General features: G+C 28.7%; 7 protein-coding genes and 1 long non-coding RNA gene across 14 annotated transcripts in view; 6 read left to right on the top strand and 2 right to left on the bottom strand.

The window, feature by feature from the left end:
• Positions 1-18,276, top strand: part of LOC136092483 (dual specificity protein phosphatase 22-like) — an 18,561-nt gene extending 285 nt beyond the window's left edge. Inside the window, exons 2-8 of the mRNA XM_065820783.1 lie at positions 83-116; positions 249-331; positions 414-463; positions 5,130-5,174; positions 17,323-17,352; positions 17,502-17,673; positions 17,996-18,276. Coding sequence (XP_065676855.1) covers positions 83-116; positions 249-331; positions 414-463; positions 5,130-5,174; positions 17,323-17,352; positions 17,502-17,673; positions 17,996-18,151 — 570 coding nt within the window. The 3' untranslated portion in view covers positions 18,152-18,276. The remainder of the gene's footprint in view (positions 1-82; positions 117-248; positions 332-413; positions 464-5,129; positions 5,175-17,322; positions 17,353-17,501; positions 17,674-17,995) is intronic.
• A 30,316-nt stretch (positions 18,277-48,592) lies between these two features.
• On the top strand, positions 48,593-58,649 carry LOC136091548 (UNC93-like protein). 3 transcript variants are annotated; one of them, XM_065819225.1, is made up of 5 exons: positions 48,593-48,740; positions 56,126-56,186; positions 57,351-57,688; positions 57,869-58,136; positions 58,291-58,649. In XM_065819225.1, exons 1-5 carry the CDS (start codon positions 48,726-48,728, stop codon positions 58,551-58,553), a joined length of 945 nt encoding a protein of 314 aa, XP_065675297.1. In that variant the 5' UTR covers positions 48,593-48,725; the 3' UTR covers positions 58,554-58,649. The 3 variants fall into 3 exon arrangements, with proteins under 3 accessions (XP_065675297.1, XP_065675296.1, XP_065675295.1); XM_065819224.1 differs by having other exon boundaries at positions 48,626-48,740; positions 55,980-56,186; XM_065819223.1 differs by lacking the exon at positions 48,593-48,740 and adding an exon at positions 54,306-55,729 and having other exon boundaries at positions 55,980-56,186.
• Positions 58,650-82,418: 23,769 nt separating this feature from the next.
• On the top strand, positions 82,419-153,534 carry LOC136091349 (uncharacterized). 4 transcript variants are annotated; one of them, XM_065818814.1, is made up of 11 exons: positions 82,430-82,505; positions 85,842-85,978; positions 103,068-103,113; positions 110,451-110,939; positions 118,529-118,586; positions 118,899-119,046; positions 119,390-119,615; positions 147,126-147,201; positions 147,353-147,402; positions 147,558-147,794; positions 153,219-153,534. In XM_065818814.1, the coding sequence occupies exons 2-11, from the start codon at positions 85,964-85,966 to the stop codon at positions 153,296-153,298; spliced, it is 1,425 nt and encodes a 474-aa protein (XP_065674886.1). In that variant the 5' UTR covers positions 82,430-82,505; positions 85,842-85,963; the 3' UTR covers positions 153,299-153,534. The 4 variants fall into 4 exon arrangements, with proteins under 4 accessions (XP_065674885.1, XP_065674884.1, XP_065674887.1 ...); XM_065818813.1 differs by lacking the exon at positions 85,842-85,978 and having other exon boundaries at positions 82,419-82,505; positions 147,357-147,397; XM_065818812.1 differs by lacking the exon at positions 85,842-85,978 and having other exon boundaries at positions 82,419-82,505.
• LOC136091348 (zinc finger MYM-type protein 1-like) lies at positions 95,545-99,883 on the bottom strand. 2 transcript variants are annotated; one of them, XM_065818810.1, is made up of 4 exons: positions 98,597-99,883; positions 98,418-98,516; positions 97,768-98,336; positions 95,545-97,522 (listed from the first exon to the last, which is right to left on the bottom strand). In XM_065818810.1, exon 4 carries the CDS (start codon positions 97,296-97,298, stop codon positions 95,757-95,759), a length of 1,542 nt encoding a protein of 513 aa, XP_065674882.1. In that variant the 5' UTR covers positions 97,299-97,522; positions 97,768-98,336; positions 98,418-98,516; positions 98,597-99,883; the 3' UTR covers positions 95,545-95,756. Both variants share the same exon structure in this region, with proteins under 2 accessions (XP_065674882.1, XP_065674883.1).
• LOC136091347 (uncharacterized) lies at positions 142,684-145,721 on the top strand. Its single transcript, XM_065818809.1, has 2 exons — positions 142,684-143,022; positions 143,474-145,721. The coding sequence occupies exon 2, from the start codon at positions 143,474-143,476 to the stop codon at positions 145,184-145,186; it is 1,713 nt and encodes a 570-aa protein (XP_065674881.1). The 5' UTR covers positions 142,684-143,022; the 3' UTR covers positions 145,187-145,721.
• Positions 153,535-175,423: 21,889 nt separating the features above from the next.
• LOC136091786 (uncharacterized) lies at positions 175,424-180,968 on the top strand. Its single transcript, XM_065819499.1, has 3 exons — positions 175,424-175,428; positions 177,892-178,074; positions 178,180-180,968. The coding sequence occupies exons 1-3, from the start codon at positions 175,424-175,426 to the stop codon at positions 178,691-178,693; spliced, it is 702 nt and encodes a 233-aa protein (XP_065675571.1). The 3' UTR covers positions 178,694-180,968.
• Positions 180,969-182,508: 1,540 nt separating this feature from the next.
• On the bottom strand, positions 182,509-191,255 carry LOC136092331 (uncharacterized). Its single transcript, XR_010644350.1, has 3 exons — positions 191,120-191,255; positions 186,596-186,917; positions 182,509-183,275 (listed from the first exon to the last, which is right to left on the bottom strand). It is a non-coding gene; the product is annotated as an uncharacterized LOC136092331 (long non-coding RNA).
• Positions 191,256-193,888: 2,633 nt separating this feature from the next.
• The window catches only part of LOC136072087 (short transient receptor potential channel 4-associated protein-like), a 59,059-nt gene continuing 45,447 nt past the window's right edge, over positions 193,889-207,500 (top strand). The window contains exons 1-4 of the mRNA XM_065820313.1: positions 193,889-193,946; positions 195,379-195,497; positions 195,791-195,916; positions 195,990-196,097. Of these exons, the coding sequence (XP_065676385.1) occupies positions 195,411-195,497; positions 195,791-195,916; positions 195,990-196,097 (321 nt within the window). The 5' untranslated portion in view covers positions 193,889-193,946; positions 195,379-195,410. The remainder of the gene's footprint in view (positions 193,947-195,378; positions 195,498-195,790; positions 195,917-195,989; positions 196,098-207,500) is intronic.

The following is a 207,500-nucleotide window of genomic DNA, read 5'->3' as shown; positions in this document are numbered from 1 at the left end:
TTTTTTTTAATTTTAAAATTTTTACTAATATCAATCATAAAATTATCGTATTTAAAATTGTTGTTTTTTAAAAATAATTTAGGTTTTGCCAGGTTTATTCATTGGGAATTTTAGAGGTTAGCTTTTTGTTTTATAGTTTTTCAGTTGTTTTTTTTTTGTTATTTTTTTATTTATTTTTTGAATTGTTATAAAAGCAAATGTTTTTTTTATTTATTTTTTCACAAACTTAATAATAATAAAAAATATAGATGCAAAGGATATGGAACAAATTACGGGCAACAACATTACACATATCTTAGCTGTTCATGACAATGCAAAACCAAGTCTCGAGGTATTTTGTTATGTTAGATTTATCTTGGCACATAAAGTTTGTAATACTGTGTAATGCTTTCTTTGTTTTTTCTTAAAACTAGACAATTGAATACAAATGCGTGGATATCCCAGATAACCCTGGAGAGAATATGTAAGTAGTTAAAAGTTTTTATGTGACATATCTTTGTCTAGAAGATTTGTCAATTTTTTAAATGTTTACCTAGTAAGGTTTTGTAGACTTGTGATAGAAAAGCTCCTATTACTAGTGTTGTTTTAAAAATTATCACAGCCAATCTTTTGTTTAAAAATTATCACAGCTGATCATTGGCTATGATAGTCATCAAAGCCAATTTTGAAGTATTTTTTAAAATATACTTGTTTTAAATATTGCCATGGTTCTTTACAATCATTTATTTTAAAAATTATTATATTCAATCAGGTTATGGCAAGATATCTACACTTTATAAAATACAAAACAAGATAAATAGAGGTTCAAAATTTGTTTTCAAACTGTATTTTGTTTCAAGAGATTCAGATGAAGAGAAAAATATTATAACATATTGACAAATTTATTTTTATATGTAAATAGATTGTTATATATATATATATATATATATATATATAATCATTTAAGGATAATATATGTGTTAAGATAATGAATGATAGGGTTTGAGAAATTGCTAACAAAATTTGTAAATTGTTTGAAATTTTTGGGTAAACTAATGATTAAGAAGCTAATTACCTTAACATTTTAGTCATCTAAAAAAGGTCTCCTCTTGATGAAGCATTGTCATAAACATGATAGCCAAACTTCAAGTTAAAGGATTCGCAAAGTTTATACTTTTAAAAACAGGCAATAATGCTGGTTGAGGTATATATTTTAAAATTCTAAAAAAATTAGGAAAATTGTGGCAAAACCAACAATGTGTTCTTGTTTTTTATCTTGTGAAATAAGTTGTAAAATTAAAGCAACACTAAAGTAGATTTTTTCTTTTTTTTTCAATTTGTTTCTCCGCAGATTTTTTTGAATTTGTTTCTCTACGCAGCGGCCTTGTTCATCAAGGTTCGTGTTTCAGAGTTATAGAGTTAAGAGAGGGTTATAACCACAATTAAGTAGCCTCCTCATCTGTAGTGGCCTTCTCGGCCTTGGGGAGGTGAATTTAAAAAAAAAATAAAGAATAAAATAGGCATGCCAAGATAGAGATGGCATTTGAATGAAGGTTTCTCAAAATTGTAATTTATTTTATAATAGTAATTTAGTTTTGTTAAAAAGCTTTGAGAAAAGAAAATCATTAAAAGAGAGAAGAAAAGGTAAAAAGTCTGAGTTATATGATAGATAACCAAATCCAAAAAGAAGAAAGAATGGTAAAATGTAGAAATATAACCACTTGAATGAAAAAAAATGCAAAAAACATAATGAAAAAGATAATAAAAAGAGTGCAAACAGAAAAAATATAACTTTCCATTTAAAACAGAAAAAATATAACTTTCTATTTAAAACAGAAAAAATATAACTTTCCATTTAAAACAGAAAAAGTATAACTTTCCATTTAAAACAGAAAAAATATAACTTTCCATTTAAAACAGAAAAAATATAACTTTCCATTTAAAACAGAAAAAATATAACTTTCCATTTAAAACAGAAAAAATATAACTTTCCATTTAAAACAGAAAAAATATAACTTTCCATTTAAAACAGAAAAAATATAACTTTCCATTTAAAACAGAAAAAGTATAACTTTCCATTTAAAACAGAAAAAATATAACTTTCCATTTAAAACAGAAAAAATATAACTTTCCATTTAAAACAGAAAAAATATAACTTTCCATTTTAAAAGCAATAAAAGTTCGATTTTTTAAAGTTTTATTAAATATCTGTGGACATTAGTCAATTTATAAGTGCAAATATGACATATTGCAGGAGAATATATTAGTACATTTTCTTTTACATTTGTTTTTATTGCATAATTGTTGTTTGTTTTGTATTTGTATTTATAGTTTTTTTTTAATTTTAATGATAATATACAATACTGATGAGATTTAACGCCATGTTAAATCTTTTACAGACAAAATAAGAAAGTTAAATTTACTTGATTAAGTCTAGTTTAGTTTTAAATAAGTTGAGACTTCAATTGGTAATTTGTTCCAGATTTTAACTGCGATTTGTAAAAATAAACCTCACAATTTTGATTTAAATATTTTTTATCAGTGAATAAATGATGTTTGTTACCTTGAATATTTGAAGATGAACCTGAAAAAATTAAAGAGCACGAATGTTGAAGGGATATTTTCCAAGTTATTTTCTCTATATCATAATACCGTTTGTACATTTGTATCAGATCTCCTTGTATTCTTCATTGTTTTAAAGATGTCAGTTTCATTTTTTCTAGTCTTTCAGTGTATGATAGATGGCATAGCTCAGGTTGAAATTAATACACCCAGATCCTCTTACAATTTAGTAGTAATTAATTCTAGCTTAATATTATTGTTAGTCATGAAATATTTATAAATTTTCTTTTTGTTACCAATATATATGATCTTACATTTTTCAAAATTGAATTGCATTTTCCAGTTTATATTTACCCATTTTTCTAATATAGCAATGTCATTTTGTAAAGCATGTGCATCAGTAAGTACAACTCTTTGCTTCCTATCAGTTAAAAAAGAATTTATTCACTTCAATAACATAAATGTAATGTCATATGCTTCAAGTTTTAGTGCTAATCTCCTGTATGAAACTTTGTCAAAAGCATCTTTGAAATCAGTATAATAGATATCAAATGATTTATTGTTTGCAAAACCTGATGTCACTGTATTCATGTACTCAAGGAGATTAGTTGTGCAGCTTTTACCTTTTGTAAAACCATGCTGATTAGAAAATAATTAATTATTAGCCTTTAAATAATGTAAGAGTTAGTTAAATATTAAATGTTCTAAAGTTTTACAAAGTATTGATGTCAAGGAAACTGGCCGATAATTTGAGACTATAATTTGAGACTACTGCCATTTTTTAAACAATGGCATTATGCTTGTTGTCTTCCATGAAATAGGTGTTACACTTTCGTAAATTGATTTTTTGAATAATAAAGTTAATGGATTAAAAAAAGCATTTACACATTATTTTAATACAAAAACAAGAATTCCATCTGGTCTAACTGATTTTCTTGGGTTTAAAGCATTTATCATATTAATAACTTTATTTGAGGTAATACTAATAAACTGTAGTGAATTTAAACACTTTTTTTGAAAGTTTAGTAAAATATCATTGTTATCTTCTATAAATACTGATTGAAAATAGTCATTCAAAGTATCAGCAATCTGGTTTTGCTCTGTAATGATACACACATTAGCATCTTCAATTGATGTTAAATAGTTTTTAATTTTTCGTTTTCATTTGATAAAATTATGCAGCAGTTTTGGGTCTGGATTTTCTTTTTTAGCTATATTTTTTTTATTTTTAGTTGTATTTTTCATACTCTATTGCAGCTATTTTAACTTTTTGTTTATTAATTTATGGAATACTTATGGAATTAATTTTTTACAAGCTGTTTGGTAATGAGAGTTGAAATGCTCACAACAATCGTTTATATTTTTGTTCAAGAAAAGAATATTCCAATTTATCGAGTGTGTATAGTTTGATATCTCAAGATAATTTCCCAATTTAAAATTTTTTTAAAGGTGTTAGTCTTGCTTACATGTTTCACTTATAATATATTGCCGTGTTATTACATGATGTCCTTGATTTCTGTTACCTAAAAGAGTGCTATTTGAATCCATTTGACTCTATTGGCATTATTTACTATTATTAAGTCTAATATGTTTCATGACAAGTGGCTCTTTGAAATGTTGGGTTTACAGCGCATTGATTTAAAAAACATTTATCAAGAAAATTTACAAATTTTCAGCTTGAGCACCAACTGGTAATGCTTTGTTTAAAAACCATCTAATTGCAATGTAATTAAAATCACCTGTAATTATGAGATCTGTTAAGATCTTTTTTTCAATCAATTTTTTGGCATTTTTTATTTTTATAATTTTATCATTAGTAAGTTCATCTGAATTCAGTAGCTTGTAAATACAACTTACTAAAATCTTTTCGATTTCAAAATTTAGACAAGCCCAAACTTGTTCAGTGTCTGTACAGTTTATAGTTGACAGTGTGACTTTATATGCTTTTATTTGATTTTTTACGTAAATTGCAACCCCTCTTCTTGTTTTTCCTATTTGTACGATCACAACAATATAATACGTAATTTTCTATAAGTGTATCCGAAAGTTTGTTAAATCAAGTTTTAGCAATGCAGATTAAATCTGGAAAACATGCCTTGATGGTGTAACACAGTTGGTGTAACGCAATTTATCTATTTTATTATTTAAGGAAGTGGCATTAGTATAAAAACAAATTAAGATTTTTTTGTTAACATTGTTTTTTTTATTATTAATAATGTTTTTTTGTTATTTAATTTATTTATTTTTAATGTTTTTTTATATTTTGTTTCATTTTTTTAGTTTGATCTAATCTAAATAACCAAGTCAAACATGTTTAGTTTTTGGATCATTTAGAATTATTAATTTTATGTTGTTTGATCAATTAAAATTTAAAATTTTCTGCAAAATTCTTACATATTTCCTACATGTAATGATGTTTGTTTTTTTAAATATAAATTATGATTATGACACTGCTTTCTTTATTTGTAACAACAAAAAAGTTTTCGTTGTTACAAAGTTTTTGTTGTTACAAGAAAAGACTTAAGATTTGAACAATTTTTTTTTACTGGATCTTGAATTTAATTTTTTGGTTTTTCTTTTTTTCTTAGATCAAAGCATTTTAAAGATTGTGTTGAATTTATTCATGAAGCCAGGTAAATTTGTTTTATTATAACCTTGTCTAATAATTTCAAATGTTTTTAGAATGATTTTACATTTGTATTGTTAATTATGTATGGGTTTATGTGGTGTATGTAGAGCGGTGTGCAGTCATGTTATTTTATATGATGCAACTTATTGCATCACTTAAAACAAGTTGACCCCCTTCATTCTCCCCCACCTCCACCTCTGCAACCAAAAAATATTAAAATTTTAATGTTACATTGACATTTTTTTTAATACTTTATTTAAATTTGTCATAATGCATTAATATATTCAACTCAAAATAGACTGAGGTCACTAAGCCAAGAATTATTCTTAATTGTTGGCTTAGTGACCACACCTGGTAACTTTTAACTGGATTTAAGACAAAGATTACTTCTTTATAACTATTTTTATTTTACTTTCTTTACACTTGACAACTCTTTATCAACTTTCTTTGTTGGCCTTGGTGTACTACAAATAACCCTTTTTATAAAAAAATAGCTCCTAAATGGCTTGCAGGTTTTTTTTCTGCTTTTTAGTACAAAAAAGATTATATTTTTTAGCAAATGTTTTTGCTATATTTATTTTTTATTTTATGCATTCACCTCTGCAATGTAGAGGGGGCCACTAAAGTTGAGGAGACAAGCTCTTTTTTTTATTTTTGTTGTTATTACAACCCTTTCAGCTCTTTAACCCTGAAACACCAAGGTTGCTGCATGGAAAAACAAGTTAAGCATTGTACTACTAATAGTGTGGTGGAGATCAAACAGAGTGTAAATCATCTAAAAAAACGTGATCTAAATAGATCTAAAAAGGTGTAAAAGTAAAGATTAATCAGGTTTAGTGGTAGAATGAGCATCCTACCACTATTACAGTTATTAACTAGTAAAAAGAAAAAACCTTAAAGAGGAACAATAAGTTTATTAAAAGATTCACTTTATTTTATTCTGAGAATTTGTTCAAGACCCTTATGAGTGCCAATTTATAAGTTTAGGGTTAATTTGTAGTAATTAGCTTGATCTTTCGATCAATCTTTTTTAATTACTATTTTTAGTATTTTTAATTACTATTTTAATGCTTTTCTCCTGTGCCTTTTATAGAGAAAATAAAGTCATGCATTTCAAGAACTTACTTAAAAATAAAATTTTGTGCTATATTTTTTTGCACTCTGGTTAAACAAGTTGTGTATATTGCATAGAAAGTTGTGTATATTGCATAGAAAGTTGTGTATATTGCATAGAAAGTTGTGTATATTGCATAGAAAGTTGTGTATATTGCATAGAAAGTTGTGTACATTGCATAGAAAGCAAAATATATTATTCAGTTAGTTAAAAACTACATCGTAGAATAATACTCTTATTGTAACTGCAATTGATCATTGATTCATGGATAGAATGATTTAGTTAACTGAATTGAAATATCAATCTCAGCCAGATTGAAAATATATTGCGTTAAGGAGCAGATTTGAACCCTTGCAAAACAACACCAATGACAGCACATTACCACAGATCTATCGAATTTATGCATGCAGTTGAAAAACAAATCATTTTATAAACTCTTATGCCGATTGCAAACAATAAACAAATATGTTATATGCAATTGTAAAAACTTCACTCATATTGACTTGTGATATAAAAAAACTTACCACCGCATACACGATCTGTCTCTTGATGATCTATTCAAAACATAAACTTATTACAATAATTATTTAGAATAATGGTTATGATCTGACCCAATACGTTTTTTTCATCCTGACTTGGCTAATCATCCTGACTTGGCAATCCAATTTTTTCATTTGTTCAAGCATTTGCAGTCTTTAAAGTGATCCCTCCTAGAAAATTCTATATTTGAGTTAATAAAGATTTTTTAGCTGGTCTTCTTATCGGCATACATAATTGTAGGTATTTTTTGAGAAGCTTTATGTATATCGTTAGTATATATTAATAACAATAATGGACATATTATTAAAGAGATAAAATAAAAATGTTAGCTTTTCTTGGTATGCATTTATTCTTTTGTTTTAATCAAAAAAATTTAGTCCAAACATTTTTTTTTTTTTTATCATTTTCTTAAATATAAATACAACATGTCTTGGAGGTTTGAGATCCCTTTAATGCTAAAAATGACTTTAAAAAGTGTTAAATATGGCTTTGCAATCTAGATGTTTTTAAGCATGATGAGTTTGTATCATCTTCAACAACTGATTAACTTCTAGCAACAGTGGTTACAAACGGTTTAGTAGAGAATTTAACACACAATAAAAAAACTCCATAATCTTTTTTAATAAAACAAAACTTGATGTGGCAAGGGCATAGTCAGATCCAAGATCCGGAACCGAATACCTAGGTATCCATACCAATTATTTAAGATCCGGATCTATTTGGTTCGAATATTCGGCTCCCGGTTGTTTTTTTTATATAAAATTACTTTTTATAATGTGGATGTTGGATACCATTATAGCCTACGCATAGTTTGAAACTGTTGCACTTTGAAGCATAATAATAATTCAAATCAATTTAGAAAAGCAATTTTAAAATGACTTTCTAAGAATCTAAAAGCAATGCTCCTGTTTGGGAACATTTCTTAAAATGCAAAGTAAATGAAACTGCTCAATGCAAAACCTGTAACATCATTGTAACAATTAAAGGAGGCTGCACAAGTGTTATACGATAGCATCTAAAGATTAAGCATAAAATAGAATTGGCATTATTACATCCTATAAAAGAAGTTCAAAGTTCATCCCAAAAAGATATCAGAAATTTTGTACAAGCAAAAGATTCTATTGCCAATATACTAACTGATCTCATTGCAATTGATGGACTTTAATTTAACACTGTTGCTAAAAGTAAGAGGTTACAAGAATTTGTTTTAGCTAAATGACACAAAATACCTTCTACTTCAATTTCTATTAAAAATATTTTACTGGATCATGCTAAAGACATTAAGGCTCAATTAACAGCTAAATTAAAAGACATTAAAGCTAACAATTTCAGATTTAGTTTAACTGTTAATTAATATACATCAATTAAAACACGTCATTATATAAATAATAATGTGCACACAAATGGAAGCCTTTATAATCTTGGACTTGCATGCATTGTTGAGATAATGCCGTTTGAAAAAGCTGTTGAAATAGTAAGTGAAAAGTTGAGTGAATTCAAACTGGAATTTAATAATGATATTGTTAGTACAACTACAGATGGTGCATCAGTTATGGCTAAATTTGGCCATTTAATCAATCCACTACATCACATTTACTATGCCCATGCAATCCATTTAGCATTAGGGGATGTCCTTTATGTGAAACCAAGTGAAGATTTAGACCGAAGCGATAATTTTGGAATTAATATTAGTGAGGATGATAGTGAAGAGCTTAATCAAGGTGAAGAGCTGGGCTACATTGTATTTAAAAATAGTTCAGTAGAGGCTGTTGTTATAAAAGACTATTTTTCAATTTTAAAAAAAGTTCGCATAATAAAATTATTTAAAAAATCACCTGTTAAAAATGATAACTTGTTGCAGAAACATGTCAGAGTTTGGACATGAGCTTAAACTTATTTTAGACTGCAAGACACGTTGGAACTCATTATTTGATATGGTTGAACGCTTTGTCAAGTTAAGCAAATATATTAAAATGGCACTCATCCAAGTTCAGTCTCCAATAATAATATCAGATTCGGAGCTGCTAACTCTTAAAGATTTAGTTAAGGCTTTAAAGTCTATAAAATTAGGAGCTGAAGCACTTTGCCATTGAGACTCAAATTTGCTTACAGCAGAAAAAGTTTTTTGTTTTGTTTAAAGTTAATTACAATCATATGAGTCTGACATCAATCAATTGCTGACATAAGCAAAAACTTATATGATGCTTTAAAAACAAGAATTTTAAGCATAAGAAATCCTAATTTGATTCACCTCATAAATATTTAAACAACCCTAGTTTTCTGTTATCTGGTACTTTAGATGCTTTTGGAGTAAAGCCAAAAAAATCAGCAGTTATTTCGTTAGCTGAAAATCTTTTACTAAAGCTTTTACCTCAAGCAATCAAAGAAGATTGTGAAGAAAATACTAACAATGATTTTGAACAATGACTTTGAAATCGAAGTAGAAGAAGATTTTGAAAACACAACTAGAAAAAAAAAAAAGATTATGAAAACACAACTAGAAAAAGCTATATAAAGTGCTGAGCTAAAACAAGAATTAAAACATACTTCTAATTTGGAGATTTTATTTCAGTGTTTAAAAACTATTCAACCAACATCTGTTGAGGGTGAACAAGCTTTTAGTGCATGGGGATTGTTTGTAACTAAATTTAGGAGTAGCTTAAATGATAATACTATTGATACCTTATGCTTTTTACAAAGTTACTACAAAAATAATAGACGTGATGAAAATTAAAACTAAAATAAGTTTGTTGATATAAAATGCTACAAAGAATTTATTTCACAAAGTTAACTGTTATTAACCCCTGGTGATAAAAATTTGGCAGACAGTAATAGTACAACTAAAAGTTTAATGATCAAAAAATATTGTACAGAATATTAAACAATATATTAGTTTTTTATTTTTGGGACTGCAATAATGATTTCTCGCCATTACGATGTAAGGCATCAACTTTTTTGTATACATGTTCACACATGCCTTGTACAAGATTTTTATCAATTTTTTTTAAACAAAAATGGATTTTTCTTTGCAGCTGATCTTCACTTTCAGCTTCCCAATTGTTTTCATACACATAGCCTTTAAGGATTGACCAGAAATCTTCAATTAGTCGTAATTCTGGAACACATGCTGGATTATCAAATTTTGTTACATAACGGATATTTTTCTCATCGAGGTAATTGGTCACACTTTTAGCATAATGTAAAGAGGCCAAGTCAGGCCAGAATACATAATTACCATCACTGTGATGTTTGTTGATAAAAGGAATCAATCGTTTGATGATGCAATCATTTTTGTACACTGTTTGGTTAATTGCCAGTCTCGCAGGAACAATAAATGGTTTCGAGACTCCACGAGGGGATATGGTAATCCACACAAGAATTTTTTTTTCAAATTTGCTTTTGCGCTTATATTTTACATTTTTTGGTGCATTTTTTGCGTCATCTGAGTAAAATCCAACATTCGAATTTTTATTTGTATGTTTAAATGTAAAATAATCATCAATGACAAAGTCGCGGTTTCTGAATTTGCGACAAATTCTTCCACACTTCAGTTGCAACTCCTTTAACTGTTTCTCAGTGCGATCAGGGATTTGTTTTTTCTTAAAATAACAAATGTTTGTTTTGTTTTTTATTCTTTTTACAATGTAGAAATGATCACACTTGAATTTATTTGCAATTTTTCTTGTTGAAGTTCCAGACCGGTTGTTCAAAAGACCTTTCAGGTGATTGATGTTCCTAGCAGTCATAATTTTTGGATTTCTGCCTGATCCAGGCTTACAAGACTTTGGCTCATTATTCTTCCACTTTGCCATATAACGTTTAATTGTTCTGTCGGGGTGATTAGTGGCAACAAAATACTCTACGGTGCTCTTCGTTTTATTGTTAGGATGCAAATTACAATAGTTATACACTTGTTCAATTAACGTAGTCAACTTCATTTTTGGATAACTTTTTTATTAATTAATCTAAGTAAACAAAACTTTCAGTAAAAGATAAGTAACACTTTATAAACAAAATTAAGACTGGGTAACTAAAAATTCAATAAGTTTTAGCTTATCAAAGATTGTGCCAAATTTTTGTCACCAGTGGTTATATATATTTTAAGTATAAAAATTTCTTGTGTAAAATAGTTTTTTTATTTGTTTTAAAGTTAAAATTGGATTCGGATTTAAATCCGAGTCCAAATCTTAAAAATCCGGGTAGGATCCGGATCCTAATTATTTTCCCAGATCCATTGTACCTTTGATGTCACAGTATATATATATATATATATATATATATATATATATATATATATATATATATATATATATATATATATATATATATATATATATATATATATATATATATATATATATATATATATATATATATGTAAGCAATATATTTTTGCAGCTAAAAGGAATTATTGCTTACATATATCTCTATTTACCTTTGCTTTATATAGATATATATGTGTGTGTGTATATGTATGTGTATACATACATACATACATACATACATACATACATACATACATATGTATATTAAGCTTTTTCAAAAATAGGTCATGTCAAAAATTTGAAAGGACCCCTAGCTTATGATCTGCTCTGACCCCAAATTAATACTTAAGATTTTTTACAGAAATTTTTTTGAACATCAAAAAGGTTCCCACAGAGGGCAAAAGGGTCTATTTTTGCCTCATTTTAAGGAAAACTTTACCCCGCTTGTGGGACCCTTAAATCTCAACCAACTTAAAAAATAAACTATCCAATAACATAGTTCTACTACTTAAGTTTAAGGGGCTCTTTTCAAGGTATTTGTTTTTTTCAACAAAAAGTGGGGTTTTGATGGGTATTTTCAAAGTATCTTACATTTCAATTTTTGTGTACAATTTTATATTTAAAAACATATATTTTTTTGCTGAACAAATTTTGTTTTGAATAAAGAATAAAAAAGATTTTAGATAAAATGAAAAATAAATTTTTCAAATTCTTCAATACTGCAACTTTCTGAGAAAATCTAAGTTAAACTGAGTTTTTTTGTAGAATGTCCAAACAAAAGTAGATCATTCTCACCCAATTGTACTACCAGTCGGTTACATTGATGGAATAATATCTAAGCTTATAGTTTTATGGACACGCGGTAGATTTAAAGTAGTTACAACTCAGATGCGAAGGTAATGATAGATCAAACTGTATAACCTTATCAAAACACTAAAATATATTTTTAAGTTTTTATAAGCATTTAATAATAATAATTCCATTTTATAGGATCAAGGTTAAAAAAATGGTGAAGGATGAAGATCAAAAGCTTAAGTAAAAGAAACAATCCTGCTGAAGTGAAAAAAAGAAAAAACTTTATAGAAAATACAAAAAAGGTTATCTATATTGCAGAAAACCCACTTAATCCAATAGAAAAAAATAATGAAAGATGACAAAGAGGAAGACATAGCTTTTCTTATAGATCAGTTAAAGGAATGGAAAGGAATGAATCTAAATGTATTTCAATAAATTAAAAGTTGTATCTGATATTGATTCTGAAAATTCATTAAGTTCTTTAAATACCAATAAAAGCAATTCAACTGATAGTGAATTAAAATTAAGCCACATATTAGTCCTACATAAGGATATTTTTCACTGTACTGCTCACAGCAGTTGGAAAGGGTTTAACTCCACATTAACATAGAGTGTTTCTTATCAGTATTATTGTCAATTCTGGAGGATGCATGTCTGAGTTTGTATGCTCTAACTCTTCTTCATACAGAGGAGCAGAGAACGCTGTGTTCATGGGTGCAAATGAAATCAGAGCCCTTATAAAAAGCATTTCTAAATCTTCAAATTCTCTGATAACAATTCATTTTGATGGAAAAATTGTGAAAAAACCTACTGAAGGAAAACAGGTTTCAAAAGATAAGTTAGCTGTTCTTGCTAGGAATAAAGGACAAACCGAGTTACTTAAAATTCCAGAATTGACTCTGGAGAACACCATAAAGAAGCTATAGAAGAACTTGTTTCTAACTTTAGATTAGAAGATAAAGTTCAGTGACTTTGCTCTGATACCACTAGCGCAAACACAGGTAAAGCAAAAGGAGTTTATTAACTGCATGTTAATGCCTATGTATTAACTGCATGTCAACGCCATATTTTTGAGCGTCATGTTACTTTGGGAGCTTTATACAAGCAGTCATAATTCAGGACCAGAAAATAAATTATTTTAAGTTCTTAAGAACCATTGTAATGATTTAGATACTGAATATCAAGATTTAAAAATATTGTTAACTCCTACTAATTCCTGGATTATTCAACAAAGACTGAGTGCTATTCAATTTTGCAGATATAATTAGCACTACGGCTTTTAAGAAGGTGAGTAATAAAAGCTTTATAAATTAATTCAATTAAATTTAATTATCTCTTATTATTTTCACAAAAAAAAGTATAGTAAAGTAAAGTAGTACTTCACTTATAACTTTCCAGTTTTATAATTTTGTTGTGAATTATTTTAAGTTATTATGACTTAGCAAAAAAAGTTTTTTAGGATGGTAAGTTTTGTAAAGATTGTCAGGAATTGGCTGAACTTACATTGACGGTACTGTCACACACCGACAGATTTAAACTTCACAATCATGGAGCTGTTCATCATGCCAGATTCGTGGGTAAAAGTTTATTTTACCTAAAACTGTTTCTACTTATGGAAAAATTTAATCAATTAAATCAATTAGGAGAGCAGGGATGAAATCACTAAAATGACAAAGTTCCTTTCCATTTTTTTACACTGAATGGTTTCTTAGAGCAGAGCTAAGCTCAGCTACTCTGATGCAGGTACACGGTCTGGTTGTTTTTAAAGTAAATATATAATTTTGAAAAAATAATTAAAATAGGTATATTATTTATTTTTAAATTAAACATTGATAATTTTAAGCCTTAACTATTAGAATATGAATGCATACTGACAGATGAAAAGGTTTGAGGTATCGAATAAAGCTGGAGCTCAAGCTGTTTCTATATCCATAATGTTTCTAAATCCATAATGACATACTTGGTACCTTCATCTCTATTTAGTCATTATAGCAATTGCAGTTCAGAAATGTAAAGAATGTGGCAACATGGCTAAGAGACTATTTGGTCTAAAATGAGCCTCTATAAAGGAGTATTCCTTAGAAAGACAGGTTTTGGATAAAGACACTCTGATGAGCTTAAACATTTCACAGGATGAGCCTCCCAGTTTAGTTCCACTAGTTACAGAGAAGTCCTGGCTTGTATTTGACATGCTTGGTCATGGAAAAGCTGAGATTCAATGAATGAAGCTTCCTCCAGAGTATTGGATTTTAAATGATTTCTATCAAGAATTTTAAGCAGCCATCATGAATCTTGATGTTGTGAATAATTGTTCAGAAAGAACAGTCAAATTAGTTCAACAGCTTGTTAACAAAGTACATTCAGAAGAGAAAAGGCAAGATACATTTCTTTTTACTCATCCAAACAAGCGAAATCAGAATGGTAGAAAAAAGTTGGATTATCAGGGCGTCTGCCAGATCAAGGAAATCAGGGGAAAGTTAGGGAATTTAGATGTCTTTAAAAAATCAGGTGAAAATCAGGGAAGTTAGGTCAAATTTTAGAATAACAGGGTTTTTATTACTTATCTTATTTTAGAAGCTCTTTAATTATGAGTCTTTTTTTTTTAACACTAGTAGCTTTGGCATAATTTATGCCAAAGTTTTTTAAGCTGCACCCAATAGTACTATTAAATATCGACTTTTTGATCCAATTTATTTTTGAAACACTTGTAAATTTTTGGTTTTTGTTTTGGTTTTGTATTCGTAAAGTTTTTTTTTATTGTATTCAAACAAATATTTATTGTTTTTAAACAAATATTTTATGTTTTGATGATTTTCAATGTTTTTTTAATCTTTGTAAAGTTACTAAAATAAATATTTTTGGAAAGAGCCCCTTAAATTTAAGTTGTAGAACTCGTTACCATGTTATTGGATAGTTTATTTTTTAAATTGGAATTTTTTTTAATAATTAAAGGAAGTATTCAGAAGTTTCCAAAAGCATGCAGAAGCTTCCAGAGGTTTCCAGAAGAATCATCTAAAAGCATCCAGAAATATCCAGAAACATTCAGAAGCATCCAGACGCATGCAGAAGCTTCCAGAAGCATCGAAAAGAAGCATCGAAAAGAAGCATCTAGAATCTTCCAGAACAGGTTCACACAGGTTCATTTTACTATATAAGAGACATGTAAATCGACATGTAACTCAGTCAGTATATGGAAGTCAATCAGTCAGTATTATCAAGACAGTTTATCGAAGTGAGTTTTATCAAAGTGTTTTATCGAAGAACATCAATACAAGAAGTGAAATACAACAAGTGTTTCATTACATCAATACAGTCCACATCCAACCAAGACGTTGTGTTCCACAGAGCATTATTGTATCATCACAAGGTAAATGTAACACGGTAAGCCTTGAGAAGCGTGATTATTTATTTTTATTATTTTTATGACTTCAAGTGCAAAAATGGCTCCTGACAGTCTTGGATTGGAACTAAGAAAGAAAATTTTTGGCGATTACGTAAGTGGAAGTTCACATAAAAGTATTTTTGATAAATAGCGCACGAAAAAATGGACCGTATCAAGACTATGTTCCAAATATCGTTCTACATGGAAGTTGGCAGCAAATAACAAAGGTGAAAGACCGCGTTCCACCACTTCTAGAGAGGATTCTATGATCGTCAGATCCGTCAAGAAGGATCCCTGGGTATCATCAGTCGAGATACAAAAGCAATTAGAGCTGCCTGTATCAGACCGAACAATCAGACAACGTGCTGTTGAAGCCAGATTTTTTTCTCGACGCCCTGTAAAGAAACCGCTGATTTCACTATAAAACCAGAAGAAAAGACTCCTGTTTGCTACATCTCATATTGACTGGAATGTGCAGAAATGACGAACTGTCCTGTTCAGTGATGAATCGAAGTTCAACATCATTAGAAGCGATGGCATTTGCCATGTTTGTCAACCGGCTGGAAAATGCCTCAATTTACGTTACTGCCATAAGACCGTGAAGCATGGTGGAGGCAATGTAATGGTCTGGGGGTGTTTTTCTGTTAACGGTCTAGGTCCAATACATCGAAACGATGGAATAATGGACCGTTTCATGTATAAAAATATCCTGAAAGATGTTATGTTACCTCATGCTGAATGGAATATGCCAATAAAATGGGTTTTTCAGCAAGACAACGATCTGAAACACACTGCAAAAGTAGTCAAGCAGTGGTTTCAAGACAACCACCTATCGGTGATGGACTGGCCGCCTCAATCTCTGGATCTCAACCCTATCGAGAACCTGTGGGAGATCGTCAACCTCAGAATTAATTGTGAAGGTGTTCGTAATAAGGATTAACTGTTTGAACAAATCCAAAAGGCCTGGGCAGCGATTCCACAAAGTTTCATTGATCACCTGATCGAATCTATGCCTCGAAGATGCAAGGCTGTCATCGACAACAAAGGGTTCGCCACGAAATATTGATAGCGAAATACAGCTTGGTCAACATTTTGTCGAGTTGCACTTGTTTTGTCCAGAAGGAAATCAACTTTTTTTTAATACTTTTGAATAATTTATTAATTTTCGTGTACAAATAATGAACTTTGTGATGAATAAAACTTGAAGAATTTTGTCTCTAAACAGCTACATAGTTATTTCTCTAAATTGAAAAAATGCAGCACTTTTATATCAAGAAACTAAATTAGCATTATTTGGTTGCACTCGTTTTGTCCGATACTGTATATATATATATATATATATATATATATATATATATATATATATATATATATATATATATATATATATATATATATATATGTATGTATATATGTATATATTTATATATATATATATTTATATATATTTATATTATATATATATGTATATATTTATATATATATATATATATATATATATATATATATATATATATATATATATATATATATATATATGTATGTATGTATGTATATAACTTAAATTGCTAGTTTAGATGAGCACTTTGACGTCACACTGAAATACCCTGCTGCCGGGGGCTTCAGTACATACATCAACTGACAAATAGCTTGACTCGCAGCGGAGTGCTGCTACATCGGCTGAGGGTTTGGGATGGGGCAGCAATCTTTTCTTTTACGATTCTTTAGCTCATTTAAACAAGTTATACAAGATATATATGTGTGTATATATATATATATATATATATATATATATATTTATATATATATATATATATATATATATATATATATATATATATATATATATATATAATATATATATATGTTATATAATATATGATATAATATATTATATATAATACAATATATAATATAATATATATAATACAATATATATATATATATATATATATATATATATATATATATATATATATATATATATATATATATATATATATATATATATATATATATATATACACTATAGTTACATAACCAATTTTTGCTTTAGAAAAAAAAACGGAAACGTGCTTGTTCACTGGTAAGATATTTTTTTTTGGTATGGAAATAAATTTAAGTTTTTTTTTGAGGCGGAGATAAAATAGATAGTTATTAAAACAATTTTTAGTTGTTGTTTATTTATTAACTTTTTTACTTATTGTCTTTATTGTGATGATTGTCATATTGTAGTATCGCAGGCGTATCTCGTTCAAGTACGATATGTGCTGCGTATTTAATAACTATAACCAATTTGGAATGGGATGAGGCTATTTTAGCAGTGCGTGTGGCTCGACAAGTGGTTAATCCCAATTGTGGTTTTCAAAAGCAGCTGCAGATATACCAACAGATGGAAGCAATAAAAGTGAGAAAAATGTGTAGTGGTTATTAAAATAATCTTTTTAGGCGATATTTTATTTGTTGAGATTATTGAAATATTATTAGTGGTTTGATAGTTAACTCGACTTAAACAAGAACGTATTTATAACTCGACGGTTTAGCCGTTTATTTTTTATTTAACTTCAAGTCTAAACTTTAAAATAAAACCAATGTTTAAATATTGAAATAATAATTTATCAAATATTGAAACTTATAGAAAATAATGTTTAATATATAGTGTTTTGTGTTTTTTAACTAAACTTATAAATCGTTTACTATGATGTTGCATCATTTTATGATCTTTTCAGGTTCGTGATGGTTTAGAACAAAAGTATGGACAATTAGATCAGTCAGATGTTCAATATATAAAAAATGCTTTAGATAATTGTCAAAACGAACAGCGCGTTGATGACATCCTGCATACAACGCCAACATTTGCTAGCTATGCCAGAAAAAAACGGTGATTGGTTAACACTATGTATTGTACTTTATACTTGTACATATGTTTTTTTTATTTGCATTTAAAGTGTTTAAATATTTATTTTTTATTACAAGTAAATAGTTCAGAATAATTTTATAAAGTTGTTTATATACTTCGCTTCTGATATTCAATTTTAAAAGATGTGCTTTGCATCATTTTTTTATGATTCCTTCAGCGCAAGGTAACATTTTTTACCAGATATTTAAATAATTATCTCCATTATATTTTCTCAATTTGAAAATTCTTGTGTATTTTTTAAATGATTTTTAATGCTATACTTTTATAGATAAGTATGTGTGTGACACGGTATATATGTATAAGACCGCGGGTATCGATCAACAATATATTCTGTAGGTTAAAATATTTGAAATGCGCATTTTAACATTCAGACATTTTAGATAAAATGAAAGAAAAAAAATTTTCCTTATTAAATGCTACTCATCGACGTTTCGTGTAGACTCAAGTCCGCAATATAAAATGTGTATGCGTATTTCTGTATTTATATAAATGAAATTCTGTATGTATGTATATCAAAGAAAATTTTTCTTATATATTGATAATGTTAAAAAAAGTATAACACCTTCCAGTGCATAAATTATTTATGAGTAAATTATAATATAAACAAGCTAGTTATTTTTTTCTTACAATAAATTCATTGACAACTTAAATTTATTACAATCCTTTTTAAGGTAGAACTTAGGCAGTTTTTTTTTAGTTTTATTTTTCATAAAACTTGCGTGAAGCTCTTCAAATAATATTTTAAACTTAATGGGTAATTAAAAATGCCGCTGTCCTATGACAAATGTTCCCTTAATTTTTTCATCTCCCTGGAATATATGTACGAGAAATTTTACTTAAACTCAATAAAACTTTATAAAAAAGTTTTTAAAGAACGTCAGTTATGACCTATACCCTAAAACATTTATCGGCATTGCTAGCCTTGGAACAGAATTTCCTCAAAACCACAAATTTCTACAAAATATTTTATTTTTAAAAGTAAACAGATTAAAACAAAAACTTAACAGTAAAATTGTAATTAAAGAATGTTAAACTACACAGTCTAAATGTTGATAGTTAGTATTTTTTTTTTTCCGTCCGTGTTTACGTTAAGATTTCGAAAAAGACGTGATGATTAATACTTCCAAACAACAAATGAGTAGGAGACGTATCTTTTTTTTTTCTTCATATATCTGCGTTATACCTTTTTTCCCTGCGTAGTTAAACAAACTGCAAAAATAGCTGCATAGATACCACCGTCTGATGCATTCGGTTGTTGTGCGCATAGCAACCGAAATGGCCTTGCGTTAGCCAAGGACTAGCTAAAATTCTAGAGAGAAACTTATTTAACAAATTCTACACTCATCTTTCTGTAAACAATTTTTTATTTAATAATCAATATGGTTTCACAAAATAAATAACTCCACCAAACATGAAATACATCAATTTACTCGTAGTATTAACGAGTCGTTTAATAAATCTGAATATATATTAGGAATTTTTATTGATTTCTCAAATGCTTTTGATACCATTGACTAAAAAATTCTTATTAAAAAAATCGAATTATCTGGAATCACAGGAGTCGTTTTAAAATGGGTTTAAATAATCGTGCTCAATATGTACTACACATTGACAATAAATCTCCGAAAAAGTTACTAAACATTACTTGTGGTGCCACTATACTCGGAGCTCTTCTTTTTCTTATATATGTCAATGATCTCCATAAAGCATCCTATCTCCATAAAGTAAAGCCTGAGGACAATAATGTTTGCCGACGACACACTTTTTTTTTTTTATTGCACAATAACATTACTATATTATTTGAAATTACGAACTTAGAAAAAAATAATACTAATGAACCAGTCGGAAATTTTTTTCTTTAAAAAATTTCCGACTGGTTCATAGTAAATAAACTTTCAGTAAATATTGACAAAACTAACTGGACTCTATTTCACTCACTTTCCAAAATAAAACTAATACCATACGAAACGCCCTTTATATTCATTGATAATACTTAAGTAAAAAGAGTACAAACTACACAGTTTTCAGGAATTTATATTGATGAAAATCTTACATGGAGACAGCACATCGAAAATTTAAGCTAGAAAATTTCAAAAAGTATTGGAACATTATCCAAATCAAAAGCTAATTAAACATGCGCACTTTTTAAACTGAATTGCTCACTTATTCACTGCAATATCAACTATGCAAATATTGCGTGGGGCAGTACTAACAAAAGTAAACTAGAGTCTCTTTATCGTTATCAGAAACATATAGCACATTTAGTTAATTCTTTTGATCGACGTTTTTCTTAAGAGAGGCTTTGAACTTATTCAAAGCCTCTCTTAAGAAAAATTTATGTTTCAAACATATCTCAACTTAATGTATATAATATTCTTTGTTTTATGTGCAAATGTAAAACAAAATTATCTCCGTCTCTTTTCCATAGCTAATTTATAAGAAAACAAAAAAAAATGCAATCTTCAAGATGATGATTTTTTAATGCAACCATTTTCGTTGTAAATGCAATGCATTTTAGTAAAGCTGCACCGAGCCTAAGAGGTGAACGCCTTAGAGATGAATAATAAGTTAAAAAGAGTTTGGCAGAGTGAGATAAAAGTACAAGAGGACAGATGTTCTCTTGTACTTTTACTTTTTATACAGTGGAAAGCAGAGAGCTACAAAGTAGAAAAATAGTAAAAAACTGATAAGTAAAATGTTGTAAAAATAAACAATACCAATAAACAATAGTCGAGATAAGTAAGAGTCATTTACTGTTGTTCTACTAAATTTTCGTTAGTGTCAAGCGTAAGTGTGATGTATAGACAGTATCAGTGATGGAGCAGATTTATTCGTTTTCTAAGTAGTTATCATGTGGCCTGTATTTTTAGGGTGAAAAACATACATTATAGATATAAGTGTGTCATGGGTGTCTTGAGTACAGTATGGATTCGTGTCATATGGTACAGTATGAACACAAGAAGACCTACAACTTTTGCCCGAGACCGGTATCCCAAAAGAAGTTCCACTCTGGGTGTACACCAGGGTATCTTATTAAGGTATCTCATTGTGTTATCCCAAAAGGACTATTGTCAGAGTATCCGATCAGGACAATTGCCACAGACTTCTGAATCGACACTGAGACCAGAGGACACCTAGTGGGGTTCAGTACAACTTGCATATAGTTGTAAGTAATTTTAAATGATTTTTTGATGCAACCATTTTCGAAAACTATTCATTGTCAATTTTGCATATCATTTTGTGGATCGTATCTTTGGAACAAAATTGTCTTAAATAACTTTGATTTTTTTTTTGAATGGATTACATATCTTTTAAAAAAAAAGTGGAAAAAAATTTAAATAAAAAAATTTTAAGAAGTTTTTTATAAATTTTTTTTTTTAATTTTTTTTTTTTCTCGATATGATTTGTAATTCAATCATTTACGATTGGCAAGCCTATATTGCTGTTATATTATTCGTCAAATTATCTTTAAGAAATTTTTTGCAAACTTTTTATCTTTTTGTAACTTTTTTTATTTAAATCGTTTTATTCTTTTATTATTCCGAAACACTACCTTTTTATTTACTACGTGAAATATTTAACATGTAAATATGCAACAACGTCAGTTTACAGCAGTACTCCACGACAAGACCATACGGTCTTCTTAGAGTTTCCGCATTCTTTTTTTATATATATATATATTAAAAATCTTCACTTGTAATTGTTTATATTATTATATTTTAGCTTTTTAAATTTTATGAAATATCAACAAAATATTTTAATATGTAATAAAGAACACAAAAAAATAAAAAAATACTGTAACTTGAAAAAAACCTTCTGGACCAACAAGTCCAGCATAGAGTTGTCTCATTTAAGGTTTAATATTATTTGAAACGAAAGCCACTAAATACAATACTTATCATTCAATGCATGCAGTGTTTGTGATTCATTCCAACTTTTTATGTTGATAGCGTTTACAGTTTGTTTCGATATTCTTTTTTTATTTTACAACTGATCGATTACTTTGTCAAAAAATATATGTTATTGCGTAAGGGCCGTGGAATATGTTAAGCTAACTTCTCACCCTTTTTGTGTGTCAGTTGCATTTCTAAACTTTGTTCCTAACTGTAAACGACGGAGTTATGTATCGTAATGTTTCTTTTGTATTTTTATGACATTCTGATGTTTTTGTGTAACTTTCTGATGTCTTTTTTGCTGCGTTTCTTTTTGTACCAATTTCTTTTAGCGAGCTTTGCCATTCATAATCCTTTTTTAGTTTTGTCAATTTTCTGTATTCTACTAAAAAATCTCTCTTGCCGGGTTTTCCAAATTAGTTATAATTTGAGCTTAAACGCTATATATGATCTCAAAAAGAGAGCATTTTGTAACACCTTGTTTATTTATTCAGTAAGCTAATGTTATCACGTTCAAAAACTCACCTTATTTTGTTTGCATCATTGTTAACGAGCTTACTTAAATGCGTAATCATTGTTTAGTTGCTAATACAAATGCTTCCTTTCGTCCTTGGTTTTTTTTCCCGACTAGTTAGATCTATTTCCCATTGTTTAAAATTGTCGTAACCTAGGATTGGATAGAATCTAGCAGGTGATGGTTTATGGTTAGGATTAGCACGCTGACATTTATGGCAGAATTTGTAAATGTTTTTTTTAAGGTCAACTTCTACCAATACCTTTCTGTTGTTTTTTTCTGATTGTCACGTATTTCCTAATGTGACATTCTTCTACTATGTTGCAATGGAGAGTTCGTATGACACGGTTTTGTTCATTTAATTTGTTCTATATAAAAAAATTTTAATCAAACAACTTTAACTTTTAAACAGGTAAGAAAGCTTACTGTTAATATTTTAAAATTTATAAAACTTATAGTTATAACAAATAAATCAAAAACTCACTGTTTTTGTTTTATATGTTAATGCAATTTTTTTTATTGATTTTAAATAGTGAAAAAATTTTTTGTTAACATTTTTTCTATCAGAATTAACTTTAAAAAAAAAACACAAGAAATTGATGATAGAAAAACCGCATTCAAGTGTTTAAATAAGGATCGTATCCTAATTTCTTTATATATTTGAACTTTTTTTTTTTTGCCATTTCGATTTAGAACTACTAGGGTCTGAACTAATAACAGTCTGTTTAACTTGTCGGTGTTGCTATCATCATGAGAAAAGTTTTAACTAAAACTTCGTTTATCTAAGTTATATAAGCTGTCTGCTTAGATAACTTAGATAAACAAAGACTCAGTTATCTAAGCTGTCTGCTTAGACAACTGAGTCTGTCTGAGATAACTAAATCTGCTTAGATAACTGGTCAAAAGGAAAGATTATATGAGTTAATACTTTTCCACCATGCATCAAAAGGTTATGCATATTTATGTACATATTTATATATATTTATGTACATATTTATATACTTTTTAGCAGTTTCTTGAGCAAAAGCGTCAAATTTAAGAGCATCAATTTTATGTCTAATTTGAATGACTTTCAGAATAACGTGTAAACATTACATTAAACATAAGTTAAACCAATAATAAGTGAAGAGGGTTCCAGGTGTGAAATAAATCTTTATAACGTATTGCCGTCATTGTTACTTCCGAACCCTGTTTTAGATATATCTACTCAAAGCCTTATTTCTTCTTAGAAGGATCATTGTATTTATTTTTTCTCTAATTTGACAACATTTTTTTGTTCATTATATTGAGCTTGAGACTTTTGTAAAGGTGTTTTTTAAGGTGAATCAATAAAGCGGTTCGAAGAGGCGGATTCTTGCATGAACAGTCGAGCGTCCAACTAAGATAGCTTCAATAATAATTTGCTTTTTTAAATAACTTTATTGCAATCTTTTAATGTTTTTCCACAAATATAGCACCTCATAGTAGGTTGCATGAACCTGCAGAACCATGAGGAAAAGGTGACTGGATTTTGCCATACAATTTGTTCACTATTCTAACATTCCAAAGTTAGAATGGTAAACAAATTGTATGAAAAAACAATTCTTATAGGTTATTTTATCAATGAGTAGCATAAGTAGACATTTCTCCTTTTACTTTGAATATATGTTTTTACTGTTTTCTGGTAAAATCAACTTCTACAAAGAATGCCCGTGTCTCTTGAGGTAATAATTTTTTGACCGTTACTTTTAAAACAGAGACAATATTTTTTTGTTATTTCTTTGCTGAGTTAGACGTGGCAGTAATTTCTTTATTAGCTTTGCAACATCAGTATTTTACAAAGAGCGTTGACTCACTCTGGCCGCATGCGTCAACTCATCAACAGATACCTAATAGATATCACAGGTCCTTTGTTTTTAACGCTTGTTGCAATTACTAAGTTCTTTAATGATTTTAATGGTTGTCTGGATTTCTGTTGAACGTTTAGTGACTAATAAGGTAGTTCGATATTTGATTTAATCCATTTTTCATTGTTATTCATTATCTTTTGTGTTATTAACTTGCAACTGTCCATCTTTTCTTGAAATCGCTCATAAAGAAACTTAATATTCTTGTTATGGTACTTTTTTGATCTCATAACATATAACATATGCTACGAGACTAAAAATTTTTTTGGAATAACAACTTATTACAAAACTGTTATAAGTTGCATGGCCGAAGACGGCATGGGGGGCTATAGCCCCCTACTTTTCGCTTTTTTGCGCTTCTGATATTATTTTTATAAACAAATTGAAAACATTTATAAACCCTTATTTTTTAAATACCTATAACTAATTTCTTCATTTGTGAAACAACTATATAAAAATATTTCGCAACTAAACGAATAATAAAAACAAAAATACCGCAAATAATTGCACTAGCCGCACTATTACTTCTTTCTATGCAAGAACTGTTGTCTCATCAACTTCTCCTAGCTCTACCTCTACCTCTAGCCCTGCAACTACCACTACTAAAATATTTTTATTAGGTACTACTTCGAATTCTAATGGTTTTGTAGGTAATAACTATTCCTTCAACAACTAAAGATATTGGTGAACTTTCTCAGCAAAACTCATGCTGATGAAAAAATAGAAAAAGAGCAATGTTAATTATAATAATCACGAATACTTACGAATAATTACGAGTTTCTCGCCAGACAAGGTATTGCTCTACGTAGTGATTACAATACAGACAAAGACTATAAAGAATTTAATTCGAACTTTTCTCATTGACTTAATCTCAGAGGCAAAGATAATCCCGCTTTAACTAAATGGACGAGAAAGTCGCAAGATAAATTTACAAGTGCAACTATCCAAAATGAAATTCCGCAGATTATGGGTCTCACTATACTCAAAAAAATTACATCCAACATTTATGGAAAATGGTTTACTAATATGGTAGATAAAACCAGTCCAACACTTAGTAAATGGTGATTTGCTTGCAATATGTAGATGAAGATGAAGTGCATGAAGTGTTTGTCGGACTTTACAGTATGGAAAATATATCTGCTGAAAGTATTACTGCAACTATCAAAGATGTTCTTATGCGGATGAATCTTTCAATTAATAATTGTCGCGTTTAATATTATGATGGTACCAGCGTCATGACAGGATGAAAATCTGAAGTTGTAAAGAGAACAAGTGACTTCAAACCCTAAGCACTATATCCCATTGTTATGGTCACGCTTTGAACTTAGCATTACAATATACGCTTAAAGCTATCAGCATCATGAAAAATGCTCTGAATACTGTTTATGAATTTACAAAGTTGATAAAAAAATCTCCCAAACGTGAATGCCTTTTCAATAAGGTAAAAAAAGTTAATTTCCCTGGGACACCCGGTACTCGTATACTCTGCCCTACACGCTGGACGGTAAGAGCAGAATCATTTTATTCCATATCTAAAAACTATAAAGCTCTACAAGTCACTTGGGAAGAAGCTAAATCTGAGACAAAGTCAGTGAGATTGTCGCTCGAATAGGCGGAGTTGCAGCACAAATGGAAAAATTCCCTTTCTTGTTTGGAATTAAATTGGCAAGACTATTCTATGCACGGTAGACAATTTATCAAAAAGTTTGCAAAAGGTTACACTTTTGGCTAGTGAAGGTCAGAAAGTTGTTGAAAGAAATTTGATTACATTGATATCCGGTCTGAAAATTCATTTGAGCTATTCTGAAACCTAGAAAAACCTGCTTTGCCCCGCCATCGCAAAGTACCTTGTTATTTTAAAATAGGACCATCTGCATCAGTACTACCTGAAAATTCTAAGTATGACATTTTCAAGAAGATGTATTTCGAAGCTATAGAAATAACAATAGGCAGTATTCAATCTAGATTTGAACAACAAGGATATTTAATGCTTCAAAAGATAGAATAAGTACTTATAAATGTTTCATCTGAAAGTAGGTCAATAAATAAAGAAGTCCTTGCTGTGCTACAGATCTGAATGCTTCAAGACTGCATGCACCATTAAAAGTTATGCACAAATCCTCAATTGAACCATTAGACACTCTACAAAAAGTCTTTAATCTTGTCAGGTAAGATATGAATGGATTTCCTATAAACCTCATTGTTATTTATTTAATAATTACGACTGCAGTGTAACTCAAATTGACAAACATGCACAACAATGCGTATTTGTATGCTAATATAACACATAACATTTTGTATTTTACAGAGAACAAATGAAGTTGAAAAGGAATCATTATCAAGAATCATGAAGTTGGTAAAACTTATCCTTCTGATACCAGCAACAAACGCTACTACAGGGCCTACAACACGGGGAGGAGGGGGCCGCAGGTCCCTTAGAAAAAAAGTGGGGGGCTGGGTACCCTTTCTCCCCACTTTTTTCTTAAAGACCTTTTTTTTTCAGAAAATTAAAAAAAAATTTTACTTTTGTCCACTTTGGTCCACTTCGAAACCCTTGTCGTCGGCTATGTACCTGCGAGAGAGCTTTCAGCATACTAAGAAGAGTCAAAACTTGGTTAAGAAGTACCATGAACCAAGCACGATTAAACTGGTGTATGCTGTTAAATATACATACAAAAAAAACTGATGAACTGAACATCATAGATATAGACAATGATTTTTTAGCCGAAGTGAAGGTAGAAAAACTGTATTTAGACAATTTTGAAAAAAAAATCTTGAAACTGCTATAATTTTTTATAAGAGTCTTATACTAAATAAAACTTGAAGTTTGCTTTCCGTTTCCGATCTATATTCTAATTTCCAAATCACGTACGCATTCAAAAATATGTTTTAAGGTCGAATTTTACTTCATACTATTAAAAACATTTGTAAATAATAAATTGCCTCAAAAACTTACGAGAAATTACATTAAAAAAAAAAAAAGTGTAATACATGCAGTATAGGCATTACTACAGAATTCTGAAGAGTTTCAATTTTATGAGGCATGTTATTTACACCCCTGCTTTTCATAGCCCCCCTCCTTCCCCCAGATTAAATAAGTTGTCTACGAGTTGTTCTTCCAAAAACGAAAAATTTTCATCAATTTTTTTATCTCTATATTATTTCATCATTTTATATAACTCTCTTCTTGTGAACAACTTGCTTCAAATGAATCTAAAAGATAAATAAAATCTAAGATAAAAGATAAATGATAAAACAATTAATAAACTAAAAACTAATACTAAAAAGTTGAGTAACGGTGTCGTAAACTATCCACAAATAAAAAAATATTTACTTGTATAAAATTTTATAATTTAATTAATATATATTTAGGATTCATTTGTAGCTTAGATAAGTTGTTTACAAAAAATTTTGAAAATCGGACCACAAGAATTTATTTTACAGCAGTTTGAAGACGTGAAAAGTCTTAAAACGGTATTAAAATTAAATATTACGTGAAAAGTCTTAAAACGGTATTAAAATTAAATATTACATATTATATACGAGAATTGTATATATTACGTAGTATTTTACATGCTATTTTTGAAAATAAAAAAGGCGGACGTTGGTGGATACATTTATAAAAGTAACTGATGACACGCTGCAGATTTTTTTGTAAAAAAAACTCTAACTCGATAAGATTATATATGTTAATAAAAATTTAATTTTCTGTCAAAGTTATTACTTAGGTAGACCTTCACAAAAGCGTTTTATATTATGCGCAATAACAACAGAAATAGAATGAATTATATTTAAAAATATAGTACATGCCTTCCTCAATCATAATTAGAAGTTTTATTTTTTAAAACTAAACAATATTATCAGAGCCGTGGCTTAGCTACCACACATCCCCTAATTGGGCAAGAGAGTAAGCAAATTTAAGGGGCCCATTTATAAATTTAGCAAATTTTTCAAATTAAGGAGCTTTTTTTTCTTTTTAGTAATTATAATAGAAAAGTTGTTACGATTTTGGGGAGGAGGGATGAGGGCTTCAACAAAAGACTGACGCCTTTTATTAAAAAACATCATCCGGAGGGTAATTTTGTGTTTTGACCTGACTTGGCTTCGCCCCATTAAGCTAAATTTGTGACAAGCTACTTGATCTCAAAAAACATCACTTTTGTAGAAAAAGCCAATAACCCTCCTGCAGTGCCTGAACTTCGTCCAGTTGAGAACTTTTGGTCAATTTTGAAGGGAATAGTCCATAAGAACAATTGGCAAGCTACTTCAGTTGATGAATTAAAACAACGGATCAAGTATTGTTTGAAGAAAGTATATGTAAATGCTATACAGAATATATGTATATGTGGGGGTGGGGGATGTATCGAAAGCTTGATTTTGTGAGACGAAATGGTGAAACAAGCCTATTGCAACTTCAAAACTAATTTATTTGATTATAAATCTACGAGCTGTTTTTTATTTTATCAAAAAATATTGATCCACTGCAAAGTTAGAGCGTTTCAAAAAAAATCTCAAGTTTTATTGTTCATTTGTTACACGCAAATTCTTATTTATTTTCATTTTTAAAAACTTTTGAACTGATGTAAAAGCCGAAACTAACATTGAGCGGAAGTTTTAAACAACTCAAAGATTGCATTCAAACTGAATTTTCTTAGGCACAAATGAAAAACGCTTTCTTCAATCACCTCAAGATAATATTGCTTTTTTCGCATGTACTTGTAGTAAAAAGATTTAATAAAAGAGTTTAATAGAACACTGCAAAAATCAAAAATCATACTTTTCAAGATTTATTCAGTGATTTTGAACATTTTAAGTTATTTTGTATGGTCTTGTTAGAAAAGGGGCAAGACTTCATATTCAGGACCAAAATGAAAACTGAGGTCATAGCTATTAAATTAATGATCAAAACATTTTTAAGACCAAAATAGTTTTAGTTAAGACTAGGCCAATAAAATTTTCTTTATAAATTTTCTTAATAAATTTGAGGACGTTTTTTTTTCTCAGGCTCCAATCGCAGTAATATTTTAAAGACGCCATTTTTTTCACATTACTTTAAACGTAAAAAATTTGTTTTTCACCATTAAAATAAACGCCATTTTAGAACTACAGCATTGCTTATAAATGTTTTTATGAAAAACTTTATTATGCACTACAAAAATGATAACGACAATTTTTTTAATATTTCTTCTTGTTATTAGCATTTGGACGACAACGTATAATAAATAAGTTTAAAAAAAGAATTTAGGTTAAAGTAAATAAAGTTAAAATTTACTGAAATGAAAATTAATAAAATAAGAATTATATGAGAAATCTAAAAAAATATAGAAATATAATATAAATATAAAAGTGCGATATTTTCTATAATGAACTAATTTTTTAACAGCCGGCCACATTAAACATTTTCAAACTGGTAACAGTTCTTTGAGAAATCTTTTGTTGCTTTTTTTAAATATTTTTTTAGGTTAGTAAATAATTTTTTTTCTGTTATTAACTTTAAGGTGATAATTTATTTACAGTTATTCAAATAGCTCTATAACTGAAATTAAATATTATAATTATAAATATGATCTATGGATATTAGATAATAGATTTTTTTTAAAAGTGACACAAATAAAATACATAAATATTATATAAAAATATTTCTTTCAAATTTGTGTTTACTTTTTTATTATTATGTGGTTTTTAATTTCCATTTATTGTAATTGCAGTTTTTCTTTTTATACTTGTCTACCTTCTTTTTTTTTGAAACTATTGTTAATGTTGTTAATTAAGAAAAATATTATAAAGAAATTTTCAAAGATGCAAAAATAATAACAAACTATTGTTATAGTATCCTTTATAACTAAAGTTATCGATATAGTAGCATCTTTTTAAAGTATTGCTTAACTGCTTTATAACTAAAATTGAAAAAAAAAAAAGTTTAGTTGTTTAAGTGATAACTACCCAGCACATCACGGTGGGCAGACGTTAAAAAACGTTAGCCCAACGCTTTCAACAATGTTACGACGTAAGCCCAACGTAGTGTGCTAGCAGAAAATGTATTTAAAAAATGATTTTTAACGTATTTAAAAAAAAATTTTATTTAGATGCAAATAATGAGTGTAAACAAGTTTCTTGTCTGCTTGTCATTGGGATTTGTTTTTTATAATTTTAGTGTAAACACGTTACCTATGGTAAAAATATTTTTCATTATTTTATATAACGGATTTTATTTTTATATATTTTTACAAAAAAAAAAGATTATATAGTTTATTAACACTATTATAATGTTAATAACTTTATAAACATAATCATTTTTTTATAACAATGTACAAAAGTAAAGTCTAGTATGTGTGTATATATATATATATATATATATATATATATATATATATATATATATATATATATATATATATATATATATATATATATATATATATATATATAATATGACTAGAAATTATTATTATTATATAATAACTTATATAATAATAATAATTTTTAGTCATGTGTAAATTTTTTAATCTTTGAATGTGTGGATATATAATGATTTATTATGATTGCAAAGAAATTTCTCTCGAAATTTAAAATATTTCGTTAAATTTGTACTTTTATTTTTTATCTTTAAGACAAGAAGACATCGCAGAAATTCAGGTAATGTTATAACTTGCCAATAATGTGAAATCACTGAGTTAATACTAATATAAATGTACTTAATAAAGGTAGACTAGAATAAAATGTAAGTTTTATTTTAGTCCGGTTTAATTAAGTATGTTAAATGTATAATTGTGTACATTGAAATTTTGGTGCACAGAAATATCTCTCTTTTAGAACCTCGGATAAAATGTGTTGATTATATTGGCTATACTGCGGAAGATCCGAGATTTCGCTGTAAAGATGGAGAAATATGTTTTTATTTCCCACTTTGTGACAAATACGCTCTTAACCCAAAATGTCTGGTAAGAAATTTATTCAAATACTTATTTTTTTTTTAAATATTATAATAACAGCAGTACAAGTCACTTCAAGCAATGATTTCAAGCAATGATTTCAAGCTATAGTTTCAAGCAATGCGGTAAGTCACCAATGTCGAACAATACGGTAGATTACCATTTGAGACTAATTAGTTAAATAAACTTGTTTTATCAAATAAACTTAATTTATAATCGAATAAATTAGGATGTCGGGGAATTAATAATCATTTTTTCTAGATTTTTTAGTTTTTCCAGATTTTCTAATATTAAATTTAATAATATTGCCAGTTTTACAGTTTTGTTTTGGTAAAATTTAGTACTAATAAAGTCGTATGCCACGTAAAAGTTAAAATTTCCACAGTTTGTCTTTTTCCAGTATACAACAATGTCTCCTCCCAGTATACGAAGGCTAGCGTAGACTTATAAAAATCTTACCTTTTTTTTTATTTTTCTGAATTTTTTTTTGACAGGATAAAGGTTATAAAATAATAAAGAAAATAACAAGAAAACAAATTACATATAACTACTTATTTAAAATTTAACCATACAATTTAATAGGGATTTATTTGCCTAATTCTACCTGGTCGTGTTTTCAAAAATTTTTTAAAACAAGATCAATTTATTTTTGTAAAACAACACATATTAATTTTTTTACCTCTTTTTTACATTAATTTAATAGTTTTCAAAATGATTTTATTCATTTTTTTTTTTACATTATAGTATTTACTTTGTATTAGTTTACATTTTAAAAAATGGATTGGAGACAATGAGTTATTAAGAGATGAATGAAAAGAGATAATTAACATTAAAAGTTTTAAATGTTAATTAATGTGGATTAATTCCATTAAATAAAGAGAAACATATAAAAAATTTTTAAAAATCTATTGCTCCTATTATCATTCCTTTTCGCAATCTATGAAATTCCATCCCTGATCACATTACTGTAGCTCCATGTATTTAATCGCATATGCAACTCTAATTAAAAACCTTATAACCTAGGATAGCAAGCCAAGTTTAAGGCAAATTCAAAAATTTTGTGTTTAGAAATCATTTTTCCATAAAAAATAATTTTCAGGTATTTTTTGTAACAATGATTTCTAAACACAAAATTTTTGTGGGTGCCTTAAGCTTGAATTATTATCCTAGCCTTTAGTATTTAAACTAAAGTTATATATACGAATAAATATATGGGAGTTACAGTGTTGTGATCAAGGATGGAATGTCATGGATTGTATTAAAGAATGATGACAGGAGCAACTAACTTTATTAAATTTTATTTTAACAATGAATTCATAAATAAAATTTTGTCAATAAAATAATTTTGTTACCTATGCATAGATAAGAACGCTCCAATTTTTAATAAATTTTTTTGTTCTATTACCAAGCCCATTTTAAATATTTTCCAAATTTAATAATTTGGAAATATCGTATTACCTTATAACTTATTAAATATCGTATTACCTTATGACAAATACTCTATATATTTTTTTTTAGAAAATTAACGAAATGAAGAAGTGATAATATTCTTGGTATAAAGTCTGAAAAGAATGGTTTTGTTTATAAAAATTATTTAGTCTTTTTATGTTGAATAATGGACACGGTTTTTATTTTAAATGAAGGTTAATTAATGCTATATATTAAATAGAAATTTTTTGAGTTTGTCTTTTGTTAATTTTTGTCAGCTTTTATCAACTATTCTTATTTTTTCGTATTTATAAAATATTTCTATATGTTATAAGGATGAATTTTAAACAATTAAAAAACATTTTGATTAAATTTTAATGTTAAACTTAAAATTTATTTGAGCATTTTTTTGACATTGTCTCGACAACTAACAGTATTATTATACAAATTATCTTATTTCAATTTGTTTGACTTTTGGGGAGACATCCATACAAAACTCTTTTTATCGATTTTATTGGATTTATTGATTAACGATGTGTCAAACACCATTTTAAAGGTATACCATAAAAATTTTTTTACTAATTTTTGTGGATTTTTTAAGCAAAATAAAAATATTTTTAAGCAAAAATAAAAATATTATCTTAAATAAACAATAATATTGTCCAATTATTTAAATAATGTTATTATAGGGTGAAGTTGAAGTTTTTAAAGGTTTTTGGAGGATAATAAGTTTTTTTTATTCACTCTTTCCTATGTTTTTCAAGCAGGACGGGTCAAATTAATAGGAATAGACTTTTTTATTTTTTGCAACAGTTTTGTGAGAAAAATAGGCAGTTTGACTCGTTATGCTTTTTTTTCTAACCGTCATGTATAGAACCATCATCTTATTATTTTTTTCCTCTCTTTCAAATTTGATAAACACGCTTGAAATGTTCAATACTTCTTGTAGTTAATATGAAGCGTGAAACATTTCTCGTTGTTAATAAGTATAAACATGTGGTATAAGTTGTACAACATATCTAGTAGAAGAATTTATTTCAACTTGAACATAATTTCATTTTAAGTTATCAACGCAATCTTTTAAGAAGAATAGTTTAACACTTAAACATTTAAGTTAAAGTGTCAAACTTGAACTAGCAAAAAATGCACAGCACTGAGCGTAATGAAATTTATAATTCTGTTATATCACTTAAAAAAAAAAATGGTTTGAGATAAAACTCTAAAACCAGTTTTTAGGTAAAGGTTTTTGCAACAAAACCGGTTTAAAACAGGCTTTAAAAAAATTAATATTATTAACGCTAATAATATTATTTTTGTTAAAGTCTGTTTTAAACCGGTTTTGTTATCATAAGAGTTATAACTCCTATCATGGAGTTTAAGGTGGTCGTCTGGTGAAAAATATTTAAAAAATCAAATTTTTGTAAATAGTCCGGTTTAAAAGAGAAATTTATGCTCTTTAAGAAAATATATACTTTTAAACATACTTTTAAACTTTTTTTAAAATTTAATTCCTGTAAAGACATGTACTAGCCTTTTCCCTTAGCAACACCCGTAGCAACAATCATTTTGGGTTGTTTTAGGCCAAAACTAATAACCAAACTTGTAACAACCTTTTTTGAGAAAGGCTTGTCTAAATACAATTCAAAAAGTGGTAATCCTGAAGTCATTAAAAATGAAATTGAAAAGGTTTTTATTGATTTAAGTAATGATGAGCTTTTGTCGCGCTGCTTACAAGGCACAAGCCAAAATGCTAACGAAGCATTTAATCAGATTCTCTGGCGGAAATGCCCAAAAATACATTTGTTTCAAAAGATGCAATATAAATGTGTACGTTTTCATCAGTAGTAAGTTTTAATGACGAATATTTAGCTCTAGCTAATGTTTTAAATAATCTTTGTTTAACACCAGGAAAATATTTTATTGATCGTGCTTTAGTATTTGATAGTAAAAAAGTCAAAAATATACAAAAAAAATCAACAGATACTGTAAAGAACAAAAGAAAAAAGTTAAGAGCTATAAGGAAAGGATTTATTGATAAAGAAAAACACCAGGAAGGAAGAGATTAGTTATTCTAAAGGATCATTTTAACTATTTTTTTTTTATTTTGTTGGTTTTCTCCGTTTGTGATATTTCAAACTTAAAACGCAAATATCTCAGCTTCTATAAATTATTTTTGAATGAAATTTTCAGGGTTTGTTCATCTGTGTATAAGTTAGTATGTGAACCAGAATCTAAATAATTCTTTGAGCATTTTAGGAATTATGGGTTGGTTTTTGTTGAACTTTATCCCTTTTTTAATTTCCCCAAATACCTAAAGCTGCCATTATGGATCTAAACACAATTATAAATTTTTACTGGTTAACATACTAATTTTATATATATCCTGCATAAAAAACCAAACTTCATGCAAAACGGATGTACAGCTAGCTAGAACTCTTTGTTTTAAGAAAGTGATGTTTTAACCATTTTTTTGCTGATTGAGCATTAAATAACGTAATTTTTTTTTTTTTTTTCTGTTTGTCATACAAATATAACTTCTTTATGTTGAAAAATAAAATAAACTTTCCCCAAAATTGTATTTTTGATTTTTTTACCTGACGACCACCTTTTTTTTTTTTTTTTTTTTTTTTTTTTGATCTGCGACATGGTAGAAGCAAGACGTGTTTATCAAAAAAAATTTACAATATGGAAGTTACAATGATAAATATTGAAAAACTAATAACCACTAAACTGTAAGAACAAAAAAAAAGTATTCTTAGTGAAACTGTCAACCTTTTAAAAAAACAGGAAAAGATATTTAGCGATATCATAAGTGCTAATCTAAAAATAATAACAGATCGGCTCGACAAACTTGAAAACGAGTTCAATAAAAGCAGATCGAAGGTTATGATAATTGAAAAAGACATCAATGAAATAAAGGAAAGTATCAACTTTCAGGAAGAAAACTTCTTAAAAAAAATTTCGGAAACTAATAGTTTGATGGCCATGGAAATTAACAATCTAAAAAAAAAAAATATTGACCTTGAAAATCGTTCACGCCGTAATAATCTAAGGATTGATGGTTTAACTGAGCCGCCCATGGAATCTTGGAATGACTGTACAAAGAAAGTTAAAGATCTATTTAGAAACAAACTGGGAATCTCTGAAGACGTAATCATTGAAAGAGCTCACCGCATTGGGAAAACTAATGAAGATAAATCTCCAAGAACTATAATTATAAAACTATTAGACTTTCAAAACAAAAATAAAATTTTAACGCTATCAAAAAAACTCAAAGGAACCGAAATATTCATTAATGAAGACTATGCGAACGAAACGATGGAAATAAGAAAAAAGCTTTGGGAAGATGTAAAAAGATTTCGAAAGGAAGGTAAATTTGCTATTATCAAATATGATAAAATATTCGTCAGAGATTTTCGTAAATAATTTTAATTTTTAACTAAGTCGAGATATGTGAAATAGTTCTGTACATTTTTTATTATGCTAGCACGTTTTAATTTACCGCACTTTACGCAATGGCTAACGAAAACAAAAACAAAACAAAAGATTTTGAAACGCTGCGTTGGAACGTCTTCGAAACCGCTAATAATATTTTATTAAATGATTTTTACGACTCTGAAGCGCAAATTTTTCACAGAAATAATTTTGATTCGAAATTCTTTGAAATAGAAACTTTTAAAACTGAACTCGAAACTCTAAAAAATAATTTTACTGCAATACACATAAATATAAGAAGTATAAATAAAAATTTTGATAAACTAAAACACTTTTTAATAGATTGCAACTACTCATTCAGTATAATTTGCATAACTGAAACGTGGTGTTCTGATGAATTTTTTTTTTTTTTTTTTTTTTTTTTTTTTGTTGTTTCACCTCCCTAAGGCCCAGAAGGCCACTACAGATAAGGAGGATACTTAATTGTGGTTATAACCCTCTCTCAACTCTATAACTCCGAAACACGAACCTTGACGAACAAGGCCGCTGCGCGGAGAAACAAGTTGAGCGCGGTACTACCAGGGACGTGGTGGGGATCGAACTCGGAACCTCTCGCTTATGAAGCGAGCGCTCTAACACTACACCACTACCGCTAAATTATTTCAAACGAACACAAATTTTCAAATTCTAAATTATAAACTATTATCTTTTGAAAGAAAAACAATCAAAAGGGGAGGAGGGATCGCAACGTATATCCGAGATAATCAAGTGTTTAAAGTAAGACCAGACCTCTCCATCTCAGACACTGATAGCGAAGTCTAGACTTCGCTATCAAAAAAGAGTTTAGTTTTTTAATTTTTAATTTTTAAAAATTTTATTTAAAAAATTTGAAAATTTAGTGATATCACCTTCTGGAGGTCTATAGCAAGTGGAAATTATAATATTTTTTGATTTATTACCCGTTATCTCAATAGTAAAGATCTTTATCTCAATAGTAAAGATCTTTACTATTGTTTAACGGTTTTAACGGGTAATAAATCAAAAAATATTATAATTTCCACTTGCTATAGACCTCCAGAAGGTGATATAACTAAATTTTCAAATTTTTTAAATAAAATTTTTCTTAAAATAAATGACAAGGGAAAAAATATTTTTTTTATAGGAGATTTAAATATTAACAGTCTAAACTACAAAGAAAACGCGGTTACTAAACTCTTTTTTGATAATCTGTTTCAATTATGTATCCTTCCAATCATTAACAAACCTACTCGGATAACCCCAACCTCCGTCTCTGCAATAGACAATATATTAACAAATACATTTCTCGAAACTTCCTTAAAACAGGAATTATCAAAACCGATTTATCAGACCATTTTCCTATTTATTTTTCATTATCTCAAGATTTAAGAACCTATAACAATCCTAAAACTAAAGTATATAAAAGAAAAATCAATCATTTCTCTATTAAAAATTTTAAAGACTCGCTATCGGTAGTAAATTGGGATGAAGTGTATCAAGAATGTAACCTAGGACACACAAATTCCGCATACAATTTATTTGTAAATATTTTTCTAGATCACTACAATAAACATTTTCCTGTTGAAGAGAAAGAAATAAAGCTAAAGTATCTAAACTGCCTATGGATAACTAAGGGGATTAGAAAATCATCAAAAACAAAGCAAAAACTCCATATCAAGTATTTAAAAAACAGAAACGAAACTAACTTAACTACATACAAGGAATACAAAAATCTATTTGAAAAAATTAGAAAAAATTCAAAAAAAGTATATTATTCAAAACAACTACAAAAAAGCAAAAGTGATATTAAAAAAACCTGGAACATATTGAAAGAAATAATAGGTAAAAACTATACTAAATCAAATAATTTACCCGATAAAATTATCGTTAACGAAACTGAAGATATCGACAAAACTTCTATCGCTGAAAACTTCAATAGCTTTTTTGCAAACATAGGCCCTAATATGGCTTCAAAAATTCAATGCCCTGATATTTCCTTCGAAACCTATATCACAAACCAACATTTCTGTTTAAATATTTTCTCTGAACTAAACCATGAAAAACTAGAAATTGCAAAAAACTCTCTTAAGACGAATAAGGCCCCTGGGATAGACGACATTTGTAGCTATATAGTTGTAAATGTGTTTCCGGAGATAAGACAACCAATCTATGAAATTTTTAAATCTTCAATTATTACAGGATCCGTACCGAATAAATTAAAAATAGCTAAGGTAATACCAATATTAAAAACCGGTGATGCATTTACACTAAATAACTACAGACCTATCTCAGTGCTACCTGTATTTTCAAAACTTTTAGAGAGAGAGTAATATACAATAAACTGTATAAATATCTAACAAATAACAAAATCCTAAATGAAAAACAGTTTGGCTTCCAAAAGCAACATTCAACCGAACACGCAATTCTTGATCTTATAAATAATATAAATGACTCCTTTGAAAAAAAAAAATACGTCCTTGGAATCTTTGTTGATTTATCTAAGGCATTTGACACAGTAGATCACGCTATCTTAATTAGGAAAATGGAAAAATATGGAATAAAAGATGTTGCACTAAACTGGTTCAAAAATTTTTTACTAGACAGAAAACAATGCGTTATTGCTCATGGAAAAAATTTTTCAAAATTACTCAAAATAAAATGCGGTGTCCCCCAAGGTTCCATTCTTGCACCTCTTTTGTTTTTAATATACATAAACGATCTTCCTAAAGCCTCAAGTAAATTAGATTTCATAATGTTCGCGGACGACACCAATTTATTTTATGCATCCTCATCAATTACAGAACTTTATGAAACTACAAATACTGAACTTGAAAAAATAAACAGTTGGTTAAAATCTAACAAATTATCGTTAAACACAGAAAAAACCAAATACATTCTTTTTTATTCTAACCTTAAAAAAATACCACCTGATTTACCTTCGCTAAATATAGATACTAAAGAAATAGAGAGAACCCAAGCAACTAAATTTCTTGGGATACTTATTGATGAGAACATCTCATGGAAATCACATATAGATATATTAAATACCAAAATATCAAAAAACATTGGTATCCTCTACAAAGCTAGTTCTATTCTGTCTCCTGATTATTTAAAACTTCTATACTTCTCGTTTATACAAAGCTACTATATATACGCTAATGTTGCATGGGCGAGCACTCATAGATCCAAACTAACTACACTATATCGAAAGCAAAAACATGCTGCAAGAATAGTTTTTAATAAGGATAGACTCTCGCATGCTGAGCCACTTTTAAAAAATTTGAAAGCATTAAATGTATATCAAATCAATATATTCCAAAATTTGTTATTTATGCTCAAATATAAACTTGGACTTGTTCCTTCTTACTTTTCAAAGAATTTTTTCCAAAATAGCAAAAATAGATACCATACCAGAGGAACGGGAAACTTCAACGTACCTTTTAAAAAAACAAATCTCTCGCACTTTTCCATTTCGTACCGTGGTCCTTATCTATATAATAAATTAATATCAAAAAATACTCAACTGGAAAAATCGAATAACTTAAATACTCTGAAAACGTTATTAGAAGATCTCATTTTAAACACTAACAACTTTATGAACTTTTACTAACCCAAAAACATTTAAAACTAAGTATAAATCTAACTTTGTTCCGAAACTAATGTAAACTCTAATAACTCAAAAAACTCTAAATAACCCAAAAAACTCTAAATAACTCAAAAACAACAGCAATAACAAAAACACAAAAGCAAATAATAGGCTTATTTATCAACACTCGAACAACTATATATTACCTATTTAGCAATTTACCTATTTAGCAAATCGTGTACCTACTTATATTAATGTGAATTGAAATAAAATCAAAAAATCAAAAACTTCTTTTTGTCTGCATTCTTTGTTTTTTTGCATTTTGGATTTTTATTCTCATTCTGCCGAAAACCGATAACATTTTTTTGTTTTTGTTTTTTTATTTAAAAAAAAATAAATAAATAAATAAACTTATTTTTAAAAAAAAGCATCCAAAAATATTAGTATCGCATAGCGGTTTCTTGATGACAAGACCGTCGGTCTTCTGCAAGTTTTCCGCGTTCTTTGAAGTAATTTCTAATACTTTACAGTTTTACTTTATATATTTTTTTGTATAACGTAACTTTGTAATTTTTTTTTTTTTTTAATTTTATTTACTCTGTAAGATTCTATTATATTTTACGAATTTGTAAGGATTAAAGAACAAAAAAAATTTGAATAAAAAAAAAAAAAAAAAAAAAAAAAATAAACCGATTTTCTAAACACTTCTTATTCGAAAATATCTTAAACCCCTTGAAGATTCGAATTAGATGAGTTCAACTGTATTATTATAAATAGTTTGGTCTTAATAAAAGAAGTTGGAAGGAAAAACAATTTTAGAATAACATACAAAAAAACAGTATTTTCTGTTCAAGAAAAAAAAACTTGAGCCAAGAAGCTAAATAAAATTTGACAAAAGTTTTAATTAGCGATAAATTTTTTTTCTTACGCGCAAATTTTACCAATATAAATTTTATATTGGTAAAATTTGTTTAAAATATTCTAAAAATATAAATACTACAATTATGAGATGTAGACTTCAAAGACGTTTAAAAGATATCAGAAAATTTAAAAACCTCTTTTGTTAAATTAATAAAACCGGTTTTTAAATGTGTCAAAACCAATATAAAGTGATATATAAAAAAGTTTTGTTTTTTGGAAAATCCGAGTTAGCAGTCGCTATCTAGTGACTGCAAACATGGCATGATAATGAATCATTTTAAGAGTTATATATAAAACATATTGTTTTAAGAATTATGTTACAAAGTTGTTCTTTCTAGAAAAATAATTTGTGACAAAATTTGATAATTCTTAAAACAATATGTTTTATATATATAACTCTTAAAATGATTTATTATCATGTCATTTATCGTATTTAACAAAATTTTGAAAAATTGTGGTTCACCTATAAAAAAAAAAGTTACAAAATTAAAAAATCATTTTTTTTTTTATTTTTGATGGTTTTTGTACAAAATTTATTCAGCTTTCTTATTGTGAAAAAAAAAGTTATTTAAAAAGTAAAATATATTTTTAGTTTTTTTGTTATTAAACAAAATCTCATATTAGGAAATTTAAAAACGCATAGCAACGAACATAGCAACGTACTGACAACCAAAAACTTGTTTATATCATCTTATTTTTAACTCATTGAAATGATATTTTTGAAAATATAAATGTAATATATACTTTGCCTAATATGTTATGCAAATTATGAGTTCTTTTAGCCATGTTTTCAACTAACAAAAGCACATTTTTTGCATAAAAAGTAACGCTTTAGATGTTCTTTGAGGGTTTCATCTCACTCGCAAAGATTTTATGATATTAGTATTTTACCGAACAATTAAACAAAGGACTAGAATAGTGCATCTCCAAACCAAAAACCTCAGTCGATGTGTATTTACTTCACTGCGCCTTTCCCTAAATCAGTCTATATATGTACCTTACTTCACTGCGCCTTTCCCTAAATCAGTCGATATATATACCTTTATCCCTAAATAGCATATTATTTGGCAAATTAATTTTTATTAAGTCGTCAAAATTATTGAGAATGGGATATGATCTAGACACAACCATCTTTGAGTTGTTTTGAGTTTCACCTCAACTTCGTATATTTGTTTGACAAACATTGTATGCATGGAATATGGAGGTTGTGAAACTTTCTAACAAACAAAACTTTACACGTTTAAAAAAGAAAAAGTTTCATGGAAATTGATTCACAAAAGGCAAAAATACATGTTTTGTCTGTTGAACAGGTGTTATCCTCTTAAAGTGTAAGAAAATTAGTTGGAAAACAATATCAATGTAATTACATGAACAAAAGTATTATTAATGACGAAAATTGTTTATGCATTGTAAACTTTTGGAATTTAAAAAATCTTGTACTATTTTTTAAATTTCCTGAATGTAACAATACTGTTATGTTAACAGATAACCGATCATCTCGAAAGAGATTTTAGGTTATCTGCATTTGTTGTGTGGAATAAGTGTTCAAACACATCACTTAAGTGTTCAAATACAAATCAGTCTCAAGGAAAATTTTTCGAAGTCTTTGAAGCAAACCTACGTGCTATTGAAGTCTTTGAAGCAAACCTACGTGCTGTTGTTGCTTTTCGTGAGACAAGAAAAGGTTTTAGTGAAATAATGAAATTTGTAAAATGCATGAATATGTTTAATATGACAAACAGTTCATTTAATTACTTAGAAAGAAAAGTTGCAAAAGAATAAAAAAACATTGCCATTTTTTCCATAAAAAATGCAGCTTGTAAAGAAATAAATATTTAAAATCAACCAATAAAAAATGTATCAAAACCGATGGTGCTTGGCAGAAAATGAGAATTTGTTTCTTTAAATGGCAACGTGTCTGGAATCATTGCAGACAAATGTGTTGATGTATAAGTACTATCTAAGTTTTGTCGTGGATGTAAAAGGTGTGCTGTAATACTCTGCAGTCTTACTTTTTAACGATGGGGAAAATGGTGTTAGAGAAGTTTTATCATCATTTGGATGTTTTGTATCAGCCTTTTAAAACTCAGAAACAAGATGTTCTTCCAACAACACGTTGGAACACAAGTCTTGTTAACCTCTTAAAGAATAAAGAAAAACCTTAAGAACAATAAAAAAAGGTATTGTGATATTGAAAACCAAAACGAACAACTGGAATATGAAACTGGGGGCTTTTTGACATAATTAGTCAATTTGTAATTGTCTAAAACAAAAAAAATAATTTTGAAACTTTGATTACTTAATTTTTAGTTTTTGCATTTTTTCAAATGTTCAAAACATTATAACTTTAGTTAAACACCTGTTTTTGCCCTGAATTTTTCACAGTTTGTTCATTACAGTCAAGAAATTCATTTATGCTATGGATATAAAATAATGATAATGAGAATTTATGCAATATAACATGCAATAATGTTGATTTTTAGTGCAATCTTAAAAAAAAACCTAAAATCATCAAACAGATACATGTATTTATCAATACCATAGCACAAATGAGAGATAAGCTAGTTTAGTACCAGCAAGTAAATTTTTTTAGTAGTCCTGTCATAAAATTTTCATTTTTTGACACAAAAATGCACAAAAAAGTATTTATTACCAAGGAATATTACTTTCAATTTTTTTTTTAATTTTTTAAAAATTATTGTATTATAAAAAAAATTTATCTTGGTGGAACTTATTTTTATAAAAAAATTGTTTATATGTAAACTTTAAATGTCTGCTAGAAGTCATTCGTGTTACAAAAGAGTGTAAAAAATAACATTCGTGTTTTAAAAAGCATAACTCAACATAATTTAAATAAAAATTTTTAATATTAAATATAACTTGATTAAATAAATATTTTGTAAAAGTTAAATAGAACTTAAACCGCAAGGCCCCAAGAAAAGAAAAAGCAAAAAAAAAAAAAAAAGCTAACTATTATACATTACCTACCCATTATATATTACCTACCTATTATATATTACCTACCTAATAAATATTATTTACAATCTCTAAGCCTTTAATGCTATTATATTATCTGTCTATACTATATTAAAGAAACATTTTGTAAATTTTTTCTTTTTTTATTTAAATCTTGTTATTCTTTTATTATTGCAAAACACAAACTTTTTTATGTAAAATATTTAACATGTAAACATGTAACACGTCATTTTACAGAGGTTCTTACGTGAAATATTTTACATGTAAATATGCAACACGTCATTTTACAGAGGTTCTCGATAACAAAAACTTTACTATTATGAACATATGTCTATAATTTTACTTCAGTTCAGTTTTCCCAGTCAGTAATGAATGTAGTCGGCTAGTAGGGTATTTGATACATTTTAGTTGGGTGATAGTACTTTTTAAAGGTTCACTCTCCCTCAATTTATTTGTAGGATTGCCTCTGTATGTATGTATGTATGTATGTATGTATGTATGTATGTATGTATGTATGTATGTATGTATGTATGTATGTATGTATGTATGTATGTATGTATGTATGTATGTATGTATGTATGTATGTATGTATGTATGTCTGTATGTATGTATGTATGTATGTATGTATGTATACATACATACATACATATATATATATATATATATATATATATATATATATATATATATATATATATATATATACATACATACATACATATATATATACATACATATATATATATATATATATATATATATATATATATATATATATATATATATATATATATATATATGTACATATATATATATATATATATATATATATATATATATATTTTGATCACAGATCTCCGTCCCAAATTTTTGCAAGGGCTCCTTATTTGGCATAATTTCGGTCAGGTCAGGTTATCCTGCTACTGATAACATGTAACCCAGTACAATCTGCTTCATGTCCTGCTGCCTTGTAGGATACGTCTTTTTAGGCAATGGCTAGGAGATGCCAACTCCGACTTAAAACACCCCCTGCCTTGGGGCTCTTAGTTGAGTAAAGGTTAGAGATGATGTCTCGATAAAAATACTCATCTTGGGCAGACGTTAAATGCATCCGGCTACTGTCTTTTAGAAGGCCTCCTAAGCAAAGACTTAAGGGGTAAACAGATTCTATCTGTTTACCAGCCTCGCACCCCTTCTTCATCTATAAAGCTGACGCAGATGTATTTTTAATACATTGTTTCCAGTTTAGGATGTTGAATGCTGGATCTTCTTAACTCAATGCATGGGTTTTGTTTGTGTCTCGGTTTTTATGATTAGGCAACTCATTCTGTTATCTCCTAATGAGGGTACAGCTCTAAAACTCAGTTTTATGGTTCTGAGGCCGGGTGGTAGTAAGGTTTCCTGAACTCTGTGGTAGCTTTCAGAGAGGCTGATTCCATCAACAGCTGAAAAATATCAAAGTATTAACAGTGCTATGTTGTGCATGGATGGTGTCCCTGTTTGTACTTTTGGTATGCATTGCGGAGGCCACATTTGGAGCCCTTTGTTACGGCTTAGGGTTTATTAGTAATAATGAGGCAATTGCTTGGGCTATTAAACGGTGTGCTGAGTACTATCTATGCTTTGGGCCAAGTTCTTCAATCTAATTTTAAAATGGATAAAGTACCAAAAACTATAAAAAACACAAAAAACCATCATCATCGCCAAGTTCTCTAAATCATCACTAATATTCGCGGTCTTCGAAGTAACTTTTCTTTTGTTGAGTCTTATCTCTTGCAAAGTTCACCAGACCTACTTGCTCTTTGTGAGACTAATTTGAGTTCAGCTGTCTCATATTGCGATCTTAGTGTTGATGGTTATCTTCCTTTAATTCGTAAAGACTTCAATAGTCACATGCTTGGCCTGGGCATTTACATTCGTAAGAATTCATCTATTTGTCGTAAAACTATGTTTGAATCCACAGACTATTCTTTCATGTGCTTTCGTTTAGCACTACCTCACTCTATTGCCTTTCTATTTGTTCTATATTTCTCTCCTTCATCTTAAGACTGCACTCTTTTTGATGTTATTTCTGATCATATTGACCAAGCCCTCTCTCTTTATGCATCAACCAATACAGTTGTTGTCGGTGACTTTAATGCTCACCACTCTGAATGACTTGGCTCTAGTGTCAGTGATTCTGCAGGCATTAATGCCCACAACTTTTGCCTTTTACAATCCCTAACTCAAATAGTCAACTTTCCAACTCGCTATCCAGACAACCCGAATCATTTGCCTTCTCTACTCGACTTATGTCTTGTTTCTGATCCTAGTCAGTGCTCAGTTTCTCCACATTCACCCTTAGGTGTTTCCGATCACAGTTTGATCTTTCTAAAACTATTATCTTTTTCTTCTTCATCACCTGAATCCCCCTATTATCGTACCTTTTACAACTACAATAAAGCTGACTGGGATTCTTACCGTTATTTTCTTCGTGATGGCCCTTCGGTTGAAATCTTTTGTCTTCCTGTTGACAAATTTGCTTCTTACAAAACTTCGTGGATTCAGGCTGGCATGGAATCTTTTGTTCCCTCTCGACAATTCCAGGACAAGCCTCTTTAAAATTAGGCTCTCGTGACTTCTGGAGAGTCTTTAGTAGTATTAATAATAAGGGCAAATCTTTAATTCCATCTCTCTCGTATGGTTCAGACTTTGTCACCTCACTTAAAGACAAAGCTGAATTGTTTGCTAAAAAGTTTTCATCAATATCATTTCTTGATTCCACTAGTTGCGTTCTACCTGATATTGCCAACAAACAGGTTGATCCATTGGTTGACATTTTTTTTACTCCAGCTTCTGTATCTAAAGTGATTTCCTGCCTAGACTCTTCTACAGCTTCTGGCCCGGAAAATATACCTGTTGTTGTCTTGCAGAAGTGTTCTCCGGAGCTGTCGTCTATACTCTCAAAACTATTTAACAAGTGCTTATCAGAGTCTTGTTTTCCAGCCTGCTGGAAAGCGGCATCTGTTGTCCCTATTTTCAAAAATTCTGGAGAGCGATCTGATTCGTCTAACTACCGTCCCATTAGTCTTCTTCCTATCATAAGCAAGGTTTTTGAATCTTTAATTAACAAACACTTAATTTCTCATCTTGAATCTAATAACTTACTTTCTGACCATCAATATGGATTTCGATCTTCTCGTTCTACAGCTGATTTGTTAACAGTAATAACTGACAGGTTTTATCGTGCATTAGATAAAGGTGGAGAGGTTAAGGCCATCGCTCTTGACATTTCAAAAGCTTTTGATAAAGTTTGGCATACTGGTCTTCTCCATTAGCTTACTTCTTATGGTGTATCTGACAATATCTTTAAGATTATTGAATCCTTCCTTTCCAATTGAAGTATAAAAGTTGTCCTTAATGGACAGCACTTTTCAAGGTTCCATCCTTGGCCCTATACTCTTTTTAATTTTTATTAACAATCTTCCAGATATTCTCACATCTAAGGTGGCATTGTTTGTTGATGATACTACCATTTATTCTTGTCGTGAAAAGAAGCCAACACTCTCTGATTGTTTGGAGGAGGCATTTGAGCTTGAAAAGGATCTCACTTCTGCTACAGCATGGGGCTCACAGTGGCTGATGAACTTCAATACAGATAAAACTCAATTTTTTTCAGCCAATTGTTATCGTAATAATTTAGATCTTCCTATATTTATGAACGGTGACGTACTCGATGAGTCATCCACTCTTCATCTTCTAGGATTAACTCTTACTTCCAATCTTTCTTGGAAACCGTATATCATATCAGTTGCAAAATTAGCATTTGCTAAGGTTGCATCTCTTTATCGAGCTCGTCACTTTCTTACTTTGGATTCTTTTCTCTATCTCTATAAATCTCAAATCCAGCCTTATATGAAATACTGTTGTCATGTCTGGGGCGGATCTTCTAATGATGCCCTTTCTCTTTTAGACAAGGTGCAAAAACGCATAGTAAACATAGTTGGACCTGCTCTAATAGCCAACCTCCAACCATTATCGCATCGTCGTAATGTTGCTTCTCTTTCTCTTTTCTACAAATACTATAATGGGCACTGCTCTAAAGAGCTAGCGTCTCTTGTGTCATCAACTAAAATTCATTCTCGTGTTACTCGTCATCCAATTAAGTCTTATCCTTTTTCTGTTACTGTTCCTAAGTGCTCCAAAAACGCTTATTCGTCTAGTTTTTTTCCTCGAACATCAGCTTTTTGGAATTCGCTTCCTTCATCATGCTTTCCTGATTTATATAATTTGCAATCCCTTAAGTCGTCCGTCAATCGTTATCTTGCTCTACAATCTTCATCTTTTCTCTTTCAGTAACTTTGAACTTTAATTAGTGGTTGCTTGCAGCCTTGTTAGAAGCGAAGATGTTTAAATATATATGTATATTTAAACATCTTCGTGTATATATATATATATATATAAACATCTTCGCTTCCTTGTTGAAAGCGAAGATGTTTATATATATATATATATATATATATATATATATATATATATATATATATATATATATATATATATATATATATATATATATATATGTATATGTATATATATTTATTTTTATTATTGTTATTATATTAATGTTATATGTTATGTTAACTTCAACTTCTTTAAATAATAAATAGTGCACTATTTATTAAAATTTGTTTAAATTATCAAAACTATTAATATTTGAAATCAATAATCAAAACCACGTGGTTTTTATTAATAATTTTAAATTTTACTAACAAAAATAATAATCAATACTTTGTGATGACGCTTGTATATGAATACAGTAACATATATTTTAGAGTACTGTAAAAATGAAAAAATTTTGAATGCAGTCGTTTTAGTATAATGTGCAACTAAATACAAAAATGAAAGTCTTTTTTTTTTTTGGACATAATAGTTAGAATTTAAACTTTATCGTTTTTTGGTGACTGAAATATGCTTTCATCCTGTGTAAGATATTATGTTATTAATTATATAATAATAGTTTTACTTTAGTTTATATGTACTGATATACTTTTACAATTAAAATATATTTTTACATAGTTTACCTAAGGAAAAATATAAGTTTTCCAAAATTTAAAAATTAAATATAACTTTATTTAATATGTTGTGGTGGCTCAGCAGTTCATAAACTTAAGTATTACATTACATTACATTACATTTTTAATAAAAAATAAAACAGTTCACTGCGTCACAAAATGACTTTTAATTTTGACCTTTTTTCCAGAGAAAAATCTTCAGGGGTATGATAGTACAAGTATGTACGAGCAGGCCCGTAGCAACCGGAGAGGGGGGGGTAGGGGGTAGGGCTGCAGGGGCATTTAACTGACTTTATGGTTAAACACAGTCAAGAAGTTTTCGGTTAAGCAATCAACTTTGAAAATCAAAGAGTCCCAGTTGGTACCTGCAAAAACTGTAAAGTAGGCCTCAGAAAAAGATATAATGGTGAAGATGTTCAACTTTCCTCCATGCCTGACTACCAAAACATAAAGATTCGTCCTGCAACGGAGAACCACCATGTGATTGTATGATTTGTATGTGGGAAAAGCCAAATTTGGAAGACCTCGACCAATTGGAACAAAAAACACAACCAATAAGCCGAAAGAACAGCTAGTTGTTAAGAAACTTTGTTTAGCATGCTTTTCACTGATTGGAAGAGAGATTCCACATAATCGTACAAAAAGAATACTTCGACAAAACTTGCTTGAAGTTGGAGCAAAAGACACAGAAGCATCAAAAAAAGTAGCTGCTTCTGTGGGAGCTAACAAGTTTCCTTTACCCCATGATAGTGTGCGTCTTAATTTAGAAATAGAAAGGAATCTTCCAGTTACTTCAGATAAAAAAAACTTCTCTTGTCATATATGCTTCATATGCTTTTGTTTGAAGTGACTCTTATATTACAACAAGAAAACTTTACAATATGAGAAACTGTGTTGTGTTGACGTAAACTTTTTTTCCAGGGCCATCAAGACAAAGAGAGATTTTTCTAGCAGCTACATTCACCTTGACTGCTTAATAACTTTTACAAGTTTAAAACCAAGCTTGGCTTTCAAACAGAGGGATGAACAAGCTTGATTTAACACTTAACAAAGAAGCTTCCAGGCGAGTAATTGAAAAAAACTTTATGGAAAAAATTGAGTCTCTCGGAAAGCATCTTTCTGACTAGGAGTTCTTGACTTTGAACTATAACTCCGACTAAAAACTCCCTTTGAGCTCCCCCGACTAAGAAGCCTCTCACATTTCTCATCTCTCTCATTGCTAGTCACCTCTTCAAGAGTTTGTTGTCCTTGCTTTTTAGCATTTCCAATCATTGACACATTCAGAAAGTTTGATGCAGTTGTTTATGCTTCCTTTGGAAATGTTCTTCATTGCAACTATTGCATCCTCATTGTAGAATTCAAGAATTTCTACCTCAAGCTTCCAAATACGAGTGTCACTCGCAATAAAATAAAAAATTTCAAATCAATTTTTCTTTTACGTATAATGATGAAAGCTTTCAATACCAGCTCTAATGTACTCCTACATACTTGTACTAACATACCCCCAAAGTTTTTTGTCGGGAAAAAAGGTTCAAATTAAAAGTTATTTTAAGTTGTTGCATCCTTTGTATAATTGTAACGTGTCGGAACAATATGTCGGTACATATTGTTCCGACACGTTACAATTATACAAAGAAGAACCAAGAAGAAAGAAAATATTTTTAAAAATATTAAAAAATTAATTTTTTTTTTTGCATATATATATATATATATATATATATATATATATATATATATATATATATATATATATATATATATATATATATATATATATATATATATATATATATATATATAGCTTTTGACAAAGTTCGGCATAAAAGATTAATTAAAAAATTATCAGCTAATGACATTTCAGAGAAGTTGCTAGCTTGGATCAAAACTTTTATAATTGGTATAACACAAAAAGTAATCATGGGGTATAATTTATTTAATTTTTGTGACATATTTAGTGGAGTGCCGAAGGTTCTGTACTGGGTCCACTTCTTTTTATTATATATATAAATGATTTGCCTGACCGGTTAACTTCTAAATGCAAATTAAATGCTGACAACAGAAAAATAATTCCAAGTATTGACAATGATGAAAGCGTTTTAAAAGCACTAAATCTACTTCAAACGGACATTAATAAAGTAATCGACTGGTGCAATACTTGGGGAATGAAACTCAATAAAGAAAAATGTAAAGTCATGCACATCTGTAATAAAAAATGCCACTCAAGTATACCAATAACAACACAGATGGAAATCACGAAATAAAAGAAGCGAAATTAGAAAAAGACTTAGGTGAAGTAATATCATCTGATCTAAAATGGAACGAGCAAGTAAAATCAGTAGTTGCTAAAGCGCAAAGGTCTAAAAAGTAAAATCAGCAGTTGCTAAAGCGCAAGAGTTTGATAAAAAGCACATTTACTTATTTCAATTCGGATATAGTAAAATCATTGTATATTACACTTGTGAGACCTCATCTCAAGTTTGCAGTACCAGTTCGGAACCCAACTCTAAATAATGACATTATAGAACTTGAAAAAGTGCGAAGAAGAGCCACAAAACTTATCTCAAAAACCTACCATACGAAGAAAGGCTTCGGAAATTAAATTTAACAATTTTAGAAAATTGAAGAACTAGAAAAGATTTAATATACCACTATGAAATAAAAAATGGTTTACAAATTGTGAATTGGTTAAAAAACCCCAAATTGGTTTCCTCACAAACAAGCGACGGTCCTTCATCAAACATTCGTGGACATAGTAAAAGAATCGAACGTGAGAAATTTCAGTATTCCTTAAGAAATAACTACTTTAACAATAGAATAATTAAAAACTGTAATTCTTTGACTAACTATGTTGTTTGTTCAAGATCCTTAAATTTAATTAAAGCTAACTATGACAATTTATAACATTAACAGCTGTTATAGCATCTCAGTATGCTCTGCAACAATGTATATTTTGTTGTTACAGAAAAAATATATATAATTATTATTATTATTATTATTACTCATTTAGCTCTCAACTGTTGAAAAGTGTGGTTGGAGTTAGTTCAAAGTTGAATTCAATTATTATAATTATTTTGGAACAATTTGTTAATTTCAGGACTATGGAATCGTAAGTATTAGGTAATAATTTAATTAGTTATGGTTAATAATTCATTATTTTTGCTAGTTTCAATGGATAAATCCTGATTCGTAACCATTCTCACCTCTCATTCATTTCTTTAGTATGGGCAAGTTTTCAGACAAAACTTAAATGTAGGCAAGTAAAAACCATCCTTCTTCATTCTACATACTCTCAGAGAGAAATGGCAGCATTCATAAGTGCTTCAAAGTCAGTAGTTAACCAAATTAAAAGAAAAATCAATACAAATTGCCCTAGAATTAGGCTGCACCAGCAGAAGTGGCAGAAAATGGATCACTACTCCACGTTGCGACCGTAAAATTAGGGATATTTGTCTTAAAAACGGAAATAAAAGTGTGGCTCAACTACCTTCAATGATAAACAATGAACAGGAATCAATGTCTCTAAAATTACGATTTTGAGAAAATTGGCTGAAGAAAATTTGATGGGTTGTCGTCCAACCAAAAAGCTTTAACTGAAGCTATGAAAAAAAGCGACTGAAAAAAGTTTAACTGAAGCTATGAAAAAAAGCGACTGGAATGGGCTAGAAAACACCAGAAAATGACTATTGAAAACTAGAATAGACTAAATATGGCTTATAATATTGTAATAAACCTGAAAAATTACTTATATAATTTAAAATGTTTTTGTAATGCTTTACAGCTCTGCTTCTCGGACGAGTCAAATTTCGGTGGACAAAAACTTATTTTTCCGCTGCCCAGGAATTTTTTTTTTTTATTTTAATTAGGTGCCCCAAGAAGTCATTACGGTCTTATCTCAGAGCACCATGGATGAGCATTTAATTGAAAGTTCACGCCTCCTTCCTAACTAATGTCGCAAGACTTGCCCAAAGGTGGGGTTTGAACCACGGATCCTTTGTTTCTTTGGTAAGTGCACTACCACTGCGTCACGGCTGCTCCACTAAAACTGTCTTTTGGAAAAGGTTAAATACCCTGGGAGCGTAATGATGTGGTCTGTAATCTCAGCTCTGAGTATAGGTTCTATCTACATTGTGGAAGCGATCATGAGGCAGGACCCGTACAAGTCAATACTGGAAAACAGGCTCCTGCCCCAGGTTCAAGAATGGTTCCCTGGCAATGAAGAGTATAAGTTCATGTATGAATTGGCAACATGGTATAAAGCTAAGAGTGTTACAGTATTCCTAGCTGAAAAAAATGTGCACGTTTTATCTTAGCCGGGGAATTCACCTGACATGATCCCTATAGAAAATCTATGGGAGTTTAAAAAAGGGGAAATTGCCAAAGAAAAGTATGCTCCGACGCCTAAAAGTCGTTATTGTAGCAAAAGGCTGGCATTACAAAATATTAAGATTATTAACTTATTTGTTATTTTAAAACTTTTTATGAAAAATAAATAACTATAAAGAAGTAATTATTTTATTTTACATTCTAAACTTTTTTTTTTTTTTTTCACCTCCTCAAGGCCAATAAAGCCACTACAAATGAGGAGGCTACTTAATAGTGGTTATAACCCTCTCTCAACTCTATAACTCCGAAACACGAACCTTGACAAACAAGGCCGCTGCGCGGAGAAACAAGTTGAGCGCGGTACTACCAGGGACGTGGTGGGGATCGAACTCGGAACCTCTCACTTATGAAGCGAGCGCTTTACCACTACACCACTACCGCATAAATATAGCCCTCTAACGATAATAACGATGAAAAATAATAACTACAAGATACTTATTTATTCATTAAAAAAGTTTTTAAAGTTAGTAAAAAATAAAGTGATCCTAATAATTTGGCCACCCACCAGAGGCGGATCAAGCATTTTTTGGTCTTTGAGATAACTAACTTCCAGACATGGAGCAAACTCCAAACATTTATATATGTTTATACTTATCTTAAATAAGAATGCTTTGCAAAAAATTGCGATGATTGGAACCTGGAAACAAAAAGCCCTCAATTTTTTGTTCTCTCCCCCTGCATGAGAGCAAAAAGTTGATAAAATGCTTTTTGTACTATTCTTAACTAAACTTAAATTTATTAATAAATTTTCAATTTCATTGCAAAATATTTCAGCGTTCAAAAATTATGACCATATATGGTTTGAAAGTTGGGTTCAAACTTTATATGGTCATAATTATACATAAAACATCTTTACATAATTACATAAATATACATAAAACATCTTTACATAATTACATAATTATACATAAAACATCTATGACTCTCTAAGGCATTTGATACTGTTGATGAGAGCCTATCATAGAGAAACCATATTAGTTTTATTAAAAATAAAAATATCTTCTGTTATAAGTGTATTACATAAATCCAGAGCCTTTTTTGGTTATAAATGGCGCAAAACGCTTTACTTCAACCTTGTTCATTGTCATCTCTCCTACGCTAATATTATTTGTGCTAGCACACACAAAACTAAATTAATAAGATTACAGAGCTTATAAAACCACGGTTTTTCGGTCGAATACCAACCATGACTATCACTTGAGCAGAGTAAAATCACAAGGGTCAAAATTTTCAATTATGAGCAAAGGCCCGTCATTCTTTTTCTTTTACACGACAGATAAAACTCTCCTTAATTTCTGACATATATGTATTTTTATATATAAATTTTAATACTCCTGTATCTAATATATATTAACTATATATATTTGACATGCTACGGCGTTGTTTGATTTTATTTGAAAGATTTTAATATTTATATTGCTACGAAGGTTTAAATGTATATTCCTAACTTTTCAAGAAAAATATTATATTGTTACTTTAGCCATGTGGGCTTAAACTGTTAAGGTGAAAGGGACACTTGTCATGCGTATTTTATTTGAGCTCCTGTTTGTGTTTGTATATATTTTTTGTGTAACGTAAAAGTTTCATATTAATTTTAATTATTTATTTTTAAATAAACAACGAAGTATATATTATACTAATTAACAAAAACAAGCTTAAAAAAACTAGTTTAAAAAACCAACTTTTCTAATTACGTTAGTTTTTTCTTTTTTATAATCAATTTATAAATAAATTGATAATTCAAAGCTTCCGTTGAAGAAGTATGCTATTAAAATTATTGATAACTCTTCCTGACGATTACGCCAGGAAAAAAAACTTGACGAAAATACTATAGGATATTTCTTTAAATATAACTCAACTTGTTCTTATTATTATTAATAATAAACAAAATATATTTCTTTTTATTAAATGTGTAAATAAATTACTTATTTTTTACAATTATAAACGAATATAAACAAGTAAATTTGGTAAAAAGTCAATTTTTGTAATTGCTTACATCAAACTATGGTTTTTTTATTGCTACTTTAAAACGCATTGCACACATTATAAATACTATAACAGGTTTTTGATGTAAATTATTCTTAGCAACTATTTTAAAAAGAAAACGTGTAAAATTAAGTGTAAAAATAATTTATAAGTATTTCCGTATTTTCAATAGAAATTTTATAAAAGAAATTAATACAGTATAAAAATAATATCAAATTTTAAAGATGGCGACAAAATCGACATACAAAAACCTGATAATAATTAGTGTGAGCTTCTTTTTCTTGTATGCCGCATATCTTCCTCTTCAAAATATACAAAGCAGTCTTCATAAAGATCCTGCACTGGGTTTTGGATCTCTTGCTGCCATTTACGCAAGTGGAATTCTTTCCTGCTGTTTTTTACCAAACGTCTTAATTGCGATGTTTAAACTCAAAACTTTATTAATTGGTAGCATATTTTCTTTTCCTCTGTATGTCCTTGCCAACTTCTTACCAAGATGGAGTACAATCTTACCGGCATCCATTTTACTTGGTAAATAAATTATTTTATTCGTATATATAATTTTACGACAATTCTAGAATGCTTCTTGCTATTAATATTTTTTATTTAAATAATTTTTCTAACAATTTTTTTTAATGTTGGATATAAAGATAATTTTTGTTGTTGTTTTGTACCAATCATATCCAAGAGTTACTTATCTCAAACGCCAAAATAAGCTTCCTCAACGGCTGTTGTTTTAATTTTAAAAAAGTATACATTATCCTTTTTATTGGATATATAGGATTAAGTGGGGCTGTAATGTGGACATGCCAGTCAATATACATTACACAAATCGCAACGAGTTATGCTGTTACAATGAAGTTTCCAAAAGATAGCTTAGTTTCAAAATTTTTTAGCATATTCTATTTCTTTTTTCAATTCTCCCAGATTGTTGGCAATGGTGTATCATCGGGTGTTTTAACGGATGTAAAAAGTGACAAATTAACAGGTAGGACTTTTTTTACTAAAATTATAAATGTTTCTGCAAATATTTTATTATAAACATATATTAAAAACTTTGTTTAAAAGACATTTTTTGGACGCATGAGTTTGCATTGTTTGTACTATAACTTGATACATATTATTCTTGACAATATGTATGTTATATGATTAAATTTATTCTATACTTTATTTACCATGTTAATTCATCATATTAAGTTATAATACAAAAAAAAAAAGAAGAAATAAATTGCAAAGAAAGGTGCATATTTTGTCTAACTTACACCAGGGTGGACTGTTTAAACACACGCTATAAATTGAATCTTAATTCAATAATTAGGCCTCAAATTTTTTAACAAAAGTTATTTTTAATCCACCATAATCTAAAAAAAACCGTAGTGTTTTTAACTTTAAAAAAAAATCACAAAGCAAAAGAAAAATTAACTTTATATGTTTAACTTATTCTATATGTTTATTTTATATGTTTGTGCTTATGTTATATTGAAATAATTATATCTGGTATAGACCGTAATGAAATAATTTTAAAATTAGTCAAAGATATCTTTTTGGTTCAGATTAAGGTTTCGCCATTACAGAATTTGTCTTATTCTTAATTGTTTATAACGACTTTTAACAAACACATTTTAGAAAATCTATCAAAAAAAATTATTTTGAAAGAACGATTTGTTTGCATTTTGAACTTGATTTAACTTGTATATTGGCCTGAGTTAAAACAGATTTTTATGGTGAGTTTTAAAACTGTGCCGTCCATTTTTATTGTTGGCAATATAAGAGCTTTATAAGAGTTTAACAGTTTTTTATCTTCCAGCTCAGACTTTGTATGTGTATGCACATCATACATAACCTAGTTTAAAAAATGTATTAATAGATATAAGTTAGTAGTTATTTTACAACCCATCAAAGTCTTTGAATGTTTCTATCAGTTATTTTGTGACCAACCTTGGTCTTAAGTCTCTGGATGTATCTTTTGGTTACTCTTATGACTTATCTATGTCTCTGGATATAACTTTTATTTATTCTACAAGAACAGCTTATTATTATAAAACTGATAAACAAAAGTGACAAATAAATTAATTACAAGTAAGTAGTTGTAAAATAACAGGGCTTTGATAATTGAATTATATTTCTTAAATTTTAAAAACTTTTTTTCAAGCCAAGTTTCTCACATCTGCTGGCACTTTCAACGTACAAAATATTACATGTGGAGCCAAATACTGTCCATCCGGGGTTGCAATCACAAATGCTGAAACTCTTCATATAAATATTATCTACAAACTTATGAGTATACTTCTTGGCTTCACTCTTATTGGAATTATAATTGCATTTTTTATGGATCCTTTGCCGGAAGAAACAAAAATCAATCAAACGCCTCAATTAAAATTATGCTTTTCAACGATTAAAAACTTAAAAGATCCAATGATTTTATTACTTGTTCCGATAACAATTTTTAATGGAATGGAACAAGGATTTGTATATGGTGAATATACAAAGGTTAGTTAAAATTGAAATTATAGTTTTTAATTTAACGAATTAAAGATTTGTATATAATTAATATGCAAAAGTTAGTTAAATTTGGCATAAAGAATTTGTATAAGGTGAATATACAAAGGTTAGAATATTTTGACATTTTTTAAATATGGTATATCAATTTTAAAATTTGATTTTTAATAGGCATTTGTTGCATGTTCTCTTGGCATCAATATGATAGGTTACAGTATGATATGTTTTGGTTCTGCTGCGTGCTTTGTTTCTATGTTTATTGGGTTTATTGTAAAATGGTCTGGAACTTATGCACTTATGATATTCGGAATGTTTGCACATCTCAGTTTAATGACATGGTTTCTTGTCTGGGACACTCAAGCCTATCCTAGTCATATCTTTTACATTGGTGCCATGTGCTGTGGTGTTACGAGTTCGATATGGATGTCCCAAACGAACGGTAAGGCTTTCATTAACAAAATATTTTATCTAACATGATAATTTATGATAACATATAACTAATTTATGATAATAAATAGCTTATAAATTATCGTAAGCACCTTATGATAATTTATAACAACTAATAATTTTGAATCTTGTGTTTCAATTTATAGCAATTTACGGAATATATTTTTCAAATAAGCAAGGAGCAGCGTTTTCAATTTTCCGTCTCTTTCAAAGCTCAGGTTTCACTATTGCGTTTGTTTATGGAAATATATTGTGTGTCTCAACAAAGATTTACATTTTGATGGTCTTCCTTGTTGTGAGTATAGCCATGTACAGCATCGTTGAGTTTAAGTACCAAAAAAATCACTTTAAAGATGTTAAAGTTGTAAAACAAGAATATGATGAAAAAGATATGGTTGCCATTTTGTAATAATACGTAAAACATATTGTAGCCATTTTGTAAAAAAAACAACGTATTAAGCTCAAAATAAATGAAATAAAAAATCTCAAAATAAATGAAATCAAATTTAGTAATTTTTTTTTAAACTTATTAAGTATCTGGTTTTAGATGTAACTATAATAAAACAGTTATACAGTTATATTATAGTTATAATATAAAAATAGTTTTGATATTCGTAAACAATAAATAATTGAGCATATACGATTTTTACGATACCATGAAATTTTACATTTTAAATGAGGAATATTTAAAGGTAGTCAAAGTTAATTTTTTTCTGCTATATTTAGATGTAGACCCGATATAAAGACGATATAAAGAAGTTTTCTCTTTTATTTGATTGAATCCAGGAAATGGTAATCCGTGAAAAACAACTTTGTTCCGGATCAATATCTTAATAAATTGATCCAATATAGGATCCGTTTTAAAATCTTGTAATAATTTCAAAAAAAGTTGGTTAACCTCAATTATCGTTAGATTTATGAAGTTTGAGTTTTGAACTTTAGTACCAAAAATTGCAAGTTCAAACCTAGCTTGATGCTTTTTTTAATTAACAGGCCCTGACACACAAAATATAGAGAAAATGTAGGGGTCAATTAAACATGCTTTATTTAACATTTTTACTATAAAATTCCTAAAAACAGAACCGATGTAAAAGTTTATATATCTTAATAAAATAGGTTATAAACCTTTAAAATTTTTTATACCAAGTAAAAATAAACCACTGAAATCAGAGACAATTTTAGGGGTGAGGAGGGGATGTTTCGCCCCCCAAAGAAGGTAATTTTCAAGTTAAAATCGGGTTTTTTTTACAAATTTAGTCGGCTAGTCGGGTACTTAACACAATTTAGTCGGTTGAATTTTAGTTTGAGGGCCTTTTTTTTTTAACCTTATACTGCCTGATCCCAGAAAAAGTTCATACTTTTAAAACATATTTGGAATATTGACTATTTATGATCTAAATAACTAATTACTGGTGTTAAAAAAAAAAATAATGCACCTAAAATATAGTAGTGTTTCCAAACGGGAACATTTAGGATGTTGACAAATAAATTTTGCTTAGTTTTTAGGATATTTGGGGAGATAATGATCAAGCCACTTATACATGCGTATTATTAAATAAAATTCGTACTTTACAAAAGTAAAAATCAAACAAAGTTTTTAAAACATTTATGAATATGTTGCATTAATCCAATCAAAAATATTTTTTTAATTCCGTTTCAAATCCAAAAAAAAACCATTGTTATAATTTATTGGATCACTAGGTCAACATTTTTTTTTTATAAACAATATAGTTACTGTATTTAGTATACTATTAAATAAACAACAAAACTAAAAATTATTACTTATATAAACTGTAATTACTGTATATACAGATCAACAAATAACAAAACTAAAAACTATTAGATTTGTAAACAATAGTTACTGTATGTACTGATAGATAAGCAGTAAAAAAAAAATCTTGTGTAATAATTTTTGAAACATTGAGTTCCTCTACTGTAAAGCCTAACATTTTCCACACATCAATCTTGTATTCTTATGACATATTACACTTCCTTGAGTACACTCAGTTGACTCATGGCTCTGCCCATCAAATTAAACATCTGCTTGTATATCTGCATGTCTTCCATCTTTTTCCCGCAATGTTTGAGTTAATTTCATTAGGATTATTGTAATTTCCCGTCTGAAATCTAAGTGAGTAATTTTTTCATAATTAGGATGTAGACTAATGATAAAATGATAAATATGATAAAATGATAAAAATGATAAAAATGATAAAAATGATAAAAATGATAAAAAATCTCCAAGCTGCAACCAGAGATAAGTTTAACATATTAGTCATCAATGGCCACCTCTATTTTTTAACTCGGATCATAAGCCAGTATGATCTCAAAAGAAAATCCATAAAATAAACTCCATTCATTCCCTTGTTGTAAAGACTTATTAGGTTGAGCTGATTTATTTCTGTATTTCCTTTAGTTTTAACTCGCCTTTTCACGTTGTGCACTGGTTCATGTGTAAAATAGTTGCTTGCAATGGTCACAATACTATTGTTGTCCCCTTTGCAGAACAAGACTTCACCATTGCAACGATAGTCATAAGTACCTCTATTATGCTTTTTCAGTTCTTTTTTGAATATCATTACTTTTGAGGCACCATCTGTTCTATTTTCATGGATAGTTCTTGTACCAATAAAACTTTTTTTTTTGTTTTGTTCTTTATTACAATATTTAATGCAATATTTACAAATATATCAATAAGAAAAATTACATGCAAGAAATCGTTAAAAAAAAAAAAAATTAAGAATAAAGATATAGAACGCGGATACTCAAAAAAGACCATAAAGGCCTTGTCACCGAGCACCGCTGTTGAAGAACTTTGAGCTTAGTTTAGATTTTAGAAAAAACAAAAATAAATAAATACAAATTTTAAACTTTTCTTTAATTATGGTCTTTATGGCTTGAATTAAATAGCATTTTTTCTGAACCGCATGACTCAAACAAAAACAATAATATCATAATATTCTTGATAAACAAATACGTCTCGCATCTATACGATCACTGATTCTTGTTACTCAAATGTATCTTACAATTACACTAATCTTAGTTGTTAATTAATTAATAAATAAACAAAAATAATTAGAATATGATTGCACTAGGTACTTTCAAACGCACTTTAAGGTTGTTCAAAACATTGTGTAGAAGAGTTTATCAAATGGTGGTGCGTTTACGTTTACGTTAACGTCAAAGGATGGTTAACTTCCAAAAGTATCATTCATACAATATTTGCAGATACATCCATTAACATACATTATTTTTTTTTTTTATTTAATTTTTTTTATAATTTTTTTATTTTTTATTTCTTTTTTTTTTTTTTTTATCTTTTTTTTTTTTTTTTTTATTACAAAATTCAATTCAATATTAAAAGTATATACCGTTAGTAATAAAAATTGTGTATAAATATTACGAATTAAAATAAAAATTAAAGTAAACAAGTAAATAATAAATGTCTACTGTACAAATAATGTCAGAGCAACTTTTAACAAAATTCAAATAATGGTGTTTAAATATAGTTTCTCACGTAAACTTCAAATCAATATTGTATAAAAGTAAAATATAAATGAGTGATGACAAAAGTGGGTATAATTAAAAGTATATAAATATATTTTCAATTAAGAAAATTACTTTTTTTAGTTTTCTTTTGAACATATAATAATTCCATTCATGAGAAAAATCAAAATTTTTTAAAATTATTTGTTTCCATAAAAATGCTCCACCAAAAGAAATGCAAGGTTTACCAAAGTTTGTTTGAAATTATGGTTGTTTAATAAAATTATCATTTCTTAAAGAATATTTGTTTTTTTCTTTTAAAGAATATAAATCAAAAAAGGAAACTGGAGATGAGTTGGTTTTACATTTAAACATAAAATAAAGAACATTATAAAAATCTACTTGATATATATATATATATATATATATATATATATATATATATATATATATATATATATATATATATATATATATATATGTATATATATATATATGTATATATATATATATATATATATATATATATATATATATATATATATATATATATATATATATATTAAAAACTATATATAAATATATATAACTATATAAAAATAAATATATATAAATATATATATATATATATAAATATATAAATTTAAAATATATAAAATATATAAATGTATAAAATATATAAAAATAAATGTATATATAAATATTTATATATAACTATATAAAATAAGATGGCAAATAAGATTCCTATTACGGAAAAAACTTTTTGTGAAATCACTAGAGCCTATAAATAATTCGCTTTTTATAGATAATTTATATTCTGACTTATCTTTTGATGAGTTTGAGAGAGCTTACAAATCTCTTAAAAGAAACAAAGCTACAGGTGCGGACGAAATAAATGGTCATAGTCATAGATTGCTTTGAAAACTTAAAATGTATTCTTTATAAAGTGCTCAAGGCATCTATACAGCAAGGTGTATTTCCCGACTAATTAAAAATAGCTAAAGTTATTCCAATTTACAAAGACGGAAAAAAATCAAATATTAGTAATTATCTAAGTTCTCAATTCTTTAAACCTTCTCGAAAATTTTAGAAAGAATTATATACAATAGAACATTCAATTACCTTAATCTAAATAAACTTCTATATAAAAATTAATTCGGTTTAAAAAAAAATTGTTCAACTGAACAAGCCATTACACAGTTCATTCGTGAAATCTCCAATTCATTTGGTAGATCATAATATACACTAGGTATTTTCATTGACCTATCAAAAGCATTCGACACGGTCGATCACAAAATTCTACTTAAGAAACTCAAATTCTATGCAATTAATGGCAAATTAATAAAATGGTATAAAAGTTACTTGACAAATAGAAAACAATTTGTTTTCTATGGAGATTATTTTCAAAATGAAAAATTAATTGGCATAAAATGTGGTGTTCCACAGGGTTCTATTCTAGGCCCACTTTTATTTTTAGTCTATATAAATGATTTAAATAAAGCTTCTAACCTTATGAGTATCATTTTTGCGGACGATACTAATTTATTTCTGTCAAACAGTGACTTTTATGAGCTTTTTTCAAATATGAATAAAGAACTCAATCACATCTCCAACTGGTTTAAGTGCAACAAGTTAACTTTAAACATTGACAAAACAAAATGGATCCTTTTCCACTCCCTCGCAAAAAAGCGTTTTTTACCAAACAATTTACCTAAATTTTTATTAATAAAATTGAAATAAAAAAGGAGTCGGTCACAAGATTTTTAGGCATTTACATTGATGAAAATATTACATGGAAGTATCATATCGACTTTATTTCTACTAAATTGGCCAAAAGTATTGGAATTCTATATAAGGTCAGATACTATCTAAATAAACAAAATTTAATTCAACTCTACTACTCATTTATTCATAGCTATTTAAATTATGCCAATATTGTTTGGGAAAGTACCTCTAAAGGTAAGTTACGAAATCTCTACCATCGTCAGAAACACGCAATGCGTTTAATATGTTTTGAAAATCGTTTTTCTCATTCTAATATTATGTTTAAAAACGTTAAGGCACTTAACGTTTACGAACTCAATGTCTATAATATTTTATGTTTTATGTTTCGTTGTAAAAGTGAACAACCATTGTTCATTTTTAAAGATCTTTTTACCAATAAAGCTATAAACAAATATACTTTACGAAATAATAATTTAATAATTGAACCCTTTTGTCAAACAAAGTTTAATCAATTTGGCATAAACTATCAAGCATCGTATTTATGGAACAAAATTGTTGTTCCAAATTTAAATTTTTCAATTTCGTTTTCTGTTTTTAAAACTTAATTAAAAAACTTTACTCTTTCTACTGACAATATATATAAATATTTTTGAAATGGAAAATTATTTTCTGTTTTTGTTTATTCTACATTGTTAATAATTATTAAATCAATTGTATTTTTTTTTATATACACGTTTGATATATTTTATATGGTTCTGACGACAAGATCTTTTGGATCTTCTTTCAGATACCAAGTTTATGTATTGTTATATTGTTATATTACGAATAATAATTGTAAACTAAGAAAAAAAAATATATATATATATATATATTAAAAACATTCATGTTAAATAAGAGTGGCCTTGAGTGAGTAAAACGATTTTTGAAATTTATCAGACGTGCAAATGTGCTTCTACTGACAATAAAGTGGCTTTAATTTACTTTTATGGGTACTACCCCATGCAATATTATCATAATTAATATGACAGTGTATAAAAGAGTAATATAGTTGAGTTAATGAATGTTTGTTTAAAACACTTCTTGCTTTACATAAAACTCCAATGCTTTTTGCAATTTTGTTGCATAAATGTCCGATGTGATTCTTCCATGATAGATTTTCATCTAAAATGATACCTAGAAAATTTGTGAAAATTACTCTTTTTATTTGAATATTATCAATATGAAGAAGAGGCATGTTACTTGGAAGTAAATGTTTTTTAAATCGTGGATGAATGAAAATCCATTTAGTTTTATCAATGTTGAGTGAAAGTTTATTTGACTTAAACCAATCAGATAATTTTGTTAGTTCAATTTTCATATCATAAAAAAGGTTTATTGATGTTATTATTAGATAGGAATAGGTTTGTATCATCAGCAAACATTATAGTTGTTAATTTTGAGACTTCATGGAGATCGTTAACATAAATTAGAAATAATATGGGCCCAAGTATAGATCCTTGTGGAACTCCACAGGTTATATTTAGATAATCTATATTAAGATAATCTTGTGAAGAAGATCCGTCGAAATTGTTTGCGATATTTTAAATAGCTTTTTAGTAGTTTTAAAGCATTACCGGTGATACCATAATGTTCAAGTTTTTTAAACAGTATTTCATGGTCAGTTGTGTCGAAAGCCTTAGATAGGTCTATAAAGACGCCTAAAGTAAACTCCGACTTTTCGAATGAATCAGTTATACTACGAGTAAGATGAATTATTGCATATTCAGTAAAGTTATTTCTTTTAAAACCGTATTGATTTGTGTAAAGTATATTACTAACAGCAAGATGATTAGATATTTGTTTGAACAAAATTTTTTCTAAAATTTTTAAAAAAACAGAGAGGATAGATATTGGTCGATAATTACTGACATTTGATGGTTCACCTCCTTTAAATATAGGCGTTATTTTGGCTATTTTCAATTGATCGGCGAAAATTCCTTGATTTATAGAACATTTAAAAACTTTGAAAAGAATATGTTTTATGGTATCGTGTGAATCTATGACTATATTACAATTTATATCTTCAGGACCAACTGTTTTATTAGTTTTAAGCATTTTAAAAGCACTTTCAAATTCTGAAGAAGATACTTCAAATTTAAACTAGAGATTAATGGAAACACGTAATCATTTATTGGATTAATCATAATTGGAATATTTTTAGCTATATTAGGGCCAACAGACACGAAATATTTATTTAATTCTCTTGCTATTTGTTTGGGTTCATACAAAAATACTCCATCAACTTTTATAGTGTTAGGCACAGAGCATAATTTTAACTTACTATTTCCAATAATTTGACTTATAATTTGCCATGTGCATTTTGAATTATGTTTATATTTTTTTAGTAAATCATAGTAATATCTTTTTTTAAATTTTTTTCTTTGACTTTCAAACATTTTTGCATTTTTATAAAAATTTTATTTTCTGGTGTTGGTTTTTTAAGTACTTTATATACAGTTTTTGCTTTATATTTGAGGATTTCCTAAGATCTTTATTGACCCATGGTGACTTTAAACTTTTATAATAAAATAATAAATTCACGTTTTGGAAAATTTACATCATATATTTCATAAAAAGTTTGAAAGAATGTATTGTATACTTCATTAGCTTCAAATAAACTGTTTATATGATTCCAATCTATTAAAGATAGTTGATCCTTAAACGATGCTAAATTTGCATCGGTGAAAAAACGTTTGATAATGACTTTTTCATGTTGTTGTATTAATTTGTTGTCAATATTAATAGAGAAAAAAAAGGGAAGTGGTCGGAAACGTCACTTTTTATTTTTACCTTTTTTAAGAGTTTCATTAGAGATATCGGTTGTTATAATGTTGTCAATTAAGGTAGCTGAAGTTGAGGTTACTTTAGTAGATTTATTAATTAGTGGAGTTGCTCCATGTTTGAATAATTCATCGTAAAACTCTCCTCTGAAAGTAATTTCATCAACTTTCCACTTGTGAAAAAATTTTCAAAATATATTTCGTGAAATTTTGGAATAGATTTTTGCTTCACTACTTCTAGCATATCTTGAACAACTTGCTGACCTAAAAGCATCTAAGATCTTCTAGTAGAATCTTTTCCAGTATAAATTTTTATTTTATATGGATATCCATCGTTTCCACAAAAAGCCCAAAGCTTGTATCCGAAACGTATTGGTTTTCCTTTTATGTACAATTTAGTACTGTGTTTTTTAAAATATTTTGATTATCAGCAAAATCAAAGTATTTTTTTATTTTCAAAAACTCATCTCTACTCATAATATTTGAAAGAAATAGAACATTTAGGTCTGACTGATTGCTCCAGTAGACTCTTTCCAATAGACAAAATGGTATCTAGAACAAAATTAAGATTCCTAAAAAATTCTTGACGTCAGTGACAGAGGAATCAAAAGTAGCATCATTCTTATTTCTTCAAGCATATAATTTTGTCTGTTCTAAAGTATGGTTACATATATCATTAGTGAAAAAATAGTCCCCATATTTTGTAGCAGGACTTCATAATTATCATTTTACTTAAAAGCCATAACTTCTATGTTTCCTTGCAACAGTATTATATTTTTTGGAACAAATCTTATTACATCAAACAAAGCTGCATAGCTAACATCCAAATGTTCCCATATGGGAACATTCTATTCCAATCTAATAATTTTCCTATTTATAACATGCATATCAATATGAGTAAATGATAGGTTGTATTTAACAAGGAACAATTATTTTTCACTCTAAAAAATAATATTCGTTTTTTAATTTAATTCAATAATATAAATATTTTTTATGTAAAAGTTACCAAATTCGATATAAATAAGCTATCAACATTCAAATTAAAGATGATAGCAGGTAATTATGAAAACACATAATATAAACTAATTTAAATAATATCTTTTTAAAGTGTTCCCATATGGGAACATTAGGTGGTAAAAAATAAAGATTCATCACCCCCTCCCCCCTCAATTTATTTGTAGAATTGTCTCTGACTGTAATGGTAGTTAATTTTAATCAAATATACTTTAAAAATTACATTAACCATTATTTAAAAAAATATATACATCATTATTATATTTTAGAAATAAAGAATAGTTTAAAAATCATGGAACTTTAATAAATATTACTATTATTTTTGATGCAGGTAATCTGCGGTGCTTGAACTAGACTGAGTAATGAAAGCCCACAGTAAAATATAAAACATTTCAATTGAAAAAACTTTTTATATAAAGGAAGATAAGTAATAAAAACAAAGAAGAACGAACAGATGCTAAGAATAAACACAGATTTATTTTAAGAAAAAAAAGCTTATAAAAATATAGTCAACAGTAATTTTATCGTTAAAGTATACCTAAAACAAAACAGGACACATAAGTAACCAAAAACCTTCATTAAAAACGAAAGTTTAAATTACTTTGAAACAAATTTATTATTACCGGCGTTTCGAAAAGGCTCAGTGCCAATACTTAGTTTATCTCGTCAGATAAACATAATCGCCATTTATGCTTTACCCCGCGATTTACGCCTGCTCCATACTGCAGTGAAAAAGGACTTCATTACAAATAGCCAAAACCCTCACTTCACTAAAATTTGTAAAGCACTAATATTTTTGAAGAAATAATATGGGTAGTGAGAGTACTATTTATATAACTTTTTCAAAAATATTAGTACTTTACCGAATACTATAACAAAGTTCAAGTAAAAAAATAAAATAAATAAATATATTTATAGTTTTTCCAAATGAAACTTTTAACTCACCTTTACTTACTGATGTTACATATTGAAGAATCTTTTACAGGGACTACTAAAACAACGGGACGCGAAACTCTTACTTCATGTAATTTTGACGACAGGGCCGATGAAAAAAAAAAGTGAAACACTTCTATGATCAAACAATAATATAATTATCATTAGAAACATAACAACAAAATTTTATGGCTCAATTATTTATGACTACTTTCAAACAAAAATTAAATTGTGTTGATAAAAAAATTAAATTATCTGTAAATAACTGTAATTTAACTGTAAATAATCATTTTTAAAGACTCTGTTAATGAATTAACTAATCATTATTCATACTATATTATATTCATATCATAGTAATAAATATATAATTTTAAATAAATTTTATATCAAATAAATATAAAACCATAAATACATTTCAAAACTTTGTTAATTATGATCACCAACAAAAACTAAAAGATCAGACCACTAAGTATTGAGTTTTTTTCTTTTTCTGTCCTGAAGGTTTAATGAAACAATATCAGATGTATCATCAAGGGTCATAACACCTTTCAAGAAACAGTTAGTTATTATTCAGATAACTTTTGTAATATCTATACTTCCTGTTTCTAAATCAAATGGTAATGTTGAATGCAAGAATAAAAATAATTTCTTTAAATAAAAAGCACTTTGTGCTTTTTATTTAAAGAAATTTTTTCCATTGTGCAACAGTCTGAATGTATGCGTGAGCAATGAATGTTAGTTTCATCCAAAGAAACTTGTTCTGCTGAGATAAAATAATTTGTACGGCTTAGTTGTCTACAGATAAGCGAAAAATTTACAAAAAGATAAGATCAAATAAATTAAGTTGAAACCTAGTATTAAATTTTAGTTAAAACAGCAATAGTCAAATAAAAACGTATTGTTAAACTTATGTATGTCAAAAATGAATACTTTTAATTAAATAAATGAGAAAAATATTTGTTTTTTAGATTTTAATCTACATTATTTTCTTAACTATAAGTTAAAAAAAAATAATTTTACCTGTAGATACCGAATTCATCTCCAAGACAATCTGTTCGAAAAATACCAGGAGGAACATATCGGTGATCTTCTGGAAGCATTTTTTTACTAATTCTACCAATCTTTGTAGGGTGTTAACTAAAGAATAAGAGATGAATTAATTCTGATGTTCAAGTTCATGTGTGAATTTGATGAAATAATCTTTCACGTATTATTCAATTGTCCTTCGTCGTCATATTATATTATGCGTGGTAATCAAAGGCTTGCACATCAAAAAGTACTAAATTGCATGCTAAGAGAGAAACGTGTTGTATTGCAGTGGAATACCCTGCCGTAAATAATAATTGACGCGACTTCTTCAACATTTTCAAAAATTGACTAGATAAACATTTAAATTAGTTAAAAGAGAATTTTTAAACGATAACTGGAAATAAACTCTCTTCACATATGTTTACAGTATTCTAATATGTTCCTAAAGTATGGTACTTGTGTAGCAGATGTGCACAAGTATCGTAAGTCTGTTAGTATAGAGGTACCAGACGCAGCACATTTTTGTTGGTAATTTTAACATAGCGAACATTTATGATTTTTAAGTCTATAAATTTATTACGGATTGTTGTAAATATTTTAAATTATTGACCACTAAAATAAACTAAACTAAATTAAAAAAAAAAGAATATTAGGCAGCGTTTGTAGTCGTGTGTTAGATACTCACCCAACCTTTATTATTTTAATGACATTTTCTATATTCTACTTTTGTTAAACCGTGTTGTGCTTTAAAAATACCTAACACATACAGAACTAACTGAGCACAGGCGAGATGTTTACTCGTAACACTATCATTTTTTCAAAGTTTGTGTTTGTTGACCTGATGTAAAAACAAGCAAAGATTTATGTAAGAACATAATCTACATTATATTATTTAAATGTTTATACCAGAATCAGCAACCTGCTACTCGCAAGCAGGTTGCCGACCCTGGTATAAACATTTGATGTTAAAATTTCACAGTTATCATGCGACTCCCCAGCTCCATCCACAAATATTATTATAACATTGAAAACAAGATGTTAGCAGCTCTTTAAAAACTGGAAAACTTTTATAAATTATAAACTTCTGTCATAAAAGATTGCTAACCCCTTGTTTATACAAATTACCAAATGCATTATTCTTTATTTCATAACTTTCAGATTAATTATATATATATTTTTTAAATTTGCAATTATTAATCGTAGTATAACAACTTAAAAATATAAACTTGTTTTGTTAAAAAAAATCTTGAAGATGTTATCAAAAATTTCAATAGTTGCGATTTCTTTATCATAGTAAGAATTTCGGAAAACATCGAGGAATACTCTCCTCCATCAAAGTTTTTGGGATCGTAACTAATCTTTTAATCTAGATTTAAGTAATTTTAGTTGAAGAATAAGATTATTTAGTAATTAATTTGATATTGTAAGTTTTAATATAGATATACCTTCGCATAGTAGAAAAACTTCTTTCAGCTGATTAAATGGGCAAACAATTAATAATTAAAAGTATTTTAATACTCGGGAACAATATATCTGGACATTTGATTTTGATTTTATTGATGAATATGCTAACCACTGTGCGCAGGTATACTTCAAAACAAAAGGATTGAACATACAACCATTTGAACAATACAATAAATCAAACCAGAGACTAGTGCCGTGGCAAGTAGTTCTGGGCTTCCCTCCCCTCCTCCCCACCAAACTAGCCATTAGGGCCCCAATTTTTTACTTTATTTTTTTAAATAAATGGATAAAATTTACAGATTACTCCGAAACAGCTGGGTACTTGACATATTTTAACGTCACCGTTCATAAGACTAAAAACAATCAAATTAACGCTTAAATTCAATTAAAAATATTTTATAATTATTAAATTGATATAGAGTTTACTAGTGAAGAGTTTCTTTAATTACTGTAAATGTATTACGCAGATAATGCATGTACGTTGCAAACCATCAAAAAAGGGTTTGCGATGTGTTTTCATGCTTGCAAATTCATTTATTATGCCTTCATAATTTAATTTCTTTGCAACCTCATTCTCAATCAACAGCATTTCTAAGGAAGACAAGCGTTCATCGACCATTGTTGAACTGTTTAAAGATACAAAGAAATATAGCTACATGTATTTATGTATAATGAAGCAAGATTATTTATACTAACCTATGAAAAGCTTTAACTAGTTTTAACTTGCTGAAGCTACGTTGTGCACTTGCAACAGTAACTGGTAAAGTAAGAATGATTCGTAACGCAATAATTTTCATTACAGGCTTTGATAAGACTCTCAGATTGGTAAAAAAAATCGTAAAGTTTTGTGACAATGCTGATCTTTTGTGACAATTACTAATGCAATGGACATATCAATTAATGGCAAAAAAATATCTACTTTATACTAATGTTCAGGTTGCCGAGTGTGATCAACACACTTGTATATTTAAATCGATGTTTTTTGTGAACGCACTATTGGAAAAACCTTTTCAATGCCCAATACTTCTGCGATATCTGATGCCTTAATACGTGCGTCGGAAAATCCATTTTCGCGATACTCATAAAGAAATGCGTTTGTTGCCTTTATTTCACTAGCTAATATGCCGAGAGAGGTTGCAGTAGACTGAAGAAGCTTACTTGATTTGTTGATTTGAAATAAAACGTCATACCAAATGATGATTTATAATAAGAAAGGCTATGTTCTAATATATTCCGTCAGCGATCGTACTTCTGTGGCGGTTGCCCAATCTCTCTTTTCTAAGGCAAGTTCTTCCAATCTTTCGAGTGCCTCTAAGATTTCTTTTAAATAATAGCGAAGTGGTTTAACACAGTTTATTCTACTATCCCATCTGGTATCTGATTGTGGTTTGACAGAAATTTCAACGCACAATTTTAAAATTTTCTATCGAGGAGGAGACGATGAAAAAAGAGTGTATATAATCTTAAAAGAACACCAAAAAAAAATTACACTGATGGATGACAGTGCACCATTAACAATAAAAAAATTGAGTGAATGGTTTTTACAAGGAACATATCAGGGCTTAGGATTCATTTCCAGAAAACTGGCTTGAAAACCATTTACTTTTACTTTCATAGTAGCACCATTATCAAAGATTGACCTCGACAGTCTAAAATATTTAGATCCCAATTTTTTGCCATTTAAAGTTACATCAAAAAGGTCTTTTCCAGTGATATCATTTACTGTGAGATATCCTATGAAATTTTCGGAAATGTCGATACCTACTCCAGGGTTACATGTTCCTGATCGCAGAATAGTGTTCATTTGTTCTTTGTGCGAAACGTCTGGCGTACAATCTAAAATAATAGAATAGTATTTTGCCTTTTTTACCCAAGAAAGGTTTTTGGATTCAATTTCCTTGGCTAAAAGTCTAATCAACTCGTTCTGTGTGTCATTGCTCAAATAGTGCTCCTTGGTTTCTTCTTTTGCATAAGCTCATTGAAAACGGTATCGTACTCAGCCAGTAATTCAAACACCCCAAAAAAGTTTCCATTGCAAGATTTCTTGCAGAAAGAAATGATGTAATGTCCAGTATCCTTTTTAACACAGCCTTCCAAAATATCCGCTCTTTATGAAGTAATTTTTGTTGTTGCTTGTCTATGGTAGCTTGATTTGCAATGCCGACATTACCAAAATTGAGGGTAAAAAATCAATTAAGAAAAAAAAGAGTTACAAAGCAATAAAATAAAAGAAATATCAGTTAATCTTTTCGTAAAGTCATCCAATGTTCAAAGCACTTAAATGCGCACTGCATATTTCGTGTTCTTTAAGTTTTTTTGATAAGCCTTCCCAAGTGTTCATTCCTTGTCGAAATGGTGAAGAGGTTATCCCAAAAAGTTTGCAACAAAAACAAAACACTTAATTGCTATTTAAAGAATATATGAGCCGTGACCGTTCAAAGATTTCTCCATTTTTCATCTTGAGGTTATAAAAATTCAGTGAAAATCATCTTCTTTCTAAATTGTATGGAAAATCTATTTCAATCTTTTCGAAACCACGTTTAATAATGTCACACCTCTGTGTGTCAGAAACATCATCAGGCCACAGAAGGATTATCACTGAGAAAAATAGGCGGAATTTTTATGCCATTTGATGCAGACTCACATATCAACTTATCTGACTCTTCTCTAGTTTTGCGGCCGTGGCGCAGTGGTTAGAACGCTTGCTTTACATGCAGGAGATCCAGGTTCGAAACGAGCTTCGGGCATATTTTCGCGTCACGGTAAGGAAGGAGGCGTGAACTTCCTGGTTAAATGCACTTCCGCGGTGCTCTGTGACAAGACCGTTAGGATTCTTGGGGCACCTATAATAAAAAAAAAAAAAAAAAAAAAGTATTAAAATAATGACAATCAGAATTATTTGTAGTTTCTGTTGGTATCGAAACACTTCCGGGCTGAGCTGCTGGTTTCGAAAAATGTGTTAGTTTGGGATAATTTGTGTTTTCCCCTTGGCTGCAGCTTTTTCTTTTAGTGGCACCACTTTTCACTCCCTGGCTGCAGCTTTTCTCTTCTCTTAGTGGCACCACTTTTTCTCTTCTCTTAGTGACATCACTTTTTCTCTTTTCTTAGTGGCACCACTTTTCACTTTTTTTATACTAATAATTATATCGTGAAAAACTAACGAAAGATAGTTATGAATTTTTGCAAACCTTCGTTCATTGTTTGTTTTTTATGATATAAAAAACTAACAACGCATAATAATGATAAAAAAATCAATTCAAAAGTGCAAAATCGAAGTCCATATGATTATAGACTTAGGGGTCATCCATAAATGATGTCAGTAAATATAGGGGGGAGGGAGTGCTGGAAAGTTTGACACTAATTGACAATGGGTAGGAGGGTGTTGAGGCCGAAATGATGTTAATTTAAATTAATTTTTTAGTTTTAATAGCAAATTTTAACGGTATTTACATCTACTAAATGATATAGAAATGATGTTTTGTTTGTGGGAAATTAATATTAAATGCGGGGAATTTGATATTATATTTTATTAAATTATTTATAATATAATATTATAAATTAATATAATAAGTTTCCCAGAGACATTAAATAAATAACAACTACTAACGTAAAATAAAAATTACTAAGGTTTTATTAAACCATTTGACTACGAATCAAATTATGTTAGAAATATCAACTCTTTGTATATAAAATTCACAATCGATTGTATATAACTCTTTGTATATAAAATTCACAATGGCTCCCTAGCGGATTATAAAATGTGGTTCAAAATAAACTCATAAAAATAAACTCATAAATTGGTCATTTTTTGAAATTAAATTGTCGTTATTTCAAATACGAAACTCTAATTGCTCTCTATTTGATTGTAAAACGTGATGCAATGCAAATATATAAAGTCTATAAAGGTTGAAGAAACTCTTTTAAAAAGCTTGCGCTAACGATGAGCAAAATCATTATTCTGATTGTGATGTAAACAATATTAATAAATCAATATTAAAGTATGGATAAAGCCGCATTACTTAACTTATTGATGGTCTCGTATGGAAATGCTCATTCCGATAAAAAAAAGGCTAATATCCAGAAAGAAGTCTTATAGTATAATGGAGTTCATAGTATAATGGAGTTCATTAAAAGAAGAGAAACTGGTGTATAAGGATCTTGAATCAAGAGTAATGTATTTGATCAATTTATTTAATGAAATGCAATGAAGTTCAAGAGCAAGCAATTATCATTTTGGGACAATAATCCAAAAAAGTCTGCCCCCATGTATACTCCACTTGAATTTGACAAAAATTCCTCACAATTTGTTGAGCCCACCAATGAGCGATCTGTTATTGATGATCAACAAAGTGCATTTACTTTGAGTTTGTTGACCACGAAAAATCAAAAAAATGCAAGAACAGTGGTTCAAGATTGACTCAATTCTGAGATTGCAGCTTTAAATTGTGAAGTTGCTGGACTGAAGACTAGAAAGAGAAATGGATTCATTGCTGAAGCTGAAGAGGACGATTTGAAAAAGAAAAAGAAGAAACTAGCTCATCTATGTAAAGAACTGGCCAAAGAAAAGTATGATAAAGCTCAACAGAAGAAAACTAGAGAACTGAAAAAATCTAGAATGGAGGAAATCTGCTTGGAGCATCCAGAAGTCAAAGAAAAACAAAAAATCAGAAAGAAACCTGGTCGACCGTCATTAGAAGTAGATCAACCTCTTCTTTTGAAGGCAATTATGGATATTGCTCTCCATGGTTCGTCCGATCAGAGGTTCTTCGGGTAATGATAGCTTAGCTATGTTTGTTAATATTGTATTTGTTAGAATTTTACTCTTAATTAGTACTTGAACTCCTATAAATATCCTTGAAATGTTAACAGCTAACTTCAAGATTTGATTAGAATATAATTTACGAAATAAATCCCGTTTTTTGTAAAAAAGTTAGTTATATCCAAATATATTTCTTTATTATTTAGAGCATTAAATTGGATTTACAATCAGCAAGAGCGCCCTCTATACTCGTCTACTTCTGAGAAGTTACGGAACATTAGGCACGTCAAAACAGTCCCTGTTAGATTGATTAGTCCTCAGAATGAATCTCATTTAAAACATGTTGACGGACTCTTTTGCAGTTCAGCTATAAAATATGAGGAAGAAGTTTGTTCTATTTTAGGGCCAGATGAAATGTGTTTCATTAGCCAAGACGACAAGGCTAGAGTGCCAATTGGAATCGCAGCAGCCAAAAAACAGGCGCCGTTGTTGATGCATTTGGAGTACCGGGTAAATCTCCCGGACCACGACTGGGTCGTGGCTACTAAACACAAGCTTATACCATCTGTATACGCTGGAATTACGATCAAAAAAGATGGTCTCGGAAAAACAGATGCTGTTACTTATTCTGAACCTACCTACATTGCTGTTCGATCAGGAAAACACGCATTCTCGACCGCTTTCGCTCATGGATTAGAATTTCAGAGGCTCTTGGATATCAATATATTCGACTCTATTACCAGAGATCCTCAAACTAATATGGTTAAGCCTATTGTTATACTTTTTATTTCAATTTATGATTGGTGGCTCGTGATATAAAACCTTTAAAAACTCCAATAATAATTGCAGGGTTGATATTTGAGTCGGGTTTTATTTGTATGTTTGTTATTGCTTCTTTACGGTGGACTTTGAAATCATAATGGTAATTATTTGTGTTATTTTTAAATCTAAAAAATTTAGTTTTCTCTGATCATTTTGATGGTTCTAATTTTATTTTTATACAAAAAATAGCATTGACTAAGGCATAGTTCTATTAATTGGTGGTTGTCAGAAAGTGTTAATTTGGTTCTTTTTTAAGATCAGTTATATCATTATTAAGATAATCAATTATCACAGGTATGGCTTTATCAATTGGTATTAATGTATACAAAGCTATTACATTTTACGATACTTGAATTTCATCTGGTCTGACACACCAGGGTTTTGCTTCGTTGACAAATGATGAAGAATTCAACAAGCGTGTTTTGTTTTTAATTAGGAAGGCTGAATAACTTTAACGAGATATTCTGAGGTACCATACGGAGGAGTGCCAATGGTAGATACTGTTCGCATTGGATGCTTTATAACTTATTGCTTTTTTTACGCTTGCATAATTTAGGTAATATCGTGATTAAAACGCTAAGTTTTTTTATTAATAGTAACAGTAACAATATATATTTAAATACTTTTATTATAAAAAAAAACAAAATTTTTTTTTTAAACTTGTGAAAAGGGCCCCTAAAAATGCTGCCACCCCTGCCCCCTATTTGTGTGTGGGGAAGCCTAGCCACGGTCTCCCAGAGACTTTAAATCTGTTTTAAAAGAAAAGAAATCAAATGAAGCTGCATTGCCATATAAATTGAGCGACAAAGAGAAATATATTATCTCTTTGACTGCTTGATTCATAAAACTGGATCACATTTTATAAACAGCTTCATGTTATATTTTTTGATAGTGCCGCATCAAGCAATTGTAGAGCTGGATCAAGCAAGCGCAGAGCCCGACCCTAGTTTAACTAAAATAGTTTGGTCTTAAAGTAGTTTAAAAATTCAACTGCCTTGCTTCTTTACTCTCAATATATTTGATCACTAAGTTATTTCTTATGTCGTAACTCTGTGATTTGCCTGTCATTATAATATGTTTTTAAATATATTGATTTGCTTTAACGTTCCTTACTTACAAAGTTTACTAGGAAAAGTAAGCCATAGCAAAAAATTAAAGTCATTAAAAACTTATAATCTCTCGTTTCCAAAGTTTCCAAGTGATATAGCTTTACTTTTGATTTGTGGGATCTTCAGAGCTTTTTAATATTACAAAATAAGCATCCTAAAATTCGTATTCAAAAAATGCATCTTAAAATTCAACCTTACTTTTTTAAAACTTTGTATCCAATATTCTCACATGGTATCACAAAGTAACTTGATAGTAAGTTCTTTCACATATTTGAGAAGCATTAACCATTTTTTTTGTAGATGAAATACATACAGTCGTTAAAGAATACCAAAAAGAAGTCAACTGAAACCTGTCAGATTTGTCGTCATAGCTTTGTCAACGAATATAATTAATTTTCATTCCTAAAGAATAAATTTCTTGCTTTAACACAAAAAAAAGATTTTGCCCAATATTGCTTTCTACATGTATTTACTTAAGCTGTTCATGTACACTGGCACTTAAACCAGGTAATGTGCCATCTAAAATTTATCTGAAGCTAAGAGGCATTTGTTATTTATAATTGATATATAGAGTAAAATCAAGAACTATCCCAAAATACTTTATTTGCTCTCTAGTTTTTTTTGGAATTTTACTGACTATCTTATTTATAATATCATTTTGGATTGTTTACTTAGATAATGTTCATTGGTTGTTTGACTGGCAATTTGCTAAAGGTGGTTCTTTATTATTTGATCAAATTTTCCGAGTAATTCAGTAGTACCTATAAAATTTCTACTTGCTGCAACATCTAGTTTTTTTAACGTATCCTAAAAATGCTATGTTGCATTCAGCTAAAAACTGAACTAAAGAAAATAGTCGTTCAAACGTTATTTTTTCATGGGTAAACAGCTTCTGTTGCATTTTATTTTGTTATTGGATTTTTTTAACCAGAATATCTTGAGAACCATTCATGTTCTGCAAACCAAACTTTATAAGTAGTTTTATATATGTTCAATAAATGTGCTGAATTAAAAATTATACAGTGAACAATATTTAATAACTTTAGAATCATCAAATTTTATTAATAAAAAGAAAAAAGTATAAGTACAGCTTACTAAAATTCAAATTTTAATACTTTAATATGAAAAAAGTTATTTTTTTTTGGCTCAGCACATCACAAATACACTCAAGAATAATTGCTGAAAATTTGAAAATATTCCAAAGAACGGTTAAAAAGTTATCTTTGTTAAAAACTTAAAAAATGCACACAAAAAAAAAATCGCTAGAAAAGCGCAATTTAAAAAATTGCTAAACGTACATTAGGTTTTTTACACAATAAAAAACTACCATTGTTGTATGCAATACCCTCCGCTTTATTATGTTGGTCAATAAAGCCTTTTTAAGGAACAATTTAGTCATAAGCACACAAAAAAACTATACAAATCGGACTTGTATTTTTCAAGATATTGCCTATATTATCCTTAATAGAAAATCTATTAAGGATAATATAGGCCTTTCGATTTTTTTTTTTGAATTGAAAGAGTAGGCATAATAAATAAATGAAAATTGAAATTTTGAAAAAAAATAAAGTTCAGCCTGTTTTTTGGGATACTACCACCTCAAAAGATTATATTATGAAACTTAAATTTATTGATATAATATAAGTCTAGTTAAGAATGATACAAAAAATATTTCATCAACTTGTTGTCTCCACGTTTGGGGCAGGGGGCAAAAATTCTAGGGATTTTTTGTTCCCAGGCTCCAATCATCGCAATTTTTTGCATCCTTATTTGACGTAAACATAAACATATAAATGTTTAGTTCATATCTGGAAGTTAGCTATCTCAAAGAACAAAAAATGGTGGATCCGTCTCTGATGCACCATATGAGACTCCCACACTCAATGGACGTTAAGAGAAACAAATAATTGTGTCCTTTGACTCAGAATGTATTATCCTAGGAATATAATGTTGACATTTTAAAGCTTTCTTTTGAAATCGATTTTAAAATTTATTCCATCATTTTGATAGGAAAAAACATCTAAAAGAATTTCTGGTTGTCTTTTCTTAACTAAATAATCTCTTATTTGTTGACTTACTATCTTGGGCTAAGATTAGGCATCTTGGACAGGATTATCTGTTATAATCATTATAGTATTTTTCTTTACTCTCTGTCATATTGCGTCGAGTTGTTTTCATTGTAGTATTTTGTTCAAGGCTCTCTAATTTGGTTTCTTTTTTTTATTACTTTATTTTTTTAAAATTTAAAAAATACTATAATGATTATAACAGATAATCCTGTCCAAGATGCCTAATCTTAGCCCAAGATAGTAAGTCAACAAATAAGAGATTATTTAGTTAAGAAAAGACAACCAGAAATTCTTTTAGATGTTTTTTCCTATCAAAATGATGGAATAAATTTTAAAATTGATTTTCTTCTACATCTTTGTCATTACTTTAATTTTTATCTTCAAAATTACTTTTTCATTTTCATTTGGTTCTTTGTTGGTATTGGCTGTTTTTAAGTATTTATTCAAAGCATCTTTGAGTTTTTCATAGCTAGTTTTTCATAGCTTAGTTAATTTTATACTGTCACTTTCGTATTATCTTCTTACATCTTGTTTTGTTCGTTTCCACAGTAAGAAAAAATAATGTATATTTTCATTTACAAAAAACACTTTTTAAAAAAAAAATATTTTTATTCGTTTTTATCACTTTTATCACACAAAAAAAAGATCTACAAACTTTTATTAAGTATTGACGACGTTGTAGAGGTTAGTTTGAGAACACTTAGATTCCATTAGAAAAATTTTTTTTTTTTTCAAATTACTCGTTAATTGAAGCCCCGGGCGCCAAATTGGCAGGGAAATCAAATTGACCATTGAAAAAAAAAAAATATTTTGAGGGATTTTTTTTATTTTCACTTTTATTTTTAAATTGATTTTTTTAATTAAAATTATTTTTAAAATCTATTATTTTTTTCACTAATATATGAAGAGCATGTTTGATAGTATGGCAATTATGAGATCAATCTCAACTGGTTTGAGGTTCGTATTAAGTTTACTACGATCAAAACAAACAAAATGGCATAAATTGAAGAATAGAAGAACAAAACTGAAAAAGTAGATAAAGAAGTGAGAAAAAATCATTTTTAAAAATGAAAAGACAGAAGAAGATGCTTCATCCAGAAAAAGAGCAAAAGAAGATGCTTCATCCAAATCTTTTATGGAAACATTTGTGAAAATTTACAACGGAAATAACAAAAAAGCTTAATTTAGATGGATTGAATTTTCGAGACTGCAAGGGCCAATCCTAATGATAGTCAAGCAGCTATGGCAGGAGCTAATTCTGTAGTTCAAAAATGAATATTAGACTTGAATTCATTAGCAGTATTTGTCCCTTGCAATAACCACTCTTTAAATTTGTTTGGAGTCCATGCTGCACATGTAAATAGTCAAGCTGTTACTTTTTTTGGCACATTGGAAAAATCATTTGTTTTTTTCTCATAATCAACTCAAAGATGGGAAGTTTTGATGGAACATGTGAAAATAACAGTAAAAAGCCATTCAGATACAAGATAAAGTTCAAAAGCAGCTGCAGTTACCTCCATATCAACTCAACTTGAGGAGATGTTGGCAGCTTTGAACATGATTCTTCTGGAGAAACGCTTGACTTATTCTTTATGCCATTCAAAGGTTTGAGTTTGTGGCTCTTTTGTACTTCTGGTCTGAAATACTTCTTTCAATTGACCGAATTCAAAAGTGCTTACAAAGTAAAGAAATTACTTTCAACCAAGCCTTAATTCAATTAGGAGCTTTGACTGATAAAATTGAAATTTGGAGAAATGCATTATGCACCTCATCTATTACAAAAGCTGAGGAAATGTGCAAAAAATGGGATATTACCGTGGAACGTAGAATTTGAAAAAGGCGTGTCATGTCGAGAAAAACTGCTTCAGATGCCGGTTCAAATGCATTTCTTTCATTCATCGATCCAAGAAATGGATCGATGTATGAAAGAAATGTTGAACAAACTTGATATTTCTAACCGATTTTTACAGTTAAGAGTTTTAAATGAACGATTTGGCTTTCTGTGCTCCATTGAGTCTGTCATTAACATACCAAATTGGAAAACTAATAAGACAGAAATGGAAGGCCTTCAAAAGAAATGTTATGATCTTGCCTCTTGGTACTCTAATGATCTTAATGGCAATGAAATTTTTGATGACTTTAAAGATATTATTGTCTTTCTTAGAAGAGCTAAACTGCAATAAAAAATGGACTTCTCTCCAATAGGGCTACTTACCTACATTTCATCTTTGGGACTTAAATCATATAAGACTTTAGCTACTGCTTTACAGATATTTATAACTTTACCAGTCTCGATTGCATCATGTGAACAATCTTTCATTTAGAATTAATTAAACCGTATTTGCGCTCTACAATGGCACAGGAAAGATTGTCAAACCTTCCACTTTTGTCAATTGAGCATAAATTTGCTTCTGAAATTGATTTCTGTGATATCCTTTAGGATTTTGTAACTATAAAATCAAGAAAATTACAATTTTAGCTGAAATACCTGTGCTCTATTGACTGTGTGCTACAAAATATATTTTAATAATAAATGTATAATGTATATTCATTTGTCACTTATTCACTTTAAAGGAATATTAATTTTTTTGTTTGCGGGGGGTAAGGCAGGGGTAAGGGAGGGGAAAGGGGGGAAGGAGGCGCCAATTTCCCTATTTACCCGGGGCGGCAAAGTTCCTAGATCTGCCACTGTATACTTTTATATATATAGATAATTTTATATATATAAATATACTTGTATGTAAAATAAGTTGGTGTAATTTACAAATAGAGTGCTCAATGTTCTTTACGCTCGTTTTGTAATTTCAAAATAATTTTTTTTTTAATATTTGTTTCATGATGAAATGTAATCAAATATTATTTTAATATTTTTAAATAAATTTTAAATATAAGTTGATTATTTCATTATAAATTTTTTATGGCCTAATTCTATCACTCTTTTTTTGTGTGTGAATGATTTGTTTAGAAAATTTAATATTTTAAAGAAATTTTCTAAAATATTTAAAACCACATTGTGACTTTTTAAGTTAAACCTAATCGAATAGTTGCAAATGAGACTGATTTCAAGACTGATTTCAAAAAAGAAATTTTGAACAAAAAGCAATGAAAGATAAAGCCACTCCAATTTTTCAAGTAAATATTTTATATTAAGATTTATTCTTTAAAAGTAAATTTGTTAAACACGAGGCTTATTTATGTCTTTTTTTAATATGCTAAATTTTATTTTTAAAAACTTGATAATATAATGAAACAATATTTTTAACAAAAATGAAAATTTTTATTCTTATAATACCGAACATGAAATACTTGCTTTTTCTCTTGTTAGAGTCATGTTACAATGTTTAGACTTGAGGTGTCCCTAAAACCATTGTGACCGTTCTTTATTTGAGAGTAAAGGGCGTTTGATCCACCTATACATATGTATATAATATATAAACACACACACAAACACACCTACACCCACAGGGAAGACTCCAGGATTTTTAATGACTGTAGCAAAAATGCCGTAAATTTTTTTTTGAGAAAAAAAAAAATTTTGTCGACAGTACTAAAAGTCCAAGTTTGCCGACTGTACTATATGATCTACATATGCCGATTTGCTGGTAAAAAAGAGCTAAATTTGCAGACATAATGAAACAAAACTCATTGATAGGGGAAGGGGAGGTATCACACATCAATTGCGCCAGCCTTGAATGTACAGTGGCGTATAGTGATACATGAGGTCCCTACCACTGCTTTCTTCTATCGTCCGTTCAAAGCAGAAGAACGTTACTTAATTTACGCGACGTTAAAGCCATCTAGTTAAACTGAAGCCATCTAGTTAAACTTATCTAGTAACTTATCTTAACTGAACTTTTTAACAAAACGATGGTTTACTTCTCTTTTATGACTATTAATCAAATTTTCTAAATTTACATTTAGAACTTGGTATTCCTATGTCCAGTCAATGTATTTATGCCAAATAATACACAAAACATGATATAAATTAAACTGTATATTTAAATCAACATAATATTTGTGGTTGTTAAAATGTTTTGGTTTGCGAAAAAACAAAATGTAGAGAATTTGCAATAATTGGAGGTTGATATTTAAAGATGTAAACGACAAATTTAATCTAAATTTGTTTAAAATTCAAATATTTTATTTAATTAAAATTTGATTTAAAACACATTATGCTTTATTTAATGGCTTACTTTATAAAATATCTGAAAATTAAAATGGACACTGCAACGATTTATATAAATTTATAAAAATAATTTATAAATATTTTCATACTTTTAATAATAAACTTCATTACTTCATTACAATAAACATTTTGTCAAAAAATGAAAAAAAGCAACAGGTTTCAAATCAAGTAAAAAATGGAACTAAAGTAACTAAACTTTTTCAATAAAAATATATTGCTTTAAATAATTAAAAAATCCTTTTAAAATTCCAAACAGCAAACTTTAGGCATATTACAATTAGCAACGATACAATCAACAAATGTCACCAAATAATAATAAAAAGTGTCAATGAGTAAACGTCAACAAGACAAACTTAATATGGTTGTTCTTTGTTTGAAACAACATAGTTCTTTGTTTGATTTTGGTGTAGAAAGTTTTCAGTGGTTTTTTATAAATGAATATAGGAAAGTATATTGTAATGATTACACTTCAATTAAGTAATATATAAAAGCATAAAAGTATTGAATATGGAAGTCAAACAAACTTAATCTTTAATCAAATTGAAGAAAAGCCGTTGAACAGTATTGTCAAAAGGACTTTTTAATCCACCAATTTCAAATGATTTTGGATATTGACCAAACGTAAAAAAATAAAACTTACTGTCAAAATTTCATATTTGGTAAGCAAATCATAGTTTCAAAATACATGTTAATGTAAACAAGAGACTTTGTTCTTTGAGAAGTGTTCTTTGGTTTCAAAGAACACTTTAAAAATATGTCTTAAGATATTCTTCTTAAATATCTAAATTCTGTTTCAAAGAAATCTGTAACAAAATTTCTAACATAACATATTTGTAATAAAAGTGTTTTTCTTAATAGCGTTTTAATCAGATAGACTATTATCCGATAGACATCAATAATTTGTAAAAAGCCTTGTGACATGTGTTGATATTTTATGCCTATTTTCTGATTTTTTTCATGCATAATGCTGTATCGCAAAAATCCAAAACAAACTTTTTTTGCCTATCATTTAGATCTCTGAGGAAGCTTTTTCATCATTATTGAACCTAAAATATATGCCCACACTTTTTAGATTAAAGGTTTTCCATTATGTGACAGCAAGTTTAATAAAATCACCAGCCTTGCTAACGCTTGAGATATTAGAAGTTTCGTGGTGATTAAGAAGAACATTGTAAGTATTGTCAAAAAAAAAAGTCTTGCTTTTTGAGTCCATTATTTTGTATGTTTTTGATAACGTGGACAAAAGTTAAACAACAAAAGAGTTCCATCTGTAGTTAACCAAGGTTTTTCATTAAATGTTAGAGTTAGATTTTTATCACATATAATTGCCTTTGTTTTGCTATATAACCTTTTTACTGGATCTAAAGTTAAATGAATTTAATCACATAAAAATTAGGTTTTCATAACATTTTCTAAAGAAATTTAGGACCATCAAACATATATTCCTAACTTGCATTTCAAGTTATCATAACATCTAAAACACTTTTCGAATAAGAATTATTATCAATGGTTCTCCCAAAACACCAACTTTCTGATACAATAAAATTTTTGTAACATACACCTTGTCAGAAAGATAAATAGTTCCTAGTAGAAGTTTAAAAAAAAAGTAGTAGAAAGTTCCTTTGATATAGTTTTTTGAGACAATTCCTAAGGGAATCGTCTTATAAAACCATATCACCATTTTTAATTAGAACTGAGCCATTAACTTTGGAAGTTTTATGGTATTCAGGCAGATTTTTTAAATACTCGTCTTTCCATCTTGATCGGAAATGCGTCAATGACATGAAAAGATGTTTATTACGTTGATTTGTATCTATATTATATTTATTTTCGAAAAAGATTTTATATCATTGGTTTTTCAAAAACAGCAACTTCCTGATACAATTAAATTTTTGTAACATACGCCTTGTCACAGAGAATAATGGTTTCTTGTAGAAATTTCCAAATTAAAAAAAAAGCAAAAAGTAGTAGAAAGTTCCTTGCAATTTTAGAATAATCTATCTGAGAGCAATCTATCTTGCAATCTATCTTGCAATCTATCTTGCAATTTTAGAATAATCTATCTGAGAAGCAAATTGTTATTATAGTTTTACCTTTTTGAAGTTTTGATGTCAATTAGATCATATAATTAAGTGTTGCTAGACGTTTTAAAATTAGCATTAGGTAAACATTTTATCCAACGTGTTTTCTTCTCTTTGTCTCTGGTAAATCTATAAATTTTTTAAAACGTTTTAAAATCGTTTGACTTCTTCAATGATAAATAACTGAATTAACTGTTCAAGGGTTGTATGATATGGTTTTAAGTTCTTCCAATGAAACTAATCTGCATTTATCCGACCATTTTCTGGAAATGTGCAAAGTAGGAATATCTTCAGAGAACCTCTAATCTGTGGATGGTTTCAGTATGTCAATTTTAATAGTGAGAATTTTTAATTACTGTGATTTTTTTCATATTCATTTGTCTATTTAAATAGACAAATGAACTATTAAATTTTAACAGACACACAAACACATACATACATACACACATACACATATATACATATGTATATATATATATATATATATATATATATATATATATATATATATATATATATATATATATATATATATATTATTTACCTAATATATTAGATAGAACATTTTATTTATTACATTTGTAGATATAACAAGACATTACTGAGGGGACGATGTCTAATATCCGGCCCACTGTGCCCTGGTCGGAAAAATAACCCCAGAACCTAACAGTTTACATATCTATAAAAAAAAATGTAAAAAAAAAATAATGAAAGAATATTAGAAAAGATAATGAAAATTTGCCGCCCGCCCGCATACTTAACAGTTTTTTTTAGGACGGGAAACAACTTTGCAATTTAAAGTGGCCTAATGTTTGCTACCCATTTTATTAAAAAAAGTTTAATAAACGGAGAGATATTTAACTGAATTATTGTCTTTGCTACACAATTATTTTTTTACAACAACAATTAAGTCAGGAAATGTCTGTATTAGCCAAACAAAATCCGGAAGACCAAACGCAATATCGTGTAAATTAGATTTGCTGTTGTTGGATAATTTTTGACTTGTGGCAACCTGTTCTCTAACATTTAGCACTTGCTTAATATTTCTATGAATGGCATTGATATTTTCTGCACTTGTCGCTGATTTTTTGTGCACGAGTTAGGGTTTATGCTCTTTTATTTCATTAGCAAGATATGCTAATACCGAAGGCACTGTACTTATAATAGATGTTTTGTTACTATTGCCATGTGGAAACGATGAAGTAGTTGATTCATCGCCGACATACTGCACTACATTATACGGGTATTTAGACAAATTGATTGCTATAATGCAGTGAAAACCGAACAATTTTATAATACAGACACTCTAAAGAACTTTTTTTACTAACTAGTTCCTTTTACATAATATGTAAAATTTAGTAAAAACTCTAAAAACCAAAAATTTTCAGATTTTTAGATATTATTTGAAAATTTGTAAATATTTAACCAATAAAAAGTTTAAAAAAATGTATTTCTTATGCAGAAACAAAGACATTTAGTAAAACAAAAAAAAGTCGGCTTTAAGTTTGGGCCAGGTTGGGATTTACGTTTTTGGGCCGGCCCAGGCCGGGCCAGATTTTAGGTACAACCCAAATTGGATTGTAATTTAATAGTTAAATTTATATGCAATAAAAACAGAATTGATGCAAGTTAGCTCAAAGTAAATATTTAAATTAAATGGTTTAATCTATTTTATTTTTTTAGCATTTAAAATTTTTAAAATTCCAATATATATTTTATTTTAGAGATTGCAACAATTTTTCAGGATATAAAGTACTAACAACATTCATAGAAAAATGAACTGTAGTAAATGATTGTGCTGAGTGAGGAGTAAAGCTTATCCAAAAATTTACACTCATAGACAAGGGTTGAATTAAGCGATTTGCATAATCTGGTAAAATATCTGGTCTTCAAAATTTTAGTTTATGCAAAGCCTTTTTCAAGGAGCAAATTATTATATGTTTGTTAGCGAAAAATTTATAATAAACAAAACAAAACAATAAACTTACGACTACAAAAGTAATAACACTCTAGTCACTAACTGCATTATAAAAGTTACAAAACTATAATAGTGTTATTACTTATAGACTTTAATATTCATTCTTTGTTCAAACAACAGTAATAATTTCAAACTTTAATCAAAGTATAAAAGCACCTTGAAAAAATAAAGTAGATATTCAAATATTATTAACAACTTCAGGAACTTATACGCATACCCATAAACAACCTTATAAAAACGTACTTTATAAAAAGTTTAGCATTACGAAAATCGTTACTATAGTCCGTAAAAACGCGCATTAATTTAAAAATCAACCGTTTAAAAATTTTTATTGGTTGATTTGTAAAACTAACGCGCGTTTTTATGGACCATTAGTAACGTTTTTCATTTTCTATTTCTGGCTATTTAAAAGGGGTTTGTAAAAGATTAACTAAGTTACCTGGCCAACCATTATTCTTGTTAACCTCCGACAATCATGTCGGAGAGCTTCATATAGCCGCAGCCGTTAATAAAACTGTTATGCAGGAGAATAAACTATTCGTATCATAAAACCATAAAAGGTTAAACAACGGTAAGGTGAAAAGAAAACTACTTCACTTTAAAATAACTTTTCGCAAAAACAAAATATATAGGTTTCAAATTTTAAAATTATTTACATTCAGACTTTTGAGAACATCAGAGATTATTGTGAACTTGCGGGAAAAATCAGATCATCAGGTGAAAATTAACAAATATGGAGCAGTTTTACACGCCTTGAATTTCATGAAATTCAAGCTGCATTTCTCTAAAATTAGGCAGGTTTTTATTCTGAGTAATGAAATACTCAAAGAGATTAACAGAATGGCTGACTACATTTGTCTCTCCAGGGCATCTCGGTTTTTGATCTGCGACGTTTCTGATTGTGTAATTTTTAAAGTAAAACTTAATTTCATAAGTTTTGATAATTTAATTTTTTTATTTAAGAATAATTTATGTCATAAAGTATCAAACTGTTTAAGAACAATGGTTTGCAAAATGGTTTAAAATCAGATGTCAATTTCAAAAATCAATTTTTTGATTTTTTGATATTTTGATTCTATAATATTCCTTCAACATATACAAAAACTATTAATCTTAAAAATGATGTAAAAGTTGATTTAATAGCATTTTAGTAGAGGAAAGCTAAAATTAAATTACCTAACAACGCCTTAGCAACCATCCAACATTTGAGTTTTTATGAATTCAAAACAGTAAAATACAATCACAAACCATAATTTTAATGTGTTATATGCAGACTCTTGTTAGTTTTCCGTTTAAAAAGTCATAATTCAAAACTTAATTTAAAAACGTGAGTGTTTATGGCAATGATAATTATATATACTAGATGTCTAACTTGCGGGACTTTATTAGACGAAAAGTGAAGCCGCTTTTTTTGTTTACAAATTGAATCCGCCATTTGTAATAAGGGCAAAAGCTATATTCGACGTGCGGAATAAAAGTTAAAAATGCATGTTCAGAGCATCTAAAGTTACCAATAAGTTAAAGATCATTCGAAAACTCGTTTTAATTATTACTAAGATAAGTTTTTTATTAGCCTAGGTTCTTTATAAAATATAAAAACTCATAGAAAGGCTCTAAAAGCGTCTGTCCCGAGTTAAATAACTTTGAGCTTTTTTATTTAAAACTTCAATCCCGCCCTTATCAGAAAAGATTTTAGGAAACATTAATCAAACATTCTCGTATGTTTTTTTGGAATTTAATAAACATTTTTACGAACCTTTAAACAAAAGGAGTTTATTTGTTTGTTGTCTTAGCCCAAGTGTAGACTTTTTTAAACTTTCAGTGTACAACTGTGCATACCGAGCAAATCTCATATTAAAATAAATACTACATACTTTTTTAATAAGTTGGGTAGAGTGAAGATCTTCAAATATAATGGAGGTTTCAACATCGTGTTCATTTAAGGACTTAAATGGAGCTAATGATACTAGAGTTTTATCTAAATAGTTAAAATATTTTATATGTTTAAAAATATGGTCTGTAAACTCTAAAAAAAAAAAAAAAAAGCCCTGAAAGTTAATTCAATTATGAGGTTATATTCAGTAATTTCACAAAACAATTTATTAAATAAATGTAATTTTTTCTTTTAAATAAACAAACATCGAAAATAAAACAAAAAAAAATCCAAAAATAGGCCATCTCATAAATAAAATAACTGAAATTAAAATACCAATGTTTTCACATTATTCCACACTATTAAACAATTCTGGCACTGAGAAGATCCCTCTTTTGCTCAAAATTTTAGGAGGGCTTATTCCTCCAATTATTATATCCCACGTATAAAAAAAATATTTTTTTGTCCAGAGGCCATTTCTAATTATATGAAGATTTTACCATGATACTTACTGTTGCTCCATTCTCGTCAAAACATTTTATGATTTTTGGAAAATATTCATTTTTACAATTTATTACAATTACAAATGCATCAATCCGCTTGTTAATTGGTTTCACCAAGTCATAAAATAAATGGTTATCAAGAAGCTGGGTAGCTAATGATTCTGTTTTACTGGAACCATTTAGTTCTATGCCAAGTAACTCTAAATGAGAAAAACATTTTCCTGCTGGTATGTTAACTAATTTCTTTTTAGCTAACTTTGGTTTTGTCACAATTGAAGTTCTTGTCAATTTGAGAGCCTCAAAAAATGACAAACTGATGGCTGACGCCACAATTTTTTTATTAGAAATTTTATCAAGCAGTAGTTGCACATCACAAGGGTAACTTTCATAACAGCACTTTCATAAATAATTGTCTAATTTAATAAATTTTTTTTTTGCATAATTTAAACTACTGATAGTTTCTTTGCATAAAAAAACTAAACTTTGCTTAAGTTGATTAAGTTCTCGTGTACACGCCACTTTAAAAGGAGGAAAAAATCGGTAAAAAAAAATGGCTTCAAAAATATTAAAAAAACAACACTAAAAATGACAGCATCATTCAAAATTAATTCCGAAATTTGAAGATAATGGCCCAACAAACAAAAAAAACCAAATATATTTAAAAATCAACATTGTTATTAGAGCTGGTGGACAACAAAAACTTTTCAAAACCGGTGCAAAGTAACCCCCGTGGGATTAAAGTAGCTAGATAAGTTTTTTTTCCCGAAAAAGAAATGGTTTCTACGGCTTCACATTTCGGACCGAAGTTAGACATTTAGTAAATATAATATATCATTGGCTTATGGTCTGTTAATGTTAATCTCTTATACTTTAACTTTTCTCTCATTTTGTACCTAATCATTTTAAAAGTGATTTCAATTTAATTAGAATAAAATTATTTTTAAATGAATAAACAAGGAAATAAAGGTAATCGAATTTGAATATATAAATCGAAATCGAAAGGTAATCGAAGATTTATCAAGAAGAAAAAAACGAAAATGGAATGATTTTGTTGGAAATAAAAAATCATCTTCTTCCTCCATCTCATCGTCTTCCACAAATCAAGCAGCTAGTTGCTGTTCTAGTGAAGGGAAAACTCAACGATTCGAATAAATTTGATTCTTAAAAGGGCAATTATTTTGTTTTTATTAAATTTTCAATTCTTAAAGAACCAAGCATGGGAGATTGCTAAAACTGCATGCAACAACTGCTTTCAGCCATTACGTTTAACAGATATTGGTTCCAGTAGAATAGGATTTGCACACTTGTTGGAATTAAAATGTGAACACTGTGATTATGTTAAACGATTCAATTCATCAAAAAAGAAAAAATAATAAATTTGATGCAGTAACAGCTAACTCACCATATAATGTTAATGTTTTTTGTAAAAAAAGATTTTACAAAATAAAGAATAGAAAATTAAATATCGCATTTTAAACTACACAATGCTTGTTTTTTGCGCCAAAAAAGTTTTCATCCACTTTACAAAAATCAAATAAAATTGTTATGCAAACTCAATTTGCTATTGTTTTAATATCTTGTGTTTCCATCACGAGCTTTTATTATCTTATGCAGTCTGTTTTTTATAGTATCAACTAATTTTTAGGTAATTTCTGGAGTGATTGAGCCCCACTCTTTCATAATTACTGATTGTAGTTGTTGCCGATTCCTCACATCATGGTTCCTAATTCTTCTACCCAATTCATCCCAAAGATGTTCGATAGGGTTTAAATCTGGAGATTGTGGGGGTGTATGAAGTTGCTTAGCTATTTTAAATATAAGCCATTCCTTGACACGTTTGGCTGTATGTTTTGGATCGTTAACTTGCTGAAAAAAAAGTGACTTAGTAAGTCCCAATTTGTGGGCACTTTCTTCCAGATTATTTTTTAGAATGTTTAAATACACATTTTGATCCATATTTCCATCAATGAAAACCAAGTTTCCTACACCTGAAGCACTCATACACCCCCACACTAAAACACTTCCTCCACCATGCTTCACCATTGGACACAATTTTTATTTTTTAAATGCTTCATTTGTTTTTCTCCGAACTTTAACTCTTCCATCTGATGAAAACACATTAAATTTTGACTCATCGGTGAAAAGGACAGATTCCCAGAATGTTTGTGGTTCATTAATATAAAGCTTTGCAAATTGTAGTCGTTTGGCTTTGTTTACTTTGCTTATGTAGGGCTTTTTCAATGGTACTCTACCATTTTATCCTTGTAAATTGATGAAATAATCTATTTTGCTATCATTAGCTAAATTTATATTTATTGATAAATTATAAGTATTGTTTTACAATCTCTAAGCGCTCAAAAGTTATGACTATATAGAATTTGTAACCCCTCAAATTGAGGGGTTTTTAAACTATATATGGTCATAATTTCTGTACACTAAGAGAAAATACTATGAAACTTAAAAATTATCGATGAATATAAACTTAGTTAAGAATAGCAAAAAAATTATTTTACCAACTTATTGCTCTCACGTTTGGGACAATTGGGATGAAATTTTAGGGCTTTTTTGTTCCCAGCCTTTAATCATCGCAATATTTTGCAAAGCACCATTAATTGACATAAGTATAAACATACAAATATTTGGAGTTTGCGCCATGTCTGTTAGCTATCTCAAACAACAAAGAATGCTAGATCCTTCACTGATCAATGGTTCAATGCCAACTCTAGACTTTTTTTAAACATGAAGCAAGCATAAAATATCAATATACCAGCACTCTATTGTAGCAGTAGGTTATAAGATTTTTGGTGTTTGACATTGCTAATTTCCAGACATAGAGCAAACTCCAAACAATTGTATACTTGTACTAATATCAAACAATGAAGCTTTGCAAAAAGTTGCAACGATTGGAGGCTGGAAGCAAAAAAGCCCTTTAACTTTATCACACACCCCACCCTTAAATGTGAGAGGCAACAAGTTGATAAAATATTATTTATACTATTCTCAACTAGACTCGTAATCATCAAAAAATATTAAGTTTCATAATATTATCTCTCAGTGTTCAAAAATTATAAACTTATAAAATCTGTAACCCTCTCATGAGGGAGACTTTATTTGGTCATATTTTTTGAACGCTGAGAGATAATACTATTAAACTTAATTTATCAATGAATATGAATCTAGTTGAGAAAAGTATAAAAAATATCTCATCAACTTGTTGACCATCACGCTCGGGGTTTGAGGGGGGGGGGGGGGTAAGGGAGTTAATGAAGTTTAAGAGCTTTTTTGTTTCCAGCCTCCAATTATTGCATTTTGTTCAAAACATCATTATTTGACATAAAAATAAAAATACAAATGTTTTTAGTTTGCTCCATGTATTGAAGTTAAATCTCAAATACCAAAAAGTTCTGGATCCGTCACTGGCAGCAAGCAATAAGATGTAGCAGCACTTCTTTGTAGCAGCAGGCTATTAGATAGCTGATGCAGCAAAACTTCATTGTGGCAGCAGGCCGTAAGATAGTCAATGTAGCAACACTCCGCGTTTATTTTAAAATTATGTTTTAAAAAAACAAAAACAGAAACACTAATAATTGAAAAAACTTATTAACCATTATTATTGCGGTTTTTTAAAAACAATAAAACTTGATGTACTTCCTACATTACATTAAGTCGTCTAAAAATGGTTGAAAAAGACTTTTTTTACCAGAAAAGTCTGTTTCGTCTATAAGAATATATATATATATATATATATATATATATATATATATATATATATATATATATATATATATATATACAGGGCCGGATTAAACAATTGTTTAATCCGGCACTGAAATTTGTGGGGGCCCTCGAGAAAGATTTTCAAGCAAGCATAGCTAACGTTTAGTACTGTTTACCGGTACTAAAATTGTATTGTAATGTAATGTGTTATATAGTAACTCCGCATAAGGTTTGACTATCATACAAATTGGGGGTAATGCTAAAGCAATGTATGGACAAATAAAAACAATCAATAGACATAAAATATATAATGATATAAACATGTATTTTGTTCAACTTTGTAAAAATTTGTAAGATTATAAAAAAATGTAAGCCTTTCTAGCTTTATGCAAAACAAATGTTTTCACAATATTTGAGAAATTAATCTCCCGTAGTAAATCGGATTCTATGCTCATTAGTGTCAAATAAGAAAGTCGATTTTGGCTCATGTTGGTCCTTAGTCTGTTTTTGATAAGTTTCAATTTAGAAAACGATCGTTCTCCCGAACAATTAGAGACCATTAGGACCAAGTACATCCTGAATAGGATTTCTACATTTCGAAAACTTGAGATGAATTTTGTAAAAGAAAAGTTCTTTGGGCACATTTGCATTAGCATCACATTCATCCATATAGAGCTTTAGAAGGGCTGAAAATTGAACAAGCTCATTTCCGAGACTTTCTTCTAAGTCAGGCTTGTACTTGTTAACCAAATTGTTCGCAGACATCATTATTTCGTTTGGTTTCATTTCATCAAGGCGATTCAGAAAGCCAAAATACTCACATACATTCTTGTAAGCATTTATTATGTCTAGTTAAGTGAGACATTAAATTGGTCAATCACTGGGATAAAACTTGTTGTGCGAAACTGATCACTTGGGGATTGCTGAACTTCATCTCCAGTTTCATAACCCAATGGATTGAGGCGAACATTTCTATTCCGCTGACGACGTTGAGCTTGGAAATGTTCAGTTGAACCAGATAATTTCTTTGCACGTTCTTCATATTGAGCAAAACATTTATCGTTTTGATTCCACGAATGCTTTCAGTGAAGTAAGGGCATCTACTGCAGACTGCAATACCATTTCAGGACTCTGGAGTATCATTGTGGCATTGAATCGCTCCAATATCTCATTCCAAAACAATGAATACAGCGCAATTTCGATATTGCACATTTGCTTGTGAAAACCAGCAGCGGCATTGCGAACAATATCCTTTGAAATTTTTTTCAAAGCCACCTTAAACTTGTCATATCCAACAACAAGTGCCTTAACTGCATCATGTCTGCATGACCAACGAGTATCACTTAATCCTTTAGGTGTCAGCAGTTTTTTCTTATTTGTCTTTTCTTGTGAGCTAGACAGTGCTTCTGTTAGGATTTGGTAATTATTATATTATTTGATTATTATTGTTATAATTATTATATTATTTGATTATATATGACTTTCAAAGCCGAAGTCATTTTTTGAGACTCTGTATCACTGTTTAAAATGTTGATGATCAGCTAATGCTAAAGTTGTTCTTGGTGTATATTTGAAAATAAATGCTATCCAATAGAAGTTTGACCCAAATGTTGAACTTTTTATAGGGATAATAACTTATAAAAGCTATTAAATGCGTACTAATTTACTAGTTTCTTTGAGCCACAGTACATATTTCCAGGCCCGCCGTGAGCCTTTGCGGCGCCCAGGGTCAAAATTTCCCAAGCGCCCTACTGAAAATGAAAGCTGATCTAATGATCCATAATTCAAGACATATAATAAGCCATTTGATAACAAATCAAAGAGTATAAAAGAATATAGAATTTTTTAATTTTAATTAATGAACATTTGAACAGTTTATTTCTAGATAATTGCAATGGTCTTTTGACTTGGTTATACACTCATACATAAAATGATAAAGTCGACACTAGAACATGGTAGAAACAGACCAAAGACAATCATTAAACACTATTGGATGTTAAGAGCAAAAATTTGTCTAGAATACAACAGCTATTGTTGTTTCAACTTCAGAGGAAATTGATCTTTCGAGCTTTACTTATGGCGAATTTGGAAATCACTTCACCGTAGCACAACTTTTTGGCAAAATCATGCTCAATGGAAATAACCAGAAGATTCGTGAGTCGTTCTTGGCTCATTGTAGACCTTAAAGCTGTCTTAACTAGAGCAAGCTTACTAAAAGATCTCTCGCCTTTCGCAACAAAAACAGGGATGGTGTTGAAGATGCGCAGCAAAATGCAGACTGATTCGAAGAGCGGGTGAAGACTTTTCTTGTATATTCCATTCAATAACATCATGGAAGTGAGAGATTCTTTTGGACCAAAAAGATTGGATCGCTTCAGAGCATTGAGGTGGCGGACCTCTTCAATAAGTTTCTCTTCCTCAACATCGGTCGCGTAGATTTGTGCCAAGACATTGCATTTCTCCTCCAATTGGATAGGTGCTTCAACACTTTCTTCTGATTCTTCTTCATTTGACATAACAAGAGAATTCAATGACCACAAGAACGAAAACATATTCGTTGTCTTCTCAGCAGCTTGGAATCTATCGCTGACCTGCTGAATAAGAGTATCAAGAGCGGTATTGAATACGCTCACCTCAAACTCTTTTGCTTCGTCTTCATGGAAATGAGCGGTGTTCCTCACCTCTTCGTGAAAGGTCTTCCTTTTTTTCGTCCTCTTCTTCACAAATTTTGATTGAAAACCAAAAGAAGCAAGACCAGATGCTATCAAACGTGCCTCATTAAGGATGCTGGTCCAAGATGATCTCAGTCGATTTAGATCTTCAATAAGAGTCTTAATGAGTTTCATCTCGTCGTCCAAGGAGATATTTTCTGATTGGAGTGCAAGGCTCACGTAGTTGATTGATTGAAGAGTTTTATACCAAAAAGTTATCATTACGATAAACTCGAATGAATGAACCCACTTCTCCAGAGATTTTACTTCATTCAATTGATCAGCTGTTAGATCAAAATCGCGAAGCTTTTTCAAAGATTCGAGGATTTCCCTGGATCGCTTGACTAACGGCTTCACGGCCTCGATTCGCGCACTCCATCTGGTTTGCGACGTTTGATGAAGGGACAAACCAGTGGTTTCAATCAAGACTTTCCTCCGACTAGGGCTTCCACTGAAAAGATTGTAAAGTGACTGGACTCGGCCAAAGTAGTTCTTGACTTCAACCGAATATTCAGCAGAATGAACACCAGCAAGGTTGAGACTATGAGCGCTGCATGGCATATAGAGAGCTTGAGGATTTTTTTGCAGTATAATCGCCTGTACTCCTTTGTATATACCGGACATGTTCGCTCCATTGTCATATCCTTGACCTCTGCAGGTTTTGAGATCGATTCCATTTTGTTCTAAGACGTCCATAACAAGCTTGGCAATGTCAGCACCTATCTTTTTTTCAAGATTCTCGACCCTCAGAAAGCGCTCCTTCACGGTCCATCTTTTGTCAGTACCAAAGTATACAAAGCGGAGAACAAAGGTGATTTGCTCGGTGTGAGAGACGTCCGAAGTCCCGTCCACAAGAATGGAATAGTAGATGGCCATATGAGCTTCGTTGATGATGGCACCGTGAACGATTCCTCCGCACTCTTTGATGAACTCATTTTGAGTGCTCTAGCCCAAGTAATGGGCTTTCATTTTGTTACCTTCTTGTTGGCAGCGGGAAACTTCTTCTAAGTGTAGTTGGAGAGTCTTGTTGTGCTTGGCCAAGAGCTCTAGGGTAGCTAGAAAGTTGCCATTGTCGTCTTCTCCAATCATTTTTGATGAACCTAAAAATTATAATAATAAGACTGATTTATTTAAAACAATAAAGAAGCATTTGTTTTATTTTATGATGATTCTATGATGATTTTATATTATGATTTATGAATATCATAACATATTTATTTAAAAGAATAAAGATGGATTTGTTTTATTTAATGATTTCCAAAATATCTAGTTAATCTTATAAATATAAGCTAAATAGATTTAAAGATAGTCGGTATCACAATAGAATAATTGTAAATAGATTTACCTCTGAAACTAAGGTTTCGTGACGCTAAAAAAAGAGTAACATCTAAGATGCATCGTAGAATTTCACGCCACCTGGCTGCTTCATTTCTTATCGAGTTTTCAAGAGCTGTATCTATTCCGCTTTGATTTTCTAAGCTTTCTAGCGCCGTTTTCCATTCTATGTAAAAGTTTCGATGCTGGGCGTAATTCTGATGACTTTTGACTTTCTCAGGTAGCTTGTGCCAGTTGCAGCTTATTCCATCATTCCACCTTAGAAGGTGCGACTGGTGTCCAATCCCAAAAGATTGTTTGCTTCCAAACAGAGAACACGGAAAGCAAATAAATGATTTCTTAGATCCACTCCAGACCAGCCATGTCTTCTCCCCGGCATGTCTTCTCCCCGTTGAGAGAAGTTTCGTAGAAAATTGATTCAGGAACCTTCTTCTTATTAGAATCTTTCGGGAAAGCTGAAGGATTTTGAGGAAGCCCCTGTAGAAGCACAGAATCTCTTTCCACTTTGGAAAGATGTGCTGCCCACAAAGCAGGATCATTGGAAGGAATGGTAACGATGGGTTCTTCTGTTGGCAACACCTCAGAATAAATTTTAAAAAATCTTATTTTATTAGCTTAAAAGTTTATTAACATCATTTCTTTTAAAGAGGTAGAACTTACCAAAATATTCTCTTCATTCACAGCTACCATTCCGATTTTTGATAGGGGCTCTCCCGAGTTTTCAGAAATGTCAGTGACATTGACAGTTTCATTTCCAACCTATAAAAATAAGTTAAAAATTTATATAACATTGAATTAATCAAATGGGAAAATATCCTTTCACGGGGAAAACTATTTACTGCTTGAATCGATTGACTTGGCAGGAAAGAGTTTGAAGCAGTAGGACTTTCATCTTCTCCTTTTTTTGTAACTGTAATACCACAGTCTTGAAGAATGCTTTTGTTCTTTTCCTCATTCGCAGTTCTTTGAGCAGCATTCTTTCTTACTTGACAACCAGAATCTTTCTTTTTAAAACCAGACATGTTTTAATTCTTTTTGAAACAGCATCCGCTCATAAGCAAAGAACTGTTTGAGTTTCTTCTTGATTGGGTCTATCAGACTATCACATCGATATCACGTGTTTCAAAATTGTTTCAAATTTGAGAGATTTTAAAAATTAGAGAAATAAATTTAATAAAATTGTTTTAATATTTTATATCAGTATCAAACTAATTGGATTTAATCTAATCTCTTTTTTTAATAAAGTAAAAAATCTCCGTTTTAAATTGAATGAAAATCTCCGTGCACTAAAGTTATATTAAACATTTAATTCAGCGGGTTGTTAAATTAATCATTAGTATTCACTTTATTTGCGAGTTTCTGCTATATAAAAAGAATCGCTTTATTTAAAGCTAATGTTTTGAAAGTAATGCTAATTTCTTAGTTTTAAAGCATTAATTACTTTTTTTATTTAAAAAGTCCAATTATGAAGCACTTCATTACAAAGTTGAAAATTTAAACTAAAAAAAATTGACCGGCCAAAAAAAGCAATTGACCGTCTATTATATGTTTTAGCAGGTCAAATTGACCGGCTGCTTTTGATTTCTTATTTTCCACGCTGCTTCCCAGTACTTCATCTTTTTTTTAAATAAACATGAAAAAAAAAATTATTTATATTCGGCTTCGTGCGCCCCTGTCGACCTGGCGCCCGGGACAAAACAACCCAGTAGACCCCCCCCCCCTCACGGCGGCCCTGCATATTTCACTTTATTCAAAGATTAAATCTTTTTTGACTTTATATAACTTATAAAAAGTAAACAAAAATTTTTGATAAAATAAGTTTAACATTTAATATAAACAAAACCATTTACATTGAAAAAAAGATTTTTCAAAAATTTAAACCAATTTTTTCTAAAATGACACAAATTTCAACTTACCCACTATTTTTAATAAAATAAACATTTGATACAAACAAAAACATTTACATTGAAACAAATAGACCATGCGAAAGTTTGTTGTTATTTATTTGCTACCATTTTTATTTTTTTCCTTTATTATTCTTAAAGAACAGAGCAATAATAAATTAGTAAAAACACTTATCTAATTTTCTTCAACACTGTGTTCCAACATCAGTAGGTTTATCAGGAAGAATGTCTAAACAAAAAAAAATTGTCAAATTATAGAAAAATTATTTCACAGGAAGTTGGGAATTGTTATAATTAATTATGTAATAACTGTAGTGTTTTGCAACCAGGAAGTTGCATCAACTACATTAGATAATTAAAAAATCATGAAATGAATTCTTTTGAATTAGGATAAAATTTGACTGGTCATTTGTTTTTATAATTTTTTAAAAGGAACTTATTTTCATGTCTGCATTTAGAAATTAATTCTGATTTTTTATTCAGTAAATTTTCTTGATCTAAATGAATAAAAATTTCAAATTTCTCTTGTAAACATAGTATACATTTTTTGGAAATGTTATTATAGGCAGGCGCAGTTATTATGATAGACCAGTTCAATTTAAAATTAATATTTTTTTTTAGTTGCCAAATATATATATATATATATATATATATATTTTTTTTTTTTTTTTCTTTATTACAACTTTTTAATAATTCATTTTACAGTTTTTATAAATAAAAAAATAAAAATCTAAATAGAAGAAAGAAAATACAGTAAAAAGATTTTGTAATAAAAATAATAAAGAACGCGGAAACTCGAAGAAGACCGGCAGGTCTTGTCACCGAGAACCGCTGAAGTAAAACACTTATTTTAAATTTAAAATAATATAAAAAGTATATGCACAAATAACGTTTTTTACACATTAATCATTAGTCTACAGAATAAAATAGTTAAATAAACTTGAAAATATTTTAAAAGTAAATCAATATATTAGTAATTTAAAAAAAATAGTTTTTTAAGATTATGTTTAGAAGAATTTAAAGTACAATCTTGAGAAATATCATTTGGAGCATTTAAAATTACATTGTTCCATAAGTTTGTTTTACATTGAAACATGAAACATAAAATATTAAAAACATTTAGTTCGTATATATTAGGAGCTTTCATTTCATTTAAAGAGGTTTGGCATGAGCAAAACGGCCTTTAAAATTTATAAGCCGTGCAACATGCTTCTGTTGCCGATAAAGAGGTTCGAGTTTTCCTTTATTGGTACTGCCCCAAGCAATATTAGCATAGCTTATATGGCAATGAATTAGTGAATAATATAATTGAATTAATGTATGTTTGTTTAATACGCTTCTTGCTTTGTATAAAATCCCTATACTCTTAAAAATTTTATTACACAAATTTGCAATGTGTTCGTTTTAGGTGTGTATATTGATGAAGGTAAGACTTTCATCAATATACACACCTAAAAATTTTGTCACTAAAACCCGTTTAATAAGAATATCATCAATAAAAAGATTTGGGATATTAATTGGAAGTTGGTGTTTTTTACCAGCTGGATGGAAAAAAATCCAATTAGTTTTTTCAATATTTAATGATAATTAGTTTAATTTAAACCAATTAGAAACTTTAGCCAGTTTAATGTTCATGTTGTTAAATAATGTTATTATGTTATTATGAGAGAGAAATAAGTTGGAATCATCAGCAAACATAAATGTAATTAGATTTGAAGCTTTAAATAGGTCATTAATGTAAATTAAAAATAAAAGAGGTCCTAATATGGATCCTTGCGGAACTCCGCATTTTACATTTAACAAACTAGATGATGTACTTTCATCTGCATAAACAAATTGCTTTCTATTAAAAAGGTAACTTTTCAGCAAAACTAAAACATTACCAGTTATTCCGTACCACTCTAACTTTTTAAAAAGAATTTTGTGATCTATAGTATCAAAAGCTTTCGCTAGGTCTATGAAAACAGCCAAAGTAAATTGAGAATTTTCGAATGAGTAAGAAATATTTCTAGTAACTTCAAGAATTGCGTATTTAGTGGATTTGTTTTTTTGAAAGCCATATCGATTTTTGTATAATAAGTTGTTTATAGTAAGGTGATTATATATTTTGGTGTACAAAATTCTTTCTAAAACTTTAGAGAGCGCAGGAAGAACTGAAATAGGACGATAATTATTTATGTTGGTAGAGTCACCGTTTTTTAATATTGGTATGACTTTTGCTATCTTTAAGCTTTGTGGAAAAATTCCTTGTTTTATTGAAATTGAAAAAATTTTAAATACTACATCTTTTAAAACATCAAATGAACTAATAATAATGTTTCCGTTGACACCATCAGGGCCTACTGATTTGTTTAACTTTAACATTTTAAAAGCATTTTCGAATTTTTCAAAAGATATGTCAAAGTAGTTTAGGTAAGAATTTAAAGGGAAATATAAGTTAGTAATTGGATTGTTAGGTTTATGAATTAATTTGGCAAGATTAGGCCCTACAGACACAAAATATTTATTAAATTCTTCCGCAATCTCCCTTTTATCATATATAAAATCATTATTATTATTATATATATAGACAGCATAGTCTCTTTTGAGTATTTTTTATGTTTAAAAGATTGTTTGTGGTTGGCGTAACGTTTTTCCATTTGCCAATATATTGTTTATCAGGGTTATTTTGCGAGGAAACAATGCATTTGTAAATAAAAAATTTTGATAAGCACTTGCCATTCATAGGGCAGTCAAGTTTTTGATTGCAGTTACAATTTTCAGTATTTTTTTCTTTGAGAAATTCATTTTTATTTATCAATGCAAAATTATGGCCTTTTATATTTCTTTCAATATTTTTTGTACAGTTATAGCTTACTTTAATAGTGTTCCTGTAAAAAATTTTGTGCAATTTATTAGAGGCAGGGAAATGTTTGTAAACTAATTTTAAAAACGCTCTTCCAATGTTTGCTGAAACATTTTTGCTGTACAGTTGTGGTTGGAGGTTGGAAGTTGTGGTACGGAGGGTTGAACCAAATTAAATTTCTATTTCTATTTCGCTTTTTTTCGAATTTTTGTTTCAAATTTTAGCTCGAAATTTTTAAATCCGCTTTTTTAAAAAGCATCTTCATACACGCGTTTGGAAGAGTGAAAAATATGACTTGTTCGCTTTATACCAAAAAATTAAAAATTGTTCACCTAAGCTTATCCAAACCTGCCTTTAAATACATGATGCAAATCTGTCAAACATATATTGGTAATGTGTTTATGCAATTTGACTACTCATAAAGAGAACGATATTCTTTACGAGAAGTCAAAATTTTTATAATTTAGAAGTATATCTAAAAACGACGAATACCAATTTTAGAATGAAAAAAATAGAACGATGAAATTAACTTATTATTCAATCCAAATGTATTTTTTTTAGGCGTATATTGTTTTTCTGCTACTTCTATTACAAAGGAACGCATGTTGTAAGTATCAACTTAATTAAAGTTTCTATATATTTTCAATGTAAATATCCAAAACTTATAAAACAATAAAATTTAAGTTAAAGTATGTTGGTTAAAAAGAGACTTTTGTCTTGTCAGTCTGTTTCGGGCCGCTTTCAAGCAACTAAAAAAAAAACAACCTCCTGTTTCTATAAAGCATATTTCATCTGAATTATTGCATAATATCACAATATTACTTTTTTGCTAACATATTATTGAGTTTATAACTTTAATATTTATAAAAACAAAAGTTTTTAAGAACGTATTTAACTGGGTGGATAAAGCTTATTATAAATTTAGAATATTTTTTTAAAAACAAAATGCATTATGGCTTTGTATAAGTTTTTAAAAAATAATACGTTTTAAATAATGATTTTCATTGTTTGACTTTTGCTCAGTTTTTTAAACATTCATTCAAGTGCATTGTTGGAATTCAAATGATTACACAGTGGTCGTAAATAATCAACAAGTTATATTTTATCAAGATTTGCAATTTTCTAATATAATTTTATATGATTTTTCTGCAAATGACCACACATTCATAATCTGGAAAAATAAATTTGTTTGACCAATTGCCGCATCTCCGCGTCTTTTTCATAGAAAAGCATTAACTTGTTTATTTTTTATTTTACTTATCAAACCAATGCTATGAACTTCTAAGTATTATACATCAATCAAAATTGAAACGAAGTAAATGGTTTAATTAAATTTTATTTCAATTTATTTAAAATCTTCAAAGCTTACCAGTTATTGATAAATAGTGGTACCAGTTATTGATAAATAGTGGCTAGTCCGCTCTGTGATGAAAATACATTAGTTTTAGTATTATACATCAATCAAAAAAGTTAATTTCTTAAACAATTATGGCCTTATTTTGAGGGGGATTCAAACTTTTAATGGTCATAGTTTTTGAACCCTTAAAGGTTATAGTGCGAATTTTAAAGTTTACCGTTGAATATAAACTTGGTTGAGTATAGTAAAAAAAATATTTTATCAACTTGTTGCTCTCACGTTTGGGGCAGGTGTAGCTATTCATTGCAATTTTGTGGAAAGCATCCTTGTTTGATGTGAGTATGAGCATATAAATTTTTGGAGTTTGCTCCATGTCTGGAAGTTAGGTATCACAAACATTAAAAAGTGCTGCATCCACGCCTGAGTTTTCAAACTACAGTTAAATTAAAAAAGTTTGTGTTTAAAGTTATTTATATTTATTGAATTCACTGCCTTTTGGATTAAAGCGTTTCATGGCGAGGAAGCTGTTTCTTTCCACGCAGTTTAAAACAAGTTGTGCTGTGTGTTGTTTGGTGTGTCTGCGAAATCGAAAACTGTATATTAAAGACGTGGATATTCCTTTAATATGAATAAAAAAACAACTTAAAGCTTAGGATTTAGTGGTATTTAGGATTTTTAGATTAAATTCTGTTTGTTTACGAAGGTATTGGAATACGTATGGCGCATAAAACTCGACAAATCTTTTTTAAACCAGGTTTCAATGCCACCCCCTCTCCTCCCCAAGAAAAACAATTTTAAATTTTTTTACTTTAAATTTCTTTTCATTTTTTACATAAAACTTGACAACCATTTAAACCAAACTGCATACTATTGTCGTAAAAAAAATAAATTTGTTGTAACTTTAACACCTGTAACTAGGTTAACTAAGTTCAACATTTTTGATGATCCTAAATTTTGTATAAAATTGTTAAATTGTAATACAGGGATGGCTCTTTTGCTTACTTTTTTTTACTTACACGAGTAAATTTTTATGAAAAGTAAATTACATAAGTAACTTTAAGCGTTTAACATAAATTTACATTTCCGTACCATAGTTTGGTCACTATGTAACTTCGGTCTTTTAACAAAAGTTATAAAAAAAGTATGCAAAACTCAAACTTTTTATTCTCAAATAATATTTGTAATTAGTTCGTAAATATGAACCTATATAAAAAAAATAATGCTTACATGCAACCTGCTGAAATAATTCTTTAGCAAAACAACAATTTGAAAAAATGTATACTATTAAAATCTAAAATGAGCAAATTATTAAAATAAATGATTATATTTAATCTTAGTATTATTAAGAATCACAAAATTAATCATATCTACAAAAACAAAAATTATTAATTTTTGAAAATTAACTACTTTTTTTATAAAATTAGTGAAATTTTGAAATACTCTAACTTCCGTCATTCACGGATAAGCAACGAAGGAGACAATTAGCAATAATATTGTGATAAGTGTAATAATGTAATGTGATAAGTGTAATAATATTGATAAGTGTTGCGAATGTAAAATTTACCGCTAACTTTACCAGTAAATTTACCAGTAAATTTTGACTTTTTTATAATGGATACACACCATGGTATTTTATTTAAATAAAAAATTTGTTCATAATTTCAAAATTAACTGACTTCTTTGAGTTCTAAAAAATATCAAGCTTGTGACATTTTTTTTGAGATAAAATTACAGCTCAAAGACAATTATGGATGCGTTGCGAATCCTGTGACGATTGGTTGTGTGGATCTTGCTGTTTTACTATGGTCATCGATATGTGCGAGAACTGCCAATAAACATACAAAGCTCATTTAAAGCAATTTAGTATTTTTTTTGTTAATTGAAAAAACCTTTTTAAATTAATTGTAAAATATTTTTTCAATTTTATTAACCAGGTAACAAATGTGATAATGGCCAAAGTAATAAAATAGTTGACTAACTATTATAAAAATTAAAAAAACTTCTGCTTATTTATATAAAAAAGGCTTTTTTTTATGTACACTTTTTTGTTTTTTATGGTGCTCCAAAAGGTTTTTTTGAGCCCGGGGCAACGCCCTCCTTAGTTACTGGTATTACCTGAATTTATATCATAATATTACAATAAAACAACATTTAAAAATTAGTTTTCATTATTTGTGACGTTAAGTTTGTGATTAGTATTTATATAGCGTATTTATATATTATATATTATATATTATATATATATATATATATATATATATATATATATATATATATATATATATATATATATATATATATATATATATATATATGTATATATATATTAGTAAAAACACTTATCTAATATCTTCAACAAGTTGTTTTGCCATCAGTAGGCTCATCAGAATATATATATATATATATATATATATATATATATATATATATATATATATATATATATATATATATAATTAAAATTCAATAAATACGGCTGCATATAAACTTTTTTTTAAAAAATATATATATATTTTTTTCAATATATATTATTTGATATTTCGCTGATCTATTGTGATCAGTGTCATCAAGTATAATAAAAATCGTTACAAAGAAAATCGTTATAATAAAAACAAACTATTAAAAGGGTTCAAAGGGTTTTTAAGCCGTGCAAAAAGAATATGTTCTCAAAAATACCTCCAACAGGAAATTGATCTTTTAATAAAAATATTTGTTGAAAACGGACATGACAAGACAATTTAACTAATATCGCCAGAGACTATATTAAAATAGATGAAAAAAATACCAATTATCAACCAACTGACAACCAAGCGTTTATAAAGCTACCATGGATACTAATTGTTGGCTCCGAACTTAGAAAAGAATTTAAAAAACAAAACATAAAAATTATAATTACATTATCTCCAAATTTAAACAATAAATTCTGTAACAATAAAACAAAACTTCCTCCAAATACAAACCCAGGCGTCTACCAAATAAAATGTTCATGCAACTCTATATACATTGGTGAAACCAAAAAGAAAATTATATCGCGATGTAATGAGCAACAGAAAAATTATAAAAAAGGAAAATGGCCCAGTTTTGGTACTACTGAGCATTCCAAATCATGCCAAGGTACGTTTGACTGGTTAAACCCGAAAACCTTATCCGTAGCTCCAGAAAATCATATTCGGAAAATTCGAGAATCTCTGAAAATAAACAAAGCTAAAGTTCGACAAGCGTTAGGAAGTGGCGAAAATGTTCTTAATAGGGATGATGGTGATAACGTCACAACAAAAGCTTGGGGGCCATTTTTAAGACACATTTAAATATATGTATATAAAAAAAAACTAAATTATCTGAACTTTAGGATCTTAGTTGTGAAAAATTGTTACTGCAAGAACCAGTCGAATTATGAAAACTGCAAGAATCATTAGAATTAGAATTAAACTTAACTAAAAATGGAGATGAGTACTTACATAAACTTTAAAATACCACCCGTATTTTTGGTTATAATGGATTGTCCATATATAACGAAACGTTAAATTTAACTAATAAACAAAGCAAAAAGATCAGAATCCCTAGCAGAGTCTTTAATTTATTCAAAAATAAGAATATCCCTTTAAGGTGGTCGTCTGGTAAAAAAATATTTAAAAAATCAATTTTTTGTTGATAGTCTAATTTAAAAGAAAAATTTGTGCTCTTTTAGAAAATATATACTTTTAAACATTTTTTTAACTAAATTTTTCAAAAATTTAATTCCCGTAAAGACATGTACTAGCCTTTTCCCTTAGCAACACCCTTAGCAACAATCATTTTTGGTTGTTTTGGGCCAAAACAATTTCATGGTGCAAATATCAAGCTGATAAAATATCAGGCTTGTCTAAATACGATTCAAAAGGTTGTATTCCTGAAGTCATTAAAAAAGAAATTGAAAAGGTTTTTATTGATTTAAGTAATGATGAGCTTTTGTCGCGCTGCTTACAAGGCACAAGCCAAAATGCTAACGAAGCATTTAATCAGATTCTCTGGCGGAAATGCCCAAAAAATACTGTTTCAAAAGATATACTAGAAATGTGTACGTTTTCATCAGTAGTAAGTTTTAATGACGGATATTTAGCTCTAGCTAATGTTTTAAATAATCTTTGTTTAACACCAGGAAAATATTTTATTGATCGTGCTTTAGTATTTGATAGTAAAAAAGACAAAAATATACAAAAAAAATCAACAGATACTGTAAAGAACAAAAGAAAAAAGTTAAGAGCTATAAGGAAAGGATTTATTGATAAAGAAAAACACCAGGAAGGAGGAGATAGTTATTCTAAAGGATCATTTTAATTATTTTATTTTTATTTTGTCGGTTTTCTCCGTTTGTGATATTTCAGACTTAAAACGCAAATATCTCAGCTTCTATAAATTATTTTTAAATAAAATTTTTAGGGTTTGTTCATCTGTGTATAAGTTAGTATGTGAACCAGAATCTAGTTAATTCTTTGAGCATTTTAGGAAATATGGGTTGGTTTTTGTTGAACTTTACCCCTTTAATTTCCCCAAATACGTAAAGCTGCCATTATGGATCTAAACGTAATTATAAATTTTTACTCGTTCACATACTAATTTTATATAAATCCTGCATAAAAAACCAAACATCATACAAAACGGATGTACAGATAGCTAGAACTCTTTGTTTTAAGAAAGTGATGTTTTAACCATTTTTTTGCTGATTCAGCTTGAAAAAACTTTTTTTTTTTTCTTTTTTTTTTGCGTCATACAAATATAACTTCTTAATGTTGAAAAATAAAATAAACTTTCCCCCAAATGGTATTTTTGATTTTTTTACCATACGACCACCTTAAGCCCAGTCAAAATTGCCGCATGATTTCTATTTTTAAATAAGTTTAGTTTTGCGTGGTTTATGGACGATCCCTAAATAAAAAAATTAACAACTGATAAAGCCTGTAATTAAAATATTATAATTAACTAGATTGATAAAATTCAATTTATAATGAGCAAACAATCTTGTAACAAAGAATAAAATCATAAGAAATATTCAAACCATCAAATAAAATTAAAAACTTAAAATATAAGTTTTTTATTTGTAAGTTGGTTTGAAATATTTTCATAGCAAAACAGAAAAAAAAAAACTTCTTCAAAACTAATCAAAAAATTTTTATTTTGAAACACAGTAACTGTATAATTTTATCACATTGAGATGAATACAAACTATAAAACTGAATAAAAAGATAAATTATTAATTTAAACCTTTAACTTGTGATAAGCTTTGCAACTAGAATTAAATATACAGACTGAAACATTGTTATTCCATGTTAAACTTAATACAAAAAAATTTACTGAGAGAACAAGGAAAAGCATTTAAAGTTTTTAAGAAGATTATTAAAAGCTATTTTAAATTTATAAAATCTAGCCTGTATTCCTTTAATAATCACTACCAGACTAATGAAGTTGTACTAAATAATTAGATTCAAATGAGGCGATGATCGATTATCTAAAATAAGATTATTTAAAACCAAAAAAAAAAAAATAATATTAAAACCACTTATATTTAAAATAAGTTTATTGGCAGCTTCTATAAATTTAAACAGCCTGTTAAGATTTCATACATCGCCTACAAAACAGAACACGTTTCATTATCTAACACCTTGAAAAATTAAAATTAAGTAAATTTAAAAACATATTTAAATAATTATAAAAATACATACTTTTTATAAATGAGAGTATTTTTGATGACGATATTATTTGTGATAATTGAGAGATTCAAAAATATTTTAGAGACTAATAAAGGTTAAATAGAAAAATCAGATGACCTTACCACATGCATAGTTACCACGCCTCGTGCCTTATCAGTTATTAGCGTCCCAGATGATTCGTGAAATATTATGCGGATTATAATACTATTTTGATAGTTCATTTTAAATAAGTAATTGTTGCGCATTCAGAATAGAATATTTAACGGGGATGCGGTAAATTAGTTGTAAACCTCAAAATTTCTTATTACCTTGATACTACTTATTTTTAACTTAGTTATTTTATATATATGTATATATATATATATATATATATATATATATATATATATATATATATATATATATATATATATATATATATATATATATATATATATATATATATCCTGTTGTATAAACAAAATGCAACAAAACTAGAGCAACGTTAAAATTTAAATACTTTTAATATACCGAATGTATGTAGCTAATTGCATATATGGTTATATGAATATTTGTTTAATGCTGTACTATTTTTTATGTTTTGTTAAATAATATGAACATGCAACATGTCAATACTACATTATTCTAAAAGTTAGATACTTTGATGATAAAAAAACATAAAAATATACACAAAAAAATTTTTTTTTGGATCTTATTTTTATTGTAATACTTAAATAAATTATAATTTGTTTTATAAAGTTGCTTGGTTTTGTTTAAAAGTCATGAGAACACTTACCAATGTATTTGTTTTTACTAACTGTTTGAGTTGTTAAAAAAATTATTATTTGTTGGTAATTTATTATAACTTATTACAATTTTTATTGAGATAATAGTCATTTAAATAAACTTTAATTTAAATAGTGAAATTATTCTCAATGGTTAACGAAAAAGAAATAAAATACAACCAGCAATTAACGAACTTGACAAGTCTGCCGCTAGGATATAAAATATCATTTGAGTTTAAGCCAACAGCATACTTAAAAGACTGGGCAAACATTATTCATTTAACAACTGGTGGAAGTATTGGTGTGTATGGCTATAGAACACCAGGAGTGTGGCTATCTCCTGAAAACAATTTGTATTTCGCTTCAGCTATAAATGGCACAGCTGATAGCATTGTTCGTTCAAGTATTACACCTCCAATCAATAAGTGGATTCCAGTTAAGATATCACAAATAAACTTCGCAAATCGATACATATTTGCAATTGATGTAGCAAACAGCAACATCTACAGCACACAAAACACATTAACAAAAAATTTTAGTAATGTAAAAGTTTACCTGGGCAATCCATGGGATTCTCCGCAACCTGGATATGTTCGAAGTTTGGAAATAGTAGAAATGTTTTCAGGTTTACTTAACAAATGTAATCCAAAGATGATTTAAAGGTGATAAGCATATAATATATAATAGGCATATTATATGCTTATCATATATATATATATATATATATATATATATATATATATATATATATATATATATATATATATATATATATATATATATATATATATATATATATAAATATATATGTGGATATATATATATACATATATATATATATATATATATATATATATATATATATATATATATATATGTATATATATATCATATATAATAATATATGATATATATATATATCATATATAATAATATATGATATATATATCATATATTATTATATATGATATATATATCATATATATCATATATAATAAGCATATATATTCAAAAGTATATATCTATATATATATATATATATATATATACATAATTTTTAAATGTTGACATCTTCAATAGATTTTATTTGGCTAAACTATTTTTTAAACAACTTCTTTTTATGGATTAACTTTTATTTGTTAAAAATATATTTATTTTTACAATACTTCGAGAGAATATAGATACCCTCGTTATCAAGTATATTAAAAACCGTTATAAAAAAATAATATTATACAAAACCGTCTAAATTTACGAAACAATGTTCTTTGTCTTGTATATATATATATATATATATATATATATATATATATATATATATATATATATATATATATATATATATATATATATATATATATACTATATATATATATATATATATATATATATATATATATATATATATACATATGCTTAAAATAAGCTGTTTTCGTTACATCCGTAACGAAAACAGTTTATTTGAAAATCTCGTAAACCAAAATTGAAAATCTCGTAAACCATAGCAAATGAGAAAAAAATAAGAAATTAGAGATTTTCCTATTAGTTATTGGTCATTTTGTAAAAAATACGAAATTTGGTCCAATAAGTCCGCAATTTTTTAATTTTCATTAAATTTTCAATTAAATTTTCATTAAAGTGTAAATATATATCATGCGTTTTTTTATAAAATCTGCTCTTTAAAAGTTATATAGATATTGAAATTCAGTTTATTTAAAAAACAAGTACAAAAACTAGAAATAATCACCTGTATAGACTAAATGTCGGTTTCCTTAAATATCAATGTTATTACTTATAAAGATAAATTTCATTTGGATTTCAAGTTCTAGTTTACAACTATATGTCTAAATTACAGTTAAATAGTAGTTTTAAGCAAAATCGACATAAAAATCACTGTTTTTTAATGAAATACATATATATTTACAACATTAGTCATCAGAAAGTATATGTTGTAAACTGAAATCCTAGATATTCACATTGTGAACCCATGTATGAATTTTTAAATCATAAGATGCATCATGGATCGTGTCTATCCACGAGTTTGATAGTAGGTTACTTTATCTGTAAAAAGATGGTTCAGAAACCATTTTGAATTTTTCAATTCGTTACTTGGAGAGAATTTATTTATTTGGCGAGTAGAAAGAAAGTAAACTGTTTTCGTTACATCCGAATCTGAAAATCTCGTAAACCATAGCAAGTGGGAGAAAATCAATCAAAAAAAATCGCCGTGTTACATTTTAAGAATTAAAATTTCTTTGTTAAAAAAAAAAAAAGTTATTTTACATAATAAGAAATGGAGTTTTTACTACAAACCTTGCAAAGAACACAATCACTGATACTCACATTTTGAATAACGCTAAAAGAAGCAGTTTCCAATTCTTCTTCAAACTCTAGTGAGTAACAATTTGCAGAAACATGATTTATTATTTTGTTGAAATCTACATCAAGGTCACTGTTCAATTTGCGTAATATGTTTTTCCTCGCATTTTTAGATTTTAGAAGGACAATTTTTTTACCTTTTTTGTTCGTTTAATATTTCATTTTTTGTATACACTTCCCTTTTTAGGTCCACGTCTTAAAATTTTACAAAAAAGTGCCTGCAAAATATATATTAAAGTATTATAGAATTATAGAATTTAAAGAAAACCTAAACTAAGAATATCTAGTTTAAATTACCTTTGGATAACCTCGTACAATCTCAGGAGAAAATACAGTTAAGTTTTCTTTTACTGCATTATGTTGCACACCCAAACCTGAGATATCTGAAAGAATAGCACTGTATTAGATTTCTCGCATGAGCCTTTGTTGCATTGTTCTTGAGGCACATCTCTATCTGTAACAACTGCTTCATGTTGCACATCCAAACCTGAGATATGTAAAGGAGTAGCAGTTGTAATCAATTGAGCTTTTACTGTATGGTTCTTGAAGCATATCTCTATCTGTTACAACAGATGGTAAAAAAATATCATCCCCATATACATGTCTATCATAAGGCCAAATTCCTGTCACGCAAAATCCTGACATAATATTTGTTGGTGTGGAAGATTTTTCCCATGCTTGTTGAATGAGACTGGCTATTTCATAAATTGTAATGGCTTTTCCTGGATTGCTATGCATCCAGCTATTGGCAGCTGTGTTAAAATATGTTTTCATTGGATCAAAAACAGACCTATCTAAAGGTTGTGTCATATGTGAAGTATGTGGTGGCAAAGTCATTATACTTTATTAAGTTCACTGTTATTACTATATCTTATATCAGACTATTATGAAATTATGATTTTGTTTAAGATTTAAAAAACTTTTATGGATGTCTTTTGCTTTCTAAATGCTTACAAATTATTGATGTAAAAAGAATTCTAAATTTGCTCCAAACAATAATGATGAATCAAGTCAAATTTATCTTTAATAGATAAGATCTAATTTATCTTTAATAGATAATAGATACGTTTAATAGATATCTTTAATAGATATCTCTAATATCTTTAATAGATATATTTAATAGATATCTTTAATAGATATCTCTAATAGATATCTCTAATAGATATCTTTAATAGATATCTTTAATAGATATCTTTAATAGATATCTTTAATAGATATCTTTAATAGATATCTTTAATAGATATCTTTAATAGATATCTTTAATAGATATCTTTAATAGATATCTTTAATAGATATCTTTAATAGATATCTTTAATAGATATCTTTAATAGATATCTTTAATAGATATCTTTAATAGATATCTTTAATAGATATCTTTAATAGATATCTTTAATAGATATCTTTAATAGATATCTTTAATAGATATCTTTAATAGATATCTTTAATAGATATCTTTAATAGATATCTTTAATAGATATCTTTAATAGATATCTTTAATAGATATCTTTAATAGATATCTTTAATAGATATCTTTAATAGATATCTTTAATAGATATCTTTAATAGATATCTTTAATAGATATCTTTAATAGATATCTTTAATAGATATCTTTAATAGATATCTTTAATAGATATCTTTAATAGATATCTTTAATAGATATCTTTAATAGATATCTTTAATAGATATCTTTAATAGATATCTTTAATAGATATCTTTAATAGATATCTTTAATAGATATCTTTAATAGATATCTTTAATAGATATCTTTAATAGATATCTTTAATAGATATCTTTAATAGATATCTTTAATAGATAATAGATATCTTTAATAGATAAAATTTATCTTTAATAGATAAGATCTCTCTTTCCAAATTTTGTTTTAAATCGACTGAATAAGAACTAAAACTAAAATTTAATATTTCAATTAGGCGTCTCAATATTTTTATTTTGAAAACTGTAAAAATCGTTGCTAAAATATTCTAGAAATTTCCGCAATAAAATAACGCAAAACTGTTAAGAAGAAGTGGGACAGCGGCTTTTTTCTTTTGTCCCACTCCACCCCTATGTAGGGAAGACAAAATAAAACTAAAATTACAACCACGCAGTTAAAGCTAAAATATAAATTTAATTATTAAATGTTAGATGATAAGTGTATTTCCCTATAAAATAGAAAAATGGTGCAACAACAGTCGAAAATAAATACATACATGAGTTACTAGGCTGTCGGCAAAAGTACTTTTTTGGGGTACTTTCTAAAAAAGGAATTTTCACCACGCGCAGGGAGGGGAAATGATGTCTAATAAAAAGACCTCATGAAATCTATTCGTTTACATTAAATAACAGTAATTAAGCGCTGCTGCGAAATAAAACTATAGGGGTGTCCCACTTCTCCCGCGTCCCACTTCTCCCTACTCTCCCCTATTGACCGGCTTATTTGAATCAAAAAGAAGCGAAGAATGCAGTTTGTTGAAAACCTTAATATTAGAAGCAGTTTTTTTATACAACTATTTTTAACATCAAAAGGTCTGTTTTTCACAGAACTGCAACTAAAAACAATATTCGTGAACACGTTACGGTCATAAGAAAATGTATATAATTTTAAGTGTAGCTGTAATGTCGGAAGATGTATGACTTTTTGAAAAGCCATATCATCTTCCAACATTACAAAGTAAATTTTAAATCTTTTTCTAGGGATGTGGAGCATCCATAAATTAATTGCTGCAATATACGCAGTTTTAAATAATCCCACAACACCCATATTAAGTCGCTGTAACTTGTGAGTGGAATGAGATGGTAATGTTATTATGGTCACTCCATGCTCTTTGGCTTTATTTTATACACTTAAGAGCAAGTAAGCTTGGAAGTTGTTGCATATTAGAAACAATGGATTTTTTTTAGTGCTAGTTAAGAATCTTATAAATTATTTCATAACATCCAAAAAGATTCCAATGTTCATATAGCATGTTTTATATGCGAGTCCAAGAGATCGAGAGAAAGTTCATGAAAACTTATGCTCCTTTGCAGACACTTTTAACTCCTAATTTGCAAGAACTTTATACTCAATCAGTTTTATAAAAAAAAAAAAAAATTAAAAATTTACACAATTTATTGAAAATTATCATACCGTTTGTGGGTTCTGCACGGTTAACATTCCTCCTTCATCAATGTTAAATCCGTCTTCCATTTGAGAATGTAAGTGGTCTTGTAAGAACTTTTTTTAATTTTTCAAAAAATTTAGCTTCATTATAAGCATTAAATAATGTTGCTCTAGAAAGAGCGCATCCTTTAGGTGTTCTAAGGGATAAATCTGAATGTCGTTTTTTAAAATTGATCATCAATTTAATACCTGCCATTGAGTCCTTGTACCACTTTTGTGAAATATTAAATTTACTAATAGTCGCTTTCTCAAAACCTATAAGTTGAAATTTTTTTCTTAAAAGTGGAAATAACCTACTTGAGCAAGACAGAATATATTCTTTCAGTTCTAATTCTTGCTTATCTGGGAATATTCTTTTAATAGTATAGTTCGGCGTCAATCTATTATATTTCTCAAGAAGCATTTTTTTCCAATAACGACGAAGCGTTGCATATAGGACATTAGAAATTTTTGCTGTATCTCTAATACATTTTTAACTTTGGATTAAAACCAATGCTTCTTTTATATGTTTATTGCTAGTTTGTAAAAACAAATTATTTGGAAAATAAACAAATTTTTTCGCTTTTTCAAACAACTAAAAAAGCGAAAATGATATAGGGGAGTGTTATTAAAAACTTAAATTTAAAATTAAAAAAAAAAATTTATTATATTTTTTTACTGTTTATATTTATTGACTGACAAAGGGATAGTACTGCTACATCGATATATATATATATATATATATATATATATATATATATATATATATATATATATATATATATATATATATATATATATATATATATATATATATATACAGTTGCGGACAAAACTACGTGAACGATTGCAGATAGTTTTTTGAAACAAAAGTTTCAACACCTTAAAAAAAGTTTTTTCTCTAATACTATATATATGATTGGATAGAGCGTTTTTTGCTCTATAAGATTGTGTAAAGTGTATTCTTTAATAATACGTATAAAATCATACATGTATAAACGTTAAAATAATTTCGAAAATTTTGAGCGACAAAACCACGTGAACGATTTATAAAAGCGTCATTTTTGATGCAAATTATATTATATTCACATCGAAATCAGTGCTTTTAAAAATCGTTCATGTGGTTTTGGTATTCTAAGAACTTACAATCATTTAAATTTCTCAAGATTATTCTGTTTAACATCAAAAAATTAAAAAAATTAAACTATAATGGTTCGTCAAACTGATTCAAAAATTGAAAGCTTGGTTTTGCGTTTGCGCAAAGAAGAAAAATGGTCCATTGGGCAAATTGCAGCTCATGTGAAGATGTCAAAAGGTGGAATACATAAAATTATACACCGAGAAAAGAGCGGTAATATTCCTTTAATTTTATTTTTTTTAATATTTAATCTTAATAATATTAATGTTAATGTTAATTTTAATGTTTAACATTTTATTTTTTAGTACTGATCGAAAAATTGTGCGAAAATCTCTTGAGAATCCACATTTGACAGCCCCTGAAATTCGTCTGCAAACAGGCATGGAAAACGTAAGCACGCGAACGATTCAAAGGCGTTTAAACGAAGGAGGTCTTTATGGGCGCAGACCTGCAAAGAAACCATTCCTTAAGCCCAGGCACGTCAAAGATTGCCTACAGTTCGCTAAAGATCACTTAAACTGGACGGTTGAAAATTGGAAAACAGTTTTGTGGTCGGATGAAAGTAAATTTAACATGGTTTGCAGCGACGGTCGAGGTTATGTTAGGCGTCCAGTAGGTAAAAGATTTGCAAAAGAGTATACAATAAGAACTGTAAAATTTGGGGGTGGCAATATAATGGTTTGGGGGTGTTTCTCCTGGGCTGGAATTGGTCCGTTGTACCGTGTAAACGGTATAATGGACCAACTACAGTACAGGCAAATATTATCTAATCAAATGTTGCCACACGCTTTTACCACAATTGGGTTTATCAACATGATAATGACCCTAAACATACAGCTTTGACTGTAAAAAATTGGCTCATAAATAATAGCATAACGGTTTTGAAGTGGCCTGCCCAATCCCGACTTAAATCCAATCGAAAATTTATGGATTGAAGTTGAGCGACGCTTGGGAGGTCGCAAATTTCAAAAACCGGATGAATTTTTTCGAGCCGTACAGTATGAATGGGAGGCATTACCAAAACAGTTACTAGAAACTCTTGTAGAATCTATGCCAAGACGGTGCAAGGCCGTTATCGATTCTAAAGGCTATGCAACTAAATATTAATGTTTTTTTTTTTTAGAATCTATTATTTGTTGATGTTAGTAAAATTATTCTTTTACGTTTGTATAATCGTTCACGTGGTTTTGTCGCGCAAAATATTTGATGCTTTTTGAACATTTAGATATGTTTAATTTTAAACAAATTATTAGAGAATACACTTTACACAGTCTTATAGAGCAAAAAACGCTCTATCCAACCATATATAGTATTAAACTATAAACTTATTTTAAGACATTGAAAATTTCATTAAAAAAAACTATTTGCAATCGTTCACGTAGTTTTGTCCGCAGCTGTATATGTATATATATATATATGTATATATATATATATATATATATATATATATATATATATATATATATATATATATATATATATATATATATATATATATATATATATCTTTTGTTTTTCCAGATGAAAGAAAGCATTTTAAAATACGATTTTTTTATTTTTCCAGAAAGAAGTATGCATTTTAAACCAATAATCAATGTTAACATCAGTGGTCAACTTATAAAGTATGTTATAAGTATTATTATAAGTACTTGTAGTTCAAATTTAAAAAAGTTAAGAGTAACAACTTAGCAATGTATAATAAATACCAATATATTTAAAAAACATAATAAAAAACAAATAATAGAAAAAATGATTATAAACAATATCGACAAAAAACATTCTATAGTATTACAAAGTATAACGTTAGCTTTTATATGATTAACGTTAATGTACATTTTTAACGTTAACGTTAAACATAATAATTAATCTGTTTATAATGATAATAACTACGTTTGTTTTATAATATTTGCAATTGAATTATTTTTTCACTTTAGAAACTTCTTATTTCTTAACACCTCTATTAATTATTCAAATGAAACAGGTGCAATTGCATATAACTTAACTTGGGAGTACATGTTGCCATATTTTGCAAAGATATCTTCTCAAAGTGTAAACTATTTACTTAATGGCTCTACTTATGCTGTACGATTTTTTTATTATAGCCCATATATATATATATATATATATATATATATATATATATATATATATATATATATATATATATATATATATATATATATATATATATATTTATATATATATATAAGACTTTATTATTTAATGATCAATAAGTATTGTCTTGAGTGCATTAAAGTCCGTACTAAGTATTTATTTTATATTACACGAAATAAGATTAAATCAAAGAATTACATGAGAACAAAAATAGGCCTGAAAAATTAAATTAGCTAATTGCTTATTTATTTACACTAGCTACTTAACCGTAGTTTCCTTTTTTTTTGTTTTTTAAATATATTTTCTTTAGATTCCTGATGCATTTGTAATAAATGATATAACGCAATATATGAATATTACTCTAGACATGAAAAGTTGCTCACAGCGTGGTAACTTCACCTTAGAGATTCCATTAAAGATTTTGTTCAATGATAGCATGGGAAATACAATTAAGCAATACTCATCATTTAAAGCAGTTGTAACTTTGTCTTATAGTTTAAACCCTATAATTGAAAGGGATCGTGACGCTTTAAAAGGTTTTTTATAGTATTTTTTAATAGAGTTAAAAGCATGTTTAAATATTTATAAAACTCATATAACTTTTATATTCAAAATGATTCAAAAAAGGAAACGAATCAAATAAGGATATAAAGAGGTATTTTTTCTTGATTTTTGTTTCCGAAATGAAAACCAAGGATTTGATATTTTTCTTTATATCATTATGTAAACCTGTGATAACAAATCATGATCACACATTTCTTTAGTTCTGATGTATTGAGAAGGTTTATTTTTACAGAGGCCTAGCATTAATATTTTTAACTGAAATTAAAAAAAGTTACAGTTTTAGTTAATGATAGTTATACTGATAAATAATTTTAGTAGCATTTTTTGTTTTGTTTTATTTCTATATATGTTTATACACAAGCAAAAATATCTCACATAAGTTTCTTAGGTTATGTTGCTAATGTTAATTTTCCTTTATTCTCGCTTGTTTAACATATTTTAAAGGATTAATTATTTTTTCATTGCAGATTGCAATTTATTTAAAAACCGTATTTAATTTGCACAACCATTTAGTAGACAATGGCTCATCATGGTTATATACTTATACTTTCTATCTTTCTTTCTATATATAAAAATTTATTGTAATTGTAAACATAATGTCTGAAAAACTTGCTCGTATTGAAGGATATCGTACTCTAATAGTAATTGGAAATTTAGTGGGTAATAATAATTAAAATAGCAGTAATGGTTATGAAATGTTGAAAAAATGTTATAAGACACTTAGGTCAAAAAGTGTCACATATTAAATATGAAGTCTAAGACACTGTTACATATAGTAAAATATGTCAATTTTCACAAGTGACTGGTTAATGTTTTGTGTGTTATTGACCATATATATCTTGTGTATATTTTAATTTGAGTTATTTCTGTATACTATAGACGAGAAAAATTAAATATATATTAATTTTTTTTATTAAAAAGTTGCTCAATAGATTGATTACAAGTTTTTCAACCTCGTGTTTAGCAAATAAACAAAACAAAAAAAGATTAATGAAAAATCACTTTTGAATTAAAAAGTTGATTGTTATTTTTATAAATTTATATAAATTTATAAAAATAACAATCAACTTTTTCAAAAATTTATATAAATAAATTTTTATTTATTTATATAAATTTTTTTAGTTTCATACGTTTTTTTCATTTCGTTAATTATATAGTTTTAATGCTACAAAAAGGATTTTTCACGTTATAGTCAGTTTTAGTGGTATTTAAAATCTTGATTTGAATCATGCACAGTTTGCAAATTTTGGCCCTAACCCGCATATTGATGACCAAAAAATGACAAAATGTCTATTAATCTAGAGACACTCACGATTCATTTCACATAAAAATTAAACTTGGTTACATAGTCTGAGAGATAAAATTGGGTTTGAAGTTAGATGGTCTCTGCAGCATTTTCAACATAAAAAATATACCGGTTTAATAAAATGATGGAAAAATACTTATCTATGTTCCGTTTAATGATATAAATGTGATTTTTGATAGATGTTCGTTTTAAAATAGAACAACTTTAGGGATTTTTGTTTAAAATGTTTTGTTCCTATTTGAGACTCAAACATACAACTAGAAAGCGAAGTTGTACGACCCGAATTTTAAGTGAACGACCCGAATTTTAGCACTGCCAGTTTCCATCAAAATAATATAAATAGCATCAAAACTTTTAAAAACTGTACAAGGAAATAGAGTATTTAAAGGGCTTTCAGTAGGTAAAGGAATGAGGCAATTATCTTTTCATTTGGCTTATTTATTGGGCTTCAAAGAAAGGCAACTAGAGAAACCGTTTTTACTCTTTATAAAACAAAATCGGTTCTTTGATAAAGTTTGGAAAAATGGTAACCCATTTAAAACTTACCGTTACTTAAAATTACTTTGAATGACTTTTTGCGTAACTTTTGAAAAATCAATCAAGAAACTCAATTTATTAAACTTTTACTGCAATATTAATTGTCCAATTGATTAAATTGATAAAAATATTTGATTACTTCTTTCTAAAAGAAGTGTGGAAGCTTTTACTTACTTAATCATTTTAAACTAGAAGGAAGTTAAAGTCAATTTTTATTAGTAGACTAAATCTAATTTAAGCAACTAGAATATGTTTAAGTATTTGTAGAAGGTTATTTCATTACAGAGAAAATGCCCAACTTTCCAAAATCTCATAAAGACTGCAGAAAAACTGTCTGCAATCGGTGAATGAAAAAATTTGACAGACAATATACAGATTTCATAGAGTAGAGAATTAAAGCCATGCTTAAACAAAAAATTGTCTTCACTGATCTCAAAAATTACATCAGGAATTTGCAACTGTTGCAGAAAAAACAAAGCAGAGGTCAAATCAGCGGTGAGCTTCCCAGATTGTACAGTTTTCAAAGCATCAAGATCACAAAAAAGTCCTCTGACTGTTCATGGTTCATTTGCCAAGTTGGCAAACCAAAGCACAATCAGACTTCCACTGTTGCATTATGTGCACCAAGCAGCAGTCCACAAAGCTCTTCCTAGGCACAAGAAAATATGTGCTTTCTTTGCTGACAACGCTTAAAAAACGGCTACCACACCACTGCACAAAAGTTTCAAATTTTGAAAGTTTGTAAAGTGGAAGAAAAACTGGCTGCATCTACCTACTCCTGGACCTTTCTGCCAAAATTTAGAAAAAAAACCCTCGCTCTCAACAACCAACATGGTCAAGTTTCAAATCAACATTGGTCTTTCCAACAACAAAATAAAGGAAATTGCATCAGATTTAAACAAGTCATTTGGAGCAAACTTGGTGGAATGAAACTTCAGACATGAGTTTCCCAGTTTCGGAACACTAAAAGTACAGAAAAATTGGATTCCTTCTTTACCACATCGACTATTTATAATGCTTCAAAAGACATCTCTATAAACAAGATTTTGCATTGCATCAGTCTGTCTAAATCTGTTGCTTTGATGTCTGAAGAAAGAAGAAATTCCAAATTAAGTAGTATCGCGAAAAATTGGAATTGATGGTGCTGGAAACTTCTTAAAGTTTAGGTTGAGCATCATTGACAACAGGAGATTCCAAACACACACTGATTATCAAAAGAAAACAATCCTAACTGGTTCCACATCTCAGGTGTCAAGCAGCAACTAATTGTGGTCAGACTAGAAACAAATGTGAGAACCTTAAATCAATCTTTGCTCTTTTGGTGATTGTCAGCACAACAGTATTAATTGCGTGTGACATGAAAGTTATTAAAATTCTTTGTGGAATCCAGTCTTACTCCAGTTCACACTCCTGATGCTGATGTGCACCACCTCAGACAATTTTCAGTCAGAAGGAAAACCAGAAGGAAAACCAGAAAAACAATTGAATCAATAAAAACTTAATTCCAGCCCTACAATTCACATTCAAGAGGAAAAAAATTGGAGGCAAAGAAGTTCTTGAATGTGATTCATGACCCTCTTATCCGAGCAGAGGATGCTTCCAAAGCCGTCTTAATACTTACTTTCTCCAATGGAACTCTACCTTTTGCTTGAAGTGGTGAATCATTTTTACAAGGATCTTCAGAGAATCTGGGAGGAAACCATGTAAAAGGCCTTTAAAGTTGCATTTGAACATTCAACTCTATCACGGCGAAGTTTGCTGAAAATGACAGCATATATCTTGTTGTTTTCCACCACATTAAAGAGTTCATCGAAATTTACAACACAAGGCTCGGTCGTTTTAGTGAGCAATCATCTGAGACATTTCATTCAGTCTTCAGCTTCCAATAGGAAAAATACAAAAGAGATTTTGACAACCTCAAATATGGAAAGCAGTTGTTTGACTGCGTGCTAGACTAAAACAGTTAGCATCATTAGATTAAAGGCTGAAACATATAAAAAAAATTTTGCATCAAATTTCTTCTTTTTTCAAATACAGAATATTTCTCATGTGAATGTTGAATTGCTGTTTCTGTAAAGTTGGGTTAGGGTTGTATGTAAAACCTATTCTTAGAAAATTAGTCAAGAAAAACATTTACCTACTAAAAGTCCTTTGAATACTCTGTCCTTATACAGTTTTAAAAGTTGTGATGCTGTTTGTATCATATTGATGGAAACTGACAGTGCTAAAAATGCGAATAAAATTTTACTTTTCAGTTGGTACGTTTGAACCTCAAATCGAATCAAAACAAAATATACAAAAACCCCAAAAGTAGTTCTATTTACCCAAGAACATACAAAGTCTACGAAAAATCACATTTTATGATTAAACGGAACATGGGTAGGTATTTACACAATATTTTATTTAACCTGCATATTTTTTATGTTAAAAATAGTGCAGAACCATCTGAATTCAAGCTCGATGTTCTTTCTCGGGCGCTGGAACCGGTTTTTAAATATTAGGCCAATTTTTGTTAAGTGGTTTTCTACTAATTTTTTATTGCTCTGTTCTTTTAAGAACATAGCAAAAAACGTTTAGCAGCTGTCTAACATTTTTGAGAAAGTAGAATAATCTAATGTGTGTGTGTTTTTTTTTCTAATTAAAAATGTTTATATTTGTTTGAATATATAATAATTTTATTTAAAAAAAGAGAAGTTTCAAAATAATGAAGACAGACTCATTAAAAGCTAATTGTAACTATAGAGCCAAAAATTATGATAGTTTACTGTTCCTCCCACTTTTGAGTTTCCCATTATGATTTTGAGTCATAGATAAAAGAGGTAACCAACTATAGATTTTTTAACTTGACAATACCATTAACAGTTGGTTGTCCACTCTTTTAAGCGAATCAGAGAAGCCCATATTTCTGACTATTGTCTTTTAAAATAGCCAAGAAAATTTAAAAAAAGCTACGGCCCATGGTCAATCTGATTTTAAAAATAATTGGAAATAACCTCTGTGATCTTAAGTGTTGAAATGAACTATTGTTTGTTTGAGTGACACAACTTTTATCCTAGCGGTCAAAATTGAGATCAGTGGATTGTGGCTATTGAGGTTAATGATATTGAAGTGCGCAGCAAAATTATTTTGGTAGATTTCAAATCGCTGTTGATATAATTTTTGTAATAAGCATTACAAATATTATATCAACATTAACTCTAAATAAAAGTTAAGATTAAAAAACTTAAACTAAAGTAGAAAGATTATGAAGAAGTGTTTCATGGTATTAAATGGAAAGACAATTGGAAATAGCAAGACGAAGGCGGATCCGAACGGCTGCTTAAAAAAGTTGGTCAATATGAGATACCAAAATATACTAAAACGGAAAATGAATATAAAATCCAGGATTATATAGTCAATACGAAATACAGGCTTAAATGGGAAACAAAGTCATGTGTTGCTAAATATGTTACTTTTGTTACATTAACTTTTCATATACCAGCAATCATAGAATCAGAGAAGGCTAATATCATATCTTACATATATCACAAAAAGATAAAAACTATTTACAAGATGGTAGTTTAAGTGCGAACAGTATTTCTTCTTTTTTGATATTTTCTTCACGTTCAAGAGCCCATTGTTCCTATCTTTTAATTTGCAATGGTTTACCTAATTAAGGAATAACAATCAATGATTGTCCTCTATTGTTTTTTAAAAACTTCTTGTGCTTCTTTCTGCCGCTATGAAGTGTAACTTGTCCTAATTGTATAACTCAAATATCTATTTGAAAAAACTCGTAAAAAAATTAAAAAAATAATTACTTCTCAAAGTTAATTGAAAATGTTATGAACGACTCAAACGCACATGCAAAATATTAAGAGAAATTGGTGGAAAATAAAAACCTTGCCAGGTTCCCAACCACAGCTGATAAGAGTGGATAATAAAGATGTTTTTGAACCTAGATTAATAGCTCATTAGTTCATCATATTCTTTTTTGACATTGGCTTCAAACTAGCAAAGAAACTTCCTAATACCTTAGTTGTGTTCAATAACCTTTTAACACCGATGGATGATTATGTTTGCGGATCAGTCAAAATTATGTTTCCTGATCAGTCAAAATTAGCCAAAATAATCCCAGTTTATAAAGAAGGAGACCAAACTGATATACATAACTGCCGACCTATCTCTATTTTATCAATATTTTTAATTTTAGAAATTAGAATTATTCACAATAGATTATATACTTATTTTGGGTAGAAGAATTTTTATATAAAAATTAGTTTGGTTTTACAAGAAGTTGTTCTACTAAGCATGCAATCATCTAATTTGTCTGCGAAATCTTTAACTCTTTCAAAAATTTATAATTCACTTTGGGTATTTTTTTAGACAAGATTTTCAGTAAACCATGGCATTTTGATTAATAAACTTAAATATTATGGAGTTAAGGTGGTAGACCACTAATTAAATATGACCCTTCAAATATTACATTTTAGATTTTATTTACATCTAAACTGATTAAATTTTACTTTTTAATGACAAAATTAAAAAAAAAAGTTAAACATTTTTTTGGTTTCAGAAACTTGGTCTCAGAAACCCCAAAATCATCAATCATCATTTCGTTGCGGTGATTACCTCAAAAAATATTCAAGCTGTTAACTTGAAATTTTTTAAATTTACTTTTAATTCAATAATAAAGATCCTGAACCAAAATCAAAAAAATAGGCTGAACAGATTTTTTTTTTATGTGAAAAACACTTGAAGATCAAAAATTAAGGCGTTGTTGACCATATTTGGACTTTTTGAATCAAATTATCATATTGTCATAAAAGTGGTGGAGGACACCTATAACAATAGAAGGAATAAATTCTGAAGATTTCATGAAAAAACGATTAAGAAAATCTTGAGTTAATCACCGCAAAGCCGTGAATTTTAGAGAACTGAGAAAAACACATTTAAATAAAAAAAAGCATAAAATTCTTCAAATAAAAATAAAAAATTCACATAACAAGCCTATTGACAAATATCAAAGTGATGTTGAGTAAAAGAAGAGAAAATTTAAAAAAGAAATTGTTTTAAAGATTGGTTATATTAACTGACAGATTAATAACTTTTGTTTTGTAAAAAGAATAAAAACACCAATAAAATGTTTCATCTTACGACATTTAATGCATTAGTAAAAAAACTTCTTTAAGTTTAAAAAAAACGCGACAAATGATGAAGTTGGCTGAATTCAAGTAATTTGATGTTACCTTTTATCAAAAAAAAATCAGAAAAATTTATTTCTGATAGTTATTCTCAAATATACCCATTGTTTGACCATTATAAAAACAAAAAAACCTTACTTAATTGTTTAAGGATAGCTAAGACAGACTTTATTGAGGTCTGAAAGCAAACCGCACTTTTCGCAAAGTTATGAAAAATTTAGTTAAAAGGGGGATTAGCTGTTAAAAGAGTACATTTTTAAACCTAGGAGTTCTTGTTTTAGAAACTTATTTTCCTAAGCCAATAAATTCATTGCACTGCAAAATAAAGCCAGATTTCGATTTTGGAATATTTAGTCAAAACATTTATAGCTTAAGCATTTATTTTTTTCTGTGCATACAGTTCTAATAATATGGTGTTAAGTTGTTAATAAATAAACACTCACCAAGTCTAATAAAATAATTCATGACCAAATTTGAGTTTAAGTTTTTGAATTAACCTCGCTTTTGGTAGTAGAATTATTTTATAGCACTTGAATCTATAGTCTCTTCTCTCAGTAAATAAAGTGTTTGAATATACAAATAGCTAATTGAAATCTTTTGAAAACTTGTTTTTATTCCCATTAAAAACTGTTTTATAATCAGTTGGTTTACTGATAGGTTCTTTAAGTAGTAAACTATCTTTGTACATCCAATTGATATCAGATTCATACTCATGCTAAACCAGAAAAACAATTGTTCCACTCAAAATTTTGATAACGTTTACAAATTCTTAATTTATTGAACTAAATTTTTACACCAACTTGATATGAGATTTATATTTCATTCTTTAACCAGCGAGGAGGTATGTAGAGCAGAGGTACTGCAAAGGTAGAACTAACTTCTGGTGATAAACATCAAATGGATATGTTATATATCTATAAAAAAATGTTACATATAATGAAGGACAATACATTTTTTAAATTAAATACACAAACATACAAGATCATACCCAACCAACATACCAGTTGCTCTGATCACAAGTTAATATATAAAAGCTAGATTTTTACATACATTTGATGCAAGTATTCCATTCTTTAACCTGAGCGAAGGTATTGCATAGGTATAAATAACTTCTGAAGATAGGAACAGAATGGGCACCTACCTAATATATAAAATCAATATATTAAAAAATAATATTTTAAACTAACATTACACAAATATTAGAACAGAATAAAATTATCTTATATATAAATTAAAGATCTCATATAATTTATCTTACTTGTAAATAGTTTTTTTTTTGTTGTTGTTTTTAATTTTTTAAATATTTTAACTAAATTTGATGACCACAAACAAGACAAAGACCTTGTCTATAAAATGAATTTTCGCAACGCTCATAACACACAACACACTTTCTTACCTTAGCGGCTTGAAGCTTCCTATCAGCTTTGCTGTGCAATTCAAAACGTTTTAAAACAAGATGCAACTTCTGCTCCTGATTTCTTACCGAATGCAACTGTCTTAATTCCTTATTTACGCTATTATGCAAACACTCTCCCTCCTCTTCACTTAGCAACCCAAGAGTTTTATGGAATTTTACAAATAGTGGCACATTAAAAATAAGTTCATGCATTTTTCGTGTGATACTTTCATTTGTAAAGCAAGCATGAAACTCAATAGCAAATAAATTTATATATTGATGAAGCTCAGTAATTAGTCTAATACTCATAGTCTCTAATTGAGAACTTAATGAGTTACAATGAGTGTTGAGAGCCCTATTTTTAGAATTTAAATCTGTAATTTCAGCTTCCAACTTAAATACTTGCAATTTAAATTTTTCTTTTTGCTCCATATTTGTTTTATTTTCAGAAGTTAATTGATCAATTTGATTCAGTAGCTCCTGACTGTTATTTAAAGTGAAAAAGTCATCTGCATCTGCTGATTTTTTTTTTTTTCGGGTGGAGCTTGCGACAGTTGCATTTTAAAAAATTCTTCGTTTTTTATAGCTTTAAAATTTTTTTTATATTTCTTTTTTTGGCGTGTTAACTTTAGACACATTTTATCAAACTCGTCATTACTAGGCATATCAAAATCAATTGGCAAAAGAAAACTCATAAAACTAAATAAATCACCTCTTATTTTAAAGACTGTGATTAAAATGGAAATGACATTGTTACTGATCTTATCTGTCCTAATTAATCGCTTAACAAAAGGAAAGTTACACCTATCTTCCCAACCATTTTTCCATCCAATATGTTGTTTTAGAATTTCCCTCTCAGTTGAATACATTGTTATCAAAATAATATTGACTTATTAATAAATATAATAAAAACAAATAAAATAATATTAATTAACAAATATATGCACTAGATAAAAGTGGATTTAGCAACTTATCTGATATTAGTTTGATAATCCAAAGAGAAAAATTCCGCGTAACTTTGTTTACCTTAATACTTCAAAAATTGACTCGCCGAAACAGTTGTTTGGAGAATATTCGTTAATAAATAGTTTGGGACGTAACGCATAAAGGTTACGTCATCGCAAAAAAACGTCAACACAAATGTACGCCTAAAACTAACAAGATTAGTTGTAAAACATGACATTTTTGAAAACATATTTTATAACATAGCTGAAAACACGTAAAGTAATTTTTTTATTTTCATTTGCATAAAAGGTTGAAATTTCATTAACTTACGTCATCCATCAAAAAAGTTACGTTTTGCATTTAAAAACGATCAACTAAAAAATATAAATGCTTTAAAAACAGTCTTTTTGTAAATTCTCTAGGATGTAAATTCTTTTTGTAAATTCTCTAGGATTGTAAATTCTCTAGGATGACGCAGGAATCTGATAGAATGGACATTTAGGGCTAAGTGTTCCAAATTTCAAATATCAAGCAAAAAGCTATGTTATGAAATCTTAGTTGGCCCAACTCATGTTTTCCGGAAAATATGCGAAAATTAGAAAAGTGGTTCTAAATTGTTAAAAATATTTTGGCAATATTTATTTTTATACCAATTAATGTAAATATTTATTTAACAAGGAAAGATAAATCTTTTATATTTTTTTAATTGCAAGATGAAAGCATTTATATAAAAAAGTTACTATTAATTTAAAGTTTGTGAATTTTTATACTTTTTATGCGGAAATACTTTTTTTTTTGATAAACTCATGATGTCATGCTAGTTTTTATATTGAGTGAAACAGCCGTGCCAATGCTACAAACATAAAAAACGACGTTTTCCCCGTAAAACACGAAGTTTTTACCGTAAAAAGCGAAGTTAAAAATTGCTATAAACATTCAAAAAATTCCGTTTTTAAGATAAAAACTTCGCTATTTAATCCAGTGCTATAAACGAACATGGGAATCGCTTTTTCAGATAAAAAAGGAGTTTTTCCGAAAAAAAACTTCAGATAGATTTTTGATCTCTACGTTAGATATTTTCTTCGTGATTATTAGCGCCATTCTTGTAACAACACTTTGTTAGCACTTCAAAATCATAAAAAAATCTTTGTTTGTGTTTTTATGTAGATATTTTATAAATAAAACTGAAAAGCATTTTGGTAACTATATATATGTATATATATAGTTATCAGAATAAACTTTGCCTTACCTTCGTTTTGATTTTGCGTTAAAATCATTAGTTTTGATCAAAATTTTTAAAAAACCTTTTAAAAAATTTATTTAAAATATATAAATGATATAATGTTAAATATTTATCAAAACAAAAAAAAAACACAATGCGTCAATTTTTTTTTTTTTCTTAGAAATAAAGTTGAAGACTTTTGTTATGAACGTACTTTTCAAAATCAGTTATAACAGCCGCCTTCTACTCGACTGAGGCCTAGTACAGCTTATTATAAAAAAAACCATATTGTTTTAATTAAAAATATTTTTTACCGATTGGGTCGACAATTTATCATGTATTAAAGAAATAACGTAACTCCGTAGTAGTCATTATTTTTTTAAAAAAGTGAAAACATCTCAAATAAAATAGATTAAAAAAAAACTTCAATCAATTTTGGGATCAATTTTGAAATCAATTTCTTTAATATCTATAATATCTCATTTAAAGAGCAAAGTTATTAATAACACTATAAAATAAAAACAAGGAGTTTGAGATTTAAACAATTGGATTATAGTAATATTAAATGTCATCTTGGCTTTTAATAAATGATTAAAAGTAAGTAGGTAGGTTGAAAAAACTATCTATAATCGCTCTTAATGGTAGAACTAACGGAAAGGCAAATCAAGCTGTCTATTAACGCAAAACATTACAACAAAGTAAAACACGACAATAGCAAAACAATAGCAAATAGCATAATATATTAGTATAATCACATTACATTACACTAAATCTTAACATATATGTGTTTTCTATATAATTATATAAGGCTAGACAGTAGAACCTAGATATACAACAATAACACCTTTATCCGGCTAGCCACCTGCTGTCATACTTCTGCTATGTACACCGCTTGGCTGGCTAGACCCAATAAGCACAGAACGTTTTTAAAACGTTTAAATAACTTATTAAAACGGATTTTAAAGTTTTTTAAACGTTTTCAAAACAATATGTGCTTACTGCAGGGTGGCAGTTTTGCTCTCTACCATTTTTTTTTTTTTAATAGAACTTTAGTTATAAAGCCGGCTAGTAAAACAGCCTAACTTACTATTCTTTAGGATTTTTTTAGCTGCATAGCCCATCTTTCATGCAGGGCAAATTTGGATTCACCAAAAATCCAAGTTTGGAATCACGTATGCAAAGATCATTGCCACGTTGTTGCATTCTAAAATTTACTGCTGCAAGTGGGTCATATACAGTTGGTAATATGTTGGGGGAATATCTTGATCTAGTCTTAGATTATCGACACGATAAAAAAACTTGACCGCATAGTCTAAAACATGGTGGCATATGATTCCTAGATTTAACCACATTAGCTGTAAATGAAGCAAAGGAAAGACACGCATTATAATTTCTAATATTTTTTTTTTTAAATTCATATTTGGAATTATGATCTATATAACTACCTGTAAATAAATCTTGTAAAGCTTGTCGAAGTGGTGAAAGTGGGGGCAAAATTACTTTTCCATTAAGGCAACATAGATACTGTGTTTCATTAGGAAACTTTTTAGCACCACAGTGCAGACAGATCTGGTTCAATTGGTCTAAAAAAGTTAAACCTAGAATATTATTACATTTTGCTATACAGTCCATACTTTCTTGTCTAGCTGCATTTTGTACACTTTGTAGATTAATTTCGATAAAAATTTCATCTCGCCTCCATTTCTTTCATTTCGACGACGGTTATCACTAACTCTCATTAACTCCTGAAAAACAAAACAAAACTTGCTCAAAAGTTTGTCCAAAAAAAGAACAAAACTGAAACATACTAAAAAATAACACTTTACAAAAAAAAAAACACTATACTAAAAAAACTGCTTTACCAGTCATTTTGTACCAACTTTTTCTAAAAAAAGAAAACAGACTAAAAAATTTTAAGCTGGCCAAAAAAAATTAGAAAACAACAAAACAACAAACAAACCGTCACCCTAGAATTAGTTTGTTCAATATCAACTTTTTACTGAAAATGAGTTATTGTTACAGAATTTCATTTTAAGATAAGCTTGTTTAATATCTACTATAAAATATACAGAATCTGCATTTCTTATCAAAATATTCAGATCTCTTTTGTTCAAAATCCAAAAAAGAAAACACCAATTTATTAGATTTTGTTCAACATCCGGATATTGAACAAACGAAAACGTAATTTAAATGCGTGTGTAATTGTGGTTTAACTTCTAAATTGTTGTTAGTTCTGCTCTGTTTAATATCCAGCTAAGCCAATCACTGCGTCCGGTGAGGTCGCATGACAAGTTATTTGATAAAAAGTTGTTGTCAATTAGTCAACACTTATATTGGATAAATCTTTAGTAATTGAAAATAATGATAATATTATAAACGAAACTGAAACCATGAGTATGACAGAGGATATTTACAACATTGAACATGTGGAACAAATAATAGAAAATCTACAGAGAAGAATGAAGATAGTTTAAATCAATCTAATTCTTTTTTGATTTCAACAACGGAAAGTAAAGGAACATTAACTAAAAAAAGAAAAAGGACCCCAGAAAATTGGTAAAAAAATATAAGGAAAACAAAAAGAGAGAGGAGAGAAGAGTATTTTGGTATTAAAGGACAACTACATCGTGCAAAAAAAGTTAAAGGAGGCTGTAAACCGAAATGCAGTCATAAATACAGTGGTTATTTTTCCAATAAAGAAAGAAATCAAATAATAAAACAATTTTATAAATTGTCGGATGAGAAAAAGCTACATTTTTATAGTAAGTACACCATTAGGAGTGAACTGTTTCGGAAGCAAACATACAAAGAAAAGAGCAGAAAGTCACACATGTACAAGTATTATTTAGAACAAAACAATACACGTGTGCTAGTTTGTAAAGAATTTTTTTGTGGCACACTGAGCATCAGTCAACAACGTATATATTACTTTCATGAAAAAATTTAAAATCCAACAACTTCTGTACCAAGATCACCACTCAAAGGTCGAAATGTCAAAAAACACACATCAAACGAAAAACTAGAAATGGTTAGAAATCACATTAAATCGTTTTCTGTTGTCAAATCACATTACTGCCGTGCCAAAAGCAATAAGCAATATTTAGATGGTAGTTTAACTTTAACAAAAATGTATGATCTGTACAAGGTTAAAAATGAAAATTCTGTAAATGAAAACATTTACAGAAAAGTCTTCAATGAGGAGTTTAATTAATCATTTTTTAAACCTAAGAAAGATAGAAGTGATGAATGCAAAGAGTATAAAATTCTTGAACAACCATCGGAGGAAAGAAAGTATCACCACATCAGAGGAATAAAAGTATTAGCACAGAATTGCACATCCAAAGAAAAATAGAAGGATTTGAGGAAAGAACGACAGATAATTACCGGTACCGGTACGACCGACAGATATTAACGGTATAATAGATGTAGTTTTTGATCTTGAAAATGTTTTCAATCTGCCAAAAGCTAATGCATTAAGCTTTTATTATTTTAGTAAACTTAATGTTTACAATTTAATTGGTCATGGTAGTATTAACAAAAGGGTATACAACAGCATATGGTCCGAATACTTAAAAGACTTGGCAATGATATTGCAAGTGCAGTTGTGAAAATATTTAAAAAAAATAGTAGTAAAAGATATTCCTTATATATGTGAAATCATTCTGTGATTGGATAGTTGCGTTCCACAAAATAAAAATTTAATAATGAGTTTAGCATTACGTAATTTTGTTAAAGTCAGAAGACAGCGGCAAGATTAAAATTATAGAGCAAAATTTTGCAGAGCCAGGACTTACAAGAGATTGATGCAGTACACAGTGTTATAGAGCGTTACACTGAAAATTTAGAAATATACAGTCCAATCGGCCTGATAAGAGTATTAAAAAATATGCCTACAAAATCAGGTAATTTCAAAATCCTGCAGATGGTTACCACAGATTTTCTGGACTGTTAAAAAGCAGCAACCTCTCTATTTTCTAAAATTCCTTCACGAAAATAAAACAAATTGTGTGCAATAAAAATACAATTTTAAAAGTCAAATTTAGATCATCTTTCAATGAAGACTTTAAATGTGTTAGAATGGATATAAAGGAAGTACAAGGAAACAAAAATCTGCTGAATTACTGCAATTGCCAAAAGTTATGGCCCTAAAAACTGAGCAATTTTCACTATCAGAAAATAAAAAGAGAGATTTAGCCAAAATACTGAAGTATATTCTCCATGAAATTGACAAATAATTTTATGAATTGATTTTAAAAACTAAAAAACCCATAAAACAACACCACAAAATAAAGAAGGCTGCTTATAAGACTCTATAAAACCATAGTATTATAATTATAATACTACATAATGTTATAATTATAATATAGTTTTTCAAACTGGTGATACCTATATGTTTGCTTAAAAGAATTATTTTTGAGTTTATTTTTTCTATGGTATTTGATTTTTTAAAACTGTTGAAGAAAACAAGATTATTTATTATTTGTGATTAGTGTTGCTTTGTTCATTATCCTGAAATTTTGTTCAATATCCTATAAAACTATCAAAAATTTTGTACTCAACGCAGTTTTGTTCAATATCCAAATAAGATATGCTAGTATCGTCTTAATTTTAGGTAAACAAACTTTATATTTCAATTTATCAATAATTTTAAAATAAAGATAGTACATTAAACATCTATACTAGCTATAAATAAAATACGAGAGCAGTAATAACCTCCTAAACTTTAACCGCGTTTTACCAACAAATTATTAATATGTCTGTTGAACAAACAAATTTTAGGGTAACGAAACGTTTATTTATTAAAACTACCATTAAAAGTTTTAGAACATCGTTTAGTTAAAGAACCTACGCGAGAGAATAACTAACAATTGTAACTAAGCCCATTAAACAGTAACTAAACGCGTTAAACATTAAAATACAGTGTTAATATTAAGATGAACTTTTATTTTATGACTATGTTTTAGTGGTCTAAGATCTTTTTAGTTTCATTTGTATCGCGTTATGTACAAACGTCTGTAAGTGTAAATGTCGTTAGCATAGTTGAGTTTGCAGGCATTATATGAAATAATTGTGTATAAACTACAAAATAAAAAAACTTTAAAGTTTTATTTTAAATTTTAGAAAGCTTTTTGCCATATTATTTTTTTTTTTTTTTGCTATAAATATAGAAGCAAGATTGAAAAAACTTCAAAAATTATTACGCTAAGGTGAGGTCTTAAACCCTCCAAAATGGCACTGATGACAGTGCACTAAACCACATTCTTAGAAAATGCTGCTATGATTTTCATTTTAAATTTGCTTGTAGTTGAAGGAACTTTTATTTTTAGGAAAATTGAAAGTAAGTTGTATCGTTGCAGAAAGGTAAGTGCAGCCTACTAATAACTTAAAAACAAAAATAAAAAATTACTACTGTTCTATCAATTTGTCATACATGTTCTATTTTCATTTAATTTGTAAATTCTATTTCATAAATCTACACACACTGTAATTTGCATAGCTTGTTGAACAGCCTAGCTTTACATATTTTGTGGATTAAATAGCCACTCTTAACTTAATCTTAAACCAATAGAACAACTTAATTTTAAATCAATGTTATAACTTAACCTTAAACCAACATATATTAAAACAATAGAAATTAAACTACTATATACATTTACATCTTAATTTATTCAAAAAAAAACGAATTGACATGACATTAGGAAAGGTGTCATCTTATTGATAATAATATAACAGGTAATATTTATCAAAACTAATAATAAGAAATTATTGTCATATTTTGAATATGCTATATTTTTTATGAAGGTTATGTGCAAATATCTTGAAATGATATAAATAAAATCCAAGTCTAAAAAAATTATTTATCTAAAATATTACATATAGATTTTTTGTTTTAATATCTAAAATATTAACTAATTTGAATAAATATAATTTCGGAAGTTGAGACAATCAAAATGAAATGGATTTTCAGAAATAAAATGAAACCAAAAAATTTGTTGCTTGTGCATTTTTTTTTATATTTGCCAGCACAAATTTGTTTATAAAAAGCGATAAAACTGAGCATCTTTGCAAGTCATTAAATCTATGATACCTATTTTGAAATACTTTCATGGATCATGGATTTACCAAGATAACCTTAATCCAAACATCAAGGTTTATAAAAATCTGACACTTTGTATCAGATTATTATAACCTAATACAAGATATATTACCTTGTATCAGATGTTTTTAAACATGAAAAATATAAATGGATATTATTAAATATAAAGGAGAGAAACACAATTTTTAAAGATATACACCAACATATGCATGGAAAATTTTTCATAGAAAACTGTAATAGATAAATTTGTAACAGAAAATAGAATATAAATCTGTAATAGAAAGTTCTGTTAACACTTCCATTTATTACAAATATAATGTAACAGTATATTCATACAGTCTGTTGAAATATACAAATTAAAATTCCTAAAATCCTTTTTTTTGTAGCTGTTTATACTTTTTATTCACAGTAGTACCAGTCTTTACATTCCTGGAAGTCTTTCACAAATTAAACTGTTGTAATCAATAACAAAACTCAATAAAAAAAAATGTTTATCAATGTAATAATAAATTAATGATATGTATCCAAGTAAAATATTTATCCTTTATTTTCAAGTTTTCAAATAAAATGAAAAGTAATATTTAATTTGGTTAAATATACTAATAACACGATAAAGTAGAATAAACATAAACTTTCTTTATAAAATGATCCGATTGCATTTCTTGGTTAAAAATAAACAGCACTGGTATGTAGCCAGTTACATGTTGTAAGTTAAGATATTTGTAAACATTTTTTCATACTATTTTATTTATAAACTATTTATACCAACTGATAAATATTACTTTTTCAAAACACATTTTATTAACTATTAAATCTTTTAATGTATATATATATATATATATATATATATATATATATATATATATATATATATATATATATATATATATAATCTTTCAAAATCTCTAGCTAAAAAAAAAGATAATAATGCAAGTATCAATTTCAAATGTAAAACTATGTGTATATAGAGGTGACATAGTGGTTTATCGAGCATCTTTTATAGACTTTTTTTATGATTTGAACAATACAAAGAAAAAATAAATATATTCTTCCATGAACAAAAAGTATAACTTATATTTTATCATATAAACACATTAAAACATTCAACTTTTGACTAATTAAGCCATGAACCTTTATTACTTAGCTGCACATTTGAGTGTAGACTGAACCAAACGTTAATTTTTTCAAAATATTTCAATCTATATGACATTTAGTTTCATTAGTCGCGCGAACAAATTGCGTTGTATAGAAATGGTAGGTTTGGTAAAAACCTGTATTTTACGGATCCTGAAAGGTAAGATATATAAGGAAAAAGTAAATTTAAATAAAAAATTTAATTAAAATGTTTAAAAAAAATTTTTTTTTTTTTTAAAAATTTAAATAAAAAAGTTCAATTTGGAATAGACGTACAAAGACCCGTATTTTCACGGGTCCGATCAGCTACTCCAAAAGCATTTTGTTTGCGGATGAGACTATTTATTTTATCTGATAACAAAACTAATAAACTCTTTGCTACTATGAATAAATAACTCAAAAATATTTTTAGCTGGTTCAAATGTAATAAGCTTACCTTAAATATTAAAAACAAAATGATTACTTTTCATTCGATTGCTAAAAAACGTTATTAACCCCCAGCTCTATCTGATATTTTTATTGACCGAATTGAAATAAAAAAAGATTGTGTCACAAAACTTTTAGATGCATTCTTTGATGAGAACACTATATGGAAGCATTGAAAGATATTAACTATGTTGGTAAAGTTTTCAAAAATATTCGAATTCTTTATAAAGCCAGAATCTAATTCTAATTTTGATTTACCTACTTCATTACATCTTTTTAAAAATAAGCTGAAAAATCTTTTACTCTCCCATATTATCAAAGTTTGACTATAATATTTATATTATGGAAATATTGGTTAAACCTTATAACTTATACTAAAAAATGATATGTATATGTATATTTTATTATGTTGTACTTATGGTTACATTATAACTTAATATATTGTTTACACTAGTTTAAGGTTTTGACGGTAAGATCATGCTTATCTTCATTGAGATGCCTAGTTTGCAAATATTTGTAGTATTTGCTTTCTTTATAAATGTTATTAATTTTTATCTTCTCTTATTATATTGTGAAAACGAATTTCCTTTTTTTAAAAAGCGATATCACTATTTACATTATTACTTACCTTTAAATTTTACTTATTTTTTAATTTTAAGTTGTATTGTATTTAAGGAAAAATCTTGATACTGGCTCGGCAAATTTGAATCTTTAGATGCCAGTTGGCATATGTAAACCAACGAGGATATATTTTTTTTCAAAGCAATAGTTTGCAAAAAAATTCTCCAGGTCGGAAAATAAAAGATACGTCACCCTCAACCCCTCACTTTCCTTTGTATATCCCCCTTTTACTTTTTTACAACATTTAGAAAATTTTGTTCCTTTTCTATTATCTTATATTGATTTTCCCGTTCGCATTATGCCTAAAAATATAATCATATATACTTTATTTTTATACTACAATACAAAGACCAAAAAAAGATTATGATAGTTTCAATTAGAATTCAAAAGTGGAGCATTTTAAAAATAATAGATTATTAACTTCTTACATATCTCTGGTACAACTTAAAACTGATTTTTAGTCATTAAATATTTTCTGGTACATTATAAAAATGATTATCAGTCTAGCCTAGCTAATGACAGTTAAATGACACAAACAAGGATCATCTACCTCTGTGCATTTCTAAAAAAAGTATAAACAAAGAAAAAAGTAAATTTACATAGTAAATTTGATAAAAAGTATCTAATCTCGGCTAAGAAAAGCAGACAAGGGTTGATTACTTATCTGCTTTCCTAATAAATGTGCCAAGCCCATGTATGTTTAAAATATAACTTAAAACTTTAGCCAAATAATGAAAATTTAGGAGATTTCATGACAGGTTTTAAAAATAAGAATTTAAAAAATTTTAGGGCATGTAGGCAACCTAATGTATCATTTTTTATTTCTTTTATTTTGGTACTTCCGCTTTTTCTTGTAATTCAATCGTTTTAAATCCTTTGATAACAATCTTTCGTAATTCAATCTTTTTATATTTTTAATTAAACTCTTAAGAACCTCTTTTCATAACTTATATGAACACTTATTAGAATATAGATTTATGCAAATTTAATAAAACTAGATTTCTTATAAAAATGTTTGAAAATGATGCTTTAATCATTTATCTAATAACTACATACCAACAACCATATAAATTACTACCTAATTATCGCACAGTTCGTGAAAATTAAAACTCCCGATTTATTTAACAAAATATTCAACATGTCTGTTGCATGGGATATAACTTATATAACGACCTAATATAAGGGGAGAGTTGCCGAAATTGGAACAGCTCCGTAATTGGAACACTTAGCTTTATTTAGAAACTGGAACTTATTCTACTTTCATGAATATTTTTTCTTGTAAAGAAAATAATTTTCTTTATTTTTTGAAACTTCTAGTATTTAAACTTAAAAACTGCACGTATGTCAATAAAATTACTTTTTTTTAAAGAAAAAAATTTTTGCGATCTAATTTTATCGTTGCATTTAAGGGGGAAGTACCCCTTGAATTAAGTAAAAATTGAAAAAATTTTTTTTGTTTGTTTCGGAAACAAAAATTAATGAAGAACACAATGAAATTAAGAGATATTGTAAACAATGTCAGGAAAGTGGAATAATTTCAATTTTTTGAACCATACTCATCAAGTTTAACCATAGCAACGCACATAGCAACGATAAAGCTTCTGCTTATCTGCTTATTTCAGAGGCTCACATAAAGTTTTTAATCTGCTCATAATAAAGACTTTTTTCTACTTTGTTTTTACTTTAATTATCTACTTTGCTTAAATTAAGTTTGACTCGATTGCCTCTAATTATTTCAGTTTTTAAACATTCTTAAAATTCTATTATTTACTTTGTTATGAGTTGTTAAGTGTAATAAGAACATATTTTATCAAATTTTAATAAAAATTAGTCTTAATTATGGGAAGAAAAGATAGAGTCAAGCAAAGAACTAGAGTTACTGGAAAGAAAAGAGTTTTTTGTGGTAACCAACACACTTTATCATCACCAACATCAATGACAAACTCAAAAAAATATTCAGAGGTTGATACTAGTTCTTCAAGATCAGCCAACAAGATTGAATATATTAAAAATGATGTTCCAAATAAAAATGATGAAAAAATAAATGGTTATAGAGTAATTGATGTTGAAATTTTAAACACTATATTTGAATCTTTATGTTGTCCACAGTGTATTAACGACAATAGCTTGGTATTGAAAGAAAACTTTGTGAAAAAAAAGGATAAGCTTCGAATTTAATATGTTGCTGCAGTGTTTGTGGATATAGAAAAGATTTCTATACATCTAAAGTTTGTAACCGCACTCATGATATTAATCTACGTATTGTATATAGCATGAGATCAATTGGGCAAGGGTATTCAGGACTTGAAAAGTTTTCTGCATTAATGAACCTCCCAAGTCCGATGAGTAAAAAAAATTACAATGGTTCTGTAAAAGTTATTACTGACGCTGTTACTACAGTTGCTAAAGAAACAATGCTTCAGGCTGCAAAAGAAATTAAAGGTAATAGCAACAACATTGTTGATACTGGAGTATCAACTGATGGAACTTGGCAACGTAGAGGATACAGTTCACTGAACGGAGTTGTGACAACATTGTCGATGGATAATGGAAAAGTGTTAGATGTTGAGCCAATGAGTAGACTTTGTAAGCAATGTCAACTACGCAAAGATATAAAGTCTAAGAATTCAGAGAGCTACAAAAATTGGTACAAATCTCATAGTTGTAACGTAAATTGTATTGGCTCAGCAGGAAGTATGGAAGTGACTGGTGCCAAACGCATATTTAGTAGATCTGTCAAAGAGTATGGACTGCAGTATATTAAATTTTATGGAGATGGTGACAGTAAAAGTTATCCAGCTGTGAAATTTACTTATCCTGGTGTTGAAGTTGAAAAGTTAGAATGTGTTGGGTATGTTCAGAAACGAGTTGGGACACGTCTAAGAACATTAAAAAAAAACATGAAAAACCTCTGTGGCCGTGGAAAGTTAACAAACAGTCTTATTGATAAGCTTCAGAATTATTATGGGATTGCGGTAAGAAGTAATAAAAACAATCTACAAGGCATGAAGAAATCCATTCATGCTACACTTTTTCATGTTGCCTCATCAAAGGAAAATAACTGGCACACTCACTGTCCAATTGGTGAAAACAGTTGGTGCAGATATCAGAAAGATAAAGCAACTGGCAAATCAACGTACAAACCAGGTGGAGGACTTCCACTATCAATTATAAAACATTTAAAACCAATATATGCAGATTTAAGTGAGGAGTCTTTGTTACGTAAATGTTTGCATGGGCAGACACAAAATCAAAACGAAAGTCTAAATGCAATGATTTGGGATCGAATCCCGAAAACAAAGTATGTCAGCCTAACACAGTTAAAATTTGGAACATATGATGCTGTAGCAAACTTTAATATTGGGAGAAAAAGTTCTCTTTTAATTTATAAACAGTTAAACATGACTCCTGGGAACTATACATCAAGTTTGTGCGATAATCAAAATCGAAAACGTATTTATTTAGCTGGATATAAAAATCTAGAGTCATCCAAGAAGCGGCGAAAGGTTCTACGAGGGTTGACAAAAGCATCAAAGGACAAATATGAAAACTTTGAAGGAAGTCAGTATGCCCCTGAGTCATTCTGAAACTTTATTTTAAACATAAATTAGTTCTATTTTATATTTTTTGTGAAATTTAAATTTTTTTTTTCTGTTTTTGCGTTTTTCTCAAAACAAGGTTTTTAAATGCCCCGGCTGTGATAACTTTGGAACTGCTTGGTGTTTAATGATGAAATTTTCAGTAATTGTCCTATTTTATACCTTCTGTGATTTGAACCTCCACTTTTATGAAATACTTGACAGAACACGTTCTACGCCTATTTCAGTTGCCTAATTTTGACCAAAATTCATTAAACGGCAATATATTTGCCCCCTGAAGAACTAACTGTCATATTTTTCATAAAATTTGAGGTTCAGATCACAGTTCAAAGTATTAGTTAAAGGGAATTGCAGTATGACAGTTTGAATATATGTAGTTCTTTGGATAAGTTAGCCGGGGCATTAACTGTTTTTTGGTTATTTTTCAATATTTTCCTGGTTACCATGGCAACAATGCACAATTTCTAAAAAATTTCATTCTGAAATGTAAAATTTTGACATTATATATTGTTTAAAATCAATTTTACTGTTTGAACATGAGTTTTAACGTTTTTGGGGTACTTCCCCCTTAAACGATTACAGAAGCTTAACGATATTGAGTTTAATGATAATTTTTTTAAAATTTTAAGGGTTTCAAGTCTATGTGATATTAAGAGCTTATATCGTAAGTTGTTACTTGTATGTAAATATTTTGCTACAACACCATGGTCCTATGTTGCCCAGAATGGAACTTCAAAAGTTGCCGTAATTGAAACGATGTCATCTCATAACATGCTACTTGACGTCCGAATTATCAGAAAATTGCATTAGTCCGACTGTATAATATTTTTTAAAGCGAATTTCTTTTATTGACATAGTATTATTGTAAGACATTTGTTGCTTTTTTGGAATTGGTATTTAGTCTTGCTTTAAAGTATGAAATGATTTTTCACAAAATTTTTTTCATAGTCTAAAGTCTAGTCATAGTCTAAGGATATAAAGTTGATCGTAAACATCGTATACTTTAATTAACAAATCATTTTATCTTTTAGTAAAAAATAAAATGTAAAAGTTTTACAAAAGTTATACATTTCTATTTAACGGATAAACTTGTAAGACAACATAAATTATATACCCAGCATAAGTTTTTTACTGAATATAGAAGTTAATATATAAAGTTGCAAACTTTATATAGTTTATATAGATTTTGATTTATATAGTTAATGATTAACTAAACAAAAATGATGAAAAATAATGATTATATAATGAGTATATAATTAACTTAATCATATATGAATAACAAATAAATATATGAAAAAATAAGCCTGTAATAAGATTATAAAACTCTCCTTATGTATCTTCATAGTAATTTGCTCTTATTTTAGATGCAAACACCACGAAAATATGGAAAATGGAAAGTAGAAAACTTGAAAAAGGCTGTTGAAGCAATAAAACAAGGAGAAATCAGCTTAAATGAAGCCGCTTATGCATTTTGTATTCCAAAAGCAACTTTGTCAAGGCATATAAATAAAAAAAACAAAGTTGCTGTTGCAAATGTGAAATTTCATGGTCGACTTACCACCTTACCTAATGAAATTGAAACAGAACTAGCTGATCACTGTTTATTATTAGAATCAATGTACTTTGGATTAAGGATTGATGATCTTCGTCGTCTAGCATTTGATATTGCGGAAGCTAACAACATCATACATAATTTTAACAAACTAACACGAATGGCAGGAAAAAAGTGGTATTATGCATTTATACAAAGGCACCCACAACTGTTGCTTCGTGGGCCTGAATCAACATCAATTGCACGTGCACAAGGTTTTAATAAAGAGCGAGTGCAATCTTTCTTTAATTTACTTTCAAAGTTATACATGGAAGAAAAGTTAACTCCAGACAGACTTTATAATATGGATGAAACTAGTTTATCAACAGTACAAGATGGTCAGATAAAAGTTATTAGTGCAAGGGGCAAAAAACGAGTTGGAATTATGACTAGTAGTGAACAAGGAAATTCAGTAACAGCTGTAGTTTGTGTATCTGCAGCAGAATTTTATGTTCCACCAATGTTAATATATAAACGCAAAAGAATGAAGCCAGAAATAACAAATGGTGCACCTCCAGGAACTGTATTTAGTACTCAAGAGAAAGGATGGATGTCAAATGAAGGTTTTTTAGATTGGCTCAATCATTTCATTAAAGTTGTTAAACCTTTAAAACAATCAAAAGTTTTGTTGATACTTGATGGTCATGTTACACATTCAAAAAATTTGGCAGCGATATATCTAGCACGAAATGCTGGAGTGCGTATGGTATCACTACCTCCCCATACTACACACAGACTGCAACCATTAGACATTGCGTTCTTTGGACCACTTGGTACATACTATGATGAAGCTATGCGAAAATGGATGCGGTCACATATATCACAACCAGTAACAACTTGGCAAGTTGCAGAATTATTTGGTGACGCATATAGTCAGGCAGCATCATTGAGAATTGCTATGAAAGGATTTCAGGCTAGTGGGTTGTGGCCTTTGGACATAAATGTATTCACTGATTCTGATTTTACAGCCTCTTCATTTACTGATGTTGGTCCTTCAAACAATCTTCAGTCATCTGAAAGTATAGATGGGATGACAAAACTATCTACAGATAAATCAAGTGAAAAAAAATTAAAATGTCATGTTTCAGTTTCAACTTTGTCTCTTTTGCCAGTGGTTTCACTTGAAGTAAAAAACAAAAAAAGAAGATCACGAACAACTCAGGCGGCTGATCTTACAAGCTCCCCATATAGACGTGCTCTAGAAATTACACCAAGAAATCAAAAGCACACACTAAATCAAATAGCTTCCAAACAAATTAAAAAATCTACAAAAAAAAAGCTCACACTATATCCAATAACTGCCAAACTATTGCAAAAACCACAGGAAAGCAAAGTAGCACTTGACTCAATCACCATGGACCAAATGAAATTGAGCACATCAAATAAAATCACCATCGCCACCACAGCACACCACATATCACCACTACCATCCCAAGTGCAGAAGCTGCAAGAAAAAAAGACTTATGAATTGCGAAAAAAGGATTAAATATTTGTTGTAATTTTTATTTGTTATTATATCTTTTAAATATCTTTTATTAAAAAGCTAATCAATTAATTTTTCCTTTAAGCCATAAGTTTTATAGCTGTAATTTATTCAAATATTAGAACTGTTCTAATTAAAGAATATATGTGTTCCATTCAAGGAGACCAGTTGCCTTTATTGGAACAAAATGGTGCCTTGAAAAATCAAAGTTTATATCCAATAAGGGTGCGATCAATAGAGTCGAATCATTAATAAAAGCATAGTAGGGTTGTATATCTATATTATTTAATTCATAAATGTTTTCATAGTTAAGCCATCTTTGGTTAATAAATATTTTTTCCTAAAGTGTTCCAATTAAGGCAACTCTCCCCTACATACTTACAAGTATTAATATTTAAGAACAATAAAACTAGATGGAAAGTATTTTAGTGTTAAAACCTGTAACACACTGTAGATATTTGCAAACGCACAAAACTATTGTAATCGCCCTAAAGTTTAAGTTTCTTTTATTTAACTAAAATCATATTTATACTCACATAAATTAACTTATTTGATGCACTGGAAAATAGCTCTAAAGCAAATTTTTTTTTTTTTATAAATTTAACACATTACCTACATTTATTTTTGCTGAAGAATCCATACAAATAATAATGGTAACTATTAAACAAAAAATGAATTGTTTTATTTCGAGACAAACTAAAAATTTGAGACTGAACATTTCCCCAATAAAAAAAGCAAAGCAAACCAGGTAATAAGCAGCCTGGCATTGATAAAACAACGTTTACTACATTATCAAATTTATATAATCTCTATATATTATTGCCGAACTTTAGAGCGTTAGTTGTGTTAGTGCCCATTCAAGCGTGTTTGATAGGAAACCCTTGGCAGCCATTGCAACCGAGGTAGTGGCGAGAAAGAGTCGCAGTACTTTTATTATAAGAAAAAGTGAACGAAAGTGTATGCAAACTTATGTAAACTTGAAATTATGTAACGTTAAAACATATTAAAACATGTACCAAGTTTTACAGTATTTCTTTCACTTGAAAACTGCATTGCGGCAACATCTCCTTAATTTTAATCAATAGTATTTATTTCCGTTATAAAAATGTTATATAGTCTCAAAATTTTTGTATGACAGTGTGTCATACGAAAATTTTTCTAAATAAAAAAGCTTTGGTTTGAGTCCTACCACTGGCGACTTTTTTTGTTGATTTTTTTCGATTATTTTTAAATATAAAATAGTTTTGAAGTTTTATAGAGATTACATATAACGTATGTAACGTTATTTATCAAACGAAAAGGTTTTAAAATGGCTAAAAGTTTTGAAAACATCATAAAACGGGCGGAAATTTGTTGTGTATGTGTCACGATTGAGATACTTATGCTATTAATGTACTCAAGTAATTAGTCCCAATAAGCTGCAGATTCTGAAAAATTTATCTGAAAGTTAATAAAGAAAAAATTTAATAAGACAGTCCTGCTACTCCAGAAAGTGCTGGTAAGGAGGTAAAAAAAAAAAGGGAAAAGACCGTAGCATTAAAAAATCTAAATTTTATTATTGCAATTAAAAGTTTTTTTTTGCTATACTTTTTTTTTTTTAACTTATTAGGTGATAAAATTATAAGCCCTCTTAATTTCAGTTATTTCAGAAAAAGTAATACCACATAAAGCAAACTTTATGTGGTATTACTTTTTCAATGATAAGAGATTAGTCTGTGAAATTTAAAATTTGAATGCCTTTAATGATTTTTAAGTTTGTTTTATTACCGCTTTTTTATAACTTTAAAAAGAAAAACTGACTTTTTCTGCTCTCTTTATAAATTAGACACTAAGAAAGCAGAATCTTTCCCAGACAAAAAAAATTATGTGCTTGCTCATTGATGAAGAAAAATATATTTTCTTTTTACTTCAGTAAGCAATAAATGATTTAATTTAATTTTAGAAAGCTATAGTCGCGGTGTCTGTTGGGATCAAGTAGAATCTTGGATATATGCTTGCATGAACCTTTATGTTAAAATGTAATTATACTTATTGCATACGTCTAAATAATATTGTCAATAAATAAATTATGAAGAAGTTTTCAAGAAAGTGTTTTGAAAAGTATTAAAGTTTTTTAAAGTTTTTATATAAGTATGTAATAAAATTATGGTACCATATTTATTGTTTAAGCCAGCAGACAGCATGCTACGTTTCAAACAACTATGGCGAAGAATGGTCAAGTTAATTTTTTTGTTGTTGTTTTTTACTTTTTGATTCAGAATTAGTTAAAACATTTTATTTTATTTTTAAAAGAAACTAAACTTTTACAATTTATGAAAATTTCTTTGAAAGTAGTTCTTTATTCGATTGTTTTTTATTTAATTTATTGTTATAGGACTAGATGTACGCGTAGGTTCTGTTCTTGGTCATCATACATTAACTAGAGATTTGTATGTTATACATCGAAATCAAAAAACTTACTTAATGTTTAACAAAGTATATGAAAAGTGGTTAGCAATTTCAAACAATGAATTTGAAAAAAATGTATCTAAATTCTTAAACTTCTCTGCATGTTTGAAGTTAGAAGGAACTTCTGAGGAGATTTTAACATCTCAAGCTCAACAATGGATGGGTAAAAAAATTAATTTGAAGTTTTAATAGAATGGTCACTTTATTAGATTTGCTTCATGATAATTTCAAACCTTTCAAAAAAGAGATTAATTTTTCAAAAACTTTTAGAACGCACAGCTTAGTAAACAAGAAGTACATAGTTTGTATTATTTCAGTAGTAATCCATTAAGAACTTGAACCTCTGATTCAAATTGCTTTTAATACTTACATATTAACTTACTAAAATCCTTGTTGTCATGCTCAATATATAGATTATGTAAAGTGTCTGCATATGCCCTATTTTTGACTGAACTTTAAAATTGTTTATTCTAGATAATTAAAATTAAAAGTATCAGGTTTGTACAAAGTACTGCTTTTAAAGTTTTAATATTTCGAAATACTTCCAAAATCTTTTTATCTAATTATCTAACAGTTCATATTTATAAAAATTCTAGCGAAACAATCTCATGAAAGTTATCTATAACTTGAGAAAAATATTTAAAACATATTTTTTTGTTTATCATTATATATTTTGTTTAAAACAATGTAATTATATAAGTTATCGTTTAATTAAAAACATTATAAACGATGAACCGAAAAAACTATTATACAATTGTGCCCAGCAGTTCTTAAATTTTCGTTATAAATGACTTAAAACAAATTAGTACGTAAAAAAAAGTTGTAGAAAATATATTTTTTAAGTAAGTTTAAAGTAGTTTAAAAAAAAAAAATATATATATATATATATATATATATATATATATATATATATATATATATATATATATATATATATATATATATATATATGTATATATATATATATATATATATATATATATATATATATATATATATATATATATATATATATATATATATATATATATATATGAATTTGAATTTGAATTTGAATTTGATTTTATTTAGAATCAATAAATTTACAATCAATAATAATTTTTTTTTACGTTTTTACAAATTCAATAATACTGTAAATTAGTCAATCATTAATTATAATGTATATTGACGAAGAGATGCAACACCAGGCATCTCTATACTAACTAATGTGTAGGGCTAATTGTCAACGAGACAAGATGCCCATCATGATAGGAAACTTTTGAATAAGTTGACCGAGTGAGTGTCAATTGCTTCCTGTGGTAGCATGTTCCCGGACGGTGTGACACGATTAGTAAAAAAGTGATGTCGCTCTTCGCAATCGCTAACAATTTGTCTGTGTAGCTGTTTATTGTGACTCCTCCTGCAATATAGGTTGTTAGAGATCCTTTGAGGAACAAAAAAGTTAACATCATCAATTTTATTTTTAATTTTAAACTGTTCAATAAGATCTCCTCTAGCTCTTCTCTCTTCCAGTGTTGTCACTCTAAATATATTTAAGCGTTGCTCATATGGGAGATGTTTGATTGAGAAAACTTTTGTCGCTCTGCGCTGAACTCTTTCAAGCATATTGATATCCTTTTTTAGGTGAGGAGACCATCCTTGAATAGCGAATTCCAGGTGTGGGCGCACATATGTGATGTAAAGCGTTCGCCAGAGATGAATGCTTCTGCTTCGGAATACTTCTTTTAGTAGACCCAATTTTTAATAGACTACTGAGACTGCAGACTCTACCTGGGCACGAACTTTGAGGTCATTTGATATCAGAATACCTAGATCTCGTTCAGTTTCAGTTTCCTCCAGGTTTCGACGAGTGCCTTCTGTGTTCGTCATTGAATAGACTTGATTAGATTTTCTGTTACCTCGACCGACATGCATTGTTTTGCATTTTTCCACATTAAAGAACATCAACCATTTGTGAGACTATTTTATGGCTTGATCAATGTCTGATTGTAAAGCTAGCATATCTTCATTCGATTTTATCATGTTCATAATTTTACTATCATCTGCGTAGAGCTTGAACTGGCTGGTAATGTTGTCCGGCAGATCATTTATAAATAGTACGAGGAGAGGGCCGAGGACACTTCCTTGAGGAACGCTACTTGTAACTTTTTTCCAATCTGATGTGAATATTTTAGCAGTTGAGTGAGTATCAATGACAACACGCTGTTGTCTATTGTTAAGCCAAGCATTTATCCACATGAGTGCTTTCCCGCTGATGCCATATGCTTTCAATTTGCTCAATAGGCGATTATGTGGAACTTTATCAAATGCTTTTGCAAGATCAGTGTAAATCATATCGACTGGATACTTCTTGTGTGCAGCTTCTGTGAGGAAGTCGCGAGTTTCGAGGAGATTAGTCAAACAGCTTTTTCTTTGAACAAATCCGTGTTGTGCTATGCTTATTAAACCGTTTAAGTTACAGTGTAGCATTATTTTTTCATGTAATATACTCTCGAATATTTTGCATGGTATGGATGTGAGAGAAACTGGTCTATAATTTGATGCTCTTAGTTTGCTTCCTTTCTTGAAAATGGGCGTGACGTTCGATTTTTTCCACAGGTCTGGTATAGTGCTGGTTGAGAAAGATTTCTTGAAAACTAATGTTAGTGGCAATGCGAAAGCTTCTGCGCAGTGTTTGAGTACACGAGGGTGAACGTTATCAACACCAAGAGATTTAGATTCGTCGATATATATATATATATATATATATATATATATATATATATATATATATATATATATATATATATATATATATATATAACATATATCTACTATAACACATTTATGTGAGCACTTGTGTACATTTTTTTGCTTATCTAAATCGATACGGTTTTTTTAGAAAAAGAAGAAAAAAACAAAGAATAATGAATGAAAAGATTGCTGCCCCATCTCAAACCCTCAGTCGATGTAGCAGCACTCCACTGCGAGTCAGACTAGTTTTCAGTCGATGTATGTACTAAAGCCCCCAACAGCAGGCTATTTCAGTATGACGTTGCACTGCTCTCCTAAATCAGTAGTATATATATATATATATATATATATATATATATATATATATATATATATATATATATATATATATATATATATATATATATATATATATATATATATATACGTATGGTGAGTGCTGCAAATGGCTTAAAACTTTAAGTACCTTTAAAAAGTTATTTTAAAACTTTAAGTACCGTAAATAAGTTACAATTATTGGATAAAACTGAAACATTAATTAAAAGAATGCGATCGAAAGCGTTTTTCTTTTTAAACAAAGTTCAAATAGTAAGAACAATTTTTATTATAACTACGGATTAAAAACATCTAATCATCCAAAACAAATGACAGAAATGCTAGCTTTTGAGAATGAACTCATTGATCTTGTAAAACACATTAAGTTTCAAAAGGTATACAGCAGTTTCCAAAATAAACTAAAAAAAGATATAAACAATAATCCAAAATCTAATCTAACTTATACGTATTCTGATAAAACATCCAATCTTTACAAATTATCTAAAAAAATCATAACCACTTGTTAAGAAATGCCATCACTTCAAATTATAAATTATCTAACTCAAACCAAATAAATAAAGTAAACATAGAAGGTAAACGTCTTTTGAAAAATCATGAAGCTTTCGATAAAATTGACATTTATACAGCATCCAATTGGTTTATTACTTTAAAAGACCATAAAGATAGTTTTGAAAACAATCCGACTGTCCGTTTATGTTGTCTTGCTAAAAATGAGGTTGGTAGAATTAGTTAAGATATTCTTTCTAAAATTAATACAGATCTAAGAAATATATTTCAATTATATCAATTGGAAAAACACTCGAAATGTTATCGATTGGTTTAAGGCCATAAAAGATAAACACCTTTATAAATTTTTAATTTTTGATATTATTGACTTCTACCCTTCTATCAGTGAAACACTTCTAAAAAACTCTATCAATTTTGCAGAGAAACATCTAACATTAAATAAAGAGAACATATTAATTTTTCATGCAAGAAAGGCTTTGCTTTTTAAAATGATCAGGTTTGGATAAAGCAATCAAGTGGTTTATTTGATGTTTCCATGATAGCGTTCGAAGGTTTGTGAGTTGGTAGGAATATTTCTTTTTTTCCAAATTTCAAAATTTTATAAATAGTTTGATGTTGGTTTATACTGTGACGATGGCTTGGCAGTATATAGTAATAAAGGCGGCCCTCAAATGGAAAAAAAAAAACTTATCGTCAAAATATTGAAATGCAATGGCTTACGGATTTCTATACAATGCAACATGAAAATTGTCAGCTACCTTGACGTAACTCTAAATCTTAGTGACTGTACTTTTTAAACCTTATTTTAAACCTGATAATACATTAAATTACATCTATGCTGATTCAAATCACCCGCCAAGTATACTAAAGCATAAACCATACTCGGTTGATCTTAGATTGTCTACAAACTTTTCTAACAAAGAAATGTTTCAAAGTAGAACTCCTCTATAAAATGAAGCTTTATTAAAGTGTGGTTATAAATGTAGTCTATCATATAATCCTTAAGCAGTATCAACTCAAAAAAGTAACAGAGCCCGCAACATCATCTGATTTAACCCTCCATTTAGCAAAGACGTTAGCACCAACGTGGGAGAATGTTTTTTGAAACTAATTGAAAAACATTTTCCCAATAATATCAAACTGCATAAAATTTTCAACAGGAACAGTGTCAAAGTTAGCTACAGTTGTATGCCAAGTGTAAAATCTATTATAAATTCGCACAACAAATACATTTTATGCGCGATACAAAACCTAATCAAGAAAACTGTAACTGCTTTAATAGAAATCTCTGTCCGTTGTTCAATAAATGTTTAACAAGCAAAATCTTGTTAAACATTTATTGAACATAATCGTGATTCATCTCCCAATAAAAAATCCTAATCACGTTAAATCATTTAACATCTCTAAATACAAAAATGATACTAAGCTCTCAAAACATGTATGGAAGTTAAAAGAAGCTAATTTAGTTCCTATAGTTAAGTGGAAAATCCTCAGGCGATGTAAAGCATATAATCCAACATCCAAATCGTGTAAATTATGTCTCACCGAATGAATTATAAAAATACTAATCAATTGAACAAAAGGAGTGAGATTGTTTGTAAGCGCAGACATAAAAACAGATCCATTATTGTTATTATTATTACTATTATTATTACTATTATTATTATTTGACGTCAGAACTCATTCCATTTTTTTTTTTTAACTTTGTAACGGTTTTTAATTATATTTTTAAACGGTTTTTTCTTGATTAAGTTATATGGCTGATGAGTGCCGCAAATGGCGTGAAACTTTAAGTACTGTAAAAAAGTTGTTGTTTTTTTCATCTAACCATTTATTTATTTATTGATCTATTTTGTGATTATTTCACTTTATATTGATCACTCTCAAATCGAAAAAGAGTTGATTATTATCACATAATCAAAATAACAATACATAACGGCTATGACTTTGGCACCATTTTGAAAAAAATCAAAATTCTTTGAATTGTTTAAAATTTAAGACTTTTTTTTAGGAAACGATGAAGGATTATTTTTCCGAAAATCAACAAATGAAACATGGACTCGACGAATTGAATGGAGAATACTACCATAAACATTTGAAATGTTAAATTTCGATTAATTGTCTTAATAAAAGACCAAAATATGAAACAAACTTGAATTATTTTGTATCAGTGCTTATTTATATCAATTGAGGAGCCAATTTGCAAAAGGTACTAAGCCAGAGTAAATTGGTTTTAAGAAAATAACGAAAAACTCAACTAAGCATTTTTGCGCACAGAAGTTGGTGTAGTTTTTTTCTCTATTTTTAAGAAAAAAATTTTAAATTGGTCTGATATTTAATTAGATAATACACTCTAGTATCTAGAATGTGGAAATTTGGAAATTAATTCAAAGTTTTTTTGTTTAGTTTTTTTGTTATTTATCGGATTTTGCGGACAGGCTCCACAATTAAATTATTACTTTTTGAAAGCATTGTTCTATTTACTATTTCTTAATGAATGTTCTATATCAAAACTATTTATTAGTAACCACGGGCTGTTATTATTGTTGCGTAATAGGTAAGTATTTCACCTATACATAGGATAAGTCCTTAATTTGTATTATTATTGCATAAACATTTCTTTTTTTTCAAATACTCTGCTATACAAGTACCCCATTAACATTCATTTTTTGATGTGTGACCCGAGCAACATTAATGAAATGTAGATGCTGAATTATCACAAATTAAATCCAAAATAAACTTATTTTGCATTTTAATAATAAATAGCTCAAAATTTTGTGAAAGAATTATGATCAGCTTTGTAATTCCATTATAAATAGCTACTAGCAAAAGACAAGCTATTATATTTTTTTATCGAAAAAAGATTTGGCCACAACTACAAATTATTGGAGCGCTGAATAAGAAGTCCATCAATACTTATATAAACAGTAATGAAGTTAGTATCTACTTCAACATTAGCAAATATTTTCTCTGTTGCTTTCTTTAAACTAATGTTTTTCACAGACTTACACACTATTTTGGGTTCATAATCACCATCACTTCATTTAGAACCACTGGAAAAATCAATCATTGTTCGTACATCGTGACTGTCATTTTTGTTTGCTAATATATATCCACTATTACAATGAGGTTCTTTAAAACCATCTCGACTTGTTTTCCGTTAAAAAAAATTTCTTTAGGTAAAAGTCCATTTAACGAACTTGACAACATGCAGTGCAAACTACATTTGAAATATGTTTATTACTACGTGTTTATATGTAATAACAAATACATTTCCAGCATATTAAGTCATATTTTATATTATATGATATTTCATATAATTTTATATTATATATATATATATATATATATATATATATATATATATATATATATATATTTAATATAAAATTATATTTATGGCTAAAGCGCTTGCTTTATAAGCAGGAGATCCAACTTCGAAACGAACTCTGGACATATTTTCGCGTCACGGTAAGCAAGGAGGCGTGAACTTCCTAGTTAAATGCACTTCCGCGGTGCTCTGCGACAAGACCGTTACGACTTCTTGAGGCACCTAAATAACAAAATTATATATATATATCAATATACATATATATATATATATATATATATATATATATATATATATATATATATATATATATATATATATATATATATATATATATATATATATATACACATATATATACATATATATATTGATATAGATATATATATAGATATATAGATAGACAGATACATACATAGGTACATAGATAGATACATAGATAGATGGCTATTTACTCCATTACGTAGAGTAAACCAATCATTAAATACATAAGGTAATTTATTGTTTAGAAATCTGTGTATTAGAAGATATTTTTTAATTTTTAATAATATTATGTAAAAAATAATGGTATTATGTAAATTATATAAAACATCATGATGATTATATTAAAATACATGTGATATTATTTTACAATATATGTGATAATGCTTTAGTAGAACGATTTTTATTCATTTAATAATATACCTTTTCTTTTCTTTCTTTTTAATGTTGTTTTTATTTTTTTTCAAAGTGATTTGAAAGAAATCATTAAGAAGTCTTCTTTACTTTAAAGTGTTTTATAAATTTATTTTTGAAAGTAATTTACATTTTTTGCACGTGTTATATTGTTATCTTTTGCTTAAATTTTATTTCAAATATGAGTAGCATAATGTGTAGTTTTGAATTGGTCCTGTTTAGTTTTGCATAAAGATTCAGGTGCATGATGTAAGCAAAGTAACTTTAAATTTTATTTTATTTTATAGAGATTATACATGTTTTTATTATTTCAAAAAGTTCAGGATCAATAGTTTGATCTGGAATTTCTGCTGATGTTAAACTATCATATACTCTGCTGTTTCTAGCTTATCATCGTTTGCAAAGTGCAATAAAATATGTGCATGTGACATACCACGTTTTTGAAACTCAATAACCTGTACATGACTTACAACTCCATGTTTAAAAATATCATCTAAGAACCATTTCAGTTTTATCTTAAATACGCGACCAACTAAATCAGGTCTGACAGTTGCGATCTTACCTGGTTTGCATTTCGATTGCAGGTGAGAGTGATAAAAAGATCGGGTTTGCCATATTTCTTTATTATTGCCATTGCATTTTTGCAATTTTCTTTTAACGCTCATGGTCTTCCAACATATGAGGATGGCAGTATAACAACACGACATGGCCTTACATTAAAATTGAAATTTCAGGGTAAGCCAAGATTTGATGGAGGAACTATTCTAGCTGTAAATGAGGCAAAAGGTAAACAGCCATTATAATTTTGAATATGTTTGAAGAAGTTTTTACTCATAGCACGATCAACACGATTGCCTGTCAAACTACGCATTAGCGGTCGATAAGGTGAAAGAGGAGCTAACACAACTTTTGCAGCACAAAAAATGTGTTTCTTTTAAAAAGATTTTAGCACCACAATACTGACAAATATGGTTAATCTCCAAGGTAATTACAATAAAAACACTATTTCTTGCTATACAATACAGTGCACACCAGTAATACTTGTCTATCCTCATTTCTTTCATTTTGACAACGATTAATTTCTTCTCGTCTAGCCTCATTTCCCCCAAGGCCACGATTTCTTCTAATTTCAGCTCTTAAGTTATTTGATATAATTACAAAACTATGTTAGCTTTGATAAAACTTGATTTGATTAATTTTCAGCCATACTTATCTAAAATGAACAAACATAATAAAATGCACATCTGATTATTGGTATAAACTCTATAAAACTATTTATGTATTCTTTAATAAAAGTTTGTGAACTTAAGTCTAAACTTAACTGGTTTAAAACAGAGATAAACCTAAAAGTTAAACGTAATTTTAAATAAGTATTAGAATGATTAAACAAAATTATTTTAAGATATTTAAGTATAATATCATAAAACAAAAACAAAAAAAAGATAAAAATATAAAAAAGATAAAACAAAATATATTTGAGACAAATTGAAATTAAAGATATTATAATAATTTTAAAAATCATTTATGGAAATAATAACTAAGTTAAAGAGTAAAATTATTTAAAAATAAAAATTGACATGCCAACTATTGCAACTAAAACTTGTCTGACATGTTACATCATATAGTCCTCATGCGGCTGATATTTTTAATGATTACTTATTTATAATAAAAATCTAAAGAAAATAATATGAACATTAATGTGTTTAGAGCATATATAAGACATATTAAACCAACAAATACAATGAGAAAAAATTGTAGATAAATTACAAAATTTTTACTATCAAGAAATCAAAAACTATATAAAGCTTAAAAGAATTTAAATTAAAAAAGTATATGTCATAAGCATAAAAACATGTGAAACAGATTAATTAAGAAAATTTATAGACAAATTATTGAAAGTTTTAACCACATAAGAATTCTTTTGAAAGTTTAAATAACTGTAAAAACAGAATTAAAAATCAATAAATATAAAAATTAAAATAATAAAAATAAATAAAAATTCTAGCAAAAATCAAAATTAAAAAATTCAATCTTTTCAAAAAGTAAATATATTTTAAATAAAAAAAAATAAAAAAAAACTACTGTTTAAAATTGAAAACATTTTACCTTTGGCCACGCCTCCCAGCACCACTCCCCCTACCGGTAGCACCATATGGGGTTCGCTCCTCCACCTAAAGGAGAAGCGAACCCCATCTTTGATCCCTCCTTTAGAAGGCCCTATACGTTAATGGACCTGGGTGTTAGTAGCAATTCTGAAGGAAGCTATCCCACGATGCTAAAAACAAAAAAGAAATAAACTTGAATACATATCAAAATACATTCTGCGTAAAACAACTAATAAACATATTAATTAAAATTTACTTTACCTGTTGCAACTGAAGAATGTGTTGCTGTGGAGAAAAAAAACATATAAGAAAATAAATAATGTATTGCTTGAATTAACATATATTTAATAATCATGAAACTAAATGCAAACATCAAAAAATGTAAAGTTTAAGTTTAAATACACATGAAACCCATAAACTGCATAAAAAAAAATAATAATAATGTTTAAATTAACATTAACTTAACAGTCATGAAACTGCATACAAACAGCAAAAATGCTATGTTTAAGTTTAAATGCACAAAAAACCCATAAAATGCATAAGTATGAAATACTCATTACCTGATATTGAAACCAACGGTGTTTCTTCGGAGGTAAAAAAAAATTAAGAAATGCTCAAATTAACATAGACTTAACGGTAATAAAACTCCATACAAACATTAAAAATATAATGTTTAAGTTTGAATGCACATAACACCCAAAGGGTACATAAGTATGCAAAACACATTATTATGTAGTTTTAAAAGTATGTAAAACTACATTATTATGTAAAACGCATTAACTGAAAAAAACGGCATATATATGCTATAAATTACGGACATAATTCCGCAATGAAATTTTCAAGTAAAAGTAAATCTGTAATATTTATATAATTTTTAATAATTTACAGAACTTGAAGTTTACATATTTGATACTTGCATAGACTTTCGTTCACATAGATAAAATACAAATCATTACGGATTGTGGTCTCAAAAAAATTCTCAATACACTACCGTCTATAACTATTCAAATGGTCATATTTTTTGATATTAGATATCAAAGTTTAATTTATTATTAGACGAAAAACTAAAAAAAATCTATTTGAATTTTATTTTATCTTCATATTTATTAGATTTACAAATAAAATTAATATAAAGTTAGATTAGTTTATAATTTAATTGCCTATAAATCATCCTAAGCGACAATAACCGCCATATATATTCTTGGCATTCTACTTAACGAGTTATCCAATTTGCCGAAGTCAATTTTATGCCACTAACTAATAAGTTCTTTCCACATCTTATGCAACATTTGGCATTAGCTTTTGACATTGCTTTTAATTAATCTCATAAAAATCCGATAGGAGAGAGATCTTTTGGTTGGGGAGGAAAATCATTTTATTCAATAGATCATTCTATTTATTATTTGTTCACTCTCAAACTCAATCAAAGAACTTATACAATGTTATGAAGAAAACCTTTTGGGTTAAAGCTTTAAGTAATATTCTTCTAAAAAAATAAATAGTTTCCCGTAAAACCAACTTTCCAAAGGAATAACATAACTTTTTAAGTTTATGTAGTTTTGCCCACTTTTGCACCTTCATTATTGTTATGATTTTTATCAAAGCATTTCAATCAAAATACTTTTGCTTTTTAAGTTATCTAATAGTGAAAAAAAAGCCATTCAGACACAACGCATCAAATTTACAAAAATTAGGATAATAGAAATTTTTATACGAAATTGTAACCAGCAGAGATAAAAAACGAAAAGTGCATTAGCAAATTGTATGTGTATTAGTAGATAAAATGGAATTCAGTCTAAACTACGTAAGCTAAATGCTCCAAATAATTGTATTCACATTTATGCTGTTCCAAATCGATATTTAATGAAAACAGCATGACTACTAAACAGACACAGATGACTAATAAAACAGACACAGATGACAAATAAAACAGACACAGATGACAAATAAAACAGACACAGATGACTAATAAAATCAATTCAATGGTTATAAAATCAATGAAAATATAAATATCAAAAATAATAACAATTTAAATAATTAAAAACAACAATTATAGTAAAAGTACTAAAATGCAAAGAGTAGAAAAATGATAATTGTAAAAGTAATAATAACAATAATAATATAAAAGTTAATTGTATAAAAAAAAACATACCAAATGAACACAACAATCAAATGCCTTGATAGAAAAAAAGCAAAACTTTTTTTCGGTGATTTTTCCGGTGTGCGGTCTGGCGTTGTCCTGGTGGAATACAACACCTTTTCTGTTTGCCAAAGCTGTTTGTTTTTGGTGAAGAGCAACCGAAACTCTGTCCAATTGGGCTGAGTATATCTCAGCAGTAATGGTTTGTCCACTTGGTAGCAACTCATAGTGAACGATACCTGCTGTAGTCCACCATACACACAGTAAAACCTTTTGTTGGTGAATGCTTGGTTTAGGAGTCATCGGTACTAGCTCGTTACTGGCTAGCCAATGATATGTTCGTTTTTTGTTGCAGTACATAATTCATTTTTCGTCGCACGTCACCATCCAGTCAAAAAATGGCACTAAATTGTGGTGGGAAAGCAATAAGAACAAATGGTTAAGCGCTGTAGCTTGTTTGTTTCACTCAACTCATAAGGTACCCATTTGCTCATTTTCTAACGTTTCCCAAGTTGGTGCAAATGTAAACAAATAGTTTTATCACTAACATTAACTCTTAAGGCAAGGTCCTGACATGTTTGACTGGAATCCTGCTCGGTTATCAGCTTGATATCCTCGTTGTTTACGATGGGTGGTCTTCCAGATCTTGGTTCATCTTCAAGGTTTTCATTTCCAGAAGAAAATTTTTTAAACCACTTTTGACCCGTCCGTTCTGCTATGGTACCTTTCCCAAAAGCAGCGCATATCTTACGACAAGCTTCTGCAACTTTGGTTCCAAGTTTGAATTCATAAAGTAAACAGGCGCGAATTATCGCATCTGACACAGCCATACTCCACTTAAAACTTTTAAATTTAAAACGCACTAATAAAACATATGAAACACACTGATTGATTCTCCTTAAAACAAGCTTTAATTTATATGCAAAATCATCCCCCCCATCACAACCAGTTGTCTTAATACATTTCGTAGAAATAGGCATTTAGGATAAACCGCACGAACTTTTTTGGTTGCCTATATATATATATATATATATATACATATATATATATATATATATATATATATATATATATATATATATATATATATATATATATACATATATATATATATATATATATATATATATATATATATATATATATATATATATATATATATATATATATATATATATATATATATATATATATATATATATATATATATACATATAGGGTAAGGTTGCCGATATTGTACCCTCAAAGAATAAAGTCAAAAATAGAGAAAGTCTTTGTTCTTGACAAAAGTTACAAGTATTCAAAATTTAAAATGGCAGCATTGGTACAATTTAAAGCCTTACGTGAGGTACAAATTACGCGACTAAACTCACTTTGAGTTTATATCAAAATTTTACAACAAATGCTACTGTATTTTAATTTCTTGGAGGTTATTTTGAATTCATTTTGAATAAATAGTGCTTTGACATAAATATGATAAAAAGGACATATATTTAACATGTTTAAATAAATACTCTAAACAATGAACCCCAAAAATAAGAAAATTTTGGCTTCATATCAACTTGAGGTAACTGTTGCCAGATACTAGTTTAATCTCACAAAAAACTATTGATTCTTAAGTTCAAAATAGCAAAGATAAAATTTTAGTCAAAAGATATTTTTTGGGTTGTAAATTTATATATATATTTTTTTTTTTTTTTTTTTTTTTGTTATTCACCTTCTTAAGGCCGATAAAGCCACTACAGATGAGGAGGCTACTTAATAGTGGTTATAACCCTCTCTCAACTCTATATCTCCGAAACACGAACCTTGACAAACAAGGCCGCCGCCGGAGAAACAAGGCCGCTGCGCGGAGAAACAAGTTGAGCGCGGTACTACCAGGGACGTGGTGGGGATCAAACTCCAAACCTCCCGCTTATGAAGCGAGCGCTTTACCACAACACCACTACCGCATATATATATATATATATATATACATATATATATATATATATATATATATATATATATATATATATATATATATATATATATATATATATATACTTATATATATATATATACTTATATATATATATACTTATATATATATATACTTATATATAAATATACTTATATATATATATATATATATATATATATATATATATATATATATATATATATATATATATATATATATATATATATATATATATATACATATATATATACATATATATATATATATTAGGGTGGTTTTTTTTCATATGGAAAAAAAAAAAAATTTTAATTTTAAATCGCACAACCTCTTATTTGATGAGGTCTGATATAAAAAGTATATAGTTAAAATTTTTTTGCAAACTGAAAATAGGAAGTGGTCCCCCAAACCCTATTTCGGAACCCTAAATTGACCAAAATTTGTCTAATACCTTAATCTTGTAATTCTATTTTTATTTCATACAAAATACTGCTATAAATTGATCTAAAAAAAATAATATAAAGTATTAGAATGTTACAACATAGATGGTTCACAGAAGACTGGAAAGTACAAACAAATTTAGATTTACCCCCTCAGCATTATTTACCGAAAATCGCTCCTAAATGCATATTTTGATTTCATTATTGAAAAATGTAGGGAAAATAGGGGGGAGGAGGATATCATATAATTATATATTAAATTTCTACTATACTCTTTCTTTTATAGTAAAAAAGTATAAAAATATTACTTAAGAAGATGGCTGCTTCAGAGATAGCAACACGCTCAACTACAAATGCTAATTGGACATATTCTCTCAACAATAGATGGGCCGAGTCAGTTGCCAACAAGTGGTGTTGCCCTATGTAGATTTTTTATGAAATGATAATCAAAAAGTCAACTCTTTCAATATCCTGCAACCAGGGATGCGGAGTCCCAAAAAGGACTCCAGATTTAAAAGTCACAAAAAGATTACTTTATCCTAGTTTTTGGTATCCAGGAGCTCTAAAAATATAAATAAGTTTATGGACTACTAATAGGAAAAAAATTAAGACTTTTAGGTTGGAGGAACAATCATTTTTTGAGCCCGGAGTCCTTAAGTATAATGCAGCGAAGACTCCGGGACTCTAGGCTTAAAAACAATAAGTTTCAAGTCATTAAGTCTTATGAATTTTTTTCTTATTGTAGATCATAAGTCAACAAACATGTTTAGAGCTTCTGGGCACTACAGACTTGGAAAAAGTAGAGATATAAAGCCGGAGTCCTTTTGAGACTCCGCATCCCGGCTTGCAACACAGTTGCAGATTAAGTTATGATTTTCGGTTTTAAAGCTAATATTCCAACTATAGCAAAGCCTCATGTAGTTGCTAAACTAAAGAGTTTTCACAAGCAACATGTCCAAGTGTCTAAGCACAGAAGTAGAAAATCAGCCACTCAACTATCAAGAAAAATCACTGCCAAGATGAATAAACTTTTTGATATTGCCCATTGTGAATGGGATTGTCTCATTAAGATAAATGAAGATAAGCAATTTCTGATAGACCAGAGAGGTCCCTGAAAGATGTTAATGGAATCAGAAGACTTAATGTATAAGAAAGCAGTTGTAAAATACAGAAAACGCAAGCTTGAAGAAAAAAGGTGCTTTGAACAACATAAATAAAGTAAGATTATATCTACAGATACATTAATGGATTTAATTGTCCAAATAATTCAAAACATTCTATTATGGGCACTAGTCATCTCTCGATTACAATATCCAAACGTTGTATTCTTGACAATCAACTCTTTCATGCAGTATTAGACCGAACAAAATAACACCACAACAAATGATGGTTGTCACACCAGCCCAAAAATTAAAAGATTAAATTAGCCACTGACTTTAATGAAGTTTTGACAAAAAATGACAATCAACGTCAGCTTCTCTACCAAGTAGTTGAGTATCTTAGAAAACATTTTTCAACTGAAGCTACAGAAACAGTTAAGCCATAATCATTCCAAATAACAACAATTTAATTATATATATATATATATATATATATATATATATATATATATATATATATATATATATATATATATATATATATATATATATATATAATATGAACTAAATATATAGTTAAATAATTATAATAATATTATTAATATATGGCTATTGTTTTTCTGTTATATTTTAATTTAGTTATATGTCAAGGTTAAATTATGTATGTTATTTCATCCAAATAATTTTAAAATTTGTTATTTGTAATATGTTTTCTTGAACGCATAAGAAAAATTTTATTTATTTTAAAAGTCAACTCAACAATTTATTAAACGTAATAGGTACGTACAATATTGGTTTAAAAAATTAACTGCATTAAAGTTAAATTCTGTGGATTTGTCATTGTATGTGATTGCACTGCTGAAAAGTTGTAAGAATATTTCCTTGAGTTTCTCGTGAAAGTTAAGCTTAATATAAAGTTTATGCATCATACACATCGGTGTGGATGGTTCTAATATAAATGCTTAGTTTGATAGACTTTTAAAGCTATCATAGAAAATTAAAAGTTTGATTTGGTACGATGATAATTGTCCAGTTATTCCAATTACTAGAGAAATGTTAAAATCTGTAAAATCATCTAGAATGTGATATTAAGTTGCGTTTGAAAGTCCCAAAAAAGTAAAAGCATTATCAACTGTAAGTTCAAAAGGAAAAGTTAATGTTGATGGCATTCAAAAAAAGAAACTAATTCAAGCACCAGATGATTTAATGAAAAAAAAACAAGGATTTTCTAAACTCGATAGTTTAGAAAATCCTTTACGTTTAAAAAGAGACTGTTATTTATATTTTAAAAATATTTTTTGTAAAAGTTTATTTCTGCTTATATAGTTATTTTTATTTTGTAATTATTAACTTTGCTGTAATTGAATTTGGTTAAGTTAACTAAAAGTCAATTATAATCAAAACTTTAATTAAGTGACTTTTCTAAAATAATTGAAAATAGTTAACTTTGAATAAATTGAGTAGTCAATCAACTATGGATTTGCTACAAATAGACTAAAAGTTGATTTAGTTGGTTAATTATCATGAAATTCTTATTTCTAAATTCGATATGAGATTTCTGATTTAAGTCTGATTTCAAAAATGTATTAGTCGATTTTGGTCAACTAAAAAGTATATTAGTCAGTTAAAAAATATTTTTAATAATAATTTTTTCTTTTTTATTAAAGAAGATAACAAAAATAAATTAACAGTATACAACTATAGTATCTTTTTTTTTACTATATCGTAATTGTGAAGCTTCACACTTGATTAGAACCATTTTTTTGGAAAAAAATTTTCACAACTAAAATTCTAAAAGTAAAATATTTAAACAAAAAATATTTACCCCCTAAAGAAATTAAATAAGTTATGATCATCCTAATAACACAATATCAATTCTAGACACCCTTTATATAATGATAAATACTTCTTGAAAATTTCAATTAATTTGGATAAGTATTTTATAAGTTATGAACCGCACCGGTAGAAAAATGTTGGTTTTCAAAACTAGCATTTAAAGATTTTTACAATAAAATCTAAATACTAAATTACAATGCATCTAAGTAAATTAAAAACAGCACCATAAGAATTCACTTCTTTTCACTAGTTTATCAGGTTTAAGGTTTTATATTTGTATCTCCATTCAGTATATCGCAAGCTTTTGAACTGTTCTGACGTACGAAACATAGCGACTATACCACTAGGTTTCATAGAACCACATGATCCTTAGCAATTTTTATATCACAAAAAGCATAGTATTTGAGTCTTTTTTATTCTCTTAAGTATCACACATGGTGCAATGCTTAGTTTTTGCACGATAATCAATACATTTACTTGATTCAATACAAATTAACGATACAAATCCATTTAATGATAAAAATCCTCTCCTCTGCCATGATGTATCACATGATAAAGCTACACCTGATGTTTCAGTCATCCCCTTCAGTTAAACTGCTGCTTTTTTTAATGCCACTTGAGCAACTGGTATATAAACTTTAGTAATTTCATCCTGTACTTCTTTCTTTTTTACATTATAACTAAAGAGTACATCCCTACTGCTACAGGTTGGACAGTAGCAAATAAGAAGAATAATATCTGAAATAATGTCTGATTTAATTAAAAGATAATGCCATTTAGAAGCAACATCTTTAAATAAGGGTTATCTGATAATTTTTGCTTTGAAAACGACGTTTTAACTCTGATAACGACTTCATTCGTATTTGTAGTGCCATTTAGCTAAGCTGGAGTTGCACTGAGTTTTGGTCGAACCCTTTATATTTATTTAGGATGAATTCCGAATAAAAATTAATATATTATTACATTTTGTTTTTTAGATTTTAGGACTTTTAAAACCATAAGACCACTTTACGAGCTCTTCTGCGGTCCGTGGTTTGAGGCCAGCTCTTGCAAAATATGCAACATTGAAACGGAAGGAGGGGTCAACTTTCTAGTTATGAAAAGCAGACTTCAAGAGTACGTGTAGTCTTCGATGCAAGTTCATCTGTATCTGGTACCTCATTGAATCAATCATTGAATGATTGTTTATTTTCTGGACCTTCTCTTATAACTTCTTTATTTGGAGTATTATTACGTTTTTGTTCAAAGCGAATTGCCTTCATTGCGGATATTGAAAAAGCATTTTTAAATATATTGTTAGCTAAAAGTACCGTGACTTTGTGTGTTTTATATGGTATGATTACTTGTTTGATTTAAATAACAATAAATTACATTCAGCTGTGTTAAGTACATATAGTTTATGCAGAGTTTTATTTGGTGTAATATCTTCGCCCTTTTTACTGTCTGCAACACTTCTAACTCATGCAGAGCATTATATAGATAAAGACCCTGAGTTTGTAAAAAAATTGATTCAATCACTTCATGTAGATGATTTAAATACAAGTAGAGATTCTGTTTCTGAGGGACTTATTTTTTATCAAATATCCAAACTATGTTTAAAAGAAGGTAGTTTTAATCTTTGGAAGTTTGAGTCAAATTCAAAAGAGTTATGCGATTTGATTAAAGAGGACAATTTTGCTTTGTGCAATATTTTAAAAGTTTTAGGTTTGAAATGGAATAAATCAGAAGATTGTTTTATTTTTTCGTTTCAAGAACTTCTTTCTACTGTTAACACTAAAAAAACAAAAAGAGACATTCTTAAATTTATTGCAAGTTTCTTTAACCCGTTAGTCCTTTTAAATCCTGTTATTGTGAGATGTAAAATATTGTTTCAATCTATTTGTAAACTGAAACTTGGTTTGAATGCTATAATAGATGGTGATATTCTGAATGAGTGGGATTAAATTGTTCGTGATTTAATTTCTGTTCCCATCATATCAAATTTGAATTATATGACCTTAATGATGCAAATCTAAAAGCGTATTTTTGTTGCATTTATTTGAGATGTTTCACTGATAATAAGTACAGCACTTGTCAGGTCACTTCTAAATCTAAAGCTTCTCCTTTCAGTAAAAGTACAATTCCAGGGCTGGAATTAAAAGCCATGTCATTACTAGCTAATTTAATGTTAGTTGTTTCCAAATAATTATCTGGTGTATACAATATTACTCAAACAAAACTATTTTCTGATTCCATAATCTGACTGAATTGGGTTAAAAATGTTAATAAAATCTATGAATTTTTTATTCAAAAGCGTTTAGAAAAAATTCGTTTGTTATACAAGGTTAAGTTTCGGTATTATATTAAAGGTGAAGAAAACCCAGCAGATTTTATATCGCGTGGTAGTAAATTTAGTGATTTAAAAAATAATGAACTTTGGTTCGAAGGTCCTAAGTTTTTGTATGATAGTTCTGTTTCCTGGCTATGCTTTGATTTCAAAAAACAGGGATTATCTTTCCATGCTGAAATTGTAATTGATGACATCAGTTGATTCTCCTTTAAGTTTAGAATTTATGCATCTTGAGAAATTTAAAGTTTATAATCATCTCCTGAGCGTCACTTCATTTGTTAAAATTAAAAAAGAAATAGGTGTGGGAGATTTTTTTACACTCCTAACGCTATTGAACTAGACTTTGCTAAAACTCTTTGGATTACATATATTCAAAGGAACATTAATTTACTAAAATCATACATTCAACTTAAGAAATATTTAGGTTTTTTCATTGAAGGTGGTGTTGTTCGTTGTTTAGGTCGACTTGGTAATGCTCCAATTCCATACAATTCAAGGCATCCTATATTTTTACCTAAAAAAAGTTTGTTTACTGAATTATTAATTTTACATTATCACTCATTAGCTAAACATAATGGAGTAAAGGAAACATTAACTCGATTGCGTTCAAAATTTTGGATTCCGAATGCTCAAAATACTATTAGGAAGCTTATCAAAAAATGCTATGTATGTATAAAACCTTGTAAATATCCTATTTCACCACCTTTACCTCTTTCAAGATTAAATAATGAATATGCCTTTAAATATGTTGGAGTAAATTATTGTGGTCCAATTTTTATTAAAAATATTTATTATGGAGATGAAATGTTTAAAACTTGGATATTTATTAGCTATTAGCATTCACCGCGAATGGACGTGTTTTTTTTTTTTTCTTTCTGGTTATCAAAAAAAAATTTCAAAATGGCTACTAAAAATTTGACATCTGCGCAATTAAAAGATATTTTGGAAATTCATGAAAATACTATTATGAAGACGTTTAATGATAGAATTGAAAAACTTGAAAACAAATCAAACAAATTAAAAAAATAAAAATAAATTAAAAATTGACGAGAACAAGGAACTAAAAAAGGAATTACGCGAACACTTAATAAAGCTGTTGAATTTGTGAGTAATAATTATGATAAAATAGATGCTGATCATCAAACATCAAAAACATCATTGATAAATGAATATTCAAATAATAGCATGGTTAACAAATTGACAGAACTTGAAGACAGAAGTCGACACAACAACTTAAGATCCTGTGGGATTGAAGAAATTGAAAATGAAAGTTAGGAAGACAATGAAAATAAAGTAAGGGAGTTTTTAAATAACAACCTTCAGCTACACGGAAACTTTGAAATTGAAAGGGCGCATTGAGTTGGCAAAAAATTACCTGAAAACAATTAAAAAAATAGATCGTAGTAAGATTTCTTAACTACAAAGATAAAGCCTTGACATTAAGAAAATACACAACGATGAAATTGTGGACTCAAAAGGTTTACATAAATGAAGATTATAGTGATCATACGTTGGAATTGCAAAAAAATAACTCCTGGATGAGACAAAAGATTTAAGGGCAAAGGGTAAGTACGCTAAAGTTATATATAATAAATTAATCACACAGGATTTATAAAAGAATTTCTTTGATCTCATTTCGATTATAAAAAAAAAAAAAAAATGGATTCTAACGAAATCTTTAATTTTGAGTCTAGTTTTTGTAATTTTTTTCGAACTAATGATTTCTTATTAGACGAGGAATCTGATCCTGATCTTAATTATTTTACTAATTCTGATGCTTTGCAAAATAAATAAAATACCCATGAAATTAAAGGATTTCTTGATCAAAATAATATTAACACAATTCACATTAAAATCCAAAGTTTAAAAAAAAATTTTGATATCTTTAGTAATTTTATTGAAGAAACTAGTATTCTTTTTAACATAATCTGCTTAATAGAAACATAGTGCAGTTCGGATGACGTAAATTCTTTTACCAATTTTGAACTGCGGGGTTTAATGTAATTTCATTGGCACGAAAAACAAATAAGCGTGGCGGAGGCGATACTTTACCCGACATGACATGAGCATCACTGATGCTGATAAAGAGGTTTTAACCATTGAAATTTTAACCAATAAAATAAATAATAAAATTCTAAGTTGTTGTTATCGTCCACCTTCAGGTGAAATTAAAAATTTTAATTCGTTTAAATGTAACAACGTTATTAAAAAAAGTAACCGCGAAAATAAATTTATCTACTTATTGGGTGATCTGAATATAGATTGTTTTCAATACCTCGCCAATCATAACGTTAAAAAGTTTTATAATGGCATTTTCGAAAATGATGCGATTCCTTTCATTAGTAAACCGACAAGAATTCAAGTGCTTCTTTAATTGATAATATTTTAACCACTGATGTTTTTAACGTATCCTTAAAAAAAGGCATAATTAGAAATGACATATCTGATCATTTTCCTATTTTCTTTTCTATAAATGTAGATGATAAATTACTTCCTAATGGAAAACGAGTTTTCAAAAAGCGCATTTTTACAAATAAAAACCTTGAATCTTTTAAAGAACAATTATCTCTAACTGATCGGAGTATTATTAACGCCTCTGATTATACAAATTCAGTTTATAACTCATTTTTTAAAACTTTCTATGATATTTACGACACTAATTTTCCTGAAGTTAATTTAAATCTCAAAGCTAAAAGTATTAAATCGCCTTGGATTACAAAGGGTTTGCGGAAGTCTTCAAAAATTAAACAAAAATTACACATTAATTACTTAAAATGTAAAACAAATGAAAATAAAATTATATATAAAAATTACGCTAAACTTTTTGAAAGCCTAAAAAAAAAAAAAAAAAAATGTTATCTAAATTTACTAGATAAATATAAATTAAATTTTAAACGCACTTGGTTTATAATAAGAGAAATTACTGGCAACAAAAAACGTACATCCCACCCTTTGCCAAACATGGTTAAACATAATAATGAATTTTTAATAAATTCATTATTATGTTTAACCAATAATAACAAAAGACAACAATAATAAATAAAAGACAAGTTACCAGGACCAAATCTCGCAAAAAACATTCCTATAGCAAACAGTTTAATGAATGGATCTATGTTTCCCTCTAAACTCTTACTTGAACTCTTTTGAATTATCTTTTGAAGAGTTTCAAATTGCCTTTAAAATGTTAAAATCTAACAAAGCAGTAGGCCCTGATGGTATTAACGGCAACATTATTATAAGTTCATTTGATGTTTTAAAAGATATACTCTTTAAGATTTTTTCAATATCAATTAAACAGGGAATTTTTCCACAAGCTCTAAATTAGCAAAAGTCATACCAATATTAAAAGGTGGTGACATTGAGAATATAAGTAACTATTGTCCAATTTCACTACTTTCTGTATTCTCTGAAGTTTTAGAAAGAATTTTGTACAATAAAATTTATAATCATCTTACAATAAACAATTTATTATACAGCAATCAATATGGATTCCAAAAAAACAATTCCACTGAACATGCCATTCTACAATTTACAAGAAATATATCTGACTCATTTGAAAGTTCTCAATTTACTTTAGGTGTTTTCATTGACTTGGCAAAAGCTTTTGATGCTATTGATCACGAAATTCTTTTTAAAAAGTTAGAGTGGTACGGAATTACTGGAAATATATTAATCTGGCCAAAAAGTTACCTAAATAATCGGAAACAATTTGTTTATGCGGACGATAACTTATCATCTAATTTGTTAAATATTTCATGTGGAGTTCCTCAAGGATTCATATTAGGACCCCTCCTATTTCTAATATATATTAATGATCTACCAAAAGCTTCTAACCTAATGGCAATTATGTTTGCTGATGATTCTAATTTATTTATTTCTCATAAAAACATTTTTGCCCTTTTTAGCATCATTAACATTGAACAAGCCAAAATTTTCGAATGGTTTAGATTAAACAAACTATAATTAAATATTGATAAAACTAAATAGACTCTTTTTTTATATTTATGGTAAAAAGCACCAGCTGCCTAGCAACTTACCCTTTCTTTTTATCGATAACACAATTATTAAAAGAGTTCTAGTGACAAGATTTTTAGGTGTATATATTGATGAAAATCTTAATTGCAAAAGCTACATTGCTAACTTGTGCAATAAAATTTCAAAGATTATAGGCATTTTATACAAAATAAGAAACGTTCTTGATAAACATACCTTAATTCAGTTATATTATTCGCTAATTCATTGCCATATTAACTATGCAAAAATTGCTTAAGGTAGCACTTATAAAAGTAAACTTAAACCTCTCTATCGGCAACAGAAGCATGTAGCACGCCTAATAAATTTCAGGGACCATTTTGCTCACGCCAAGCCGCTTTTATATGATATGAATGCACTCAATATATACGATTTAAGTGTTTTAATATTCTTTGTTTTATTTCATTTCGCAGACTATTTTTATGGAATAGTATAGTTCTAAATACTTCTAAAGATTTTTCTCAAGAATGTAATTTTGATTCTTTTAAGCAAAATCTTAAAAAACTCATTTTTTCAACGGAAAATATACTAATCTACTTCTAAATTCCCTTATCTATATTAGTATATGTAGATATTTAATGTATATTCTTTTTTATTTATTTTTTTGTTTGTTTCTTTATCCACAAGCAATCATTTAATCTGTTTAGTTTTAGTGAATTATTTAACATGTTTTAGTTTTTAAGTTTTAGAACTCTTCTATTGTAATATTATATGTTTATTTTTATTTTTATTTATAATATTATATTATGAACTTTATATTTTTATTATTAAATTTAACTTTGTAATTAAAAAAATTGAACAAAAATAAATAAATAACAAGAATAAAAATATTGATAATAACAAGAATAATAATATTGATAATAAACTAAAAAAAAAAAAAAAAAAAAAAATATTAAAATATATATATAAGGAAAAGAAAAGAAAAAATTTACGTACGGACGACTTCACGGTAGTCGAACATTTAAAAATGTTCTAGAACATTAGAAACTTTTTGTTCTAGAATCTTTGCATTATTATATATTCTCAAATATATTGCAATATAAAGTTACAGCAACATTTGTAATGTGTACATTAACATTTGAATTGTGTACATTCATATTTTTGTGTATTGTATTTTTATTAGTATTGTGTAAGCATCTGGAAGATCTTTTGCTTCTGAGGCAAGTGTTCTGACAAAGATGCGACGGGTGCATTACATAGATTAAAAATTTCTTATCATTTTTTCAAATTTATCAAGTCAATTCAGATCGATATTTAAAGTTCTTTTAATTTTATTCAGTATATACATATATATATATATATATATATATATATATATATATATATATATATATATATATATATATATATATATATATATACATATATATATATACATATATATATATATATATATATATATATATATATATATATATATCATATATATATATACATATATATATATATATATATATATATATATATATATTATATATATATATATATATATATATATATATATATATATATATATATATATATATATCAGGGGCTTGGGAAACAGGGGGGGGCACAATGAAAAGGGCACATTCATTTGGTGTACCCCAAAAATAAATGTTGTTTTATATGTTTCTTTAGAGTTATACATATTAAAATTACATATTATTATTTTGTATTTGTTGAATAGAGAATATATGGGTACTATAGTACATATTAGATTCTATATAAAATGAGAATACAAAAGGTTGATAATAATCAGAAATAATTTATAATAGTATAAAATAGTTTAGGTTGCAGGTACATAAAACTGTATACATATGTAGTACTATAGTTCAATTTCAAAATAAAGACAATAAAATCCGAATAAATTTGTTCTATAAGGATAATCCCTACAGAATTCTGTTATCACTTTTTCTGGATCAAGTTGGTTTGCACAGTTTGAATAGATGTGTAACATTGCCAAATTATTCAGCCTCTGCTGTTTCATCGTCGTTCTCAGAAAAGTTTTGAGTCTTCTCATTGTTGAAAATGCTCTTTCACAAACAGCATTTGTTGCTGGAGTAACTAGAATCAGCTTGAGCAATTTGACAACTTCAGAAATAGAAGATAATTGAGAAGAGGAAAAATGTGTGAGATGTGAGACAACATCACTGACATACCTTGGAATTTCATCAAACATTGTTCTGTATAGCCCAAGTTGCACATCTAGTAAGTCCATGTCAATATCTGAGTATGTCTTCTTGATCCATGCTATGGTATCTGTGACATCTTCAGAAAGCAAAAACTTCTCCAGCTTTTCAAGTTGTTTCTGTCCTGCTTGATCAAAACGATATTTGATCGTATCAACAGAAGAATCAATTACATTTCAGTATGTGGCACGATAGTACTGAATGGCTGTCTCAACATAATGATATGTGGTACTACAACTTTCCTCATATCGTGCTGGCATCTTCCTTTTTCTCGGAAGCTTGTTCCTCGAGGTCCGGAAAATCATTAACATGCTTCTGAATGTTTTGCCCACCACAAATTGAACCATTCCTCATTTCGCATATCCATGAGTGTTTTGACAGTCAACATTGCAATGTCCGTTCCTTCAGAAGCAGACATACGTGTCTGTTGAAGGGTTTTACATAAGTTATCAGTAATCATAAAAATACGACAACTAAGATGTAGAGCAAAGAAAAAGTCAAACTTTTTCATTGTGGCTTGAATGCTAACGATTCTTGATCTTGTTTCAGAACCTAAATTGTCTTCGAGGCAGATATCCCACGGCTGAAGAAGCAATGCATAATTGTCGATTATCGATTTGCAACTTGATTCTTTCACAGTCTATCTACTTGGACAAAGAGTTCTAATACCCGGAATACCTGCTACATCAGATAATTCAGCTTTCAGTTTGTTTAATAAAGCATCTCGTTTTAGTGATTTTTTTATTAGTTTTGATATTTCATGTACAAAATCAAGGCAATCAGATAAAGTGGAATTTTCCGTTTTCTTGAAAACATCTTTGACAGCAAGCCTTAGAGAGTGACCATAACAATGAGAGAATGGAGCAAGCCCTTCTGCTTTATCATTTAAACCACCCGTTTAAGTCCACTCATATTAGCTGCACCATCAAACAAAACACCTCGACAATTCTGAATGCCAATATTGCATCTTAAAAGGCTGTCCATTATAGTATTAAAAATAGTCTCTGCTTTAATATTCTCAATTTCATAGAATCCAATGAAATTTTCTGATACCTCAAGTTTGTCACTAACCGACCTCAAGCAAATTATCAATTGTTCCTTATTGCTGCTATCAACGCATTCGTCTGCCATAATGGCATACCAGATGCTATCCTTCACTTTTGATATAATTATATCTCTGAGAATCATAGTGGACATTATTTTCAAGATTTCATTTTGTATTGTGTGAGTAACATATGCATTTCGTTTTTTTTCCAGCCAGTCTGCAAACAGTGGATCATCTTTTGCCCGCAATAGACAGAGTCCATAAAAATTGCTAGTATCATCAACTTATCCTTGATTTGCTAGTCCAAAAGAAGATAAAAATATAAGGTTTTCAATAATTTCTCGTAGCATTTTCCGATTGTGGACTTTATGTTCCGAATGTTGACTGGATAACATTTCCCCCACATTTTGCTTAGATTTTGATGCACCAGACTCAACAGCGGTTCTACGGCATGCAGACAACTGATGATTTTTAAAAGCTTCAATACCTTTCTTCCAGTTAATAAATTCTTTATTGATGAACGACATTTCAACTGAATGTGTTTCGATAAGTCTCTTTTCATTATATTTAGACATGCACATGTGGCAAAGAACAGAATCATTGGCTTCATTATAATGAAGCCATAGAAAGATGCCAAACCATCGTCTCTTGTCCTTACCAAATGTTTTATATGGAAACTTGAATGATTGATCTGGTTGATTTTTAGGGCCTGAAAAACCTTGTACACACGGCGACTCGGGAAATGCTTCGGAAGAGGCCGAGGGTTGTTGCCAGACACCATCATTTTGAACACACTGCGACTCGAGGAAGGTTACGGAGGAGGCCGAGGGTTGTAGCACACCCTCATCTTGAACACACTGCGACTCGGGGAATGCTTCGGAAGATGCCGAGGGTTGTAGCAAGAAATAATGAAGAATGTCTCTCGATTTAGATGCTTCTTTAGCTAACAACCGCCTATTATTTGCTTTTTTCACTTCTGCACCCGAAAGTTTGCGTTTTGGTGGCATCTCTAGAATGTAAATAAAAATTTTAAATAATTAATTTGTTATAAAATGAAGTGAGGTCACAAGTTCGAATACAACAACAGGTTAAATTATTTTTTTATTTATAATTAAAAAACAAATTTATTTTTATTAAAATACTTATGATGTATGTAACATTTATTATTTTGATTATATTAATAGATATATACATTATCTATCAAAATATATATTTTTTTAATATAGATAGCTAGGCCTTTGGCTACCATTATATAGTCTAAATGCTAAACATGATAGCATATAGTAGTTACCTGTTTTTTTAATAGTGATATTTAAAAAAAAAAACTTGGTCAATATATAATATAATAAATACTTCTATTATATAATTATAATATATATAAAGAATAAAATCATTATTAGAAATTTTTTGCTTTAATATTTATGTAAAAAGGAATTTTATATTACCTAATAACAATTAATTAAAATTTGATTATTCAATTCAACAAAACAATCTTGATTTATAAATAATAATTTCCGTCATTAAGAAATTTCTTATTTTTAACCAATTTTGGAAGGACTCCAAAACTGGCTTAAAATTGGATAAAAAAATAGAACAACATAATCTTTTGAAATATAAATTACTTCCGGGCATATTAACATATGTACCAATTTTGGAATATATCGTTAGAGCTATGTTGCCTAAACAAGAGACCGAATGGAATGGAAATTAACCTCATTCAATATATCAATTATAATCTCTAAAATAATAATGTAAAGCGTTTCAAAAACTTACGTTTAAAAACTTCTCGTTTTTGTTCAAATTTGAAACAGCGCAATTTTTAAATAAATTATTTTCGTATTCGAAAATAAACGTATTTCGAATCGAATAATTTTTACTTTAGTGTGCGTGTGTGGTTTTTTCAGATAATCGGCTTTTTGGCACCATCAAAACAATGTTACTTATTGGTAAATATCTTGTTAATCAATTGTTAACAAGATATTTACCGATAAAACAAGAAGGCCAAAAAAAAAAAGTTAAAACAAATATATATATATATATATATATATATATATATATATATATGTATATATATATATATATATATATATTAGCTGGAGTTACCCGGCGATGCCCGGGTCAATATTTAAACTGGCTTACCTGATATCTGTACACAAAAATGGGCCCAAAAATGGGCCCAAAAAATGGTCCCCCAGACCCGGGGTCAGGGGGCCTATTTTTGGGCCCCCTTGACCCCGGGCATTGGGGTACGGGGTCAAAACCCAGCTAAGGACCTTCTCCCCCTCGAGGACTACCCCCATGCCAAATTTCATCGAGATCGGTCCGGCGGTTTGGATTTCTATAGAGAACAAACAAACAAACACACACACAAACACACATTGCCCTTTATATATATTAAGATAAGATATATATATATATATATATATATATATATATATATATATATATATATATATATATATATATATATATATATATATATATATATATATATATTTAAATAGATATATTTTAAACAATTTTTTTTAACAATTTAAAAAAAAAATTTTTTTTCAGGGGCAATAATTTTTTAAAGGTACAACTAAAAAGGGCGCCATCATTTTTTTCTCGGGGGGCTCTGGCCCACCCGGGCTCCCCGGTTCCGAGGCCCATGTATATATCTATATACCTATCTATCTATCTATCTATATATATATATATATATATATATATATATATATATATATATATATATATATATATATATATATATATATATATATATATATATATATATATTAGGGTTGGCCATAATATCAAACAAATTTTCAAAATAGGTAATTCTGCTACTAGCTGCATCGAATATTGTTCCTTTTACTCTAAAAAACATTTTTTGTTATGAAAATATTTTTGTAGCACATCACTGCCGCACTTCATTTTTAATGTGAATTTGATGTCTGAACGAAAAAAACAAATCCTCCATTATATCTGTTCCGTTATTTAATTTATTCGGTTAAATACAAACAAATATTAGAGTTTTTTGTAAACAAACAGTATATGCGCTGTTTTTTATAATGCGAAATTTTTAAATCAGACTTAATTTTGCTTATGCAAAAAGTACTAAGAGTTTAACAAAGATGCCTGAGTATTTTTCTAATAAGATATTCATATTTAATCCTTTTCTTGTAAAACAAAACAAAACAAAAATCTTTTGTTCTGATACTAATAGATTTTTATTTTACAACACAATAACTTTATTTAGTGGTTTTCATACAATAAATAGGCACCTGTAAGAGTTGCGTGTTGTTCGTTAAATTGTGTTCAAAAATATGTGTAATTTAAATTAAAACTCATTATGTTTATCTTATGTTTATTTTTTTACAAATTGTAGGCTTAGATGCTTACTTACATACGTACTGACTATTTATTATTGTCAGCCAGGTTATTGTCTATATAATTAAGATAATTAAGTGGTTAATACTATATGCTTATCTTGTTTTCAATTCCAGTTTATGTAATTCAAAGTAAATATTTGATAAAGTAAATGTCACAAATTAAACCAAAGAAAAAATTACATTGAATCAACCATATTAAAAAAGTCGGTAAAAAAGAAATACTTGAAAGTATGGAAGTCAACTAACAAAATATGGTTGGTTGGATATCCGTTAGAAGATTTAAAAACAAGCTCTTTGCCCATTACCAGAAATGTTTATAAATTTTTCAGGTTAGGCTTAATACTATATTAAGACTGAAGTTATAACTTTATGTTTTTTTTTTGTTTTTGAAAGTTTATTTAAAGTTTTAAATTATTTGCATCATCCATTTTAAGGTATCACTTGCAAGTTATTGATAGCTCTTATGAAGAGTTTACTAAAGTTAGGAAGGCATTGCACACTCAAAGCAACATTTCGAAATCTAAGTTAGCTGCATTGCTTACTATTAAATCAGTCAAGCTCTTTTGGGATAAGGCTGGTATTCCTTATAAACAAGACAAGTACAGTATTGACAATATTTTAAGGCTACATGACAAATGGAGGTTGCTTGCAAAATCTAAAAATAGGATTTCTAATAAGAAGAGTTTATTTGAACAAAACTTTATTCAATCATTAGATGGCATTTTTGATATTAGTTCTCCTAGTTGGAAAGATGACATTAGAAAAGCCAGATCAGCTAAGGATGCAGATGAAGATGCAGATATTGCCTGGTTTACAGCTCTTAAAAATGGAATAAAAACTGGAGGAATCGGAGTAAAAGATAATTTGCTACATTCTAGTGTTAGGAGAAAAAAAGAAAGAATCGAAAAGAAACAGGTGGCAACTGAAAAAGAAAAAGAAGAAAAATAGATGATGAAAAAACTGTTAAGTTGGTTGGTTATAGTAGTGACTCAGATGAATATTCTCATGTCACTAAATCTAGTCATTCTATGAGTTCTGCATCTACAAACTCTCCTAAAAGTGATCCTGAGTTTAACATTTCAAAAAAGCAGCAAGGAGAAAAAAAAGATACCGGATCAGATAATATCACATTGGTTTTGCCAAAAAACTTCATTTCTCACCCAATGATAACAGCAACTGCAGATAGAACTAAGTTATCAAATCCTCAGCTGATGATGAATACTTCTGCAATTCTAGTTTTAGGTTCGTTTTTTATTAATAAATAAACAAGGTTATTGTATACAAATTTAAAAAAAGTATATATTTTTAATGTTATACAGGTGATATTAAACCTGACGATGTTAGCCTTTCAATAAATACTATAAGAAGATCAAGAAAGCTAAATAGGCAAGTAATGGCAAGGAAAATAATAACAGAATTTCAAAATAAGATTAGATCAGATTATTTGACATTTCATTAGGACGAAAAACCTTTAAAACAAATCTCAGGTCAAAGGTTTGAGTGTTTAACTGTTTTGGTCAGTGGATTTCCTAATTGCGTTGAAGGAAAAATATTATCAATAAAAGCTATACAGATTGGTACAGGACTTTCTATTTGCAAAGGAATCTTGGAAAACTTAGAGAAATGGGATCTCAAAGCCAACATTGTTGCCCAGGTTTTTAATACGACTGCATGTAATACAGGAGTTAAAAATGGAGCTGCAACTCTTTTAGAGGATTGTAAATCAATAAAAACTCTTCTTTGGCTAGCTTGTCGCCATCACATTTTAGAATTGATCTTGGGAGCATTTTAGAACTCCTTATTTAAAAAATAAAAAAAAGCTATTTATAATATAAATTTTAAAGATTTTCAACAAGAATGGATTTGCGCAGAGAAGGCTCTACTAAAAAAACTAAACAGGTTTCTAGATCTTGAAAATTCTTTCCTTAAAACGAAAGCAGACGAAACTAGTGTGTTCTTAGAGAAACAAATAAAATGTAAGCATCGCCGAGGTGATTATAAGGAAGCTGCAGAGTTAGCACTTTATCTTTTTTCGATACTAATAATAGAACCAAAAATCTGGAAAACCTGTGGAGCAAATCATCATGTCAGATGGATGTCGCACTTGTTATATGCACCAAAGATGTTCATCTTTAAAGAAGATTTACTCAATTCTGATGTAACAAAGATGAAAATCTTTTCGACTTTCAGCTCAGTTTTATATGTTAAAGCTTGGTTAGAAGCAACAAAAGACTCTTATGCACCAATTAACGATATTCATTATACAATGATCTAGGCGCTCTGGGGCAGATCTTAGGCAATTCTAATGCAGCTCAGAAAGCTCAAGAAGTTCTTAACAGGCACTCACATTATCTAACTGAGGAGGTGTCGGTCTTCAGTCTCTTTTCTAATAAGGTTTCTGCTAAAGAAAAGGCTAATATTGCGTTAAAAATGACAATGCGGGAAAGCCACTTGCTATTAACTCTGGAAAACCTAAACTTTTCCCAATATATGACAATATCTCTAAGTTCTTGTGAATAGATGGAAGCATCTATTCACAAGAACTTAGAGATATTGTCATATATTGGGAAAAGATCTTGGTTGCTCTTTCATAACTTAAACGATAACGGTAAATGGCTCAAACTTCCTCCTTCAGAATGGGATGGAAACTTTTTAAAGATGAAACATTTTATTAAAACAGTCAAGGTTACAAACCATGTTGTAGAGCGTGGAATCAAGTTATGTTCGGATTATCTTCAGATACTCACAAAGGTGAAACAAAGGTATTTTAAAAAAGTATTTAAAATTTTATTCAGATGTTTTATACAGAATGTTTGACTAATTTTAGGATGAGGAAGTACGAAACGAAATAATAGAAGTCATTGAAAATCATAGAAACTTGTAGGTAATTTCAATAAGAAAGAGTTATTCTCTAACTTTGTTCAATTCAAATAACAATTTCCGTTATACCATGCATCACTGCACCAGATAGCACCTTAGTTATATAGAATAAATTATTCATTTTTTAATGTTAAAATATATTTTGTGTGATAATTAAAGCATTTTAAACATTTGGAATAGATGCTAAATTTTTCCCAATCCCACATCACCTAATTTTTTGTAGTGATATTTTTGGGTAAAAACACGATTCTTCAAATAAAATGCGGCAGTACTTAGAAACATCCTAGAAAACTTTTTTTTTTTACAATAATAATTTTTATATGGTAAGGAACAACTTTTTATGCAGCCTATATATATTGTATTATTTAGTATTAAAAATACTAAACTCTTGATAGTTGTAGAGTGCTCAATATTTAAGAAATATATATTTTTTAAATATATATATATATATATATATATATATATATATATATATATATATATATATATATATGTATATATATATATATATATATATATATATATTATATATATATATATATATATATATATATATATATATATATATATATATATACATACATATATATACAGATATTTTTTGGGAAAATATCTGATTCAGCTAAAAAAAAATTAAATTCAATTGCTAAAAGATATTGCCGTTCAGCAAATATTAAATTAGAATTTACCTCTCAGAAAATTTCTAAATTCTTTTCTTCTAAAGATCCTATTCCTCTAGAGTTCAAATCATTCGTGGTGTATAAATTCGTGTGTGCATGATGTAACTCCTGTTATATATTGACGAAGCTACTCGTTATGTCAAGACCCGGATATCTGAACATTACAAGAGGGACAAAGAGTCTTATATCTATAAATATCTCCATGCTAATGAAAATTGCTTCATGCAAATAAATGATAAGTGTTTCTCTGTGTTAGGCATCTAACTAATTTGAGCTAAAATTCTAAGAAAGTATGTTTATATAATGGTTAAAACCTGGTATGAATAAACAGATTAACCATGGACATATGACACTTTCTGTTTAGCTGCTATTTTTTATACGTATTGCGTATCTTTTTAGCCTATTCTTTTGTATGAGATGATTAATTGATTTTATTGTATTTTTGTAATTATATTATTATTAGTTTGTACAAGAATAATTATATTTTGTATTGTTTTTTTTTTAACACCTTGATAGGTATTTTAACAAATTTTAAATATTTAATTTTAACTGAAGATGACTAGTGTTAGTCGAAATATGTATTGTTTTGTATTAAAATGATTTTAAGAATTAGAAAATTTATCTTGTTTATATATATATATATATATATATATATATATATATATATATATATATATATATATATATATATATATATATGCTCACACGCACATGTATTTTGTGCCCATTTTAGTATTTCCAACAAAATTATAAATTTTGGGGGGAAATACGGAAAAACTACAAGTTGAAAGAAATATCTGGAATTAAGTATATTTCCGGAAAAAGATAATCCCAGTTAGAATCAAGTGTTCTTAATTTTGTTAGATCTATATTTTTACATTACTATATTTACACAACTACTAAGGTGTGGTTAGAAAGACTTAATTAGTCAGATTTGGTTTATTACTGCAAATTTTATCTATTTTTTCAATTTTTTAAATTTTCATAGTATTATATATACTATAGCTAAAATATAGCATTGAAAATTTTTGAATTTTAGGCATACTGCTAAAAACATTAATATGGCTATAACTTCCGCAGTCCTTAAAGCCGTTTAAATTTTGTCTAAAATGCCGTTTAAATTTTGTGAATGCAAATCTATTGAGGGGAAACGAGTATGGTATCACCTTATCTAGACTCAAACCATTTAGATTACAAAGTATTAGAGACAAGTATGTATCTGAATCATAATATACAATAAATAAAAATTGATAAAACATAGATATGTGCTATCTAAACATCAATATATTTAAGAGACCTCTTGTCAAAATCTATCTAATAAAATATTAGTATAAAAATAAAAACAATGGTCACATTAAAAAAAAAGAAATACTTGTTTACTATACTTTACTTTCGAATATGGTTTTGATTATGTTCATTAAATAAAAATATATATATTTTTTTAATCAACAATAATAGTTGCTGGATCATCTTCCTGATGGCAAAGAACGCAACTTTGACTGATGTTGTTTAAATTTTTAACTTGGTTTTCCAATGCTATCCATGCCGAATCATCAAAAAATTATTTAAACTGTTGAATATCGACTTTAGGATCAGCAACTCGATATCAATTACTAATTTTAATGATGTACTCGACAACTTTAAACAAAAATTTATAGCTTTATTAGCATGGTCATCGGAAACCATCACAAACTTATAACTTGTCTATCTATCGGACGCAACTTTTCATACCTTTTATATGTAAGGTAAAAGAGCCGCTGCTGTAAGTTTAATGGTCTGCCTGAAGATGGTCTGCCTGAAGATTTTCTGACAATAGGTTTTAATAAAAGAATTGGCTGGCTAAATAACTTTGTTGGAATTTCGTCTTTTTTGATTTGTTGAATTTCGTTTCCTTGAATTTCATGCTCAAAGAAACAAATGCAATATTTTTTGATGGGATATGACAAGATTTGGTTTTTGGTGCATACCATCTATAAAAAAATAAAAAAATACAAAAAATTATAATATAACTATTTTATGGTATTTTTGTATAAAAAAATATTTAAAATATATAGAAATCTTATGTAGACCATGGGTTTATGTACATTTTTTTGGCACCGAGTAATGTAAGATTTATTTAAACCATTATTATATGTAGAAACAAAAAACAGGTGGTGAACTCACTCTTTTTTTAGCTAAGTGATTTTTTGGGGCTCTGAAAGGGCATATTTATAACATTTAAATATTTTATGTTTTTAATTTTTGCTTTTCTCTTTAGCTCTTTGGTGTTAACAAATAAAGATCTACATGATATGAGTACCTTCTTCGATGTTGCTTGCTATGTGTAATACTTTAACATTATCTTGAATCTTGGCAACAATCAATAACTTTTGCCAATATTCTAGACTTGATAACTGAATGGTTTTTGCTTCTTTAACAGAGTCGTAATATATACATCATTCCATTTATTAATATCTGCTTAGATATTAATAAATAGAATTTAAAAATTAAAAGTCTAGAAAAATAAAGTTTTTCTGTTATTGAAAAACTACATATATATATATATATATATATATATATATATATATATATATATATATATATATATATATATAATATATATATATATATATATATATATAAGTATCAATATAATAATAGTTATTAAAGTATCAATTAAAATTAATAAAAACCCTCCTTAACTGCAATAGCTTTAAATATTAAGTATATTTGAGTAGTAAAGTTAAACTTGACAAAATTCTACTTCCCCAGTATGAAGATAAGTAACGTATTTTCACATCAATATCACATCAACTTTTGTTAGTATTACCGTACTTGGGGATTTTATTTGACCCTAAATTTCAATGCAATATTTCAAATTTGGCTTAAATATAACATCAAATTCAAATTTGCCATCCTAAAAATATGTTATGAGCCAATTTATATGTTAAAAGGTATACTATTTCAATAAAACCATATATGGAGTTTAACCATTTCACACCCCTAAAAGACCACTTAGCTAAATAAAAAAAACCAGTTCACTACCTTTTTTCGGTTTCTACATATAATAATAATTTAAAAAAATCTTACATAACTTGGTGCCAAAAAAAAAATTAAAAATGCAATTTTTTTGGGGTAATCCCAGTCTAATATATAACTACCCTTTTATTTTTATTTCTACTATGGCTTAAAATTACTTGTGAATAAGTAACCTTTTATTTACAAGTTCCAAGTCAAATATAGATTTTTTCAAAAACTGCAGCACACACATGATATGTCAACACAGAAGCCCAAATCCGGTTAAAAACCCGCAATTACAAGCATTTTTAAAAACAACATACTCGTTATCGGTGTTTTTGACAAGAAACCTATTTTCCATATTGCAGGACTTGTGATGAAGCGAGCGCGATCACGCTCCGCTCGTAAAACGCGCCTGTAAATGGTATTTTCAAACGTTCTAGGCGCGATAAACAACGCTTGTTCAGCTTATAACGAGCGTATAAAATAACGCTCGTCCAATAGTTCAAGATTATTTTTTTATTTTCATCAAATATTTAAAAAAGATTTTTATTAAAGATATTCTGTTATCAAACAACTAATATAAAATATAAAAAGCACAACGTCGTTCTCTTTTGCACTAACGTAATGAATGAGCAGTTTAAAGTCGTTATCGTCACTAATTTCAATAATGAAATGTGCACGTGGAAACACAATGTGAATACAAAAATGCGCAAATAAAATAAGAATAGAAAATTAGAAAACCATTATAAGAAAATTAAAACTGCGAAGTATTTTTAATCTTGTGAAAATATCAAGTAAAATTTATTTGATTTATTGTTTGTAATATTCCACACATCGTTTATAATAAAAATAAATATTAATAATAGAGTAATTTTTAAAATTAATTTTTGTTCATAGTATAGATTTTTTATTAACTATTATTTATTTTAACTCAAATTTAAAACGATTCTGTTGTTTAGAATGTTTGCAATTAAGGACATTCGAAAAGAAAACTAAGTAATGATGTCAATATTTATTAAATGAAAAGTTATTATTCTTATTTATTATTATTTCAAATTATTCTTGTGTTATATTTTTAAGATAAAAAAACGTAATTTAAAAAAGAAATTTTAGAAAAAAATTAAATAATTAATTTGAATAAAAAATATCAAGAAATATAAAAGCCATTAACCGTTAATTAAGTTCACAGAGTAACATTTTAAGCACAAAGCAAAACTAAGTCACTAAAATATACTTCAATACTAAATCAATAAAAAGTTGCGTTTTTGTTTGATATTATTTTTTTATAACATAAATAGTTAAAAATAAAATCGCGATCTGACAATATACAATAAGTTTGGAAGTATAAAAATCTCTTTCGTTGAAGTAGTTTTATAACTGTGATACTAATTTAACATTAAATAACATTTTTTGATGAAAGAATTATGTAACAAATAAAAAAAGATATAAAAAAGAAAAAGCTTTTTATGAGTATCGCCTTTAGCAATTTTCATGATCGCACTCACCGACGTTATCTCGAGTGCACATAATCAGGTCCGATGAAAACATATTCTAATTTTACGAGCGCGATATAACATGCTTGACAATTTTCTTCATCACAAGCCCTGATATTGTATTGACATAAAATTTATAATTGTTTGCATCAGCTTATATCATATAAAATATTAAAATAGTAAACTAACTCTTTTACATCATACTCATTTTTTTTCATTACAAAAATATTGTTCAACAATTAAATTTAAACAAAACAATGACACTTTATCAGAATACTTTTTTAAAGCATGCGGAACATCTTTTCTAGTTTTGAGACGCTGATTAAAATCCAAGTGCAATATTTTTGAGTATATAACTCTATCTAAAGAAATCTACTTTTCTATCAAAATTTCTGGGCTGATTCCAGAAGTAGCAGAACAATCTTTAATAATCGATGATATTTATATAGCAGAATAAATTACATTATTTAACTGAAATATAAACAGTGCAAGTAAAAATGAATTTGTCAAAACTATATTAAAAATACATGTCTTTCTAATCTGTTATTTGTGTGGTTGTCAAGCTGCATTACTCCATTGCGTTAATACCCAAAAAACATCTCCTTAATTGATAACCAGTTTCATTACAGATAAGCAAAAAAATTGGGAAAAGCATCTTTAAAAAGTTTATTGCATCTTCATATTGTGCTTGGTTACAATATACCATACTTTAAATTTTTTTCCAAAAATGTAAATATGTTAACTTTTACAAACTTATTACCAACACTAACATATTTATTTCATAATAAATCATATACCTCGTAAATCAAAGCTTGCTCCCTTTCAGACACTGGCAACTTTTTAAGTTCTATAACAAATACTTTCACTATATGAAATCGAAAGAGAAGAATTCTGGTTTTTGGTAAAATAGTATTTATAGCAAAAATTTCAGCATAATCTTTGTCAATAAGAAACACGGCAGACTTTAGTAGATCACCAGTCCAACACCAAACATCTTCCAGAATCATCTCTTTAATTATTTTGAACTTCTCTATCAGCGAGACTATGCATTACTGGATGACTTATTCCATTACAGTCCACAATGGCAAGAGTGTATAATGGCATTGCCATATTGTTGACCTAAATATGAATTATATATATATATATATATATATATATATATATATATATATATATATATATATATATATATATATATATATATATATGTATATAATATATATATATATATATATATATATATATATATATATATATATATATATATATATATATATATATATATATATATTGTATATATATTATATATTTCATCAACAACAGAACCTATATATATTATATATATATATATATATATATATATATATATATATATATATATATATATATATATATATATATATATATATATATATATATATATATATATATATATATATGTGTGTGTGTGTGTGTTAGTTAGAAGAAAACGCTGTAACTGGCAGAGCCAGTGAGTGTGTTATCAGGCACACTTTGACAGCCGAATTGATTGATTGCTGCTCATCCAGCAATCAATTGCTGCTTTAAAGCTGTTGACTGAAGGCGATTTAACAACTTCTTCTGGCAGAGAGTTCCATACATTTGCTACTCAATTAAAAAAGAAGTTTTCTCTGTGCTTATGTTTTGTCATTTCCTTGAAATATTTAAAGCAGTGACCTCTCGTATGATTGTTAACTATTGGAAAACGATTGCATTTTTCTAATTTGTCAATATTATTCATAATTTTATACATTTGTATTAGATCTCCTCTTTGTCTCCTTTCCACTAGAGTAGTTAGGTTTAATTTTTCAAGTCTTTTTGTATAGGAAAGATTTCTGATTGGTGATACTAGTTTAGTAGCTTTGTGCTGGATTTTTTCGATATAGTCACAATCAGATTTATAATATGGAGACCATACCGGAACTGCAAACTCTAGTAATGGACGAATAAAAGTAGCATAAAGCAAACGAAGTAATTTATAATCGAAACAGGCAAATGACTTTTTGATACGACCAAGCATTTGATTTGCTTTGTTAGAAACATTAAGCACTTGATTTTTCCATTTTAAATTTGCATTAAAAAGCACTCCAAGATCTCTTTCTGTATCTGACTCTTTCAGTTGAATACTGTTTAAATTATATAAATATTTTTTGTTGTTATAATCATAATGCATAACTACACATTTTGATATGTTAAACAAAAGAAGCCAAGTTTGAGACCATTTGTAGGCAATATCTAGATCATTTTGAAGATTAGTAGCACATTGTTCTGAAGATAATTGGGAAAGCACTTTTGTATCACCGGCTTATAGTTTGGTTACATTATGCAATTTTTTTGGAAGGTCGTTAATGTATAAAGCAAATAAAAGTGCTGCAATTACAGACCCTTGCGGTACACCACTAAAAATATTAACCCAGTCAGAAATGATTTCACCTTGAACAACTCTTTGTCTTCTGTTTTCTAAAAAGGCTTTGATCCATTTAAGTATCAGACCATCAAAGCCGTATGCTTTTAGTTTGGCTAACAGTCTTTTGTGTGGAACGGTGTCAAAGGCTTTAGCAAAATCTAACAAAATTACATCAACTGGAATACCAACATCTAAGCTTGATGAAAGTAGTCTATGCTTTCTAAAAGGTTGGTGGTACATGATTTATTTCTAACGAAACCATGTTGCGCTTTTGCTAGTAGGTTATTTTTATACAGGTACTCTTCCATTTTAGCTCTAATTATAATTTCCATAATTTTACATGGAATGATTTAAATTGAACTGGAAGCTGACTATTAGTTAAAGATGCCCTAATAATTAATGTTAGAGGAATAGCAAATGCTTCTGCACAGTTTTTTAGAAGAAATGGATGCATATTATCAGGACCACATGCTTTATTTTGATTAAGATTTTTAAGTTTATCTAATATCATTTCGTAGCTGATATCATTTGGTTCTAGATCAACAAACTTTGAATGATTCTCGTTAAATTTAACTGTGAAATGTGGAAGTTCCCTTTCTTCTTCAATTACGAAAACATCTTGGAAACATTTATTGAGTAGATTAGCTATCTCTCAAGGTTCTTGAGTTAGATCACCATTAGTTGTTTTTAATGCTCTGATTGATTCTTTGATTAGTTGTTGGCTGTTCAGGTATTTATACAGAAGCTTCGGGTTTGTTTTGGATCTTTTAACTAAAACATTTTCATATGCAAGATGAGCTATTTTAATTTCTTTTTTCACTAACTTGCAAGTCAGTTTGTACTCTTAAGACAGAGTAAGATCTCTCCATTTACAAGCACAATTCAGGTATCTAAGATTTTGCTTTTTTTTAATTAGAGTTTTAAGATCATTTTTGATCCATGGAGCAATTTGCTTTTTTATTCGAGATACGTCAAGCACTGGAATGAACTGATTACATGATACATTTGAAAAGTGAATTAGATTTCCTTTATCTGTTCAGGAAATGTCATACATTTCCTGAACAGATAAAGTTTCAAACATACCCAACCCAATCAATATTTGTAATAAAGTCAGAAATTTTATTGGTGTCAGCCTTTTTGTAATTAAATTTTAAGTAACTGTGCGATAAGTTATTAACCATACTTTTAATAATAAAATCTAAAAAGATGACCAAATGATCTTTATTTATGTTACCAAGGACAGATCTTGGGTCAATAGCGCAGATGCTTCCCGACTGAGTTGTGAAGATTAGATCAAGAGTGTTAGTGGCAGAATTATTTGACATTTGAAATGTCGGAACATTAACATGTTGATACAGATAGGTTCTGGTAAGAGTTTCACTAAAGTTATGCTCGATACCATTTTCATTTTTAATGTTTGTAATGTATCCTGTTATAAGTAAGTCTTTGTATCCTTTTATATGAATATAGTCTTTAGTCTTTTTAAAAACCAAATCCAAGTCGCTCATGTCAACAAAATCGTTGGGTCTGTAGATACAACCAACTAAATATTTATTGTTTTCAAGGTACACTGTAGCCCAGATTTGTTCAATTTTACTTAAGTTAAAAACAGCATCGTTTAGCTCTAATGATTTAATAGTTTCAGTAATATATAGACACACACCACCACCTCTGCGCCCATCATTTCTGTCTCTTCTATATAGATTGTAGCCATTTAGATTTACAACCGAGATGCTTTTGAACCATGTTTCACTAACAGCTATGATTTGTGGACGGTAAGTGTTTACTAATACCTTAAATTCATCAAATTTATTTTCTAAAGAGGTCGCATTTAAATACATACATTTTAAAGCATTTAGTCCGTTTATAGGTAATGGCTGAAAAGATTCTGTTGAGTTATTACTGTTGAGATTTAATTTTGACGATCTGATTTCCACGAATGCCATATTGAAAGGGCGAGTCTTCAACAAGTGTACTGTTTGCTTCGTTTCTTTTCTTTCTTAAATCGTAATCAAGAGTTCTTTGTGCTTCAGTTAAATCTGGACTTATGTAAATTGATTTGTAACCTTCTTTCTCTCTCAAATTTTTAGCTCTTAGAAGAAGTGGATTTCTTAACGAAACATCACTTAATTCAACTATTATTGGACCTGGTTTAGTTGTATCTTTAGATTTTAGTCTTCTTGCATAAACTGGTGAAACACTGCTTTTGCCAATTACATTAAATATCTCTTTGATTTTTTTGCTATCATCTGCTTTTTTATCTGTTAAAAATTCCTTTTCGGATTCAGGTATTCCTTAGATAATTACGTTCTTTTTTCTTCTTTCTCTTTCATTTAACTCACTTATAGTTGCATTTGCTACAGCAAGCTGGTCAGCTGGTTTTTTAGCATTTTTAGCACCTTGTTTTATTACTTGAACCCAATTGCTGCTGATGTTTGAAGGATTTACTACTTTTTTTGCTGTTTCTAAATCTACTTGGAGTTTTGCTATTTCTTTGCTCTTCTCATTTTTGTTGTGCTGGAGTAGATTTAATCGATCAGCAAGGGTCATCAGAAACTTTGATATATTCCCACACCACTCATGTAGCTGTTTACTTGATTCACTAGCTCTGCCATCAAGTTTTGGCCAATTTTTCTCTTATAGAAATTCTGTAATAATTTTGATAAACCAAAAACAATTCTTTAAACAAGTTTTTGATAGGAGAGCTACCACACTACAACAGTGGATTACCTCCGGGTCGTGAAATATTTAAGTTTGTTAGTTAGCTTTTTACACAGGGACTAAAAAGTTACAGTATGTGTTTTTTTCCGTCCCATATATATATATATATATAAAACTTAAAAATTAGGTAAATTGAAAAAAAAAAGTTAATTGTAAGTTATAAATAAAGACTTACTGATAAACTAATTGGTTAGCAACAACAACATCAACAACAAAATCTATACCCGCTTTAGAATACTGTAAGTAAAAATTTGTAATAAAATCTCAGCTCTCAAAAAATATAATTCAACATGCGCACAAATTTTTAGACTAGTTGCAGAAAAACGGCAAATTTACCTTATCTCACTCAAAAATATCTAAAGACGGGGGAAATTTAAAAAATCTCCACTTAGGAAACAAAAAACTCACCCTATTAGACTACCAAAAAAAAAAAAAACTGATTGTTTTAAATTTTATTAACAGTGGTTTTATAAACAAAATAAGAAAAAATGATTTTTCAAAAAAAAAAAATTTAAGTTTACTTTTTTATGAGAAATTTATGCAACTGTTAAAAAAAAAAAAAAAAAAAAAAAAAGCAGAGTAAAAATATAGAGTCAGGGTGCATTTTAGTACTTTGTATACGCACCACGAACTTTAACACATGCACGAACGCGTCTAGGCATAAATTCAACTAGTCGGATGCATAATTCTCTTGGAAATTCTTTCCAAAGCTTTTCTAACGCCTGCTGTAATTGCGCAACACTGGCTATGCTCTTTTTGACTAATCTCTTGTCAATCCAAGCCCAAATGTTCTCAATGGGATTAAGATCTGGAGAACGAGTTGGCCAAGGCATATGGCGCCAACGTAATGAAAAGTTCATTGTTGTCGTCTTCCGTAAAAAGCTCTAACTGTTGGCAAAAGTTTACTTTCGAGGGTCTCTTTTTAGTTGTACTGGTTAATTTTGCCATTATAAATGTTCTATGACCCTGTTTCTTTATGGGAGAGGCATCCCCATATTCCAACTGATCCTCCTTCGCCTTGTATCCTTGGTACACAAAAACGCTCTTTGAACTTTTCACCAGCCAGCCTCTTAATGATTAATCTTTACTTGCGGTTTATCACCTCAAAATTGGATTTGTCGCCAAACATAATTTTGGCCCAGTCTTCTACAGACCAGTGACGTCTTTCTCTCCACCACTCTAATCTTTTTAGGCAATCTGAAACACACAAATGTGGTTTTTGAGCAGCGACATAGAAATCTAAGCCTTTCTTATTTAGGCACCTTCGTACATCTACTAACACTAACGTTGCCAGGCGTATTTGTGAACTCTTTTGTAAGTTCGCGGTAAGAAGTTTTAGGGTCTTGTCTAACCTTTCGATATAGATAACTTTGGTCTCTTGAAGTTAGCTTTAAAGGCCTACCAAGCCTTGGTAAATCTTTGACATTATTATGTAGCTTGTGGTTTTTCAACGTTGTTTATTCACCTTTAAGCAAAACATCGTACATTCGAGCACATTTCTCGTTAGCTTTTGTTTTATCTTTTAGCAGACCTACAATTTGCCACTGCATCTTGTCTAAAGCAGCTTTTCTGCCCATTTTTGTCTTTTTACTTTACCAAATAATTACCAATGCGAATAACTCAAGATATATAAATGATAATTTTATTTTATTTTCGCAAGAACGTTTATATAGTTCGAAAGAAATCAACTACCAAATTTTAGATTGCTCGGATAACATCTTGTTGAGATATTTCAACTTAAGTCGTTAAATTTTAGTTGACTCCATATTTTTGCTACATTAGAAATACCAGTATGTTCTAATTAAAATAATAATTACTCAAGACTGGTTAACCTAACGAGTTCCAATTATATACCATTCGATAGTGAATCAATTAATTAAGATATTTAACACGATTTTAATCGTATTAATTAGCTGGTTTTAAAGATAATTGCTAAAAAAATAAAATTCCACAAAGTGGTGACTCTATATTAAAATAAAAAACAAAGTAATGACTCTATATTTATGCAATCCACTATATTTTGACAACTTTATATAGGTAATATATGTCAGAACAGATTAGAACTCAGATCTATAGTGGGTTAAGGCACTTTTTGAAAAGATTTCAACTAAATTCTTGTTAACGCCGGTGAGCGAAAGTGATCTAAAGACTACAAAATGGTGTTCTTTAGATTCGCTATTAGAGATAGTAAAAAGGTTTTGAAAATTATATGAAAAAAAATCAAAGTTTCTTTAAATAACAAAAAAACCTGAAGCAAAAAAAATTATAACATCTAAAGCTCTCGTTTGGACATAATACGATGATATAATTATGCTAATTTAAAATAAAAGAACTTATATGATTTGTAAATCGCCTTAACTACACCGAGTATTTAAAATAAGGATCATGTTTTGGATAGCGATGTTAATTTATACAATATTACACGGAACTTTTGAGGTGAAAAAGAAACATTAAACAGACTGGAAAGTACAAATTAATTAACTCAAAGAAGCTAAGAAAATTGTAGATATTATTATATTTAAAATTATTATATATATATATATATATATATATATATATATATATATATATATATATATATATATATATATATATATATTTAATAATTATTTCAGATTTCAAAAGTATGCATAATTTCAAAACTCTTGTTTTGCAAACGAATTCAGCTGATTTCAAATAAACAATATTATTTTTTTATGATTCTTATGCGCGAAGTGACAACAAATATTATTCGAGAAAATTAAGTTTGTAAAAATTGATCTAGAAAAGCATTTTTACTATTTATTCTTAAATGACCGAAGTTACAAGGCGACCGAGCTGAGGCAATTTTATAGGTATATTATTGAGTTCAAAGAGCAGCATACTTTTTAAAGAACTCAATAAATTTGCCTCGTTTTGAATATTGGGTTGACCTCGCATATAAAAATTGCTCCGCCGCCACTGACACAACTTATTAGAAATTATACTTAAATTAAAAAATATCGAATAAAAATCACGTCCAGGTAGGTTACATATTATTACAAAATTTAAAGTTTTGATGGCGCCGAGGCCTCCTGTTATTTAGAACAGGCCTTAAATAAGATAATTACTTACATAGAGTTTGATATACAATAGGGTTTTAATATTATTAGTATTAAAATATAAGTTAATGGAAAAAATCGTGAATGATTTATTTTATTTTCGTAATAACTTAAAAACTATAGACTTACGATAATGACGCGTCTAGAATTTTAGTTAAAAGACATTATTTGGAGCTTCAAGACTATCGATTTCGTGATTAATAACTAAAACAAAACAAGATAGAGATAATTTTATATTTTATGAGTATATTCATAAACTTAAATAAAAGCAGTGTTTTGAACGTAGACGTTGCATTTATTTTGTCTTGTTTGCATTATACTATTATATATGTCAGTTTTAAATCAATTTTAAATAAAATTGTAAAAAATGATGAAAAATAAAATAGAATAAAACATTATATTGGTATGACACAATTAAAGTCGTCATCAGAATTGAAAGCCATTTGAATTGAACCAGAATTGAAAAAGGCTATATTTTCTTTATTTTTTTTCCGTAATAGTAATATGTTTTGAAAAGTGAAAAAAAGTAGTTTACAACTTCACATAAAAAAGCAATGTCGGAAAATGAATGCTTAAAACATGCATACATCGATATAATTGTGTGTCATAAATCTTGTTTCAATAAAAATAGTAAAAAGTAGTAGTAGGCACGAGTAGGATATTAATTAAAAAAATGAGTATCACTATAGTTTTTCTTTCTCAGTTATTTTATAGTCGTTTATATTTTTTTGTTTGTTTTAAACCTGAAGTTGCTAGAAATCCAATTTAATTTTTTTTTCTTTTCTATATTTGAGTAATTATTCAACTATAAAATCTTAAAGAAAATCTATACATTAACGTTTTTCTAGTAAGTAAACATATAGTGAGCTGTTTATCTAAAATTTGTTCTAAGCTTGTTTTTGTTGTTGCTATGAATCTGAATATTCTACAAATTAACTTCTGTTGCAGTTTATAAGCAACATGCAACATAAATGAGGTTCAATAAAGAATCATTGCGTTGACTGAATGATTGTTTATCTTTTGAGAAGTAAGGGACATTGTAAAATCAAATATTGCCGTGTCTCTTTGGAGTCATGGATTCATTTGTTTCAGTGCTGTTGCTTCAAGCGGGTTTAAATGTAAAAATGTTTATTTTAGAGCTTATATATTTAACAAAAAAAGTTTAATTTAGTATAAAGACTTAAATTCCTATTTAATACTATATTTACCCTGCTTACCAAAGAGTATGATTTTGCAAATAAAATTAAAAGAGAACTATATTTAAAAAGATCTTGTTATTAAACTGATTATTTATAAAATATTTATAATATATTGCAAATATAGTTATAATTAGATGTGTTTGTCATTATTTTAGATGGTTAATCATAGCTAAAAATCTTATATAATATGCCCCTTAAAATTCGTACTTCTGTTAATGTTTATCATCAACTACACCAGTACCAAATATTTGGGAAAACATTACGATCATCTCAGGTATTTTTTTAAAAATATATTTAAGATGTAAAATTAATGTATTGTGTTCTCTTTATATATATATATATATATATATATATATATATATATATATATATATATATATATATATATATATATATATATATATATATATATCATTCCATTAAGGCTTTGTATATATAATATATATTGTTATTATTATTTTTATTATGTTTACTTTTTTTAAATATTTTCATTAAATAAGCATTTAAAATGTTTTTATTATCAATGTTTTTATGTCTGTTTGAAAATAAAAATTATTTTATGTTTAGATAACTTGCAATTTTTTTGAAAGAAAAAATGTTTCTTATTTTACTATACAAATGTTAATAAAAGAGCTCAATGATTTATATTCAACAACACCTTTCAATTGCTTCAGTGCCCTTGATTGTTTAAAAGTATGATTTATTTTTTTTAATTTGTACTTTTGATTATAAATAATATGTTTAACAGTGTTTAACATTTTTATAGTGTTTGAAATCATTTATAAATGATTCCTCTTTGGATAAGATTGACTTGGGTAGGCCATCAAAGAATGATATCATTCCAGAAATCTTTAATCAGCTGGATGGAGTAAAAGTAAAAAGTTATTGTTTTTATTTATAAATAATAATAATGATAAACAAGTTATTTTTATGTTTGTCTAAACTGAAAAAAATTGGGAAAGGCAGAGGAAATGACGACAGCACTTTAGTTACATGTCTGCCATTCATAAAAAGAAAAAACAAAAGTATTCTATAAAATCTCAAGTCATACACTTATTGTTGTACAAATATGTATTACAATATTTTGAGTTAAAAATTTAAAGTTACAAAAGGGGATGAGACTACTTTAGTTATGGTTAGAACACTCTCCTAACTCTATAACTCCGAAACATGAACCTTTATGAGCAAGGCAGCTGCATGGAGAAACAAGTTGAGCGCGGTACTATCAGGAACCTGGTAAGGGTTGAACTCGGAACTTCTCGCTTATGAGGCGAGCACTCTACCACTACTGTATGTAGTGGTGTAGTGGTAAAGTACAAATATTAAATAAATTTCACTCTTAGAAAATAGAGTCTTGAAAATACTTGAAATAATGAGAAAGTGTTTATATTTGAATTAAAATTAAGTTTATTGTTGATTTTATTTAAATGCAACTTTGAACCAGTATTAAAACATAAATTTCATCTTTACCCCCATTCTGCCATCATTTGTTGTGGGTAAAACTATAAAAGTGTTGTAAAAACTTTTTATGTTAGTTCAAGACCTGCTCTCTTTTTAAGTAAAAGAAGAAAAAAAGTTAAGGAAAATTTTTGTTTTTTCATAGTTTCACTCAAGTATCTAGCTTGCCATACATTGACAAGATTAACATATTTTTGTAAAAGTTATTATTTTATAGAAATATTATTAAATCAGATTAAGATTAGAGCAAAAGGTTTTTCAAGATTAAGGCAAGTTGATTTTAAACTTTGTTGAAAAAAGTTAAAATGCAACATAAGTTTATTTGTTTTAAACTTATTTGATTTAGCAAAAAAGTTAGACACAACCACAAAATAATCAACTAAACATCTGAAAAAGTCACAATCACAAAATAATACAACATCTGAAAAATAAGACAATATAAAACTAAATGTTGAAGTTTATAAAATATTTATAAATAAAACTATTTTAATAAAATTTATTTGTATTGTGATAATTTTAATACTTACAATATTAAATATTAATAATATAGTTTATTAATTTTACATATTAATAAGTATATATATAATGCACAAATATATTATAGTATTATAAAATATATTATAGTATTATATATTAATGCTTAAGTTATTACTTTATAATGAAAAAGACAAATTGGAAATAAAATAATTGTTATAAAGTCAATCACAATAATAAAAGTAATTAAAAACCAACAGCAAAACAATAAATTGACTAAATAAACAAAGGAGAATATAAGAAATAGAATTTCAATTTATGAGAATCTCAACATAAAAAAATAGTAAACAATATTTTTCTTATTTATTTATACTATAAATGGTATTTGTTAACTATTATTTTTTAGTTTACTACTTTTGTTTACTAATTTTTTTTTATTCTTCTTTCGCATTTTAGATTGTGCTATTATATATTTGTTTTAATATACTAGTATATTTATATTCTAGTATATTTTATATACTACAATTATGGCCCAAAAAGTTTCAATCTCCTGATGTGACATTTTTGTACTAGTGATAGTGGTTCTAAGCACTCTATGACAGTTGAAGCTCATTATAATTTGACTTCTTTCTATCAAGTCTTGCTTTAAATGAATTCACTGAACAAGCTTTGGCAACATTCTCTGGCAGTGCATTCCAATAATTTGCAGCTTAATTTAGTAAATCTTTTTGAATATTTCATGTCCAATGGACATGAGTACAATTTAATTTTATATCAAACTTTCTTTATATACCCAACATACAATTTGTTTTGCTTACAATCGATAATATATCATTATTCTATTTGATGTTATCTGAAAAAATACCTTTCTGAATCTAGTGTTTTAGTTTGCAACCATATAAATAAGTTGAGTATTTTTTTATAGCCATAGTGCAAAGTTAATTATTTGTCAACATTAGGACTTGATAACTTTTGAAATATTTTTTAGAGACTCAGGAAGATCTTTTATATATACAGTATAAAAACTTATGTATACATAATAACTTTATGTATACATAAGAATTTATGTATACAATATAGAAAGTTTCAAGTAAAGCTCTTGTACATGACCTATTTTTTTAAAAACCATGCTGTTCAATAGTTATAAGATTATTTTTCTGAAGATAATTAAAAAGTTATACAATAAAGTCATCGTTTTTATTTAGTGCAGTTCATGATTGGATAGTTGACTTTTTTCTATTGACTCCATAAAAATTATCATGAGAGGAAAAGCATAAGCAAAAGCAGTTTATTGAGATAGATGGATGTATTTTGTTAACTCCAAGTTCTTTGTTTTGATCAAGATTATTTATTCTTTCAAAAACCTTTTCATAATGGATATACTTAGAAATTTTTAGAATGAAAAGTAGTATCATTGATTCTTGACTTAAAAAGTGGAATGTACTTTCCATTTTCTTTGATAAAATTGTTTTGAAAATTTATATTTAGTAGTTCAGCAATCTCTTCTGTATTTTAGCAATCTTTTCATCTTCTGTATTTCAGCAATCTCTTCTGTAGTTCAGCAATCTCTTCTGTAGTTCAGCATCTCTTCATCTTCTGTAGTTCAGCATCTCTTCATTTTCTGTAGTTCAGTATCTCTTCATCTTCTGTAGTTCAGCATCTCTTCATTTTCTGTAGTTCAGCATCTCTTCATCTTCTGTAGTTCAGCATCTCTTCATCTTCTGTAGTTCAGCATCTCTTCATCTTCTGTAGTTCAGCATCTCTTCATCTTCTGTAGTTCAGCATCTCTTCATCTTCTGTCGTTCAGTATCTCTTCACCTTCTGTAGTTCAGCATCTCTTCTGTAGTTCAGCATCTCTTCATTTTCTGCAGTTCAGCATCTCTTCACCTTCTGTAGTTCAGCAATCTCTTCTGCAGTTCAGCATCTCTTCATTTTCTGTAGTTCAGCATCTCTTCATCTTCTGTAGTTCAGCATCTCTTCATCTTCTGTAGTTCAGCATCTCTTCATCTTCTGTAGTTCAGCATCTCTTCATCTTCTGTAGTTCAGCATCTCTTCATCTTCTGTAGTTCAGCATCTCTTCATCTTCTGTCGTTCAGTATCTCTTCACCTTCTGTAGTTCAGCATCTCTTCTGTAGTTCAGCATCTCTTCATTTTCTGCAGTTCAGCATCTCTTCACCTTCTGTAGTTCAGCAATCTCTTCTGTAGTTCAGCATCTCTTCACCTTCTGTAGTTCACCAATCTCTTCTGTAATTCAGCATCTCTTCATCTTCTGTAGTTCAGCATCTCTTCATCTTCTGTAGTTCAGCATCTCTTCATTTTCTGCAGTTCAGCATCTCTTATTCTTCTGTAGTTCAGTATCTCTTCACCTTCTGTAGTTCACCAATCTTTTCTGTAGTTCAGCATCTCTTCATCTTCTGTAGTTCAGCATCTCTTCATCTTTTGTAGTTCAGCATCTCTTCATTTTCTGCAGTTCAGCATCTCTTCATCTTCTGTAGTTCAGCATCTCTTCACCTTCTGTAGTTCAGCATCTCTTCTGTAGTTCAGCATCTCTTCATTTTCTGTAGTTCAGTATCTCTTCATCTTCTGTAGTTCAGCATCTCTTCACCTTCTGTAGTTCAGCATCTCTTCTGTATTTCAGCATCTCTTCACCTTCTGTAGTTCACCAATCTCTTCTGTAGTTCAGCAATCTCTTCATTTTCCTTAGTTCAGCATCTCTTCACCTTCTGTAGTTCACCAATCTCTTCTGTAGTTCAGCATCTCTTCATCTTCTGTAGTTCAGCATCTCTTCACCTTCTGTAGTTCAGCATCTCTTCATTTTCTGTAGTTCAGCATCTCTTCACCTTCTGTAGTTCACCAATCTCTTCTGTAGTTCAGCAATCTCTTCATTTTCCTTAGTTCAGCATCTCTTCACCTTCTGTAGTTCACCAATCTCTTCTGTAGTTCAGCATCTCTTCATTTTCTGTAGTTCAGCATCTCTTCACCCTCTGTAGTTCACCAATCTCTTCATTTTCTGTAGTTCAGCATCTCTTCACCTTCTGTAGTTCACCAATCTCTTCCGTAGTTCAGCATCTCTTCATCTTCTGTAGTTCAGCATCTCTTCATCTTCTGTAGTTCAGCATCTCTTCATCTTTTGTAGTTCAGCATCTCTTCATTTTCTGCAGTTCAGCATCTCTTTATCTTCTGTAGTTCAGCATCTCTTCATTTTCTGTAGTTCAGCAATCTCTTCATTTTCCTTAGTTCAGCATCTCTTCACCTTCTGTAGTTCACCAATCTCTTCTGTAGTTCAGCATCTCTTCATCTTCTGTAGTTCAGCATCTCTTCATCTTCTGTAGTTCAGTATCTCTTCATCTTCTGTAGTTCAGCATCTCTTCATCTTATGTCGTTCAGTATCTCTTCACCTTGTGTAGTTCAGCATCTCTTCATCTTCTGTAGTTCACCAATCTTTTCTGTAGTTCAGAATCTCTTCATCTTCTGTAGTTCAGCATCTCTTCATCTTCTGTAGTTCAGCATCTCTTCACCTTCTGTAGTTCAGCATCTCTTCATCTTCTGTAGTTCAGCATCTCTTCATCTTCTGTAGTTCAGTATCTCTTCATCTTCTGTAGTTCAGCATCTCTTCATCATATGTCGTTCAGTATCTCTTCACCTTGTGTAGTTCAGCATCTCTTCATCTTCTGTAGTTCACCAATCTTTTCTGTAGTTCAGTATCTCTTCATTTTCTGTAGTTCAGCATCTCTTTACCTTCTGTAGTTCATCATCTCTTCATCTTCTGTAGTTCAGTATCTCTTTATCTTCTGTAGTTCAGCATCTCTTCATCTTATGTCGTTCAGTATCTCTTCACCTTCTGTAGTTCAGCATCTCTTCATCTTCTGTAGTTCACCAATCTTTTCTGTAGTTCAGCATCTCTTCATCTTCTGTAGTTCAGCATCTCTTCATTTTCTGTAGTTCAGCATCTCTTCATCTTCTGTTGTTCAGCATCTCTTTACCTTCTGTAGTTCAGCATCTCTTCATCTTCTGTAGTTCAGCATCTCTTCATCTTCTGTAGTTCAGCATCTCTTCATCTTTTTTAGTTCAGCATCTCTTCATTTTCTGCAGTTCCGCATCTCTTCATCTTCTGTAGTTCAGTATCTCTTCAGCTTCTGTAGTTCACCAATCTCTTCTGTAGTTCAGCATCTCTTCATTTTCTGTAGTTCAGCATCTCTTCATCTTCTGTTGTTCAGCATCTCTTTACCTTCTGTAGTTCAGCATCTCTTCATGTTCTGTAGTTCAGCATCTCTTCATCTTCTGTAGTTCAGCATCTCTTCATCTTTTTTAGTTCAGCATCTCTTCATTTTCTGCAGTTCCGCATCTCTTCATCTTCTGTAGTTCAGTATCTCTTCACCTTCTGTAGTTCACCAATCTCTTCTGTAGTTTAGCATCTCTTCATTTTCTGTAGTTCAGCATCTCTTCATCTTCTGTAGTTCAGCATCTCTTCATCTTCTGTAGTTTAGTATCTCTTCATCTTCTGTAGTTCAGCATCTCTTCATCTTCTGTAGTTTAGCATCTCTTCATCTTCTGTAGTTCAGCATCTCTTCATCTTCTGTCGTTCAGTATCTCTTCATTTTCTGTAGTTCAGCATCTCTTCATCTTCTGTAGTTCAGCATCTCTTCATCTTCTGTAGTTCAGCATCTCTTCATCTTCTGTAGTTCAGCATCTCTTCATCTTCTATAGTTCAGCATCTCTTCATCTTCTGTCGTTTAGTATCTCTTCACCTTCGGTAGTTCACCAATCTCTTCTGTAGTTCAGCATCTCTTCATCTTCTGTAGTTCAGCATCTCTTCATTTTCTGCAGTTCAGCATCTCTTCATCTTCTGTAGTTCAGTATCTCTTCACCTTCTGTAGTTTACCAATCTCTTCCGTAGTTCAGCATCTCTTCATCTTCTGTAGTTCAGTATCTCTTTACCTTCTGTCGTTCAGCATCTCTTCATCTTCTGTAGTTCAGCATCTCTTCATCTTCTGTAGTTCAGCATCTCTTCATCTTCTGTCGTTCAGCATCTCTTCACCTTCTGTAGTTCAGCATCTCTTCACCTTTTGTAGTTCACCAATCTCTTCTGTAGTTCAGCAATCTCTTCATTTTCTGTAGTTCAGCATCTCTTCATCTTCTGTAGTTCAGCATCTCTTCATCTTCTGTTGTTCAGCATCTCTTCATTTTCTGCAGTTCCGCATCTCTTCATCTTCTGTAGTTCAGTATCTCTTCATCTTCTGTAGTTCAGCATCTCTTCATCATATGTCGTTCAGTATCTCTTCACCTTGTGTAGTTCAGCATCTCTTCATCTTCTGTAGTTCACCAATCTTTTCTGTAGTTCAGTATCTCTTCATTTTCTGTAGTTCAGCATCTCTTTACCTTCTGTAGTTCATCATCTCTTCATCTTCTGTAGTTCAGTATCTCTTTATCTTCTGTAGTTCAGCATCTCTTCATCTTATGTCGTTCAGTATCTCTTCACCTTCTGTAGTTCAGCATCTCTTCATCTTCTGTAGTTCACCAATCTTTTCTGTAGTTCAGCATCTCTTCATCTTCTGTAGTTCAGCATCTCTTCATTTTCTGTAGTTCAGCATCTCTTCATCTTCTGTTGTTCAGCATCTCTTTACCTTCTGTAGTTCAGCATCTCTTCATCTTCTGTAGTTCAGCATCTCTTCATCTTCTGTAGTTCAGCATCTCTTCATCTTTTTTAGTTCAGCATCTCTTCATTTTCTGCAGTTCCGCATCTCTTCATCTTCTGTAGTTCAGTATCTCTTCAGCTTCTGTAGTTCACCAATCTCTTCTGTAGTTCAGCATCTCTTCATTTTCTGTAGTTCAGCATCTCTTCATCTTCTGTTGTTCAGCATCTCTTTACCTTCTGTAGTTCAGCATCTCTTCATGTTCTGTAGTTCAGCATCTCTTCATCTTCTGTAGTTCAGCATCTCTTCATCTTTTTTAGTTCAGCATCTCTTCATTTTCTGCAGTTCCGCATCTCTTCATCTTCTGTAGTTCAGTATCTCTTCACCTTCTGTAGTTCACCAATCTCTTCTGTAGTTCAGCATCTCTTCATTTTCTGTAGTTCAGCATCTCTTCATCTTCTGTAGTTCAGCATCTCTTCATCTTCTGTAGTTTAGTATCTCTTCATCTTCTGTAGTTCAGCATCTCTTCATCTTCTGTAGTTTAGCATCTCTTCATCTTCTGTAGTTCAGCATCTCTTCATCTTCTGTCGTTCAGTATCTCTTCATTTTCTGTAGTTCAGCATCTCTTCATCTTCTGTAGTTCAGCATCTCTTCATCTTCTGTAGTTCAGCATCTCTTCATCTTCTGTAGTTCAGCATCTCTTCATCTTCTATAGTTCAGCATCTCTTCATCTTCTGTCGTTTAGTATCTCTTCACCTTCGGTAGTTCACCAATCTCTTCTGTAGTTCAGCATCTCTTCATCTTCTGTAGTTCAGCATCTCTTCATTTTCTGCAGTTCAGCATCTCTTCATCTTCTGTAGTTCAGTATCTCTTCACCTTCTGTAGTTTACCAATCTCTTCCGTAGTTCAGCATCTCTTCATCTTCTGTAGTTCAGTATCTCTTTACCTTCTGTCGTTCAGCATCTCTTCATCTTCTGTAGTTCAGCATCTCTTCATCTTCTGTAGTTCAGCATCTCTTCATCTTCTGTCGTTCAGCATCTCTTCACCTTCTGTAGTTCAGCATCTCTTCACCTTTTGTAGTTCACCAATCTCTTCTGTAGTTCAGCAATCTCTTCATTTTCTGTAGTTCAGCATCTCTTCATCTTCTGTAGTTCAGCATCTCTTCATCTTCTGTTGTTCAGCATCTCTTCATTTTCTGCAGTTCCGCATCTCTTCATCTTCTGTAGTTCAGTATCTCTTCACCTTCTGTAGTTCACCAATCTCTTCTGTAGTTCAGCATCTCTTCATTTTCTGTAGTTCAGCATCTCTTCATCTTCTGTAGTTCAGCATCTCTTCATCTTCTGTAGTTTAGTATCTCTTCATCTTCTGTAGTTCAGCATCTCTTCATCTTCTGTAGTTTAGCATCTCTTCATCTTCTGTAGTTCAGCATCTCTTCATCTTCTGTCGTTCAGTATCTCTTCATTTTCTGTAGTTCAGCATCTCTTCATCTTCTGTAGTTCAGCATCTCTTCATCTTCTGTAGTTCAGCATCTCTTCATCTTCTGTAGTTCAGCATCTCTTCATCTTCTATAGTTCAGCATCTCTTCATCTTCTGTCGTTTAGTATCTCTTCACCTTCGGTAGTTCACCAATCTCTTCTGTAGTTCAGCATCTCTTCATCTTCTGTAGTTCAGCATCTCTTCATTTTCTGCAGTTCAGCATCTCTTCATCTTCTGTAGTTCAGTATCTCTTCACCTTCTGTAGTTTACCAATCTCTTCCGTAGTTCAGCATCTCTTCATCTTCTGTAGTTCAGTATCTCTTTACCTTCTGTCGTTCAGCATCTCTTCATCTTCTGTAGTTCAGCATCTCTTCATCTTCTGTAGTTCAGCATCTCTTCATCTTCTGTCGTTCAGCATCTCTTCACCTTCTGTAGTTCAGCATCTCTTCACCTTTTGTAGTTCACCAATCTCTTCTGTAGTTCAGCAATCTCTTCATTTTCTGTAGTTCAGCATCTCTTCATCTTCTGTAGTTCAGCATCTCTTCATCTTCTGTTGTTCAGCATCTTTTCATCTTCTGTAGTTCAGCATCTCTTCATCTTCTGTAGTTCAGCATCTCTTCATCTTCTGTTGTTCAGCATCTTTTCATCTTCTGTAGTTCAGCATCTCTTCATCTTCTGTTGTTCAGCATCTCTTCATCTTCTGTTGTTCAGCATCTCTTCTTTTTCTGTAGTTCAGTATCTCTTCATTTTCTGTAGTTCAGCATCTCTTCATTTTCTGTAGTTCAGCATCTCTTCATCTTCTGTAGTTCAGCATCTCTTCATTTTCTGTCGTTCAGTATCTCTTCACCTTCTGTATTTCAGCATCTCTTCACCTTCTGTAGTTCACCAATCTCTTCTGTAGTTCAGCAATCTCTTCATTTTCTGTAGTTCAGCATCTCTTCATCTTCTGTAGTTCAGTATCTCTTCATTTTCTGTAGTTCAGCATCTCTTCATCTTCTGTAGTTTAGCATCTCTTCATCTTCTGTAGTTCAGCATCTCTTCATCTTCTGTCGTTCAGTATCTCTTCACCTTCTGTAGTTCAGCATCTCTTCACTTTCTGTAGTTCACCAATCTCTTCTGTAGTTCAGCAATCTCTTCATTTTCTGTAGTTCAGCATCTCTTCATCTTCTGTAGTTCAGCATCTCTTCATCTTCTGTAGTTCAGCATCTCTTCATCTTCTGTAGTTCAGCATCTCTTCATCTTCTATAGTTCAGCATCTCTTCATCTTCTGTAGTTCAGCATCTCTTCATCTTCTATAGTTCAGCATCTCTTCATCTTCTGTAGTTCAGCATCTCTTCATCTTCTGTCGTTCAGTATCTCTTCACCTTCTGTAGTTCAGCATCTCTTCACCTTCTGTAGTTCACCAATCTCTTCTGTAGTTCAGCAATCTCTTCATTTTCTGTAGTTCAGCATCTCTTCATCTTCTGTCGTTTAGTATCTCTTCACCTTTGGTAGTTCACCAATCTCTTCTGTAGTTCAGCATCTCTTCATCTTCTGTAGTTCAGCATCTCTTCATTTTCTGCAGTTCAGCATCTCTTCATCTTCTGTAGTTCAGTATCTCTTCACCTTCTGTAGTTCACCAATCTTTTCTGTAGTTCAGCATCTCTTCATCTTCTGTCGTTCAGTATCTCTTTACCTTCTGTCGTTCAGCATCTCTTCATCTTCTGTAGTTCAGCATCTCTTCATCTTCTGTAGTTCAGCATCTCTTCATCTTCTTTCGTTCAGCATCTCTTCACCTTCTGTAGTTCAGCATCTCTTCACCTTTTGTAGTTCACCAATCTCTTCTGTAGTTCAGCATCTCTTCATCTTCTGTAGTTCAGCATCTCTTCATTTTCTGTTGTTCAGCATCTCTTCATTTTCTGTAGTTCAGTATCTCTTCATCTTCTTTCGTTCAGCATCTCTTCACCTTCTGTAGTTCAGCATCTCTTCACCTTTTGTAGTTCACCAATCTCTTCTGTAGTTCAGCAATCTCTTCATCTTCTGTAGTTCAGCATCTTTTCATCTTCTGTAGTTCAGCATCTCTTCATCTTCTGTTGTTCAGCATCTCTTCATTTTCTGTAGTTCAGTATCTCTTCATCTTCTTTCGTTCAGCATCTCTTCACCTTCTGTAGTTCAGCATCTCTTCACCTTTTGTAGTTCACCAATCTCTTCTGTAGTTCAGCAATCTCTTCATCTTCTGTAGTTCAGCATCTTTTCATCTTCTGTAGTTCAGCATCTCTTCATCTTCTGTTGTTCAGCATCTCTTCATTTTCTGTAGTTCAGTATCTCTTCATCTTCTTTCGTTCAGCATCTCTTCACCTTCTGTAGTTCAGCATCTCTTCACCTTTTGTAGTTCACCAATCTCTTCTGTAGTTCAGCATCTCTTCATCTTCTGTAGTTCAGCATCTCTTCATTTTCTGTAGTTCAGCATCTCTTCATCTTCTGTAGTTCAGCATCTTTTCATCTTCTGTAGTTCAGCATCTCTTCATCTTCTGTTGTTCAGCATCTCTTCATCTTCTGTAGTTCAGCATCTCTTCATCTTCTGTCGTTCAGTATCTCTTCACCTTCTGTAGTTCACCAATCTCTTCTGTAGTTCAGCAATCTCTTCATCTTCTGTAGTTCAGCATCTCTTTATCTTCTGTAGTTCAGTATCTCTTCTCTTTCTGTAGTTCAGCATCTCTTCATCTTCTGTTGTTCACCAATCTCTTCTGTAGTTCAGCATCTCTTTATCTTCTGTAGTTCAGCATCTCTTCATCTTCTGTAGTTCAGCATCTCTTCATTTTCTGTAGTTCAGCATCTCTTCATCTTCTGTAGTTCAGCATATCTTCATCTTCTGTCGTTCAGTATCTCTTCACCTTCTGTAGTTCAGCATCTCTTCACCTTCTGTAGTTCACCAATCTCTTCTGTAGTTCAGCAATCTCTTCATTTTCTGTAGTTCAGCATCTCTTCATCTTCTGTAGTTCAGCATCTCTTCATCTTCTGTAGTTCAGCATCTCTTCATTTTCTGTAGTTCAGCATCTCTTCATCTTCTGTAGTTCACCAATCTCTTCTGTAGTTCAGCATCTCTTCATTTTCTGTAGTTCAGCATCTCTTTATCTTCTGTAGTTCAGTATCTCTTCATCTTCTGTAGTTCAGCATCTCTTCATCTTCTGTAGTTCAGTATCTCTTCATTTTCTGTAGTTCAGCATCTCTTCATCTTCTGTAGTTCACCAATCTCT

This window comes from Hydra vulgaris, chromosome 15 (genome assembly GCF_038396675.1).
Source record: "Hydra vulgaris chromosome 15, alternate assembly HydraT2T_AEP".
NCBI classification, from domain to species: domain Eukaryota; kingdom Metazoa; phylum Cnidaria; class Hydrozoa; order Anthoathecata; family Hydridae; genus Hydra; species Hydra vulgaris.
This window is presented reverse-complemented; position numbering and strand designations above follow the sequence as displayed.

What these genes read in the sequence shown, in the direction of transcription:
- LOC136091548 (XM_065819223.1), top strand. Translation starts at nt 55,423, where the DNA reads ATGGCGACAAAATCGACATACAAAAACCTGATAATAATTAGTGTGAGC. An exon ending in AAAAAGTGACAAATTAACAG is followed by an intron (nt 56,187 to 57,350) that starts GTAGGACTTTTT and finishes CTTTTTTTCAAG; the next exon opens with CCAAGTTTCTCACATCTGCT. An exon ending in TATATGGTGAATATACAAAG is followed by an intron (nt 57,689 to 57,868) that starts GTTAGTTAAAAT and finishes GATTTTTAATAG; the next exon opens with GCATTTGTTGCATGTTCTCT.
- LOC136091349 (XM_065818812.1), top strand. Translation starts at nt 82,476, where the DNA reads ATGAAAGATAAAGCCACTCCAATTTTTCAA. An exon ending in CTATGGCGAAGAATGGTCAA is followed by an intron (nt 147,403 to 147,557) that starts GTTAATTTTTTT and finishes TTATTGTTATAG; the next exon opens with GACTAGATGTACGCGTAGGT. An exon ending in TCAAGCTCAACAATGGATGG is followed by an intron (nt 147,795 to 153,218) that starts GTAAAAAAATTA and finishes ACTTTTTTTTAG; the next exon opens with GAAACGATGAAGGATTATTT.
- LOC136091348 (XM_065818810.1), bottom strand. Translation starts at nt 97,298, where the DNA reads ATGGCCATCTACTATTCCATTCTTGTGGACGGGACTTCGGACGTCTCT.
- LOC136091347 (XM_065818809.1), top strand. Translation starts at nt 143,474, where the DNA reads ATGCAAACACCACGAAAATATGGAAAATGGAAAGTAGAAAACTTGAAA.
- LOC136091786 (XM_065819499.1), top strand. An exon ending in AATGTTTATAAATTTTTCAG is followed by an intron (nt 178,075 to 178,179) that starts GTTAGGCTTAAT and finishes ATCCATTTTAAG; the next exon opens with GTATCACTTGCAAGTTATTG.